This window comes from Peromyscus leucopus, chromosome 8b, assembly GCF_004664715.2.
Source record: "Peromyscus leucopus breed LL Stock chromosome 8b, UCI_PerLeu_2.1, whole genome shotgun sequence".
Lineage (NCBI taxonomy): Eukaryota > Metazoa > Chordata > Mammalia > Rodentia > Cricetidae > Peromyscus > Peromyscus leucopus.
In genome coordinates this window covers 2073066-2341867 of record NC_051086.1, presented here as the reverse complement: position 1 = coordinate 2341867, position 268802 = coordinate 2073066, and the positions used below count along the sequence as shown (strand labels likewise).

General features: G+C 50.9%; 19 protein-coding genes, 1 long non-coding RNA gene and 13 other non-coding genes across 45 annotated transcripts; 25 read left to right on the top strand and 8 right to left on the bottom strand.

The window, feature by feature from the left end:
• The first annotated feature begins 18984 nt into the window (after positions 1 to 18984).
• On the top strand, positions 18985 to 27888 carry Flywch2 (FLYWCH family member 2). Of its 2 annotated transcripts, XM_037201060.1 has the most exons (4): positions 18985 to 19120; positions 24446 to 24496; positions 24613 to 25038; positions 27693 to 27888. In XM_037201060.1, exons 3-4 carry the CDS (start codon positions 24717 to 24719, stop codon positions 27782 to 27784), a joined length of 414 nt encoding a protein of 137 aa, XP_037056955.1. In that variant the 5' UTR covers positions 18985 to 19120; positions 24446 to 24496; positions 24613 to 24716; the 3' UTR covers positions 27785 to 27888. The 2 variants fall into 2 exon arrangements, with proteins under 2 accessions (XP_037056955.1, XP_028709806.1); XM_028853973.2 differs by lacking the exon at positions 24446 to 24496.
• A 5836-nt stretch (positions 27889 to 33724) lies between these two features.
• On the top strand, positions 33725 to 52359 carry Flywch1 (FLYWCH-type zinc finger 1). The gene is made up of 8 exons (XM_028853887.2): positions 33725 to 33901; positions 40011 to 40350; positions 40720 to 41145; positions 42007 to 42465; positions 42614 to 42877; positions 47064 to 47327; positions 48018 to 48545; positions 51238 to 52359. The coding sequence occupies exons 2-8, from the start codon at positions 40122 to 40124 to the stop codon at positions 51258 to 51260; spliced, it is 2193 nt and encodes a 730-aa protein (XP_028709720.1). The 5' UTR covers positions 33725 to 33901; positions 40011 to 40121; the 3' UTR covers positions 51261 to 52359.
• Positions 52360 to 53858: 1499 nt separating this feature from the next.
• On the bottom strand, positions 53859 to 56160 carry LOC114680810. The gene is made up of 3 exons (XR_003732821.2): positions 55779 to 56160; positions 55392 to 55502; positions 53859 to 55303 (listed from the first exon to the last, which is right to left on the bottom strand). It is a non-coding gene; the product is annotated as an uncharacterized LOC114680810 (long non-coding RNA).
• A 2900-nt stretch (positions 56161 to 59060) lies between these two features.
• On the top strand, positions 59061 to 63892 carry Kremen2 (kringle containing transmembrane protein 2). 2 transcript variants are annotated; one of them, XM_037201247.1, is made up of 10 exons: positions 59061 to 59338; positions 59849 to 60142; positions 60388 to 60562; positions 61405 to 61496; positions 61568 to 61692; positions 61875 to 62028; positions 62356 to 62688; positions 62768 to 62893; positions 62975 to 63053; positions 63289 to 63892. In XM_037201247.1, exons 2-10 carry the CDS (start codon positions 60052 to 60054, stop codon positions 63497 to 63499), a joined length of 1386 nt encoding a protein of 461 aa, XP_037057142.1. In that variant the 5' UTR covers positions 59061 to 59338; positions 59849 to 60051; the 3' UTR covers positions 63500 to 63892. The 2 variants fall into 2 exon arrangements, with proteins under 2 accessions (XP_037057142.1, XP_028709821.1); XM_028853988.2 differs by lacking the exon at positions 59061 to 59338 and having other exon boundaries at positions 59714 to 60142.
• Positions 63893 to 64668: 776 nt separating this feature from the next.
• Positions 64669 to 68835, top strand: Paqr4 (progestin and adipoQ receptor family member 4). The gene is made up of 3 exons (XM_028853941.2): positions 64669 to 65200; positions 66677 to 66898; positions 67005 to 68835. The coding sequence occupies exons 1-3, from the start codon at positions 65035 to 65037 to the stop codon at positions 67436 to 67438; spliced, it is 822 nt and encodes a 273-aa protein (XP_028709774.1). The 5' UTR covers positions 64669 to 65034; the 3' UTR covers positions 67439 to 68835.
• Pkmyt1 (protein kinase, membrane associated tyrosine/threonine 1) lies at positions 68290 to 78853 on the bottom strand. 4 transcript variants are annotated; one of them, XM_028853943.2, is made up of 8 exons: positions 78559 to 78853; positions 72180 to 72671; positions 70905 to 71398; positions 70122 to 70228; positions 69815 to 69987; positions 69482 to 69639; positions 68615 to 68692; positions 68290 to 68523 (listed from the first exon to the last, which is right to left on the bottom strand). In XM_028853943.2, the coding sequence occupies exons 2-8, from the start codon at positions 72528 to 72530 to the stop codon at positions 68412 to 68414; spliced, it is 1473 nt and encodes a 490-aa protein (XP_028709776.1). In that variant the 5' UTR covers positions 72531 to 72671; positions 78559 to 78853; the 3' UTR covers positions 68290 to 68411. The 4 variants fall into 4 exon arrangements, with proteins under 4 accessions (XP_028709776.1, XP_037056571.1, XP_037056573.1 ...); XM_037200676.1 differs by lacking the exon at positions 78559 to 78853 and adding an exon at positions 78107 to 78467; XM_037200678.1 differs by lacking the exon at positions 78559 to 78853 and adding an exon at positions 78115 to 78467.
• Positions 78854 to 84436: 5583 nt separating this feature from the next.
• On the top strand, positions 84437 to 90695 carry LOC119086917 (myosin heavy chain IB-like). The gene is made up of 13 exons (XM_037200704.1): positions 84437 to 84611; positions 85012 to 85044; positions 85933 to 85962; positions 86721 to 86750; positions 86849 to 86881; positions 87355 to 87387; positions 87472 to 87525; positions 88701 to 88730; positions 88825 to 88857; positions 88938 to 88979; positions 90308 to 90340; positions 90442 to 90477; positions 90673 to 90695. Exons 1-13 carry the CDS (start codon positions 84545 to 84547, stop codon positions 90693 to 90695), a joined length of 477 nt encoding a protein of 158 aa, XP_037056599.1. The 5' UTR covers positions 84437 to 84544.
• Positions 90696 to 92050: 1355 nt separating this feature from the next.
• On the top strand, positions 92051 to 94159 carry LOC119086916 (41 kDa spicule matrix protein-like). Its single transcript, XM_037200697.1, has 9 exons — positions 92051 to 92086; positions 92174 to 92233; positions 92312 to 92344; positions 93273 to 93302; positions 93387 to 93428; positions 93624 to 93653; positions 93738 to 93770; positions 93851 to 93892; positions 94107 to 94159. The coding sequence occupies exons 3-9, from the start codon at positions 92326 to 92328 to the stop codon at positions 94157 to 94159; spliced, it is 249 nt and encodes an 82-aa protein (XP_037056592.1). The 5' UTR covers positions 92051 to 92086; positions 92174 to 92233; positions 92312 to 92325.
• Positions 94160 to 94284: 125 nt separating this feature from the next.
• On the top strand, positions 94285 to 97080 carry LOC119086915 (glycine-rich cell wall structural protein 2-like). The gene is made up of 10 exons (XM_037200689.1): positions 94285 to 94367; positions 94469 to 94501; positions 95457 to 95492; positions 95641 to 95667; positions 95921 to 95950; positions 96029 to 96061; positions 96151 to 96186; positions 96639 to 96692; positions 96919 to 96960; positions 97040 to 97080. The coding sequence occupies exons 1-10, from the start codon at positions 94340 to 94342 to the stop codon at positions 97078 to 97080; spliced, it is 360 nt and encodes a 119-aa protein (XP_037056584.1). The 5' UTR covers positions 94285 to 94339.
• Positions 97081 to 112374: 15294 nt separating this feature from the next.
• LOC114680821 lies at positions 112375 to 112505 on the top strand. The gene has a single exon (XR_003732826.1). It is a non-coding gene; the product is annotated as a small nucleolar RNA SNORA36 family (small nucleolar RNA).
• Positions 112506 to 113083: 578 nt separating this feature from the next.
• On the top strand, positions 113084 to 115182 carry Cldn9 (claudin 9). Its single transcript, XM_028853951.2, has one exon. It carries the CDS (start codon positions 114070 to 114072, stop codon positions 114721 to 114723), a length of 654 nt encoding a protein of 217 aa, XP_028709784.1. The 5' UTR covers positions 113084 to 114069; the 3' UTR covers positions 114724 to 115182.
• A 145-nt stretch (positions 115183 to 115327) lies between these two features.
• On the bottom strand, positions 115328 to 119141 carry Cldn6 (claudin 6). Its single transcript, XM_028853986.2, has 3 exons — positions 118302 to 119141; positions 117872 to 117943; positions 115328 to 116649 (listed from the first exon to the last, which is right to left on the bottom strand). The coding sequence occupies exon 3, from the start codon at positions 116631 to 116633 to the stop codon at positions 115968 to 115970; it is 666 nt and encodes a 221-aa protein (XP_028709819.1). The 5' UTR covers positions 116634 to 116649; positions 117872 to 117943; positions 118302 to 119141; the 3' UTR covers positions 115328 to 115967.
• Positions 119142 to 119626: 485 nt separating this feature from the next.
• Positions 119627 to 121698, top strand: Tnfrsf12a (TNF receptor superfamily member 12A). The gene is made up of 4 exons (XM_028853938.2): positions 119627 to 119858; positions 120545 to 120649; positions 120873 to 121007; positions 121097 to 121698. The coding sequence occupies exons 1-4, from the start codon at positions 119765 to 119767 to the stop codon at positions 121150 to 121152; spliced, it is 390 nt and encodes a 129-aa protein (XP_028709771.1). The 5' UTR covers positions 119627 to 119764; the 3' UTR covers positions 121153 to 121698.
• A 235-nt stretch (positions 121699 to 121933) lies between these two features.
• On the bottom strand, positions 121934 to 123262 carry Hcfc1r1 (host cell factor C1 regulator 1). Of its 2 annotated transcripts, none has more exons than XM_028853939.2 (3): positions 123076 to 123262; positions 122472 to 122600; positions 121934 to 122257 (listed from the first exon to the last, which is right to left on the bottom strand). In XM_028853939.2, exons 1-3 carry the CDS (start codon positions 123159 to 123161, stop codon positions 122122 to 122124), a joined length of 351 nt encoding a protein of 116 aa, XP_028709772.1. In that variant the 5' UTR covers positions 123162 to 123262; the 3' UTR covers positions 121934 to 122121. The 2 variants fall into 2 exon arrangements, with proteins under 2 accessions (XP_028709772.1, XP_028709773.1); XM_028853940.2 differs by lacking the exon at positions 123076 to 123262 and adding an exon at positions 122815 to 122913.
• An 8-nt stretch (positions 123263 to 123270) lies between these two features.
• On the top strand, positions 123271 to 128881 carry Thoc6 (THO complex 6). The gene is made up of 13 exons (XM_028853937.2): positions 123271 to 123605; positions 126456 to 126571; positions 126664 to 126728; positions 126814 to 126917; positions 127008 to 127045; positions 127127 to 127175; positions 127276 to 127347; positions 127434 to 127536; positions 127904 to 127953; positions 128027 to 128089; positions 128171 to 128281; positions 128363 to 128497; positions 128574 to 128881. The coding sequence occupies exons 1-13, from the start codon at positions 123567 to 123569 to the stop codon at positions 128652 to 128654; spliced, it is 1026 nt and encodes a 341-aa protein (XP_028709770.1). The 5' UTR covers positions 123271 to 123566; the 3' UTR covers positions 128655 to 128881.
• Positions 128882 to 128917: 36 nt separating this feature from the next.
• Positions 128918 to 138543, bottom strand: Bicdl2 (BICD family like cargo adaptor 2). Its single transcript, XM_028853936.2, has 11 exons — positions 138304 to 138543; positions 137128 to 137319; positions 135595 to 135889; positions 131843 to 132058; positions 131615 to 131731; positions 131381 to 131527; positions 130494 to 130685; positions 130231 to 130380; positions 129808 to 129938; positions 129502 to 129622; positions 128918 to 129406 (listed from the first exon to the last, which is right to left on the bottom strand). Exons 3-11 carry the CDS (start codon positions 135874 to 135876, stop codon positions 129245 to 129247), a joined length of 1518 nt encoding a protein of 505 aa, XP_028709769.1. The 5' UTR covers positions 135877 to 135889; positions 137128 to 137319; positions 138304 to 138543; the 3' UTR covers positions 128918 to 129244.
• An 11697-nt stretch (positions 138544 to 150240) lies between these two features.
• On the top strand, positions 150241 to 167349 carry Mmp25 (matrix metallopeptidase 25). Its single transcript, XM_028853955.2, has 10 exons — positions 150241 to 150470; positions 150880 to 151012; positions 153301 to 153442; positions 153536 to 153825; positions 162894 to 163070; positions 163165 to 163249; positions 164201 to 164283; positions 164579 to 164731; positions 164815 to 165072; positions 165231 to 167349. Exons 1-10 carry the CDS (start codon positions 150363 to 150365, stop codon positions 165500 to 165502), a joined length of 1701 nt encoding a protein of 566 aa, XP_028709788.1. The 5' UTR covers positions 150241 to 150362; the 3' UTR covers positions 165503 to 167349.
• A 17277-nt stretch (positions 167350 to 184626) lies between these two features.
• Positions 184627 to 189218, bottom strand: Zscan10 (zinc finger and SCAN domain containing 10). Its single transcript, XM_028853991.2, has 5 exons — positions 188796 to 189218; positions 187625 to 187889; positions 187387 to 187451; positions 187176 to 187233; positions 184627 to 186431 (listed from the first exon to the last, which is right to left on the bottom strand). The coding sequence occupies exons 1-5, from the start codon at positions 189189 to 189191 to the stop codon at positions 184864 to 184866; spliced, it is 2352 nt and encodes a 783-aa protein (XP_028709824.1). The 5' UTR covers positions 189192 to 189218; the 3' UTR covers positions 184627 to 184863.
• Positions 189219 to 206747: 17529 nt separating this feature from the next.
• Positions 206748 to 214259, top strand: Znf205 (zinc finger protein 205). 6 transcript variants are annotated; one of them, XM_028853947.2, is made up of 7 exons: positions 206748 to 206874; positions 207420 to 207556; positions 209370 to 209580; positions 209793 to 209884; positions 210380 to 210500; positions 212630 to 212737; positions 212972 to 214259. In XM_028853947.2, the coding sequence occupies exons 2-7, from the start codon at positions 207500 to 207502 to the stop codon at positions 214030 to 214032; spliced, it is 1650 nt and encodes a 549-aa protein (XP_028709780.1). In that variant the 5' UTR covers positions 206748 to 206874; positions 207420 to 207499; the 3' UTR covers positions 214033 to 214259. The 6 variants fall into 6 exon arrangements, with proteins under 6 accessions (XP_028709780.1, XP_028709779.1, XP_037056721.1 ...); XM_028853946.2 differs by having other exon boundaries at positions 206748 to 207358; positions 207497 to 207556; XM_037200826.1 differs by lacking the exon at positions 209793 to 209884.
• A 9714-nt stretch (positions 214260 to 223973) lies between these two features.
• On the top strand, positions 223974 to 230779 carry Znf213 (zinc finger protein 213). Of its 2 annotated transcripts, none has more exons than XM_028853962.2 (6): positions 223974 to 224061; positions 226291 to 226807; positions 227653 to 227773; positions 228012 to 228082; positions 228165 to 228330; positions 229337 to 230779. In XM_028853962.2, the coding sequence occupies exons 2-6, from the start codon at positions 226406 to 226408 to the stop codon at positions 229999 to 230001; spliced, it is 1425 nt and encodes a 474-aa protein (XP_028709795.1). In that variant the 5' UTR covers positions 223974 to 224061; positions 226291 to 226405; the 3' UTR covers positions 230002 to 230779. The 2 variants fall into 2 exon arrangements, with proteins under 2 accessions (XP_028709795.1, XP_037056775.1); XM_037200880.1 differs by lacking the exon at positions 223974 to 224061 and adding an exon at positions 224191 to 224289.
• A 2953-nt stretch (positions 230780 to 233732) lies between these two features.
• On the top strand, positions 233733 to 236494 carry LOC114680766 (putative caspase-16). The gene is made up of 6 exons (XM_028853923.2): positions 233733 to 233904; positions 234173 to 234395; positions 234652 to 234768; positions 235088 to 235156; positions 235603 to 235709; positions 236279 to 236494. Exons 2-6 carry the CDS (start codon positions 234254 to 234256, stop codon positions 236384 to 236386), a joined length of 543 nt encoding a protein of 180 aa, XP_028709756.2. The 5' UTR covers positions 233733 to 233904; positions 234173 to 234253; the 3' UTR covers positions 236387 to 236494.
• Positions 236495 to 237088: 594 nt separating this feature from the next.
• Trnar-ccg lies at positions 237089 to 237161 on the top strand. Its single transcript has one exon. It is a non-coding gene; the product is annotated as a tRNA-Arg (tRNA).
• Positions 237162 to 238753: 1592 nt separating this feature from the next.
• Positions 238754 to 238826, top strand: Trnar-ccu. The gene has a single exon. It is a non-coding gene; the product is annotated as a tRNA-Arg (tRNA).
• Positions 238827 to 240264: 1438 nt separating this feature from the next.
• Trnak-cuu lies at positions 240265 to 240337 on the bottom strand. Its single transcript has one exon. It is a non-coding gene; the product is annotated as a tRNA-Lys (tRNA).
• A 903-nt stretch (positions 240338 to 241240) lies between these two features.
• Trnap-ugg lies at positions 241241 to 241312 on the top strand. Its single transcript has one exon. It is a non-coding gene; the product is annotated as a tRNA-Pro (tRNA).
• Positions 241313 to 249137: 7825 nt separating this feature from the next.
• Trnak-cuu lies at positions 249138 to 249210 on the top strand. Its single transcript has one exon. It is a non-coding gene; the product is annotated as a tRNA-Lys (tRNA).
• Positions 249211 to 249316: 106 nt separating this feature from the next.
• Positions 249317 to 249388, bottom strand: Trnap-cgg. Its single transcript has one exon. It is a non-coding gene; the product is annotated as a tRNA-Pro (tRNA).
• Positions 249389 to 252786: 3398 nt separating this feature from the next.
• Trnap-agg lies at positions 252787 to 252858 on the top strand. Its single transcript has one exon. It is a non-coding gene; the product is annotated as a tRNA-Pro (tRNA).
• Positions 252859 to 256751: 3893 nt separating this feature from the next.
• On the top strand, positions 256752 to 256824 carry Trnak-cuu. The gene has a single exon. It is a non-coding gene; the product is annotated as a tRNA-Lys (tRNA).
• Positions 256825 to 258927: 2103 nt separating this feature from the next.
• On the top strand, positions 258928 to 259000 carry Trnak-cuu. Its single transcript has one exon. It is a non-coding gene; the product is annotated as a tRNA-Lys (tRNA).
• A 2724-nt stretch (positions 259001 to 261724) lies between these two features.
• Trnak-cuu lies at positions 261725 to 261797 on the top strand. Its single transcript has one exon. It is a non-coding gene; the product is annotated as a tRNA-Lys (tRNA).
• A 358-nt stretch (positions 261798 to 262155) lies between these two features.
• Trnap-agg lies at positions 262156 to 262227 on the top strand. Its single transcript has one exon. It is a non-coding gene; the product is annotated as a tRNA-Pro (tRNA).
• Positions 262228 to 264727: 2500 nt separating this feature from the next.
• Positions 264728 to 264800, top strand: Trnar-ccu. The gene has a single exon. It is a non-coding gene; the product is annotated as a tRNA-Arg (tRNA).
• Positions 264801 to 268802: the final 4002 nt, after the last annotated feature.

Genomic DNA, 268802 nt, shown 5'->3' with positions numbered 1-268802 from the left:
CAGCAAGAATGTAGAGCTAACAAGATTGGCTCAACTGGGAAAGGGATTTAACATGTGTGGTAGGAGGACAGAACCTACTTCTGCAAGTTGTCCTCTGACTTCCTAATGTGTGGCATGATACCACCCCAAACACATACACAAAACAGATGAATAAATAAAAGATGAGTGTAACATAGAAGCAATGCTGTAATCTACAAACCTTATTGAGATGAGACGTTATTTGTTCTGATAACAACTTTTATAACAACAAAAATTTCAAAAGCATGCTTTAAACCACTTGAGCTATTTAGTTATTCTGAGTTGAAACATTCTCTCCTCGTGGGAGGCACTTCAGACCCAGCCAGACTGGTGGTGCACGCCTTTAATCCCAGCACTCAAGAGGCAGAGACAGGAGGATCTCTGTGAGTTTGAGTTCCAGGGCAGCAGCAAGAGCTGTTATATAGAGAAAACTTGTCTCAAAAAACAAAAACAAAAACAAAAAGCCCTGAAGGTCTAACAAAGTGTACAAGGTTCAGGAAGCTTAGAAAGTTAAAAACCTCATAAGGTGGTCTCAAAAGTATATAGGCAGTAGACAGTTGCTGGGCAAGAGGAAACTGGTGGAGTTGCCTGCAGATTGGCCTGGGGGCATTGAGACACAGCTGTCTTTACCATGCTGGAGTGGCCTTGCTGTGATGTGGTTGCCCGGGTCACCCACACTCTGATTCCTCACCCAAGTAATACCAAGAAATTACTTGGTTACCAAACTAGATTTGATTTGGGTAGAATCATTTCTTTGAGGCATCATTGGTCACCTAAGTAAAATAAATAGATATTTTCTTCTCAGAAAAAGTCATGTAATACATGCTTGCATTACATTAACTTACAGCTTTTTTAAAATTTAGTGTGTGTGCACTCACATGTTCACAGATATGTGTGTGTGATAGTGCATGTGTACATGTGTGTATGGAACTCTCTCTATAAACCAGACTGGCCTCAAACTCAGAGATCTGCCTGCATCTGCCTCCTGGTGCTGAGATTAAAGGCGTGCACCACCACTGCTTGGCCTAGAAATTCTTTTCTATAAATTTCTTAATTGTGAAGGAAAAAACAAACACCCTTTAATAAAGCTGGCTCCTAAAGGGTAGGTGTAAGCCTTAGAAAGACTAGCTTCCCTCCCTGCACTTCAGAGGACATGTGCCCTTGAACGAAACATTCATCACTCAGGTTTTCAAAAGCCTCATTCTGATCAACCCTTTCAGGCTTGTTTTTATGCTCCCTTCCCTGGCCTTCTCTGTGCTTGGTTTTCTCACATTAAAAGAGTGTGCCACCATGCCCAGCTTGGAAACCAAGTTCCTTATAGTTGAGGAACAGAGCTACAAACACAGAGAGGTAGAAGAAGGACAGAACAAACCTGGCAACGTTAGTTAGAACTGGAGGTATTGGGGGTCTGGAGAGACGGCTCAACACTTAAGAGAGCACTGGCTGTTCTTCACCGGTTCAATTCCCAGCCCCTACATAGCAGCTCACAACTGTCTGTAAATCCATTTCCAGGGGACCTGACATCATCAACAATGCACATAAAATTTAAAAAGTTTTTTAAAAATAGCCAGGCAGTGGCAGCACAAGCTTTTAATCCCAGCACTCGGGAGGCAGAAGGCAGGCAGATCTCTGAGTTCAAGGCCAGCCTGATCCACAAAGTGAGTTCCAGGAGAGGCGCAAAGCTACACAGAGAAACCCTGTCTTAGGAGGGAAAAAAAACTGGAGGTATCAGTGTGAACTCACAAGTATACTTGCCCATTTCCCGTCTCCACTTCTAAGAGGACCTAGAAGTAATATATAACCTTAGTATTGACAAATAAACTATCATTCAGATTGTGCCTTCTAAATACATTTCACATTGGGTACTTCAAGAAAATAAGCAAAAAAGCAAATCATGAAGGTCATAATAAGATAGACGAAACAACCTCACTGTGATGACATTTGTTTAGATCACAGCTTTGGAAGCTGAAACTCCAGGCAGCACATCCAGTGTGCATGAGGTCAGAGGTCTGGTCTTTAGCACAGAAAGAAGGCCGGGCGGTGGTGGCGCCCGCCTTTAATCCCAGCACTCGGGAGGCAGAGCCAGGCGAATCTTTGTGAATTCAAGTCCAGCCTGGTCTACAAAGTGAGATCAAGGACAGGCTCCAAAGCTACACAGAGAAACCCTGTCTCGAAAAAAAAAAACAGAAAAGAAAGAAAGAAAGAAAGAAAGAAAGAAAGAAAGAAAGAAAGAAAGAAAGAAAGAAAGAAAGAAAGAAAGAAGGCAAACCCTGGAAGGGATAACCAAGTGCACATGTGTTTTCATCTTTTTTCTTTTCTCCCCTGACCGACCCCCAGACAGGGTTTCTCTGCATAGCTCTGGCTGTCCTGGAACTCTCTCTGTACACCAGACTGGCCTCGAACTCACAGAGATCGCCTGCTCTGCCTCCTGAGTGCTGGGACTAAAGGTGTGCTACACCACCACCAACCTATATTTTTATCTCCAAGGAGGCAGATCATCAAGTAAGCAAAAAAAGCATTTATTAGCAATACAAGAGTCCTTTTAGTCCCCACTGGCAGAATATGAATAGGCCTGCTTATCTACAGCTTCTCCAACAGAGAGAGTGTGATACTTTCGAATTTTGTTACTATGTTAAATAATATGGTAATTTCATGTAGGTTTTTCATGGTAAAATATACAGAAAACAGAATTTATCATCTTAATTCTACAATTCAGTGGCATTAAGTATATTCACAATGTTATACAACCATCACCACTACCTATTTCCAGCCCTTTTTAACAACATCCCAAATAGAAAATGTATTCATTGAAAAGTAATTCCAGAGTTGGGCGGCAGTGGTGCACGCCTTTGATCCCAGCACTCAGGAGGCAGAGGCAGGCGGATCTCTGTGAGTTTCAGGACAGCTTGGTCTACAGAGTGAGTTCCAGGATAGGCAGAGCTACACAGAGAAACCCTGTCTCAAAAAACCAAAACCAAAACAAACAAAAAGCAGTTCCAGGGCTGGAGAGATGGTTCAGCAATTAAGAACGTTTGCTGCTCTTCCACAGGACTCTAGTTTATTTCCTCATAATTACCTGTAACTTTAGCTCTAGGATATCCAACATTTCTTTTGGCTTCTGAGGGTACACACCACACACACACACACACACACAAACACACACATGAATGAGTGATAAAAAAATTTAAGAGTAGGTGTGTTTGTTCAACAGCTTTAAACTCAATATCTCAGTATTCTAGAAACAGACGATCTGTGTTCAAGGCCTGTGAGTTCAAGGCCAGCCTGGTCTACAAAGAGTGTTCCTTGCCAACCAGGGTTATGGAGAGGGACCATGTTGCAAATACAAAAATCTTAATAAGAAAACAATAACTCGCCGGGCGGTGGTGGCGCACGCCTTTAATCCCAGCACTTGGGAGGCAGAGGCAGGCGGATCTCTGTGAGTTCGAGGCCAGCCTGGGCTACCAAGTGAGTTTCAGGAAAGGCGCAAAGCTACATAGAGAAACCCTGTCTCGAAAAACCAAAAAAAAAAAAAAAAAAAAAGAAAGGAAAAAGAAAAAGAAAACAATAACTCCAGGGCTAGCAATATTGCTCATCAGGTAAAGATGCCTGCTGTTTAGCCTGACAATCTGAGTTCAGTCTCCAGGACCCACATAGTAACAATAAATAAATAAAAATAAAAGTAACCAACACAGGCTGCCCCTCCCCACAACATCTAGCTACAATCATTCATGATTTTGCTAGCCCTGGGTATCTAAGATGAGCAGGACCATGAAAATATGTGCCTGGCTTATTTCAGTTAGCATGATGTTTGAAAGATTCTTACATGTCCCAGCATATGTCAGAATTTTACTTTTAATGACTGAATAAAAGTGGGGTCACAGAACAGTGAACCGTCATTCAAGAGTATTCGTATTGTTTTTGCCTTCTGGCTGGAGTGATGATGTCACTCTAACCATTTAAATACAAGTTCTTGTTTTAGTTTTGGTTCAGGTTCTCACTGTGTAGCCCTGGCTGTCCTGGAACTCACTCTGTAGCCCAGGCTGGCCTGGAACTCACAGATCCACCTGCCTCTGCCTCCCAGTGCTGGGATTAAAGGCGTGCGCCACCACCGCCCGGCTAGTATTGGTTTTTTGAGATAAGGGTTTCTCTGTGTAGCTTTGGAGCCTGTTCTGGAACTCGCTCTGAAGACTAGGCTGGCCTCGAACTCACAGAGATCCGCCTGCCCCTGCCTCCTGAGTGCTGGGATTAAAGGCGTGCACCACCACCACCTGGCAATTTTTGTGTTTTTTTATAATAGCTATTCCAGTAGGTGTGAATTATATAATCCCCTCCACCTCTCCCTCTCCTCTTCTCAGGGTGAGCATCAAACACAGGACCATGCATATACCAGGCACTTGAATGCTCTCCTCCTGAGCCACCTCCCTGGCCTGCGATCTACTATAATGTTTTGATTTTAAGATATTTTTATTTTATGAGTATTTTTCCTACATATATGTCTGTGGACCATGCATGTGTCTGGTGCCCTTGGAGACCAGAAGAAAGCATTGAATCTTAATGTCTAGGAACCAAATGTGGGTATGGGGGAAACCTGGGTCCCTCTGGCAGAACAGCAAGTATTCTAAACTGCTGAGGCATCTCTTCAATTCCTACCGTAATAGTTTTGACTGGCAGTTCCAATAAGTAATGAAATGGAACATGCTACATATGGTGGTTGAAGATTTTCTTATATTCTTTGGGGAAAATCTGTTCAAGACCGTTGTCCTCACTTGTGGGCGGTGTGCTGGAGACTGAACCCAGGGCCTTGTGCATGCATGTGCTCTATGACTGAGCTGCATCCCAGGACCTCTTTCTCATTTTTCTTTTCTTCCTACACAGAAAAAGGAGGGATTGGCGGGATGGCTTCCTCTGTTTCCAAGCCTGAGCACCTGAGTTTGAGCTGCAGGACCCACAGGGTGGGTGGAGAGAGCCAACGGACACAGATCGTCCTCTGACTCCACACAAGCGCTGCAGCACATGCGCACCCCCAACACACCGTGCAAATACACAATCATAGGAAATAAAATTTGTTTTAAATGTGGTGCATCACCTTCTCCAGTCCTACTTGGATGGATCGTAACATCACGGAGGAGGCGGGCAGCTCGCCCCTCAGCCTGTCTCTGTTGTTCTCAGCCACCAGGGCCAGGCCCACACCCACACTGGCCTCAAGTGATGGCTTCCTCTTCAGTTCCTACAGCCTCCAAAATGGTTTCCCAACTTTCATTTGAAAAATTGTGTCATGCAATACAGCAGTTTGAACAGTCTTGCTCAAAATGCCATGTCCACCCAGACATGCAGTCTGGTTTGAGATAATAGGCTTTGCAGATATAATTAAGAAAGTATATATATATACACACACGTATATAAACATATATAATTAAGGGTCTTGAGAAGACATCATGAATTTAGGTCAGCCCTTAAATCCAGTGACTTTACAAAAATGTCTTTATAAAAAAGTAGACGGGGAGCCTGGGGAGACAGCTGAGTCGGTAAAATGCTTGCTCTGCAAACTTAGGGACCAAGTTCAAGCCTCAAAACCGCGTCAAAAGTAAATGGCCAGACACTGGGTGCCCGCTGTGATCTCAGCAAGGGGAAGGTAGAGACTGGTGGATGCCTGGGCCTTAATGACCAGCCAGCTTAGCCTGATCAGCAAGCTTCAGATCCCAGTGAGAGACCTGTCTCAAAAACAAGGAGGGTGGGCAATATGGCTCAGTGGATAACAGCAACTGCTAACACATTTATGACCCGAGTTCAGTTTCTGGGACCCATGTAATAGAAGAGAAGAACTGACTCCTACAAATTGTCTTCTGACCTCCACATGTCTACACATACAAAATAAATAAATATAAATTAAAAAAAATAAGATGGACCACTCGGGAGGCACAGAAGGTGGATCTCTGAGTTTGAGGCCAGCCTGGTCTACAGAGTGAGTTCCAGGACAGCCAGGGATAATACAGAAGAAACCCTGTCTGGAAAAAAACCCACACAAAAGAAAAACAACAATCAAACATAAGTGGATGACACCTGAGGAATGGTACCCAAGACTGACCTCAGGCAGGTCTCCACATGTGCTTGAACATGTGTGTGCGTACACATACCATGCCTCAGTAGAGCCTAAGAACAAAAACAAGCAGGGGAGGAAGACATGGCAGCACACACCTGTCTACTGCCTGCCGCATGGACTCTGCCCTCCTCTCCTTTCCTTATTCATGGACCCAAGGCACACTACAGTGTGTTGGGAGGACATTGTTGTGGGAACTTTCCTGAGAGACAAAAACAAAGTTTACTTGCCCTAAGGAGGCACCAATGACAGGCTGAAGTAACAATTCTACCACAGTCCAATCTGGTGTGACCCCAAAACAGCTTCATTATAGAAATACTCCTCACCCCAGCATTGATGCCGACTTCCCAGCCGCACAGGTGAAGTGCCTCCCCTTGTTAACCTTCTAAAACACATTCTACCTTCTGAGACAAGGAGACCAATGCAGCTGAGTCAGAATTATCAACAGCTGACAGATGCCAGGCAGCGGCGGCGATGCACATGTTTAACCCCAGCACTCGGGAGGCCAAGGTGGGCAGATCTCTGAGTTTGAGGCCAGCCTGGTCTACAGAGTGAGTTCCAGGACAGCCAGGGAGGGGCTCACAGAGAAACCCTGTCTTGAAAAACCAAACACCAAACAAACAAAGCAGCTGACAGGAAGGTGCTGGAGGGAGAGGCTGAGATCTCAGGTAAGGGCTGATCACGCTCTGCACCCACTCTTTCCGGGAGGGAGTATCATAGGCACAAGCTTGAGGGTCTCTGGGGGAACCGTCATAGCGGCTCTGATCTAGGCGGCAATAGTGTCAGGCATGGTGGCGCACACCTTTACTCCTAGCTCTTGGGAGGCAGAGGCAGGTGGATCTCTATGAATTCAAGCCCAGCCTGGTCTGCCTGGTGAGTTCCAAGCCAGCCAATATTATGAAGTGAGACCCTGTCTCAAAAACCAGACACACAGGAGCTGCAGGGGTGAGTCAGCCGTTAAGAGTGTGTACTGCTCTTCCAGAGGTCCGGCGTTTGATTCTCAGTAACAATGTCCTGTAATGCCAGCTCCTGGGGGATCCAACTCATCCCGCCCCTGTGGCCACCTGCACTCATGTGCCCATACAAACTGATAAAAGTAGTTCTTTAGCCGAGGGATGGCACCACACATCTTTAATCCCAGCACCCAGGTGCCAGAGGCAGGCAGAGCTCTGTGAGTTCGAGGGCAGCCTGGTGTACAGAGCAAGTTCCAGGATAGCAAAGGCTACACAGAGAAATTGTATCTGGGGAAAACAATAAGTGGTCCAGGCAGGCATGGTGGTGCACACCTTTAGTCCCAGCATTTGAGAGGCAGAAGCAGGTGGATCTCTGTGAGTCAGAGACCAGCCTGGTCTACAGAGAGAATTCCAGGATAGCCAGGGCTACACAGAGAAACAAACCCTGCTTCGGGAAAAAAAAAAAAAAAAAAAAAAAAAAAAAAAAAAAAAACCTAAATAAATAAATAAATGAATGAATAAATAAATAAACAAATAAGCCGGCAATGGCTGTTATGCTAAGAGAACAGTGTTGTACAGCAGCAGGCACTGGTAACCAGGCCTTATTCCTGTCCCTTCCAAGGAATGTAACCTATTTACTGCAGCGCTGTCTGGGCAGGCTGGGCTTGGCTCCTCTAGAAGCAGGCTGATTTTCAGAGCACTAGGCTGCTGCCTTTGGGGGACCTCTCAGCAGGGCAAGTGAAGGACACAGAGTGGAGATTCCATTCACTCTGATGCTTCCTTGAGGAGTAACTCCGTCATCTTTTTCTGCCCACCCGGAAGTATAAGCCCACTCCAGGTACTACGCCTTTGTGTGTGCAAGCCTGCTCTTCCGCGGTGGACTCTCTCGGGTGACCTTGAATTGGGATGTGGAAATGCCCTATTCCTGTTCCAGGTAGCTAGCTGGCACAATGACAACCTTACCCTTCTCAGAGGTACTTTCCACACCTGGATTTGATTATGGAAGACCTTGCCTCCTAGGGTCTATCTCCAGGAAGTATCCTTCTCTCGCCTGACCTTCCCAGGATGTCCAAGTCTCCTCCCCCGCCCCCCAACTCCCAGGCCTCATGGATTCCCCCTGAGAACCGTGTGCCTCCGCTGCTGCTCCTCCTCCAGCGCTCAGCGGAAGCCCAGGCCCCAAAGCCGCCTCCCTGACGCCCCAAGGAGGACTCGAGGACCAAGGGCATCTGCCGGAGCAGGGTGGCCCAAGGCTCAGAAACAGCCGACCTGGGCGCACGGAACAAAGGCACAGCGACTCCAGCTGCCTGTGAGCGGCTAGCGAAGCGGAGGTCAAGCTGCAGACTCCGGAGTTCCTCACAGCTGCTTGTTTTGTTTCTTGAGACTGCCCAGGCTGCCCTGGTGCTCAGTAGAAGTCCAGACTGGCCTCTCACTCCTGCCGTGGCCTCCCAAGTGCTAGACTTACAGGCACGAGCCACCATACTAGAGGAACACGGTTTGCCATACTGCAAAGGGGGAAACAAATAAAAACACGGGGAGGGGAGTAAAACCCTGTCCATACAAACCTAGTGCTAATATTACTTCTTTTTTCTTTTTGGATTTTGTTTTTAGACAAGGCCTCACTAAGACGAGGGTAAGTGTTAATGCTTGACCACTATGCTCTTTCCTCAGCCCTTCATGTTTTTCTGACCCAGAATTTCATGTAGCCCAGACTGGTCTCTAACTTGCTATGTCCTTCAAGGGGACCATGATCATCCTCTCTCAACCTACTAAATGCTGGGATTACAGGCACACACCTGCTAGATCCCAAAGAAACTCAGGACAAATAGCCAAATGAGGTGCCTACTAACGATCAAAGCAGATGCTGGCTGTTAGTTAACATGCTGATGGCCCCTTGAAATCCCACCCCTCACTGCCGCCAGCGTCCTGACATAAAAGCCTCATTCTAAGGAAAAACTCCTCCCCTTCCTCTCTCTGTCTTCCGCTTTCCTCCCACGAGGGGTGCGCTCTTCTCTCTCTCTCTCTGTCTCTCTCTCTGTCTCTGTCTCTCTCTCTGTCTCTGTCTCTCTCTCTCTCTCTCCCTCCCTCTCTCTCTCTCTCCCTCCCTCTCCCCTATCTTTCTCTTCATCTCTCTATTATAATAAGCTCTGCCATGAATGCAGCGTCTGGGCTGTGAATGGCTGCCCCGTCCCCTGCTGCCACCACCATGCCCACATGGTGTGCATCTGCTCAGCATGTTTCCCTGCCCACGCCTGGGATACCCTCGGGGGTTCTCTGCGCAGTAGTTCATAAAGCTGGCTACCTGGCTCTCTCAGCATAGCAAGTACCTGTTACAGAACCCTAGCTCCTCTCAGCTTCACACACGCACACACACACACACACACACACACACACACACACACACACACACACACCGCTCTCTACCCTGTCTCCAGCCCCTGAGCTTCCCTTCCCTTTCCCAGCTTCTCATTCCTGTAGAGCCCAGGCATTTGGCCAAGTGCTCTCTTGGCCTCTTGGTCCTTATTCTCTTGGCCATTTGATTCTTCTCCCTCTCCAGGTCCCCTCCCTTGTCCCTCACTCTCTTCCTCTTCTGCTCTGCCCCTGCCCCCATCTCATGGCCTGGTTCAGTCTGGACCTTCCAGATGCCTCTCTGTACTGTACTCTCCCTCATATCTACAAGAAAAACCTCCTCAGCCGTACCTAGGAGTGGTCAGGTTCTTATTTCTTTCACATCACCATGTCCAGCTTTTTTTGGTTTGTTTTGTTTTTCAAGACAGGGATTCTGTGTAAAAGCTCTGGCTGTCCTGCAACTCACTGCCCAGGCCTTTTAAAACTTTTTATTAGACACAGAATATCACCAAACTTCTCCTCTTTGGCCATAAGCTTATTATTCTCTTGCCTCAACCTCCTGAGTCACTGGGATTAGAGTCTTGGGCCATTTGATTGAGATAAAAGTTTAAGAGTTTTTAACTCACTGACTTAATTTTCTTAGAATTACTTATTATTCCCTTTGTACAAGTTAGCATTTTTAAAAGCATAAATAAATCAGGGTTAGCATTCTTTTAAACATAAATAAATTAGGGCTGCCGACCACAGCATGTTTTCTTTTACAAATACAGTGTGTGTGTGTGTGTGTGTGTGTGTGTGTGTGTGTGTGTGTGTGTGTGTGTTTTGCACGTGTATATTCCTGAATACCATGGCCTGTGTGTGTCCAGGACAGAGGACAGCTTTCTGGAAGTCAGAGTCACTTCTTCCATCATCTGGGTCCACGGGATCAAACTTGGCTTGTCAGGTTTATCAATAAATGCTCTTATCCACTCAACCATCTTGCTGGCCCTTAAATACTTCTTTGTCGTGTTTTTCCATACAGGGCTGTCCTAGAACTCACTGTAGACCAGGCTGGCCTTCAACTCAGAGATCTGCCTGCCTCTGCCTCCTGAGTACTGGAATTAAAGGTGTGATCCACCACCACCTGGTTAAATACTTTTTTTTAATTGGAAACCCTGACTCACTCTGTTGCCCTTACTGGCCTACAACTCTATGCAGATGGATGAAGACAATAAATAAAAAGGTAAAGAAAGGACAGGACCTCTCCTAGGGGTGGTGGAGCAGAAAGTTTATTGTAGATAAAAGGGAGAGCGTAGGTAGAGGCGGGGACGTCTGGGAGAGTCCAGAGTGGACATGACCAGACTGAGCTGGGCCATGTGGGAGGGGGAGGGGAAGAGAGAAGGGAGAGAGGGGAGCCAGGTGCCGCAGCCGGGAGGCCAAAGATACAAACAAAGGGTGGGTAACCAAAATGTCTGGTTTATATAGGGAAGAGCCTCTGGAGGAGGGCAGCCCAGGCCCTGGGCTGGAGAGTTCAGGGTAGAGAGTGGGGGTATGCCAGCTATCTAAGAGGCATGTGTACTCTGTAACTGAGGGATGCTGGGAAAACCCAGCCAGGTCCTCTTTGATACGTTAAATAGGCACCTCAGATGTTTGTCCTGAGTTTGAAACTTAACAGCAGACTAGGCTGGCCTCAGAGTCAGAGACCTGCTTGCTTCTGCCTGAGTACTAGAGTTTGACACCATGGCTGGTCTTTGAATACTTCTTAAAAACACTAAAGCCAAATGTAGTTTTAATCTCAGTACTCAGGAAGCTGAAGCAGGAGGATGGAAAGTTTGAGGCCATCCTGGATTACCTAGAGCGTTGCAGGCCAATAGGTGGTGGTGCAAGTGTATACACCCAATAGTTTGAAGGGAGAAGGAAAAGAATCAAAAAAAGAAAGAAAGAAAGAAAGAAAGAAAGAAGGAAGGAAGGAAGGAAGGAAGGAAGGAAGGAAGGAAAAGAAACAGCCGGGTAGTAGTGGCTCATGCCTTTAATCCCCAGCACTCAGGAGGCAGAGCCAAGCGAATCTCTGTGAGTCAAGTCCAGCCTGGTCTACAGAGCAAGATCCATCAGGAGTTCAAGATCAGCCTTTGCTGCAAGATTTCCAGGCCAGCCTGGGCCCATGACACCTATCTCTAAAAACCCCAAAACAAAGAAAAATTAAAAAAAAAAAGATGGCTGATAGAGTGCTTGCCTACCACACACAAATCTTGTGTTCAATTCACACACACACACACACACACACACACACACACACACACACACACAGTTTGTGTGGTTTGAATGAGAATGACCCCCATAGGCTCATATATTTGAATGCTGGGTTTCTAGGGGGTGGAACTCTTTGAAAGGATTAGAAGGATCAGGAGGTGTGATCTTGTTGGAGGAAGTGTGTCACTAGGGTGGGCTCTGAGGTTTCCAAAGCCCAGGCCAGGCCCAGTTTCTCAGCCCTGTCTCTGTCTCTCTCTCAGCCTGTAGATCAGGATGCAGCTCTCGTCTCCACGGCTCCAGCGCCATGCCTTCCGCCATGCTCCCTCCCCACCGTGATGCTAATGGACTAAACCTCAGAAACAGTAAGCAAGTCCCTACTGAGACGCTCTCTTTTGTAAGAGTTATCTTGGTCATGGTGTCTCTTCACAGCAATGGAACAGTGACTGGGCCAGTGCTGAACAACTGTAATGACCCACTTGCGAGGACAGAAGCAGAAGGAGCAGGAGCACAAAGTCAGCCTTAGCAGGAGTGTAAGGCTGGCTTAGGACAGATGAGACCCTATCTCAAGAAAACAAACAAAAAGCTAAAGGAATATAATATATTAGTTAGGTGTAGCCTCTTCTTGTTCTCAAGGAACTCCTGTGTCAGACAGGCTTCTTTGTCAACAGAGGCCCAGGGAAGGTTAGTGCCATAGTACTCAGTCCAAGCAGGCTTGGTTGACCCCATGGCTTTGACTTGAGCTCCATAGCAGCCAGACTCCCACCTCCTCTGAGCCCTACTTCAAGCTGTGGAAACTTTCTATGGCCTAACTCCTGGGCAAGGTTAGGATACTCTTCTCCCGGACACCAACAGCACGTGGGGCATTTGTGGTACATTTCTGTCCAGAGGTCTCAACACTCCTCTGCCTGTCAGGGTTGAGGAAGCATCACGCTTAGCTCCCCACAGGGAACTCTTCCTTGTTCTGTCTCCAGTCAGAACTAAAGGCCCCAGATCCCTCCTGCATGTGTGTCAATAAGGGGTGCATAACCCTAGCAACTTGGGAGGTGGAGGCAGAGAGACCACAAGCTCAGGGGCATTATGGGTGGCTCAGGGACAGTATGGGTGGCTCAGGGACAGTATGGGCGGCTCAGGGAGTCAACAATAAAGAAACGGGTGCAGCTCAGGAGTAGACTGTTTGCCTGGCACACACATCCCACCCTCTTGCCCTCGGAGTCCTGACTCAGCCAGCTGCATGCGTTACTCTAGGCAGCTGGAGCCCAAGGCAGGCATATCCAGAGAAGGAAATCGCCAAGAGCTATATGGTCCTGCACGGTGTGCCATGGACACAGAAGTAAATGGGATTGAACCCCGGCATCCTGAGGTGGACTCTTCCATGTAAGCTCTGGGATGAACAGCACCTGGATACTGCTCCTGGGCCCTGGATGACAGTCACTGTAGTGGCCTCTGTTTGTGGTCTTCTGAGTCACAGGCTGTCTCCATCTTCTCTAGGGTCCCTGTGATCCAGTCCAAGCCAGATCTTTGGGCCTCCTGGAGTCCTTACCCGCTTTGTACCTGTACACTGCAAAGGACGGGGTGAGCTCCCCTCCCTGGCCTTGCCCCGCAGTCCCCCGACTCTCTGCAGTGTGCACCTTGTCGCTGACCTCCCCAGCCCAACTCCCGCTTCTTTCAGGGAGCTCCCCAGCCTTTGTGGCTTCCAGCTCTGAGCTCCAAGGCCATGACTCTTCTGACAAGAAGAGCCGCTCTAGGGGTCATCATGAGGATTAGGTAGGGCTGTGGAGCTCTGCGTGCCCGGGCCCATTTACGCAATCAACACTGGGGCCTCTTAAATCCTCTGCGGTGAGGGTGATGTCATGGGGTTCTTGAACTTCACTCGGTCTGGTCTTGGCCTAACCCAGTGCTCTAGGCCTGCACCTTCATCTTTCGCCTGCATCTAATTCTGTGCTCAGCCTCAAGAAGGCTCCTTGGGGAGTTCCTTTGCTACCCAGAAGTCAGGAGCAGTGGGTTGAACTTTGATTTCAGAGCTAGGGAAAAACAAAAGCTAGGACACTTCAGAGGCAAGCTCAGAACTGACCCATGTCACATGTCTTTGGAGAAAGCAGTTTGCTTTAATAAACCATTTCTGGGAAAGGGTGGTAGGAGTTTTATTTTCAGTTACTGATGACAGTAACCACTGTAACTGAGCAGAGCTTGCCTCTTGTCAAGGTGAGAGCAGGATGCCCAGGAGGGTACAGCCAGAAGGAATCATTCCCAGGGTGGGTCTTACTGATGGCGCCTTATCGGGCGAGGGCAGCCAGGAAGCATGGACCTCCAGGGTGGACTCCCATGGACAGCACATTGTCAGTAAGACATAGGGGTTGGACTGGCAGGTTGAATCTGGAGGAGGTTCTCCACCAAGGGGAGGCCCAGATGAAACATGTCACAATCATGCTTTCCTTGGAGAAGAGCCTGCAGGGGCCTCTAGATGGATGAGGGCAGGGACAGCTTCAGTGTGCCGTGACATTTAGGGCCGAAAGCAGGGACCCTCGGGGGGAGTGGCAGAGAGTAGACAGAAGATGAGACTGTTTCTTTACATCCAGCCCAGGGTTGCCCAGCCCCCTCCCATGCTGTCTCCCACCCAAGGCTTGACCTACCATTGGTTCTCAGGACCCATGTGTGCCCAGGGCTCTGTCAGAGCATTAAAGTGAGAGTCTGGGCAGCAGAGGAAACCATCTGGGGACAAGAAGTGATTGCAGAGTGTTGACTGAGGACCCAGGGATGAAAGGGGTGAGGGGACAAGCCTGGGGTGAGGGGACAAGCCTGGGGTGAGGGGACAAGCCTGGGGTGAGGGACAAGCCTGGGGGTGAGGGGACAAGCCTGGGGTGCTCAGTGTGGAAACTAAGAGGGCTCGGAACCCTCCCAGAGCACAGTCTGTATTCCAAGATGGGAGAGAGAAGAAGAAACAGAAGCTGAAGAAGCAGGACGCCTAGGGAGGCGGTGACCATTCCTCAGGCCACAAGGGCCTGACAGGAACAACACAGCAGTTGACTTCTAATCAGCTCACTGGCAGCTGGAAGCCCTGTGGAAGCAGTCGTCCATCCGTCCGTGTGTGTCCCCCACCCCCGGTCAGCTGCATGTCAGAATCCTTAGGGAGCCACAAGATGGCTGTGAGCAGCTCCTGGAGAAGCTCCTGCAAAGCTTTGATGGCTACCCAGATGGCTCTGGGTGAGCCCAGGCAGGACCGGGGAGCCTGGGAGGAGTTCCAGCCATGGTCTGAGAGGCCTGAGGGCATCTTCCTAAAGCCCAGGGTTTGTAAGCACTGCTGAGCTATTTCACTAACCCCTGCCTCCACTTTAGGAATACTATAATTATTTCTGTTTGGTGTGTGTGTGTGTGTGTGTGTGTGTGTGTGTGTGTGTGTGTGTTTGAAACAGAGCTCTTCCACATAGCTCAGGCTGGCCATAGACTCACTATGCAGCTGAGGCTGGCTTTGAATTTTTTGATCCCCTTGCCTCCTCCCAAGTGTTGGGATTACCCCACCCATTTTGGTTTTTGGAGAAAAGGTCTCACTGTACAAACTATTCTCAGTTTAAACTGTGTCTATTCTCAGTTCTTCTTTTTTTTGTTTGTTTGTTTTTGTTTTTTGAGACAGGGCTTTTCCGTGTAGCTTTGCGCCTTTCCTGGGACTCACTTGGTAGTCCAGGCTGGCCTCAAACTCACAGAGATCCGCCTGCCTCTGCCTCCCGAGTGCTGGGATTAAAGGCGTGCGCCGCCGCCACCGCCGCCGCCGCCCGGCTAGTCCTGCTATTTTTAATAAGTAAGTTTTTACCTTTTCCATTTAAAACTCTATATGACAAATTTTAAACTCATATAACCAGAATCTCTTTGAGTTTCTCAATAATTAAGAGTTTGTCAAAAAAAAAAAAAAAAAAAAAAAAAAGAGCTTGTCAGGTGTGGTGGCAGCCTTTAATCCCAGTGTTTGGGAGGCAGAAACAGGCAGAACTCTGTGAGTTTGAGGCCTGATCTACATATCAAGTTCTAGGACAGCAAGAGCTACATAATGGAGGGACTCTGTCTCAAAATAATAATAATAATAATAATAATAATAATAATAATAATAATTCATAGTATAAAAGGGCTGAGGGAGATGGATTCCAATTTGGCTGTGTGGTGCATGCCTGAAATCTCACAGTTGTGAAGTATGCAGGGATGAGAATACCAGCTTAGCAATCTGGGATTCCACTTGGTTTGGGTTATATACCTGCTTCTAATAATGCACATGGCAGCCTGAGACCTTTACCCACCTGTACTATGAGTGTACAGTCCTCTCTAAACAATAAAATATGTTTCTCCTTATTTAACTATCAAATTTACAATGTTTTGTTTGTTTTTTATTTTTAAAGATTTATTTATTTGTTATGTATACCATGTTCTGTGTGCATGTTTGCCTGCACACCAGAAGAGAGCATCAGATTCCATTATAGATGGCTGTGAGCCACCATGTAGTTGCTGGGAATTGAACTCAGGACCTCTGGAAGAACAGTCAATGTTCTTAGCCTCTGAGCCATCTCTCCAGCCCTGCCTTATTTGGTTTTTGTTTTGTTTTGTTGTTTGTTTGTTTTTAAGACAAGGTCTCTCTGTGTAGTTCAGGCGGTCCTGGAACTCTCTCACAGTGATCCATCTGCCTCTGCTTCCCAAGTGCTGGGATCAAGGCACGTTCACTATGCCTGGCTAAACTTGGACAGGTGTTTTGTTTGTTTGTTTGTTTGTTTTCAAGACAGGGTTTTTCTGTATAACAGCCCTGGCTGTCCTGGAACTATGTAGACCAGGCTGACCTCAAAATCACAAAGATCTGCTTGTCTCTTCCTCACAAGCGCTGGGATCAAAGGTGTGTGGTACCACTGTCCGGCGATTGTGCACTTTCTACTCAACAGCGTTCTCCATACATCTGATAGGAGGGTAGGAGCGCTGATCCAGCCTGATCTAAATTTAGGTGCATGTCTGTATTGGTTACTTTTCTATTGCTGTGATAAAACACCATGATCAACACAACTTGTAGAAGAAAGTTCGTTTGGGTTTAAGTTTCCAGAAGAATGAGAGTTCATCACAGCAGGGAATCAAGGCAGCAGGCACAGCAGGAACAGAAAGCAGAGAGCTCACATCTCAGCCATCCACACCAAGTAGGGAGAGCAACTGGAAATGTCGGAAGTCTTTAAAGTCTCAAAGCTTGCCTCATGTGACATACTTTCTCCAAAATGGCCGTACTTCCTAACTCTCCCCAAACAGTGCCAGCAGCTGGGGACCAAGTTGAGCCTATGGAGGATATTCTCACTCAAATCTCAACATACAACAAGGCAAACTCTACCTTCTAAGTGAACTTTTGGGGAAATCCTGTTTACTGTCTTATGCCTATACATAAGTGGGCATGCATAAGATTAAAATCAGTTGCATTATGGGAAAGGACATGCACAGTGAGCAAAGGCTGCCAGTGAACCTACAAGCCCTGGCAACTGCTGAACCCCGGGAACGCTCCACACACAGCCTGCTGTCACACGCCACACGTATCTGGCCTGCTCTTTGCTGTAAATAAAGTTTCCTTGCTACTTTTACAAATCCGTGTCTTCATTTCAATTCCCCGAAAAAGGACTAAGAACATGGAAACACCTGGTCCAGACCCCGACCACCAGTAAAACTTGGGATGCTGAGGCAGGAGGACTGTGATAACTTCAAGAGACACATAGTGAGATGCTATTAAAAAATGTACATATATATTATTTTCTCCTAAAACAGCTTCCTATGTAGTCAAAGGTGGCTTTGAACTCTTAGTCCTCCTGTCTCTGGGATTACAGTCATGTGCTACTATGTGTGTTTGTGTGTGTGTTAGATTTGTTTGTTTGTTTGTTTGTTTTTCGAGACAGGGTTTCTCTGTGTAGCTTTGTGCCTTTCCTGGAACTCACTTGGTAGCCCAGGCTGGCCTCGAACTCACGGTGATCCGCCTGCCTCTGCCTCCCGAGTGCTGGGATTAAAGGCGTGTGCCACCACCGCCCGCAAGTGTTAGATTTTTAAAATACAAGATCTTTATTGGTTCTATGCTTTGAAAGTAGCTTCCACAATATTTAATATTTTTATGTGTTTGGATGTTTTGCCTACATGTATGTTTGTACACCACCTGCCTGGTACTCATGGAGGCCAGAAGAGGGCATCAGATCCCCTGGACTGGAGTTACAGACCATTATGAGCTGCCATGTGGGTGCTGGAAGAGCAGCCAGTGCTCTTAACCAATGAACCATCTCTCCAGCCCTAATTAATTATTTTTATGTATAGTCATAAGCTTGTGTGTGGAGATCAGAGCACAAGTTTGTGCATTCATTTCTCTCTTTCCACCTTTATGTGGGTCCTGGAGATTAAACTTGGGTAGGCCAGGTTTGGCAGCAAGTGCTTTATAGACTGAGCCTTCTGGCTGAGCCCAGATGTCTGAGCCAGTTCGCTGGATTTCTTGTTTTGATCTTTTGAGACAAGGACTTTACACCAGTGATTTATATACGAAGATATTTATAACATAACAAATTTAGAAACAACCAAGACTGTGATCGATTGCAGACGGTGTGATTCATGAAGGCCCTTGAGTTACTGGAGAATGCCCAGGAAATGACGTCGACTCAGGAGAAAAGATGGGGCCAAGGAGAGAAAGGAACCAGAAAGGAGGGTGGGACCCAAGGATCCCAGAACCAGGGACCTGAGGGAGTAAAGGGGGTGAACCTTTCCGCACGTGGGTGTGGGCCAGACAACCCCAGGACGTCAGTATGCGCAAGCACACAAAATACAGAAAGAACGCAGTGTCCAGAGCCATCCCAATCTCCACCTCCACAGTGCAAGGTTCCTGGGACAAAGTGCTACGGTCCATGAGTCAGGGCTATACCAGCAGGTGGTGACGAACAATGGCCGAGGGCTAAACTTATGATAATGGATGAACCAATGGGCGAGGGCTGGACCAATCGGTGAGAGCTGAGCTAATGACAAAGGATGTTGCGCAGATAGGAATGCTTGTCTGAATACTCCAGTTAGCTTCAATGAAGAGGAAAACATTTCCCTCCTCTCAATGGGACATTTAAAAAAAAAAAAAACTTTAAATAAATGTCCCGGCTTCCTCTGCAGGGAGCCAGATCAAATACTGCGTGAAGTGAGTGGAAAGACGTCAGTAAAGCATACCCGGGATCCCAAATCCAGGCTGCTCCATCCCTACTGGCTCCGCCCTCTTCTGGGTAATGAGCCCGCCTCTCACGCCGATTGATGGAGCGGTCCACTTGCCGTTGCGAAGGTAATATCCGGATAGGCGGAATTTCTCAAAGGAATGGATCACCCTCATGGCCCTACTGCGCATGCTCGCCCCGTGACCCCAGCTTGAGGTGACGGCGGGAGCCAAGGCGGGGGCCCAAAAGCACTGAGGCTGAGGGACCCGCCACGGCTCCGTCGTCCGAGAGGGCAGGGCCTGCTGCCGTCGGTGAGGACGGGCCCCAGCGGGCGGGAGGGTCCTGGCCTGGCTGTCCAGGGATCCGGGACTGGTGCTAGGGAAGGGTCCCAGGCTCTGCCCCCTTCCTTGCCCGCCATCCGCAAGGCGCTTCCTTTCTCTGCTTCCGTTCACTAACCCACCCTACCCCTGAACCGAACCTGGACACCTCCAATCTGGAACCCCCCCACCCAATGCGCACCTACCCCAGTCGGTGTCCATTCTGCGTGGTTCACGCCCATCCTTAACATCTGCAGTTTTGTCGCATCTGAACTGGGGGTTCTTGTCCCAATGGGAGAGTTTGAGGGCTGGGAGCTGGGAGATGCTTCAGAGACTGGGGAGGGTGGGAGGGGGTCATTGATGGGAGGGGAGCAGGGAGCCTGGGCATTTTAGGCTCAAGATGAGACATGATGGGCAAGGGTGATGGAAGGTACTATTCTGAGTCAAGGCGATTAGCTGAAGGGAGGGAGGTGCCCTTATTTGAGACCCCACATTGGGAAAGCTTTGCTCTGTTCTGCATCTTATTCAATTCTTGGCCTTTCGGGAGGGTCGCCGACTTTTTCTTCTGTCTCCCTGTGAGAATATGTCCTGCACATCCCAGTGTCGTATCCCTAAGCAGTCCAATCACAAGTCCTCCATGGCTGGGCAGGACAGTGGCTATGGGAACAGCTGTTGGTATCCTGAGTTCACTTGATGCTAGCAAGTCCAGTTACACTGATCAAACCAGCCCCGAGAGGGACGGTGAGAGGATCTGTTCTTCCGTTAGGACATTCATGATTCACCCTCATCTTGATGAAGGTAATTCTGTTGAGCACCCAAAGATAACAAGTGAAGTTCCAAGCCTCCAGAACCTCATCAGTAAGAGTTTGGACCTTAATTGTCTTATGGCCACCATAACAAATCGTCACCAATTTAGTGACTTAAAAATAACACAACGTCAATATCATACATTTTAGAGGCCAGAAGTCTGATGTGGGAGTCAGCAGGGTTGTATTCCTCCTGAGGATTAGGGAAAAACACATCCCATCTCAACCCATGAACCCTGCCTCTTGCTTATCTTTCCTGCTCTTTGTTTCCACTTCCACATTTTTCTTTCTTTTTCCTTTCCTTTCTTGTTTATTTTTAAAGTGTGTTTATGTGTGTGCGCCACGTGTTGCAGTGCCTATGGAGGCCAGAAGAGGGCATCAGATCCTCTGAGCTGTACAGGTGGTAATGAACCACTTAATGTGGGTGCTGGGAACCCAATTCTGTCCTCTGGAGGAGCAGGAAGCACCTGACCTGAGCAATCTGTCGGGTGCTGTTTCTTCTGTTTGATTGGGGGGAGGGGGGGCAGGAGTGTGCATATGCCTGTGGCAGTCAGAGGACAACTTGCAGGAGCTGGGTCCATGGTACATGGATCCTTGGGTGGAATTCAGGTCTTGAGGCTTGGTGGAAAGCACTGTTACCTGCTAAGGCATCTGGATAATGCTTGTTTTGGAGACAGGTTCTCCATAAGTAGGTTTGATCTGAACCCCCAGGCCCCTGTGTTAGCCTTCTTACTGCTGGGGACTGGACCTAGACATCACAGGACTCATTATTCTGCATCTCACAGACCTGATGGTGTGCAGATGACTCCTGCTCATTGTATGCTCTTGGGTCTTGGGCCATTTTTGCTCTTCTGGGTCTCCTTAGTTATGACCAAGGTCGTGAGAGCTGCTTCCCTTTAAGTGCTGGGGACTGAGTGTGGACGAGCTCTCAACCCAGCTACACCAACTCTTGCTTCACTTTTTTTGGGGGTGGGGTGGGGTGGGGATAATTGTGTGTGTGTCTGTGTGTGTTGTGTATGTGAGGGTGTACAATGGTTCTGTGCACATGCAGAGGCAAGGGGATGTTGAACGTCTCTCCACCCTCCGCCCCCACCTGCCCACCGTATTCCCTGAAGACAAAGCATCTCAGGTCTCACTTGAACCGGAAGCTCACCATTTTGGCTAGGCAGATTGGACAGCCAGCAAGCTCCAGGGATCTGAATGTCTCCACTTCCCAGTGCTGGATTTCAGGCCTGTATGGCCAGGCCTGGCTTTTACATGGTGCTGGGGACTTGGATTCAGGCCCTCAGGCTTGTGCAGTAAGTGCTCCCCCCGCCCCCCCCCAAGTTGGACCACGTGACAGTTTTCCTGCTTCATTCTTCTTAGTGCTGGGATTTTAGGTGTGAGCCACCACACCTGGCTTCACTTATCTATCTATCTATTTATTTACTTATTTACTTATTCCCTCATTCATTTGTTTGAGACTGGGTCTCAAGTAGCCCAGGTTGGTCTTGAACTCCTGATCCTTCCACCTCAACCTCATATGTGAGAGGTCTGGTCTGAGACTGGTTTTCTCTGAGTAGTAGACTAATAAAAATTACCTTTTGAATAAAAGTATCCTATCTTTTAAAATGTGAAATATGTGCCTACTGCAAAAACAGAAAAGGGAGTTCATGGACTCTACAGTTGGAGAGGATGGGTCTGGAGAGATGGACATTACAGATGGAGAGGATGGGGTGGAGAGATGGACATTACAGATGGAGAGGATGGGGTGGAGAGATGGACATTACAGATGGAGAGGATGGGGTGGAGAGATGGACTCTACAGATGGAGAGGGTGGGGCTGGAGAGATGGACTCTACAGATGGAGAGGATGGGGCTGGAGAGATGGCTCCGCAGTTAAGAGCGTTTGCTGCTCTTTCCAAAACCCCAAGTTGGGTTCCCAGCACCCGTGTGGGGCAGCTCACAACCACCTGTAACTTTAGCTCCAAGTGAGCTGACACCCTCTTCTAGCCTCAGAGGGCACCTCTCTACATGTGGCATTCACTCACACAGACACACATACATATAAATAAAAATAATAGAAATAAATCTTTAAGGTTGTGAAAGGTGGGACCGTGAAAGGTGAAATCACACATTTTCATCATCACCTCAGGTTCATCCCAGACCACAGGCACTGCTGTGCAGATTTGAAGAGCATTAGCCATGCATTTTATAGACTAACCCATGACGTGGGACTGAGATTTCCTAAGAGCCCACCGAGAAAAAGGGCCTCAGCACAGCACAGCCTCACATCTCTGTGACTCAGCACAGATAACGTTGACTTTGATCACCTGGTGGAGGTGGCATATGAGCTCTGTTACTATTCTTAGCATTCCTGTTCTCTTGGGAGTGAGTCACCAAGTGACAAGGGGGAGGACTTAAGGTCCACCTTAGGGAGGAGTGTACTCTTTAGAATTCTGCTAGCTTGAGACAGGATCCTGTTTAGCCCGGCCTAACCTTGAACCCTGTACATGGCCAAGGGTGACTTTGAACTCCTGATCCTTCTGCCTCTACTTCCTAAGTGCTGAGATTATAGGTGTGTGCTACATAAAAGGCTTATGTGGTGTTGGGACTGGAACCCATGGCTTTGTGCATGCTAGGCAGGCACTCTCCCAACTATGTCCCCAGCCCTGGAATTCATGAGGAAGACTTGGGCCCTCGCTAATATACATTCAGTTACTTATATCATTGTGGGCTTGTCTTGTGGATATTTACTTTATTCTTAGGATTATTTTTTTAAAGATTTATTTATTATCTATACAGTGTTCTGCTTGCATGTATGCCTGCCAGCCAGAAGAGGGTATCAGATCTCATTATAGATGGTTGTGAGGTACCATGTGGGTGCTGGGAATTGAACTCATAACCTCTGGAAGAGCAGCCAGTGCCCTTAACCTCTGAGCCATCTCTCCAGCCCTATTCTTAGGATTATAATCCTGCCCATTTAAGAGTGGACTCCACTCTGGATTGCTTTTCTCCATAGCTGGCCTTTCTTACTGGAATTGGCTCTTGGCCAGTAGGACTGGGTTCCAGTCCTAACTCTTATTAGCTGTGTGGTACTGGGCCACTCCGCTAAGTGCCCAAGGTTACCTCCCTGGGGGCAGAGTGGGATGATGTCAATACTTGGGAAGGACATCTTTGGGTTCCAGTAGAAGGTCAAGATTGACATCAGATCTCATCCCTGACTCGGGTTGCTTTGTGTTGGACTTGGACAAGAAAGCCGTTGGGGCAGGGTGCCTGACCTCTTCCTCACACCATTTCATCCAAGAGGTTTCTGGGTCTTTCTCTTGTGTGTGTGCATGTGTGGCGTAGTGTGTGTATACATGTGACATGCAGTGTGCATATGTGTTTGCAGGTGTGCTCTCCTACGCATGTGCAGGTCAGAGGTTGGTAGTGAGTACCTCCACTTGCTTTCTTTTTCTTTTTTTGGTTTTTTGAGACAAGGTTTCTCTGTAGCTTTGGAGCCTGTCCTGGAACTCGCTCTGTAGACCAGGCTGGCATTGAACTCAGAGATCTGACACCACCGCCTGGCAACTTTTTTGAGACAAGGTCTCTCACTGAACCTAGAGCTCACTGTTTTGGCTAGACTGGCAGGCCAACTCTCCCCTGGGGTCCACCTGACCCTGCTCCCCTCCCCACAGTGCTAGAGTCACAGAGGCCGCCACACTGGGCTTTCTAGGTGAGTGCTGGTATCCACACCCAGGACTCGTGCCTGCACAGCAAGACTTTGCTCACTGAGCCTCCGGGTCACTTCACTTTGTCAACTTGTGTTCTGTCTGTACGTCTGAAACAAGATCTTCCTGTGCTGTGGATTGACCACTCAAATGCCAGGCAAGTGTGCTGTGTCCCTGAACTATATCCCCAGACTAAAACTGGAGTTTGTTTGGTTTTTTTTTGTTTTGTTTTTTTGTTTTTTTGTTTTTTTGTTTTTTTTTTTTTGACAGGGTTTCATTATATAGTCCTGGCTGTCCTGGAACTCCCTATATAGATCAGGCTGGCCTCAAACTCAGAGATCTGCCTGCCTCTGTTTTCTGAATGCTGGGATTGAAGGCATATACTATCATGCCTGGTCCTAAATTTTAATATGCTTATTTTTATTCTATCAATTTGTATTAGTCTTTTTGTTTGTTTGTTTGTCTCTGTGTAACAGCTCTGCTGTCCTGGAACTTGCTTTGTAGACCAGGCTAGCCTTACCCATGGAGATCCACCTGCCTCTGCCTCCCGACTGCTGGGATTAGTGGCATGGGCCACCACTGTCCAGCGATTTGTATTAATCTTATTTACTTGTTATTAAACCTTTTTTAAGGTTCTGGGGATCGAACTCAGGACCTTTTGCATGCTAAGCTTGAGCACTGCACCGAGCTGCACCTCAGCTCAGCTCATGTGTTTCTTTCCTGATATTTACATTGTACAGGAGACCCTTTTCTTCTGGGTAATGGGCTAATGGGGAAAATTCCCTTGTGAGTAAGTGCATCTCACCTTTTTTTTTTTTTTAGATGTTAAATATATTGCCACTGGGGGCATGGAATGAGTTCACGGCACACAAGGTAGTCACTTAGTGAAGGGTGAAATCATTCATTCCCACCATCACCCCAAGCTACATTCCAAATCCATTTGGTAGCACCCCATCCTCCTCCACTGACTGCTTTGCCTCCTCCCTTAGGACAGAGCCCTGGACTCCCAGGTTCCTGGCCAGGGAAGTGGAGGAAAAGGAGAGACCTATCTGCCAGGGGAGTGTGGCCTGAAGGCCAGGCTGCTGGTTCTGGGATGCCCCAGCCCAAACCCAGTGAGCAAGAGGGTGAGAGCGTGAAGGGCGGCCAGGAGCCAACTCCCCAGCCTGGCATGGATGTGGTCCCAGCAACCCCCAGGAAGCCCAGAAAGTGCTCCAAACTGGTCCTGCTGACAGCCTCCAAAGACAGCGCCAAAGTGGCTGGGGCCAAGCGCAAAGGAGTGCACTGCATCATGTCCCTGGGGGCACCAGGCCCTGCCACTCTGGCCAAGGCTCTCCTCAAGACTCATCCCGAGGCTCAACGGGCCATTGAAGCGGCTCCCCAGGAGCCTGAGCAGAAGCGTAGCAAGCTGGACCCGGGTGAGGCTCCTGTAGCTGGCGCTGCCCCCTCAGAGATGCCTGGTCCCTTTCAGAGCCGCCGCAGGCTCCAGTTCTAAGAGTCCCCACTTTTCCTTCCCTGTGCCTTCATGATCCCTGCTCCTCTACTTCTGAGCACAGGTGGGAGGTAGAGGGCTCCGGGTTACAGGAGCTGCTGGGCGTTCCTTGAGGAGCCTGGTTCCTCCTAGCCTTGCAAAGCAGCCTTGTCCCTTTGAGTCCCCTCTGCATGGCCTGCATGCCTTGCTTCATCACAGGAGTGTCTGGCTGAGGTGGGCCTGCTGCCATGCACTCCCATGCTGGAGGCTGCTGGTGACTCCTTGGCCACAGACAGGTGTTTCCCAAGGCCTGGGCCTCTTGGTCCACCTGCCCCCTGTTCCACAAGCACTTCGGAGCCAGTCCAAAGAGTGCCATCATTTCTTCAGCCAGCCAGTGTACCTGGGTTTGTAGACTTGCAACTCTGTGCTCCCTGGGCCCTGGGACTCAAGGCCAGCAGGAGACATCCCTCCTGTGGGGACATCCCTCCCTGTCTCTTCTGCTCCAGCTCCACCCACACTGAAGCCGCCACAGAACAGGGCTCCGGGGCACTGTCAGGAGGCAGCAAAGAAGTAGCCTTACAAGTTGCAGGCTGAGGAGGGTACGAGGCTCCCTGGGAAAGTTCAGTGCTCTCTTCTCTTGTTTCATGGTGATGAGATTGTGGGAGGCGATGGGCAGCTTTAGCTGACTCACCCCTTGCTCACTGCTCCACCATGGCTGCGTCCCTTCCTCCAGTGGGACTGGGTGGGTGCTGGATAGTGACGACTGTCCCTTCCTCATACCCAGCTCAGGCTGGCCTCATGTCAGATTCTTGGGACCTGTGGTTCCTCAGGCCTCCCTGGGAGTAGTGAGGTGGCAGGTAGCAGAGGAATTGTCGGGGGACTAGCAGAGCAGGGCCGGCAGATGTCCTTTGAGCACTCAAGAGAGTAGAGGAGAACAGCGAGTGGCCGACTTGGAGTGCTCAGTGCCGGGACATTGGGGTTTGTGCTGAGTGGGGAAAGAATGGATGTACAAGTCAAAGACTGGAGACTTGGCCAGGGTCTGACCCACTTGCCAGGACACATAGTTCCCAAAGTCACTAGAGCTGGAAGGAAAGCCCTAGGCCAACAGCACCTGGAGGCCCAGGGAGGGTGACAAGACACCTTCTTAGGTGGAGCTGAAGTCCCCTGACCGGGATGTCTTCCTGTGTGTGTGTGTCGTGCCCATTACTGTGTGTGTTCTGTGTATGTCATGCCCATTGCTGTGTGTGTTGTGTGTGTGTGTGTGTGTGTTCTATGTGTGTGTTCTGTGTGTGTGTGTGTGTGTGTGTGTGTGTGTGTGTCTGTGAGCCGCTCATTGTTTCTCTTGTGTCTTTGTGTGACTTTTCCCCGGAGGGTGAGTGTGTATCAGTCTGAAGCAGTCTCCCCTCCCCACTAGGCTCGGAACAGGAGTTACTGCCACTCAGCACACCCAGGGGCAGGGAAGAGGTAAATGAGCTGCTGATCTCTCCCAGCGGAAGAGGGTCTGGCAGGCCCGAGATGGTGGGGATGAGGAAAGCTGAGTCCCGGGCCCCTGCTTTCTTTGCGCAGGGGGCCCCTTGGGATCAGCCATGTACTCACTGGCATGAGGAAGGAAAGGATGAGGAAGGAAAGGGCGCTCCTGTGTTACCATCAGTTAGCTAGGCTGGGCAGGGGACCCTGCCTCACGGGTAGTCATAAAGATTCATAGTCCCACTGCCCACCCCCATCCATAGGGGCTAAAATCTCAGGAAAACCAAGATGGAGTGTCCATGGCTACAAGCCTGGAGTTCTTTGGGGACCATAAGGATCCTCAACCTCCCGCCCACAGCTGGAGCAGTACTGAGAAGTCAAAGACCTTAGTATGCTGACTCTGTGAGTGCTCCCACTAGTCAGTCCTGCTCGGGGTGCCTCCCTGTCTCCACAGCCTGGTTCTCACCAGCACACAGGTAGAGGCTGAGTCTCCAAGACCCTTGGGAGGCTGATCTCAGAGAGTATGTCACTACACTGAGGCCACCTACACAGAGGGAGAGGGGCGGAGTCTAGCTGGGAATCTGTTCTTCCCACGAGAGTTGGGTATCGACGCATCACGTGTGTCCTTTCCAACCATGGGAGACCTTAGCTAGCTTCTTGTGTAAGTTCAGGCTCTGCAACACCATGGCTTCTTTGAGAACTGGGACAAAACTCACTTCTCCAGATGAAACACAAAGGAAGGATGGTGCCCCTTCAGGGCTGTGCTGGGCAGGTGCTCTTGGTCAGTGGACAGCCTCCTGCCTCCTGTTCCCACATGCACACCTCCCTGTCTCTGGCCCACCCAGGGCCAGGTGGTGGCGATTCAGCCACTTCCTGCTCAGATGTTTCCTAGAAATGACTTAAGAAGTGTTTGTAACCCTGAACTTGGTGGCTCTTTAGGAACAGTGTCTCTGATGTGGTGAGTACATCTCTAAGTCAGTTAACAAAGATATCTGGCCCTGTGCTGACCCCCAAGCCAAGGTGAGCGTGGCTCTCAGCTTACAGTAGAACAGTGTGAGCACAGGGCCAGCTTCTCCTGGCCTTCCTTTGTTCTTTGTTACCAGCCTGACCTATCTGCCTTTTTTCCGAACACAGATGGCCCAGAAGACAGCGGATGGTCTGGGGTGTCTTCTTCAAGTCCCGAGGAGATCACTGTGTTCCCCAAGGCACCCAGCACTTCCCCATAACCTCGGGAACTGCTGCGGCACGTGTTGCTCACTGCACCAGTTACTTTTATAAGCAAGAAGGAAAAAGAGAAAATAAAAGAAGCTGTATGCTATTTCCCACCATGGGTAGGTTTTTGTTGCTGATGCTGTTTTTTTTTTTTTTCCAAGCAGGGTTTCTCTGTATAGTCCAGGCTGTCCTGGAACTTGCTCTGTAGACCAGGTTGGCCTCAAACTCAGAGATCTTTCAACTGCTTCTGCCTCCCAAGTGCTGGTATTAAAGGTGTATGCCACCACCTCTAGGCTAGGGTAGGTTTAAAACATTGTAGGACTGTAGGACTTTTGGTCATTGGAGCCTGCTCTGACCCCATCCCTCTGGAGACTTCCTTTCTAAGTTTTCTTCCCACTTCAGACTTGCCTGGGCCATTAGACTCAGTGGAGTCTCTCTTGGGGCCTCTAACTCCTAACTTCACAGATGGGCTCCGTTGGTCTGGAAAATGAGTTCTTGGCATAATTCAGAGTGGTTCCCAAGGCTTCGTCTTCATGCTGCCACTAGCCTGAAATGGGACACTGAGAACTCCTGCTTGGACCGGAGACAGCCTGATCCTCATCACTGCCTGGCCCTTCCCTCTACAAGCGGCATCAGGTTCCCTCTAGCTGAGCCCTCCAAGGTTGCCCTCCCTCTATAGGCCACTGTTCTTCTCTTCTTAATCTAAGCCTGCCCTCTAGAAGAAGACTTTCAGATTGCTGCCTCCCAGGCATGGGACCCCAGCATCCTCCCTACAGATGCCACTGAGGAAGGGATGAGCCTGCACCTGACACAAGGATCTGCCTTGACAAGAGTGTAAGGCCAACAAGAAAGCACACACAGCCTGAGCCTCTAACAAGAGTGCAAGGCAACCCCAGGAGATGAACACACAGCCCGAACCCCTTTCCAACTTGTGGACAGGAAAGAAAGGAAAACATAGCTGCCTTCCATTTCCAATCCCCAAGTTGGGAACTTCCAGAGACCCCAAAAACTTTGGCTTTGGCTTCTGGTCCTTTTACCTATGAGTCCTTATTCTTTGAAAACCACTTCTAAGTATGAAAAACATTATCTTTTTCAATGTAGGATGTAAGGACCTATGTTCCAAACTTGTCTTCAAAACTGAATGCTTTTGAAACATACTTGGTACATTCTCCTCCTGCCATTTTGTTGTATTGCTTTTATAGGGCCTTTTTTTTTTTTTTTAAGATTTATTTATTCATTATATATGCAGTGTTCTGTCTACATGTATGCCTGCATGCCAGAAGAGGGCGCCAGATCTCATTACAGATGGTTGTGAGCCACCATGTGGTTGCTGGGAATTGAACTCAGGACCTCTGGAAGAACAGCCAGTGCTCTTAACCTCTGAGCCATCTCTCCAGCCCTATAGGCCCTTTTTTTTTTTAATTAAAAAATTATTAATTTTGCCTGTCTGTATAGTATGTGCATGCAGAACCTTTGGAGGTGAGAAGCTGTTGGTTCCCCCACCACCACCACAGCCACAGACAGTTGTGAGCTGCCATGTGGGCACTGGGAATAGAATCTGGGTCCTGGAAGAGCAGTCAGTGCTCTTAACCACTGAGCCATTATTCTAGCCCCAGCAGGGCTGTTGTTTGTAATTATTTCTATTCTGTTCCAGCCCTGGAAGTTAGTTCTTTTGTCCTAATGCTCTTTTTAAATGGAGTCCACTGTGGTTTCTCTTTTGCTGCGTGCTTTTGGTTGTCTAGCTTTGTCAGATGCCTTTAGTTCCAGCACTCAGGAGACAGAGGCAGGGCTTGGGGGTTAGGGTGGGAGGGACAGGACCTGATGTTAGGGAGATGGCTCAGTTGGTAAATGTTTCCTGCTGCTCAATCATCAGGACTGATTTCTAGCAACCACACACACATACATATATTACACACACACACACACACACACACACACACACACACACACACATATTACACACACGACACACATATGTCACACACACAGGTTACATACATGTATTACATACAAACATATACATTATACACATAAATCACACACATATATTACACACACATATATTATACACACATATATCACACACACACACACACACACACACACACACACACACACACACACACACACACAAGCAGGATGCTGTGGGTGGACCTCTAACCCCAGGGCTGGGTAGTCAGAGACAGTAGCATCCCTGGGGCATGTTGGCCAGCCAGTCTAGCCAAATCAGCAAGCTTCAGGTTTAGTGAGAGATCCAGTTTCAAAAAATAAGAGGGAGCACAATTGAGGAAGGCATCCAATACTCAATGTTGACTTCTGGTCTAAACACAGACACACACACCACACAACACCCGATGTTGACTTCTGGCCTAAACACACACACACACACACACACACACACACACACACACACACACACACGAAGACCTGCTACAAGGGGGCAAGACTACCCTAACCTTTGTGTGCAAACCTCTGTATGTTTTCCTCCAGCCTGTGTATATATATTTTCCTGGGTTAGAGTGGCTGGCTCTTTCCAATACTCCTAGATCTCCACTGCCGAGACTCTGCCTCACAATTGCTCCTGGGGACCAGGTGGGGGCGCGCACAATCCACACCACTCCCTCATCGCCGAGGTACCTGAGGGGTGAGCGCCTCCTGTAGTGGGGTCTCGGATTACAGATCTCAGTCAATCCTGCACGGCAGAATGTCAGAGGCAAGGGCTGCTTAAGGACCAGGCACAGGATAGCTTCGTATGATGTAGTAGATTTATTGCTCTCTCTTCCTACCCCATCCCTACACCACACAAGCTAACACGACCAGGGAAGGGATCTTCTCTCTGTCTGTTTGGGCTCCTGAGTTTTCCAGTAACAGGCCATAAGGAGAGGAGCCTGCAGGGTCGCCGAACGGAGCATGGGGAGGAGAAATGGGACAGAGATTTGAGGTTACCAAGCTGCAGAGGGCTTATAGGGTTCTGCCCATGTGTAGATCAGATGTGTGGGTCAGAGTAGACCTGGCGCGGGGAGGGGAGGGGAGGGGCTGGGCTTTACAGGAAGCTGTGTCTCACCAACGCTGAGGTGAAGGGATGGCAAGGCCAGTGGGGGAGCCTGCCAGTCCTAGGACCTTTCCGCCGGGTTAAAAGCAAGAGTACAAGGCAGAGCAAGCAGTCCTCCTGTTTCTGCCTCCTGAATACTAGGATGACAGGTGAGCAACCACCATGCCTGTTCTTAAACGTTGGCTTTTAAAACAAGGGCCCCTTGTGTCCTTGAACTCCTGATTATTCTACTTCCTCCCAAGAAGCTAGGATTCAAAGTGTTGATCATCATACCTGGCCAAACTGTCCAGGAGGCCTCAAAATTCACCTCACAAGGGCTGGGATTGCAGCTGCAACCACCACACTCAGTTTTTGTTTGTTTTCAGATATTTATGTATTTATTTACTTGTCGGTTTTTTGAGACAGGGTTTCTCTGTGTAGCCTTGGCTCTCCTGGAACTAGACTAGACTGGCCTTGAACTCACAGAGCTCTGCCTGCCTCTGCCTCCCAAGTGCTAGTATTAAAGGTGTGGGCCACCACTGCCTGGCCTCAAAGATTTATTTTCATTTCATCTGTATGAGCATTTGCCTGCATATATCTGTAACATGTACATGCCTGATTCTGAAGGAGGCCAGAAGAGGGCGTCAGATCCCCTAACTGAACTTTGTCCTCTGCAAGAGCAGGAAATGCTGAGAAATTCCAAGCCAGTGGTTCTCAACCTGTGGGCCACGACCTCTTTGGCAAACCCCTATCTCCAAAAATATTTACATTATGAGATTCATAACAGTAGCAAAATTACAGTTATGAAATAGCAACAAAAATAATTTTATAGTTGGGAGTCACCACAACATGAAGAACTGTATGTATTAAAGCTTCACAGCATTGGGAAGGTTGAGGACCACTGCCTAAGCCATCTTTCCAGCCCTGTTTGTTTTTTGAGACATTTTATGTGGCATCAGCTTCCCTGGGACTCACTCACTATGCGGCCCGGAATGGTCTCATTTTCCTACCTCTGCCTCTGGAACCCTGAGATTACAGGCTTGCTCCTCCATACCAGGCTTTGCATTTTCTGTGTTTTTTAGCTTATAGATTTCACCTATGATTTGTTGTTTTTAAGAGAGTTCATGTAGCCCAGGCTTGCCTTGCATTCGTTATATAGCTGAAGATGGATATGAATTCTGGATTCTCTGTGTATTTTTTGTTTTCTCTGCGTATCAGCCTGGTTGTTCCAGGACTTGCTTTTCTAGACCAGGCTGGCCTAGAACTCACAGAGATCTGCCTGCCTCTGCCTCCTGAGTGCTGGGATTAAAGGTGTGAGCCACCACTGCCCAGCCCAGTTCCTGGATTTTTATTTAAACTTGTGATCTGTTATTGTCAGTATTTTGAATCTCAGATTGTCCTGGATTGGGAGTGGAGGATATTTAAAGGCTTCAGTGTGCTTCATAAGAAAGTTCAGGAGAACTGGAGTGATGGCTCATCCATTAAGAACACTGGCTGCTCTTCCAGAGGACTCAGGTTTGAGGCCCAGTACCCATATGGTGGTTTACAACTCTTGGCAACTCGAGTTCCAGTAGATCTGACACTCTCTTCTGACCTCCACAGGCACCAGGCATGCACATTGGTGATACACATGCAGACAGGCCCTCAAATACATATATAAAAAAAAAAAAGCAAGAAGTATTTTTTTTTTAAAGGAGAAATTGGGCAGTGGTGGCATATGCCTTTAAGCTCAGTACTCAGCAGGCAGATCTCTGTGAGTTCAAGGACTGCCTGGTCTACAGAGTGAGTTCCAGGACAGCCAGGACTATACACAGAGAAAGTGTTATGTCCAGATTAGGACCCCTAAAGAGACCACCAGGAGACCAGAGATATCCAGAATGCAATAGCAAGGTTTACTTCTTGGCGCAATACGAGCTAGCAAGGAACCCTCGTCCACAGTGCCGGGCGCAGCGAGGCAGGGAGGAGAGTTCCTCTTTCCTGGGGAGATTAGCTTTTGAAGGCAAAAACCACAGAATTCTTCAGAGAGGAGGGGGTTAGTACGGGTCCACCCTTGATTGGTCCAGTTTTCCTGAGTTTGGACTTTTATCTTATTTTTTGCTCTGTCAGGAGTTTTACAGCCCATGTCCAAAATTTGGTCATGTTATCTCAGGGGAGGGGGGCGTCTCGTGGTTAGCTACCACCAGACAGTCTGATTTTGTACTTTTAAAACTTCTGACTTCACCCTGTCTGGGAATGGGGAACTGACTTGGTTCTGGCTATTTTAAGATGTTCCTTTCCTCAGCTCTCCGGGCTTTAGGGGGAACTGGGGTGGGGGTCTCTCAAAAGCCTGTCTCAAAAAACCAAAACCAAACCAAACCAAACCAATACTGGGTGGCAGTGGTGCATGCCTTTAATCCCAGCACTTTGGTGGCAGAGGCAGGCAGACATCTGAGTTCGAGGCCAGTCTGGCCTAAAGAGTGGTCCAGGACAGCCAGGCTACACAAAGAAACTCTGTTTTGAAAAGCCAAAATAAATAAGTAAAAATAAAAAAAAATAAAACAAAAAACAAAAGAACGTTCAGGAAGGTCACTGGCCTAACAATGCATTTAAGCCAACACTACAGTCAAATCCTATGAAAGGCCCCGGTGTCTCAATCAAGACCACTGGCATCCTCTTATTGAAGATGCCCCGCCTGCATCCATCCCTCCAACAAATTCACCTGTCGCCCTGTCGTCGTCCTCCGCCCCCCATTGCAGCATTCGGACTAGGGGTTGTCCCACCTCCTCCATGTTAATACACCCGCCCCTGTAAGCTGATTGGCTAGAGTCTTAGGTTGGTACTGCGCAGAGAAGACCCGGAGAATTGATATCCGCCTCGGGAATGGCTCCGCGCCTCTGCTGCGCATGCTCGCTAGTAGTGTTTAGGTGTTCCTAGCCGGTTCCGCGCGGGGGCGCGCGCGCGGGCACGGGGCCGCTCTCCGGGGGGCAGTTGGCGGCGGGAGCGGGCGCTGGGGTCCTGGTTCGTAGAGCGGCCGGCTGCTAGGCCGACGCCTCGGTTGGCGGAGACCCACACGAAGGACCGCGTGGCTCAGCCGCCGCAGAGGCAGGGTCCGCTGCCGTCGGTGAGGACGGGCCCCTGCGGGCGGGAGGGTCCGGCCCGCGGAGCGATGCCTGGTCCGGCTGCCCCGGGGTCCGGCCCGGCGCTGGGGAGGGGCCCCAGCTCGGCAGCTCGGGCTCAGGCCGCCTCGTTGTCGGTCACCCGCGGTGTGCCTCCTTTCTCCCTGCTCTCTGCATCAACCCACCCGACCCCTGTACCGGTCTCAACACCCCTAAATCCGGGATCACACATTCGCCCATCTTCCTCGCACCGTGTCCACCATGCGTGTCTACCTGTCTCTGTCCTCTGTCGCGGCCCATCCTTGCGGCCGCAGGTCCCAGTGACCTTGCACTTTTTGCCGCTTGTTATCCCTCCTAGTTCTGACTATAGATTGCCCGTTATGGCTTTCAAACTTTGTGGCTCATTCTAAACTGAGAAATACGTTTTATGTGTATATTCTGTGCCTAACGATAGGTTCGTGAATCACAAGTTTAAAGAGAGCGGCTTACCCGGCTCACATGACGCAGATCTATTAGGCTCTGTTCTAATTCATTCCTTTCTGTTCCGTTCCATTCCATTCTATTCCAGATGACTGACTTGCTAACCCATTGATTCAAGACATAGTTTATCTGACAGCTTTAAACCCTTCTTTACTCCTTACTTCCACAATCAGATAACCATTCCAAAGAAAGATCTTTTTGTTGTGGTAGTGGGTTTTTTTGTTCGTTTGTTTTTTTAATTTTCCTGCTTTCCAGGGTCCATACCATTGCTGGGGCTTGATTTAGGTTTTCTGGTATGATTCAGGTATGTTAATCTCATTGTTCTTCCAAGAGCCACTAGTCTGACTTGTAAAAAACCTGAAGTTGTGGCTAAGGGAGCTTCTTAAGGAGAGCTGATGAGATGCTTGGCTGTGACGGAGATGGTTTTTGCTGGAGGCGTGTGTGTGTGTGTGTGTGTGTGTGTGTGTGTGTGTGTAAAAACGTGATTTTTAAGAAGAGTAACATGTCAGTTTGTCAGTACTCTGGGGGAGAATTGGAGTGACCAAAGCTGAAGACCATCAGAGCGCTGCCCAGATTTAGCTGAGCTGAAGAGGAGGCAGCGAGGAAGGAAGGCCTTGACAGGAAAGCAGATGGAATATGGTATGATTAAATACAGAGAGTGACATTTGAGAGTACCTCATCCTAGGTAGAGTACATTTAGCCAAGATTCTGATCTGGGATGATTGGGAATATATCAGGTGGCTTCCCATGTTTCCTTATTGTTCGTGTGTGTGTGTGTGTGTGTGTGTGTGTGTGTGTGTGTGCACACGTATGCAGAGGCCTATTCCATCACTCCTTGCCTTATTCCTTTGAGACGGTCTCACTGGACCTGGCGCTATCCTGGAAGCAGTGTCTCTGCCTTCTACAGCCCTGGGGTTACAGGTCTCCAGTCCCGTGAATGCTGGCATCTAAGCTAAGGCCCTCAGGCGTATGCAGCAAGTGATGCTGTCTGCTGAGCCATCCCCACCCCACCCCCATCCCCAGCTTTCCATATTTATGACAAAATACTTCAGTGCTGGTGTACTCCCCAAGGGGGAGGAGGAGGGGAATGATGACGTTGTGAGAACACATTAATTTTCTTTGGTCTTGGAGATTCTAGTCCAAGATCTGGCAGATGAATTTCCTTGCATTGGTTGGTCTGTGTGATAATGGCCTGGAGCATTTAATGGAGCAAGCTGCTCATATCATAGTCAGGAAGAAAGACTGAGAAGGGCTGAGCTTCCCATAGGTCTCTCAAGGACCTATGTGGTTCTGAGGACCACTGTGGTTCTTTGGGGAGACATTCATAATCCAAATTATAGCAAGGTATTTGTAGAATAGGCTCCTGTTGGCTGGTATCTCTTCAGTGTCTATATTTCTAAAAAAAAAAAAAAAAAAAAAAAAAAAGAAAGAAAAGAAAAAGAAAAGAAATTATTCTTCTGAGACAGGGTCTCTCTATGTAGGTCTGACTCCTAGAACTCAATATACCAGGCTGGCCTCGAACTCACAGAGATCCACCTGCCCCTTCCTCCTGAGTACTGAAATTAAAGACATGTACTACCACGTCCTGCCACAGTGTCTGTATTTCTAAATTGCTTTGAACAGTGCTCTCAGACAGTCCACTGTTGGTGCCCCCCAAACCCCAAGACAGCCAGCAGTATTGGTTCCACAGTAACTCGGGAAAAGAGGTGATAGTGGGTTTTATGTAGTATGTAGAGGACCGAGGTGCCGATGAACATCCTACCCTGCCCTGCCCCTCACAGTGAAGCAGAATCAGGTCTAGAATGCCACCAGTGCTGAGGCTGTGAAACTCTAGGGTAGTAAATGGCAGTCCTTCTGGGGATCGACCACCGTCATCCTGTCTCGGGAGTGATGCTTGCCCGCATAACTTCACTTAGAGCGTCTCGTTCACTACTTTGAGGAAGGGGGTCAGAGGAGGAAGCCAGGAATGGCTTTCCATCTTATTTTTGAGACAGAATCTCACACTGAACACGAAGTTCACAATTTCAGTGAGGCTGGGTAGCAGCAAGCTCCTGAGATCTGCCTGGCTCCATACCCCAATGCTGGGGTTATAGACAGGCATGTGACCCTGTTTTACATGGGCGCTGGGAAGGTGAACCTTCTCATACTTCTCATACTTTTATAGCCATCTCCCCAACCCTCACCGGTTTTCCTGCTTTGCAGGTGAGAGTGGCCAGGAGAGTTCTGGGCTTGGCCCAGGTCTCCTACCCAGCAAGGGCATGGTAATACAGTTTATCTCCCATGTAAAGATAACTGTTACTCTGCTGTTACCTGCCAAGAGAGGCTTCTGGCTTTCAGGATTTTAGTTAGTTGTTAGGGATTGGACTTAGTTGTGCCTGCGAGGCACTGGACAATTTCTAACATTGCAGAACTTCTTGGCCTGCTCTGAGTAACGTGTGACTACCAGTAGGACCACACTGGGATAACTGTAATCATCCAGCTCTGACCTCAGCACTGAGGTAGGGGAGAGGATGGAAGAGTGAAGCACAGCTGTAGACTCTTGAATAACGCCTGTCTAACCTGAACACACTTTGCCTTCTTTTTTTTTTTTCCAAGATTTTATTCTGTGTACCTACCTGTTCTGCCTGCAGGCCAGAAGAGGGCACCAGATCTCATTACAGATGGTTGGGAGCCACCATGTGGTTGCTGGGAATTGAACTCAGAACCTCTGGAAGAGCAGCGGGCGCTCTTAACCGCTGAGCCATCTCTCCAGCCCACACTGTGTTTTCTTATAGGCTTATATTGAGTGAAAAGTATAAAATGAACACATTAGAGCCCAAGTCGATGAACAAAGTAAATAATACAGGGCTGGCTGAGCATGGCGGCACACATCTGTAAGCTTAGCAGTTGGAGGTAGAGAAAGGAGGATCAGGTGTTCAAGACCAGCCACAGCAGCATTGTTAGTCTGATGCCAGTTTGGGCAGAGGTAGGTGGGTCTCCTTGAGTTCCAGGCCAGGCTGATCTACATAGTGAGACCTGGTCTCAAACAAGGAGGAAAAAAAAAAGTCCCCAAACAAATGAGTCTGGATGGCTGGATATAGATGACTCAGCAGGAAAAGGCACTCGCTGCCTTGCTGAGGATCTGATTAGACAGCCAGAGTCCATCTTGGTCATAGAGCTCCGACTACTGTGTGTCCCTGGACCTCCATGCACTGTGCCTCACCTGTAATCGAATGCATATACACATGCACATAGACAATAAATAAAAAGTAATTTAGGGTTTTGTTTTGTTTTTGGGTTTTTCAAAACAGGGTTTCTTTGTGTAGCCCTGTCTTGAAACTCGCTCTGTAGACCAGGCTGGCCTCGACTCAGAGATCTGCCTTTGCCTCCAGAGTGCTGGGATTAAAGGTGTGCCTCTGCTGCCGCCGCCGCCGCCGCCGCCGCCACCACCGCCGCCACCACCACCTGGCTTTGTTTTGTTTTGTTTTAAACTGAAAATAGGATTGGGGACATGGCTCAGCCAATAATCATGGGGACTGGGTTTTGGATCCCAGTGTTCATGTAAGACCAGATGTGGTATCAAGCATCTGTAGTCCTAGTATCCTGTGGTGAGATGGGAGACAGGAGACGCTCAGGACTCTCCTTCCAGTAGTGAATAAGAGACTCCTCAAATGAGGTGACGGCAGACTGACAGCCATTTGACCTCCACATGCATGATGCACTTCCCTGTACTTACATTCAGGTACACACGTGTACATTCATGCACATACATACAAAGACACACAAAGATTTTTAAAAAGTTGCAGGGTTGTGTAGAGAACCCCCACATCTTCATCAACATGAATGTCAGCATCTTACACTTTTTATCTGATTTTATTTGTGTGTGTGTGTTGTTTTAATGTGTTTGTGTGATGTGGGAGAGTTCTTATGCTGTGACCCTTGGTTGGAGGTCAGAAGACAAATCTACAGAATCAGTTCTACTTTGGGGAGGCTTCCAGGGGTCAGGCTGGCACAGTTAGTCAGGCTTCTGTCCCCTGAGTCATCCCACTGGCCTTGACTCTGGTTTGTTGAGACGAAGCCTGGTTAGGAAGCCCAGACTGGCCTCAGATTCTGCCCCAGCCTCTCCAGTGAACTGTCGTCCTGCCGGGTTTTACTCGCTTCTAGGGCTTGAAAGGAGCCTTATACTCACCAGGCAAGCATTTTAGCCACGGAACTCCACCCCCAAATCCATTTTTTGTTTTCAGCACAGAGTGCAGTCACCACCACGACCAATTTTGGAACACTTTCATGAGTGCAGAAGAAAAACTACACCTATTAGCAATCACTTCCCAGTCTCCAGATCCCACCGTTCAGTTGTTGTTAGTCTCTGTATACTGGCCCACTCTAGATACTTCATATAAACAGATCCTAAGAGACTGATCTTTTCTTACTGGTTTCTTTCACTGAGGGTATTAAAGAAGAAGCATGGTAGCACATGCCTTTGATCCCATCTCTAGGGAAGCAGAAGCAGATCTCTGTGAATTAGAGGCTAGCCTGGTCTACATAGGAGTTCAGGACAGCCAGGGCTACACAGAGAAACCCTGTCTTGAAAAAAAAAAAAAAAAAAAAAAACTTTGAAAATTCTATGGTTATTTTGTTTGTTTGTTTGTTTATTTTGGGGACAGGGTATTGCTATGTAGTCTGCTAGCCTGGAACTCACTATGTAGATTTGTAAGCCTCTTGTCTCCTGAGTACTGGGATTAAAGGCATGTGCCACTATGTTCAGCTAGAGAGAGAGAGAGAGAGAGAGAGAAAGAAAGAGAGAGAGAAAGAAAGAGAGAGAGAAAGAAAGAAAGAAAATGTCTGGAGTGCTATAGTCTTGTTTAATGGCTCTTATTGAAAGTGGAAAGGTAGGAAACCCCTTGCTAATTACTCAGTTGTCCCAGAAACACAGGAATGTCAGCCCACCCTGGGGAAGCACCCCAGATCCGACCATCCTTGTCTAGACTGGAGGTGCGGAACCCTGCCTCTGCCCTGCCAAGGCAGCACTAGGAACAGTGGTTGCAAGGTCAGTGCAAAGGCCCTGTGGTATCTGGAGGACTGGGCTGAGCTGAGGCCTCCAGAGTCAGTCGGGGGATAGCCTGTGTGAGGCCAGAGAGTCCCATTTCCTGGAGCTAGGCTTCAACCTTCTGCCATGCAAAGTACTAGCTAGTACTTCCTGGCCTGGGTTCTTTGAGACAGGTGCCCAGCATTGAGGTGAAATGCCCAGGGCCAAGCCCGGGTAGGCACCTAGGCATCTGAGCAGGCACAATGGGATTTCAGCCTCGTCATTCTCTGGCCTGTCTGGTTCCTGTGCCTCTGTTCTTAGCTATTAGATGGGTCACTAAGAATGGTCTGGAAGGGACCTATGCTAGACACTGGTGAGACTTCTAAGGTAGAAACTCAATAGTATGGTAGTCCCCAGCAGCCCTGGAGGGGCTTGGGTGGGGCTGCCAGGAAAGATACTGGTAGTGCGTGCATCTGCCCAGGGCTCTTACCTATGTCAGGTCCCTCCGCAGCCTCTCAACCCCAGGGCACTGAGGAAGTTCCATCTGCCCCAGGTTCCATCCCAGATCCATTGGTTAGAGTCCCAGGCCCAGGGACCTCCTCCACTAACTGCCTTGGTTCTTCTCTTAGGACAGAGCTTCTGGGCTCCCATAGTCTGGCCTGGGAGGAGGAGGAAGAGGAAGAAAGACCCATCTACCAGAGGGCTGAAGGTGGCCTGAGGGCCAGAACCTCAGACCCAGGATGCCCCTACCTGAGCCCAATGAGCAGGAGGGTGAGCGTGTGAAAGCTGGCCAAGAGCCATCTCTTGGAGCCAAGAAGCCCCAAGAGCCCTCCAATCTGGTCCTGGCCGGCGACAAAGAGGGGTCCAAACCGACAGGCCCTGCCGCTGTCTCCAGCAGCACCCCCCAGACCTTGCCGGCCAAGAAGCAGGGCCGGATAATTCACCGGAAACGTAGCAGAGTAGATGCAGGTGAGACTCCCTGGCCCACTGGGCCTTGCTCTGCCAAATCTGCTGACCTGTGCACCCCCATTTTCCATCGGGGTGACCTCAGGTACCCCATTCTTCCTTTTAGTTGAACCTCTTAGTCTGCAAGCACATCCTGTGTCCCAGGCACCGGGCCCTCTTCCCAGGCTCATGGGAACTGCTACTGTATGCAGAGTTCTCTTAACTCCTTAAATCCTCTCCCCTAATCACAAAAGCAGCTTCTAAAACCTGGGCTAGTCTGACAGCCAGGAGCCTGAGAAAGCATCTTGCCCAGAGGACCTTACCCTACTCTAAGCCCCACTCACCAAGGGCCTTGCCCTAGAGAGGCTAACCCAGCCTTTTTCGTACCCGCAGTTGCCCCCCAGCCCCTGGAGTTCCTGAAGACCCCGTATGGGGGCCGCCTTCTAGTCCACAAGTCATTCCTGTACAAGCAAGAGAAGGCTGTGGGGGACAAGGTGTACTGGAAATGCCGCCGGCACTCGGAGCTGGGCTGCCGGGGCCGGGCCATCACCCGTGGCTTTCGAGTCACAGTGATGCGGGACCATTGCCACCCACACGATAAGGAGGGCCTGAAGATGCGGCGCCGGAAGGAGAAGGTGCCCTGCTCAAGCCTGCCTGAGAACCCTGAAGCACAAGAAGAAGGGGTGAGCTTATGGCTGTACCCTGTGGAGCCAGAGCCCACCCCTCAGCAAAGCATTGAGGAGCCAGAGGAGGACCAGGGGTACCGATCCCTGGCACTGCAGAGCTTGCCTCCCAAGAAACGCCCTGCACCAGGAGTGGGTGAGTCCATGTCCTCTCCTCACTTGGGGCAGGAAAGAACTCTCAGCTCCTTCATGCCCAAATACAAATGTGGGGTTTCACGTGGGTTCTCAAAAAGTGCTCACAGTCAAAAATATAAATGCATCCCAGTCATCATGATGCCCATGGGACAGACAGCATTGTGATCTGGGGGTCCCAGGGCCTTTCCCAGTACAGCAGGGCCTGGTATGGGTCCTAGACATCTGCATGCTGATAGGCAGGTTTCAGGGATTCAGGCTAAGTTTCAGCAGGGTGTCCAGCGGCAAGGCTTGGCTTTGAGTTCCAGGTTCAAATTCCAACCCCATGGATGAAGCCTTCAGCCTCAGGAAATTCACGTGAATTCTGGGGTCTTAGGCTTATTCCTGAGGTAGGTTGTGGCAGCTTGGACTGTTGTGGAGCTTGTGGGGTGATGCTGATCAAGTCATATTCTGGGCTGCTTAGCTAGGTGAGCGGTGGTCTGCATTCTTAGAGTAGGTAGGCGTGGCTTCCAGAAAGCCGATGTCTCCTGACCCACAGGATCTGAGGATCTGAGCGACAGGCCACTGAGCACTTGGTTCTAGTGGGAGGGAGAACATTCTTGAACAAACCCAAGAATGGCCCAGAGCATAACCTGCTGAATCAGAGCCCAACTTGGCCCCTCCCATTGTGGTGTGAAGTGGTGGGCTGAGGTCTAATTGACTTGGAGAAGGAACCCTTGTTCCTCTTGGGTGGCTTGGTGGGAATGCACTGGGCTTCACACATGCCCAGCTCAGGGAAGTATGTCAACACTTGGGAGAAAAGTACTTGGCGGTTCCTCCTGGGCTCTCGTCCGTGGTGTGTGACCTTCCTGGGTTCTTCCTCCAGTACGGTATCGGCCCCTTGAGTTCCTGAAGACGTGCTATGGGGGCACCTTCCTGGTACACCAGTCCTTCCTCTACAAGCGCGAGAAGACTGTGGGGAGCAAGGTGTACTGGACCTGCCGGGAGCATGCAGTCAATGGCTGCCGGAGCCGCGCCATCACCCAGGGCCAGCGGGTGACGGTCATGCGCAGCCACTGCCACTCGCCTGACATGGAAGGCCTGCGGGCCCGGCGACAGCAGGAGAAGACCATAAAGAAGATACAGGCAAGGCGGATTGGCGCTGGGGACTTGGAGGACTGTGATGACATCGAGGACACGCTGCTCCAGGGGGTGGACAGCTTGTTTTACCGCAGGGGGCAGGGCACACTGACTCTCAGTAGGTCCAGGTCCAGAAAGCGAGCAAGGGAGCACCAGGAGTCCTTGCAGGAGTCCCCCGAGGAGGAGGACCAGGATGTGGACCCCAGTGAGTCTCAGTGTTTGGGGAGTTGGTTGCTGGCCGGAGTTGGTTGCCTCTTTTTGGGAGGGGGGTGGCCATCCTTCTCTACCTACCCCTGCATTCTTAATCTCCATCCTCTGGCCCCGCCCCTAACTACCTTCCTCATGTCCTGCAGGAGGCCCAGAGTTCCTGAGGACCCCTCTAGGGGGCAACTTCCTGGTGTATGAGTCCTTCCTCTATAGGAGGGAGAAAGCAGCTGGTGACAAGGTGTACTGGACCTGCCGGGACCAGGCACGCATGGGCTGTCGCAGCCGCGCCATCACTCAGGGCCGGCAGGTGACTGTGATGCGAAGCCACTGCCACCCACCTGACCTGTTAGGACTGGAGACTCTGAGGCAGCGGGAGAAACGCCCCGGCCACTCTCAGTGGGATGGCCCAGGTACCTGCCATGACCCCACAGCTTTTTTGGTTGGTTACATGTGTCCTGCCCTCCTTCCTTCTGTAATTATTCTGGAAGTCACAGTCCTCTCCTCTGTGCCCCCAACTTCTGCTCCCATACTCAGCCCATCTGGGATTTGATCTCCCAGGTTCCTCTTTACCTGCCTTCTTACTCTCCGAGGCCCCAAACGTGATCAACCTAATCCGTTCCTGTTATTTTAGGTTAGTAGTAGAGTCTGCTGAAGGCGTGTGGTCAGGTCCTCATTCCTGCAGTGTAAACAGAGGGCAACCAGTCAGCCTCAGCGTCTGGGAGCTGAAAGAGCCAAACCTCTCTCCAGCTTTGTCACACACCTGCATGCCGGAGTCCTAGCTCTGCCCATTTGGTTCCAGAGAGCCTGGTGTCTGCCTGAGGAAAATGGTTGAGGCTAGACTTCTCACCTAGCCAGTACTCGGCTCCTCAGCTCACACCCACCGGTCTCCCGTCCTGTAGTTTTTGGAGTCCTCTGAGTTACCTTTTGGTCCTAAGCTTATTCCAGATACAGGAGATGTTTTATCATCCTCACTCTTTTTTGTTCCATTTCTATGACATCCTTATAAACAGGGAGATGGTGCCAGGACATGATATCACTTCGAGCCCCACATCCCTGCTCCAAACATTTGCTTCCCCATTTCTTTTTTCTTTTCTTTTTTTTTCCTTTTTTTTTTTTTTTTTTCTTTCGAGACAGGGTTTCTCTGTGTAGCTTTGCACCTTTCCTGGATCTCACTCTAGATCAGGATGGCCTCGAACTCACAGAGATCCGCCTGCCTCTGCCTCCTGAGTGCTGGGATTAAAGGTGTGTGTCACCACTGCCTGGCTTCCCCATTTCTTAAAATGCATTCTACCACTGTTAATCCATTTAATCCATGTTCAGTGTCCTTGTTACCTGCTGACGTCCAGCCAGAGGAACTGATTTAGCCTTGGTATACTTTTTGAGTAGGCTTTGTGCTTTCTATTTGTTTGATTTGGGGTTGTTGTTTTGTTTTTTGAAACCGGGTCTCAGGTCTCAACTATGTAGCTCTGATGGCCTCAAGTTCACAGAGCTCTGCCTGCCTCTGTGTGTGTGTGTGTGTGTGTGTGTGTGTGTGTGTGTGTGTGTGTGTGTGTACACGTACGCACATATATACATGCATGCTTTGGCATGCACGTATCAGTCCAAGGACCACATAGAGGAGTCAGTTTTTCCTTTTGTCCTGTAGGTCCTGGGGATCGAACTCAGATCGGGAGTCTGGGCAGCAGGCGCCTTTGTTTCTGAACTATCTCGCTAGCCTCTGCCTTCTGTTCTTGTCAGATTCTGCCCGTGCGGAGCTGGGACTATCCGCACCTCTTTCTCTTTGCTTCCCTGTGTGGCTGTCCAGCAGCTGCTGTGTGTGCCTCTTCTTCCAGGGACCATCACTGCCTCCATCCTTCCGTGTTTGCATCACATCAACAGTCGACCCCAAAGCTTGCTGAGCCCCGCGGGCTTCAGCCTTGCCGGGGGCTCATGTTAGGCCTGCCTAGCACTTAGATGTCCCTGGCCAGATGCCCTGCCTCTGGGCTTGCTTGTCTTGGTTTAAAAGTCCTTGAGCCAGTCATCTTGGAGGACCCGTTTGAGACCCTGCCCATTAGAAGCTGTTGGTAATTTCCCCACACACTTGCTGGACAGTCAGAGTGCCAGGCTGTAAAGCGTCTTTCCACAATAGCTGAATCTATCTGAAGATAGCATTGTTTTTCTCATGGCTGACCCATGTGTGTGAGCAGATTCTGCTGTAGAAGTCGAAAGTCTTCTGCCGCCCTGGTGTGCCAAGGCTGTGGTTCACCAGGGGCCTTTTCAGACCACAGCTTGTGTTCTTCAACATGGTGTCTTCCTTAGTTGGTTTGGTTTAGAGACGGGGTCTCTCTCTATGTAGTCCTGGTTGTCCTGGAGCTCGATATATAGACCAGGCTAGACTTGAACTGAGAGCGATCCTCCTGCCTCTGCCTGAGTGCTGGGATTAAAGGTAGAGCCACCATGCCCGGTATGACCCAGTGTCTTCTCACACGCCTACCTAATGCTCTTGTTCCGTGGTTCTCTATGACTAGTTACCTAGTCATTGATCCTCCTGTGATGACCCTGGTCACTTTTGCAGTCCTGTCTGAGATTTCCTAGGTTTTGTTTTCTGTTTCTTCTACTGAAGCTTTAAGTTTCTGCATTCATAGCGGAATGACTTCTTTGTAGAGTGCCTAGTGTCAGCAGTATGGTGGCCTCTGCCTGTTTCTCCAGGCACAGCCTTCACCTGCCTGCTCTGGTGTCTGCCTTCCAGCATGCAGCCTTTCCCATGGACACTGCCTTCTCCTATTAAAGGAAGGCCCTGCCCTGTCTGTGCACGGGGCTTAACTTTGCCCCTGCAGAGCTGGCAGCTGGGCTTCTGGGTCTTAGGAACATTCCAGCACAGACTTCTGCCTCCCCCTCTCAGTGCCCCTCTCTCCCACTGGGCCACCCTGCTTTGTTCCTTCTATATAAACCCACCTTGCTTCCCTTTGCCTCCAGCTCCCCCAGGGCCTCTCTGGCTCAGCTTCTCCGAATGCTTGTGTAGATCTTGTTACAAGGCCTGGCTGAGTTCTGTTGTTTACTGTGTGTAGGGGTGTTTTACTCCGGTGTGGAGGAGGTGGGCCATCCCCCACAGGCACAAGGCTTGCTCTCCCCCATCTGACACCTCCTTCCCTCTCGGCCTCTGGGCTGTTTTGCTCTTCAGGCGGTCCTGACCTCCTGGTCTCCTTCCCCACCTTTCTACGGGCTGCGCTGCGGAGTCAGATGCTTCTCCCCAGGCCTTCAGCCTCTCAGAGCTGCCCTCCTCGGCTTCTTTCTGACGGCTCTCTAGTCTGTCACTGTCCTCCATGCTCCTACTATGTGGCCCGTCAAGCCCTGCTCAGTGTGTCCAACTGCTTTCTTTTTTTTTTTTTTTTTTTTTTTTGGTTTTTCGAGACAGGGTTTCTCTGTGTAGCTTTGCACCTTTCCTGGAACTCGCTTTGGAGACCAGGCTGGCCTCGAACTCACAGAGATCCGCCTGCCTCTGCCTCCCGAGTGCTGGGATTAAAGGCATGCGCCACCACCGCCCGGCCACCCAACTGCTTTCTTAACCCAGAGTCCACATTCCAACAAAGAGCAGCATGGTCAGGCCTGCCACAGCAACACCTGGCTCCCGGTGCCAGCTTCTGTCTTAGTAACTGTCCTGTTGCTGTGAAGACACCAGAACCACGGTGACTCTTAGAAAGGGATGTGTTTCACAGGTTTAATTCATTACCATCATGCCAGGGAAGATGGCAACCCACACAGGTAGACATGATTCTGGAGGAGTAGTTGAGAGTTCTGCATCTGTATCTGCAGGAAAAGAAAGAGCCACTAGGCCTGACTTGGGCTTCTGAAACCTCAAAAAAAGCCCAAGGCCACACCTACCCCTCAAGGCCACACCCACCCTCAAGGCCACACCCACCCCTCAAGGCCACACCCACCCCTCAAGGCCACACCTACCCCTCAAGGCCACACCAAATAGTGCCACTCTCTGGTGACCAAGCATTCAAATCTGTGAGGCTATGGGAGCTCTTCCTATTCAAACCACTGCAATAGAACCTTATACCTGGTCAAAATGACAGGTATAAATGACAAGGAAGCAGGGTAGGGGCTAGAGGATCCTCTGGGCAAGGCCAGGCTATATTTCAGGTTCCTCTTACCTCCACAGCTCACGCTTATACCCAGCTAAACACACATACACAGCCCCTGGGGCTCGTGACTCCAACTCCCTCTTCAGCTCTGAGCTGCTTTGACCCCAGCTCTTCATACTATGGAGTACCTGGCCAACGCCCTGGAGGGCACCTAGTATACAATGAGCAAACACCCTGCCCCCTCCCTACAGTATCATGATGGACGCCTTCGCCTGCAAGACTCGGCCTGGCCAGTCTCTAGCCTCGGGACAGGTAGACCCTGGCCCCTGAGGGCACAGTGGGGTTTGAGGACACAGGACTGTCTCACTGTGAGCAGGTGGGGAGGCATGAAGTAGGTGGTAGGGTCTCTTCAAGGTTATGGTGTTCTTGGTAGGAAAATGGGAAGATTCCCCAGTCCTCCCCTCTCAAGGTCAGGCTTAGCTTCCATGCCCTGCCCCCTTCCCTGATTGCTTCTCTGGTTTCTTTGCAGAAGGGCCTGAGTTCCTGAAGACCCCTCTGGGGGGCAGCTTCCTGGTGTATGAGTCCTTCCTCTTCAGGCGGGAGAAAGCAACCGGCGACAAGGTGTACTGGACCTGCCGGGACCAGGCGCGCATGGGCTGTCGCAGCCGCGCCATCACCCAGGGCCAGCGGGTGATGGTCATGCGCAGGCACTGCCACCCTCCCGACATGGGGGGCCTGGAAGCCCTGCGGGAGCGGGAGAACTTCCCTAACCTGAGCAGCTGGAACGGCCCAGGTATGTGGAGGGAGAGGGGCTTCTCCCCGCTGCCCTACAACACTCCAGTCCCTTCCCAGGTTCTGTGCTTGAAGCACTGATTTCACCACACACATTGACTGCTAATGCTGAGAGACACTAGCTCCGACCCAAAGAAAGGCTGGCGTGGTAGGCCAGGGGTGGCACGGCTGGCAGTCCCTGGAAGTGGACATACTCATGCCTGAGCACTGTGCCTGAACCCCAAAGACCCTCCATCCCAGGGCCTCTTCTTCCTCCTTTCTGCCCAGCTTCTGTTTTCACATGCTCTCTCTGGCCATGCCCCCAACATCACATGACCTTTGACTTCAGCTTCTTAAGAAGTCTGAGCACAGCTTTGTGGTCAGTGGGTGGATGGGGACAGGACAGGCCCCAGTACACAGATCCGATGAACCACAGGCCTCCCAGCAGGCACCACCTCTGTCTGGGAGACTCCAGTAAGCATGGAGTCTGTGGTCTGGTGAGGCCTCCAGCAGGGCTCCAGGGAGAACAAGTATATTAGAGAGTCTCAGGGGGTGACTGAGCACTACTCCCCAGAACCCTGCAGAGCAGGCAAAGGGAAGGGGACAGGCAGAGTTGATCCTCCTGAGATCGCAGTGGACAGAGAGAGGCCCAGTCCCGTTGCCGAGGGCTGTGCCCCAGTGGTCCCCTCACGGTGTGACTCTGCCCCTCCAGAGCCTCGGAAGCCACTGGAGTTCCTGCGGACATCCCTAGGAGGCCGGTTCCTGGTCTATGAGTCCTTCCTGTACAGGAAGGAGAAAGCCGCTGGTGAGAAGGTGTACTGGATGTGCCGGGACCAGGCTCGGCTGGGCTGTCGCAGCCGCGCCATCACCCAGGGCCGGCGGATCGTGGTGATGCGGAGCCACTGCCACCCACCTGACGTGGATGGTCTGGAGGCCCTGCGGGAGCGGGAGAAGGAGCTGTTCCCCAGGGTGACCATGCAGACCAGGGCAGCCAAGAGAGCCAGTGAAGCCAAGAAAGCCAGTGAAACCAAGAAAGCCAGTGAAGCCAAGAAAGCCAAGGCAGCCAAGAAAGCCAGTGAAACCAAGAAAGCCAGTGAAGCCAAGAAAGCCAGTGAAACCAAGAGAGCCAGTGAAACCAAGAGAGCCAGTGAAACCAAGAAAGCCAGTGAAACCAAGAGAGCCAGTGAAACCAAGAAAGCCAGTGAAACCAAGAAGACCAGTGCAGCCAAGAAGAAGAAAAGTATGTACTGAGTGACCAGGGCTTTGTGCCTGACCTCATTTGCAGATCCTTTTCCTCTCATTTCTATTGGTCCCTTCCATTGCCTAGTCCTTAGACCATCTCCAATTCCAAATTGATCTTCCTCTTTTTTTCTTTTCTTTCTTCCCTCCCAGCCCTCCAATGAGACAGGGTTTCTCTGTGTAATAGCACTCCTGGCTGTCTTAGAACTCATTTTGTAGACCAGGCTGGCCTCGGACTCAGATCTGCCTGCCTCTGCCTCCTGAGATTAAAGGAAGGGGATTAAAGGCATGCACCACCATGCTGGGAGTGATCTTCTTTTATTCTAAGACAGCTCAATACTTTATAGGTCGTTGTCTCTTGAAAAATCTGGTTAAAAAAAAAAAAAGGACTACCCCAGAAGGATGCAATAGTACTGTGTGTTTGTATACATGTATGACACACAAGTTTGTAAATAATTTTATTTAATTAAAAATTAGTTCCCAGGCTGGGCGATGGTGGCATGCACGCCCTTAATCCCAACACTTGGGAGGCCCAGGCAGGCAGATCCCAGTGAGCCCTTTCAGAGGTCCTGAGTTTAATTCCCAGCAACCATACGACCATCTGTAATGCGATCTGGCGCCCTCTTCTGCCATGCAGGCACACATGCAGGCAGAGCACTGTATACATAATAAATAAATCTTTAAAAAAATACTTCCCTTTATATAAACAATACAAAACCAACGTTTTTGTTTTGTTGTTATTTTGAGATAGGGTCTTTATAGCCCAAGCTAGCATCAAACTCACAATATATTTTAGGACAATCATGAATTCTGATTCTCTTGCCCCCACAAATGCCAGGATTACAAATGTGTGCTCTCACCATTGTGGCCCAGGTTCAATACCTGGTCAGAAAAGCATTTATTGGGGCTGGAGAGACGGCTCAGAGGTTAAGAGCATGTACTGTTCTTGTAAAGGACCCAGATTCAGTTCCCAGCACCCACATGATGGCTCACCACCCTCTGTAACTCCAGTCCCAGGCGATTTGGCATGCTCTTCTTTCAGGCAAACGTGGTATGCAGACAGAATACCCATACATATAAAATAAACATTTAAAAAAATAAAGGGAGAATGGGAAGAGAGAAAGAGGTTGTATTGCCAAATAAATAGAATAAAAACAGATTCAGGGGGGGTTGGGGATTTAGCTCAGTGGTAGAGCACTTGCCTAGCAAGCACAAGGCCCTGGGTTCGGCCCTCAGCTCTCGGGAAAAACAGATTCAGGGTCTGGAAAGAGGGCACAGTGGGCGAGAGTACTGACTGTGCTAATAGAGGACTCAATTTTGGATCCCAGCACCCATGTTGTGCCATTCACAAGCATCTGTAACTCCAGCTGCCGGGATCCATCACCCTCTTCAGGCCTCTGAAGGTACATGTGGCATTTAGACACACACATACTACATACAAATAAAAACTTAAACTAAAATGGTAAGTCAGGTGTAGTAGCACATACTTTTAATCCCAGCACCAGGGAGGGAGAGGCAGGTAGATTTCTATGAGTTCAAGGCTAGCCTGGTCTACACAGCAAGAACTTGTCTCAAAAATAAATAAATAAAATGATAAATAAAAGAATCATAGACTATTACAGACAACATTTATTGGTATGTCAACAACTTTGATAACTTATTTAATGAATTACTAGAGAGAGGACTGGTTTATATAAGATGTGCTAGACCCAGCATTTAATGCCCAGACCCACAAAAGTATTCCAAGAGTGATAAAAGCTACAAAAACTGATTCAGGAAGAGGTTAGAGCAGGAACCATGCCGGAAGTTGGTCCTCTGCCCTTGACCTGCGGATGAGTGTGGCCCTGGTGACATCTCAGCGTCACGGTGAGTCAGAACTGCCCAGCCCAGCCACTCTTAGAGTTGTGACTGCTGTGGCTTGTGACAGTGCAGTGGTGACAGGAAGGCCCCGCAAGTCTGCTGGTCTCAGGAGAACAGGCCTCCAAGCACAGTTGAACGTCAGGCCCCAGCTTCACCTTTGCTGAGGAAAAACTAGAGCATGCCTGGTTCAAGACCGGCCTGGGCTACGTGGTCAGTTCCAAGCCCACCTCAGCTATATAGTGAGGGGTTTAAAAAATAAATAAATAAACAGGTCATAATGGGTTTTGTTTGTTTTTGGTTTTAAGACAGGGTTTCTCTGTGTAGCTTTGGAGCCTTTCCTGGAACTCACTCTATAGACCAGGCTGGCCTTGAACTCAGAGATCTGCCTGCCCCTGACTCCTGAGTGCTGGTATTAAAGCCAGTTTACCCAGCTTTATTTCTGTTTTGTTTTTTTGAGACAGGGTCTCTAGTTATAGCCCTGGCTGTCCTAGAACTCACTTGGTAGACCAGGCTGGCCTTGAACTCACAGAGATCTTCTTGCCTCTGCCTCCTGAGTGCTGGAGTTAAAGGCATGCACAGCCACCTCCCAGCTAAATAAAACCTTTGGGTTTTTTGTTGTTGTTTTGTTTTGTTTTTTCCCTTGGTTTTTTGAGACAGGGTTTCTCTGTGTAGCTTTGCACCTTTCCTGGAACTCACTCTGTAGCCCAGGCTGGCCTCGAACTCACAGAGGTCCGCCTGGCTCTGTCTCCCGACTGCTGGAATTAAAGGCGTCCACCACCACCACTGCCTGGCCAATAAAACCTTTGTAATGATACACATTTCTCTGTCATCAGGAGCATCAAAGCACAAAAACTGAACACCCAGTTCCGATGAGGCGAGCCTTCTCTGACGCAACAGAGGAGCAACTGACACCCCAGATGTTTCCCATCCACGCAGGCACTTCCCATCCACTCAGATGCGCTTGACAACTCCTTTTCCTCTTGCAAAGCATCGACGACCTTCACATTTCCTCAGAGGTCTCCCAGGAGGAGTGCTTGGACCTTGCGTGGTATCTTGTGTTGGCAATCAAATAGTGCCAAGAGCTGGTGGGTGGTCTGCAGCCCTGTGGCACGCTGCTGCCACCGTTACGACCTTAGACAGCTGTGGAGAAGTGTGTCTGGACTGATATACCTCGACCTCGCTCTGCTGTCCAGGCCTCAGCACCATCTGCTTCGAGAGCATGCAGCCTTGCAAAGAGCTTTCCAGGGGGGGTGTAACCCTTTTTGAGCTCCATAAAGTTCAGCAAAATGAATTTGCCTTGAGCCAGGATATGTACGGGAACTTCTTGCCACCCTCTGAAGACAGTGCAAGCCACAGCAGGGGGTCTTTTGTTTGTTTGTGTTTTTTGCATCTTTTAGGGACAAGTGCTGGGGCCTTCCTGGTCTTCAGTCACTTGCTGCTTACTAGGACATAGCCCGCCCCAACCCTGACAGAGCAGGCCAGGCTCAAGGCTTTGCTGGACCTCCTGTCAGACTGTGTCCTGCATTCTGTCCCAACTTAAATTACACCCTTGTCCACAGTTCTCGTGGCAGCAGAAGTTCCTGGCAGAGGGAGCCAGCCTAGATGTCAGGAGGAGGTGACACCAGATAGGCATGCTCTGGCGACGGCTGCACCACTGAGAATTGCCCACCTGGTGTTGCCTGATGCACAAGGACAGTTAGGTGGCATCAAAGCCTGCCTCCTACAGAACTAAGAGAGCCATGCTAGAAATGACACTGTAGCATCCCTGGGAACTGCAGGACTTGCTGCGTGCTGCACCCTAGACAGAGCTGTCCTTACCCTGAAACAGAGCTGCATGCTCCTCTCCTTTAGCAAGCAAGCCATGACGCAGCCACCCCTGTGGATAGTGACGGCCAGGTGCCGACCACTGGCTTCTGCTCATCTGCTTCCCTCAATAAACCCTGTTTAGTCTCATGGTGCAGAGCTGCTGTGCGTCAACATCCCCTCTACAACGAAAGTCTGTGCTGCCACAAAGTCACAAAGTCACATAGTGTCTGCCAAGTGCTGGGGAAGTAATGGGTGTTTGGCCTAGACCAGGACTGGGAGAGCACCTGCCGAGGCTCTGTTCCCAGCCGTAGGGAAGGTCTGAGGAGTGGGCCATGTGCCACCCCTTCAGCCGGACTCCGTCATGAGCTCACTTGAATGAGTTGGGGTGAGCCCAGAAGGGAAAGGGCACCAAATGAAGGCCAGGTTTGCTTCTTGAGACCCTGGATATACCTGGACCGGTAACTGCCCACTTTTTATCTTAGCCCATTGCCCCGCCCTGACTGTCAGCCACCCTGGGCCCCCACCTGAGATCTGCCTCCAGTCAAACAGATGGGCTGGGGGCTGGAGAAATGCTTGCTACGAAGCCCCGAGGACCTGAGTCAGATTCCCAGCATCCCTGTGAAAAGCTGGGCCTAGTGGTACATGTCTGTAATCTCAGGTAGATTACATTGGGCAGGTGGAGACAAGGACTTCTAACAAAAACTCAACAGTGGGTTTTTTTTATTTGTTTGCTTGGTTTGGTTTGATTTTTCAAGGCAAGGTTTCTCTGTATAGCCCTGTCTCTGTGTAGCTGTCCTGGAACTCACTCTGTAGACCAGGCTAGCCTCAGAGATCCCCCTGCCTCTGCCTCCTGAGTGCTGGAATTAAAGTCGTACACCGTCACCACCCAGCAACAGTGGACATTTAATATCCATCCCCATCCCTCTGCTTCTAATTCATCTGGGGCCCCAGCAACTCACCCAGTGACAGCAGCAGCTTCCACACCCGCCTCTGCCTCCAGGCACCTCCTTAACCACCTGTCCATGCAGATGCCACAGTTCCTGCCATGGAGTCCTCTCCCTGACTGTGTGCATGAGGTGTGGTTGCCTGGTTTAAGGACCGGATGCTAGAGATGTATTTAAGGATGTCTCCAGGACCCACTTAGGGTACCACAGGCTTTAGGCCTGCTCCCACTTGCTTCATCCTACAGCCTCTTGCTCTGGAAGGCCAAAAGAAGATGTCTAGTACTCTGGGGAGACCAGTCTTCCCTTCTCATTCTGGAGGTTCTAATAGGCCCAGTGCAGCCTACCTCACCACAGCAGGGCCCTGCCAAAAAGGAGGGTAGTAGAGGCTAGGCAGGCTCTCCTGACAGCCCTGGGCATCGGTACCCTGCTCAAAGTGGCCTCACTCCTTACTGCCCTCAGACCTGCCAGCCTGTCCTGTTCGGCACACATTATTGCCTTAGAACAAATTGCCAGGAAAAACTGCCAAAAAACTCCTATTTATTACCTCATGCTGTTGGTGAACCAGGACTCTGGGAGGGCTGAACAGTGTCCTCTGCCTAGGGTCACACAGCAGCAGTCAAGGTGGCAGCCTCAGAATGGAGGCTCATCCTCTCCTGGGCAGACCAAATCAGGCTATCCAGGCTCGTCGTCCTTGTCATCACCACTTTCTTTTTTTTTTTTTTTTTTTTTTTTTTGAGAACCAAGGTCTCAGACTGCTTGTGCTTATAGTCCCAATACTCTGGCAGGGAGTCAAGGTAGGATCTCAAATCAAATTTCAGGCCAGCGGGGGCTGCATAGCAGACCCTGTTGAAAAGTAGGCAGGGCCTTACTTTGTCACCCAGGCTGGCCTTGATGTCTTGGACTCAAGTGATCCTGCTGCCTCACCCTGCCCAGTTGGCTCAGCCCACCCACAGGCCTGCACCGCTGCTCCTGGCCCCATCTCTTCCTTAACGCAGAGGCAATTTAATTAATTAGAGGCTATTTGGATCTGCATCAGTCCCTCCACCCCGTAGCACGACCTCATCAGAGAGCGTGGTGCACTCATGGTTGTATCTGCGCTCCAGAGGACTGGCTTATGAGCCTGTGGACCTCGGGGGACAGCCATCTTGGGGGCATTTTCACATTCTACCTGCCAACCTAACTAACCTGCCCTTACTAATGGGAAAAGCCCAGGAAAACCTGATCAAGTGGCCCTGGGGGTTCTCAGGAATCCAGATTCCAGTGGCTCTGGTCTGGAAACATGGGCAAGAGGGTAGGCTGCAGCAGTGTCCTGACCCAGAAAGCTCACCAGCTTGGTGCTCAGCAGCCAGGGACCCAGACATGCTTCAGGAGGCCCTGATTTCTCTGATGCCTGGGCTGAGCCGGGAAAACGCAAGGGCTACAAGCAATGAGGTTGCAGTGGCCCTTGCTGTGGTCCCAGGAAGGAGCCAGCCGGACCTTAGGCCTGAGAACTCTGCCTGGACAGTGACGGAGCTCTTGGGACTGGAAGGAGGTCAGCTGCAGCTTCCTTGTGCCTGCCGTGCCATTCAGTGGCCATTCTTGAGGGCCTCCGGCCTTTGCTTCTAGCCCGTGGCTCTGCTCTCTCTTGGGTCATGGAATTGCACCCAAGGGAACAGGCAGTAGCCTGTTAAAGATGGAGTAACCAGAACCTCTGCTTCTTCAAGTTGGCTTTGGGGAGAAAGCTTTGCTGCCATAAGCCAGAGGAGAGAGACACTTCTGCTAGACCCTCCCTCATGCTGTACTCCTGGGGGACAAGGACCCACCCCTCACCCCACAGCAGTCACACTGCCCTTCTCATGCAGTCAGTCCTCCATCCATGTTAGTGGTTTCCAAATACTTGCGGGGTGCTTGGCGGATACTACAACCTCCTCTGAAGCAGGGCAGGGAGGGGGCCAGATGACACTCTTCACACCCAAAGCTGAGGACCAGTCCTGGTGCCATTCGGGCCTTCAGGGGACACTGAGGAAGGCATCTGAGGGCCACGGTGCTCTGAAGAAAGGATTCCTAGCTGGCCCTCATCTGGCCTGTGGTTGAAGACAAGCTGCAGGTTCTTCCAAGTTTGAGGGCATCTCCAGCCCCCCCAGCAAAGGCTCCATCTGGACTTCCAGGCCTGGGTACAGAGAGAGTCATGAAGAGGGGGAGCAGGTTCTAAGGAGATGGCTGTGGGCAGAGGCATGGAGTCAGGAGAAGGAAGGTACCTCTTTGAGACAATGCAAGGCCAGAGCCAGGAGAGCAAGGAGGGCCAGGACTCCAGCAGCGATTGGGATCCCAATGGGCATGTGTAACCCCCAGCTGATGCTATAATTTTCCTGAAGAGAGAGGAGACAGAGTCGGGGGTCTGTTGCAGAAAGAGGAGACAGAGTCGGGGGTCTGGGGCAGCAGGAGGGGAGGCTGGACAGACAGAGTCGGGGGTCTGGGGCAGCAGGAGGAGAGGCTGGACAGACAGAGTCGGGGGTCTGGAGCAGCAGGATGGGAGGCTGGACAGACAGAGTCGGGGGTCTGGGGCAGCAGGAGGGGAGGCCGGAAAGACAGAGTCGGGGGTCTGGGGCAGCAGGAGGAGAGGCTGGACAGGGTGCGGTTCTCACCTTTCTGCTCCAAACCAGCGGACTCTGAAACCAAGTCATGGGTGGTTCCTTACCAATCACTGTGAGCCTCCAGGCTCTCAGTCTTCTTCCCAGAAGTTCCCAACACCCCGACGCTCCCTCAAGTCAGTTACTGTAGCACCAAGCACCACCAGGCTAGCTTGACTGCAAATGACCAAACGGCCTTTCTGTTTAGCTGTCTTATACTTCGAAAGTGAAACCCCTTCTTCCCAGGCCTTCTGTGAGGGAGGGGCCCTGAAGGACCAGCCTAACCCATAGTCCCTGCTCAGTAGCCGCCCTTCCTGAAGTCCATCCTGAAGAAGTTCAGGGGCGGAGCAGATTGAACTGACTCCACCTCTCAGTATCGCCAACCTAGTCCACAAAGGCAATTTCCAATAAATCATAAGCCGTCTGAAGAAAGGGTTCTCCAGCACCCCCTGGAGGCTGGTGGCAGGTGTAACTAGGAAAGGTTGCTACCCTCTGTCCCTCCCAGAGAGCCAACTTGCTGCAGGACTGCTGGCCACCCATTTCTCCAGCTGTGGCCATTTGGCAGCATCCCAGTAGGGAAACTGAGGCCAAGGGAGCTCAAGTAATTAGTCAAATCTCACAGTAGATGGATAAAGTCAAGTGGGTGTTCCACCTCTGAGGGTCTCCCAGTCCTTCCCAGGCTGTGACCAGAGCACTTAGGACAAGTCAGCAGCAGCAGCAGCAGCAGCAGCTCACGGAGGTGAGTGTGGTCTGGAGTGTTGGTCCTCTGAAGTGATGACATACGCTCCCAATCCAGAGGCGCGTGCTGTGCCCTGCCCTCTCACACATGGCCAGGCGGTGATGCAGACACAGGAGCTAAGCCCAGCAAACTGTGACAGGAGATCATGGTAGGCTTTTGAGATCCAAAACAACAACCGGCACCCACACAAGGTCTCACTTTATGACCTGTGACCAAGTAAAGGAAGACACAAGGGAGGTGCGATTCAGTGAGCGAAGGAAGGTGCAGTGAGAAAGACCAGAGCAACGTCTGGGGCGGGGTGAGGTAGTGAGGGGAAGTCTGAATGCAGGTACACACACAGAAAGAGAGCTGGGGGGGGGGGTCCCTTTACAAGCAGTATCGCTGCTGAGAGACCAGGATGTCATATTGGGAATTTTGGGGTTCCCTTTGCTCTGAGTCCACACTAGGGTCTACCCTCACTCAGACTCCCAAGAAGAAATAAAATGGACTCAAATGCACCCTGGGAAATTTCCTGGGTAATGCCACCCAAAGTCGCCATCGTTTCACCTTTTTTAAACTGGATGGGACAAACTTGGTATCACGTACTTCAAAGAAAAGAAGAGCAAGGGCCACCCACCCTATGCACAAGTTCTCTCTCTCTCTCTCTCTCTCTCTCTCTCTCTCTCTCTCTCTCTCTCTCTCTCTCTCTGATGTGTTCTGCCTGCATGTATGTCTGCATGCCAGAAGAGGGCACCAGATCTCATTCTAGATGTTTGTGAGTCACCATATGGTTGCTAGGAATTGAACTCAGGACCTCTGGAAGAGCAGCCTGTGCTCTTAACCTCTGAGCCATCTCTCCAGACCCCATGCCCAAGTTTTCTGTTCTTTTTTTTTTTTTTTTTCTCTACTGTCCCTACATGACAGGTTTGTGTAAAAATCTATTCATGGAAGTAACAGGGCAAGTATGTCCACCAGGGCCAGGGTCCTAGGCACTGTGACTCTGGACTAACTCCTTCCATACTTTAGTTTCCCCATCTGGGGAGACCACTGTGGGATAACAGCTCTCATTGGAGGTGTGGGGAAGGCAATGGGACTTCTGGTCAAGGAAAATGAGAACTGGTAGCTAGGTATGGTGGCCCAGGCTTTTAATCCCAGCACTCAGGAGGCAGAGGCAGGAGGAATCTATGAGTTCCAGCCCAACCTGGTCTATTATGGCAAGTTCCAGTACCACCAGGGCTACAAGTGAGACTCTGTTTAGAAAGCCCACTGAGAGAGATATCTGGTGTCTCTGTAACTACCTAGGCCTGTGGAATCAGAGAACTCCAAAGCTGTGGGATAGGGACACCGGCGTCATGCCTGGCACCAAGATCATACTCTGCTTGAAATCGGGTTCCAAAACTGAATAGCTGGTGAGCCCACAGTTGCCAAGGGCCTCTGAGCCCCAGTTCGTGGATCTGCAGAATGGGGAGGTGCAAATGTTCCCCTAGGGCCTTGGGAATGCTGACAGGCTGCTGCCTGCACAGTGCGCAGTGTGGAATGCTGGGCAAGTGTGGTGAGGGGTGCAGGGCATGAGAGGCCTTTCTTATTTCTTAACGGTTCCTCAAGCCACCCAGACTGAAACTTTGGCAAGGACGCTTCCCACTCACTCCCATCTCAGTGTCCCCAGCCTGGTAACTGAGCACCACCTCCCTCTCTTGCCCCTTTGCAGGGGGCAGGACTGGGCAGATCCACCCCAAACTGTGGAGGGCTGTTTTAGGGCCCATGGTTCTGCCAGGGAGGAGCCGTTCCTCAGCTAACTCTGCCATGATTCCTGCCCTGTATACTGAGGTCTGGATCCCCCATTCCTGTTCATTCACTTCTTCCTCCACAGGACTGACCCTCACAGAAAATGTGAGGGGTCCGACCACAGTGCCCCCAGCTTCTTCTGGCCCTCAGGTGGGAAGGGAAGGAAAACCCAGGGCAGACAGGTCGACTTGGGGCTTCTAGCCCAGAGCTCAGCTTGGCCACTGAGAGAGTTGCCAAAGGAGGCACCCCTCACCAGCCTACAACCTCAGCAAGTCCTTGAAATACCCCATCCTTACCCCACCCCCTTCACCCCCTGGCGACTTGTCGTGGCCCCAAGAACCCTCACATGACGGGTCAACTGCACACAACTGTAAGATTGCCACAGCTAATTATTGATCTCTGCCACGCACGCTTCGGCCTCTCAGAATCCTCCCAAGGAATCTTGCTTTTCCATCTGCTTCAGGACGCAAGTTAGGTGGGGGAAAGCCCAGGACTGTCAGAGCTGGGCCAGGGCAGCCTGGGCCCAAGGCATACGTACACGGGCTAAAAAAGGGTGGGCAGGCTGGTCTGATGGGCAAGGGGTTTGAACAGGGTAGGGCTGATAAGGTCTCCCCCATCTCCCTCCCTGGGTTCCCGCCCCCGCCCTCCCACGCACCTGCGCTGGCCTCCCCCCAAGCCCCGGGGCAGCACTGGGAGATCAGAGGACTCGGAGGAGTTGGGCTCAGGGGGATGGGGCGGGGAATTTCCCCCCACGCCTGCCTGGGCCTGCTCCCCTCCCCCTCCCCTGCCAGGTGGGGGGCACCGCTGGGGGAATTCCACCGCAGGCACGGCTCCGGAGAGCCTGGGCTGGGGTCCTAGGGACTGAAAGAAATGGAAGCGGGAGAGGGGGCGGGCTGGAACGGGGGACACAGCTGCCTTCCTCCCCAGACACCAGCTGCCCCTGCCTGTCGCGGGCTGAGCGTCCACGATTCCTGCCTGTCTCCCGCGATCAGGGGCAGGGAGTGGCGCTTCCTTATTCAAGCCAGCGGCGGCGGGACCTGGGGAGACAGGAGCGTGAGGACTCGGGGAAGATGTGCGTGTGAGCGTCTTACAATGAATGAGTGGATTGAACGGAGTGCCCGCGTGCACTTGAATCAGAGTGCCTGTGTCCGTTTGACTCGGTGCAGCCGCGGGAGGGAGTCCTGTAACTCTCCTTTTAGGGTCCTCTGGAGGTCTGCTAAGCCGGCTGGCCTGTCTCCCTCCATTCCCTCCCAATAGAACCCACGCTGACCCTGGGGGGAGAAAAAAGAAAAAGGGGTGGGGCGGCACGTGTTGGGACGCTGGGGGTCCCGGGGGACAGGCGTGGGAGGCGTCTGGACCTGCTGTCTGCGCTCCAATCGCGGGCGGGGCTTCTAGTCTTGGGGGGGGGGTTGTGGGACAAGAGGGGAGGGACCTGTAGGGACACAAGCGGGGCAGGAGGCAGTGCTTTAGAGATCTGGGAGAGGGAGACTCAGGGTGCCAGGCACAGTTCGATGGGGTGGGTGTGGGGGCCCAGGCACGACCCAGAGCTACAAAGCCGATCCTGAGCTTATCCTCTGGCCAGATACTTCCCCCAGAGACCCCCTGAGGAGCGACAGCCGGGTAGAGACCCCGGGAAGATATTTCCTAGTCCCGGACGGGCAGCGCAGACCAGGACAGACGATCAGAGGACAACGCCCCTTCAGGTCACCTGGGAGACCCTAGAGCGACCCCGGGGGCATCCCAGGCCGTGTTTTGGCCCCGGCAACATTTTTTTGGTTAGGGAAGATGAGGACACCGGTTCTGCAATGCCTCCTCTTCCTCTTCCCAATGCTGCTGCCGCCGCGCGGGGCCTCAGCAGGGAGCCTGCACAGTCCAGGTGAGTTTAGGCACAGCGGCCATGCCAAAGTCGCCGCTAGCTCCTGGGCTTCTGCCCCCAGAGCTGGGGCCCCCAAACTGGGGAGGCCGGGGAGCAGGTGGATGGAGCAGCTGAGCAGCCCGAAGGCCCCCTCGGGGGTGGGAACTGGGGAGTACTGGCTGGGGGCAGGCAGGAGTTGGGTGTCGAGAAGTGAGGAGGCCCAGTGAGCGTCCAGACTTCTCCAAGATGCCACGGTTGCCGGGCAGGCCTGTCCGAATGCTTCCAGGTGAATGGCGCTGATTACCGCGGCCACCAGAACTACACGGGCCCGCGCGGGGCCGGACGCCCTTGTCTTTTCTGGGACCAGACGCAGCAGCACAGCTACAGCAGCGCCAGCGATCCTCAGGGCCGCTGGGGGCTGGGCGCACACAACTTCTGCAGGTGAGGAGCCGGGTGGAGTCGTCAGTAAGGCTGGACCAGTGGTGGCAGCAGGCGGGCCAGAGGGGAGGTCTGCTCTGGCCTGGTACAGTACCCTCAGGAAGACTTAGGGGCGGGGCCTATCTCATACTAGGTTCACCAGGTTCGCAAAAACTTGGATTTAAAGGTATGTCAGACTTAGGTGATAGTTTTCTGCAAAGCCTCCAGTCAGGGCCAGGACAAAAGGCTTACACCCTCAAGGGGCCCTTGGATGCCAGATCTGGTTGGACTTGAACCCTGGAATGATTGGACTGGCTCTTGTAGTATTTATTTGAGCAGCATCTACAACCCATCATGTGAGGAGTTCAAAGTCACAGCTTTCTTCTGGAGCATCAGTCCGAGGGCTTACCACTTGGACTTTTTGACTTTTTTTTTTTAAGATTATTTATTTATTATGTATACAGTGTTCTGCCTGTGTGTCAGATTTCATTACAAATGGTTGTGAGCCACCATGTGGTTGCTGGGAATTGAACTCAGGACCTTTGGAAGAGCAGCCAGTGCTCTTAACCTCTGAGCCATCTCTCCAGCCCCCCCCCCCCCCTTTTTGACATTTTATGCAAGAGAGTAGTGAAGACCCATTGAAAAGTCAGAAGTTCTCCCATGAGGTCAAGTCAGACACCTAAAAACAACTCTCCAGGCTCTTATAGTGACTTCCCCTGTCCCCTCGGGAGGTCAAAGTCCAGGAGCAGGTGGAGAAAACTAGAATGTGTCCTAATAGAGAGGAACGTGGCCTCTAACACAGACAGAAATGTGGTGGCCACACTGAGCAGAGGGGCGGGCTCCTCACTGCCTCCCTCTGACCACAGGAACCCAGATGGTGATGTGCAGCCATGGTGCTACGTGCCAGAGACAGAAGAGGGCATCTACTGGCGCTACTGTGATATCCCCACATGTCACAGTAAGTGAACTCAAGAGCCTAGCCAGGGGGCCACTTCCAGAAGCGGGATTCTGACTCTGCTTCCTCCACAGTGCCCGGGTACCTGGGATGCTTCGTGGATTCTGGGGCACCCCCTGCCCTCAGTGGTCCCAGTGGTACCTCCACAAAGCTCACAGTCCAGGTGTGCCTTCGATTCTGCCGCATGAAGGGCTACCAGGTACTGTCCTTGGGCCCGGACCAGTGATCCTTGACCTTGACCTCAGGACCCTACCCAGCTTCCAACACTAATGCCAAAACTTCACACTAACTTCTGAACCTCACCAATCCCTGCCTACCATCCCACTACTCCACCCATATCCACCATCCCTGACTTTGGGGTCACCCAGTCTGTGCTCCCAGCTGGCTGGCGTGGAGGCTGGTTATGCCTGCTTCTGTGGCTCTGAGAGCGACCTGGCCCGGGGACGTCCAGCCCCTGCCACCGACTGTGACCAGATCTGTTTCGGCCACCCAGGCCAGCTGTGTGGAGGCGATGGGCGACTGGGCATCTATGAAGGTGAGATGTGGACCAGAATGAAGAGTGCTCAGTGAGATCTGATGTGCCATTCTCTAGTAGGAGTAGAATCGGGGAAGCCTGATGTTGGAGTGGGACAAGATAGGGAGACTAGGATTGAAGGCAGGCTCTGTAATGGGCATGAAGCCCGCACTTGATAAGGGATTGATCCGAAGGCGGAGCTTATTTAAAGAAACTGGTCGGTGCCAGGTGCCTACTGGGGCGGGAATGAGGCCTAGCTGGAAAGGAGAATCTTTCCACCGGGACCTCTGCGCTGGAAAGAAAGAGCCCGGATGGTCTCCGGTTCTTGACCACCTGCCCTGCCCACAGTGTCCGTGGGCTCATGCCAGGGAAACTGGACGGCACCTCAGGGTGTCATCTACTCCCCGGATTTTCCGGATGAGTATGGGCCAGACCGGAACTGCAGCTGGGTACTGGGCCAAATGGGCGCTGTGCTAGAGCTCACCTTCCGCCTCTTCGAATTGGCCGATTCGCGAGACCGGCTGGAGCTACGCGACGTCTCATCGGGCAACCTGCTCCGCGCCTTCGACGGTGCCCACCCGCCGCCGCCTGGGCCTCTGCGCCTGCGCACTGCTGCACTACTGCTCACCTTCCGCAGCGACGCACGAGGCCACGCTCAAGGCTTCGCACTCACCTATCGGGGTGAGCAGGGAGCCGGCCCTCCTGTCCCCATCTACACAACCCTACTCCATGCCGCCTCACCTCATCCCTCTCTCCTCAGGACTGCAGGACACGGTTGAGGACCGCGCATCTCCTAAGGATTCGGCCGAAACTCCTGCAGGGGACCCCGATGGTGCCAACGTGAGCTGCAGCCCTAAGCCCGGAGCTGCACAGGCTTCCATAGGGGGTGAGGCTGACTTGCAAGGTGGGAGCTAATCAGGGAGCGGCCCCTCGGAGGCCCGTCCTCATCGCACCCTTGTGCCCGCAGCCCGAGTCTTCTCCACCGTGACCGCCATCTCTGTGCTGCTGCTGGCGCTCCTGTTGCTGCTGCGTTTGCTGCGTCGACGGTGCGGGCGCTGGGGCAGGGCCTGAGGGCAGAACCCGCACTGGGCGCCCGATGCCTCGTGCTTCGGGTGTGGGTGCTCTGGTGGGGAGCCAGGACGGGGGGGGGACAAAGCTAGGAAGGTCCTGGGTTCTTGAGGGGGCGAGGCCTTAGGAGAATTACGCATGGGTTTGCAAGCAGAGCAGGATGTTGGAGGCAAGCCTGGGTATGGGTCCAGCTGACGTCTGCTCCCTCCCTAGGAGCTGTCTGCTGGCTCCAGGAAAAGGGTCTCTGGCCTTGGGACCTTCCCGGGGCCCCGAGAGAAGCTGGGCTGTGTGGTACCGCCGACCCCGAGGGGTGGCCCTGCCCTGTCCCCCAGGGGACTCTCAGGCTGAGGGTCCTGCGGCGGGCTACCGGCCCCTGAGTGCTTCCAGCCAGAGCTCCTTGCGCTCTCTCATCTCTGCCCTCTGACCCCAGACGCCGGGGGTCCGTCACAACTTCTGCCAGCGAGATGGACACCTGAGATATTATGCAGCACCCTACCTCTTCCTTGTGCCCCTTGAAAGGCAGCTCGGTCTCTGGTCATCTTAGGGAGACCAGAAAATCGGACAGGAAGCATCCAGTGCTATTTGGAAGCTTGGTCTGACCCTTGGGGTCCAAATGGTTGAAGCCAAAGGGCAAAAGAAATCCAACACCCTAATCCTTGGACCTTGATGTGTGGGGTGGTGTCTGGTTTCAGGGTTCTTTGCGCCTCCTTTGGGGGTGGTCCTGGACTGCTGCCCTCAATGAAAGGTTATGGGTCAATAAAAGTGATCTAAAGACTTAAGATCTATAGACTTAAAATAAAGGGCCTATTTTGGTAAAGGCGTCAGCAAGTTCTTTGTGTGAGGGAGGAGCTATGTTAATAAGGGTGTTGTTGGACAGGTGAGATGCTGGGCGTTTCACACGGTGAGCTTTCTTGTCAAAGAGGAAGTGGAAGCTGGTTGTGGGTAGTTTAATGCGGAAGAAACTCCTTTCTGGTACCTGCAAGAGTAGAAAACCGACCTTTTTCCCCTGGCCTCCTGCCTTTGCCTGTCCCTTGCCTGTACTGGGCCCGGCCGAGGGTGTGCCTTGTGGGCGATAATAGGGAGCGATTTGGGTGGAACCCAAGCTCGAAGAAGCCGGAAGGGCTGGGCCTCTCCAAGGGCTCTAGGTGCGTCACACATCTTAGACGCTTGGGTACCCGGCCAATGGAGGTATACCTTCAAAGTGGGTGCGCGCCAGCATTGCGCTGGACTCATCTGAAGGGGCCTTAGCCAGCAGCACCTTGGACAGAGTCTGACTGTGAGCTTAGGCCTGGGTAGCCAGGCTGTGTACCAGAGGTGGGTATCCAAACATGCGGCAACCTGGAGGTCACTAAGAAAGCTGGGGTATGAAATGTTGGTAGACGCCAGGTGCCAGGCCACTCCAGTAGAGGAGCCCAACCCAGAACATCGTGTCCCAAGCCAACAGGCACCCCATGCAAAGAAGGCTGGAACCGCATATGTTAAAAAGAGAAGGCCTGGGCGGTCTCGGGGCGGAGCATCCCCGCCCGCAGCGCCTATTGGCCCTTGCAACGTGGACGTCAGGAATCCAGCGCGCGAAACATGGGCAGGGTGGCGGGGGCGAGGAGCCGGGGTGGAGCCTGGCGTCCCCTCCAGCGTCCGGCCGCGCCCGTCCTCAGGGCTGCGGCTAGATGCCCGGCTGCCGCTGCGGCCAACGGGATCTCTCCCTGCGGTGCTCTGCCACGGTGGAACTGGACGCACCGAGCTCCGGCAGCCGGCTCGCCAGCTTCCTTTCCCTTACGGGGGCGTCGAGCTCGCGCGTGCGCAGCGGGTGAGGGACGAGGGCCGGGACCCCCGACTGACTCCACGCAGGACGACCGGACAGCCCGGAGGTGAATCGGGATGAGCTTCTCAGCGCTGCGGCTCCACTGAGGGGGAAGCCTGGGAACAGAGGGTCGCAGGCCGGCCGCAGTGCGTGAGGCCATGGCGTTCCTGTCCGGGCCGCGTCTGCTGGACTGGGCTAGCTCGCCACCGCACCTGCAGTTCAATAAGTTCGTATTGACGGGCTACCGGCCGGCCAGCAGCGGCTCGGGCTGCCTGCGCAGCCTCTTCTACCTGCACAACGAGCTGGGCAACATCTACACACACGGTAGGTGGGCGGCTACCTCCTGCTTCATGCTCCCCGTACTCGTGGCTGCCTTGTCTGTGAGCGCAGCAGCCCCCCAGCCTAAGTCCTAGGCTGCCCCTGCCCTGGTTGGGTCAGGCGCCGCGGTGACAAAGCTGCCATTGTCCCAAGCTTCGTTGCCAGCTTCTGCTATTCCAGCAGTGCCCCAAGGCAGGAGAGGGAAGCAGAGTGGGAGCCAGCTTAATCCCGTTGAGCTCTAGGGGTAAGAATCCTAGTATCCCCTTGGTAATCCTGCGCCCTGGGCACCCTCCCCCTCCGGCGCTCGTCCTGGAGATGGGCGTTCACTGGCTAGGAGGAGTCAGAAAGAAGAAGACCGCCCCTGCCTTGCCCAAGCCCCTCCTCAGTAGCCTAGTGTCCCCACCACCACAGCAGTACCGTGGGGCTCCGCCTGGTGGCCCATCCCCCCCCCCTCTTGCGGCCCCTAGAGCTCTGCTGACACAGCCCTAGCCTGTCCTTGAGCTGCCCCAGCTGGGAGAGGGGACCAGGGCCAGCTAGGTTTAGACTTGTGCTTTTCTCTAAAGGAGAATGAGAAGGCTATTGTTTTGTCAGAACCCCATGAAGAGTGGGGTTGATGCCTGCATTTGTCCTCTATTAGAGCAATTTCAACTGCCCATAGGGAAGGATGGGAATCTCCAAGAAAGGGCAGCACCAGAAGGAACAGAGCTCCTGAAAACACCCCCAGTGGAGATAGGATAAGCTTCTTTCAGTCCCTTCTTTTCGTTCTGCCCTTTCCTGGCCTTCTTCCTTTATGGAAAACAAAAAGACCCAAAGCCAACATTTGATAATGTTAAGTAACCCTGAGTCTAGTATGTCCCTCCTGTCCTAATCAGAACTCAGGCTGAGGTCATGCTTCTCCAGGCTTCTGCAGACACTCCAGGACAGACAGGCAGACCTGGTCTGGCCTCCTGTGTGGCAAAGAGGAGCTGTGGCTTTAGCATCAGTCAGGATAGCTCAGGAGTTAGTCTGTCCTGGTTCACCATCCTCTATCCTTTGCCTAGCTGCTGGGCTCTGCTGGGACAGGCTTACTCCTGCAAAGTGGCTCATTGTCTCTACTTCTAGACCCGCAGTGATCCCTGACAGTAACACTTGTGAAAGTTTGAGACCCACAGACCCGCTTGTGTGTGGGCTGCCAGCAACACTGAACTAACTCTGCCTGCTCTATCTTTCTTGTGTTTTTGATAGTCAGGTCACTTTAATTTTTTTTTTTTTATGTATTAACTTAGTGCATGTGTGAGTGGGTGGGTGTACATTTGCCAAGGCATGTGGAAGTGAGAAGACAACTTGTGAGAATTGATTCTCTTCGACCGTGTGGAATCCAGGATCAAACTGTCAGGCTTAGCAGCCTTTCCTCTGAGTTATCTTCCTGGCTCCAATTGATACCTCTTGGATGTGTTCCTTTATGCTGAGTGTGTCTGATGGGTAACTCTCCTTCCCTTCTAGGGCTAGCCCTGCTGGGCTTCCTGGTGCTGGTGCCAATGACCATGCCCTGGGGTCAGCTGGGCAAGGATGGCTGGCTGGGAGGTACACACTGTGTGGCCTGCCTGGCGCCCCCCGCGGCTTCTGTGCTCTATCACCTCTTCATGTGCCACCAAGGAGGCAGTCCTGTGTACACCCGGCTCCTTGCCCTGGATATGTGTGGAGTCTGCCTTGTCAACACTCTTGGTGAGCCAAGGCCCCAGAAAGGTGGAGGCAAGGGCTAAACCCTGGGTAGGGAGAACCAGCTAGCTTGGACTGATCTTTTTTTCCTCTGCTCTCTCTCTCTCTGCAGGAGCCCTGCCCATCATCCACTGCACTCTGGCTTGCAGACCCTGGCTTCGTCCAGCTGCCCTGATGGGTTACACCGCACTGTCAGGTGTGGCTGGCTGGAGAGCCCTCACTGCCCCCTCCACCAGTGCCCGGCTTCGAGCCTTTGGTTGGCAAGCTGGGGCCCGCCTGCTGGTGTTTGGGGCCCGTGGAGTAGGGCTGGGCTCAGGGGCTCCAGGCTCCCTGCCCTGCTACCTGCGCATGGATGCATTGGCACTGCTTGGAGGGCTGGTGAATGTGGCACGTCTGCCAGAGCGTTGGGGGCCTGGCCGCTTTGACTACTGGGGCAACTCCCACCAGATCATGCACCTACTCAGCGTAGGTTCCATTCTCCAGCTCCATGCTGGTGTTGTACCTGACCTGCTCTGGGCTGCTCGCCACTCCTGTCCCCCAGACTGAGCTGTCTCCTAGCTGCCAAACCAGCCTGCCCACAGCTTCCTGAGACAAATAACACCACCTTCCCTCCTTTGCTGGTCTGCAAGGGGCTGGTTCCCTGGAAGAACCAGCACATGGGACTTCCTGTCTGGGAGAACGCTCTTCATTCTTCCCTGTGGATTAACTACTTCTTGCACTCAGGCCTTCAAATTCCAGCTACCCCTCTCCCTGCCAACTTCCCTCCAGGGTACTGTCAGCTAGAAGGAAATCATTCTTTGAGCTTCAATTTACCCTGTTTGACCTGTGAGAGTCTCTGAATTCATGTCTGAGAATTGAGTCCTGCCAACGTACCAAGCCTCCAGCCCAGAACCACTACCTGTATCTTGCCACTCCCAGAAGACACCTCCTGGATTCTTGAACTAGTCTCTCTGCCCCGCTTCCTGACCTCCATCTTTCTGCCCTGCATGCCAAACCTCTCAGTAGCCAGAATTCTACCGTTCCTGTCATTCCTGAAGTCAGGACTCACGGCAGTGGGACCAGGCCCTTCTCTCAGGACCAAGTGGGCACTGGTCCTGCTTGTATCATCTGGCCAAGAGACATGAGAGGAGCTGCTGCTCTCCCTAAGCAACAGGCACAGATGTGGAATGGTGGCTTTGGATTCAGGCTCCTCTGGACCAAGGACTCACCTTCAGTGCCATGGTCTGTCTGATTGATCTGCCCATCAGAGACATGTCTGCTCAGGAAATCTCTATACAGTGTGTGGCTTTAGCCTGCTGGCCAAAGGCCACACTCTAGCAGAGTATGGCCTCATGGCCAGATCATCCCAGAGGCCTAAGACCTTAGGCAATATCAATAAAGGGACAAGAAGCGCTATGTTGCCACATGAGCAACCTTGGGTGCTCCCAAGATTCATTACTTTTTATTAGATACAGAAGTTTCCAGGGGAGAGGTAGGAAGAGGGTCAGAGGTTTAAAAGCACCAAGACTGGGCCTATGGCTCAGGCTGGGTCTAGTGAGTCCTCAAATAGGCTGAGGAGGTTCCGTGGCTCAAAGGTAGGGCAGGGACCTCTAGGAGGCTCCGAGTCCATGTCAGTTAGGTCCAGGGCATCCCTTGGGGAGGAAAGAAAAAGGAACGAGACTCTGGATCCCAAAGCCGACTGTGCCCAGCAGCCCGAGGTCCTGGGCTTGCTCACCTCCTCACCTTGGTGTGTACCTGCCTCGAGGGGTAGAGGTTCTCCTAGTGATCCGGGACAAGATGGTCTCTGGGGAGAGCGAGGGACTACAAAGAGAGGACAGGACAAACAGGGTGTTGAGGGGTGAGAAGGGTTAGGACCAAACCAGCTCTGATCCTGCTTGGTTGCAGGCCCCTGCTTGGTGAAGGTAGGCCATGACTAAAACAATAAACACACAGTGATAACTCAAGTCTTCCTGTCTGACCATGTCAGGGGCATCTCTGTCCCTCTTCACATTCATCTGAGCTGGAAGTCAAGTTTTGGTAAATGAGGCTTTTCTAGCATTTTGCTGTTACAGAGACCCTTCAAAGTGAGGGAAATCCTACTTAAAGGGAGGGATCCTGAGAGTGTGGTTCTTTCTTGGAGCAATTTCTTAATTACACTTTCCCTTGGCTAGCAGACACCTGGGACAAAGGGAATCCTCTCAGGACAGGGACTTACCCACCCAGGGAAGGACAGCACTTTGTCCCTGAATAGGGACAACCTCTACAGAGGTGGGGGCTATAATCCTGCACTAATGACTGGCAAAGCTGTGCGGGACGTCATAATTGCCCACACAGACCATGAGCCACATCCACACAGCCAGTCCTCGTCCCCTGGGTGTGACAGAGGCCCATCTATCCTCCTCTCCATGGGGCCTGACGCCTGCCATGTGGCACTGGCCACGTGATACACACACACACACACACACACACACACACACGCACGCACGCACGCACGCACGCGCGCACACACACACGTCCTAGACCCTCACCCACCCTATGCTGTCACTGACCACATGATGCACACACACACACACACACACACACACACACACGTCCTAGACCCTCACCCACCCTATGCTGTCGTCATCCCAGCTGCTGGAGAGGCTGCTGTCCAGGAGGGGGCTGCAAGGTGGAGAGCCAGGCGGCGTGGCTGGTGGGCCCGGAGGCTGCAGCCAGCTGGCAGGATGAGCCAGACCATGCCAGAGCCAGCATAGCAGAGTGATCAGTGCCTGAGGGGAAAGGGGGCCTCAGAATTCAAGCCTGTGACAAAAATCACAGCACTTGGAGGCTGAGGTAGGAAGACATGAGAACAAGCACAACCCTGTCTATATAGTACATTCAGACTAGGTAGGTCCCCTGGGCAAGGAACAGTTGGAGTAGACCACCACCACCACAGAGGCTTACCTGCCACAGGGCCCAACCTCGACTCAGAGCTTCTGCAGCCATATACCACAGAACATTCCAGGGACGTGGCTGCCTCAGCATGGGCAGGGCCAGCAGGGCCTTAGCTGTGGCTCGAAGCTGGGGGTCAGGCTCCAACATCATTGTGAGGACAGAACGCAGCTCAGAAGACAGACCTGCCCGTGAGGCAGTCATGCACGTCAGGAGCCAGGGTGTGTATTGGCTGACCCTCAGCTCAGTGGTGCCCCTGCTACTGGCCACCCTTACCAGAGAAGCTGAGAGCAGCTGCCTCTCCTGAGCCCCCACTCACCAGCAGTGAACTCGGGGGGCAAGTATCCCTGGCGCAGCTGCTGCCAGCCCTCCCCACCATGGGGCAGCTCCATGTTGCAGGCCACTTCCAAGATGGTGAGACCCAGACTAGGAAGGACAGGGCACCAAGAAAAAGAGAGGCAAAGTCCACTTTGTGACACAGATCCCAGTCCTAGGCAGCATCTTGGTAGGAAAGGGCTGCTCTCTTCCCCCATAAACCATGAAGTTGGCGGGAGAGGGGCAAGGAGCTTTGAGGAGGCTGGTGAGCACCAAGATGGAGGCCTCACTGTGAAGCAGAGACCCCCCACTTAAGCATGTTGCAGTGGAGGTCCGTCAGAACCTCACTGGCATGTAAATTACTTTCATGATGATTAGGGTTGGCATCATCATTCTGTGGGAATAACAAGAATACAACCGAGGCAAGGCAGTAGGGGCCAGTGTGGACTCAGAAGCCTGGGCCTGCATATAGTTCCAGATGCTAACTGTGGACTTGACAAGTTCCTCAACCTCATTGCACCCTACTCTCCCTGTGATGGAGCCTAACCAGAGTGCTGCTAGTCAAGGAGATGGCTAGCCTACAGCGTAAGGGGGCCTCTAGAGAGTTTGCTGCTTACTCTGGAGACCCCTCAGCTAGTGGGCAGGGCAACACCTCCCAGGCCTGAAAGCCCTCCTCCCCTAGTACCAGGAAAGAGCTCTTCCTTGGGCGGTCCCTCCCTTTCTGCTGATCAGTCCCCAATAAGAGCCTCTTACAGCCCTTCACGACCTCTCCACATCCCAGCCTCACCTGAACACGTCTGCGGCTGTCCCGTAGGAGCCTTGCAGCAGTTCTGGGGCCATGTAGCGAGGGTCGCCCTCCTGAGCCTCACCAGCGCCAGTTGAACCCAGATCCACCAGGAGTCCAAAGTCACCCAGCTTGCAGCGGCCCCGGGGCCCCAAGAAGATGTTGGCAGGCTTGACATCAAGGTGAACTAGGCCTTGACTATGTAGGTGGTCCAGAGCCAGAAGAGTGTCCCGCAAGTAGCCCCAGACCTGGGCCTCAGGCAGGCTGGCCCCCCAGGCTTCACAGTGTTGCTGCAGGCTGGGCCCACAGAGCTCTGTCTGCAGGTATAGGATGCCGCCCTCCTCCCAGGCCTGCTCCAGTCTCACGCAGTGTGGGTGCTGCCCCACCTTCTCATGGCCGCCTACCTCAGCCAGCTTGCGAGTCCGGTCTTTGGGGCCTCGGAATGGTGACATGGAGCGCTTAACAGCATAGAGTCGGCCATCTTCCTTGGAGCGCACCTGGAAGGGAGGTGTTACCCAGAGGCAGGATGGGAGACAATCAGAGAATGCTGGTTGTTAAGATTTCACCATGCAGGGGAATACATGTCGGTCTTCGACCTCTGAATGCAATGATAATGAACTGGACACATGTCCACTGCAAGAGAATGCACTGGAGACCCAGCAACGGAGATGAGGCAGACTATGTCCTCTGACCAGGGCCCAGTGCTAAGAGAAAGATTTAGTCCCCAACAACAAGGGCAGTATGCTCCGCTGTGCCCAAGCTTTCCTCCAGAGAGGAGAGATGATCCAAGAGCCTGTGCTGTTTGTATTTTAAATAAAATTGCTTTCAAATAGTGTTTGTGTAAAGGAAAGCTACTGTTTAGAAGACATATAAATGATTGAAAAGTTAATACCATATTTAAAAAAAACCCAAAATTATGATGGGAAGGGGTACAGCTTTTGAGTCTGCTAAGCTAGGGAAAAAGATAGGCATTGGGGTCAGTTCCAGGCCAGACAGAACCAGTCATGGATCTCAGCACAGCCATCTCCAAGCAGAGGAGTGGCAACAGAGATCTGCTGCAGGCTGTGCCAGGATCTGAACAAGGTGCCAGTGTGTGTGAGGCATGCGATCAAGGTGCTTGACCTGGGGGTGGGGAGTGGGAGGTGGGGGTGGGGAGGTAGCTGCAAGCCCTAGAGAGGCAAGCTGTCAAAAAATAAAGGGCAGGAGGATACCTAGGACACTATCCCACCAAGACGAAGAGGTTCCCCAGAGGAGCCTAGGAAACCACCCTTCATTTACCTTGAAGACCTCTCCGTAGGAGCCATGACCTAGACGGCTAAGCCTCTGGAAGTTCTGCTGAAAGAAGGACTCTGGCCGGCTTGGGTCATATCCAGGACTCTGCAGGGTCTCTGAGGTCTCACCCAGGAATGACACCCTCCGGGGCTGGGGCTGGTGCCAGCCTGGAGTCCGAGGAGGGAAGAGGCGGCTGACAGGGATGCTGCCCTTGGCAGGGGGCCGCGGTGGAAGGCTCCGGCTGAGGCCCCCGGGCCTTTTGAGGGAGAAACCAGGCTCTGCATGTCGGAAGTAGGCTGGAACTGGGATGGGGGTACCACTTAGGGGCGGTGGGGTGCCCTCAGTGGGCATGGACATGACCAATGCTAGAGGATCAGAGCACAGAGCTATGTGTCCGTCCACTCAAACAGTGCTTGGTTCTGTGGCCCACAAGCCAGCCACTCCTTTGCCACACACACGTTCTACTTTCCACATGAAGGTTGTGTGGGCCACAAGTACCTGCAGAGAAGGAGAACAGGCCATCACACACCTACACACTGTGCCATCTCTAGCTTGGAGGTGACATAAATATGATGTCAGGACCATAAGCCTTTATCTCCGAGGGCCTCATATCCAGCAGAGGAATTATAAGCCAGGCAGCTCTAGAGTTGCCCATTCAGTCTTCTCTGCACTCTCCCAAGGTCCTGAGATGGGGAAATCATGCCATCCCTCATCACCAGTTCCACAGTAAAAACTTGTGAGTTCCAAAACTTGACTCTCTTCTAGAATATGTACATAAAATGAGGAGACCTGTGGACTTTCCCCAGAAACAGATAGACTAGATGAAAACTTATACAACCATCTTAGTCTCCGGAAGTGATACTAAGACAGAGAAAATGAAATAGTTACAGAAGAAAATCTAGCAAATCTTGGTACCAGCGTGGAGACCGAGTAGCCCTGCAAGTCTCCAGCACTGTGGGCGCATGTCCAGAGGGGGCTCCTGCCGCCTCACCTCCCTGCAGAGCTTCACCTCCCCGTCAAAGTTAAAGTGTCCGCCCTGGAAGAGCAGGTCCTCAGCATTACTCAGTCTCCCACCAACTCCACAGGGCAGAGGCTGGATTCTGTCGAGTAACAGACTAACCAGGGGCTTTCTGAGGTTCTACGTCAGGCCCAGCAGGCTGAGAAGCCCATGGTCTCAGCCCCAGCTCATTCACAGGAAGGGAGCTCCGCACTGGAAGAGGCAAACAGAGAATCTCAGAGACCTCTGTCCTGTCTCAGCACCCTGCTCCTTAGGCAACAGGGCCAGGCAGGGGAAGTGCACCACTGTCCACAGCACAGCTCAGAGAGACTGCCCAGGGGTAGAGGCGGGCTGTAAAATAGAGCCCTAAGGCTGCCCCAGGAAAACTTGTTGGGAAACAGGGTGCAGTTCATACCTGACAATGCTGTCATAAGGAGTGGGGCTGGCACAATGACTGTCACCTATAATCACAGCACTTGGGAGGCAGAGGCAAGAGAATAAGGAATCCAAAGGCTATCCTTGGCTACATATAGAATTCAAGGCCAGCATGAGCTACATGAGACCCTTGCTCAAAAAGGGGGGTGGTCTTAAAGATGACTCAGCAGGTAAAGTGCCTGCCTTTCAAGCCTGACAACCTCAGTTCAAGACCCAGAACCTACATAAAGGCGGAAGGCGAGAACAATCCCACAAAGTTGTCCTCTGACCACCACATACACGTCACGGCACACTCCACCCTGACAACAGTAAATATTTTTAGTGAATGAAAACTTTATGCCTTAGTTGTTGGGGTTGGGCATGGTACTATATCCCTGTAATTCTAGCCTAGGGAGACTGAGGCAAGAGGTTCACAAAATTGAGGTCGGCCTGGGCCACATATTCAGATCTTGTCTCAAAACAAAGAAAGAAGGGGTTAGAGAGATAGTTTAGCTCTTAAGTGATTGACAGCTCTTCCAGAGGACCTAAGTTTAATTCCCAGGACCCACATGGCTGCCTGTAACTCCACTTCCAGGGGAATCTGACACCCTCTTTTGGCCTCCATGGGCACTGCCCACATGTAGAACATAGACATACATTCAGGCAAAGCCATACACATAAAATAAGTAAACCCATACACATAATATCAAAAGTTATTTTTAAAAAACTAGGAAGAAACGCTGGGCATGATGGTGTATGCCTTTAATCCCAGCACTCAGGAGACAGAGAATCTCTATGAGTTTGAGACCAACCTAGTCTACAGAGAGAGAGAGATCCAGGCCAGCCAGGGCTACATATATAGTGAGATCCTGTCTCAAGAAAAGAAAAAAAGGGCTGGAGAGATGGCTCAGAGGTTAAGAGCACTGATTGATCTTCCAGAGGTCCTGAGTTCAATTCCCAGCAACCACATGGTGGCTCACAACCATCTGTAATGAGATCTGGTGCCCTCTTCTGGCATGTAGGTGTACATGTAAGCAGAACACTGTATGCATAATAAATAAACCTTTAAAAAAAAAAAAAGGAAAGAGAGAGGAAGAAGTATAGCTCAACTGATGGTAGAATACCTCCCTGGCATGTGCTAGGCTTTGATCCCTCTACCAAAACCAAAACAGACACATGTTTTAGGAGCACCCTTAGTACCCATAAATAGCACTAGGAAAACCAGGAATGTTAAATACACAGGGCTGTCCTTTCAAAGAAAAAAGATATATTAACCTCTTCTGCCCAGAAGGCTGGGAATGGAGGTGGCTAATAGCCTAGGTAACCCCATGCTATCTATACAGATAGGCCATACCTGGCTCCCCCAAGCTCCCATGAGCAGGTCCAGAGGTGGCTAATAGCCCAGATGACCTCTACACTATCTGTATGACGGCAACCAGGTCCTCCTCTAGGCCTTAAGATAACACAAGTAGACTATCAACAGAACTGAGAAGAGTTTTGATCTAATTATGCTTGTGCACAGGGGATTGTGTTACAGCAGGAAACATTTCCCCAAATTGTACCGTACTTAAATATGCCTACAGTAAACTGCCCAGTATCAGACTCTAGAAGTTTGAACCAACACCAGCTACTGAGTGGGATTTCCCCCTTGTCTCACACAGATTAACCCTTTGCAGGTCCTGGTGGTCGCAGAGGCCCCTGAACACATGCATATACAAACAACTAAAGACCTAAATAAAAAGGAAAACATGTTCATGGCAATGGTCTTAAAGTTGTAGACTGGGCATAGTTCATGGTACAGTGTTTGCCTAAAGCACTATACCTTCAGAGACCTTCAGCTCAGCCTTTCTCTAGCACAGAGAGCAAACCCCTGTCCAACCTCTCCAAATTCATCTGCAGATTCAGTACAATCCCTGTCAGAAACCCATCTGGCTTCCTTAACAATGAGCATGCTAGGTGGTAGTGGTGCACGCCTTTAATCCTAGCACCCCAGGAGGCAGAGTCAGGCAGATCTCTGTGAGTTCAGAGGACAGCCTGGAAAGAGCTGATTCTATAATTCATGTGGATGTTCAGACCCCACCCCCAAGTCAAACTCTCATATAAGACTAAACTTAGAAGAGTTTTACTTCCAGATTTTTAAAGTCTTTAAATCCATAGTAATTGAAACAGCTTATTCACAAACAGACGAAGGAGACAGAACTAAGGGTTTTGAAATTTACGGCTTGCTCATTCTTTCTTTGAAGCTGGGCATAGTGGTGCACACCTTTAACCCCAGCACTCAGGACACTAAGGAAGGAAGATCTCTGTGAGTTTGAGGCCAGCCTGGTCTACATACCAAGTTCCAGGACAGATATAAGAGTGACCCTGTCTCAAAAAAAAAATTTCTCCCCTTTGTCTTGTTTTTTCTAAGACAGGGACTCATTATGTAGTCCAAGCTACCTTTGAACAGACTCCTGCCTCAGTATCCAGAGAGCTGGAATTATTTATTTTCAAAAAGAGTGCCAAACAACCCAATAGGAAAGAAGTCTTTTCAACAAATAATAGAGACAACTGGGTAACTTCATGAAAAAGTAATTTAAGAAAAAAAATTGACTTCATCTATTCTTCTCAGTATATATATATATATATATATATATATATATTTTAAAGATTTATTATGTATACAGTGTTCTGCCTGCATGTTTGCCTGCAGGTCAGAAGAGGGCACCAGATCTCATTACAGATGGCTGTGAGCCACTGTGTGGTTGCTGAGAATTGAATTCAGAACCTCTGGAAGAATCACCAGTGTTCTTAACCGATGAGCCATCTCTCCAGCCCCATCAGTGTTTATATTTATAATTTTATTTTGTTTTGAGAAAAGTCTATGAAGTCCAGACTGACCTTGAACTTGTAGCAATCCTCCTGCCTCAGACTTCCAAGTGCTGGAATTACAGACATGAGTCACCACAGCTGACATTCATTGACAAAAATATTAGCGTTTGATCTTGGAATGGATGCTGCAGACTCACTAGTGGTCTTACACATATATGCTTTCTTACTATGCCTTTTAAAAAGCTATTATTACATTTATGGTATTAGGGATTAAGCCAAAAGCCTAGCATTCTACCACAGCTACATCCTCACCCCTACATCTGTACTTTCTAAATATGAGACAATATTACCTTTCTAAATCTGAGGTTTATTTTTTTTTGTTTTTTGAGACAGGGTCCCTAGTTTAGGCTGTTTTCGAATTTGCTGTGCAGCCAAGGACAACCGTGAGCCCCGACCACTGTCTCCAGAGTGCTAAGATCATAGGCGTGTACTCTACACTCAGTTTATGGAGTGCTGGGTATCAAGCTCAGGCATCATTCATGTTAGGTAAATGGTATACCAACAGAGTTAATATAGCCCCAGGCCCTAAATCTGGGATATTTTGAATTACGAAGAGCACCTAGCATCAGGAATTTGTGGTATTGAAATTATTCACTGGCCTACAAAAAGCTGAAGGATTTAAGACTGGTGTCTGGCATAAATGCTAACTGTTATCATAACCGGTGCTTTAGATAGTAGTTGAAATGACTCACGTACAGTGTACCATGGTGTCAGTAACTGTGTGCCTGTTGGGGCAGAGGGGAGCATCAAGTTGCTACAATGTTATAATTGAGAGCAAAAAAAAAATGAAAGCGAAAGAAAGAGTCCATTGGGGGAAACACATGTATCAAAATTTGCCACACCTATCTGAGAGTGGTGGCTAGATCAAATCACTTGGTTAGCCAAGTGAGGTTAGAGACTTAATTAAGCTGCTTGGCTGGAAGGCTCTCTTGTTATGGCTCTAATTACTTTAAGAATCCCATCCCAGAGATGGCATGCGCTTAGTGATAGAGTGCCGGCCTACCACTCAGGTCCCTACCCCAAAAGGAAAAAGGTCTTGGAGGAATCAGATTGTCAGACTGTCAGGATCCATGATCATGCTGGTTAAACATACATCCTTGAGGGCTGGAGAGATGGCCCAGCGGTTAAGAGTACTTGCTGCCCTTCCAGAGGACCCAGGATTGATTCCCAGCACACACCTGACACCCTTTTCTGGCTTATGTGAACACCAGGCACGAACGTGGTGCACATACACACGTGCAGACAAAATACCTATACATATAAAAAATAACAAAAAGAAACACTTTTTTGGGGGACGGGGGTTCGAGACAGGGGATCTCTGTGTAGTTTTGGTGCCTGTCCTGGATCTCGCTCTACAGACCAGGCTGACCTCAAGCTCTGCGCCACCGCCGGCCCGGCCTTTTCTCTTTTTTTTTTTTTAAAGGAAGAAGAAATACAGTCTCCATGCCTAGCATCGGGGAACCCATCACCTTCTGTCGTCAGCCAGGAATCCCGGCCCCTCTCGATGTCATTTACGTTTTAACACCTCGGGCCTGGTCAAACAGCCTTTATGGGGTGAGACGGGCTGGCAGTGGAGTCCTGGCTGAGTCCAGAGTGTCCCGGAGCCACTGATCAACCAGGGTGAGCTCCGCGTTAACAGGGGCCTCCTCACCCTCTCACCGGGCTGGACACATCTGTTGATCACCGTCTAGCGCTAGACTGTGAGTTCCTCCGGGGTAGGGCTGCTGCTGAATGCGCTCCGTCAATCCGCAATTGACAAACAATTGCGTAGACCGGCTGTCACCCGGAAGGGGCTCTTCCCAGAGAGGCGAGGAAGAAGAGAGGCAGTGATGGAAAGGGGGCTCCCAGTGGAGAGGGACAGGGAGTCACCCAGAGCGGCCCGCGGGAGTAGGCGGGGCGTGGGCGACAACGCGGACCCGGAGTCACCCGAGGGCCAGGCGGCCCGTGACGGACAGGGAGGGGTGGGGCTGCTGCAGAGGGGCGCCGGGCCACTGAGGGAGGAGGCCGAGGGCCGTCTCGGGGCGCAGCGCGGCGGGGGCGCGGGGCAGGGCGCCGGGCGGAAGAGCGGCGCGGCCCGGAGCCCTCACCCGGGTGTGGGCTCACCTGGGGCGGCTGGGCGGGCGGGGCGCGGCGCGGCGCGGCGCAGCAGCGCGGTCCCAGGTTCCGGGTCGGCGGAGGCCGCTGAGGGCCTCACAGGGGCCAGGCAGGCCGGGGTCGGGCAGCGGCGCCCCTGGACACCGGGACGAAGCACTCTCTGCGAAGGGGAACGGCCCGTGAACGCGCGCGGAGCCAGCTCGCGCCAAAAATTCCAAACCGGCCTCGAGGCCCCGCCCAGGCTCTCCTGTGGCCCCGCCCCCGCCCGGCGCAGCCCGTCCGGCTCCCGCATGGGCTCCGCCTCGCGTCCTGCGTGCGCACCGGGGCCTCCCCGCCCCCGAAGCCGAGCCGAGCGCTCTCAGTGCGCAGGCGCACCTCCCTATTGGTGAATGGGGAGCTAAATTCTTAGTCCTGGACGCCAGGTGGGAGCGATCCTCAGGATTCCGAGGACTTTTGTCGGCCTCCAGACTTTGGTTCCCACACTCGCTACCCTCTCTGGGCTGCCTTAATTCTCGAGTCCATAAAAGGACAGGCAGGGCCCTGCACCCAAGTGACGTTTCCTCCGGAAGTGAGTGTTACACATCATCTTACACATTCGGACGCTGATCTTTATCACGATAGTAGAGCGATGGGGAGCGCCTCTTCCAAGAAGCTAGAGCCTCCTTGTGCACAAGCTTTCCTTTGGAGAGGAGAGGTGATCCAAGTGCCTGTGCTGCCTGTATTTTAAATAAAGTTGCCTTCAAATAATGTTTGTGTAAAGGAAAGCTATTATTTCAGAAGACATATAATTGAAAAAGTAATACCATATTAAACAAAACGAAGCCGGGCGGTGGTGGCGCATGCCTTTAACCCCAGCACTTGCACTCGGGAGGCAGAGCCAGGCAGATCTCTGTGAGTTCGAGGCCAACCTGGGCTACCAAGTGAGTTCCAGGAAAGGCGCAAAGCTACACAGAGAAACCCTGTCTCGAAAAAAACCAAAAAAAAAAAAAAAAGAAAAGAAAAGAAAAAGAAACCAAAAACAAAACAAAACAAATACCATATTAAAGAAAACAAAATTATAATGAGTCTAAGGAAGAAGGTAGGCATTGGGGTCAGCTCCAGACCAGACAGAAGCAGTCATGGATCCTGGCACAGCCATCTCCAAGCTTCGGATCGTCACCTCTCTTGTAAAAGTGAGCCAATGAACCTAGGATGATTCCTTGAAAGTGGTTAGCAGAAAGTCTGCGCAGAACAAACGTGGCGTGGAGCTTGCTTCTTCGCAAAGGGGACCTTTATTTAATCGAGAAGTGAGAAATCTAGGCCCAGACCAAACACAGCTGTGGCTATAAAGACCAAGCGCGGGGGCGGGGGGGGGGCATTCCACCTCCAAACCATTTCCCTTTGGTTTAGCGTCTCTGAGAGCCAGGGCACCTGTGACTCAGACTAGTCCTCCTTGAGGACCCCAGACAGGTCCCTCTCCAACTGGCCCCACCCACTTTCAACTGTCCAGTCCTCAAAGTTTAATTTATAATGATTGAAACAAACCACCACAACAAAACCCCAATGCAATGGCACATGCCTATACCCCAAGCTCAGAGGCAGCTGGGGCAAAAAGATGTGAACCCAGAATTTGGAAGCCAGTTGGGCACTATAACAAGACCCTATCTCAAAATCAATCAACCAGTCAAACAAACAAATGAAAGTTAGGCATAGTGGTGGAGATCTGTAATCTCAGCACTGGGGGTCTGGGGAGAACGAGAACGAGGGAGGAGGATCTCTGAGTTTGAGGCCACCCTGGTCTATATCAGAAGTTTCAGGCCAGCCAAGGCTACATAACAAGATCCTGTCTCAAAGGAGGGGAAGTAGTTTTAGCAACTTGAACCCTGTCTTTTGAGGGAAATGGGGAAGGAAGTAAAATAACTAGGCTGTCAGCTCAGTCATAGACTTCATGCCTAGCATGTGTGAAACCCTAGGTTCAATCCTCAGCATTTTCGGGATAAGTAAAAACATTTCATTTCAGCAGCATACTTCAAGGAACATCTCACTCTGTAGAGAAAGGCTGCACTACACATGCAATAAACACGAATTAGTAGAAGTTGCAGGTAAGTATACAGATGCTGTGTCAGGGAAATAAAGGCTGTAGTACTGCTCTGCCAGTCTCCACATGTGCAAAATAAATAGCTCCTCCCTCCTTGCAGAAATGATCACTAGCTGAGAAAATACATGTGAACTGCTTTGGTTGTAGGAGATGCTGACCATAGAGGTCAGCCCTTTCCTGTCCAGGTTCATGGTCTCATTGCTAAAAAAGAAAAAAAAAATGTATGAACAGAAGCAGCAGGCCAGCAAGTCAAAGCTTGGCTTAGGAAGTGAAGATATGCACGAAGTAGCAGCAGAGGACCACCCTGGGAATGGTTGGTTTGGCACTTTTTATGGGTTAGATGGTGGAGCCTCTAGTGTAGTGGTTCTCAACCTGTGGGTCATGACCCTTCTGGGGAATCTAACAACCTTTTCACAGGGGCCACCTAAGACCATCAGAAAACACAGATATGTACATTATGACTCACAATGGCAGCAAATTTTCAGTTTTGAAGTAGGAGTGAAAATAATTTTATGGTTGGGGGTCACCACAACATGAGGAACTATATTAAAGAGTCACAGCATTAGGAAGGTTGAGAACCACTGCTCCAGTGGAAGAGACTTCTCTCTCCTTGATACAACATCAAACATGGGTTGCATCAGTCAAGACCATAAGCAGAGCTGTTTAAGTCAGGAGTCACACTTTGGGGGCACAGACAGAGGCATATTCCCAAAGAGATCAAAACCAGGACTCTTAGCTGGACAAGGTGGTGCATGCCTTTAATCCCAGCATTCAGAGGCAGAGACAAGTCAGTCTCTCAGAGTTCAGGGCCAGACTAGTTTACATCGCAAATTTCAGGCCAGCCAAGATTAAATATGAGACCTTGTCTCAACAACAACCAAAACACCAGAAACAAAACACCAGGACTCTTGCACTGGACGCCTCCAAACCTGGACCAGGTGCTAGAGACCACAAGCCTCCCCCCCACATCCAAGACACCTAGTGCGACACTTCATTACAACAGTACCACAGAGCTGCACACACCTCCCAGACTCTGAGGAAGATTCCCTCACTCAGATGGGATCACAAACGGAACTGAAGACAAGAAAGGGGAGGAGAAAATGATAGTCTCAGATGGAATCCTGGAGATCCTAAGGAAACCCTGATGGACTCTTCTGAGAACTGTCTACGTTCTGTTTCAGTTGCACAGTGTTTGAGTATTTGTTAAGTTGTATAATTCTGTCTCGTGTATGCTTCTCTGTGTATATCATATTTCACAGTTGCAGAAATTCTAATAGTTGGCAGGTGGGTGAGAGAAGAGGTTAACAGAGGTCAGCTTTGCCCATTTGTGAGTGCCTGGGTAATGTCTGGGAAGGTGTCCCAAAGGCAGCCGAGGAAAGTCGGAAGCTCAGATGTGGCCGACACAGGGCGGAAGGGGCAGCTGAGCAGCAGCAGTGCAGCTGTTGGTGAGGGAGATGTCTGCCCACAGGCGCCTGGCTGTGCCTCCAGCTGTCCTCTCGAATTCCCGCCCTCACAGGTGCTGCTGCCGGGGGTCAAACAACTGCCAGGGAATCCTCTGATGCAGGCTGCCATTTTAGGTGACGAGTGTCCTGGGCATCAGTCCTGCGCTTCCAGCGTCCCAGCTACCTCCTAGACCCCTGCCATAACCCCTCTAGTTGCTTTTCTAGTTAGATCCGGGCCACATCCCCTTAGCCCAAGGTGCTCAACATCCAGACTAGTGCTCTACCAGGGGTTCTTCGAACTCCCAAATCTGTGTTCTTAGACTGCCTGGGTGGAGCTGGGTGGAGAAATGATGTCTGCGGGTCTTGAGCAGACAGCAAGTTGGCCCAAGGACCCGGCTGGCTGGTATTTTCTACAGGCCTGTGCCAACTCTCCGGCAGCCTGGCACTGGCCAAGCAGGCTGTCACAGTGTACCTCCCGTGTAGCCCCTTGGAATCTCTCCTCCTACCTCCCTGGCGCCCTGCAAATGAGTCCTGTGTGTCTGTATGTCTGGCTCTGCTTAGGGGGCCCCAGCTGTCCCAGCTCTGAAGCTCGCTGGGCCTGTGCCTGCTCAGGGGCATGGGGAAAGCTAAGAGCAGGAGAGGGAACTCAGAACTCTTTGGATTGCTTGGGACCAGACTCTGGCCCAACTTAGGAGTTGTACTATTTGGGCCATGTGCCTTTTCCTCTCTGCCTCTGTTTCCCTACCTACAAAACAAGAAGTCCCAATAGCCCTGGCCCAAGGGGCTCTTACTGTCATCACTTTGGAGGAAAGTACGCAGACTCAGAAAGACCAGATGCGCCCCCAAGGTCCAAGGTCAACTCATCGCCCTGCCTTCGATCCGTTCGGCTGGCCACTTGGGGCAAGCAGCCTTCCACTTGGGGCAAGCAGTCTTCTCTCTATCCTGGACTCTTAGGAAGTTGTTGGGGCCAGACCACCTCTGCATCCTTCCCAGTGACTAGTGGAAGATCCAATCCACTCAAGCAGGATGAAAGCAGGGTGCTGGGTGCTGCTATGCTGAGGTGCTGGGCTGAGCCCCCCACCCCCGCAATCACCAGAGGAGCTTTGTACAAAAGGTGGGATTGGGGGGAAGGCCAAGAGATACCACAGGACTGGTCATATTCATGCCTATGAGCAAGAGCCCAGGGTGGGAAGAGGGGTGTAGCCCCTACATCAAGGGGGTGTAGCCCTGAGTGTAGGGGAGCCAAGAGTGAGTGGGCTGTAGAGCCAGCTTGGGGCTGGGGTTGGCCTGTGAGTGAAGGGTGCTGGGTGCTAGCCGGCAGTCTACTAAACTGGGCTTGTAAGGATGGCGGGCTCCGAGGCCCCATGTCAAGAAGGCCCCTTGTGTCTTCCTTGCTCTCCAGACCTCCACCCTGTCTGGAAGCCAGCCTCAGCGAATTAGCCCCCTAGCCAGCAGCTCCAGGAGGGCCTAGCTAGGTTTGAGAAAAGCCAACAGACAGACAGACAGGATATGGGGCTTTTTGGACTTGAGTCCAAGGGCTAGGGGCTGAGTCAGTGCCATCCTCAGCCAGCTCACTGGGGTCCACAGATTCACAGTGGCGTTGAGTGGGGGCACTTACCCGCCAGACTCCGCCCTGGCTTATCCCAGGCTCACCTCTCCTAAATACCCCCTACCAGGCCCCCTGCACCAAGCCCAGGTTCAGTTGCCCAGGCCCTAGGAGGAATGAAAGGTTCTCCAAGTCCTCAAGCACCCCCCCCCCACAGCCTACTCCACCCATCCCAAGCAGTAGTTCCTGAGTTTACCCCTCCTGTCAAAGCATGCAGACAAAGAAGAAACAAGACAGCAGAAAACGGAGTCATCTATCCCTGTGTGCTACTGTCCCTCATGGAATGAGGAGGGGCATAGGATATGGATTGGACTCTAGCAAGTCAGTCTTCAGTTGGGGGCAAAAGGTCTATTTCTAGTGATGGGGGGGGGGATCGGACAGGACAATAGCTCACATCCAGGTCAGACGCTTCTGATACACTGTTGCATCTCCCATTTGCCTTTCTAGTAACACAGTTAACACTTTCCTAGAGCTCTGTGCCAGCCATGAACAGACCTCTGGCCCTGCTCGCTCCTTTCCCACAGCTGTGTTTGGGCTGGGCCTACAATGCCAGCCTGCTTCTCCCCAGCTGCTGGGGGGACATCTGAACCCTTCCTGCCTGGTGCCAGGACCAGAGTCACTGACAGGGGTGGAGGAGCCCCAGGGAGGTCTATCCTAGCTGTCAGCACCAATGATGGATGATGGGGTATATTATAGGGAGGCCCAGTGGGCCAGGCGCCTGTTCTGCTCCAGGGGGAGCCCCTGGTCTGGCCTCCTGGGGTTTGCAAGCAGATCCTCTGCCCCTCACAGCTGGGGGTCTGAGTGACTAACCTCCCAGCAAAGCTGTTTAAAGGCCCAAAGGGTGCTGAGCCCTCCCAATCCCTGGACATCATGGGCATCTGGGTCTTTCCCATTGCTCTCTCGCTGCTGTGCCTGACTCCTGGGAGCCTGCAAGGCGGTGAGGGTGGGCTTCTGGGGAGGGTCCAGGCAGCTGGCCTGGGACTGAGATTTGACTAGAACAGAGGTTAGATGCCTGGGTTCCCGGGGTGGAGATGGAGTGCACTTGATAGAGTGTTTGCAGCCCAACCAGAAGTTCAAGATCATTCTGGGTTTCATGGCTATATATCTACACAGCAAGTGTGAAGCTAGTCTGGGGTGCATATGTCCCCATTTAAAAAAAAAAAAAACTTGAGTTCTGGAGTGATCAGGGAGGGGTGGGCATTGTGGCTAGGGGAGACCGGGCAGGCAGAAAATTCAGGTGAGGAGGATTTTAGGGGCATTGGCGATAGATTTGAGTTTTGCTTCCTTTCCATTCCTGAGATCCCAGCCCTGAATATCAACCCCCTTTGCTTCCTTAGGACTGCCCCGGCTCCCTCCCAACGTGGGGAAAGGTAAGTGGCCCTCTGGACACTTTTGACCCCTTTTGGAGCTTTCTAGGGACTCCCTTAGATGGTCCCCAGCTCTGGGACTCCAGATATGAAGGCCTCCTTCACATGGGGTCTCTTCCCAAGTGGCAACATTAGCAATGTCTGCTTGAGGGTGGGAAGCTCAGACACTCATCCTCCTGGAAGAGCTGGGAGTTTTGTCCCTGAGAACATGGGGCCCCTGGAAGAGGGGCTGGAGCTGGTCAAGAGTAGAGAGCAGGCCAAGAGGAAGGGAGGAAGGTTCTGGCAGCACAAAGGGCAGGGTGCTAAGGTGGGACCGAAGCAGGGACCAGCGAGCTGAGCCGGAAGGTGGAGGGGCTTCGCGGCTTTAGCGGTGGGACTGTGTGTCATGAAGGGGCCCATGGGGTCCTAAGGGTAGGAGGAGGGATCCCTGTTGCAGATCCCTGAGACTGGATGAAGAGAGGAGTTGAGGAGGGGAAGGGAGGGGACTTCCAGGGAGGGAAGGGTCCAAAGGTGAAGATCTTTGGCCGGGAGGGCTACACACACAGGTGAGGAGGAGAGCAAAGTGAGCTCTGCTTCTCGAAAAGCCAGGGGTACAGCTTGGACACCTTTGTCTATGCCAGGAGCCCAACTTCAGTCTCCTAATCCCAGACTGCTCCTCTGGGCCTGTCCTTGTGCCTCCTTATGTGACCAGAGGGGAAACTGAGCTTCCCAAACAGATGTGGCATCCACATTTAGCCTCCCAGGCTCCCTCCTACATTCTCCCCAACTCAACAGGCTTTGGCAGTCCAAATGGCTACAGATGCGGTTCAGTTGTCAGAGGTGTTGGCAGTGGCCCAGAGAGGCTCCTGCCCTTCGGCCCATGCCTAGACTAAACTTCTTGTTCTCCCCCAGGCTACAGCCCCTCCAGTGGTCTGGGAGCAGGTGAGGTGAAGCGAAGCCTTGAGGGCCGGGCCGGGCAGGACACTCTAGTCTCTCTCCCCCAAAAGGAGGGCCAGCCAGCAGCAGGAAAAGTGGAAACAGGCAGATAACTCAGAACCCTGGGAAGCTGGGTGTGGTGGTTCACACTAGTAATCCCCAAACTCAGAGCTGGAGGCGGGAGGATCACTGAGCGTTCACTAGCCTGGACTACATAGTAAGTTCTAGGCCAGCCTGGGCTACAGAGTAAAACCGTCCCACCCCATCCCTACCCTAGAAAAAGGAAGGAAGGTAGGGCTGGAAGGTAGAGAGATGGAAGAAAGGAGGGGATGTTCATGCTGTGCCCACCTTCTTCAATCTGAGCCCCAGGAGGTGGGGAGACCCCCTGAATGACTGTGTGAGCGGTGGGTAGTTCCGGGAGGCCCTCGGCACTCACCTGCTTTCTTTCTCTCCAGCCTTTGGAGGTGCTAAACCTCAAAAGCCAGGTGAACTCTACCAGCCTCGCTCTCTTCCTCACACCCTTCACCTCCATCTATCTAAGCGGGGACCCAGGAACACCAGGCCAGGGGAGCATCACAGGATGGGAGGATGTCAGCATTCAGGGCATTCTTCTGTTGCCTCTGAGACAAGAACTGATAGGGGTTGGGGAGACATTTCGGATTGTTAGTGTCTACCTTGATCTCAGAGAAGAATTTCAAGGCTCCCCCTCCTGACTTCAACTGGGACCCCACACTTCCTCAACTCAGCTCTTTCTCACCTCACAGGCTCTCCAGCTCCAAATGGCTATGGAACAGGTAGAGGCGGGCTGCCCGGGGTGGTCAGGAACCAAGGGCTGTCCCTAGGAAGAGGGAATCCTGCCTATGACCTTCATTGACCTTCATCTCTTTCTCAGGTGTTGGTGGGGGTATGGAACCTCCAAAGCCAGGTGAGCCTTCCTTGGGTGCTGCCTGTCCTTCCCTACTTCTGCAGTTCCCCCCACCCCCCACCTCCCACCCCCCTCCCCCGCTCCTTACCTCCCCCGACACCCTACCCTGTCTCCATAGTGTTTAGTAATGCCAATGGTCTAGAAGCAGGAACTTGCCAAGATATAGCATCCTCTCCAGGTGAGGTGCAGGAAAATGGGGATGTTCCTCTTTGGGGGCGTGACACCGCTGGGCTAGTTCTCCCACATCTCAAGGAGGCAGAACTGGTGGCTTAGGAAAGGCAGGCAGGAGAGACCATGGCAAGCTCTGGTGTCAGGTGTGGGGAGGAGAGGACAGGGAACTCTCCCGGGCCACCACTTCACTGAGCCCCAGACGCCACCTTAGGCCTCTCAGTTCAGAATGGATATGGACCTGAGAACCCAGGAGGGAGGCTTGGTCCCTGGGGTCCCATCATCTGCCTCATCTCTCTCCTCAGGCTCTGGAGGGGTTGTGAAGCCCCAGAAGTCAGGTGAGCACCCTCTCCTGCCTGTCCCTCTCTCAGCCTGATGCCCCCATCCTTTCTTTATTCCTCTTTCTGGCTCTTTCTCCCCAGGATATGGACCTGGGCTGGGAGCTGGAGTCTTTCCAGGGGTGGGAGCACAGCCAGGTAAGGACCCCTGGGGCCAAAAGGAGAGAGGTTGGTTCTGAATGAAGGGCAGAGCTCAGCTCTCCATCTGACCCAGGCCTGGGAGGGGAGAAAACCTCCAAGCTAGGTGTTGGAGATCCTGCCCTGCCCATGCCTTAGCTCCATCTCTACCCACGGCCTCCTATGTCCCCCAAACATGCCCACCCATGGCCCACCACCCCTTCTCAGTATTTAGTGGCAGAAATGACTTGGGCCTCAGTAGATCCCCTGCAACAGGAAGGTCTGCCAGGTGAGAGTAACTGAGGTAGGGTGGTGAAGTAACTGTGGGGCTGGTGAAGAGGGCTGCGGCACAGTTTTGGTAAAAGGGCAGGGGACGTCAGCCTTGTTATGCCTGCCTCTGACCTAGGAGGGGTCGTGAAACCTTAGAGACCAGGTGAGGGGAGGCCTGCTCCTTGCCTTTCTTCTGCACTCTTCCTTCCTTCCTCCCTCCCTCCCTCCCTCCCTCCCTTCCTTCCTTCCTTCCTTCTTCCTTCCTCCCTTCCTCCTTCCTTCCTTCCTTCCTTGTTTCCTTCCTTCTTTCTTTCCTTTCTTCCTTCTTATTTTATTTATTTATTTATTATATATACAGTGCTTTGCCTGAAGGCCAAAAGAGGGCACCAGATCTCATTACAGATGGTTGGGAGCTACCATGTGGTTGTTGGGAATTGAACTCAGGACCTCTGGAAAAATAGCCAGTGCCCTTAACCTCTGAGCCGTCTCTCCAGCCCCTTCCTTCCTTCTTTTGGTTTTTCAAGACAAGTTTTCTCTGTGTAACAGCCCTGGCTGTCCTGGAACTTGTTTTTTAGACCTGGCTGGCCTCGAACTCACAGAGCTCCGCCTGCCTCTGCCTCCCAAATGCTGGGATTAAAGGTGTGTGCCACCACCACCCAGCCTCTTCTCTCTCTCTCTCTCTCTCTCTCTCTCTCTCTCTCTCCTCCATCCCTACCTCTGTCACTTCATTACCTCCCAAGAGCAGTGGAAGGAGACTCTGGCCTAGAGAGGGTCTTCTAGGCTGATGTTTGGGCATGTTCTCTAAGAGAATTGCTGGGGTCATGGAACACAAATGTCTTAGGTAGGGATATCATGGGAGTGGTCTGAACTACCTCAGTCTATCCTCATACTGGCCCGGCTGCAGCTCTGCCTCTCTCTGCCCACAGCCCCTGCACCTCAAAATGGCCATGGACCAGGTAAAGGAGGAGATGGGAGAAGATGGGGGCATGTGTTAGGATTGGGGTTCTAGGGAGCTCTTAGTTCCTTACCTAGTTCTTATTTCCTTCTCAGGCATCAGAGGGGGCATGAAACCTCCAATGTCAGGTGAGATCCGCCCTGTCTCTGCCCAGCCCACTCACCCCTATGTAGCCTGGCCTCCCTGACTCTTTCCTGCTGTTTCCCAGGGTTTGGAGCTGGGGCCTTCCCAGGAGTTGGAGCCCAGCCAGGTAAGGGCACCTGGGCCAAACTGGGGATCTGGAGATGAGGGTAGGGGAGAATCTAGGGGAAGTCATAGTCTGGGAGAGCAAAAGCTGATTTCTGTGGTGCATGCCTTTAATCCCAGCATGCAGGAGGCAGAGGCAGGTAGCTTTCTGTGAGTTTGAGGCCTGCCTGGTCTACAGAGTGAGATACAGGACAGCCAAGGCTACACAGAGAAACCCTGTCTCAAGCAAAATAAAAATAAAAAGTAGGAGACATTATTTCTGGAATCAAGTCTTGGAGCACAGACCTGTAATCTCAGATACCTGGGAGGCTGAAACAGAATGATTGAAAATTTAGGGACTGGGCTGATGAGAGAATTCAAGGCTGGGGAACGTAGGGAGACCCTGTCTCAGAATGGAAACTAGAGGCCGATGACTTATCTCAGCTGGAATAGTGTTTGTCCAGCACATGTTAGGGTCTGTGTTTGATCCCCAGAACCACATAAACTGGGCTTAGTGAATGTACCTGCAATCCCAGCATTTGAGAGGCAGAAGTAGGAGACCAGGAGTTCAAGGGCATCTTCAATTTCATAGGCAGCTCAAGGTCAGGTTGGCCTACATGAGACCCTGTCTCAAAAACTAAATAAAGTAGGCATGATGGTATACGCCTTTAGTCCCAGCACTCAGGAAGCAGAGGCAGGTTGATCTTTGTGAGTTTGAGGCCAGACTAGTATATGTATATATATAGAGAGAGAGTACCAGGCCAGGTAGAGCTGCATAGGAAGACTTTCTCAATAAAAACATAAAAATAAATAGTGGGGCAGGGCAGTGGTGGCGCACACCTTTATTCCCAGTACTCAGGAGGCAGAGGCTGGAGGATCTGAGTTTAAGGTTAGTCAGGGCTACATAGGGAGACCCTGTTCCCCCCCCCCTCTCTCTCTCTCACACACACACACACACACACACACACACACACACACACACACAAAATAGTGGGAGGAGGATGGAAAGGGATAAAAGAAGGTAATAGTGTATGTGAGTGTGTGTATCTATGTGTGTGTGTGAGTGTGTGTGTGTTTGTGTGAGTATGTGTGTGAAAATAACCAAAATCCATTAAATACATAAGTGAAATTGTCAAATAATTTTAAAATAGATTAAAATAAATAAAATGAAAATAAACGTTAAAAAAACAGTCTCTGGCATATAGTCCAGTGGCAGGGCAGTTCCCCAGTGTGCACAGGTCCTCAGATTCAATCTCTTAGTACTGAAAAAAAAGAAACAAGACAGTTGATTTCTAGAACAGTCCGAGTGGTGTGGGGTCTGCACGTGGCTTAGTTTCCCTGGGTCTTCCCCAGGTTTGGGAGCTGTCTCGAAGACTCAGAAACCAGGTGAGCAGTCACCTGTCCTTCCCATGTCCCCACCTACCTGTCACCTTCGTTTACTCCCAAGCCCCCTCAAACTCTCCGCTCACACCCAATTTTCCCCTTAGGATTTGGCAATGGAAACGGCCTGGGAGCTCAACCAGGTAAGTGCATTGATGGAGAGGCAAGTCCAGGGCCCCCACCTGGGGACCCTAAGGCAGGGGTTTTAGGGGGTCATTCATTTAACCCATCTCCCAAATGCATCCCTGAGCCAGACCAATGGACACCATGTAGCTCCAGTTCAACCATGCACAGGCTGGAGAGCTCACTTTACCAGCCAATAACCAAACCCCCTGCAGGGCAAGGTGGTTTACACCTGTAATCCCAGGGCTCAGGAGCCCAAGGCAAGAGCATCAAGAGTTCCAGGTCGGGGGTGGGTTGCGGGGTAGGAGGGGTGGGTTGGGGAGGAAGGCTAGAGGGGCAGGAGAAGGAAGAGGGGGATCTGTGATTGATATGTAAAATGAATAAAAAAAATTCTTAATAGAAAAAAAAAAAGAGAGTTTCAGGTCAGTTTGGAAGACAGTGAACTCCAGGCTAGTCTGAGCTACAAAGCAAAATCTGTCTCAAAAAAAACAAAGCAAAAACAAAACAAAAAACAGCATTGTCAGCGGTGGCGCATGCCTTTAATCCCAGCACTCAGGACGCAGAGGCAGGCGGATCTCTCTGAGTTCAAGGCCAGCCTGGGCTACAGAGCTAGTTATAGAACAGCCAGGGCATGGGTTGGGGATTTAGCTCAGTGGTAGAGTGCTTGCCTAGCAAGCACAAGGCCCTGGGTTCCGGAAAAAAAAAAGTAGAAGAAGAACAGCCAGGGTTTCACAGAGAAACCCTGTCTTAAAAACAAAACAAACAAACAAATAAAAAACTCCAACCAACTAAACAACAACAACAACAATAAAACCCCAAAACTGGGTGTGGTGGCACAAGTATTCCTAGCATTTGGGAGGTAGAAACCCTCTATCGAGGTCACCCTAGGCTAATAGTGAGTTAGGGGGCCAGCCTGAGTTACAAATAACATTGTCTCTAATACAAAACAAAACCGAGGGCTGGAGAGATGGCTCAGAGGTTAAGAGCACTGGCTGCTCTTCCAGAGGTCCTGAGTTCAAATCCCAGCAACCACATGGTGGCTCACAACCATCTAGAATGAGATCTAGTGCCCTCTTCTGGCCTGCAGGGATACATGCAGACAGAACACTGTGTACATGATAAATAAAATAAATCTTTAAAATAACAAACAAACAAAAAGAACTCACTCTGTAGCTCAGTCTGTCCTCTGCCTCCCGAGTGCTGGAATTAAAGGCATGCACCACTATTACCTGGCTAGTGATGAGGGTCTTAATCCCAGCACTCAGGAGGCAGAAACATGCTTGTGAGTTGAAGGACAGCCTACTCTACAGAGAGAGTTCCAGACCAGATAGTGAGACCCTGCCTCAAAACAAACAAAAGAGAAGTAAAGATCCAACTGGGAAGGAATTTAAAGAATGAGGAAGAGCCAGGAGCTGACCAGCTCAGCCTCATTCCCATTTAAGTGCATCCATAGTGCCTAGGTCAGCTCCCTCTACCCCGGTGAATGACCTTGGAGAAGGTAAAGAGGACAGGCACAGGTGCAGGGTGTCCCAGGCTGAGTTTCTGGAAAGAAGCCAGCCCAGAAATGAGGGTTCCTCACCTACACGTCTCTTCCAGGCTTTGGGGGAGTTGGAAAACCCCAGAAACCAGGTGAGACTCTCACGGTGCCCACCCTTGTGTTGTACACCTGCATTTCTCCCAGGCTCACGATCTCATTTTCTTTCACTGTTTCCCCAGGCCTTGGGAATGGAAATGGACTGGAAGCTGGGACCTTCCCAGGAACTGGAGCCCAGCCAGGTGAAGCACTGTGATTTTTCAAACACCCCTGAGTGGGAGTGCTAATGTGGAGGCCTAAAAATCTCTCTTGTTCCCCAGGCCTTGGAGAAGGAATGAGACCCCAGAAGCCAGGTGAGACCGTCTGCTTGCTTTCCAACTTAGCCTCACACGGCAAACACTCATTCAACAAACCACACCTGTCCCCGGCTAGTCAGATGGGGAAGCCCAAGGCATGTTGGGAAAACAGACAGGACAACAGCATGGTACTGAGGCTGTCACAAGAGCCACCCTGAGCATTCTAGAACAGAGAAAGTAGAAACTGGGAAGTTGGCTGTGTCCCACTCAAAAGAGGTGGAGGCTTGAGAAGCATGGAAGAAACATCCACAGAAAGAGGTGTCGGGCTCTAGAAATGGCTGAGGGGCCCAGAAGGCAGGACATAGTGTGGATGGAGGAGGGAGATATGTTTCTGGCTGGTTGTGATACCCAAGGAAGGACCCAGGCAACTGGATATGGCATCCAGAGCTGTAGAGAGGCAAGACCCAAGAAGGAGGCTAAAGGCTCATCCCAGAAGACAGAACCATCACCTTCTAGAACATAAGCGGAAGAAAGGAACCTGGGAAAGAGACCGAGGAGCAGCAGAGGACAGAAGAGGGACAGAAAGTGAGGGTTTGCTGGAGCCAGACCTGGGGGACAGAGGTTCGGGCAGGATTGCCATAAGTAAGCACTGTAGGTCTGAATACTCAGAGGCCACTAGGGACACCGTGTGAAGATGCTGGATGCTTCAGGGTGGGGCAGGGAAAGCAAGAAAGGTATAAGGAGAGGGTGCACAGTGTGACCCCCCTAAGGCCCACGCTCAGCTGTCTGTGGGTGGATGGAGATGGAGCTCCAGGCCTTGGGCTGAGGTTCAGAAGGAGGCCTGATATTTAGTCTCCTTCATTTTCCCTACTAGGTCCTGCACCTCAGAGCAGCTACAGACCAGGCAGGAGCAGGGCTGGGCTCCTTGGGAGGACCCCAAATGGGAACCCCCTGTCCCTCACCTTGATCTTTGTCTCTCTTCCAGACTATGGAGGTGTGAAGGCCCAGAAGCCAGGTAAGCCCCGTCCTGAGCTGTTCCTCTGCCGGTCTCTCCTCTGGCCCGGAACTCTCCTTCATTCACATTCTTCTTTGCCCCCAGGATTCAGGAATGGGAACGGACTTGGCCTGGGAGCCCAGCCAGGTGATGGTGGTGGGCCGTGGCGGAGGGGGGTCTGCTTGCCTACAGCCACCTTCCCCTCTAAGGCTTTGGGGGACAGGGCCAGTCAATGAGGAGGAGGGCTGGGAAAGTCCTCAGGAACCTTGATTTTTTGCGTGGCTATGAAGAGGGGACTGACTATAGGCCTCTTGTTCCTGTTCATCCCTCCCTTCCTCTCAGGTCTCTCAGCTCAGAATGGCCATGGACCAGGTAAAGGAAGGGATGGAAGGAACTGCTAGGGCTGGGGTTCTGGGGAGCCCCTGGCTCCTCACCTAGTCCCTGTTTCCTTCTCAGGCATCAGAGGGGGCATGAAACCTCCAAAGCCAGGTGAGATCCGCCCTGTCTCTGCCCAGCCCACTCACCCCTATGTAGCCTGGCCTCCCTGACTCTTTCCTGCCGTCTCCCAGGGTTTGGCAATGGGCACGGAATAGGAGCTGCAGCCCAGCCAGGTGAGGGCACCAGGGAACTGGCAGGGGTTACAGTCAGGGCACCAGGGTTCTAAGAGAGGCATTCCTGGGGCCTCACCTGCTCCCCATTTCTCTCTCATGCTTTGGATTGCATGCAAACCCCCAGAAGGCAGTGGGCTCCCTCCTGCCAATGCTGGTCTCTCTCCGATGACAGTGCTCCCCCTTGAGTCAGCTCCACCTTCTCTTGTCCCTCCAGGGTTTGGGAATGGGAATGGACTGAGAGCCCAGCCAGGTGAGAGAAGGACCTGAGGGACCCACATCTGGGGTGTCCCTCTGTGCTCCCCTCCTAGGCCTCAGAGGGGCAGAGTTGGTACAAATTTGAGGGGATGCTGAGAGCAGACCTCCAGGGTTCTAGGTTTCTAGTTTTGTACAAGAGAGGACCCTTTTATCTCCACCTCAGCGGAACGCCATGTCCTACTTCCCACAGGCATGGCAGCCCAGAATGGATTTGGAGCAGGTAGGGGCGGGGTCCAGAGGGACTGGGAGACTTTTATACAGTGTGTATATGGGGCAGGGGGTGAGTAAGCAGGGTTCACCAGATGTGCATGTCTCCCACAGGTTTTGGAGGGGGCAGAAAACCCCACAAGCCAGGTGAGTCTTGTCTACTTTGTGTCTGGGTTTCTATTACTGTGATAAAACACCATGACCAACTTGGGGAGGAAAGCTTTTATTTAGGCTTAGATGTCCTGGTCACAGTCCACCGTGAAGGGAAGACCTGGCAAAACTGAAGCGGAGGCCATGGAGGCGTGCGGATTATTGGCTTGCTTCTCACAGCTCGCTCAGCCTGCTTTCTTGTAGCCCCCAGGACCATGAGCTCTGCCTACAGTGAGCTGGGCCCTCCCACATCAGTCATCAATCAAGAAAAAGCCCCACAGGCCAATCTGATGGAGGCATTTTCTCAATTCAGAAACTCTAGGCTTGTGTCAAGTTGACAAAACCAGTCAGCACAGGGCCGCTGACCATGCACTCCTGAATCCATAAATTCTCCCACCGTGTCTCCCTCCTTCTCTCTTTATGGCAATGAGCTGGGAGCTGGGGCCTTTCCTGGGACAGAATCCCAGCCAGGTGAAAACCATAAGGCAAAGACAGGCCTCTGAGAGAGCTGGGACTGGGACCACAAAGAGAGAGTTCAGTCAGTTGAATCCTGAGGCCTGGATTCCCTCTTCCTTCACAGACCTGGGAGGGGTACGCAACCTCCTAGCTGGAGACTTAGGAATCCAGAGAAGGGGATAGCCCCCTTATTCCCTGCTTGCTTCAGAGGTTGCCTCCTCTTGAGGTCTCCATCTTTTTGTTTGTTTGCTTGTTTTTTGTTGGTTTTTTTTTTTTTTTTTTTTTTTTTTTTTTTTTTTTTTTTTTTTTTTTTGCTTTTCGAGACAGGGTTTCTCTGTGTAACTTTGTGCCTTTCCTGGATCTCGCTCTGTAGACCAGGCTGGCCTCGAACTCACAGAGATCCGCCTGCCTCTGCCTCCCCAGTGCTGGGATTAAAGGCATGTGCCACCACCACCCTACGAGGTCCCCATCTTATCCCACTCCCTTTTCTCCCCAGGATATGGGAACGGAAATGGACTGGATGCCCTGCCAGGTGTGGTCTTCTGGGCATGGGTCTTGTAATTTTAGGAAACTGGGCAGATGGGGAGAGGGGCTAGGGACAGATATCAGGAGGATAGAGGATTGAGGGGAGTCCCTGACACAAATCCAGTCAGTCCCTCTCTGTCTCTTGCCAAACACAGGAGTAGGTGGGAAGTCTCAGAAGCCAGGTGAGGATAACATGCCCTTTCTCTCTCTCCCTCTGTCCTCACCACCCTTAGTCCTTAAGCCCATGGTGGGAGGGGGGTTTCCTGTGCCTCTCTCCAAGGAGAGTCCAGCCTTAGTTCCTGTGAAGGAAGAATGGAAACCAATAGGAACACCGGGTACTGTGGAGCCAGGGAGGGAGGTGAGGGACACTAAGGACCCCTCATCCTGGCCTCTTCTTCCACGGCCCACCTATAACATCTTCCCTATCCTCCACAGGCCCTGCTACTCAAAATGGCTATGGACAAGGTAGGAGCTGGGCCAGGCTTATGAGGCCCAGAGGCAGGGAACCCAGCATCTCTCACCTGTTCCCTGTATCTCTTTCAGACTATGGAACAGACATGAAGTCCCAGAAGCCAGGTGCGCCCAGCTCTAGCCTATCTTTCTGCCTGTCCCCCCAGCCCTGAATTTCCTCCCTTTTTAATGCACCTTCCCATCTGTATCCCCAGGATTTCGGAATGGGCATGGGCTTGGAGTCCAGCTGGGTAAGGGAGTTTGTGTTTGGCTGTCCTGTCACGGTCCCCAATCAGGTCTGCAGGGACAGGTCCAAAGGAGTCTCTAGTTTCTAGCCTGACTCTAAAGGAGAGACCAAAATCCCTTCTTCCCTAACTTTAGTTCCATCCTCCACTCGCTTCCCCCTCCTCCTCCCAGTTCAGAATGGCAATAAGCAGGTACTGGAGGTGGTGTAGGGGCTGTGAGTGTAGAGCAAAGGAAGCCAGTGGACACTCACTCTGGGACCCATCTGAAGGTCCCCTGGCCTCTCAAAACCTGAATAGGGCCCTTCCATCCTTCATCTTTCTCTGCCCACTAGACCCAGCAGTTCCCAACAACTATGGACCAGGAAAGGGAGGAGGGGGTAGGTGTTGTAGGCCAGATACTAGATAGAGATCAGAGGAAAGTTCTTTGGAAGAGAGGTAGTCTCATTTTGTCTCCATAGGGTACAGAAATGGGCTGGGAGCTAGAGTCTTCCAAGGTCAAGGAGCACAGCCAGGTAAGGGGCACAGAAAGGGGAACACGAGGCCCCTCAGGCACAGATGGTCCTGGGAAGGGGCAAGGGCAAGGTGGGGTCCCCCACACCCTGTTCAGCTCACCTCAGGCCTGGGAGGGGCTGGGAAAGGTCTGAAGCCAGGGTAGGCTCTTTCTGTCCCCCTTCCTGCCTCCCTTGCTATTTCTACACCCAATGTCAGCCCAGTCCTCATAGCCTGCTCTCCTCCCAGGGTACATGCCAGAGAACAGGCTGGGGATGGGGATCCCGCCAGGTGAGTGCAGGGTAGGGGCGGGGCAGAGGGTTGACTCCCAGGGAAGGGTGTCTATATGTGATCACTTTGTCCCCACCAGGCCTGGGAGGGGGAATGAAACCTCCAAAGACAGGCAAGTGAGAGACCCTTCACCGCTGCCTTCTGTCTCCCCTGCCTCTCTGGCAGACCCACCCTGTCCTGCCCTTCATTTACTGCTTTTCTTTCCCAGGCTACAGCAATGGGAATGGAATGGCAGCCCAGCCAGGTGAGTGCCCCAGCCAGGTTGGGAGGGAGGTCAGAGGGCATGGCTGGCAGCCAGGGCCCTTTGCCTGTCTCAGCTCTCTTAGCCCCCTGAGCAGCATGGCCCACAGAACTGGGCTATCTCGCCTGGGAATGCTGTGCATGTCCTGGAAGCCACTGCAAACCATGGCTTGTCCTGGCCTAGGTGTCTTGAGTAGCAGTGTGAGCAACCACCCGGAGCCGGCTCCTCACCTTCGCCTCCCTCCCCAATCTAGGTCCCTGCAATGGTGGGATTGCCCCGCCACAGCTCCTTCCCAGGTCTCCCACTCCAGCAGTCCCTTCAGACAAAGGAGGTGCCTGGGGCCTGAAATCCCAGCTCCTACCCCCAGTGCAGAATGGTAAATTCCCAGGTCAGTGTGGAGCCTGAGGAGGCGGGAGGTGCCAGGAGGCATGTGGCTCTGAAAAGGGCTGGGCCTGGCTGTATTTTCTGATGTCGCATCCTCTGAAGTTCAGAGAGACCCTGTACAAGGCTCATTTCTGAATCCCTCATTCTAGCACCAACTCCAGCCATGCAGTGGGGACCAAAGCCTCAGAAAGCAGGTATGAGTCTGTCTGTCTCCAAGTCCTGAATCTTAGAGGGACAAATCCTCAACTTCTCTACTTCTCTCTCTCTCTCTCTCTCTCTCTCTCTCTCTCTCTCTCTCTCTCTCTCTCTTTCATCAGGTCCTCCATCACCCTTGTTCTCAAGCTGCCTCTGGTACCCTAAGGCCAGGAAGACCCTCCCAAGGTCTACCCTCAAAGTCTCTTGTTGTTTCTAAGTTCTTCCTTCAGTTCTATTCCATGTAAACTGGGCCAGTTCCTGCTTTTTCTCAAGGTTCCCTAGGTCAGCATGCCGTCCTTAAGGAGATCTGCAAAGTCTCTACCCTCCATCACTGACCCCCACCCTTTCACAGGTTACCAGCCTTCCAATGGCTATGGAGCTGAAGCAGAACCTGGTGAGAAGGATGTTTCACTACCACCTCACCCCCACCCTCACCCACCCCCGCCCTTCCTCTGTCTCTTTCCTCTGTGTTCCCCTCCAGAAGAGGGAGGGAAGAGCCGGGGTCATATGTGACCCACAGTCTTCTATCCCTCAGGCTTCCATGGCCTCAAGCTGCAGAAAGTTGGTGAGCCCTTCTAAATGCCCATCTTGGGCTCAAGCAAATCTATCTCATGGCCAGACTCTATTCCGGCCAGCTCTCAGCTTTCCAGTTTCTATCTCCCTCCCTCCGTCCTTCCCTCCACCCCCCTCTCTCTTCTTTCTTAGTCAGAATCTCACTGTATAGCCTTGGCTGGCCTGGAATTCATGGAGATCTGCCTGCCACTGCCTCTAGAGTGCTAGGATTACAGACATGGCCACCACTGTTCTGTTTCTTATTCACCCAACATCCTCTCCTCCACAATGATGGCCAGTGCCAGTTGTGACCCTGCCTGAGGTGAAGGTGATGCTCAGAAGGAAGCTGGGAAGAAAGCAGCTTTAGAAATTGCCCAGAAGGAAAGTCAGGGAAGCCTTCCTGGAGGAGGAGCAGGAAACAGAGCTGGAGCAGGCTGGATAAGGAGGTGAACGATGTGAGCCAGGGGGATGGAGCCGCTAAATACCCCAGCCTTCTTTTCACTTTCTATTTTATGTTGTTGTTGTTGTTATTATTATTATTGTTATTATTATTATTATTTTATTATTATTAATTATTTTGGTCTTTTGAGACATGGTCTCGCTACATAGCCCCAGCTGTCCTAAAACTCACAGAAGTCCACCTGCCTCTGTCTCCCAAGTGCTGGGATTAAAGGCGTGTGCCACCATGCCAAGTCTTTTTTACTTTCTAACTTTCTATTTTCAAAGTTTTATTGTTATGGGGTGGTGGTGAATGTGCCATGACACTTGTGTGGGGGTCAGAGGACAACTTTATGGAGTCAGTCCTCTTCACTTTTATGTGACTTCTAGGAATCAAACTCAGTCTATCGAGCTTGCACATTAGGGCTGCAAGTGCTTTGCTGGCTGCGCCATCTCATCAGCTTTTCCTTTCTGCCTGAGACAGTCTTTAGAGCCCAGGCAAACCTTGAGGTTTGGGTTCTCTTGCCTCAGCCTCCCAAGTAGCTGAAATTACATGCCTGCGCCACCAGGGGGCAGGGGTGGGGCGGAAGGGCTCTGCAATCCGAATTGGTCTTTCTCTATCTCCTTGCTGAGAGCTCCTATCTGGCTGCCCTGTCCTGGTCCTCCCTGCTCCAACCTTTCTCATGCAGGTTTCCATTATGGGAACGGAGCTCTGGAAACTGGAATTTTCCCGGAGACCCTGCAGTCAGGTGCCTGGGGAGCGGGATGAGGGTGGGGGCTGGGATATGGGACAGGAAGTTAGACTTACCCCCCCCACACACACACACACACACTAAACCTTCTTTTTCATCCTCCAGGGTTCCCCATAGCCAATGGTTTTAGGAATGGTGAGTTGGACCCAGGGTAACAGATACAGTAAGGAAGAGGATGGGCCATAGTCAAGATCTGGGCAGGAATAAATAACTGATCTTTTGTAGGACTCAGGGAGGAGACTCTTCTGTACCCCAAAGCAACAGTTCCAACCCTAGAGAGAAATGGTAAAATAATAATAATAATAATAATAACAACAACAACAATGATAATAATAATCCAGCAAGGGAGACCAAGAGGGTTCCAAAGTCCAGAGGGACTGGGGCCTCCTGAATGCCCAGTTCTGGGGGATAGTGTTCCCATACTAGTTCTCCTCCTGCAGGTCAGGCTGGGGCCCTGCATGGCTTCCCCTGGCCAGCCCTCCGGCCCTGGGGGCCTGGAATGAAGCCAGGTTATGGATATGCAGGCCTTGGGAACCAAGCAGGTAAATGGGGTGTGTGAGTAAGGGTGTGTGGGCAGCCTCAGGGCCCTGAGTCCAGGCCTAACCCACAGCTGTGTGGGGGGAAGGAGGGGGCAAACCCATGGCTGAGGGAACGGTACCAGGGGGCAAACCCATGGCTGAGGGAACGGTACCAGGGTACGGAGGGACTGAGAAGGAAAACACAAAGCTAAGGGGAGGCCCTGAGCCCAGCCTGAATGCTGTACTGAGATTTGGAGGAAAAGAAGGGGACCCAGGGCTGTGTGGCTTAGCTACCCTAACCCTTTCCTCCCAGGGCCCTATGGGCAGCTGAGGCCAGAGCTGGGACTGGAACATTTTGGTGAGTGACATCTCCACAAGCCTGAGATGAAAGAGCTGGGTAGGCAGAAGTCCCCTGGTGTCCCACATGCCCCTGTCTTTTGGTCTGTGTTGTAGGGGATCCTGAAGTGAAGGCAGATACCAAGAGCCAACTGGGAAATGGCTACAGAGGTAAGAGGGGTCATGGTGGCCCACATGCTCCACTCAGGGGTCACCGCTGTCATCCCTCCTGGTGTTCCCAGTCCTGGGCAGGGATAGTAGGCTCCATGGCCTCTAGACTGCTGAGTGATGACCTCAGCAGCATCACCAGTGCCCTAGATGCTCTTCTGTTCTGCCTTTCCCCAGGACACTGCCCTTCTGGGAAATGCTGAGCATGGAGACTGTTCCCCACCACCCCGAGGGTCTCTGCATTAGAGCCTGGCTAGAGGAGCACAGCAAGGGATCTCCAGACTTGCCCAGGGCACTGCCCAGCCTGTGGTATCCTCTGGGCTGAAGTATTAATAAAAGCCGTATGATTCGTTGTTTGCCTGTGTGTATGTCTGTCCTGGAGGAGGGCTGATTTCAATGAAGTTGGCATATCCCGCGTCACTTATCCACTCACTCATCACATGGCTCTGTGCCAGAGGCTCTGCTCCAAATGGAAGACATGACAACAAACAGACTCAAAGCCTGTCCCCAGGGAGGGGTGTCACTTGGTCACAGTCTAGGGGAAAACATGTCCAACCTAGGGGTCTTTTGGCTGGGTATGCATGCTGATATGTTGTTTGTGCTCTAACAAATAAAGCTTGCCTGGAGAGTAGAGTGAGGAGCTAGCCACTAGTTAACCACAGAGGCCAGGCAGTGGTGGCACACACCTTTAATCCCAGCACTTGGGATCTCATGCCTTTAATCCCAGCACTAGAGAGGTGGAGACAGGAAGTGGCATGGCTGAGCAGAGGAGGAAGTGATAAGGTGGGAAGAGACAGCTCACCCCCTTGCAGGCCAAGGAATTGGTGAGGTAAGAGGTGGCTGTGGCTTGTTCCTTTGTCACTCTGATCTTTCAGCATTTATCCCAATATCTGGCTCTGGGTTTTTATTATTAAGACCAATTAGGATTCGTGATACAGGTATGTGCCTCAGTGGTATGTCCCTGGCATGCTCAAGACCCTGGGTTTGGCCTCCAGCACTAGAAAAGAAAGACTGCCTCTAAATTGGGTCCTGGGGGGGGGGAGGTTCTGGGTTTTAGGGCATGTTTACCACGAAAAGGAACACTGCAGAACTTGTTTTAATTTGTAGTCATTCACTACAGTTGTTAAAGAAGCTGGGTGTGACGGCTGTACTCTAACCTTGAAAGGTGGAAGCAAAAAAGATTGAGAAGCTGAGCAGGAGAATTCAGAGTTCAAGGCCAAGCACAGGCTATACAGTGCGGCCCTACTTGAAAAATAGAGGTGGGGTCTGGAGAGATGACTCAGTGGTTAGAACACTTGCTGCCTTTCTAGAGAACGGAAATCCATGCTAGCACTCACAAGTCGGTCCACTACCGTCTGTAATCCCAGAGGCTCTGAGTCGTTCTTCTGACCTCCAGGGCACTGCATGCACATGGTACACAGACATGCATGCAGGCAAAACACCCATGCATGTAAAATAATTAAAATTAAAAAATAAAAATATCGTATTTTAAAGTTTAATTTACTATTATTTTGTATGTGTATGATTTGTGTGTGATAGTGAGTGCGTGATTACCACAGAGTGGAGGCCAGAGGACAACTTTTGGGGGTAGTTCTCACTTTCTACTGTGGGTTCCAGACTTTAAAGTGTGCTTACATGTCAGGCTTATGTGGCAAGCACTTTTGCCTGCCAAGCCGTTTCACCAACCTTTTGATACAGGATATTATGAAACCCAGTTACGTAAGTTAGAGGCTGGCCTCTATACAGCTGAGGCTTGTTTTGAACTCCTGTCCTTCCTGCTTCCATTTCCCAGTGGTGGAATTATAGGCATGAGCCACCACACCAGGCCAAAAGCATTTTTTCCTTATGGTTAGATGTCACTGAATTAATAATTTAGATATAGGATTTACTTTCAGCTGGCGGCAGTGATGAACACCTTTAATTCCAGCACTCCTGAGGCAGAAGTAGGCAGATCTTTGTGAGTTCAAGGCCAGCCTGGTCTACAGAAGAGTTCTAAGACAGCCAGGACTGCTTCACAGAGAAACCCTGTCTCAGGAAAACAAACAAACAAACAAAAACAAAAAGAATTTACTTTCACATTTTTTGATTAATGCTCAATTAAATTACAAATTAGATATTTAGAATGGCCTGTAAACTTGAACTAAATTAGCTATCTCAAACAATTATGAACTCTAGGGACCAGGGATATAGCTCAGTCAAGAGTACAAATGTGTGGATTCAGGCCCCAGAACCAAAAAGCAACTAAATAAAAAATCTCCTCCATTAAAAATACCTTCTACTTGGGTCTTCTGATCTCTGAATAGTGAAGGGCACAGATCCTCCATAAGCAGTTAAGGCTTCTTGGACTCCTTACTCTACCAGATTACAGAACACTTCCAAATTTTTAAAAAACTTCTAAAGCCAGTCACTCATCCTCATCCCATGTTAGCTACTGGATGACTTCATTTCTTCCTCTTGGAGCTGCAAATGTGGACACACAGGTCTCCAAGGAGGGGTTCAGAATGGAGGTTAAGAAAGCCCTGACCTCCCAGATCCTTCTCCTCATTTTACAAACTGTTCCACTTCGCAAGGCTTGTCTCCTTACTGGAGGATAGTGAACCCACACCACCTACTCCCAGTGACAGCTCTCAGTCAGGTCAATAGATGATACCCATATCCCCCCGCTGGAGATGGAGTCCAGACTCTCAAACATGCCAGGGAAGCACTCTATCACAGCCACACTCCCTGGCCCATCCATGTCATTAACCCTAGAACCTTCTGATGTTACTAATTAGTCTAAGAAAAGTTCTAGTATTCCAATTCCAAATTTTTCTTTTTCTTTTTTGTTTGTTTGTTTTCAAGACAGAGTGTCTCTGTGCAGCGTTGGCTGGCCAGGAACTTGCTCTGCAGATCAGGCTGGCCTTGAATCTTTTTGTTTTGTTTTGGTTTTTGGTTTTTCAAGATAGGGTTTCTCTGTATAGCTCTGGCTAAACTAGAACTTGCTCTGTAGATCAGGCTGGCCTTGAACTCCCATAGATCCACGTTCCTCTGCCTCCCAAGTGCTGGGACTAAAGGTGTGCACCAACACTGCCTGGCATCCAAATTTTTCTTGATTTTTATAATCTTATATGTGTTGAGTATTCTACCCACATGTATATATGTACACCATGTGAGTGTCTGGTGCCCAAGGAGGTTGGAAGAGGGCACTTGATACCCTAGAACTGAAGTTATAGATGATTATGAGACACTATGTAGGTACTGGGAAATTGAACCCTGGTCCTCTGTAAGAGAAACAAGTGCTATTAACCATCAAACCATTTATCTGGTACCCTCCAATACCAATATTGAAGAGATTAACACTTTTTTCTCTTTCTTTTGTTGTTTCATTTCACATTTGAGTCAGACTGTCAGGTAGCCCAAGGTACATCAAACTTGCTGTGTAGCTGAGTCTGGCCTTGATCTCCTGATCCTCCTGTCGCGAACCCCCAAATGCTAGACTTACAAGCTTGAGCCGCTATTTATTTTTTTCTTTACCAGAATCCCACCTGTTTGTCATTCACAATTATTGGTAACTTTAACATATATACTGCATAATGCCTTCCCTTTAATCTCATCTACCTCAGACTAGCCTTGAACTTGGCTATGTGGTTGAGGATGACCTTGAGCATCCTCTGATCCTCCTGCCTCCATCTCCCCTGAGTTCTGGTATTAGACATTACACCTAATTTATGTGGGGCTGAGGACTGGACTCAAGGCCTCATGCATGCTACGGAAAGCACTTTGCCAACTGAGATGCATACTCAACCCAAAACACTGCGTTAGAGTACTTTCTTTATTTTTGTGTGCCCGTGTGTGCGTGTCTGTGTGCGCGCGCGCTTGCGCGCTTTTTGAATTATGATATTCCTTCTATAACTGGAATGAATGGGTCGTGGTCTGTAATTCCAGACTCAAGAGGTGGAAGTGGAAGGATCACGAGTGGGACGCCATATGAGCTACGTATTGATACCAGCCTGGGACATTTTGTCTCAAAAAAGAAAATACAATGAAAATATGCATCACTCCAGAGTCACCATTGATAAATAGCAACAACTGCTGTGACACTTTTCTACACTGGTGGGGCATGGCCTGGAGATTGCAGCCTCTCAGAGCACCATCGGACCGGGAGGGGGCGCTCAGGGCGCGTTTGCACATCGAAGGACAGCGGGAGGCGAAGGAGGTAAAGGAGGCACCGCGGGATACGGTGATTGGTCGGGGTGCCACGGCAGTAAGCGCACCAGCTTGTGTTTGGCTGGAATGCGTTGCAGGCGCCTCCAATTGGCTGGGCGGACCGCAGCTAGTGGGCTAGTGGATCTCGCTCCGAGGCTGCGGGCATCGCGCACTGGGCCCTGGGGTGGCAGCGGCGGCCAAGCTGGCGGCTCGGTGGCCCCGCTCCCGCTCGCATCCGCGGCGCGACCGCGGCCGCGTGCACTCTCGGCTGAGCCGGACCCGCTCGTCTCTGCCCCCCACCCCACCGCCCGCATCGTCCCTGCCGCACCCTCCGCTACCCGGGCTGCCTCCGGGCTTGAGCTCAGGACCGCCGCCGCCCTCGGCTCTCGCTCTGGCCGAGCTGCCGCCGCTGCCCGCACTCCCGCTGCGCCCGGAGCTGCTGGCGCCCTGGGGTCCCGGGGTCTACCAGGCGCTGCCGGAGCTGCCGCCCGAGGTCTGCGCGCCCGCGCCGCCCGCAGCCGCGCTCGCCCTGCAGGACCTGCCGCGTCTGCCCGCGCCCGCTCCGCCGCCTGCGCACCTGCCGCTGCCGCCGCTTCCCGAGGCCGCTGTCGCTGCCACCCCGGGGCCCGTGGGCGCTCGCGGCCGGCCCCCGCTGCTCGCCGAACCTCCCCCGCAGCCGCTGCCACCGCTGCCCGCGCGGCCCTCACCCTTCACCCTGCTGGCGCCGCCGCTGCCCCGTGAGCCCTGGCCGCTCCCCGCCTTTCCCCCGCCTCTGCCGCCCTCGCCCCCGCCGCCCTACTTCTTCCTGTCGCCACCCTGCTGATCGCCTGGCTCCGCTGGCCTGCAAGTGGGTGAGTCCGTGCCTGGACACCGGCAGGTTCGGAAGGCCGGGCCAGACCTCGCCTGGGGACGAAAGAAGAGTGCCAGGACTGCAGCCAAGGCTCGGGAAGAATGAAGAAATAAACCTGACATTCCGTTTAAGATGAGGGACGTCAGCTGGGGCTGGTAGCACACGCCTGTAACCCCAACATTAGGGATACTTAAGCAGCGGGATCACGAGTTAAAAGTCAGCCTTTGTTACTTAGTGAGACCCTGTCTCAAAACACTTAAAAAAATAAAAGGATGAGGAGCCTTTGCCATCCCTTCCCCCAGCCCTCCAGTCCTGCAGCATCTCCCTAGGATATTGAGAATGTAACTCATCTAAGTACTGATAAAACTAGCTGTTGCCTTAGGACTGCAGACCTACCCACAGCTCACGTGTAAGGAAGAAACCCGGGTCAAGAGGAGGACAATAAAGGTTTAACTTGTTTGTTTGTTTTTTGAGACAAGACCTCTTTGCTATGTAGTGCTGGCTGGCCTTGAACTCAGCAATTCGATTATCCTGTCAGCCTTCTGAGTGCAGGTTTAATAGTCAGGAGCTACCTAGCTGGGCTTTGAAAACAAGAATTTCAGAGGCTGCAGCCATCAGTGTCCAGAATGGTACACTGAACCTTATCCAGGGTGTGTGTGTAAGGAAGGCCTTCTTCCTCACTTACCTTCCGAAACTCCCACGACTTATGAGTCAAACTTGCGACTGAAATAGATCCAAGTGTCCCCCTACTCCCCCCCAAGTGGTGTTGATGGACATTGATACTGGGCAGGAGGATCACATACAAGTGCTGTGAAGTCATCCCCATGGGGAGAAGAGGGCTCCAGGTGGAGTCCTGAGTAGAAACTCCTCTCTCCCGCTTTACAGGCCTCTCACCCCGCAGCTGGTTTCTGTGCAGCCAGTACAACTTAGTATAAAGTTCTCTTTGTTCCACAGGTAGCCAGGGCTCAGGTAACCAAGTGGATGGCAGACCTCTTTAGCCACTCAGGAGAGGTATCAGGAAAACAGCCTTGACCTTGGGGAACCTCTGAGAGCCCAGGTCCCGTCAGCAAGATCAATTAGTTTATTAGGTTCCTGTGACTGCTGTAACAATTATGCAAACTAATCAGCCTGGGACAATAGGAATGTGTTCTTTTAACAGTGCTGGTGGCCAGAGTTCTAAAAAAGGCCTGGCAGTGTCAACAGCAGCTGGAGACCCAGTCTGTCTTTTTGCCTTGCTTCCAAGAACCTTGCTTGTCCTCGGGCGCTAGGAAAGGACTTCCTTTGCCTCAGCTTCTAAGGACATCCGTCCTTGCCTTTCTTGAATCCAAGTTGACTTCATTATGAGATCCTTCATTGAATCACGTTTGCAAGGATATTTTCATCAGCTAGATGTGGTGGCACAAGCCTTTAATCCCACCCAGCACTTGGGAGGCATAGGCAAGTGGATCTCTGAGTTGGAGGCCAGTCTGGTCTACATAATGAGTTCCAGGCTAGCCAGAACTATATAAGAAGACCTTTCAAAACAAACAAACAAACAAAACAAAACAAAACAAACAAAAAAAAAAAAACCAGACAAAAGACACTTTTATCACACGAGGTCACACTCCTAAGTTCCAGTACCATCCAGTATTATCCAGTTCACACAGGCTAAGCCTTCTCCATAGTCCAGGCTACCTTTGAACTTGGAGTCTGACTGCTTCTGCTACCCAAGTAGCTGGATTGCGGGACTGTGCTAGCAAGTCTGGTTTAGGCCATGTCTGCTTCACCTTCCTACCTGTCTTCCCAGAAGACTGTTTTCTAGGCCCTGTCCTTCACTGACTTGCGGCCTGAGTGACGGTCTGAGAGCCCGTGGGCGGAAGCTGACCCGCTAACACTGGTGGAGGAAGAAAGTAGTCTGTCTTCCCTAGTGACTGTCTCTGCTCCCTTGTGTTCCTCGGCTTGCTGCCTTCCACTTTCCTGTGCTCCAGCTCGCTTCTCCTTGCTCAGAAGCAGAAAGTATCAGGAGGGACAGTGAACGTATCTTTTAAAGGCAACTCTTGTGGGAGCCCTAACTACTGCTGTGGGTTGAAAGCTGATCAAAACTGATAATAAAGTTAATTGTTACCCAGTCTGTGGTTGTGACCTACCAGGTATACAAGTGAAACTGCCTTTATGCTGGTGACAGAATACCTTTGAGACTTCATGGCGGGGTGGGAGCCTAGCTATCGTGAAAGCTTTCCACAGTGGGGATCCGAGCCCTGAGAAAGTAAGTGGCTTCCCCACAAAATCAAGTACATACACATGCACATATGAGAGAGAGGTTCTGTCCAGAGAATGGACAGGTCTTAGGGACCTCCCCAGGGGGTGTAAGGGAGGCTCAGCAGGAGAAAGGAGCTGCCTGCCTCACAGTCCACCACCCCGGGCTGATGGATGGACCTGCCGAGAGAGCAGCAGACTTAGAAACCAGGGTCTTTGCTCCAGGCCCCTTCTGTTGCCTGAATGTTTGCACAGTCTGGCTTTTTTAGTGCTCCGGGCTTGTTTCCTGTTTGTAGTAAATGATTAGTGAGCTGCTGAGAATGACAGGGTCTTCAGTCTTGACCTGGCAGCCAGTGAAGGTCGGGAGCTAGGGAACTGGTCCTCTATGTATAAAGCCAGGTTCCTCTAAGGGCAATGGGGGATGTAGCCGGAGGTAATCCACTTAAGCTATATTCATGTCAACTGAATCCTGGTTTGTACTGCCCTGCAGAGCCTACTGGCCGCTGATGTACTCAGTCCTGACAAAGAATGTTGTTTAGTTACTTTAGATGGGGCTGGGGGGTGGGGCACACCTCCATTTCCTCCAGCGGTAGGATTGTTGGGGAAAATTCCTCATATCCTTCCTGGAGATGGTGGGTGGGGATTCTGGAGGACCTGTTAAAGTCTCACTGAGATGGTAACTTCTCAGAAGGGTCCTACCTCTCCTTATCAATGATACTGCATTCCAGTCCATAGGTCCAAACTTTAACCCTTTATTTCCCAGGACTCCACTGAGGTCAGGTAGACAAGGAGATAACCTAATGGAAATGTAGGGCCACCCACGTAGCCTCAAGGAAAGCCAAGGGCTTCCTTGTAAGCAGGCTTTTGCAGCCTGGCCTAGAGTCCCCCAAGGAGCAGGGCCCAGTCCTTGAGGCTTCTGGAATGTGAGGGTTCTTCCCACATTTGCTTCCCCCCGGATCTGGACGGTGCTTGGGTTAGAAAGGGATAGTGGAGGAAATGCTCCTCAGCCGCTTGGGGGCCGGTCTACCCACTGTCGCTCACTGGTGGTGTGTCCACGTCCGCAGCACATACTTCCTGTGGTTGGTGAGTCCATGGTAGTGTGGGGGCTTCCTGCTATGCTTCTAGCTGGAGGATAGGGAGCACCCCACACTTTGGGGCCACAGAGGAATTGGGAACCTTTTGGCCTCTGCTCCCTGAGAATGCTTACTGCTTTTTTTCTGCTTTTCTTTCTTTCTTTCTTTCTTTCTTTCTTTCTTTCTTTCTTTCTTTCTTTCTTTCTTTCTTTCTTTCTTCCTTCCTTCCTTCCTTCCTTCCTTCCTTTCTTTCTCTCTCTCTTTCTTTCTTTTTCTTTTTTTTTTTTTCCCCGAGACAAGAGTTTCTCTGTGTAACAGTGCTGGCTGTCCTGGAACTCACTCTGTAGACCAGGCTGGCCTCGAACTCACCAGACATCTGCCTGCTGGGGTCACGGGTGTGCACCAACCACCACCCAGCTGAGATTGCTAACCCTTACTGCGTTGTGTGCTACCACACACAGCTAAAGCTATCTGTAGCAATGGTAGCTAGCTGGCAAAGCCTTCCATAGGTTAACGAACTCTCTTAATCTTGGATGCAGAACTCAGTCCTTAAACTCAAAATATCCAGGGTCGACCATGGTGAGCTGGCCTCCAACACCCAAAGCCAGGGGACTTCATCTGCTCCTGGGGAAGACACTCCAGGCAGAGGGTGGATAGAGTTGGTGGCCCCTGGACCCTGCAGTCTCAGACACCTAGCCAAACCTGCGTGACCAGATTCCTGGAGGCCCCCGGAAGGCTTCAGGCGCCTCTAGGCGGGCTGGGCTCTCTTGGTTCTACTTTGCAGCCAGCCGCTCCCTCCCTCATAACCTGCTGTGAAATCCATGCCTCAGGAGGCAGCTGAGCTGGACAGATCTGACCCCACTGCAGAGTGCTGGAAACTGGCCACAGATCTGAAGAATCTCCTCGTTCTGACTTGGAAACTGCAGAAAAGCCATCCGCATTGGCCATAAAATGGCTGGTGTGTAAAAATGTACTGCCGACAAGCCTGACCGTCTAATTCCTGGGCCCCGGGTAGAGGAAGGGAAGGAGAGCAGCACAGACTACTGGGAACTGACCTCTGACCTCACACATACAGTGACAACTGGGTGCCCACAGACACACACAGCACACACAAACAAGTAACATTCAGCAAGACTGTCTCAGCTTGAAGGCTGGAAAGAGTTCTGAGTGTACACCACTCTTCCCGAGAAACAGAGTTCTGCTCCCAACACACACGTTGATTGGCTCACAACCACCTGTAACTCTGGTTCCGGGATCAGATGCCTCCTCTGTCTTCTGCAAGCATCTGCACTCACATGCACATATCCACACATACGTCTTCCCCAAAAATTAAGATTTTTTTTTTCTTTTCTTTTTTTTTTTGGGGGGGGGTTGTTAAGACAGGGTTTCTCTGTGTAGCCCTAGCGGCCCTGAACTCACTCTGTAAACCAGGCTGAGCTCCAGCTAAGAGAGCTGCCTGTCTCTGCCTCTGGGCTGAGATTAAAGGTGTGCGCCACCACACAGGGCAAAAAAGAAACTTCTAATACTCTGGGGTCTGAGGAGGCCATCTCAGCAGGGAGAGGTAGATGGGTGATCTCAGCTCACTTTTCAGACCAGGTGACTGGCACTGGCCTTCATCTATTTGGTGGGTGAGGTTCTCAAACTTTTTGGGGTCACAGCTCTCTTTGTAATCTGATGATATCAAACTTCTCTTCCAAAAAGTGCTAAAACCTATACCTAGAAGTGATGAGTGGGCCACACCCCTGGGTTCCAATACCCACCTTCATAGACATGGGGCAGTGAGATGTCTAAGCTGGCAAACATCACTGAGTTCCATCTCCATGCCCCTGATGACAGAAAAGATTACTCCTGAAAGTAATCTTTCACGAATGAGTGCGCGCGGACACACACACACACACACACACACACACACACACACACACACACACAGTGACTCATACACACATAGTAAATTCAGGGAAAAAAAAAAACCTTAGCTGGGTAGTGGTGGCTCATGCCTTTAATCCCAGAGTAAGCATTCTCAGGGAACAGGGGCTGCATAGTAAAACTGTGTCTTTTTAAAAGAGAAAAGAAAAGCCGGGCATGGTGGTGCACGCCTTTAATCCCAGCACTCAGGAGGCAGAGGCAGGCGGGTCTCTGTGAGTTTGAGGCCAGCCTGGTCTACAGAGTGAGTTCTAGGACAGCCAGGGCTACACAGAGAAAACCTGTCTTGAAATTAAAAAAAAAAAGAAAGAAAGAAAGAAACCAAAAACCAAAAAACTACACATACACACAAAAACCAAAACAAAAAACTTTGTAAAGGCCTAAAAACATAGTAGGGCAACACCTAAATCCGAGTGTGTGTGTGTGTGTGTGTGTGTGTGTGTGTCCCAGCCTGCCCAGATCAAGGTTTACTCTGTGATAAGAGGTTGTCCTAACCTATGCCTTGAGAAGCCCCTCACTTCTGCCCCTCTTTGTCCTTTTTCAGGGCTAGGAATGGAACCCAGGGCCTGGCATGTGTGCGGGGCAAGCTCCCTACCCCGAGCCACACCTCTGACATCTCCCTTTTTATTAGTGTATAGTATTTTTTTTTCATTTTTCTTTATTAAGACATTTTCTACCCACTCTACATACTACCCACAGATTCCCCCTCCCCTTTCTCCCACCCCCCAGGGTATAGTATTTACTCTCCAATATTACCGGCGTCGCGATGGCATTTTCACATTGAATATCACGGACTTTGCTAACGCATGCTCCTTTTTCCTTTCTTAAAAGATTTATGTGGGCCGGGCAGCGGTGGCACAGGCCTTTAATCCCAGCACTTGGGAGGCAAAGCCAGGTGGATCTCTGTGAGTTCTCGGCCAGCCTGGTCTACAGAGTGAGATCCAGGACAGGCACAAAACTACACAGAGAAACCCTGTCTCAAAAAAAGCTCCCCCTCCACCTGCCCCCCCCTGAAAAAAATTTATGTGGGTGTACCTGAGTGTATATATGTGTGTTTTCTTTTCTCTCTCTCTCTCTCTCTCTTTTTTTTTTTTTGAGACAGGGTCTGGGATTAAAGATATTTGTCACCACACCAGGCCAAGCCTCCTTCTTTTTTCTTTTCTTTGTTTGTTTTGTTTTGTTGGTTTTTTTGAGACTGAATTTCTCTGTGTCCTGGAACTAGCTCTGTAGATCAGGCTGGCCTCAAACTCACAGAGATCCGCCTGCCTCTGCCTCCCAAGTGCTGGGATTAAAGGTTTTGCCACTGGGGCTGGAGAGATTGTTCAGTGGTTAAGAGCACTGGCTGCTTTCTAGAAGTCCCAGGTTGGTTCCAGTGCCCACCTGGTGGCTCACAACCACCTGTAATGCTGGTTGCAGGGCATCTAATGCTCTCTCCCTGGCATTGGCAGGCACCAGGAACCCGTGCTGTACAGACAGACATGCACCAAAACACCTGGGTTTCACTGGCCTGGCCTCCGAAGGAGCTTTTTTTTTTTTTTTTTTTTTTTTTTAAATAATAGTCCTCCTCCAAAGTGTTGAGTTCAGTTCAGGGCAGCTTCCCTGTTCTGTTAATTAAACTTTGGGACATTGAAATTGACTCGGGGGAATGACTGAATAGAGAGTATTACTCTATTCATATACTTCTAGTCTACACAAATAAAAAAAAAATAATAGTCCTCAGAAGCTGAACATGGTGGTACACACCTTCAATCTTAGGACTTAGGAGTCAGAGGCAGGCAGATCTCTGTGAGTTACAGGCCAGCCAGGGCTATGGAAAAAAAAAAAACAAAAAAAAACCTCAGGAGTTCCTAGCCTCCGGGGGCCTCCAGGGATTGTTCATGACTTCCATGACCTCCCTGAGATAGGCACATATTGGCAGGATTGTGTCCCCAGGTGGAATGCAGGCTCTTTGAGTTTTCTCAGCTGAGTCTCTGGTCCAAAGAGGTTAAGACAGCTAGTCCTCCCTGGTACCCCTGGTAGGATCAGAATTTGAGCTGAAATCAGGTAGTACTTTGTGAATGGAGACTCTAAGGGGTCTTTTTTTGTGACCTGGAAGTCAGGGTTTAGGGACATTTTAATCCCCTGGACCTCACCCCCTTGCCCACCAGAATAGCCAGCCAGCTCGGCTGGCTATTCTGGTACCCTATTCCAGGGTCCCACTTGTCCCTTCTTGTGTAAGGCCTCTTTCTGCCTTCCCCCATCTCCACAACAGGCTCTTTATCACCAGGCCGCTAGGGACCTTCCGCAGCTCAGCCCAGCCCAGCCCCCTAGTTTCGGCAGTGGGGGTGGAGTGGGAACACCTGAGCTGAGGTCGAAGCGTGTGCGTGTGTGCGTGTGTGCGTGTGTGCATGTGTGTGTGTGGAGTAGTTTTCTAGGCCGTTGCCTTGGTAATGCCACCTGAGCTGGGCGCCAGGCATCTGTTGTCTGGGAAACTGTAGGCAGGGCCTCTCCCCTAGGAGCTGCCAGGGTTATTGAGCTGAGACTGGAGACAGATCAGATTCCGGAGAGTTCTGAAAAGGTGGGGAGCGGGGAGGGGGAGGATGGGTAATGGGGGCATATTTTCCCCACCATCACAGAGCGAACTAGACAGGTGACAAGAGGGAGCGGGCTCAGGCTGGGGCTCATCAGCCTAATTCTCCGTCCCAAGCCAAGAAATTGGCTCCTCTCGTCCCTTTTCTGTCCTGTCTTCCCGGAATTCCTTTGTTCCCGGGTTTCCACTAGGTCTTGGTACCCCACCCCACCCCCTTTCCACCATCGCTCTGGTTTTGCTACCCAATGGCAGCCTCCAGGTCCTTGCGGGGCTCCTCCCCTGCCTAGGCCTTAAAAACCCGCCTGCAGCCCGCGCCCTCAGACGCCCCAGGTGGCACCTCACAGTTCTCTGTTTGGAGACAAGCTGAGAGAAGACTTCAACCTAGAAAGGAAGTGAGCGGCAGCAGAGAGGAACACGTCGGTTCCAAGTTCATGGCAGGTTTGGAGCGTCTGTGACGGGCCACAGGCTTCCCGGAGGACACCAGCAATCCAGCTGAGCAGGACCTAAGGACTTCTTTGTATTCAGTGAGTATCAGGTGCTGAGGCCCACAGATGTGAGGTCTGGCCTGGCCTGAGAGCAACTGATCCACCTCCTGAGCAGTTGAGACCCACCCCGAACTCGGAACTCCGAGCTCCCAACCCTGTTTGAGTGCGTGATTCAGGCTGAGAGCTGAGAAGACCTGAGGAGCAGATGGCTTCAACTGGCCTTGAACTCCTTGGCATGACCCTGGCAGTGCTGGGCTGGCTAGGGACCCTGGTGTCCTGTGCCCTGCCACTGTGGAAGGTGACAGCCTTCATCGGCAACAGCATCGTCGTGGCCCAGGTGGTGTGGGAGGGGCTGTGGATGTCCTGTGTGGTCCAGAGCACCGGCCAGATGCAGTGCAAGGTGTACGACTCGCTGCTGGCGCTGCCCCAGGACCTACAAGCGGCAAGGGCCCTCTGCGTTGTGGCCCTCCTGCTGGCTCTGCTCGGCCTGCTGGTGGCCATCACGGGTGCCCAGTGCACCACATGTGTGGAAGATGAAGGTGCCAAGGCCCGAATTGTGCTCACCGCAGGGGTCCTCCTCCTCCTCTCGGGCATCCTGGTGCTCATCCCTGTCTGCTGGACAGCCCATGCCATCATCCAGGACTTCTATAACCCGCTGGTGGCTGAAGCCCTCAAGAGAGAGCTGGGAGCCTCCCTCTACCTGGGCTGGGCTGCGGCCGCGCTGCTCATGCTCGGTGGAGGGCTCCTCTGTTGTACGTGCCCCCCATCTCATTTTGAGCGGCCCCGTGGACCCAGGCTGGGCTACTCCATCCCTTCCCGTTCAGGTGCGTCAGGACTGGATAAGAGAGACTACGTGTGAGGCTGAGGCTTCCTCCAGAAGCTCAAACCTGCAGCCTTATGCCCAGGCACTAGGCTGCACCCTTGCATCTCTGATCAACCTCATGTGCCAGGGAAGCTCACTTCTTTTTGGTCAAGGCTGGTCTGTCTTGAGCCAACCTTTTGCGGTGGTTGCAATCTTGAGAAAGCGCCAAAGCTGTTGGGGACCCTGGCCCATCCCTGCCTCCCAGGGTATTGCTGTGGTTTCCTCTCCTGAACGGACTCTCCTCTCCACGGAGCTGTGCCTTATACCCCAGGAACCTGGGCCTCAGCCTCCTTTCCTTCAAAATAAGATGTGCAGTGACCTTAACAGCCTTCAGATGGTCAAGTCTAGCCCAACCACCACCTGAATCCAAGTTGCTCAGTGCCCTACCCATTCCCCACCCTGAGCTGGGAATAAAAGCAGATTGTAACTGAGCTTCCTCTGATCTGTGGAAAGGTATGGGGGTGGGGATGCGCCAGGTTCCAGCCAGCAAGCATGCTTGCTTAGACCATGGGGTCTGAACCAGAAAGGCTCCGAATTGATTGTGGAACTGCCACCTCCCTCTGGTTAGGTCCGTACCAAACACCAACTGACATCGAAGGCACACTATAAAAATCATGTTTTATTTGGTAAATCATTGTGTGGGTAGGGAAATGTGCAAGGTAAGAGAAAAGGGGGTGAAGGGTCTACAGCACAGCTGGGACCTGATTTGGGGGAGAGCACACGGTAACTTTGGTCATGGGATGTAGGGGCAAAAGGTTGGAAGACTTGGAGTAGAAAATTCTTTGGTAACTTATCACCTGACCTTCCAGGACTGGGAACTCTTGGGACAGGCCATCTTGGGGATCACAAAGGCCAGGTCCAAAAGCAGTCTCAGAACAGGTTCTGCAGAAGGTGCCCAGAGTGAATAAAGACACAAACTAGAAGTATCACCCCTCCCGATGCATAATCTAAAAATGAGAAATGCGAGCTGCAGAGCCTGGGCTCAGGTTGAGGCAATTAAACTAGAGTTGGAGGTCAGTCAGCTCCGGAAGGACAGCCTGTCTCGAAACCAACCCGAGGGGCTGGTACCATACAGCTCATTGGTAGAGTGCTGGCTTACAAAGTGTGGGGCCCTGGTTCAATATCCAGTACTGCAAAACAGAAACAAACTCAACAACCCCAAGACTACCAGGCACCATTTCTTGATGGCTCAGCTCGAGGCCCTATGGCCTGGCCAGCAGCGCCTCACTCCCCAGCGAGCATTAGACGTAATTCTTGGTGGGGTATTCAGAGGGTCCGCGAGAGACCGAATGTGGGGCAGATGTAGAATAGCGGACCATGTAATGGCCAGGTCCCCGGGGCCCTCCAGGGGAGCAGGCGCAGCACAGCAGCCCCCCACCCAGCAGCAGAAGGCCCGAGGCTGCCCAGCCCAGATAGAGGGAGGCCCCTAGCTCCCGCTTTTGAGCATCAGCTACCAAGGGATTATAAAAGTCTTGAATGATAGAGTGGGCCGTCCAGCTGACAGGAATGAGGGTCAGGACGCCGGAGACGACAAAGACGATCCCAGAGATGAGCACCAGCCGAGACTTGGAATTCTTGTCTTCCACACAGGTAGTGCACTTGGCTCCAGCGAGGTAGACCAGCAGGCCAAGCAGGACAATGAGGAGGGTAATGACACAGAGGGCCCTTGCGGCTTGTAGGTCCTGGGGCAGCGCCAGCAGTGAGTCGTACACCTTGCACTGCATCTGGCCGGTGCTCTGGACCACACAGGACATCCACAGCCCCTCCCACACCATTTGGGCCACGACGATGCTGTTGCCGATGAAGGCTGTCACCTTCCACATGGGCAGGGCACAGGACACCAGGGCATTGACCCAGCCAAGCAGGGTCAGGACGATCCCCAAGATTTGCAGACCGGCGGAGGCCATGGTGAGGTTGAGGGGGCTGTGTAGCATGGGAAGATTGAAACAGAGGAATGTTAGTTCAAGTGTGGCAGGCCCGGATGTCCTATATCTTGCCAGCTGTGATACCAGCACCAAGTACCTTAACAGTTGGCTACAATGTTCTGTAGTGTGGGTTAGATACACTCCCTGGGCCAATCAAAAGTAAAATAAAGATTTAATTCTTCCCTAGTCTGTGACAGGTAAAGCACAAAATCTTGTTTTTTGTTTTTCATGCAGGTTATAGGAAATAGGACAAAGCAGAAGGCACAGGCCAGGCCAGTGACAGCTGCTTTCTCCTACATTTATTTTATTTGAGACAGGGTCTTATGTAGCCCAGGCTTGAACTGCTTTGAACTCCCGTTGTAGCTGAGGCTGATCCTGAACTTCTGACCCTCTTGCTCCCACCACCTGAGTGCTCGGGTAACAGGCATTTACGACCTGTAACACCTCATCCAGATAATGCAGCACTGTGACTGACCTCAGGGCTTCGTGCATGCCAGGCAAGCACTACAAACTGCACTACATCCTCAGGTGCGTTTTATCAGGTGAGCAAAGCAACGCAAAGGGGTGACAGAAATGGTCGGGCTCTAGCCACAAGTTTCAGGTCCAACCCAAGGCTTCCTCCCACCACCCGAGGCTCAAATGGAAACCCCCAGCTCCATTCCGGGTCCCATTTCAGGTGGATCTAATTCCTTGAAATCCTAGGCCTAGCCCTCCCCCACGCTCCAGTTATCTCCTCCCAATCCCTGGGAGTTGCTGGAGGCCCTTCCAGGCCGGGCCCAGCCCACCCTTGCTGAGAGATGAGGAAAAACAAGCCCTTTCATCCAAAGGCAGGTTTTTCTAGGCTACCAGCCGACTCGGTCCAGCCTCCACCTCTAAGGGTCAAGGTGCATGCCCTCGAGAATGGGAGCATTCTTTCGAATTTCAGACCAAAGGCCATGCTACCTTTCCTCTCTCGACACAGCTTCGTAAGGAGCTAAAGTTCAAGACCCCAGTGCCTTCTGTGGCAGGCTGCACCTGTGTCTTTCACGTCGCACTTCACATTGGTGGCACTAAGGGAATCAGTTGTGCTCGGCGCCTTGCTGTGGCTCCCCATTACCCTCGTTCGAAGTGTGCACCTTGCACCTAAGAATGGCACAGGCCCCTCTCACTGGCAGCCTCACGCTGGAGTCAACATCTGGAGAGACATTCCCTCCTTCTCATGTCTGTCCCTCTCCACTTACCAAGTGCTCACTCAGCTTTGTCCGAGGGCGTCCTGTCCGGCTCGGCCACCCGGGGCTGGTTGGTTATCAAGCCTAGGAGTAAGCGACCAGGAGGGGCTTAATGGCGGCGCCCGAAGCTGGGTCCGCGCCTGCAGGTGGGGGGGGAGGGGAGTCCCGCCCCAGAGAAACCAAGCAGGTGGAGGAGGGGCGTTCCAGGTTTCGGTGTCTTTGTCCCGGGGAAGGGGGAGGGCGTTTAACTTTTCTGGGGCCGCGGGTACTCGATCGCCTTGAGGGGCTCGGTGCAACCACTTCCTGCCTAGGGACTTGCTGACCCAAGAGGCTGCCACCGGATCGAAGCTCCAGCTCTCTGCACATGCCCGCAAGCACCCTGCCACATCCCCTGCCCGCCTATCTCCACGCCCGCAACTCACACTTGCCCCAGGCTGCTCACCTGCAAAACAGACTGCAAAGATTCCCAAGTCGAAAGTAGGGACGAGGGCGGAGGCAAGGGGTCTTAAAGTCGCAATGACGTCACTGGACCACCTCCCTCTGGGAGGGGCAGAGACCCCCTCCCTGACAACCGCCGGAGTGCTTTTCTCAGCCACGTCCCTTAGTGGCCGGCGACTCCAGCGGCAACACCTGCTACCTGCTGAGTTCAGCGACCCGAGCTGTGACTTGAGAATTCACTCAACTTCCCACAGCCACAGTTTCTTACTTTGCGAATGGAGACAAGTTTGCAAGTTACTATGTAAGTCTAAGGTACAAATTAAAGGGCACATTACTTTTTTTTGGGGGGGGGGACTGTCACACTGCTTGCCTGTGGTCAGAACTGATAAGGAAGTTGGTTCTCGTCTTCCACTCTATAGGCCCTGGGGCTCGAACCCAGATTGCCAGGCTTAGCAGCAGGCATCCTTACCCGCTGAGATATCTCCTTGTTTTTGTATACCCTGAGGCTCTTAAGAAAGCAGCATGTGGGTCTGGAAAGATGGCTCACCGGTTAGTAGCCTTTCTGCTCTTCCAGGTGAATGGGGTTTTTACACCCAGCTTATAACCAACCACCTGTAATTCCATCTCTAGGAGATCCGTTGCCCTCTTCTGGACGCCAGGGACACTCATACACATGTGGCACATACACGTACACAAAAATATAAATCTTAAAAAAATAATACAGCATGGATATGCTTGTAGTACCGTTTACTGATACAGGAGAATCCGGAAATAGAGACCAGCCTGGGCTATAAGGCAAGATTCTAACAAAACAAAACAAACAAACCAAAGAAAATCTAGGTGTGGTGGCGCCTGCCTGCAATCCTAGCACTGGGAGGCTGAGACAGGAGAATTGTTTCGAGTTTGAGGCTACCCTGGGATACAGTATGAGATCCTGTCTCAAAAAACCAAAACCAACACAGAGAAACCCCGTCTCGAAAAACAAAAAAATAAAAATAAAAATAAAAAAACCAAAAAAAAAACCCAAAACCAAACAAAGCAAGCGAACATAAAGGCTGTATGGGTATCGCTCAGTGCTTGCCTGGTGTATTCAATCCTCTGGTTTCCACCCCAGAATTGCAAAATAGACAAACATAATTTATTTGGAATATATATATATATATATATATATATATATATTTGCAATTACGTCTTATAGCTGATTCCCGCTCCACACCCTTGGGACTAAGGCTCGCAGAGGGAGGTGCAGGGTAGACGTCCTCGCGGCGTTCTAGACACTTGGAGGATTGTGTTGAATGAATGACTTGGTGGACTGCTTGCTCTCGGCTCCGCAAAGCCGAGTGGATGTTGGGGCGGGCAGAGGCAAGGGCTCCGCCCCGGAAGGCGGGGGCGGGGGCGGAGCCCCAGCCCCGAGTCTTGGCCCGCGGGTAGTGGGAACAGACTGCTGTTGCCTCGGGACCGGCCGTCATGGCTCCGGGTTGGCCGCGGCCTCTGCCGCAGATCCTCGTGTTGGGACTCGGGTTGGTGCTGATGCGCGCCGCGGCCGGGGAACAGGCACCAGGTATGCTTGGCTCAGAGGACGGTGAACCTCGTATTTGGGGGCTCAGGAACGGAATTTGGGTGCCTGGAGATGAGTGGAACCGGGTAGACGTGCGGATCTGTGATCCGTGGACTTTAGGCAGAGTATTCCAAGTGGGGAAGGTCTCAATCCACTCCAAGTTTTATCCACAATCTGAGTCCTGTTTCGCTACCTGTCCAATCAGGTGTGGGGTCTTTCGTCTCAAAAGTTCGAGCCAGAGTAGAGAGAGAAAGTAAACTTTGAGGGAAAGAGGTTTGTTTTGGGAAGGGGGTATGCCCTCACCCTGGTCTGTAATGGGGTCTGACCAGTCCGATAGCTAAGAGTCGCGAGGGGGCACTGGGGTCTTTGCCCTCTATACCATGTGGGGGTGCCCCTTCCATCCGGTGACTTCAATGCCCAGTTATGCGGGAGGAGGGACTGGGGTCGGGCCCAGTGCCCAGGAGTGAGTCACACTCTGGCGGGGGGGGGGGATCCCCCCCCCCAAGTCGCGCGCTACCCGACCCCCTCCCGCACTGCCGTGTCTCGGTCAGGCGGTGCGGTCACCTGTGAGGAATGCGGGGGTGGGGGGGCGATGGTGACTCACGTTATTTGAGCCGACTGACCCTGACCTCAGCCCCCAGAATAGCCGCGCCCAGCCGCCGGCTTCTGACTTGCAGCCCCCTCCCCAGGCACCGCCCCATGCTCTAGCGGCAGCTCCTGGAGCGCGGATCTCGACAAGTGCATGGACTGCGCTTCATGTCCAGCGCGACCACACAGCGACTTCTGCTTGGGATGTGAGTGGGGGCGGGGCCGGTGGCGAGCGGATCCTGGAAGTGGGTAGAGGGTTGCTGCGGCGGAGAGGAGGGTCGCGAACTTAGGGTCTAGGAAATCAAGGAGGACTGACTGGGGGAGGGGCTTCTATCCGGTTGGGAACACTCTGTGGGGCAAAGTTTGAGACCCCCTTGAGGGCGGACTGGCTTCCCGAGGGCGAGATCTGATTTGAGTCCTGGCCACTAGGCGCAGCGGCACCTCCTGCCCCCTTCAGGCTGCTCTGGCCCATTCTGGGAGGCGCTCTTAGTCTGGCCTTGGTTTTGGCGCTGCTTTCTGGTTTCCTGGTCTGGAGACGGTGCCGGCGGAGAGAAAAGTTTACTAGTAAGTGACCTCCCCACCCTCAATCCTCCCACCTCCCCCATCACTTCCCTAAGTGTGCCCTAATCACAACCCCACCTCTTCTCTTCCAGCCCCCATAGAGGAGACTGGTGGAGAGGGCTGCCCAGGTGTGGCACTGATCCAGTGAGGAGCGCCCGCGCTGGTGCCCACTCATCGTCCATTCATTCATTCTGGAGCCAGCCTGGCCCTCCAGACACAGCCCGAGCCAGACTCTTCCAACCGCAAGGGGGTGGGGCGAGGTGGTGATTCACCTCCAAAGGCTGGGCTTAGGGTTCAGGGGAGCCTTCTAAGGTGTCTAGATTGCCCTGTCTCTGGTTCCAGGGCAGAGAGCCTCAGGCTGGGTCACAAAGCAACACATACTAAGGAACTGCAGCATTTGCACAAGGGGGTCTCTTGCTCCCCCCAAATCCTGGAGGCCTGGCTGACTTGGGGAGCAGACACACTAGGTCCCACTCTCTCAGATGGGCTGAAATTCAACTACACTTGAGTTTCAGTCCTGGGAGTTGGTCAGGTTTAGCGACCTGTTCTTAACACTAAGGGGCTGGCCCTCTGGGAGGGCTGGCCCTAATGCAAACACACAACCCATCCCCTAATGGGGGGGGGGATATTTATTTGGGGGATAAAGTTTGGAGGGGAGGGAGAATTTATTAATAAAAGAATCTTTAACTTTAAATGGTTTGGAGTATGGCCTGATCCCTAGCCTGAATACCCAGAACTGGAGGGAGGGAGGGAGTCAGTCGGCCACTGCGGGGGCGGGGGGGGGTGAGGCTCTGACTCACACATTCTCAATGCCTGGAGCCCAGCCTGCCAGGACCTGGCTTGCCCTCACCATTTTCCAGGGAAGATTTTGAGGAGAAAACCCCAGCATCCAGCACTCCACCCTTCCCACAGGCTGTTGAGAAACCTTCAACTGCTCAGAAATCTTTATTCACTAATGGGGTGATGCTTTCCCTTCCCAAGCTGCTGCCTCTGCCATTCAGGGTTTCATTGAGCTCAATATCATCTATCCTGTTATAGGGGAAGGACCTCATCCCTCTCGGGGTTGCTGGTCTTTGTTGTCAGGAACAAGGTGGGGAGGGACACTGGCCATCAGCACTTAGAGCTCCATGATATCCCCAGCTGGGGATGCAGGGTAGAAGGGACTGGGGGTATCCCCCAGCCTCAGCAGCCTGAGGGCCTCAGGGATCAGGCTCCCAGGATAGCGCCAGAGAAGCAGCTCTGGGCAAGGGCTCCTGAAAGAAGAAAAAAAAAAGACAGTGAAAGTATGGGGCAGAGGCTGGCCTGGCAAAGCCACCTCCTACCAGGTCCAGGTCCCCTGGAGCCAAAGATGGAAAACAGCACAGAAGTTGGCTAGAAGCTAAAAATAGCATGATGAGGCCCAGCATGAGGAGGGGCTCTGAGGACGAACGTGATCCTCTAGAAGGCCCTGCAAGGGGAGGTGCCTACCTGAGTGGTGGCAGGGCTTGGGGAAAAGTCACAGGGGGACTGCAGTAGGGGTGGTCATTATGTAGGCTGAGTCGGGAGAAGTGGGTGGCCATGTTCTCGTCAGACAGAAGCTGCTTGTGCATGGGCTCCCTGGGGGAAAGACCAGAGGAACAGAGGCAGGGATGTCGAGCGTGGAGGCAAACTGATGAGGACCAAAGGTGACATCTAAGGAGACCCATCTGCCCCCAACTTAATGCTCCTTCTCCAGGGGTCTCCATGCTCGTGGGCACAGCTCTTAGGAGAGGGGAGCTGGGAATTAGAGCCAGGTGTAGCCCACCTTTCCCCTTCCCGAAGATCTGCCCACCTGAGCCTGCGGAGTAAGCCAGGATTCCAGAATCAGTCGTGTCTGTGTGGCCTAAGCCACCTTCCTCTCCCAGGCCATCATCCACCAGGCTACCTCGGAAATCCTGACCGTGGCTTCCCAGCTACAACACAAGCTCAAGCACCACGGTTTCCTGCGCCACCTCGCCTCACTTCCTAGGATCACCCGAGTGACCGGCCCTGGGTCGCCAGACAGAGCTCTTACCCTCCGTTAGTCCGGCCCACCCAGGGACCGCTTACGCACCTGGCGTCCAGGCCGCGAGTCACCCCAGTGGTGGCCCGTGGGTCCCGACTCGGGGGGCCTCGTTCCAGGGGCTGTTGTAGGATCATTACGGTTCGGGGTCCTGCAGATAGAGGGGTGGGATCCAGGCGGCAGAGGCGGAGCCTTTGAGGGCGTGGCACAACGCGAGGGGCGGGGCCACGGCGTGCGCACTGGAGACGTTCCACGCAGGCGCGGAAGGCGAGCAGCGCGAGGTTAGAAGGCGGGAGGGGTCGGCGGGGTGGGGGAGGGGATTAGGCGTAGCTGGGCCGTCTCAGACGCTCCTTAGCATAAGCGTGCTTCGCGGAGCTCTCCTAGGTTTCGGTGGTTCGAGACAGTACCGGCCTGCCGCCTTAGTTGTTGAACGGCAGGCAGTGCCAGGTCCTGGAGCGCAACGAGAAGAGCCCCTCTCAGACACGCAGGGAGTCGAGAGGTTGAGTCGCGCGTAGAGCCCTCTGGGACTTGTAGTTCTGAAGATGGAGCACGCCACACCGTCGCCGATGCCTCTGGGTCAGGTGAGTCGAGTGTGCGCACAGTGCCTTCTGGGGTTTGTAGTCTTGCCCTGCCCCGGTGGCCAAGGACTACTCAGGATACCCAGTGTGCGTAGGTGGTTTGTGGGACTCGGACTCTGGCCCCCCAAAATGATGACCCCTGATCTTTGGAATCTAATTGTGACAATCAGAGGGATTAAATGTCGGTACATTTTACTGTGAAGGATAATAAAGTCACTTAAAAAGATTTAGCACCGTTGGGTGGTGCCACACGCCTTTAATCCCAGTACTGGGGAGGCAGATGCAGACATATCTCTGTGAGTTAGAAACTAGCCTGCTGCTTAGCGAGTTCCAGGTCATCCAGGGCTACATAGTGAGACCCTGACTTAAAAAAAAAAAAAAAGTTAATCATAATTGTACATGAGCCTTTTTTTTTTTTTTAAACCCAGGGCCTTGGGCATTGTAAGAACATGCTCTGTCGTTTAGTTACACCCCAGCTTATTGTTTGTGAGACAATCTCATATATCTCCAGCTTTCTTTGAACTTTGTTATATAATGGAGAATGACCTTGAATGTTCCTCGGGCCTTTACCTCACTCTGAGTGTTATAGGCTATTAGGTGTGCCATAATGTCAAATATATACAGTACTGATACTTAAACACAGGACTTTGGGTTAAGAATAGGCTTTAGCAGTTGGAGAGAGAGAGAGAAGACCCGAGTTTGGTTCCAAGCACTCAAGTTCCAAAGCTTGTAATTGCCTGTACCTCCAGCTCCAAGGGATCTGAATCCTCTGGCTTCTGTGAACATCTGTACTCACTTGCACATACTCCCCTCACACACATATACATATAATTAAAAGCAATAAAAATAAATCTTAAAAAACAAAAAGCATGAGCCAGATGGTGGCGAGCACGTGCCTTTAATCCCAGCACTGGGTAGGGGAGGGAGCAGGCAGGTGGATCTCTGGAGTTCCAGGCCATCCTGGTCTACAGAGTGAGTTTCAGAACAGCCAGGGGATACACAGAAACCTTGTGCCCCACCACCCCAAATAAATAAATACATACATACATACATACATACATACATGAATAAATAGAGCATGGTCTACCAATTGAGTAGTTAACCTAGTCACAAAAGCCACTTCATCGTTTGGAAACCAGTTTTCATGAAGTACATCGGGCTGGCCTGCTTCTTCCTCTCAAGTGTTGGGATTAAAGGCTTGCCACTACACTAGGTCCGCTAATTCCCTGTGAGATTTATTCATTGTTGTATGTCTATAAATGTTTTATGTTTGCTGTGTGTGTTTATGGTGCCCTCAGAGGCCAGAAGAGGTAGGGGACTGGAGAGATGTCCCAGTGGTTAAAAGCACTTGCTGCTCTTCCAGAGATACCAAGTTCAGTTCCTAGCACCCATATAGGAGTGGGTTTACAGATGCCTGTAATGTAGTTCCAGAAGACCCAACACCCCCTTTTAGTCTTCATGGGCACTCATATACACAGCGCACACATACACATTTGAAGAAGAAACCAAAATAAAACAAAAATACAACAAACAAAAAACAAGGCCTAATAACTTAATGCCTTTAATCCCAGCACTTGCAAGGCAGAAGTAGGCAGATCTCTGTGAGGCCAGCCTGATCTACATAGTGAGTTCTGGGGACAGGAGGGCTTCCTGTGAGAGCCTCTCAGAGGCGGGGGAAGTGACATCAGATCTCCTGGAACTGGAGTTACAGATGGTTGTGACCTACCATGTGGGTGCTGTGAGAGTCCTCTGTAGGAGTTACGTGCTAGCCATCTCTCCCTGTGTATACACACACACACACACACACACACACACATTTTTTAAATATTGATTTATTATTTTTACTCACTTAGTTTTTTGAGACACGGTCGACATATTTCAGGCTGGCCTGGAGTTTGTCATGGAGTGGAGGATGTCGACATATTTCAGGCTGGCCTGGAGTTTGTCATGGAGTGGAGGATGGCCTCCTGCCTCCACCTCCTGAGTGCCAGGGTCACAGGCCACAGTGTGCTTGCTTTATGCAATGTGCGGTGCTGGGGACTGGGTTTAAGGCTTGGTGCATGCTGACGAGTACTCTATCAATTCAATTACATCCTCAGATGTGTGTGTGTGGATCTGAGGCTATCTCATGTAGCCCAGGCTAACCTTGAATTACCACTGATCCTCCTGCCTCCACCTGTCCAGTGCTGGGACTATAGTTGTGCTCTACCACATCTGGCTACAAAGCTCTTAATATTCATTAGTTTACCTAATTATGACAGATTTCCTGCGAGTGCCTTCTGTCTGTTAAGCTGACAGGAGATGCTTGGTGCTTGCTCGGTTTTAGGTAATGTACCTCAGTTCTCCTTTTCACACTCTTCCTGGAGCCACTCTTTTTTTTTAAAGATTTGTTCCCGGGCGGTGGTGGCGCACGCCTTTAATCCCAGCACTTGGGAGGCAGAGCCAGGCAGATCTTTGTGAGTTCAAGGCCATCCTGGTCTACAGAGCGAGATCCAGGGAAGGTGCAAAGCTACACAGAGAAACCCTGACTGGGAAAAAAAAAAAAAAAAAAAGATTTATTTATTATGTATATAGTATTCTGCCTGCATGTGCCTGTGCACGCCAGAAGAGGGAACCAGATCTCACTACAGGTGGTTGTGAGCCACCATGTGGTTGCTGGGAATTGAACTCAGCACCTCCAGAAAAGCAGTCAGTGCTCTTAACTGCTGATCCATCTCTCCAGCCCTGGAGCCACTCTTGTATGGGGAGATAACTGTGGTTATGGCTGAGAAGGGCTAGAGTCTGGGCAGGGGAGACAAACAGAAGTCTGTAGGAGGAGGCCCCAGACTTTCCTCATCTACCTTCTTCCCACAGGCTGAGGTATTTCAGGCCCTGCAGCGACTCCACATGACCATCTTTTCCCAGAGTGTCTCGCCCTGTGGGAAGTTTCTGGCAGCTGGCAACAATTATGGGCAGATTGCCATCTTCAGGTACCCTCTACTCTGATCCCCCCACCCCACATGAGCCTTCTGGGATTAATGCTCCTTGTCTCTGACTCTTGTTCCCCGCACCTTTCTTTCAGTTTATCTGCTGCCTTAAGTTCAGAGGCCAAAGAAGAAAGCAAAAAACCCATGGTGACCTTCCATGGTGGGTATAGCTGTGGGTATGGTTCAGGGGACCTCAGGGTAGAGGTGGGGCACCGTGGGCTCACTAACACTCTCTGTCTCTCTAGCCCATGACGGGCCTGTCTACAGCATGGTCTCTACAGATCGACATCTGCTCAGCGCTGGGGATGGGGAAGTGAAGGGCTGGCTTTGGGCAGAAATCCTCAAGAAGGTAAGGAGTCCGGAACCTATAAACGGGCTGGGCTTCCCCACGTGGAGAGGTTTGGGATCATTCAGTGTTTCCTGCTGTGTTTCTCTTAAGGGCTGTAAGGAACTGTGGCGTCGTCAGCCTCCATACAGGTGAGCGAGGACCATGTTGGTGGAGGGCATGTGAGGTCATGGACACTCCCTCTGTGAATCTGACACTTTTCTTCCACCTAGGACCAGCCTGGAAGTCCCTGAAATCAATGCCTTGCTGCTTGTCCCCAAGGTCTGAGCTCTTTGTGACCATTCTAGTCCAAACATGGCTCCTTGACTCTTTCTCGACCCTGATTAACACTAACTTTCAGCTCTCTCCTGTTCTCCCATAGGAGAATTCACTCATTCTAGCTGGGGGAGATTGTCAGCTGCACACTATGGACCTGGAAACTGGGACCTTCACAGTGAGTAGGGTCTGGAGCCAGGGCAAGTCTGGGCCAAAGGTAGTATGCTTCCTGGATCTCCCCTGAGCCTTCTCTTTGCCCTGCAGCGGGCCCTCCGGGGCCACACAGACTATATCCATTGCCTGGCACTCAGGGATCGCAGCCCTGAGGTGCTGTCCGGTGGTGAGGATGGAGCTGTACGGCTTTGGGGTAAGGACAAGTCCAATTAGACAGTAAGAAAGTACACTGGGTCTTGTGGCTCAAGTATTTAATCCCAGCACTCAGGAGGCAGAGGCAGGCAGATCTCTGAGTTCGAGGCCAGCCTGGTCTATAAAATGAGTTCCAGGACAGTAAGGGCAACATAGAGACTCTGTCTGGGGGGGGAGGGGGGGAGATGAGCCAGGCAGGCAGTGGTGGCCCATGCCTTTAATCCCATCACTCCGGAGGCAGAGGCAGGTGGATCTCTGTGAGTTTGAGACCAGCCTGGTCTACAGAGGGAGTTCCAGGACAGCCAGGACTGTTAAACAGAGAAATGCTATGTGGCTGGTCCAGAGTCCTGGTGTCTTGTTCCCTACAGATCTCCGTATAGCCAAAGAGGTTCAGACCATTGAAGTCTATAAGCATGAGGTGAGGAGAGGCCCACATCCTTGTCCTTCACTGATCCATCCTCCAGTCTCCTCACCTCTTCTCTCCTTCCCAGGAGTGCTCAAGGCCCCACAATGGGCGCTGGATTGGATGTCTGGCTACTGACTCAGACTGGATGGTGAGCTGGGCACAGTGTGGGCTGGAGAGATCACTAAGTCCATGGCTCACAGTGACTGGGGCCTGCTGCCTTTCTGCCTAGGTCTGTGGAGGGGGCCCAGCGCTCACCCTCTGGCACCTCAGGTCTTCCACGCCCACCACTGTCTTTCCCATTCGGGCACCACAGAAGCATGTCACCTTCTACCAGGACCTGGTGAGTCCATCTTGATCCTGTCACCTTGTCCAGTGCCCCTGTCTAGACCTGACCCCTGAACCTCCTCTTTGTCCCCCACAGATCCTATCTGCTGGCCAGGGCTGTTGTGTCAACCACTGGCAGCTGAGTGGGGAGCTTAAGGCCCAGGTGCCTGGTTCCTCCCCAGGGCTGCTCAGCCTTAGTCTCAACCAGCAGCCAGCAGCCCCAGAGTGCAAGGTGGGTCTTGGAAGAGATGTGGGATCACAAGGGGCCTATGGGATGGGTGGGTCAGCCATGTCTTCTTGGCTTTTAGGTCCTGACTGCTTCAGGCAACAGCTGTCGAGTGGATGTCTTCACCAACCTGGGCTACCGAGCTTTCTCCATGTCCTTCTGACATCATGACCCTCCATCTCAGGAGCTAGCATGGGGTTTGTGTTTTGGGATAGGGTCTTATGCTTTAGCCCAGGCTGGCCTGGAACTCGCTTTGTGACTCAGCTTGGTCTCAAACTTTGAGCATTCCTTCTGGCTGTTGCTGAAGTGCTGAGATTTGGATCTGTGAACCACTACACTCAGCCTTTTTTTTTTTCTTTTTTTCCTGTCAAAATAAAGTTTTGGGCTTTTTTTGTTTGCACTTTCTATCCAAGAATGGAGACCAAGTAAGTATAGAGATTTATATATTGCTCTGACCTATCCTTACACATAAATACCCATCCCCAGCCCTGTCCCAGGACAGAACAGGAGCCTGGTGCTTAGAAAAGATAGACCTATGTAGATTCGAAAAATAAACAGCTCTGCCCCGACCACCGACCTGGGGTTCCTGCCCCAAAGCTGGCTCCTGCTCCTGAATTGCCTCTGTCCACCTCTTGGGGCAAGGAAGACAGTGGCCTCTCTTGGAAGTTATTCAGCCCCTGTGGATCCATTGGCTGTTAAGAGGAAAGTGAGCCCCAGGGTGAGAAGAGGTAGCCCTGCGCCAGCCGCCAGCCCTCATGTCCTTCGGAAGAGGTTGCTTAGAAAGCCTCCACTCTGCCCAGATCCCAGGCGTAGTGAAAAGCCAGTCTTGGTGCGTTGACGAGCTGCTGCAGCCTCACTGAGCTCCTTCTGGCGCTGGGAGCGCAGCTGCTGTCCAATCACCACCTGCATGTCGTCCTGCAGGAGGGAGAGCAGGGTGGGTATGGGTCAGCGTGGAGGTGAGGTCCGGTCAGGATGCCTAGCCAAGCCCTATTCAGGGCCCGCCCTCTCACCTGCCAAGCCTCGAGCTCCTGCGTCAGCGCCACCTTCTGGCGGATGGCTCGCATCAGTTCCCGGGACAAAGAGTCGCGCTCTAGCGAGACTCGACTGAGCTCCAGTGACAGCGTCAGGACCCTAAGAGTAGAAGGGGGAGAGAATAGGGTCCAAGGTCACTGGGGGGCCACTAACATCGAAATTAAGGAAGGCTGAAGCTTCTGAGATAAGATGGAGCTTATACTCGTTAGGACGGTGGAAATAGGGGCCCAGAAGAGACCAGAGAGCAATCCTGGCTGAGGAGGGGGTGAGAATGCCAGGCTCACTTGTTCACTGCTTCGTCCCGGTCAGAGAGTGCACAGCTCAGGGCTTCCTCGGGATCGTCCTGCGCCCTCAGCTCCCTCTGTCGTAGCAGCTCATCCCGTAGGGTCTGTAGCTCTGTGCGGTGCAGCACGATCTGCAGGCCAGGGAAGAAGGTAGACTGGACAACGTGCTCTCCCCCGAACCTGTGCCTGCTCCGTAAACACCGCAGGCAACTCCGTCTGAGTCAGACTGGGGTGTGTGTGTGGGGGGTGTAGGGTAAGCCTTCAACAGAAGGGATGAAGGGAGGCGCTTAGGGAGGACGGTGGAGCCCAGAACGCTTCCTGGAGGTACAGGCCAGCTCGGGGTAAAAACTACAGGTTCACTGGGGAGCTCGGGGTTGGACAGTGGAGATGGGAAAGAACTGGACATCTTGGGCCCTCTCCAACCTCATCCTGTAGCCTGGCTACTTCTGCCTCCTTCTGCTCCAGTATCTCTGCTGGGCTCAGGGATGCTCGCTTCTTGGGGGGCTCCAAGCTCTCTTCCTGGATTGAAGGCTGGGGACTGGACACCTCTTGGGTCTCCAGAGACAAGATGGTCTGTAGGCCAAGGGAAATTATCAGTGCTGCATGAAACCTCCGGGGAAAGGAGGGGCAGAGCCTGCATCCCTCATTGGTTATTCTAATGCTTGGCTGGTAGGCTGAAAGCTCACCTGGGCGCCTTCACACTCATTGACAAGCTGGTCTTGGTCGTCGTCAAGGCTGTGGGCAAGCTCGGTCTGCAGGGAGGCGCCCGACACATCGGCGTCCTGGAGTCGCGACTCCTCCTCCAGCTCCGAGACCCGACGCTGCAGCCTCCGCAGCGTGCTCAGCGCCTCTCCAGCCTCGAAGCGAGCGCGTTCCAGCTGCAGGTCAGACAGATCATGCCAGCTGTCAGCAGGAAGCCTGCGCTCTGCGGTGGGCCCACAGGGGGCGCCCGAGGGCCGAGCACTGCCAGGTCTGCTCCCTGGTGGGGAGCCGGCCCCTCTCCTGAATTACAGAGCAACCTGGAATACACACCTCCCCTCTGCAGGCACCAATTTCCTCACCTATAAAACAGGGCGTGCCTGGCATCGTCCTCTGCCCCATCAGGTCATCTCAGTGTCCCCTCCCCCTGCACAGCCTTCCTTCTAGTCCACTCACTGCTTTGATCTAGCGTTTATTGATCCTTCTGAGTCTCACACCCTCACCACAGTCCTTTGAGGTATGTAATACCACCCCATTTCACAAGTGGGGAAACTGAGGCAGGGTGGGGCTGAGAAGCCAAACCATCTGAACTCAGACTGTCCTTCGTTTTCACTGTTTTTCACCGTGTCCATCACCCCAGACCAGGTTTCTGTCCTGAGCTCTGACCTCAGCCAGTCCCAGACTTGCATTTGCCCGGCTCTGATGCAGTCTCCCTCACAAGGCACTCTTTCTTGGTTCCGACTCGCCCTCAGGGTCCCACTTGCTTCTCTCTTGGTGATTTCACTGGCCTCATCTCCCAGAAAGTCCTGAGACATTGCCAAGGGCCTGGCTGGCTGCCCCACCCCCACCGCACCCCCCCCCCACCCCTCATTACCTCCAGCTTGTGCTCTTTCCTCTCCCGACGGAGTAGCAGCAACTCTTCATGGGTGCTCTGTAGCCTGCTTTGGCCTTTGTCCACTTCTTCACGGAGCCCTCGGATCTGGGCCTCTAGGTCCTGCCTGCGGTCCTGCAGCATCTGGTTCTGGGGACAGGTGTCCGAGATGAGCCAGAGGCTGGGGTGGGGGGCTGCTGGGCCGGTCTCAGGGAGCCAGCCCCAGCTGCTACTCACCTCTGCCTGCAGACTCTCGAGCCGTGCCCGCAGCTCGGCCCCTGCCAGGGCCTGAGTCTGACACTGCCCCCGAAGGGTGTCCAGCTCCCGCTGCAGTTCCTGCTCGGTCCTGGAGGCCTGGGGAGGCGGGGCTGACAATGGAGCCGTCTGGGTTCAACACCAACCCAGTCTGCCCGCCCCCACTGAGGGCCTGCGCATCGGTCCTCTCCAGGGCCGGGGCCATTCTACCTGGGCCAGCTGCTGGCTGAGTCTCAGGTTTTGCTCGCTGAGCTCACTGAGCGCCCTCGCCCGCTCTCGACCACTGTCCTGCTGCTCTGACCGTTGTTCCCCAAGCTGGGCCCGCAAGGCCTCCACGTCTCCCTCCAGCTCCACAGCTCTGGCCTCCCACTCAGCACCCCGGGCTGCCAGTCCTCGGCGGAGTTCATGATTCTCCTGCTGCAGCCTCTGTGGGGAGGGGAAAGACAGGAAGCCACCTAAGATTGGAGCAACTCGGAGACCAGGATGGAGGGAGGGTCACCCAGATCGAAAGAGGCCAGTCTGTCTAAGGCAGACAGGACAGCAAAAAAGGAGAGTCTGTAAGAAGCAGAAAGAGTGAAGGTTCCAGGCCAGACGGGCGGGCTGACGGGTGGGAGTCACATCCCCGATGGCCACTCACCTCCGGCTGCCGCCTGGGCTTCCGAAGTCGTAAGCGTCGTTTTTGGCGCCTGAGTCTGGTAGAATTCAAGCCCCGGCCCATGGCATCCCACTTCACAGTCTCCTGGAACTTCTGTGGGCCAAGTAGGCCCAGCCCCTCTCCCCTTCTCCCTCTAATTAATCCTGGGCTGTCCCACCCAGAGCCCCACCCCTCTACCTGCCCTCCTCCAAACCTGTTGGACCAGCGGCCGGGGAGGGAGACGGGGAGGCCGTACTTGACACACTAAAGTGCCCAGCATAGGAAGACAGACAGGTCTGGGGGGGCCAGTCCACTGTCTCTGGGCCTTCAAAGGTGACTCTGACCGCAGTTGCTACAATTATTAGCAGATGTTCCAGCCAAGTGCTTTGCCGGCTCTTTGTCTGTATTACTTCATTTCGTCCACTAGAGGGAGCATCCTCAGATGAGGAAACAGGCTCAGAAGCTAGTGCCTGGATGGCCAATCTAGGTAGTCAAACTCTTAATATTGGCAGGGCAGCAAAGCCCTGGGCAGCTTTGGGGTCCAGTTTTCCGGGCTAGTGCTAATCTCTGCTACTGCTATGAGGTTTCAACAGTCTTTTTGTTGTCTGTAGGTCCCTTTAACATCTTCAAGCCCTTTGTCCTTCAACCCCTACGGACATACATCATCCCTACTCAATATTCCCTGTGCTCCTCCTAGTCTAGAGTCTGGCTACTAAGAGTTGATGGAGACCAGCAGTTCAAGTTCACTGCCAGAGGGTCACAGGCACATGGGCACATGCCTGAATCAGGGATTTCAGAGAGAAGGGCTGTGGAGGACTCAGGGAAGTGAGCTGAGGAAGAGGAGCTGGGGAGTCGCTTAGGGAGGGGCTGATGTTTGCATCGGCTCCTGCAGGACAAGGGTAGCCAACCAGAAAGAGGGTTTCAGGCGGAACAGCAAGTGCAAACCACGAGCAATGGGAGGCTGAGATGGGAGGATGGTGAGTTCAAGGCCAGCCCCGAGCTGTACAGCAAACCTGACTCAAAAGTGGGGCAGGCCTGAGCCACTCAAGAAACTGAAAAAGACCCTGTCAGAAAAGGGAAAGTGTTGGGGGCTGGAGAGATAGATGGCTGCTCTTCCAGAGGTCCTGAGTTCAATTCCCAGCAACCACATGGTGGCTCACAACCATCCATAGTGAGATCTGGTGCCCTCTTCTGCAGGCGGACATGCAGGCAGAACACTGTATACATGATGAATATGAAAAATAAAAAAATAGCCGGGCGGTGGTGGCACACGCCTTTAATCCCAGCACTCGGGAGGCAGAGCCAGGCGGATCTCTGTGAGTTCGAAGGCTAGCCTGGGCTACCAAGTGAGCTCCAGGAAAGGCGCAAAGCTACGCAGAGAAACCCTGTCTCGAAAAACCAAAAAAAAAAAAAAAAAAAAAAGAAAGAAAAAGAAAAATAAAAAAATAGGGAAGGTGTCACGGACACCAGAGGACAGTGGTTCCCGGGACTTTTAGGCCACAGTGAGGAGTTTCAGTTTCATTCTAACTGTGATGGGAGATGCTGGTCCAGGAAAGTGATGTGACCTTTTTTTTTTTTTTTTTTTTGAGACAGGGTTTCTTTGTGTAACAGTCCTGGCTGTCCTGGAACTCGCTTTGTAGACCAGGCTGGCCTTGAACTCACAGAGATCCGCCTGCCTCTGCCTCCTGAGCAATGGGATTAAAGGCGTGTGCTACCACACCTGGTCTTTTTCACATTCACTGCTAGAGTCTGGGAAAGCTGGGGCCAGTGTGAGGATGCTGTGGAGCATGAGCAGAGACGCGGGGTTGGAGCTACAGAGAGAATGAGATATGGCGTGGAGATTTGGAACCCGGTGTAGAAGATTCAACATGGCTTACAGGTGTGCACCGAGGCCTGAGCACCATTTATATGCAAATGCTGGTTGGTGGCCTGGTGGAGAGGGTGGAGGGTAGTTGGCTACCAAGGTCAGCTTGGAGCAGGGATCCAGGTCAACAATGTGGGTACATGAAGGTGTTTACAAATACAGATATGAGCCCCAGAGTGAGAGTGGGGTTGACAGAGTGAAGACCCGAGATCCTACAACCCAGGAATGGACAAGAATGAGAAGAGAAGACAGATAGATGGGGAACATTTGGCACGGTGAATGCTGGGAGTGGTCCCAGTGTCTGGGGTTACGTGGATGGTTGAAGAGCTAGCCTATAGATTTAGGGGGGGCCTGCAGCTTGCCCAGGGTCACAGCCAGACAGGGATCTGAATACAGATCTTGTTTGTCCTTAAATTATATTTTTGTCGTTGGGACAGGGTCTCACTATATAGTCCTGGATGGTCTGGAACTTCTGCAGACCAGGTTGGTTTCACACATATCTGCCTGTCCTTGCCTCCTGGGGTGTCGGGTTTAAGGGTGTGTGACACCACATCCAGCCTGAGATTATTTTTTTGTAATTTATTGCTGTACTGGGCACGGAACCCAAGGCCTTGCATGTGTTACAGGAAACACTTTACTACTGAACCCCACCTGCAGTCTAGAGTTCTTGCTGGCGTTCTTCCTTTCTTTTTAGGGTCTCATGTAGCCCAAGTTGGATTCAAACTCAATATGTAGCCAAGGATGGCCTTCAAACCTTCTGAACTTCCTGCTTCTACTTCCCAAGGGCTGGTTTGCAGACCCCACCATGCCTGGATTCATGTGTAGCGGGGACCAAATTCAGGGCTTTGTGTTTACTTGGCAAGAATTCTACCAACTCTTCATCAAACCCAGTCTACTTTTTTTTCCTTTTAGTTTTTTGAAAAAGGATTTCTCTGTATAGCCCTGGCTGTCCTGGAACTCCCTTTGTAGACCAGGCTGGCCTTGAACTCACAGAGATCTGCCTGCCTCTGTCTCCCAAGTGCTGGGATCAAAAGTGTGCGCCACCACCGCCCGGCTCCATCCACTCTTCTTTCTTAATGAATGTGCATGTATTTGCTAGCTTGCTTGCTTGTTTTTCTTTTTCTTTTCTTTTCTTTTGAGACAGGGTCTCACTACACAGAATAGAACAGTCTGGCACAGAAGTCTGCCTGCCTCTGCCTCCCAAATGCTGGGATTAAAGGTCTGTGTCACCATGCCTGGCTCTTTTTCTCTAGGGACAAGGTCTTGTTATGTAGCCTTTCTTAACTTCAAGAGTTCTGGGAGTACAGGCTGGCACTATCCCTGGTTACCCTGCTCAGATCTGTTTGAGAGGATCACTCTGCCCACTTGTCCTCCCCGATCCTCCTCTCTCCTCTTCTTGCTGGGCTCTCGTCCCTGTCCACCCTAGCCCTGCCCACCCTCCATCTGCCCCAGAGGCCAGCTCACTTCTTCATGCTCCAAGTGCTGAGTGTTCAGTGTTTCTAGCTGCCTCCGAAGCTCCTCGTTGCGTTCCAGAAGCATCTTGCCAAGTTCAGCGGCCAGCAGCAGGTCCTTCTCCTTCTGTTGAAGCTGTAGGGCCAGGTCCTCTGGTTCCTCTGGCCCTGGGCCCCCTCCCAAGAAGGAGTCTCGGCGCTCCAGCACAAAGGGGAAGAACCCTTCATCACCGCTAGGAGAAGCGCCCCCTGAGAGGATCCCAGAAGGGAAGCTTGGCCCACCAGCGGAGTCCATGGCACCTGTGCATCTGTGGAGACAGGTTGTTGCTGATGATGCCACCCTGCAGCAGCCCCAGGGCTCGGCCCCTGATGGGAAACACCTAAGCCTCCCAATCTTGCAGCCAGGGCCTCCCTGGACCAACAAGGGTTAATGATCCATGTTGGCCACTCAGCTCCGTTAATGACCTCAGGGTAGACTGAGGCAGGAAGCAGAATGAAACCTGCCATCTTGCTCCGACTCCTACCTTCTGTCTTTGCCACATGATCTTTGCCTTCAGGAAGCTTTGTCCCTGCACTCTGGTGCCACAGGCCACCCTCTGACAGTTCCTGCTCCTCTTTCCAGTCCCTCACCACCTGGGCACTAATCCTAGAATGCAGGTTCAGGGAGACTCAGCCTTCAAGGATGAAAACAAATCCTTATCCTAAGAGTGCAGGGCTCTCACCATTAGGAACCTTTAGCCACAGGGATCCAACTCCTTCCCCTTCCAGAAACTCGGATCTCTAGCCCTTCGCCTTCTCATATCCCGGCTCTATTTTCTCAAGACCCAGGGGTTTTAGACTTGTTTAGCCTTGTCAGCTTTGATGGCCAGCGTGTCCCTCCCCCCCGGATTCCCAACAGAATCTCTTAGGTCTTTATTTTAGCAAGACCCAGGTATTCCTGCCTCTACCCCTCCTGATTTAGGAGCTCTCATCCCCAGACCCCCAATTTCCCTGGGCCTTGGCGCTGGCCCCAGCGCAGGGCGAGGTAACAGGTTGTGCCAGCCAGCGCACCACCGGGTTTCTGTTTACTTCCCGGCCCGCCCCTGGGGATGGGAGCCCTGTGCTTTACAGGGCCGCCCAGGGACAGGGGCTCAGGGGCTCAGGAGGAAAGGCCTGGCACCCTGGATTCTCCATGCCAACCCCCGGGAGGGTCCCTGCTCCCTCTTCACCCCAGAACGCACGCACACCTGTCCCCCTCTTCTCGACAGGTGCCAAGTATCGACAGGTGCCAAGCACAGCTGGGCCCGAAAATTCCAGGTATTACAGAAGTCCCAGTCCATCTGTCCCAGGGCCAGACCCAGTGCGTCCCCGATCCCTGATCCCTGCTTTGGGTATCCAACGCCTACCCACCACTCTCTCTACTGCTGGTGTCCTGGCTTCCCAGAGTTTTTTTCCAGAGTCCCTGGAGGCCGTTCCTGAGCTCCCTCATCCTGCCCTGCCGACCGGTCTTCCCCAACCATGCCAAAAGTCTGGTTGTCCCGCCCTCTGCACCCCCCTAGGCTCTCACCTGTCGCCACCGGGCTCCCTCCGAAGTTCCCCTGATCCCCAATGTCCTCTTCCGGAGGCGGCGCCAGGTGCAGGCTTGCACAGGTGAGGGGCGGTGCCGCGGGAGGGGCTGGGACGCCTCCTGGTGGTGGGAATGGCCAGGCGCTGTAAAAGGAAAGCACCTCCATCCTCTTAAAGGTCCATCTTGCTCCTACTGGGAACAGTAATTGAACACCTACTATGTGCAGATCATAGGCTGAGCAGAGAAGTCAGCTTCTTACTCTTCACATTTGTCTTTGGGATAGGAAATTATTAATAAGGGTAACACAGTAAGCCCTCCACTAAGAAAGCTCTTTTCTAGGAACAAATTGTTCACCTTTGTGACATCCTAAGGAAGCAACTGCTACTGACATTCCATTTTATAGAGGTGCAAGCTGAGCTTCGGGGAAACCACTGGCTCTGTTTGGGGCACAAGTGGGCTATTGTCTTAGTTACTTTTCTGTTGCTGTGATAAAGCATAGTGACCAAGGTAACTTATAGAAGAAAGCATTTGATTTGGGGGCTCATGGCTCCAGAAGGTTAGAGTCCATGACCATCATGGCAGGGAGCATGGCAGCAGACAGGCAGGCATGCATGGTGCTGGAGCAGTAGCTGAGAGCTTACCTCTGATATAAGGGCAGGAGAGAGAGACAGAGAGAGACTGGACCTGGTATGGACTTTGAAATCTCAAGCCCGCCCCCAGTGACACACGTCCTCCAACAAGATTAGACCTCCTAATCCTTCCCAAACAGTTCCACCAATTGGGGACAAAGCATTCAAATGTAAGAGTCTGGGGGGGGGTATTCTAATTCATACCACCACAATTATGAACAGTGAAAGTGTGATGTTAACATCTTTTGGGGTGGTGGCAGGGTCTCATGTATCACAGGATGGCCTCAAACTCACTGAAGAATAGAGGATGACTTTGAGTTTCAGATGACTCTGGCTCCACCTCCTGGGTGCTAGGATGGCAGGCAGGCATCACCGCACACTCACTTTCTGCTGGGCTGGGGTTTGAACCCAGGACCTGGCGTGTGCTAGATAAGTACTCTACCAACTGACTATAGCCCCAGCCCTAGCAACTTATTCTTTAATCAATTCCTGCTGCATACAAGACACTGATGACCGGGCACCTAAGGTGGCTGGCCTCTAAGCACACCTGAGTCCATGTGGCTCCAAATGTGGGCGTCCAGTTCTTTCATCCTGCAGAGTTGGGCCCCATGTTCCAGCAAGGGCAGCAGCCATGATATAGAGGAATGGGATCCAAGGCAGGTGATATAGGACCAGCCCACACAGTGGGACCCCAGCCTTGGCCCTGTGACTTGTCATAATTCTCTTCAGACACTGTGGCCTCCTGAGGAGACACAGGACAGGAATTCCAGACCACACAAGGAGGACAAACAGATCTCTGGGAAAGTGGTCTGCTGGCAAACGTTTAACAATAGTCTGTGGGAAGAACAAAAGCCACAGCTTTGTTACATTTACCAAGTTCTGACGTAAGAATGCTCCCTCCTGATGATTGGAGGTTACTGCCAGGATATCAGCTGAAGGTGTACAGTCAGCTGAGAGAGTGCCGGGGAGGCAGGAGGGAGAGATATGCTGGAGTTGAACCCGGAGCCTCTCCACATTCTACCCAAGAGCTCTACCTCTGAGCTATGGTCCTCATAATCAGCTTTTCCAGTATTATCTGCTCTGTGTGTCTCTGGCTAGGGTTCAGGATGCCTGAGTCTTGGGAAGTTGAAGGCCTTGGGTCTAAAAATTAGGTAGTAGGCTGGGCACTGGTGGTGCACACCTTCAATCCCAGCACTCGGTATGGGGGCAGAGGCAGGTGGATCTCTTTTTTTTCTTTTTCTTTCTTTCTTTTTTTTTTTTTTTTTTTTTTGGTTTTTCGAGACAAGGTTACAAGGTTTCTCTGTGTAGCTTTGCGCCTTTCCTGGAACTCACTTGGTAGCCCAGGCTGGCCTTGAACTCACAGAGATCCACCTGGCTCTGCCTCCCGAGTGCTGGGATTAAAGGCGTGCGCCACCACCGCCCGTAGGTGGATCTCTTGAGTTTGAGGCCAACCTGGTAGGCAGAGTGAGTTCCAGAACAGCCAGAGCTACACAGAATTATTGTCTGGGAAAATAAATAAACACACAGAAACACACACGTAAATGAGAGGTAGAAGCTGGAACTCACAGCTTATGAGGAAAGGGACACAAGGACTCCTTGAAGAGGTAGTTCAGGGGCTGGGACTCCTGGCTCCTGGAGATGAGACAAGGCTTTCTGCCAGCAGAGAGTACATGGAACACAATTCTTTGGAAGGGAGTTAGAGACTGAAAACTGCCTGGCCTTCTTGCAAGGATGTCATGCCCCACCCCACCCCACCCCCCCCACCCCCCGCCCCAGCATTCATAAGAGCAAAGTGACGGGCTTTGGAGAACTGAGAACATTACACCCTCTTCCTGGCAGTACCTCCTGACCTCTTTGAAAAACCAAGCAATGCAACCGGGCGGTGGTGGTGCATGCCTTTAGTTCCAGCACTGAGGAGGCAGAGGCAGGAGGATCTCTGTGAGTTCAGGGTCAGCCTGGTCTACAGAGTGAGTGCCAGGACAGCCAGGACTACACAGAGAAACCATATCTTGAAAAACCAAAAAAAGAAGGGAAAAAAAAAAGGAAAGAAAATCAAGTGAAGCGTCCCCTCCAATGGTCAGTCACTTGGACCCCACCCGGCGGCACACCACGCTCAGCCCACCTGGCAGAGGCCCTCCAAAGAGGCAGGTGCTGAGGTCATCTGGACTCGATGAGACGAGGGCCCGCCCTCTGGGAGGCTCACAGCGCACCCCAGGCGTGGGAAGGGCCAATAAACTGGAAACAAAGCAGTAAAACAATAGAGCAAAGGAGCGTGGTGCGTGGGTGCTGACGTCCAGTGGCTGCAGTTCTAATTCCAGTTGGGCTGTCGGCCTGAGGTGTGTGTGCCTGTGCCCCCAGCTGACTAGCCCCCTGTGGCCCCCTGTGGACCTTGTTTGTAAGTAGGGGCCACGGCAGCTGCTGGCTGGCAGGAATGGAAAGATCCAATGAGAGTAAAGAACTGCCCTTGTGACTCACCTGTGTGTTCCACTGTGTTCCACCTTCAGGACAAACCTATGAGGTCACCCCAGTCATAGGTGAGGAACCCAGAGGTGAGAGGTAAAGTCAATGTTTGTGGGTGCATACATACCCTCACCCTGGATCGTCTAGCGCCGGGTCCCAGACACTCTTGGTGTTGTTTGTTTTGAAGATGGAGTCTTTTCTACGTCATCCAGACTGACTGTGCATACTCAATCATCCAGCCTTAGTCTCTAGAGCACTGGAGTTTTTGGACGTTTGAATCTAGTTCCCAGCTCTGCACCTAGCTGTTGGATTGGAGACTTCCAGTCCTATCCCCCTTCCCTACTCACGTGGAGGAAGATAGGCAGAAGGGACAAAGTGTCCCCAGGGAGGCCCTGGAGAACTGGACATGAGGAACCATCCAACAGCCGTCTCGTGCTCTTCAGAGGGGCTCCTGAGCCAGCCAGCCTTCCGGAGGCCCATGCCCGACTCCCACACCTCTTCTCACCCCCCTCCATCTAACTAGCCCCTAGCGATCCATGGCGAGGGTGGAGGGAGGAAGTCTCCTTTTGGGGGAGCCTTCCCAGATCTTACAGTACCTTGGCCAAGCTCTGCTGGGCACCTAGAGGCCTCCCTTCTCTTCCACACAGGCGACTGGAAGGAACGGCTTGGTTCCAAACCACAGTGCCCTCAGGCTTTTAACATGTATGAAGTCTGTGAACAATAAGTATATTGTGGGGAGGACTTGAAATCTTTGTATGAAATGTTTCACACGGAATGCACTGTTAATTTATTTTTAAAAATCATATAGAAGCTTTCAGAATGTCAAGAAAATAGCTCCAATGCTTTTCGCAGTTACAGAGAAGTATTTAGTAATATAGTGATGTCATATATGCTATATCAAAGACAGCTGGATCAAAGAAACGCTGTCCCTATATATAGCTGGTCCACTCTGTATGTCAAAACTGCTTTAAAGCCTGCGTGTCAGAGGCTGAGGCTGGAGAATGCTGATCTTGAGTCCAGCCTAAGCTACAAGGCAAGACCCTGACTCAGAGCCAAAAACAAACAAGCTTCCACAGCCTTGCATTTCATCTTCCTCCTTAGAAAGGGTGAATTATGCCTGGTAATGGTGGTGCACACCTTTAATCCCAGCACTTAGGAGGCAGAGGCAGGTGGATTTCTGTGAGTTTGAGTTCCAGAACAGCTAGGGCTACACGGAGAAACCCTGTCTCAAAAAAAAAAAAAAAAAGAGCGCTGGGATTAAAGTTGTGTGCCACCACTGCCCAGCTGAGACTCAATCTCCAAACACTGGGCAGGGACAAGAGTGAGCTGTTTGGGAGGAGAGAGATGCTTTACAGACAAGGAGAAAATCTTCCTGGACCCAGGGCATCCGTCACCTTCATTATCCCTCTTGCTCTTTCCAATTTTGATCCCTTGCTCCTCCCCCTTTTAATTTTTCTATTCCAGGTTATTTAACTCAGAGTACAATAATATTCTTTTCCAGCATTTTCTTCAGTTTAGAAGGGCTTTGTCTTGTTTTGCTTGTTTTTTCAGTACCAGAGATTGGACCCAGGGTCTCACAAATAGTGGGCAAGTGCTCTTGACTTGAACCAGGGTGTGATATGGAATACCTTTAATCCCAGTGCTTCAGAGACAGAGGCAGGCAGATCTCTGAGTTCCAGATCAGCCTGGACTACAAATTGAGTTCCAGGACAGCCAGAGCTGTTACACAGGGAAACTCTGTCTTGTAGGGGCAGCAGTGGCGGCAGCGGCGGCGGCGGCGGGGGTGGGAGGGTGGGGGTGGGGGGGTGTTATATATTAAGGAATTCCAGCACTCAGGTGGCGGAGAGAGGAGGATCTCCGGGAGTAAGAGACCAGCCTGGTCTACAGAGTGAGTTTCAGAACAAAGTGAGCCCTTGTCTCAAAACAAAAACAAAAGGACATGGAAGGGGAAGGAAGAAACTCCACTTGGCCTGCTCGCCCTCACTCTGCACGGCAGGTCCCCCTATCCTGTTGTTGAGGCGCTCCTTCTCCAATATTAGAACCAACTTCTGGATTCCAGTGTAGATTGGAGATCAGCAATTGTCTAGGAACCTTCCAGTGCCAGGTTGGGACTGCTGAGACAGCCAGCCTCCTGGACTGAACAACTTGGAGACCTCTCTAGTGTGAGGTGAGACAGCCACTGTTGGACTACAAAGACCACACCCTGCTCACTTCTGCTTTGGATACCCAACACAACTGCTAATCCAACCCACCTTCAGTTCCTTTTGACTTTGGATAATTTCATCCAAAATGGATCTAAGTTCAAAGTACCAGGTGGGTAGGGGCTTCAGATGCAATGAGCTCCTAGTTTTCCCATCATTCCCCTGTATGCCTCCCGGAGCACAGGACCCCTACTCAGGAAGTGTATGAAGATATGCTAGCTCTGGAGTCTTTTGGATGTCACATGCCTACTGTCACCTGCTGTGAGAGGGATGCCATGGGGCAGCTCTGTCAGCTCTGTGTGAGGGAGGCCTGGAATTCCAAAGGCCAGGCTTCAGAGCCTAGAATCTCGAGAGACCTGTACCCTGGAGGTTAGGTCCCTGGCCACTGCATTGATTTCAAAGCTGGGCCACAACTCTGAGGACAGCTGGAACTTGAGCAAGGAGCGGCTTGCTGAACCCTGTGGTTTTCTGACTTGGGCCTGTTGAGGACACAAACCCAGAGAGCTTCCTGAAGCAGGAGGAAGAGCCCCCTGGCTGGGTTCCTACACTTGCAACCCAGGAAAGTGGAACCCCGCCAGCATGCCTGCCCAGAGCCCATCCTCAAAGCTGTTCTCTTCCAGCTCTCTGTGCTCCAGGTAGTGAGCACTGGAGCCTGAGAAATCCAGTGCTGGGGATTTAGAGTGATGTCTGGGGGCCGCTCCAGTCGGCCACCACCTAGTGCAGCCATTCTTGTTGACAGCCAACCCCACTCCAGTAACACTGGCCCCCGGCTTCCTCTTCCCCCTTCCTTTGGTGACTGGGATCCTTTGAAGACAGGTGGCCTTACCTAAGCCTTTGCTTCTTCATGTATCATGGAAGGATCTGCCTTTTGACATGTTACACATCTTTAACTTTCTAAAAATAAAATATCCCCAAATCAGGAAAAAAAATATTTTGAGACAGGTACTCTGTAGCCCAGATTGGCCTCCAACTCTTGATTCTCCTGCCTCGACCTCCCACATACTAAGATTACAGGCTCGGGACTGGACCTGCCTAGACTAAGTCTAACAGGTTGATCGCAGTCCTCGGGGGAGGATTTGCCCTGGAGGAGGTGGGAATGGGGGGTAGGCTGGGGGTAAGGGGAGGGGGGAGAATAGGGGAACCCATGGCAGATATGCAGAACTGAATGGTATTGTAAAATAAAATAAAAAAAAAAAAACCTGGAAAAAAAAAGATTACAGGCTCACACCATCAGACTTAGCTTCTCCTTTGAGTTTTGGGTGATATTCAAAACGGAAGAAAGCCGATGGAGGCCAGGTATGGTGGCTTTTGTTGTAATTACAGCACTCAGAGGCAAGGGGATTGCTGGGAGTCTGAGACCAGCCTGGGCTATATGGTGAGTTCCAAGCCAACCTGGACTACATTATGAAACCTATCTCATAATTAAAACCAAAACAAGGGCAGTGGTGGCACATGCCTTTAATCCCAGCAATCGGGAGGCAAAGGCAGGCAGATCTCTGTGAGTTCGAGGTCAGCCTGATCTACAGAGCGAGATCCAGGAAAGGCACCAAAACTACACAGAGAAACCCTGTCTCAAAAAAACAAAACAAAAGAAAAGAAAAAAAGAAAAAAAAAAAAAGATCCTACTTCCAGATAAAGTCACATGCTCAGGTATCTGGACACAGGGCCTCCTCATATATTCCAGGGGACATAATTCTACTTATCACAAGGATTAATGTATATATTAATGTATATAAATGTTTGTTGGTTGATTTTTCGAGACGGTTTCTATGTGTAGCCTTGGCTATCTTGGAACTGGCTCTGTAGACTGGGCTGACCTCAAACTCAAGAGATCTACCTGCCTCTGCCTCCTGAGTGCTGGGACTAAAGGTGTGTGCCACCATGCCCACCTAAATTTAAAATTTGAAAGTTTTTTTAAAAAATGTTTGATTTTCCACAAGGACACTGAACTAAGGCCTCCAGATGCTGGGATGTTCTAGCTCAGAACCACACCACAGCCCTCGAGTGTTTTGTTCTGCTTTTGAGATAAGATCTCTAGTCCAGGCCTGCCTGCCTGGAATTACCTATATCGTTGATGTTGGCTTTGAACTTCTGACTCTTGCTCACATCTGAGTGCTGGGATTACAGGCCTGTACCACTCTACTCAGTGTATGTAGTGCTGGGGATAGAACCCAGGGCTTTATGCATGTTAAGTTAGTACTCTACTAACTGAATTATAACCCAGTCCATAAGTGTCTTAAATATGATGAGTTTGGACAAAAATGGAACATAGCATAATTGCCATAACCATGATAACTAACACCCCCCCCCCAACAAAGTTCCCTTAATACCTTCTCTCTCTCTCTCTCTCTCTCTCTCTCTCTCTCTCTCTCTCTCTCTCTCTCTCTCTTTCTCTCTCTCTCTTTTTGGTTTTTTGAGACAGGGTTTCTCTGTGTTGTCCTGGAACTCACTCTGTGGACCAGGCTGGCCTCGAACTCACAGAGATCTACCTCTACCTCCTGGGTGCTGGGATAGTAGGCATGCGCCACCACTGCCCAGCCTCCCAAGACCTTCTCGGTCAATGTCTAACTGCTGGCAACGACTGAGCCACTTTTTTGTGGCTTTTCCACATTGTCCCTAAAGAAAGTAGATTTGGGGCTGGAGAGGTGGCTCAGGGGTTAAAGAGCGCCTGCTGCTTGTACCTGGCTTTTGCCTAGCTCTTTAACTTAACCTGTTTCTCTTCAGCTACGTTTCACCTCGGGGCTTTTTACTTTTCTTTCCTTCTGTGTGTTATAATTTCACTGCTTCTTGTGTCTGTCTGGTGACTGCCTGGCTTCTGGCCAGGGCATGGCCCTCTCTTTCTCCCTTCTTCTCTCCTCTGCCTAGATTTCTCCCCCTACTCACTCTGCCACCAGCCCCGCCTGTCCCTCCCCTGCCTAGCTATTGGCTGTTCAGCTCTTTATTAGACCTATCAGGTGCCTTAGGCAGGCAAGGTGAAACAGCAACACATCTTTAAACAATTAAACAGATGCAGCATAAACAAAAGTAACACATCTGTGCCTAGTTAAAGTAATATTCCACAACAGCTGCTCTCGAAGAGGATTCAGTTCCCAGCACCCACACAGTGGCCCACCGCTGCCTGCCGTAACTTTAGTGCTAGGGGAGCCGATGGCCTCTTCTGGAATTCTTGGGAACCAAGGATACACATGGTGCACGTAGTGAATGCAGGCAAACCACTCACACACATAAGTCAGTCAATTTTTTCTAAAGGAGTCATAGATAGAATGTGGGCCTTTGGGTTTGACTCTCTCTCTCTCTCTCTCTCTCTCTCTCTCTCTCTCTCTGTATGTGTGAATTGTGTATGTGTTGGTGGTGGTTTTTGTTCTTTTTGGGGGGGCCTGCCACCCAGCTATCAAATAAATCACACACGGAGGCTTATTCTTAATTATGAATGCCTGACCTTAGCTTGACTTAGTGTCTAGCCAGCTTTATTTAACTTAAATTATCCTGACAACCTTTTGCCTCTGGGCTTTTCCTCTTCTATTCCTGTGTACCTTTCTTTGTTTCTTACTCCATGGCTGGATTTATAGCTGTGTGGCTGTGTGGCTGTGTGGCTGTGTGGCTGGGTGGCTGGCCCTGGAGCCCTCTCCTTCTCAGGCTCCTAGCTCTCCAATCCCTCTTCTCAGCTTTCTCCTTCTATTTATCCTCTCTGCCTGCCAGCCCCACCTATCCTTTCTCCTGCCTTGCTATTGGCCAGCTCTTTATTAGACCATCAGGAGTTTTAGACAGGCACAGTAACACAGCTTCACAGAGTTAAACAAATGCAATAACTGTGAATATTGTATAGACAAATGCACACTTACCATTCTGGCTAGACCATTGTCTACTTTAGCCCATGTCTCCCAAGGACAAGGATTTCTTCTTCTTCTTTCTCTCTCTTTTCATTTTTTAGTTTTTTGAGACAGGGTTTCTCTGTGTAGCCTTGCCTGTCCTGTAACTCTCTCTGTAGACCAGGCTAGCCTCAAACTCTGAGATCTGCATGCCTCTGCCTCCCAAGTCCTGGGATCAAAGGTGTGCAACACCACCACCCAGCTGCAATTAGCTTTCTTTACAGTTTCCTTTCTTTCTTTCTTTCTTTCTTTCTTTCTTTCTTTCTTTCTTTCTTTCTTTCTTTCTTTCTTTCTCTCTCTCTCTCTCTCTCTCTCTCTTTCTCTTTCTTTTTTTTTTTGAGGCAGGGTCTCACTAGCCTGGAACTCTCTATGCAGATCAGACTTGCTTCAAACTCACAAGGATCTGCTCCCTCTTCCTCTTGAATGCTGGGTTCGGTTCTTCATATTTTCAATAATGTAAACACATCTAGGTCTAGGAATGTAGCATCTTAACTAGAATGCACTAGGTCCTGGATTCTGTCTCCAGCACTGCATAAAATCAGACATGGTAGCACAGGCCTGTACTGCCGGCACCTGAGAGGAAGAGGCAGATGGATGGGGAGAGTCATCCTTAGTATGTAGTGAATTTGAGCCCAGCCCGATCTGCCTGAGCATCTCTATGGACACATGGGAGGGAGTCCCACTCTGTCTTATACATAGGGTGGAGTTAATGGGTGGAGGGCTCCAGCATCTCTTGCCATGTGCTAATTACCTTATAACCTAGATGCTTAACAACTTTTTTTTTTCCTTTTTTTTTTTGAGAATGAACCAAGGGCTTTCACGTGCTAGGCAAGCACTCCATAGGGTCACACCCATCTCTTACTCTCTCACACAGGTGTGAGGTTGGCAGAGCCCTGCCTGGTGGTACTTGAACCTGCAGGCAGACTGCACTGGGAGGTGGGGGCGGGTGAGTTTAGTGGAAAGTTTCTCCACACCCACACCTGGTATCTGGGCTGGCTGGCCAGATCAGCACAGGATGGGGAGAAGATTAGATGCCACCTCTTAAGTGACAAGTCTTTCATCTTCATGATGGCTAGACTCTTCAGCGCTGTTTTATGTAGTCCAGGTTGGCCTCTCACTCACTATATAGCTGAGGATGACCTTGAACTTGGGATCTTCCTGAGTTGGTTTTGGGGGGAGCACCACCATGTGGATTTTAGTCAGTGCTGGGGATGGACTCCAAAGCTTCCTGACCACCAAGCGAGCGCTCTGCCATCTGGGCTACAGTACCCTTCCTTGTTTCTTTTTCTTTTTGTTGTGTTTTGTTTTAAGACTAAGTCTCCGTTGAGCAGTCCTGGATGGCCTGGAACTTGCTATGTAGATCAGGCTGGCCTCAAAATCACAGGGATCCTTCTTCTGGTTGCTGTGCCTAGCTATATGTTTTTTGAAACAAGGTTTTTGCTTTTTTTTTTTTTTTTTCAAGACAGGGTTTCACTGTGTAATCCTGGCTGTCCTGGAACTTACTCTGTAGACCAGGCTAGCTTCGAACTCACAGAGATCCTCCTACCTCCAGAGTGCTGGGATTAAAGCATGTGCCACCACTGCCTGACTTGAAACCTGGTCTTACTGTGTAGCCCTGGATAGCCTGGAACTCATTATGTAGACAAAGCTGCCCTTGAAATCACAGTGATCCACCTCCTGAGTGCTGGGATCAAGAGCATATACCACATGTTTTGAGACACAACTTGATGTATCCCATGCTGACCTCAGTCTTTCATGTTGTTGAAGATGATCCTGACCCTTTATATTTCTTTTTAATTATTTTATGTGTATGCTGCTAGGTGTATTACCTGCATGCACACCTGTGCATCCTATGGGTGTGCTGCACAAGGAGGCCAGAAGAAGGTGTGAGATTCTCTAGGACTGGAGTTACAGTCAGTTGTGAGCCACCATGTGGTGCTGGGAATTGAACCCTGATGGTCTGGAGGAGCAGCCAGTGCTCTTAACTGCGGAGTCATCTCTCCAGCCCTGACCTTAAACTTTTGATCTTTCTGCCTCCAACTTCCAAGGGTCAGGACGACCAGCCCAGTGCCTACCTACCTGTAATTCCTTATTAAACCGTTTAGCTGCAGACTGGAGAGACGGCTCAGTTGCTGCAGGCTAGGCTCACAACCAACAAGTGTTCGTTTGCTGATGCCTTTCAAATGTTGTGCCTTCCACGCATCGAAGCAAGCTGAGACGTTATGCTCCCTCACTCTGGAGACACATTTAAACCTGGGAAGCCCTGGCCACTTTCAAAGGACTCCTGCCACAGACCTCCGCTGCCCCCCCCACAATAAAAGCCATTCCTTGGTGGGTGTAGTGGTGCTCACTGGTAATCATGATACTCCAGAGGCTGAGGCAGGAGGATTGCCATGAGCTCAAGGTCTATTACAGAGTAGGCTACAGAGTTAAAATTCAATCCTTTTTTGTTTTGTTTTGTTTTTTTGAGACAAAATTTCTCTTTGAAGCCCTGGCTGTCCTGGAAGTCGTGAGCAGTACAGGTTGGCCTGGAACCTAAAGATCTGCCTACCTCTGCCTCCCAAATGCTGGGATTAAAGGCATGCGCCACTACTACCACCTGGTTTATGGTAACTTGTTAGGTGAATATCCCTGGAAGACCTGCCTTTTTTTTTTTTAAAGGGAAACGGAGGTGGAGTGGATCTGGGGCAGGGGAGGGACTAGGAGGACTGGAGGGAGGGGAAACTGCCATCAGAATGTAATGTATGAGAGAGGGGAAAAAAAAAGTTGGTTAGGTTAAATCCAATGACTGGTGTCCCTACAAAGGGAAACCAGCTGTGCTGGCTCCTTGAATTTCTGTGTAAGTCACCCAGTCTGTGATACTTGTCCACAGCTCGGCAGAAGAATACAGGATACCAATGTTTTAGTTTACATTTGCTGCTTGTTCATCCTGCATACTGTTTATTTTGTCTGAAATGCAAATGGCTCTCCTCCTGCTGCTCCTGATAGCGAGCAGTCAACACACACTACCTGACCATTCTCCTTCCATTCTAACCCGCAGCCTGATTCCTCTCAGCCATTCTCCACTAGTCTGGTCTCCTATCTCCAGGTTCCTTTGGCTGGAGGGGAGCCTCTGCTGGTCCCCAGGCCGTGCCCTTTCCCCAGGGATTGCCTCTTCTACCTTTTGCTGTCTCCTCTGTGTGCAGGTTTGGGGTTTAAATGCCTAGTCCCTGGTGAGAAAACCTTGAGATGGGAACTGGCCCTGAGCTAGAGATGCCAGCGCCTGGTGCTCAGAGCAGAGCCTTTTAGGTGGGTTGGGACAATGAATGGTCCGGGGTATTCATGCTGAGCACAGCTGGCCCGGGCTGGTATCCTGCGGTGAAAGGAAGCTGAGGAGCTCAGACTGCCGGTAGCCTGGGGTCCCCCGGCAGAGCGGCAGGATGCGTGGGGGAAGGGAGCTCCGGCCACCCCTCCCCCGGCTCGCGGTCCAAAGGAAGCAGAAGCAAGGCCTGCTCCAGGAGTCCCCGATCTGGGAACAGAAACTTTTCTGACGGAGGCTGTGGAGGAGAGGACGCATTAGACCTCTTACCCCACCGCTAGTCCTTGAGCTCTCAGGAGAGTCCCTGCGTCCCAGTGAGCGGAGGGGGGGGAAACCCCTGGCCCTCCCCTCGGGCTGGACATTGGAAGATTGGACTACTTCCCCCGCCGCACCCTTAACACTTATCGCAGTGAGCCCCGCCCCATCCAGCCTTCCACTTGCAGGTGGGGCAGTTGGCGCAGCGCCCAGGCCGGGACAGCATCTGGGGGCCGGGGCACTGGAGAGGCCCCCATAGTGGACCTCTTTACCGGATCTCTGTCCCCTCCTGCGCCTTCTCCACCCTCCGAGGACCCCCAGCCCTCCTCGACCCTCGTTCGGGTTCGGTTATCGCCGTTCAGCCCCTGCTGTGCCTCCTAGGATCCCGGATCTCTCCTGCTCATCTCTACTACCCTGTGTCGGCTCCCTCGATCCTCGCCGGGTCCCAGTCCTCCTCCAGACCTCCAGGGCGGCCGGAGTCAGGGCCCCTTCGAGGGCCCCGGAGGTCCAGGCTGAACACGCCATGAGGCTGTGGGCGCTAGAACTCCGGTTTCTGGCGCTTCTGCTGGTTCTTCTGCTGCAGCCTGTGCGCGCTCCGATTCCCAGGGCGCAGGACGTGAGCCTGGGCGTGGTGAGCTTCGGTCCGCTGGCTCCTGAGATCACAGAGAGCCTGTAAAAGGAAAGGTGCAGGGCGGACTCCTGGGTCTGAAGGAAAGAGCGGGCTGGATTCAAATGTCCTGAAGCTCTTGGGGCCCTGGATTACTGGCTCTTCTCTCTGGTGGTTTGGTGGCTGAGATTCGGAAGTGTGGAAAGGAGCTAAAATGGGAAACTGAGGCCTCACCTGCTACATCTATAAAGACTTGAAAATCTCAGAGCTGGGGGTTGGGGACCCTGGCCGTGTGTATAAGGGAGGTGGGTTCTATCATCCGGGGCTAGGAGCGTTGGCTCTGGATTCCCTAGAGGGTTGGTCTTTTCAAATAACGGTGAGAAAGGAACGCCCCATCCTGTTAGTGCTTCATGGTTCCTCTCCTGTGCCCTAGGACTGGCTGACTCGCTATGGCTACCTGCCGCCGGCAGATCCTACCCAAGCCCAGATGCAGAGCCTTGCGAAGCTGCAGGATGCCATCAAAGTCATGCAGAGATTTGCCGGGCTGCCTGAGACAGGCCAAATGGGTAGGTAGCCCTGCACTACACGAGGCGGTCCTGCCTCAGTCGATGACCCAGAGTCTATAAACCGCAGGGAACGCCTGAATCACATAAAGATGCTGGTCTCAGGTCCTAGCCCAGACCTTGGAGGTCTGCGGGCATCCAGATAACCGGTTTTGGCTTTGTCAGCCTCCGCTGTTGCCGCAGGGATGGAACAGATCTGGCCCCCACTGCCTGGAGCTGACATTCTGAGGAAGAAAGAAACAGATCAATATGCAAAATTATTTCCGATGGTGCCATTCTGAAGAAGACCAAACGCTAAGAGCTGGTCTGGTTAGGGTAGGCCACTGATTTGTTTCTGGAGACAGTCTTGCTGTATAAGCACAGGTTGGCCTCGAACTCAAGATCCTCCGGCCTCAGCCTGAGCGCTGAAATTCCAGGTCTGTACCGCTGCCTCTAGCTGGGCAAGGTACTCTGAAAGATGTCATGTGAGCTTATAAGCTAAGATCACAAATAGGAGGACACAGCGACAGGGAAATGTGGGGGGAAATGGCTCAGTAACTTCAAAAGAACTGTGACCGACACAGATTTATCTGCCTGCCGTGCAAGGCAGGCTGAGGGGCTTAGGCAGGCGCCTGATTAGGTGACCTTGAAAGAGGTTTGTTCCACGGACAATAAGAAGCCAGGGAAGGAGGGCTCAGAGGAGGGAAGCAGCTTCATCTGACTTTCAGGTTTTTGTTGTTTGTTTTATTGTGGGGGTGGATATTCCTCTGTGTTGCTTAGGCTGGTTTTAAACATGTGGTCCTTCTGTTTCAACCTCCCCGAGTGGACAGACGGGAAACAGTGGCCATCATGCTCAGCTCTGGTTTGTTCTTCAGCATCTTTGTCTGCCGCTGGAGAGTGGTGGGTGGATGGAGAACCAGGAGCCTTTTGCAAGGGGTGCTGGGAAGTAGAGGTGGGGTGTGGCCCAGAGTATATTTTAGAGGTAGAGCTGAGGGCTCTCATGTGCAGAGTGAAATAGAAAGGCAGAGGAGCTTGGAAAAAATTCCCCCTACTCTGCTCACCCGAAGCCTGGAACAGAGTGTGACATCACTATGTTCTTGGTTATGGTTTGCTATTGCTACCAGTGAGATGTGGTGTGACCTCGTTTGAAGGTGAGATGACTCCTGGAAATGCATAGAAAGGGGCTTTACAGATAGACCTAAGTTGAGAAGGGATGGTTAGCTGTTGCGGACTAAAGAGCCCTGCTGGTTTTCAGACTGTGATCAGCATCCCATGAGGCAGGGTGGTGGTGGGATGGTGGCGCACGTTTTTAGTCCTAGTGTTTGGGAGGCAGATACAGGTGGATCTCTGAGTTCGAGTTCGAGGCCAGCCTGGTCTACAGAGTGAGTTCCAGGACAGCCAGGGTTACACAGAGAAACTCTTAAAAAGCCGGTGGGGGGGGGGACACGACAAACAAGAACAACAAAAAGCGAGTGATGGGCAGCTTCCAGGCGAGATGGCAGCCTTTTGGAGCTCTGGCCTTAAAGGGGAGGTGGTCTAGTTGGTTAAGCGTTTGCCTTGTAAGCATGAAGGCTTGCGTTTGATCCCTAGAACCCAGCTGAAAAGGGGCCTGGTGGAATGCCTTGTCCTCCCAGCTCTGCAGAGGTAGGGATGCAGATCCTTGGGACTCACTGGCCAGTCCAACCTAGCTGGAGAGTTCTGCACCAAGTCAGAGATGCTGTCTCAAACACCCCAAGATTATAGCAGGTGAAGAATGACATCCAAGGTTGACCTCTGGTCTCCACAGTCACAGCTGCACGTAGACCCCTAGGCACACACAGATGCACGCCATTTCACCTTTGGAGTACCTTCCTTCAGTCTCCACCCACTGGGGTTGGGGAAGTGGTACAAGACACCCAGCTTAAGCCTCTAAGTGCCTCCTACAGTGGCCAGTCCACCCATGGTCAAGTAGAGAGAGTGCCTGGCTTGAGCTAGCTTTCACAGTGACTGGGTCCAGGCTTGAGGCATTAGCCAATTTCTTTCTTTTTTAAAGACTCAGTTGTTTTTATTTTATGTGTTCGGGTGTTTGGCCTGTGTATTATTATGTCTATGCATCATCGAGGTCAGAAGAGGGTGTCGGGTCCCCTGAAATTGGAGTGACAGACTATTGTGAGCCACCACATGGGTGCTGAGACTTGAACTCAAGTCCTCTAGAAGAACAGCCAGTGGCTTTAACTGTTGAGCTAACTGTTCAGCTCCATTGAGCCAATTTCTTAATTATTTGGTACCATGATGACAGACTGTCCTGTTACTCACCATGCCTGTCTCCACAGACCCAGTAACGATAGCCACCATGCATAAGCCCCGCTGTTCCCTGCCTGACATTCTGGGGCCTGCTGGGCTGGTCAGGCGGCGGCGGCGGCGGCGCTATGCTCTGAGTGGCAGCATGTGGAAGAAGCGCACCCTGACGTGGAGGTAGGTCTGGGTGCCTGTGCTTCCCCTTGGCCTGCTAACTTGTCTGGCTGGCCATTCCCTCCACAGCCCCTGGCTCTCCTCCTCTCTCCTCAGGATCCAGTCCTTCTCTCAGAACTCCCAGTTGAGCCAGTCGATGGTGCGGACCCTCATGAGCTATGCCCTGACTGTCTGGGCTGTTGAGTCAGGCCTTACCTTCCAGGAGGTGGATTCTCGGCACCAGGAGCCTGACATCCTTATCCACTTTTCCCGGGGCTACCACCAAGACAGTTACCCCTTTGATGGGCCTGGTGGCACCCTGGCTCATGCCTTCTTCCCTGGGGAGCACCCCATCTCTGGAGACACTCACTTTGATGATGAGGAGACCTGGACTTTTGGGTCAAAAGGTAAAAGTTTCCATCTTCAGAGTGGTCCCCTCTTCAGATCTGTCTGTGCTGAAGAACTGGGTTTATATTAATTGATTGATGAAAGCTAGGTCAGTCAGGGATTTCCCCAGAGGAGCTGGAGGTGTGCAGTACAGTGGTAATACTGCATGTCCAGCATGTATGGGTTCAGAACACACACACACACACACACACACACACACACACACACACGTGCGCTCGCGTGCAGCACAGCATGGTAGCCCGCAGTTTTAATCCCAGCACTCAGGAGGCAGTGGCAGGTGGCTATCTGTGAATTTGAGGTTAGCCTGGTCTACATAGTGAGCCCAGCAGGGCTACATAGAGAGAGCTTGCATCCCAGACAAACAAAAAACTTTTTAAAAAGCTGATTAATTTTATGTGTATGGATGTTTTATCTGCCTGAATGTCTGTACCAGGTGCATTGCCTGGTGCCCTAGGAAGCCAGAAGAGGATGTGGAACTGGCATTACATAAGGGTGTGATCTACCATGTGGGTGCTGGGAATAGAACCTGGATCCTGTGGAAGAACAGCCAGTGCTCCCAATCACTAAACTACCTCTCTAGTCTCCAGCCCCTCCCCCACCCCTAAAAAATACTTAAAAAGAGGTTTTTGGTTTTGTTTTTTTGAGACTTGGTCTCACTGTTATAGCTCAGGCTGGCTTTGAGCTCACTATTTAGTCCAGGATGTCCTACAAGAGATTTACTTTAAGGAATTGGCGCATGGAGATTGTAGGAGTTAGCATGGCCAAAATTTGTAAAGCAGGATGAAAACTCAAGCTAGATTTCTGTTACAATCTTGAGATAGAATTTCTTCCCTCCTAGAACCCCCAGCGTTTGCGCGTAGGGCCTGGATGAATGTGGTCTGTCTGCTTTAGTGAGAGTAGATCGTAGTCAAATCTCTGAAAAACCTTCACAGCAACATCCACATGGGCACAACCAAATCAATCCAAAATTACCACTACAGAGGCCTTTCAAGTGCCCAGCTCAGGCAGTGGTGGTGCACACCTTTGATCAAGCACTAGGGAGGCAGAGGCAGGCGGATCTCTTATGATTTCCAGGCCAGCCTGGTCTACAGATCGAGTTCCAGGACAGCCAGGGCTACACACTGAAATCCTGTCTCAAAAGAGAGAGAGAAAAAAAGTGCCTTGTCAAGTGCCCAGTTCAGAGATGGACTGGTGTGAAAAACTCAGACTCCTCTTTGTCCATCATTTATGCAGAAGAGTGACTGTCTTTACTACGCATAGTGACGAGATAGCCAGAAATCCTAGGAGAGGAAGTTCTCAGCTTGAGTTTCCCGAGGAGGTGGCAGCCTAGCACTCTTGAGCAGAGGAGACTTCCTAGAAGTGGTGACTCTTTCTGTTTAAATACACACATGTGCCAGATGTGGTGGCACGGAGGGTAACAGCACATATCTGTAATCCCAGTGCTTGAGAAGCTGAGGCAGGAGGATTATGAAATTGAAACCAGCTGAAGATGTAGAGCAAGACTCCAGAGCTGGGCGTGGTGGTACATGCCTTTAGTCCCAGCACTTGGAAGTCAGAAGCAGGTGGTTCTCTGTGAGTTTGAGGCCAGCCTGGTCTACAGAGAGAGTTCCAGGACAGCCATGGCTACACAAAGAAACCCTGTCTTGCAAAACCAAATCAAAAAAGACTCCAACTCAAGACAAACATTTTATTTTTAAAAGACAAGGTTCCGAGCAGGTGTGATGTGCACACCTGGAATCCTAGTGCTTAGAAGGCCAAAGAAGGATTGTAGCAAGTTTGAGGCCAACCTGGGGCTACAGAGTGACCAAGTCTTGAACAAGACAACAAAGAGCGCTGAGCGCCAGGTGTCACAGGCCAGATGGACAAAGTCTTGTTCATCTGAGATGCATAGGTATAGGAACATACAAGAACACACCAGCCAGTGAGATGGCTGAGTGCCATGTAGCCAGAGGTGGGAGGAGCCACTGAGGGGAGATATGGTCTGGAGCATCCATGGCTGGAAAACCAAATTGTGGGTGGCTTCAGCGGGGATTGCACGGGCTGCAGGAATATATCATAAGAACTCAGCTGGTTATGGCAAAGCTACTACCTGAAGGGATCAAGGAATTCCTTCAGAGGAAGTCAAATTCCAAGGAGCTTTTGGTGTTACTTGGCTTGTTATAGATTAGCTGTCTTCTGTTATGAAAATCGCCTGTGCCTTCATAGTTTTCCCAATTGACTTTTCCCTGAGAAGGGCTAACAGTGTGGACTGATCACTCTCTGGACACACACATTCCAGGTATTTGGAGAACAGCCTCAGGAAAGGCTTCCTTCCCCCAGCCCATGCGTTTCTCCCCTTTCAGCACTGGAATCAGATATCTCCCTTAGCCACATTCAAGGACTAACAGAAACAACAGTGCACATGCTAGTCTCCTGATTTAAGGTAAATTCCACATGGAGACACTGCCTAGGTCAGGTGGACCTTAAGTAATAGCTTTATTTAGCTCGGACCCTCCTTTTCTTACAGCCTTACTAATTTTATAGACTGCTAACTCCTTACCTAACCACTTCTAGGAATATTTAGATAACCTTCTGCACTGACAGCTATGGGCAGCCAGAACCCCAGTTCAAGCCTCCCTGTAATTATCATCATTGGCAGCATCCGGCCAGGTCCATCCCCAGAGGGATGAAAGTACTTTATCAGAGATACCTCTGTACTCTCTAAGAACAGACTCTAGTGTCCAGATTACCTGTTTGAGAAGGCCTGGCGGATGTGCCAATTAAGCTTAACTTCCTCCTTCTCCAAATCTTACCTCTAGTCCCAGATCTCCCTTTATCACCAGAGGCATCTAGCTGTACACAGGCTGCCTAGTGACTGAGCACACTTTCCCCTACCCTGCAGAAAAGTGGCAGATAGCTTGGACAGATAAGAGTCAAAGGGATAAAAAAGCAGTTTTATTTTCAGAGAGGGAGGATAGAATTTAGAGGTATGAGGAGACAGAGAGGAAGAGAGGAGAGGAGAACTTGAGAACGGAGAACTGAGAGGGACAAGGAGGATTTTTGACCAGAGAGAATGTTTGAGATGGAAGATGAGGAAGAGCCAGATGGGGAAGAACTAGCTGAGTAAGAATGAGATGAGAAGAACCTAGATGAGGCAGAATTAAGATGAGAGAATTAAGATAGAACTTAGAGGGAACAGTAGTTAAAGGTAGAGAGAAATCAGTCAAGAGAGGAGCTAGGCACGAGAACAGAACTGAGGCTGTGTAGACAGGATTTTATCTCAGAGGACTAAAGTAGACAGACACAGAGCTTGGTGGACTTAGATTCATTTCCAGAAAACAATTCCTGCCCTTGGTAGTTTTCTCTCCTGAGCCCCTGGGAAGTATAATGTTAAGGCTGGTCCTTCTAATATTATACAAGAAGGGATGATGTCACAGAGGAGAGTGGGCTCGAGATTACAAAGGGCTTTGGAAAGCAAGCAGATTGACCAACGGGATTTGGGAAACTATGGGAACACATCAAATAGTTTTGCATCCTAGAACTATTCCTGGATGCAGGGGGAGTGGACTGGAGGGAGAGTGGAGAGAGGCCAAGGGGGAGGGAGTGGCCAAAGAGTCCGGGTCAGAGAATGTGGGGACTGATGTGGAGGGGCAGATCGGAGCGAAGTCAGAACAGGTCCAGATTGCCATCGACTAGACCCCTAGTGACAGGGAGGGTGAGGTGATGACGGGGCCAGGTTCAGCGGGGCATCCTAGAAGACTGCTTCTGTTACATTGTGTCCATGGGGAGGAAGCGGTGGGCTGCTGAGGCTGCTGAGTGCGGGTCTGGGTGTGTGTTGGCAGTGTGTTTGTGTTCTGTGTAGGTGGCAGGGAGGGTTAGCATCCTCTTTAGAGCTTGGACTCCCAATTCTGTTCTAGGTCAGGTTTCTTAGAAGTAGTGCTTCAGTTAGTAATTCTTTTCCTGCCCTCCCTCTCCCTCACTGAACTGTTCTTTTTTTCTTTTTCTTTCTTTCTTTCTTTCTTTTTCTTTTTCTTTTCTTTTTTTTTTTTTTTTTTGGTTTTTCAAGACAGGGTTTCTCTGTGTAGTTTTGGTGCCTGTCGTGGATCTCACTCTGTAGACCAGGCTGGCCTCAAACTCACAGAGATCCACCTGCCTCTGTCTCCTGAGTGCTGGGATTAAAGGCATGCACCACCACCACCACCACCACCACCACCACCACCACCACCTGGCTTCCTTCCTTCCTTCCTTCCTTCCTTCCTTCCTTCCTTCCTTCCTTCCTTCCTTCCTTTCCTTCTTTCTTTCTTTCTTTCCTTCTTTTTTCTTTGTATATTTTTCTCTTGTTTCCAGATAGAAATTTTGTTTCTTTGTCTTTGTTTTGTGAAGATTTTATTTATTTATTTCATGTAAATGAGCGCTCTATTTGCATGTACTCCTTTATTCCAGAAGATGGTTGTGAGCCACCATGTGGGTGCTGGGAATTGAATTCAGGACCTCTGGAAGAGCAGCCAGTGTTCTTAACTGCTGAGCCATCTCTCCAGCCTCCTGTTTTTATTTTTATTTTTTTCTTGTTTGTTTTTTGTTTTGTTTCGTTTTTCAGAACAGGGTTTCTCTGTGTAGCCCTGGCTGTCCTGGAACTCACTAACAGAAATCTGCCAGCCTCTACCTCCTGAGTGCTGGGATTAAAGGCGTGTGCCACAACCAGCCAGCCAGATAGAAGTTCTTATGCAAGCAGTTTCTCAAGGGAAATGGTTCTCGGGAGAAAGGGAAGCAGGAGGGGACAGAACCGACCGTGGATGTGAGGCCAGCTTCTTCTCAGCTCTGTAGCAATCAGTCGTTTACTGCGCTAGGGGGGGGATAGTTGGGTCTGGTGCCCAGGCTCTGTGGGGCACTGGCAGCCAGTCCCGGACTGTGACAGCGAGGCAGCATCCTGCAGCACTGTGAGACTAGAGATGCAGGCCAGGAGCTTGTGCAGACCACAGAGCTGCACCTCCAGTGCAAGCAGCTCAGCTCTGAGGCTGAGTCAGCTCCGGTTCCTCCCCTCATAACCAGGACAGATGACTTTGCCTTGTTGCTCTGTTTCCTCCGCTGAGAGATGAGGGGACAAGAGTCCCCGCTCGCCATGTGGCTTGTGGTCTTTTCACTCGTGGGCACCAGTGCTCCTGACTGCATTGCCAGCTGCTCTCAGAGCTGAGCCTGGGGAGGGATGGGGAGGGGCCAGGAAGAAAGTATAGAACGCAAAAGTCAAATACAGAGCAATGGAGAGACTGGACGTTAAGAAGTGGGTGGCTGGGAAGAGAGATGGGGACCGGGGTGGTGGTGGTACATGCCTATAATCCCAGTGTTTGGAGGCAAAGGCTGGGTGGTCGATACAAATGACCAGTCGGTGAATAATCTACACAAAGATCAAGGCCTGCAGATAAGAGACACTGTCTTGGAAAAACCCCCAAACCTAAAACAATGGAGGAGGGGAGGAAACAGGCTGCCAGATGATGAACAGAAGTTCAGAGGAAGTGGTTAGACACAGCGACGTGGGGAACAAGTCCAGTAAGTCACATGGCCAGGATTTAGTTATGTGGGGACAAGTGACTTTTTTTTCCTCTTTGGTTTTGGTTTTTTGGAATAAGGTTTCTTGGTATAACAGCTCAGCTGTCCTAGAACTCGATTTGCAGACCAGGCTGGCCTCGAACTCACCACCACCACTTGGCTGACAAGTGACCTTTTGGTGCCTGCTTGCTCTCTGGGTGTGAGAAGAGTCCCAAACTGTAGAGTTAGGCGTGAGAAGAAGAGAGGAAGTGAGGACTCTTCAAACCACTGAGAACTTGGCTAAAGAGCAAGGCGGCCACTAGTGAGGCTGGGAGCCTGGACCAGTTGAAAGGGTGGCTCAGGATGAAGTGTTTTATTTTAAGCACTGGATCTCCCAGTGAGTCAACAGAAGGAGGATGTGGATGCCTAGATAGAAAGGGTGTGGGGGGGCACACCTTTCACCTCAGCACTTGGCAGACAGAAGCAGGCAGATGAGTTCAGACTAGCCTGGTCTACAGAGTTTATATACACTGTCTCAAAACTGAGAGTGGGGGCATGGATGCCTGGACAGAAAGAAAGAAAGAAAGAAAGAAAGAAAGAAAGAAAGAAAGAAAGAAAGAAAGAAAGAAAGAAAGAAAGAAAGGGGCATGGACAGGAGACAAGAGGTGAGCGTGGAGCCGAGAAGCTATCTGCCCGTGTGTATGTGTGTACCAGAAGTGGCGTTACATTGCATTGCCTGCCTTTTCATTTTGTGTGGTCCTGGTGTTGTTTTTAAGATTCATTTTTGTTGTTTTTAGTGATGTGTATGTCCGTCTGTGTGTGGTGTGTGCATATGAGTGTGCAGGGACTAGAGGAAGGTACAGACTTCCTTGGACCTGGAGTTACGGGCAGGTGTGAGCCACTCGAGGTGGGGGCTGGGAGCCAAAGTGGGGGCCTCTGGAAGAGCAGTAAACATTCCTAATAGCTGAGCCTTCCCTCCAGCCCTCTGGTTTTGTTTTGTTTTTATTAAGGGTCTCACGTATCTCAGGCTGGCCTCAAACTTGCTAAGAATTACCTTGGATTCCTGCTCATTCTACCACCCTCTCCGTCCCAGGCATGCACCGTCCCAGGCATGCACCGTCACGGCTTCTTGACGTTGCACTGGGAAGCAAACCCAGGGCTCTGCATGCTAGGCAAGCTCTCTCCGGACTGAGTCCGTCCCCAGCCCCGTCCGTCTTGATGAAGTAGGAGGCACACTTGCCGCTGTGTCTGACAAGGTGGGGCTGAGTCCGGTCCATCTTTGAGGGGCTGTGGACCTAGAAGTTGAGAGGACCAAAGCAGCCACCTGCTAGGCCAAGGCCAAGAAAGCCAGGTGGTGACAGGGACCCTGAACATTGTCCACCAGGGCTCTCACAGGGTTCGTTAGGGTGATTATGCAATTTTCTCCACCCGCCTAGCGTGAGAAAGGTGCAGGAAGGGGTTCAGGGCCCGGAAGGCCCATGTTGCCCCAAGAGAGGTGAGATAAGGAAGGAGAAAGAGAACACCCTGATTGAGACACCCAACTTCCGCTGATTTCTCAGTAAAAGGATTCAGAGCAATAAGATGACCTGCAGCCAACATGGAAGTTCAATTGTAGTTCGAACAGGTTCACCTGAAGACAGGACCTGCCAAAAGGCAGGGGCACAGCCGGGGCACTCACCTTCCGGCCTGGCTCCGCCTCTGACTTTTGGTGACTGAGAGATGGCTGCCCTTCCAGAGGTCCTGAGTTCAATTTCCTGCAACTACATGGTGGCGCTCAATCGTGTGTAATGAGATCTGGCGCCCTCTTGTGGCCTGCAGGCATACATGCAGGCAGAACACTGTATACATAATAATAAAAAATGATAGGAGATAGAAGTCTAAGATGGACCCAAGCCTAACATTTGCTGCTCTTAGAGTTTACCTGGTATGCCAAGTATAGTGGCATATACTGAGGAGGTAGCGGCAGGAGGATTGAATCAAGACCGAGGCCTGCTCAGTCTGAATAGTGAATTAAAGTCCAGCTAGGGCTATAGAGCGGGACCCAGTCTCAAAAAAAAAAAAAAAAAAAAAAAAAAAAAAAAAGTAGTTTTTTTGATTTTCCTGTTATTTCACTGGTAGACTCGACAGGTAAGAGCAAGTTGTTTTTTTGCTCACCAGTTATATCTAAATATCTCACTTTCAGTATCATTAATACTGGTTAGAAACTATGAGGTGGAGCAACATTCAGAAACCTGGGCCTTGCTGAGGGGCTGCCTGGCTGTTAACTGTCTTAGTGTCTTCCGGACAGGCCTTCTTAGCCGATGAAGTCAGAGATCGATGAAGCCAAGCATTCAGAGCTCTGTCCTGGCCTGGGTGGGATCCCCAGGGAAGAAGCTGTGGCGGGAAGAGGCGCCAGAGCAGCTGGCTGTGGTCTGGGAGTGCCTGTGTGTGGGGTCTGGTTCTCCCTGAGTTGGAGGAGGGCAGCAAGGTGGGGGTGGGGGTGGGCTGGGGAGTTGGCGAGGGCAGAGATGTGAGGGCTGGGAAATGGCCTGGAGATGTGGATCCAAGAACAGGAGGGATGGAAGAAAAGAAATGAAAGAGACCCTGGGGAGATGGAGGCGGGAAGAGGAGGTTGGGGCTTTTTTTTCTTTTCTTTTCTTTTTTTTTTTTTTTTGAGACATGGTCTCTCTATGTAGTCCTGGCTACATTTTAATTTGCTATGTAGGCCAGGCTGGCCTGTAACACACAGAGATTCTCCTGTCTCTGCCTCCTGAATGCTGAGAACAAAGGCCTATACCACCACACCCAGCAGTGGGGGATTTCTTTATTCCGATTTTTTAAAAAGATTTTTAAAGTTTTATTTATTTATTTATTTATTTACTTATTTATTTAATGTATGTGAGTGCTCTATCTGCACATACAACTTTCTGCCAGCAGAGGACAGCATATTCCAATGTAGATGGTGGACAGCCGCCGTGTGGGTGCTGGGAATTGAACCTGTGTCCTTCAGAAGAGCAGCCAGTGCTCTTAACTGCAGGTCCACCTTTCCAGCCCCAGTATTTGTTTATTTTTGTATATGACTGGTCTATCTACATGGTCACCTTTATTCCAGAAGAGGGCATCAGGGTGTGAGTCACCATGTGGTTGCTGGGAATTGAACTCACAACTTCCGGAAGAGCAGCTCTTAACCGCTGATCCATGTCTCCAGTCCCCAGAGTGGGGATTTCTACCCACAGGCAGGAATTGGCAGGGGGTACTACAGGTGCCGGGCACCCAGGGCTTCTGCACCCTAAGTCTCTATAATCAGTTTTCCCTCCGTGGGTGAGGGGCTCCGGCAGCACAAGGACACCTTTCTTCTGACCTCTAGGCTTCTTTCGCCCCGCAGCCCAGTGCCACAGCAAAAATATTTGCTGAATGGTTGAAGGAGCACAGGCAGGTGGTACCGATCAGAAAGAGTCAGGGCAGAGGAGCTGGAGTCCACACCCCAGGGTCCCCTGGGTCTTCTTCCGGGACAGCAGACCCAGTGCCTGTGCTCCCTTCCCAATGTGGGGTGGCCTTAGCTCCGCCCTCTGTCCTCTCTCCCCAGATGGCGAAGGAACCGACCTGTTTGCAGTAGCAGTTCATGAGTTTGGCCACGCCCTAGGCCTTGGCCACTCTTCTGCTCCCAACTCCATTATGAGACCCTTCTACCAGGGCCCGGTGGGTGACCCTCACAAATACCGCTTGTCCCAAGATGACCGTGATGGATTGCAGCAGCTCTATGGTATGGAAGGGAGATGCCAAACCACCCCAGGTGTAGCTTCCTTATGACCTGTACAGCAGGTCAGGGAACCCATATCTGTCTGCCTCTCCCACAGGGAAAGTGTCCCATACCCCGGGTGACAAGCCCACAAGGAAACCCCTGGCTTCCCCTCCACAGCCTCCAGCCTTGCCCCCTGACAGGTGAGTCCCCTGCCATTTGTGTGACCCTGGCTCGGTGTCCTCCATGGGAAGGGGCTGGAAGTGCTGCGCAGATGGTCAGTGTTTAAGAGCATTTGCTTTTCTCTGAGGACCCAGGTTCAGCTCCCAGAAACCACTTCAATCAGCCCGCTACCACCTGTCACTCCCACTCTGGGGAACACCTTGTGGCCCTCTCGAACACTCACACACGTGGCATACACACACATAAATAAAAATAAAAAATAATGATAATAAACACAGGGCTGGGGAGATGGCCGCTGGAGCAGAGCAACTGCTACCCAAGCATGAGGTTCTGAAATCAGATTTGAGAAGGCCCCGTGAGAGCCAGAGCTGTGGGTCTGTAATCCCATGACTCAGGGAGGCACAGACAAGCAGGTTCCTGAAGCTCATTGGCCAGCGAGCCTCACTGAGTCAATGAACTCCGGGTTCAACGAGAGAGCTTGTCTCAGAAAATAAGGTGGAAGCCAGGTGTGCTGCACACCTTTAATCTCAGCTCTCAGGAAGCAGAGACAGGCAGATCTCTGTTAGTTCAAGACCTGCCTGGTCTACATAGCAAGTTCCAGAATAGTGAGGGCTGCACAGACAGACCTTGTCTCAAAAAACAAACCCAGACCCAAAAAACACAAGGTGAAAAGCAACCAGTGAAGACACACTGTCAACTTATGGCCTGCATACATACACACTTGCACATGCACCAGTACACACATACACACGTGCACATGCATCAGTATACACACATACACAATTGCACACACATCAGTACACACACACATACACACGTGCACATACATCAGTACACACACACATACACACATGCACATACATCACTACAACACAAGCACACAAAAGATGCGGATGGGAAGCGTCCTTACCAGACTAGTCAAGATCAAGGACAGGGAAGCCTACCTCCTGTTCTCTCCCCATCATTCCCAGGCCCTCCACACCTGTGCCCGATCGCTGTGAGGGCAATTTTGATGCTATTGCCAACATCCGAGGGGAGATCTTCTTCTTCAAAGGTAAGTCACTTAGGATGACCCTTGGATCTGCATGACTGGCTTCTTTTACACTTCAGGTGACTCACCCAGACTGCAAAGCTTCCTGGGAGGTGAGAATTTTGGTGTTAAAAAAGTGGAGTGGTGTGGGGGAGACATCCTGGGCAAGTGATAAAATGATGGCCATAGATCTGCTTGATATATAGAGGGATTCTCCCCTGCCCAGCCACTCGCTGGGTTGGATAGAGGGAGGTCAGGAAAGGGACATGAGCTCTTACTTTGTCACATCCCCAGGCCTTGTTCCCTTCTTCCCCTGCAGGCCCCTGGTTCTGGCGCCTCCAACCCTCAGGACAGCTGGTGTCTCCCCGTCCAGCTCGGCTGCACCGCTTTTGGGAGGGGCTGCCGGAACACGTGAGGGTCATCCAGGCTGCTTATGCCCGGCCCCGAGATGGCCGAATTATCCTTTTCAGCGGTGGGTAGGGGTCATGGGTACCGGATAGGGCAGGTCTAAGAAGCGACTCCCTGCTGCTCCACTACCAACATGCCTCCTTCCAGGCCCCCAGTTCTGGGTGTTCCAGGACCGGCAGCTGGAGGGCGCAGCGCGGCCACTGGTCGAGTTTGGGCTTCCCGCTGGAGAAGAAGTGGATGCTGTGTTCTCCTGGCCTCTCAATGGCAAGACGTACCTGATCCGAGGCCAGCAGTACTGGCGCTATGACGAGGAGGCCGCGCGCCTGGACCCTGGCTACCCACGCGCCCTGAGTCTCTGGGAGGGGGCGCCCCCGTCCCCAGACGATGTCACCGTCAGCAACACAGGTGTGGGGAGCCCTGGAGTCCTTGTCTGCAAACTGTGGTCCCTGGGAGAGGGGAAGAAGGGGGAAACAGAGGGGCTGGCCCGGGAGTGGGTGTGAAAAAGGAGCGGTGGCTTTGGGACAGGTCTGGACCATGGCTCTGAGGTGTCTCCTCTCCTACAGGTGACACCTACTTTTTCAAGGGCACCCATTTCTGGCGCTTTGCGAAGGGCAGTGTCAAATCTGAGTCGGATTCCCCCCAGCCCATGGGGCCCAAGTGGCTGGACTGCCCTGCCCCCAAATATGACCCTCAAATCCCCAACTCCCCGAAAACGACACCCAAAACTGGAACCTGTGATTGTCACTGTGAGCTCAATCAAGCCTCAGGGCAGCTGTTGGTGACCTTCCTGCTGCCCCTCCTGCCCTCACTGGCTGGAGCTGTCTTTTCTTGCTGAAACATGGTGTCAGCTCCCTACCCCGAATGGAGCGGGAGTCTCCCGCAGCCCGACTTAGTGTGGGGTCGTGGGATCTGCGGAAACAGATCTGTTCCCACGGAGCAGAGCCTCACTGTTCCCAAGGCGGGACTCAGGCTCACGGAGCTGGGCGGATTCCTATCTGAAGACTGCAGACACCTCTGGGGTCCCCCAGCCTACTTCCTGTTGGGGCTCAGGAGCTGTGGTCACAGTCAAGGATACCGACAGGGGGCGGTATTCACCCTTTCTCTCCACCGCCAAGAATGGCGCATTGCCGCTGCTACTGGTGTTAGGAACCCACCTGAACTGTGGATTGGACACTCAGTGCTCGCCCTATCCCGCGTCTCCTCAGACAGAGGCCACACCACGCCTGCCTCAGGTTGTGTGCTGCGTTCTGCTGTGCTGACCGGCTTCCTGGGAATGTGCTCTCCTCTGATTCTCCACAATTGGTCTACAGGGCACAGTGACTGTACTCTGACTAGATGGTTAAACAGGACCAGGACTTTGAACTCCAGTGCCTCCTGTGGCCGCTGAATGTGTTCCTGAGCCTTCTGACCTTGTTGTACTCCACGTCCCTTGACAGTCACTGCCACAGGGTGGGGACAGAGACCAAGCATCAATACCTCCCCTAGGGTATGCTTCAAGTCCTGGTTGACATCAGTGTTGACATGGTGGGGTTTCTCCTGTGGCCCTGGTGATCTCAGTTCAGGTCACCCTCATCCCTGAACACAACCTGGGGGTGGTGTCACCCTGAATTCAGGATAGCTCAATTCAATTGGAAGGGATCCTAAGATGCCTGTCCCTGTCACCAACTGAAGTGACCATTGCTTCCTTCTGGAACAGTTTGGCTCCCATCTGCACAGTGCTGCTGGGAAGATGTGGACAGGACTCTCTCAGCTATGGCTGCTGCAGCCTCCTCCTCTTCCATCTTCTTCTAACATTGTAATTTTAGTGTGTCTGTAGAGACCTGTGCCTGTGGGGGCCTGTGCCTGAGGGGGCCTGTGCCTGTGGGGGCCTGTGCCTGAGGGGCCCTCAGTTCTGGATCTTCTTGGACCTGGAGTGGTTGTTCAGCCTGGGTGGTGAGTGTAAACCTCAGATCCTCTATGACAATGGCATGAGCGTTAACCACTGAGTCAGGGCTCTAGGCCCTGCCCTGGCCTTTTTATCACCCACCAGGTGCCCAGCTGTACAGGGTGAGGAGTGAAGAAACCTGTGGAGTGAAGAAACACAACTTCCCCATATCCAGGAGCTAGATCATGGATTCTAGAATATTCCTCACCAGAATAAGTTCATGGGGATTTTTTTTCAAGACGGAGTTTCTCTGTGTAGCCCTGGCTGTCCTGGAACTCACTCTGCAGATCTGCCTGCCTCTGCCTCCTAAGTCCTGGGCTTGAAACATGTGCCAGCACCATCTCCTGGGAATTTAGAATGCAGATCCCATCCCTCAGCCTGATCCTCATCCTGATGTTGGGGCCAGGAACCTGCACTTTTATAAGTCAGGGCTGGGAGGCACAGTGAGCCTGAGGACTAGACGCTTGTCTCCTCACAGTGCTGCCGTCCTTCTGGGGACCACCTCTTCTTGGGTTCTCCACAAGGCCAGGCTGATGACTGGGAGCCGTCTATGTCTCCCCCAGACTCCTCCGTTCCACGGGAGAATGTCCCAGATGTCATGGGGATCTCTCCATTCTTGTTTTCTTGACGGAGTGAATCCATCCAGTCAAGAGGCACGGACTGATTGATTTGCTTATTGAGAAAGACCAAAGAACGAAGCTAGTGAGCAAAGCCCATGTCTACCCATGTGCTGGGAATAAAGGTGTGTGCCACCAACACCCAGCAAAACGTGGTTTCTCAAAATGCCCAGCTTGTTAGGAGACAGGTTGTGATCTCATGTGTGTGTGCTTGCACCTGCACACGTGAGCCCACAGGCCTGTGTGGAAGTCAGAGGCCATCTGTGGGAGATATTTTTCCTTCCTTCCTGTAGATCCTGGGATCAAACTCAGGCTGTCATGAGGCTCTGGGGCAGGCTCCTTACCTGCCGAGCGGTCTCACCAGCCTCCTCCACATTTTAACTCCATAACCAGGAAGTTCACTTATTTGGCCTGTGGAATCTTTTTTTTTTTTTTAATTTTATTTATTTTATTTTACAATACCATTCAGTCCTACATATCAGCCATGGGTTCCCCTATTCTCCCCTCCTCCAACCTCCTCTCCTTACCCCCAGCCCACCCCCTATTCCCACCTCCTCCAGGGCAAATCCTCCCCCAAGGACTAGGATCAGCCTGGTAGACTCAGTCCAGGCAGGTCCAGTCCCCTCCTCCCAGACTGAGCCAAGTGTCCCTGCATAAGCTCCAGGTTTCAAACAGCCAACTCATGCAATAAGCACAGGACTTGGTCCCACTGCCTAGTTGCCTCCCAAACTGATCAAGCCAATCAACTGTCTCACCTATACAGAGGGCCTGATCCAGCTGGGGGCCCCTCAGCCTTTGGTTCATAGTTCATGTGTTTCCATTCATTTGGCTATTTTTTTCAATAATTGAGTAAAACCAAAATTTATTATAAGCCACAGTCATCCTAGGGACCTCCATGATATATATATATATAGCCTCCATGGTTCTGTGGGTTGTAGTCTGATTGTTCTTTATTTTATATCTAGAATCCACTTATGAGTGAGTACATACCATGACTGTCTTTCTGGGTTTGGGTTACCTCACTCAGGATGATTTTTTCTAGTTCCATCCATTTGCCTGCAAATTTCAGGCTTTCATTGTTTTTCTCTGCTGAGTAGTACTCCATTGTGTATATGTACCACATTTTTTTCATCCATTCTTCCTTTGACGGGCATCTAGGTTGTTTCCAGGTTCTGGCTATTACAAATAGTGCTGCTATGAACATAGCTGAGCATGTATCTTTATGGTATGAATCAGCATTCCTTGGGTATATGCCCAAGAGTGGGATGGCTGGGTCTTGAGGTAGTTCGATTCCTAAATTTCTGAGAAACCGCCATGTAGCAGGAATCTTAAAAGTTCTTATTAAAAAATCAAACCTGAGGAGAGTTATTGGGATCCATGCTGGTAGATCAGAGAGACAGAACAAGCCACAGCTATCTCACCTTGCCAATTCCTCAGCTGGTCTTGTCTCCTCAGACTGGAAGCCTCTGAGTCCTCATCCAGAATGGGTCTCAGCTGAATTACTGCTCAAAAGCCTGAATGCTTAACCAGCCAAAATCTTCTAGTTTCTGGTCCTCACGCCTTTTATATCTTTTTGCTTTCTACCACCACTCCCTGGGATTAAAGGCTGGCTTTCTGGGATTAAAGGCGTGTCACCATGCTTGGCTATTTCCAATGTGGCCTTGAACTCACAGAGATCCAGAGGGATTTCTATCTCTGGAATGCTAGGATTAAAGGTGTGAGTGCCACCATTTTCTAGCCTTTGTATCTAGTGGCTGTCTGTTCTCTGACCCCAGATAAATTTATTAGAGTACACAATATTTTGGGGAGCACAATACCACCACACCGCCATACTGATTTCCACAGTGGTTGTACAAGTTTACATTCCCACCAACAGTGGAGGAGTGTTCCCTTTGCTCCACATCCTCTCCAACATGGGCTGTCATTGGTGTTTTTGATCATAGCCATTCTGACAGGTGTAAGGTGGTATCTCAGAGTCATTTTGATTTGCATTTCTCTGATGATTAAGGATGTCGAGCATTTCTTTAAATGTCTTTCAGCCATTTGTAGTTCTTGTTTTGTGAATTCTCTGTTTAGCTCTTTAGCCCATTTTTTAATTGGACTGTTCAGTATTTTGATGTCTAGTTTCTTGAGTTCTTTATATACTGTGGAGATCAATCCTGTCAGATGTGGGGTTGGTGAAGATCTTTTCCCATTCTGTTGGCTGTCTTTTTGTCTTATTGACTATGTCTTTTGCCCTGCAAAAGCTTCTCAGTTTCGAGAGGTCCCATTTATTAATTGTTGTGCTCAGGGTCTGTGCTGTTGGTGTTTTATTTAGGAAATGGTCTCCGGTGCCAATGCGTTCAAGAGTGCTTCCTATTTTCTTTTCTATTAAGTTTAGTGTAACTGGATTTATGTTTAGGTCTTTGATCCACTTGGACTTGAGTTTTGTTCATGGTGACAGATATAGATCTATTTGTAATCTTTTACATATTGACATCCAGTTATGCCAGCACCATTTGTTGAAGATACTTTCTTTTTTCCATTGTATAGTTTTGGCTCCTTTGTCAAAAACCAGGTGTTCATATGTGCATGGATTAATGTCAGGGTCTTCAATTCGATTCCATTGGTCCGTATGTCGGTTTTTATACCAGTACCAAGCTGTTTTTATTACTATAGCTCTATAGTAGAGTTTGAGGTCAGGGATGGTGATGCCTCCAAAGGTTGCTTTATCGTATAGGATTCTTTTAGCTATCCTGGGTCTTTTGTTTTTCCATATGAAGTTGAGTATTTTTCTTTCCAAGTCTGTGAAGAATTGTGTTGGGATTTTGATGGGGATTGCATTGAATCTGTAGATGGCTTTTGGTAAGATTGCCATTTTTACTATGTTAATCCTACCTATCCATGAGCATGGGAGATCCTTCCATTTTCTGATATCTTCTTCAATTTTTTTCTTAGAGATTTAAAGTTCTTATCAAAAAGGTCCTTCACTTGTTTAGTTAGTGTTATCCCAAGGTATTTTATATTATTTGTGGCTATTGTAAAGGGTGATGTTTCTCTGACTTCTTTTTCAGCCCTTTTATCATTTGTGTATAGGAGGGCTACTGACTTTTTTGAGTTGATCTTGTATCCTGCCACTTTACCAAAGGAGTTTTTCAGCTGTAGGAGTTCCCTGGTAGAGTTTTTGGGGTCACTTATGTATACTATCATATCATCTGCAAATAGTGAAAGTTTGACTTCTTCCTTGCCAATTTGTATCCCTTTGATCTCCTTTTGTTGTCTTATTGTTCTAGCTAGAACTTCTAGTACTATATTGAATAAATATGGGGAGAGTGGACAGCCTTGTCTTGTTCCTGAATTTAGTGGTATCGCTTTGAGTTTCTCTTCATTTAATTTGATGTTTGCTGTTGGCTTGCTATAAATTGCTTTTATTATGTTTAGAAATGTTCCTTGTATTCCTGATCTTCCTAAGACCTTTATCATGAAGGGGTGTTGGATTTTGTCAAAGGCTTTTTCAGCATCTAAGGAGATGATCATGTGGTTTTTTTCTTTCAGTTTGTTTATATGGTGTATTACATTGACTGATTTTAGTATGTTGAACCATCCTTGCATCCCTGGGATGAATCCTACTTGGTCGTGATGGATGATTGTTTTGATATATTCTTGGATTCGGTTTGCCAATATTTTGTTGAGTATTTTTGCATCAATGTTCCTGAGGGAGATTGGTCTGTAGTTCTCTTTCTTTGTTGCATCTTTGTGTGGTTTGGGTATCAGGGTCATTGTAGCCTCATAAAAAGAGTTTGGTAGTGTTCCTTCTGTTTCTATTGTGTGGAACACTTTGAAGAGTGTTGGTATTAGTTCTTCTTTGAAAGTCTGGTAGAATTCTGCACTGAAACCATCTGGTCCTGGGCTTTTTTTGGTTGGGAGACTTTTGATGACTGTTTCTATTTCTTTAGGGGTTATTGGTCTATTTAAATGGTTTATCTGGTCTTGATTTAATTTTGGTATGTGGTATTTATCCAGAAAATTGTCCATTTCTTCCTGGTTTTCCATTTTTGTGGAGTACAAGTTTTTGAAGTATGATCTGATGATTCTCTGGATTTCCTCGTTGTCTGTTGTTATGTCTCCCTTTTCATTTCTGATTTTGTGAATTTGGGTGCTCTCTTTTTGCCTTTTGGTTAATTTGGCTAGGGTTTTGTCTATCTTGTTGATTTTTTTCAAAGAACCAACTCTTTGTTTCATTGATTTTTTGTATTGTTCTCTTGTTTTCTATTTCGTTGATTTCAGCCCTCAATTTGATTATTTCCTGGCGTCTATTTCTCCTGGGTGACTTTGTTTCTTTTTGTTCTAGAGCTTTCAGTTGTGCTGTTAATTCATTGGTATGGGATTGCTCCATCTTCTTTATGTGTGCATTTAGAGCTATGAATTTTCCTCTTAGCACTGCTTTCATAGTGTCCCATAAGTTTGGGTATGTTGTGCTTTCATTTCCATTGAATTCTAGGAAATCTTTAATTTCTTTCTTTATTTCTTCCTTGACCCATTGATGTTTCAGGTGGGCATTATTCAGTTTCTATGAGTTTGTGGGTTTTCTATAATTTTTGTTGTTGTTGAGGTCTAACTTTAAGGCATGGTGGTCTGATAAGATACAGGAGGTTATTCCAATTTTTTTGTATCTGTTGAGATTTGTTTTGTGTCCAAGCATGTGGTCAATTTTTGAGAAGGTTCCATGGGGTGCTGAGAAGAAGGTATATTCTTTTGTGTTAGGATGGAATATTCTGTAGATATCTATTAGGTCCATTTGAGTCATAACATCTGTTAGACCCTTTATTTCTTTGTTAAGTTTCAGTCTGGTAGATCTATCTTTTGGTGAGAGTGGTGTGTTAAAATCTCCCACTACTAATGTGTGGGGTTTGATGTGCGTTTTAAACTTTAGTAGTGTTTCTTTTATGAATGTGGGTGCTTTTGTATTTGAAGCATAAATGTTTAGAATCGAGACTTCATCTTGGTGGATTTTTCCCGTGATAAATATGTAATGTCCATCCTGATCTCTTTTAATTGATTTTTAGTTTGAAGTCTATTTTATTAGATATTAGGATAGCTACACCAGCTTGTTTCTTAGGTCCATTTGCTTGGAAAGCCTTTTCCCAGCCCTTTACTCGGAGGTAGTGTCTGTCTTTGAGGTTAAGGTGTGTTTCTTGTATGCAGCAGATGGATGGGTCCTGTTTTCTTATCCATTCTGTTAGCCTGTGTCTTTTTATAGGTGAGTTGAGACCATTGATATTGATAGATATTAATGACCAGTGATTGTTAATTCCTGTTATTTTTTGTGGTTGTGTTGTGTTGTCCTTCTTTGATGTATGTTGGTGTGGGATTATCTATTGCTTGATTTTTCATGGATGTGTTTAGCTTCTTGGGTTGGATTTTCCCTTCTAGTGCTTTCTGTAGGGCTGGGTTTGTGGACAGGTATTGATTAAATCTGGTTTTATCCTGGAATATTTTGTTTACTCCACCTATGGTGATTGAGAGTTTTGCTGGGTATAATAGCCTGGGTTGGCATCCGTGGTCTCTTAGTGTCTGCATGAGATTTGTCCATGATCTTCTAGCTTTCATAGTCTCTATTGAGTAGTCTGGTGTTATTCTGATGGGTTTGCCTTTATATGTTACTTGGTCTTTTTCCTTTGCGGCTCTTAATATTTTTTCTTTGTTCTGTGTGTTTAGTGTTTTGATTATTATGTGGCAAGGGGACTTTTTTTTGGATCCAGCCTATTCGGTGTTCTGTAAGCTTCTTGTATCTTCATAGGTATTTCTTTCTTTAGGTTAGGAAAGTTTTCTTCTATGATTTTGTTGAATATATTTTCTGTACCTTTGAGTTGGTATTCTTCTCCTTCTATCCCCATTATTCTTAGGTTTGGTCTTTTCATGGTGTCCCAAATTTCCTGGACATTTTGTGTTACGACTTTTTTGTCTTTAGTGTTTTCTTTAACTGATGAATCTATTTTCTCTATTGTGTCTTCAGTGTCAGAGATTCTCTGTTCCATCTTTTGCAATCAGTTGGTTATCCTTGTTTCTGTAGTTCCTGTTCATTTAGTCAGGATTTCTATTTCCAGCATTCCCTCAGCATGTGTTTTCTTTATTGTCTCAAATTCATTTTTCAGATCTTGGAATGTTTCTTTCATCTGTTTAATTGCTTTTTCTTGGCTTTCTTTGATTTCTTCCCATTTTTTGTTCGTTTTTTCTTCCATTTCTTTAAGGGAGTTTTTTATTTCCTCTTTAATGGAATTTTTTGTTTCCTCTTTAAGGGAAGTTTTTATTTCCTCTTTAAGGGAGTTTTTCATTTCCTCTTTAAGGAAAGTTTTTATTTCCTCTTTGAGGGAATGTTTTATTTCTTCTTTAAGGGCCTCTATCATCTTCTTAAAGTCATTTTTAGGGTTGATTTCTTCTGTTTCTTCTGTCTTGGTATGTTCAGGTCTTGCAGGTGTAGAATCACTAGGTTCTGATGTTGCCATATAGGTCTTTATGTTGTTGCCTGTATTTTTGCACTGGCGTCTACTCATCTCTTCCTCTGCTCGGTGCAGGTGGTGTCTGTGTCTGAGAGTGCCTCCCTTGTTCTAATTTTTAGTCTTGGTTCAGTAGGAGTTCTTGGTTAAATTGGTGCTATTGGGCTGTTTCTTCAGGGGCAGCTGATCTCAGTTGGTGAAGTATATACTTATGATTCTAGTGATCTGGTTTGGTGACTGGGCAGCACCTTCTTTTGTGTTCTCAGGTCACGTTTTGTTCATTCATCAACTCCTCAGCTGATCTTGTTTCTTCAGACTTCAAACTGTAGGGATCTGAATCCTCTCCTGGAAGGATTTCAGCTGAGCGGGGTAGTCTCACCAACACCTCCAAGTTGTTGGGTTTTGCAGGATCAGCAGCTGGGCCCTGGGTTGTTCTCAGAAGGAGTGTTCAGATTTGTTCTGGTTCCGTCCCACGGAGATAGCTTCTTCCCCGGGTGTTGGGGTTAGAAGCGTCCCTGCCTCTGCTTGTCGCTGCTGCCGGCCTTGTCTACCTCTGCAGGCTGCTGCTGGGCCTGTATGTCTCTGCCGTCTGCCGCCGCGGGCCTACCTGCCTCTGTTTGTCGCTGCTGCGGTGCCTGTCCGCCTGTGGAATCTTAACACACAGGTGTAACTCCTCTCCACCCTACCCCATCCTTGGGGACTTCAGTTCACCCAGGGGAGAGCACACACACACACACACACACACACACACACACACACACACACACGGCTTGAAGTCCAATTTGGTGAATGAATGGGTCCATGAGTAACTTGCAGGAACATGGGCAACTCGCAAACAGAGTCACATCTGGAAGCCTCACCCCTGATCAGTTTTCAACCTCATGTATATAGTATATAGTAGTGTTTTTTGTTTTGTTTTTTTTTTTTTTTTGTAGCCTGGAATTCCCTCAAACTCACTATATACCTGAGGCTGGTGTTGAACTCATGAGCCAACATTATCAGATTTACTTTAGAATTCCCAAGATTATATATCGCTTGAGTAGTAGGAGGAGGTGGTCCCCTCCACCATTTCAGAAAAAATGTGAACAGCCCTACTACCATAGACCTAGCTCTTAGCTATATAGTTGTTTATTTTGTTCCCAAGGTGACCACAGTAGCTCTGCTTCCTGGGCCAGAGGTCATGTCAAGCCCAGAGCAAAAGTCACATCATAGTATCCCACAGTACTTGTTCAGTGGAGACAGGCACAGGGAGTTGATGAGGTCCAAGCTACCAAGCCAAGCCAGAGAAGGGGAGACTCAGCAGAGGCCAGGAGGTTGAGGAGAATTCCAGGAACTGTAGGTAGATGAGACGGACTTTATTTACTAAAACACAGGCCACACACACACAGGCAAAGGCAACAGGGCGTAGGCACAGGCCTTGGATTTTAAGGACATAGTTATACAAAATTCACAAAAATGTGGTATCTGCATATTAATTACATCACTCTTTACTCTGGGGGTTTCCAGGTGTCTGGTGTCAGCCATCATTTGATGCCTCAGAGTCCCCGGGTGTCCTAGCCCCCACTTTCTCCTTCCTGATGTCTAAGCCTTTAACGGCCCTGTGACTTCTGTTCCATGCAGGGATTTTAAGAAATAAGCAATGGCATGTGTACACCTGCAGTTGAATTAATCTGGAGTCTGAGACAGGGGGATGACTTGAGCCCCAGAATTTGAAGCCAGTGTAAGGTAGATGCAATCTCACAACAAACAAACAAAAGCAAAGCCAGCCTGTCTTCTATGTCCTGTGACACAGACATGGACAGGCTGACTGAAGTCCCTAAGCGTCTACATGTGCTGGCCCAGAACCAAGGACTGCTGAATACTCAGTGTGTGCCGGAATGAAGTCCTTCATCAAGAGTTCACTACAAACCCAGTACTGCAGAGTGACCAGTGTCCCAGGGCACACACAGTAGGGATGACACAACCTTCCAAAGGTGGAACCTTGTACTGGGTTCCCACATGAATCTAATGCCTGCCTGTCAAAGAAGATTCCAGACAAATACCCGATTCCTTTTAAAGGGCTTTTATTAAGGGGCACAGGACAAGAGCAACAGGATGGACATACAGGGGAACCGTGACACAGAGGGCCTGAGGGTGTGCACAGTAGTCAAAGTGAGGGCTTTCTGTGTGAGGCCTTAGGAAAGGGCAGACTCTGCACTGTTACCTAGACATATTTGAGTGATTTCAGATGAGTAAGATTCTCAGAAATTTTAATACAGTGGAAAGATATGGTTACAGTGCTTTGAATTTCTTAAAAAAACTTGTAGAGAGCCGTACAAATTTCTTTCAACATCTTAAAGATATTGCCGATTTTGTCCCATAAACTTTTGCTAGGTCTTTGCTGTGAGCCGTCTCCAGTCTCATCATGGTTTGCTTTGGCTCGGGTCACCTCAGCCTGGGCTCGGGTCAACTCAGCCTGGGCTCGGGTCAACTCAGCCTGGGCTCGGGTCAACTCAGCCTGGGCTCGGATCCAGTCAGCCTCGGCTCTGGTCTTCTCATTCTCGGCTTGGATTTTGTCAGCCATGGCTTGGATCAACTTATTCAGGTTGCCGGTCAAGTGAGCCTGGACTCGGATAAACTCAACCCCATCTCTGGTCTCCAATACCCCAGCTCTGTCAGACAGACTCTGGTAGGAAAGGATCACAAGGTTTAAAGGCCTGGATCTTTCTGTCTCCCAAACCCTGTTCCCAGGCCTCATAATCCCCTTAACTGGCACCAGCTAGGACTTAGAGACCAGTGAGCCAGGGATCCCTGGCCTGCTCTGAATGTGACATGAGATGCAAACACCACCTTTAGTCTCCAAGGCCTTCTGTGTCCACACTAACTGAGAAGTTGGGGAGTCTGCAGGAGTCTGTACGTGAAGGATGGGCAAGCCTGAGAAACAAGCTTCCTCATTGAGATAGGACAAACTTCTCCAACCAATGAACACCAGTGAGAGGCTGAGGTTGCTGGAACATAAGCCTGGGTGGGTGGGGAGTCTGATGGCAGATTCAACAGTCTGGAACTTTATGTTTATTTGTTTAATTACCTTAGGTCTTTTTGAGACAGTTCCTGTCTGGAACTGACTCTGCAGCCCAGCCTGCTCAGGACTTACTGGCATCTTCCTGCCTCAGGCTTCTGAGGTCAGGGATTACAGGAGAGAGCAGTACACCTGCTCTGCATAGTCATTTCTTGCATGGCATGAGAACCGAGGAATCCTGTTTGTCTTTCTTTTTTCTTCCTTCCTTCCTTCCTTCCTTCCTTCCTTCCTTCCTTCCTTCCTTCCTTCCTTTCCTTCTTTTTGTTTTGTCTGATGTTGAGACCGGGTCTCACCGTTGCGTAGAGTTGTACACAGTGTACAGTGTTGTGTAGCTATGGCTGAATGAGGCCTGAAACTCATTTTGTAGACCAGGCTGTCTCTGAGTTCAAGCAGCCTGTCTCTGCACCCCCCTACCCCCAGTGCTAGGATTTAATAGGTGTGCTACCACACCTGGGCATACAACGGATGTTTATGAAAGAGTCTGTCTAGATACAGATGTGAATGTGATGAGATACAGAGGTGGGATCATTGTGCCAGATCCTCCATCCTTGTGGGTCCCCAGGAGGTCAGAACCTCCTAAGCATCACAGAAAACAAGGTTACAATAGTACCCCGGACACACACGCAGAACAGCCTTGCCTATGTGAATCCCTGCTGTCCAGGAATCTTCTTTTATCTGGGGAAATAATGTGCACTCTGCCTCTTCTGTGACCCATGCCACCTTCCAACCAGCCACAAATGCATACACACCCTGTCCTACACACACCCCTGCAGAGAAACATGCAATGATGCATATCACCAGATGTGCTGGCTCACATTGCTTCCAGCACCCTGAGTTCAGCACTTCTGCCCAGCCCCCCAACCAGCAATGCTGGGAACAACCCCCACAGCACATTCCCAAATATCACCTGCCACTTCACGACCTTTAGATTCTCAACATCTGGGAAGCTGTCGGAGTAACCCTGGATTTTCTGTTGTATATGCTCCAATTCAGTGAAGAGAGGAGAGTCCTGTGGGAAGAGAGGCTGCTCAGGGCTGATGGCTGAAGAGGCTCAGGCCAGGGTCTGGCTCTCCTGGTCCTGAGCTTGGGGAGGCCACCTCACCTCTGTGAGAGTCTTGTGGAGAAAGGCCAGTTTCCTGAGAACAATTCCACAGACACACAGCCTTTTCCTAGGGCCCCTGCCCTAAGTTTCCCCCTACAAGAGACCACAGCTCACTGAACATGAGTGTACACACACACAGAGCTGCCTTTCACTTTGGATCTGAGTGTCAGAGAGCCTGTGTTTGAGAGGAGGTCAAGGGGTTGGGGATTTAGCTCAGTGGTAGAGCACTTGCCTAGCAAGCGCAAGGCCTTGGGTTCGGTCCCAGCTCAGAGAGGGGGCAGGGGAGGTCACTGCTTTTCCCTCTTTGGGAGCAAGAACTTAACTCAGACTGGCCTGGAACTCATTAATTACATAGCCAGGCTGGTCTTGAACCACAGAACTCCTGCCTCAGCCACCCATGCACTGTGATTACAAGTGTGACCCACCACACTCAGATGAAAGGATCATTTTATTTGAATGGGGCCATGTGACCTCGTAATTAACCCACCAGTCTATCCTCATTGCTTGCTTGCTTTGTTTTTGATTTTTATGGTTTTTCAGAATAGGGTTTCTAGGCCCTGGAACTCACTCTGTAGACCTGGCAGGCCTTGAACTCACAGAGATCTGCCTACCCCTGCCTCCTGAGTTCTGAGATTAAAGGTGAGCACCCCACCACCCAGCTGTCCCCATTTTTAACTACATTCCTGACACTCAGTGTCTCTAAGTTCCTTTTCTCAAAATCACACAATCCTGCTCCAGTCCTCCAGTCTAAATTATCCCTGTCTGGAGTGTGTCCCATGTCTAGGACCTACCTTGTCATTTGCAGAACTCAAAGGAAGAAAAGTTTTGGGCCTTTTGCTCAGTGCTGACTCAGAATGTTAGGTGGTGTGGACCCATGGTGACCAGTGCTGCTTGACAAAGTTCCAGCAAATCGTTCGACTTTGCAGATCACAATTCTCCAGCACCGTTTTAATTTTGTTTTTACTGATTCTACTATGTGTCATGGGAGTTCCCTATGCTGTTTCCTTTGGGTAATTATGTGTGGGATTTGAAGGATGGAGATGTATAAAATGGCAGCCTCTAAACAAACTGATTATCTTGGAAAAAGTCCTCATCACCATAGGACCACATAGCTTGATAACTTTGTCTGCTCCCATACAAGTCAACACCAAGCTGCTAGGACATTTAGACAAATAACATTTGCTTGATAAATAAGGTATATTGGATAATCAAGATTTATAAAGTCCTAACTTCTACTCAGGTTCACAGAAATATTTGTCTGGCCTTGTCTTTGCTCATCTTTAAGTTTTAGTTAATTGGAAAACCTAAGCCATACAAGAAAGTACAATATTCTATAATATCGTGTCTGACCCCTCATGAAAGTCCTTTTTTCCATGGCCAGGCCTTTAGACAAAAAAACTCCATTCTCTCAGGGGCTCGAAGAAAGTTCTTGCTTGCTATAAAAGGAGACATTGTTACTCCAGGCAAGAGGAACTGGTGGTCCTTCCATCAACACAGGACTGGTTCCTAGTAGCTTGTCAAGGTCAATGCCAGCTTTCTCAGTCCCGGTCTCAAGCTGCACCACAGCTCACATGCCCCTGTCTCCAGTTTAATCCTATGTGTGACTACAGAGGATAAAGCTGTGCTCTTTTTTCAATAAGCTCAAGGCCAGTCATCCCAGTTCTCCCTCAGATCCTGTCAATCTCCTCCTCTCCCCCCAACCCACTCCACACATCCTCTCTGGGACCTGAACTGCTCCAAAGCTGGTCTCCAGCAGTTAGGACAGGACAGTGACAGCAGGACAGTCACCTAGGTGACCAGGGACGTTGCAGAGACTGCATTTGTCTCCTGACTAAAAAGTGAATTTTGTCCATAATCTTGGCTCCCAGCAACTCCTCCCCATCCAAGACCCAAGGAGAATGATGGAGACAGCTTCCAGGACCCAGCCCGTTAACTTCTCTCACTCACCTTCAGGACGCCCATAGCACGTCAAGGTTCAGGGCCGGAGCCTGTCCAAAAGAAAGAGAGTAGTGAAAAAATTGTATTAGATAACTTCCTGGACACTATTCCAGAGAGTCATGGGCCTCAGGAATGGAGACCCAGCTCCCTCTAATTGGATATCTGCTACTGACCTTGTCCCAGGTTCTGATCTAAGATTATCACCTTCTTCTTGTCTTCCCAGCTCAAAGGCTAGCTGATGTCTGCCTAGGAGGAAGGTCCTGGCTGTTCTGATCCCACAGGAGAAAGGAAGGGTGGGGTTTCCCTGGGTGAGAGCCTCTTTCAGAAGAGAACAGTGGAAGAGAAAGTGAAAGAGAAACAGTCAGGAAAAAAGAGTCAGAGCAGGGTTGCCCATCCCTCTTTAGAGCAGAGGGCTTAGGTTTGGGTGTGGCTCAGAACAGACTGCTTTCTTTAGTGAAGGCCACGTCCTGGGCTGACCCCACACTGAAAAGAAACAAGCAAAGTCCTGACTTGGAGGAGCAGGTGGGAACTATAGGTTTGTGTGAGGCCCACAGCCGGGTGTGTGGGTCAGAGGGCAAGCCTGACCAGGGTGTGCCGGGCACTGCACCCTTCTGGAACACTGACAAGCTCTTGCTGCAGCTGCTGGATGGAGGAGGCAGAACCTGCCAGGCACTGTCCTGGGCCTTGGGGCCAGGGGTCTGGGAGGCTGTCTTAGTTACAGTTTCTAGTGCTGTGAAGGGACACCATGACCGCAGCTGCTCTTATGGAGAAAACCATTTAATTAGGGCTGGCTCCCTTACAGCTCAGAGGTTCAGTCCATTGTCATCATGGCGGGGAGCATGGCGACTTGCAGGCAGACATGCTGCTGGCAAAGCAGCTGAGAGTCCTACATCTTGCAGGCACCGGGAAGTGGTCTGAGTGTCACACTGAGGGAAGCTTGGGCAAAAGAGCCCTCAAAGCCACCCCCACAGTGACACACTTCCTCCAACAAGGCCATGCCTACTGCAACAAAGCCACACTTCCTAATACTGCCACTCTCTATGGGCTTATGGGGCCAATCCCATTCCAATACCACAGAGGTGGGATCAGTAGTCACCGCAATGCTACTCCACCAGGGACAGAATGGCCCTCAAGAGGACTCAAGGCAGCTGGACTCTCTACTCAGCTAAGCAAGTTTCTGTCCCTCTTCTGCCATGGCCTGAATTCTGAGGCTCCTTCTGAGAGTTGGGCAGTCCTCCACCTATTCCACTGATTGGCGTCACGTGACCAGGTCTTCTTCATGCCCCAGTCTTGGACCCAAGATTCTCCCATATCTGCTCAGGCATTATATGGCTTTCTGTATGGTTCCCCCAGGCAGATGGACTAATCTAACCCCAGACTATTAACTGACATTCAGCCTGTGGAGGCCTGGCAGTCTACAGGCACAGTCTGAAATGTAGTTATGGATAATACAGGTTCCTGTGAGTGTCCAGATGGAAAAGGATGTTCCTGGCTTCTCTCTCAGCTTGTAGAGGCCAAGGTCAGGTTCATAGGGTATACCAGTAACTTTATTGGTGGAGATGAAATCATCCCTTCCTGAAAGGCTCACCATAGCTTCCTAAAGCGAAGATATCCTCTCCTCACAGTGATTATGAAAGAACAGGGACCCAGGGCAGGGGCACAGTCACAGCAGGACAAACACCTAGAGACTACCTTCCAGTGTTTGCCAGAGTATTGGTCAAGAGCAGTGTAGCTAAAACTGCAATAAAATGTGATAGCATGCTTCCAGAAAAATCTCAAGGGAAAATGTGAGCACCAGCAGTATCTGTGGGATCAGGTCTAGGGAGAGTGTGGAGAGATGCACCGGTTAGCGTGAAAGCTGGAGGCAAGGTTCTTCCCCCAAACATAAGGGCTTAAACAGCTGGGGTTGGTGGCACATGCCTTTAATTTTGGCACTCAGGAAGCAGAGGCAGGAGGATTTCTGTGAGTTCATGGCCACCCTGGTCTACAGAGTGAGTTGTAGCCAGCAAGGTCATTTCTTATTTGGAGATGACATTCCTGGGAGTATGACACAGAGACCTCTGTTGAAATGAAGTCGCATTGAGCTGCCCCTTCTCAGCTATTTCATATAGTAAGTATATTTCAATATAGTAAGCTAATGAAATCTAAATTCAAGGGAAACACAACAAAGAACCCCACCCCTGACATTGGCTGAGGGGCCAAGCACCTCCCTCCTGGCCTCTGCCTAACAGGCCTGTCTCCTAATCTTTCATTTTGTTGTTGTTTGTCAAGACAGGAACCAGATTGGCCGCAAACGCCCTGTGTAGCAGAGACAGGCCCTGAACTCCTGATCCCCCTCCTCCACTCTCAGAGTGCTGTGTGTGTGAGCTCCCTGGCCTCTATTGTTTTTTAAAATTGATTTTATTTTTTATGTCTGCAGTTTTGCCTGCCTGTGTCTGTGCTCTTCATGCACACAGTGCCCTTGGAGGCCAGAAGAGGGCTTCTATTCCCTGGTACTAGAATTAGAGACAGTTGTTAGCACCGAGTGGGTGCTGGGAATTGAACCTGGGTCCTCTGAAAGAGCAATCAGTGCTCTTAACTGCTGAGCTCTCTCCCTTGGCATTTTTTTAGGCAGTCTTTTTTTTTGGGGGGGGGGGTGTTGAGATAGCGTTTCTCTGTATATCTTTTGGAGCATGTCCTGGAACTCACTCTGTAGACCAGTCTGGCCTTAAACTCACAGAGATCTGCCTGGCTCTGCCTCCTGAAGGCTGGGATTAAAGGCGTGTGCCACCACTGCCCAGAGAGTCTTTTTCTTACATTTAATTCAATTTTGTGGTTTTGGGGCAGAGTTTTTCTATATAGCCCTGGCTGTCCTGAACTCTGTATAGACCAGGATGGTCTTGAACCCTTCCTCTGCTTCCCGAATGCTGGTTTTAAAGACCTGGGCTGCTATGCCAGAGATTTGATGGGGTCTGGTTATGCAGTGCAGGGTGGCCTCACACTCAGGATCCTCCTGCATCCCTGGTGTGGGGATTACAGGCAGGAACCGCTTTTCTTTTCCTGCAGGTTTGTTGGTTTCTTGATGGTTCTGAGAGCTGAGTCTGGGCTTTATGCCTGCTAAACAGGCACTTTTCCTGTCCTCATTTCACCTTTTAGACGAGGTCTTTTAAGTTCCTCAGTGTTGCTACACGGCCGCCCATGTGCTGTCCAGTAGTCAGGCAGGAGGCTTGGTTTTCCCACCACCTTACGTCCTACATAATCAGTGCACTGCATGGTCACATAATTTGTGCACAGCCTGATCACGCAATCTATGGTGCATGCGTGGTATAGCTATGTGAGCCCATACATACATGTGTGGGGAAAATCAATAAAAAGCAGGTCACAGACTCCTACCGCCTCTTCTTCTTCCTCTCTCTTTGCATGACCATTTCCATAGACCTCAGCACATCTTTCCTGAATAAACTCCTATAGTGGGTTTTCTCGTACCTTGTGGCTTTTCTCACACGGTAAACAGCACCACGTAATGAATAACATGTGTCGCCACATAAAACTAACACTCAGGCTGGACCTGGACTCTGTACTCAGACCGACATGGATCTTGCCATCCTAGCCTCTCCCTCAGGTGTCATAGTCACCAAGAGGGTCCTCTGTTCCTTTGAAGGATGCATCTCAGACTCTGTCCCCTTCAACAACCCAACATAATGCCTGGCCCACATTTATCTTAATAGATAAGCTTAACCCTGTGGTGCTCACGCCCAGCCTCTTAGCTGGCTGACCCTTTCTGTTCAAAGTTTTCTTCTCCAGGACCTTTAACGAAATGGAAGTATTCTGTGACAACCAGGTAAATTTCTACCACCTAACCTTGCCAACCTCCCCAACCTCCCGAGGCTCCTGCCTTGTCCAGAGCTTAGAGATCGCTGCTGACTGGGCCTAAGATTCCCCTCAGGGTTGAGGAGCATCTCATTGGTGAAGCACAGATCCAGCCGTGGGGTCTCTAGGTCTGATACTCAGCAACATGTGTGCACATGTGCCCATGTACACACACACAGAAGCACAGTTTGTACTTCCCTCATTATTTATGGTCAGCTCTTGGTGCAGAGTCCTGGGTGGGGCTAAGTTCCTGCTATGAAGTCCCCTGTAAAACAAACACAAAAATTACACAGCCTTTTCCTTGAAAAGGAAAGTTCTAGAGTCATACCTCCTCTTTCTTATTGTGCTTTTACCACAAGTCACCTGACTTACAGGCAAGGAGGCAGCTGAGACTTCCTTATGTGTGACACCCTGGTATTGGGCCAATGTCCACACCAGCATCGCATCAGAGGATTATGGGTGGTTAGCTGGTCTCAACAGATAGTCGAATTGCCCTGCTACCAGGTTTTGTTCAATTGTTGGCACTGTTCAGTTTGGGAAAGTTACAAAGCCTCCACACCCAAGTTTCCTAGTGCACCCCAATTTAACCCTAGACTCTGTCTTAGTGAGTCCCACAAGCCACAGAGGCCTGTGGTTGGGTAAGGCTGATTTTACGGAGAGGCCTGCGAAAAGCTGACTGTGCTCGACCTTCTTTCCTCAGCTGCCGTCGCTGCCGGCCAGCCTCACCTTTTCAGCCTGCTAGAGGACTTTCTGCAGTCATGAAGGACAGCGATGGAACCGTGTCACAGGGGGAACGTGGTGGCTGATGGCACTTTGCTCAGCACTACCACCCCTGTCTAACCCAGGTTGGATCTTCAGCAAAGGGGAAGCAGTTCATTTGGTTGGGTGTTTGCCTTGAAGGTCCTAGGTATGATGCCCAACACTGCATAAACCATACACATGGCATTTATCTATAATCCAAACACCCAGAAGGCAGAGGCAGGAAGACCAGAAGTTCAAGGTCACCCTGTCCCGAAAAAGAAAAAAAAAATTGTAAGGACCAATTTTGAGAAGGTAGCTTTACTTAAGGCATCCAAAACCACATTCCTGGGGTCAGGGAAAAGAGGTCAATGGTGGGGACACCAAACGTGGAGGAACCAAGAGCAGGTATGTGTGAAGGGGACATCACAGGGAATCTTATTCATGCAGGGAAGTGCATACGGGACAGGCTGCTGGAACGTGCGTGGGGGAAGCTAATACAGCGTCTCCCGGGCGTGGGTTCTCAGGTGGCGCAGCAGGTGCGAATTGCGGCTGAAACCCCGACCGCACAGCACACAAGAGTAAGGCCTTGCGCCCGTGTGCACCAGCAGATGGCGCAGCAGGTTGCAGCTGCGACTGAAGCTCTTGCCACACTCGGGGCACTCCTGGGGGTCTTCCATCTCTTGCCTGGAGGCGGTGTGTGTGACCAGGTGGCGCTGCAGGTGCGCATTGCGCCGGAAACTGCGGCCGCAGGTTGGGCAGCTGTAGGGCCGTTCGCCCGTGTGGCTGCGGCGGTGGCGGGCCAAGTTGGAGCTGTTGCGGAAGCGGTGACCACAGGTGTCACAGGCGTGAGGCTTCTCCCCCGTGTGGATGCGCTGGTGGCGTGCCAGGTGGGCACTCTGGCTGAACCTCTCTCCGCACTCACTGCATCGGCAGGGCTTCTCTCCTGTGTGGCTGAGCAGGTGGCGAGTCAGGTCTTGCATTTGGCTGAAGCTTTTGCCACATTGGGCACAGTGGTAAGGCCGGAGGCCACCGTGGGTCAACAGATGGCGAGCAAGACCGGCACGTCTCACAAAGCGTTTGCTGCACTGCGGACAGGCATGAGGCTTCTCACCCGTGTGCACCTGCTGGTGGCTGATCAGCTGGGAACTTTGGGTGAAGCAGCGGCCACAGGCCTGGCAGGAAAAGGGTCGTTCGCCGGTATGGACTCGCTTGTGGGCCATTAGGTGCTCGCTTCGTCGGAAGGCCTTGCCACAGTCACCGCACACGTAGGGCTTGCTCTCCTGGCGAGAGCTAAGGCTGCCAGGGTCTTCCGAGGACTGACGGTCCTTGCCTTTTGCATGGATGCGCAGGTGACGCTTTAAACTGGAGCGCCGTTGGAAGGTCTGCCCACATTGGGGACAGAGGACAACTGCCTTCTCTGGCACTTTCGTTTTGCCTTCTGGGTCTGGCGTGGGATTCTGGTCCTGGGCATGTGCCAGCAGGTGCTTCATGAGGCTGGAGCGACGCTGGAAGCCCTGGTCACACTCAGCACATCGGAAGGCAGGCTCAGAGGAGTGCGTGAGCAAATGCTTGGCCAGGTGTGAGCTCTGGCGGAAGCGGTGGCTGCAGAGGTGACAGGCGTGCGGCCGCTCATCTGTGTGTATGCGCACGTGCAGCTTGAGGATGGAGCTGCGCCCAAAAGTCTTCCCGCACCACAGACACCGGAAGGAACGAGAGACTGGCCGAGGTCCAGAGCCCGGGTGAGACTGTAGCTGGTGTGCCTGTAGGCTGGACAGCTGTGGGAAGTTCATTCCACACTCCGTGCATATAAAGCCGAGCGACTCTGGCTCGGACTCTGGGACACCTGCAGCTCCTCTGCTGTCCGGAACCTCACCGCTGTCAGCAGGGGTCCCTCCTCCACCAGCACCATTTGCCTCCTGCCCTAGTGTCTGGGAAGGAGGCTCTGCTGTGACTCCAGGGTCCTCCGTCTGGGACTCTGACAAAATGATGACAGGCCAAATATTCTCCTTAGGTTCTTCAGCTTTAAGATCCTCCTTGTCAGGCATTCTGCTCCTAAATCCTGGGAAGAAGCAAACACAGAGGGCTGGAAATGGGGGTACACACCTTTAATTCCAGCAACTCAGGAGTCAGAGGCAGGTAGATGTTTGAGTTTACTGCTAGTTTGGTCTACATGGACAGTTCCAGAACAGCCAGGGTTACATAGAGAGATCCTGCCTCACAAAACAAGAACAATCAAGAAGAAAAGAGGAGGAGGAGGAAGAGGAGGAGAAGGTGGTGGCACACAGTTATCAGCAGGATCTTTCTGAAAGAGCTACTAGGCATCATCAGAACCTGATGATGGTCAGTCTGAGGACAAAAAGAATGTCTTTGTTCAGAAGTTGTAGATTTTCAACACTGTACACAAACTCCTTTGTTACAAATAAATATTTGTGCTTCTAAAAAAAATCTTTGTTCACCAGGTAGTGGCGGTGCACGCCTTTAATTCCCACACTTAGGAGGCAGAGGCAGGAGGATCTCTGTGAGTTCGAGGCCAGCCTGGTCTATAGAGAGTTCCAGGATAGGTAGGGCTACACAGAGAAATCCTGTCTCAAAAACCAAAACAAACAAAATCAAAAGAACAACAACCAGACACAAGGAACAGGAAAGGGGAAGGTCCTGGATTTGGTTATGGATACCACTAAATAAACAGATGAACAAACCCAAGACTTGGTCAGCATCAACCCATCAAAAGGTTAGAAAGTCAGATGGTATCTGGAACCCTGAGCAAAGAGCATTCAGTGGCCGTGACTGGGGCGGAGCTTACCAAGAGGGTTTGCAGACCAAGCTTTCTTCTCTGAGGTATCCTCAAAGGTAAGGGACTCCTGCAAAGAGAGCCGAGACCCTTCTGAGTGAAGAACGGGCCCTGAGGCCTTCACGAAGCAGTACTTCCTGGGGTTAAATAGAAGGAAACATCGACTGCTAAAAGGCAGAAGGTAGCCTCAGAAAGACCTGTGACAGGGATCGGTTCCGCTTACCAACACAGCCACCAGCTCTTGGTCTCTGGAATTCTCCTCAAGCCATGAGGGGCCCTGGGAGGGGTCTGGCAGCATCGGGAGAGGAAGACACTGCTGTTAGAAGTGTTGCCAGCTTTAAAGACATGACCACCCATCCTCGAAACCACGAAGCTTCCCAGCACTCTCCCACCACACTCCTCCCTGACTTCCAGCCCCCACCCCCACTTCCAGTCTGCTTCCCAGGACACCAGCTCCTCACGGCTTTCTTGTGGGTCCTGGAGCATCCTCTGGGGCTCTGGGCTCACTGGCCAGTTTGAACTCGGGGCAAGTTTCCACTCCTCAGGCTCAGCAGGCTTGGTGGGCATTGGCTGAGATGGGGGTAATTCATTCAGTGGATGCAGGGCTGGAGTCTCCTCTGAGGGCAGCTCCCTTTTGGGGCTGGGGTTGGAGGCCTGGGAAGGGATATCCTGTCCCTCCGAGATGATGTCTGCAGGGGCACTCTTGCCAGCACTGAAGCTAAAATCCTGTTGAAAATATCTGTCTTAGGAGGCAGACAGGCGGCAGGAGTCTACTGATTCTACCAGAACAGGACAGAGCCACACAGGAGAGCCACCCAGCTAAGACGGTAAGGATGAGTCGGTGTCGTGAAAGGGGACAGAGAACAGAAGGGGCGCTTTTATATTCTGCCTCGTGGGAACACACTTGTACCTCATACTGTAGAAAGGAGCCTACATGCACATGCTATTAATAGCTTAGCATGCACACACTTTTAATGGTTTGCTCCAAGTTAAGCCCCGTGATGGCCTGGACACCCTGGAGCACAAGGCTGACAGCAGTGTTTTAAGCCGTGCTCAGCCCCAGACATCAAGGAAAGAGTGCAGGGGTGATAAAGAGAGAGGCCCAGACATGACAAGCACCAGAAATGTGACCAGAGGCTGGGTGTGGTGGAGAATGACTTTAATCCCAGCACTTGGAAGGCAGAGGCAAGCTGGTCTTTGTGTGTTCAAAGCCAGAATGGTCTCCACAGCTAGAGCTCCAGGTCAGCCAGGGCTACACTGAGAGGTACTGTCTCAAAAAGAAAGAAGAAATGATATGTGACCACAGGGATGACACCAACTCTGAACTGCTGATACCTCTCCTGGCACCCCACCCCTTTCTTGCTTCTGGAGGTGAGATAGAAGGCAATTTTTCTGTTTTGTTTGAGATATTAATCTGCTACCTTCTAAACACCAGCTCTCTGTAGAAAGTGCCACTGAAAGAAATAAAGTCCTAGCTCTCTGTTCGCTGCCTTTGTTGTGATGCGCCCCATGAGCTCCAGGATTCTCGTCACAGATGGAAGCAAGTGGAATTTGCAGAGCTTTCTTCTTGAGGTGACCAGTTTCTGTCCACCCACCCCCACCCCTACAGCTCCTGGTCTGGCCCCGTCTCACCAGGGGCCCCGCGTGGCTGGAGTCTCTGGGCACGCCCTCCAGCAGCTGTACCACCTCCTCTCCATCCCTGAGTGGCTGGCCCTGCAGTCGACTGAGCACGTGCGGGGGCAGGACGCTCAGGAACTGCTCCAGCACCAGCAGCTCTAGAATCTGCTTCTTGGTGTGCATCGCCGGCCGCAGCCAGTGGTTGCAGAGTTCCCGGAGCCGGCCCAGGGATGCTCGCGGCCCCATATCTTCCTGGTACTGGAAGCACCTAAAGAGCTGGTGGGCTACCTCAGGCCGAGGCCTGGCCTCTGCCCGCACGGGGTCCTCCTCGACAGGCAAGTCGTCCTCCTCCAGCTTCACTGCTCCGAACTGCTCTTGTTCCGGAGCATCTGGGACCGGTTCTGCCAGCATCTTTCACACCTGTGAAACCGGACCGCTCTTAGTCCCTTTCGTCAGCTCCTCCCACACCTGTGGAACTGAAGACCCCGAGTTAAGATCTGCCGCAGGAATCCCGGCGTCTGTTTTCCAGGATATGGAAACAAGAGGATCAGGAGTTCCAGGCCAGCCTTATCACATAAAGGGGGAAAAAGAGGGGGAGGGGAACACAAAAACAAGATACGCTGCAGGGACGCTAATCCCTACCTGAGTTACAGGCATTAGAAAGTAGGAATATGGGCCAGGCGTGGTGGCTCGCCTCCTAAATCTTAGCACTCTGGAAGCGGATGTAGGAGAAATCTCTATGAGATCACGGCCAACGTGGTCTACACAGATTCCAGGACATCCAGGGCTAAATAGAAAGGCTCCAGCTCAGGAATAAATAAATAAAAATAAAAAAGAATGTGGGGCTAGAAAGATGTCTCAGCAGTTAAGAGCACACTGACTGCTCTTCCAGAGGACCCAGATTCACTTCCCAGTCTGTGTAACTGTTTCCAAGGAGGTCTGCCACCCTCTTCTGGCCCAAGGGCACTGCAGGCATGTAGCACACAGTCAAATGTGCAGGCAAAACACCACACACAATGAATTGAAAAAAAAAAAAAAAAAAAAAAAAAAAAAAAAAAAAAAAAAAAAAACCTAAAAAAATGATGCCCCACAGCGGTAGGACAGAGCAACCAGGCAAGGGTAGAAAAAGCAGGTTGCTCTGAGGGCTGGGAGCTTAATTCTGTTGGTAGAGCCCTTGCCTAGCAAACACAGCCCTCTGGGTTCAATCCCCAGCTAGCACTGCTTAAACTGGGCATAGCGAGGCAGAGAAACCAAAAGTTCATAGTCACTCTTGGCGACATGAAGTTTTAGGCTAGCCAGGCTGGGGACTTTGTCTCACAGCAATGGGGATTGGAGGGAAAAAAAGATAGTTGTGTGAGCAAGAGCACTTGCATGAAAGCACATGGTCCAGTTTGGATCTCTTCTGGCCTCCGGGGGTGGCAGGCAAGTGTGCAGTGCACATACATGTATGCAGGCAAAACATTTATCCATACAAAGTAAACATAAATACATCATTAAAAATTTTTTTTCAGCCAGGTGGCGGCGGCGGCGGCGGCGGCGGCGGCGGCGGCCGCCTTTAATCCCAGCACTGGGGAGGCAGAGTCAGGCAGATCTCTGTGAGTTCCAGGCCAGCCTGGTCTACAGATTGAGTTCCAGGAAAGGCGCAAAGCTACACAGAGAAACCCTGCCTTGAAAAACAAAAACAAAAAATTGTTTTTCAAAAAAAAAAAAAAAAAAAGGAAAGGAAACCTTAGCTAAGACATGAGCAATACTTTCTGACTTTCCAAAAGGACATTAATTTAAATATTTTACTATGCTATCTACTGCTTATTAAACAAATTTCCTTTTGCCAAAAAAAAACAAAACAAAAAAAAAAAAACAGACAACTGTTTTTCATTTCAATCCTTTCAGCTCTGTAGCTTGGAGAACCAATTCAAGATTTTCTCCACAGGAATGCAGAAAGGGATCTGAGTTCTTCACAATCAGTAAATAAGTAAAAATAAATGCCTGTAAGCAGAAACTGTTCCACAGGAGATTTATACCCCCTTCCCTTTTTTTTTTTTTTTTTCTTTTTGAAAAATAGTTTATTGAATACACTCAATAGAGCCGGACTGGGCAGTAACTAAAACACCGCCACCTAGCGTTGAATTCTGTCGGACCTCACCTCCCAGGTGGTATTACAGCTCTCACTGGCTCCCTTTCTCTCTGCTGCCTCTCTAGGGATAGTCGCTCAATTCCAGCTAGCAGTGGAAAGTGTTTATAACTGACCACCAGGGGGCACTAGTTCCCTCCTCCCACCTTTCCCTCCAGCCCAGCCGGCTGGCTCCTTCCTTCCTAAGGCCTAGGGACTTAATCAATTCAGCTCAATTAAATTTTCAGTACTGCTTAGAAGGTTTTAGCTTCTCTTTCCGGGTTGGGCAAGGAACCCAGAACTCAGAAGTCTCAGGAATGTTAGGCAAATAATTCTACTACTGAGCTACACATCAACCAGTTTAAGTTCCGTAGAACAAACTGACCCCCGCGTTCCCACTAACAGTGGGAATGCCGGGTAGGGGGATGGGGCCAGAGCCTCAGGCAAACAGGGAGCCAGGCGTGTGGCTATTGTTCTCCTCGTTATTGATTATAACAGATTTTCAAGGCTATCACGGACTAGGCAAAGTGCCTCTGCCCTGAATTTTGCATAGATTGTGTCCAGGGTGGAGAGTTCTCTAAATTCCCTTTGTAGGAGGGCTGCACTGTGTGGGTCTGTTACAGAACAAAGGAAACCCTGGTTTTAAGCTGGCTGAGGAAAAGAAGAGGGACGTGGTGCAGAAATGATGATCCACATCTAGCTCCTGACCTAGGTTCCCCCTCAGGCTCCTGACCCTCCCCCACACAGCCTGTCCAATCCGGGCTCTTTCCTGCACTACAGTCATTCATTCCCTCATTCCCTAGGTGCTTTTCCTACTGCAGTTAGTTCATCTGCCGTTGGTGCCTCTGTTCTGGAAGCCTAAACTACACCATCCATTGACTGGTGTACCCCAATCACTTCATTGCACTCTCTGCCGGGCTTGAGCAAGAGGCACTGGGTCTAGTTCAGTAAGTTTTTGCCTGGCGTTTGAAATGACTTAACTTCAATGACCGAACATGTGCGAAGAAACAGCGATAATAACGACTACCTTGAACTCCTAAGAATCGAAGAACAAATACAGTAGGGTTCAGGGAAGAAAAGGTCTATGATAAACACCCAAAAACTAGGGGAGTAGGGCTCGGGATGTAGCTCTGTTGGTATAATGCTAGCCTAGCAAACATACCAAAGCCTGGGTCCAATCCCTAGCACTCACATGCCGGGGTGACACATGCCCCAAATCCCAGAACTTGGGAGGTAGAGGCAGGAGATCTTGAGTTCATGGTCATCTTCAGATACATTGGGAATTCAAGGATAGCTTGATACATGACCCGGTCTCAGAAAACAAATAAAACAAACAAAAACGGAAAAGGAGTGGGTTATCAAGCCAGGCATGGGTTGAGGCAGGAGGATTAAGTTCCAGGCTTGCCTCGACGCCATCTAGAGTGAGGTACAAAGCTGATCTGGACAACTGAGTGAGAGGCTTTCTCCAAATGAAAAACCGAAGAGGGGCTGGAGATGTATCTTAGAAGGAGGGCACTTGCCTAGCACACCAAGCCCTAATCTCTCTTTCTCTCTCTCTTTCTCGCTCTCACACACAGGAAACAGAATTTCATTTCACTGTTTGGAGAAGCATATGAAAAACAGCTCTAGGGGATGGGGGGATGGCTCTGAGCTTAAGAGCACTGGCTGCTCGTCCAGAGGTCATGAGTTCAATTCCCAGCAACCACATGGCGGCTTGCAGCTCTGTATAGGATCTGATGCCCTCTTCTGGTGTGCAGATGTACATACAAGCAATACACATAAAATAAATAAGTCTTTTAAAAAAGAAAGACAACTAGAGAACGGAATCCCTCTGGCCAGCTACCCTGCAGTAGATGCTAGTGCACACTGAGCATATATCAACCCAGGCATCGATCTGACGGTCAATTCCTCCAGCTCCAATCCACTTGCTAAATCAAGCTTTTACTCTAACAAGTTCAGAGAGACCAAGAATGATTGAATTCACAGCTACACCTGGTACAGCTCACTACGGTGAAAATGGGGCTCTGGACCCACTATTTCCATCCTGCATTATGAGATTTTGCCAGTATTAGCTTGGAGTATCACACCACAGATAAGAAATAAGAGAATTTCAAATTGAAGTCATAACCCAGGTAGCTACACAAAGCAGCTGGAATTTCTAGGTGAGGCCTGGCCAATGGGTTTCCAAGAGATGGAATTCAGGCAAGTTGGCCTTAGAAAATCTGTCCCTCCCCCCCAGGTCTCCAGGACAAAAGCCCTATTAATATGCACCTCTGTAGGGGGTTGGTAGGGTGTGTGTGTGGGGGGGGAGAAAGCTCTTAGTTACACCAGAAATGTGGCCAGTCTAATTTGTATGTTGGTGCTACCATAAAACCCACACACACTGGGGAGGTCTGAGGTCAGAGTGGTGTTCTGCAAATAATAAATAACCCCCCCCCTTTCCCCGCTTATAGTTCTAGTGGTCTAACTTACTCAACTTTGTTGACTGGGTTTCTTTAGACCCAAGCCCCGTCCTGGGGCTGGTCGGTCAGCCTGGGAACGCATGGCACCCGTTACCGATGGGGCTCTCCCTCGTGTCCCCAAGGTCACAAATGCATCCTGCTGTCTGGCACCGCGGTCTACAGCGCAGAGTTACCCCCTCATTCTCCCGAGACTTTGTTTTAGCCACCAACCCACCAGTGGGGCCTGAAAACCCCTTCACTCTCCACACAGCCGTAAGCTATACCCCAGCCGGTCAACTCACCACGCCAGGTACCTACTCCTGAGGCTGAGATGTTCAGGGATCCTTGGAGGGATCCAGGACCAGAGCCAGCGTGGGCCAGCCTGGGGAAGGACTCAGAGAAAATGGGACAGGAAGTTCCCTGCCCCATCCCTTTCAGGTAAGAGGATAAAGGGGCTTCCAAGAATTAACCCTTCACCTCCCAGTTTGGGTGGGGTGGGGAAGAGGGTAGAGCCAGAAAATGAAGAAAAAAGTGATGAATCCAGGGGGCAACTTTGCTAAGCCCAAGTAAGAGTCAAACTACTCTAAGCCAGAGCTTCCCCATCTAAATTGGGACAGACTTGTGCCCTTTTGGGGCCAAGAGCTGCTTGCTGTGTGTAGGTTTCTTTGCTTGTCTTTTCGTCCATGTGACAAATATTTATCTACACTGCGTTGCGTGCCAGACAGCAGGCTGTAAGGACACAGAGCTAAAGTGAGGAGTGAGGTCCTGCCTGGGTGTACGGGGGAGGGTGGGGAGTGCAGTCCGAGGAACAGGAGAGACTGCAATACTGAGCAAATGGAAGAGGCCAAGCAGGGTGGTGTACGCCTTTAATTCCAGCACTCAGGAGGCAGAGGCAGGCAGATCTCTATCAGTTCAAGACCAGCCTGGTTTGCATATTGGGTTCCCGGTCAGACAGGGATACATAGTGAGACCCTGTCTCAAAAAAAAAAAAAAAAAGAAAGAAAACAGGGAACAGAAGCCAATGTGATGGCACACGTCTGTAATTCTATCACTTGGGTGGCTGAGGTTGAAGGAGTGGCATGGCCATGAATTCCTGAGTATCTTGGTCTACAGACTAAACCTGTCTCAGAGGCCCAAAACCAAAGTGATGAGGTTGCATCTCAGTTGGTAGAACGCTTGCCTGGCACGCAGGAAGCCCTGAGTCCAATTCCCCACACATCACAAACCGGACATGATTGTGCACCCCTGTAATCTCCGCATTTGGAAAAGGAGGGCAGGAGGATCAGGAATTCAGGTCACCCTCAGCTAAGTATGGAGTTCGAGGTCAGAGTGGGCTACATGAGAGCCTGCCTCAAAATGAAACAAACAAACAAACAAACAAAACTGGGCCAGTGACTCCAATAAGTTGTTCTCTGACGTCCACATGTGCCCCCATCCCCCAAATAAATAAATACATGTAGTGAAAAAAGGTAAAAATCCCAACACACAGGGGAGGGAGAAAGTAAGATGTGATACGGAAGCTTTTGCTCCTCAGTCCATAGGACTTTCTCAAGTCTCCCCCAGGATCCGGTTAGCAGCTTTTGTCCTAACACCGCCCTCCGCCTCGCCCCGCCCCGCCCCTCAGGGGAAGTGCCTTCCCCCAACCGCTTTGGAGCACACTTCAAAGTCCCGCCCTCCCCTTTGCTTTGATGCATTCTTAGTACGTGCTCCCAAACACAGCCGCGAGCGCTTCTTTGGGGACTCTGGTGCTGTCTGGTTCGCCCACCGCATCAGAGTGCGCTCCACCACTCGGAGGGTCAAGGAAACTCGGCGCTGGTCGCCCCCAGTCCTGATATCTCAGTCTGTCGTGGCTAGGCCCAGCCTGGCTCTGGCTGAGTTTTCCTGTCCCGTCAGCACCCAGCTTTTTTTTTAACTGGCTGCGGTGGATCTCACTGGACCACTCTGTAGGCACTAGTCTTCTTGCTGCGCTGCGCTCTACGTCCTCGACCCGGGGCCCAGCGCCTGGCTCGCAGGACGCAGGAAAAGGTTGAGCGACAGCATGGCGTAGCTACCTCCCTCCAGATGTTCCAGTTTTCCAGTGGCCTAGTGCCTCATCTTCCTGCTACAGACTCCTCCTAGTCCCTGCTCTAGGAGCCCCACCCAAAGAGAGTTGGGGGTGGGGTGGGAGGGGCGTTCTGGAATGGGCGTGGCCCCAGGAGGCTCAGCCAGAGGGTCCTATGTTGAGCGCTAGCTCTCCAAGCTCTTGGGGGTTTCTGGGGCAGGGGCAGCAGTGGGTAGATTCCCGCCTGTCTCTGGTTGCGGTGGCTTTGGCGGTGGGGAGGGGGCACAGCAAAGGTCTGAGAGCAGGGAGGAAGTCTAAGGTGTTTAAAGCTTATGTAAACAGGCTCCCCAACTCCTGCCTTGCTGCGTGGTCTGAGCTCTCACAAGCGCATTCTTACATACTAGCCCTCGCCTTGGGCCTACCCTGCTTGAACCCTAGTGGACGTAGCCCCGCCCTCTTTTCTATTTTGTAGCCCACCCTGGGGAAGCAGAAGCCATCATGCACCCAGACGAGGGTCCTTGACTCATGATGATCCAGTGGAACCAGGGTCCACATGGGTGGGAGGGAGCAGAGGACTGCTTAGGGCCTGGCAAGCTGGTGGACCCGCAGGGGACAGGGTGTGGGTGGGGCACAGTGGGAACACCCTCCTGTGTGTGCAGTTACAGAGATGCAGGACAAGGTTTTCTAAGGACCCTCTTCCTGTGACTGTCTTAGAAATTGTTTTCTTTTGTGTTTATGAGTAAATGTGTCTATGTTTGTGTTCGTGCTTGAGCACATGTATATCCAAGTATATGTGTTCCGTTTCTGTGCAGCCTAGAAATCTATGTCAGTTGACTTACTTGATTACTCCGTCTCTCTGTCTCTCTTTTCTGAGACGGGGCCTCACTATATAGTTCTGCTGTCCTGAAACTTACTATGTAGACCATGCTGGCTTTGAACTCACAGAGAGGGATATCCTCCTGCCTCTGCCTCCCAAGTGGTGGGGTCAAAGGCATATGTCACTATGCTTGGCTCTCTCCGACTATTTATTTATTTATTTTTGAGATAGGGTCTCACTATGTAGCCTTTACTGGACTTGAGCTTGCTATGTAGACCAGGATAGCTCAAACTCAGAGATCTAGCCAGCTGGTGTGGCATGCGATCCAGGACAGGCACCAAAACTACACAGAGAAACCCTGTCTCGAAAAAAAAAAAAAAAAAAAAAAAAAAAAAAAAACCAAACCTCAGAGATCTGCCTGGCAGCCAGTGTTTCACAAAGTGGATGGTGTCTCCCCCGCTCCCCCGTGGGGGTTTGTGAAACAGGATTTCATATAGCCTACAACAGCCTCAAAACTTGTAGCTGAAAAAAGCTATGTAGCTGAAGATGGCATTAAACTCTGATCCTCCTTCCTCTGCCTCCCAAACGCTAGATTGCAAACACACCACCAGGCCCACCCTAAACTGTTCAACACTGTTTAGCTCCTACATTCTAATTAAGGGGACCTGATGGCCTCAGGCTGGCTCTCATTGGTCCACGTGCTAAATATCATACACCCAAGCACACACATGAAAACAGTAAAATATTGCATAGTCAGGAAGATGCCTGATTCTCACAGGCATCCTGCAGAGCAAGTAACACAGAGACAGCCACAAGTCATAATGCATATGGAGAACTAAAGTTGAAAAAGAAAAAGGCTATGTCTGGGATGCAGTGAAGGGGCATTCAGAAACTTCACAGACCAGATAGCTGCCCCAGACTAGGCAGGGAGTGGACGTCAATGCTTGTGACTGGGGATTCAAGGGTCGAGAAACCAAAATGGACAAGATCAAAACCAAGCTGGAGAGGCACTGACTGTTCAAGAGGTATAGAATATTTTGTTTTGAGTAAAGAGAGGTACTCTGCTCTGAAAAACATAAATAAGAAGCATAACTCAGTCCAAGCCAGCCTTTGGCCCTCAGACCTCACCTGTGCCTTCCTGCGACTCCATCCCTACGCCGACCGTCACTGCATATCCCAGAGCACTCAGCACAGGCTCCTGGTGTGTGTGCCTTCAAGACAACGGAAAAGGACCCAGAAAATGCAGCTTACCCCAGATAAAATCCAACATTAAGGTAAACATCCTCCTGTAATAAAATATGCCAGTGGCAGCATATTTTAACCTCTTTTGACCCAAATGCAAAATATGCTCACCCTTGCCCCTTTGTAAGCATGGCATTGTTGAGTCAGATTCCTCCTGAGGTAGTTCAAAGTCTTGAAACAGCAAATCTACAGATTTGCCTATACTACCATGGGTGATTGTTAAGGCTGACACCAAACTCTATATCTCCTGGCTTCTCAAACTATTAAAAATCTTTTCCTTCTGGTTTTACCACATTCACAACTACAATAAACCAAAGACATGAAGGCACAAAATGACAGAATGTTGTCAAAACAAATGGCAAAGGCCAAGCAAGATTGTATGTGATCACCCCACAGTCCAAACTTCCCTAAAGAATTAAAAAAAAAAAACAAAACAAAAAAAAAACTTTACTTGGTTTATCAAAGCTTCAGGTATTTTATAAAGTAAGGGAACTACAGAAGCTGAGGCAGGGGAGTCATAGGTTCAAGGTCAGCCCTGGCTTCCTATTTAAATCCTACCTTACAAATAATAAAGAAACCATACAAATGGGCAGAACATAAAGTAACACCATGGCACTATCCCACAGAGTTCTTCCAATACAACATGTCTAGAAGGAAAGACGCCTGGCAAGATCACAAGGCTGCATCACAGTCCAGCATGGTCTCAGGTCTGCTTCAGAGGTGCAGGAATATTGGCAGATGCCTGCTCAAGGTAGGCCAAGGAGCCCTGTGGCATTTCGGCCGGTTTCTTGTGCTGAACATTGATGTCCTCCAGCACCTGCTGCCATGCCTCAGCTTTGTCAAGAGCTTCTGGACCAGCGCATCTTTCCGCTGCAGTCCACTCCTTAGTTCCGAGACATCCTCTTTGATAACTTGATCAGGTTTCTGGACAGACAACTGCAACCTTTTTTTGTAAGAAAAAAAAAAAAAAAAACATTCTGTCGGTCTTGCAATGTCCGTGTAGAGAAAGGAGTCGTAGGCTGGGAATACAGACCTCAGCAAGTGAAAGGCAGAGGATAGCGGCTGAAGGGACCTGACTGTGCATGTCTGGGCATCCTGCCCTCTAGTGCTGAGCTGATCACAATGCCCACGTGCCTCCATCCCCATCTGCTTCAGTGTCTGACTCAGTTACGACTGCAGCCGGAAAGTTCAGCCAACACTGGGGACATTCTAGGTGTCACATGTCAGGAGGTGGCAGCAGCAAAAGTATTTCAGGACGATGACAGTGTCCTGGTTTCTCAAAAAGACACTGACCTCTCAACTCTAAAAGGCAACATTTAAGCCCGAGCGACTTTTGAGCTTAGTTCCAATGATGTCCCTTTGTGTCTGCACTTAGGCTATCTTCAGCTGTCCAACAGGCAGTGTTCTGATGCTGGGGGTAGGGTTTGGAGGTGTCTGGTCCTGAATTTCATAGCCCACCCTGTTGTCAATAGTCAGAAACAGAAGGGTTTGATGTTTCTCTCTAAAATGTTCCACCTGTCCTCTTGGGGCTGGACCAGGACAAGAAAACATTTGATCCTCCAATATCCACCTCCTAAGGGATTCTATTTATTTCTTTATTCTTCATTGAGACAGGGTTTCACTGTGTAGCCTTGGTTGGCCTGGAATTCACTATGAAGTCCAGGCTGGCCTTGAACTCACAGAGATCCTCCCTACCTCCATCTCCTGAGTGAATGGAGCGTGACACTATGCCCAGCTGCAAGGCCTAGAATTTGAAGTGTATGCCATTGTGCTTGGTGGTGGTGGTGGTGGTGGTGGTGGTGGTGGTGGTGTTTTGTCTTCTTTCATAGCCCAGGATGGCCTTATTCTTGAAGTACTCCTTTCTGACCCCTAGCTGGGATTGTAGGCATGCACCACCACTGTGGCTTCTATTTTGCTTAAGACTACATTTTATTTATTTGTGTATGTGTTATTGCCACCCCATGTGTATGAGTATCAGATGGTTCTTTCCTTCCACCATGTGGGTCCCAGGGATTCAACTCAACTTATCAGGCTTCATGGCAATCTCACTGGCTCCCATTTTTCTTTTTCTTTTTTTTTTAGATGATGAATGATCTCTAAGACGTGTGTCACACACACTCAAAGTGAGCAAGCCAGCTGCACACGGTTTTGTAGCAGACCTTAGCACAACTGACACCATGATCAAAGTACTGTTCAAACCATAAAACTCAGCACCACCGGCCCAAAAGAAGACAAAGACCTAAGCCATCAAAGTCCATAGTTCTGCAAAGTCTCTAAATGCACTAACCATGCCTTTTGCCTCTGTGGCTTTGCTTCTGGCTACTGGTCTTGTTAACTGAGGTGTGTTAACTCAGGATATGGTTTTGTGTTTAAAAGCTCATTCTGAGAAAAGCTAGGGACTAACCTGGGATCCGGAACACCCAGTGTAGACGCCGGCTGGCTACAATTGCCTCCCACGATAAAGATTTTCTATTGGCCTAAACCTGAGTCCGAGCAGCCCTCTCCTGTGCAAACCCACAACACTATGCATCTGTGAGAGGGTCTTGCTATGTGACCGAAGCTCCTCAAACCTGAGACCCTCCTACCTCAGTCCCAGAGATCCTGGGACTACAGGTAACCACATGTCACCACGCCAGACCTTCCATGTTTGTTTGTTTTAATTAAAAAACAATTTGTGTGCCTGTGTGTAGACATCTTCAATCACTCTCCACCTTATTTTGTTCAAACTGGGTCTCTCGCTGAAGACGGAGCCAGAATGAGAGGCCAGCAAGCCCCAGGGATCCTCCTATACATGCTTCCCTACCGCTTGGATTACAGGCACACAAAACCGAGGAAACTTTTACCATGGGTCCTGGGAACGAACTTAAACACTTCACTGATGGAGCGATCTTCCCTGCGTCTCCCTACATACTATCTAAAGTCTCCGTCACTGAACTACACTCCATGCCCTCCTTGCCTTTCTAAAAACAGTTTAGAGCAATGTAAGAGCAAGTGTGCGTGGGACAGACGTAGTTTCTGGAGATTTGATGGCGCGCAGACCCAGTGCTGATTTTTCGATTCTGTTCTCGAAGGCTTTTCTTTAATTAGACTCTAAAGGTCCCAGCCATCGAAACGGCCCCAGCGCTCTCTACGGGTGGGCTCTCCGGCCCACCAACAGTCTGAGTTTTCTCACGAGTGAAAGTCGACTGTAGGACAGCACCATCCTCACAAGGCCATCCTCATCACGAGGAGTGGATAGGTCACCGCGAGAAAGACGAGCAAACCGGAAGTTGCAGGGGGCAGCCGGACTGGAAATGCTGGGACACCGGAGAGGGCCGGCTCCCAAGCCAGGGCTGCACAAGAGGAGCGCGCACCAGAACGCGCAGGAAGAGCGGGTGGGCGGGGCGGGGCGGAGAGGAGGGGCGGGGCGGAGAGGAGGGGCGGGGCGGAGAGGAGGGGCGGGGCGGAGAGGAGGGGCGGGGCGGGGCCCCCGGGTTACAGCCAGCTCCCGTGCCTTCTTTGGGTCGTGGGCCGGGTGGAGTAGCGTCCCAGCCTGGGTCTAGGATTTACGGTGTGGGTGTTCCGCAGAATGCCCGGCTCTTTGAGGAGATGCTGGGGTGTGGGGCTCCGGCCCTTCTAAACATGTGCTTCTGTGCAATCGATTTTTTTTTTTTTTTCGAGACAAGGTTTCTCTTTGTAGCCCTGGCTGTCCTGGAACTCGCTCTGTAGATCAGGCTGGCCACGAACTCACAGAAATCTGCCTGCTTCTGTCTCCCAATTGCTGAGACTAAAGGCATGCGCTGGCTGTCATTTTCTTTTAAAATTGTATTCCTCGGGTTCTCTATCCTGTCGAATACGTCTACCCTGAGCCACTATGGGGTGCTGACAACTGAACACTGCTTCTCTGAAAGAGCAGTAAATGCTTTTAATTGATAAACTATTTCTGGAGCCACCAATTTATTGATTGTAGTATATTTTTTATTAAATCTCTGAGAATTGCATACAATGTATTTGGTTCATATTTACAGCCCCTCCTGCCCCTAACTCCTAGATCCACCACATGTGCCTATCTCCCCAAATTTGTGTCCTTTAAAGAAACAGTAACTCATCAAGTCCAACTATTTTTGTTGTTGTTGACACTGACCTTGAACATGTTATATAGACCAAGATGACTTTGCATTTCTGATCCTTCTGCCTCCACTTTTTGGAAGCACAGTAGCACCTGTGACAAGCTCTGAGGTCAGTACAGCTCTGAACAAGTAGCCCATGAGTTGCTGCAGGCAGCAGAACGTCTATAGAATCTTAATTTAAATTTTGTCATCAATTAAAAGTCATTTCTTCAGGGCAATGACAGCACAAGCTTTAATCCCAGCACTTGGGGGCAGAGGCACTCAGGACTCTCCTAATGGAAATAGGCATTTCTTTTGCTTATCTTTAAAAACATTCAAACTTGGGCAGTATGAGAGATCACCCGCAGCCACCTCTAAATAAATTCTAGTTCTTGAAGGTCCTTCAAGTCCCCCCCCCCCATCTTATTCTTAAGCTACTAGTCAAATGATTATTTATGGTGCTAACTGTATAACATATGGATTTATTTATTTGAGGCAGAGTCTTGTTAAGTGGCTCAGGCTGGCCTTGAACTCATGATAGTCCTGTCTCAGTTTCTTGAGGGATAACAAACTAGTACCACCTTGTCCAGCTACATCTTCTTCATCTTGGTTTTTTTTTTTTTACATTGATTGTATTGATTTATTACATTCATGATATTATGTCCTGATACTACTGTCCATGTGTGAGACTTTTCCATCACACAAAACAGAAATTCTGTACTTAGGAAACCATTTCTCTATATTCCTTTCTTCTTCATTTTGAGATAACGTCTAATCTTTCTGTCTCTATGAATTTGTATATTCTATATATTTCATGTAATACAATTCTATAGTATTTGTCCTTTTTCTACATGTAAAAACATTTTACGTACAACTACAGGAGAAATAATATTCACATAGTCTGAACATAAAAGCAGGTTATAATTTAAAAGTCAAGGGTTATTTGAAGCAGTAAAGTATTTTCTTTGTAGAAAATAGTATAAATGATAACATTTCCCAATAAGCCCTTTTTAGCCAAATGATAGCTGAATTATACATATAAATATTGATTAGATTCAATCTAATCGAGTACCACCTTGTTCAGCTACTTCTTGTTCATCTTGGGCTTTTGTTGTTGTTTTGTTTTGTTTTTTTCAAAACAGGGTTTCCCTGTGTAGCCCTGACTGACCTGGAACTCGCTCTGTAGAACAGTCTGGCCTTGAACTCACAGAGATCCACCTGCCTCTGCCTCCCAAGTGCTGGGATTAAAGATGCGTGCCACCACTGCCCAGCTTAGATCTTGTTTTTTTTTTTTTTTTTTTTTTGTTATTTTTGTTTTTTGTTTGTTTGTTATGTTTCAGACAGGGTCACATGTAGCCCAGGCTAGCCTTGAACTTTCTATGTATCTGAGGATAGCTTTGAACTCTTGAGTCTCCTGACTCTACTTCCTAAGTGCTGAAATTACAGGTGTTTATCATCACACATGTTTTCTATGTCTGTCTATCTTATTCCTTCATTTTCTCCTGGAGCCTTTCTGAGCTCTTTCAGGGATGGCTATCCTACACAGCAACTGTGATAATCTTCTCTCCCAGACCTGCTGTGTTCCTAAAGATAGCCAGAAAGAATTCCTCTTTAAAAAAGGTTAATAATTTTTGTACACGAAGTACTCAATACATATCCTCCAATCAAGTATGCTCAGACTCAATTTGGTCTACTCCAGGTGACCTCAGGGTGGGATCCACATGTCCAGACACTTTGTCCTTCAGTATGTCTGCAGTGGCTTCTTTTGTTGGTGGAGAACTTTTATCCAGGAGTTAGGACACATTGCTGTTTTGGACTTGGTCACTCCTGGGACTTAATGAGTAACTTGGTCTTCTCTAGGAGTGAGTTCCCTCGTGCGGCACACTCTCTGCTCCTCATGGGTTGAGTACAGTGTGTCCTCTATGCTAGGATCTCCTTGGCCAATGTGTACTCGAGTTTATAGCTATATCTGTTTTGAAACTGATATTAAGTACATTTCTCTTCACCTTGTGGTTTCAAACACCCGGACATACTAATCAGAGACAAACCAGAGTAAATTTTGTTCTTCATATTGACCGTAGAATCAAGCAGGATCCCGGAATTTCTAAGGCATGTTTTGTTTGTTTGTTTGTTTTGTTTTGTTTTTCGAGACAGGGTTTCTCTGTGTAGTTTTGGTGCCTGTCCTGGAACTCACTCTGTAAACCAGGCTGGCCTCGAACTCATAGAGATCCACCTGGCTCTGCCTCCCTAGAGCTGGGATTATAGGCGTGCGCCACCACTGCTGGGCTAAAGCATTTTTTTTTTTAACATGATCATCCCACTCTCACTCCCATGGTCTCTCTCTCTCTCTCTCTCTCTCTCTCTCTCTCTCTCTCTCTCTCTCTCTTTCTCGAGACAGGGTTTCTCTGTGTAGCTTTGTGCCTTTCCTGGAGCTCACTTGGTAGCCCAGGCTGGCCTCGAACTCACAGAGATCCGCCTGGCTCTGCCTCCCAAGTGCTGGGATTAAAGGCGTGCGCCACCAACGCCCGGCTTCTCTCTTATTTTTTATGTGTCTGTTTTACCTGCATGTATGTATGTGTAGCATGTGTGTGCCTGCTCTGCTGCCCAAGGAGTTTTGAAGGGGGCATCAGATCCTCTGGGACTGGAGTTACAGAGCATTGTGAGGCACGATGTGGGTGCTTGGAATCCAACCTGGGTCTTCTGTAAGAATAAGTGCCCCTAACCAATGAGCTACCTCTCTATCCCCACAAACATCTTTAAGTCATAGGGTAGAATACTAACTCGACACCATAAGGGTCAATCAGATGTGGCCACTTGCAAAGTTTGCCATGAGTGGAGGGAATATGGGTCCAGTGTTGTCAGATGTTCTGACTTTTTTAAATTGTGTGTGTGTGTGTGTGTGTGTGTGTGTGTGTGTGTGTGTGTGGTGTGTAATATGTCTGTAAGTGCAGGTGGACAGTGCAGCGTAGAGGACAACTTTGTGGAGTTTGTTCCCTATTTCCACTTTTATATGGTTTCTAGGAATCAAACCCAAATAACCAGACTTTCACAGTGAATACCTACTGCGCCATCTCATCAACCCGAATGTTCTGATTTAAAAAAAAATTCAAATGTAGCCGGGCTGTGGTGGCGCATGCCTTTAATCCCAGCACTCAGAAGGCAGAGGCAGGCAGATCTCTGTGAGTTCTAGGCCAGCCTGGTCTATAAAGGGAGTTCCGGGTCAGCCAATGCTACACAGAGAAACTCTGTCTAGGGAAACAAAACAAAAGCCAAAATTAACTAATTAACTAAAATTCAAATGTAAAGCTAAGCGTATGGCTCATGTGTACAGTGTTTGCTTACCATAGATAAGACCCTGAATTCCATTGAAAGGGACCAAGCAGATGCCATAACAGGCTGCTCAGTCTTCTCAGAGATCAGGCCTCAATTTCAAGCAGTCTCTGGGAGGGCCATGAACAAAAGACATAGTCCTTGCAGTAGCTCCCTTTCTGCACGTATTCTGACTGCTCAAAGTTCAGCCAGATGTTTACTGTCTGGGACCCCTCATCAACTTAGAGCTATGTGCATGAGTGAAGGACAGAGCCTAGACTACTGAGCTATCCCCCACAGTCAGTACGTGCTAGGCCAGCCAGCCCCCATGGCAGCTCAAGGACAAAGCCTGGGACTTGTGCTGGACTGCCCCCAAAGTGATAATTGTAACCACCAACCAGTAAATTCAAAGGTTACATACCTTCACCCAATTAAAAGAGAACAGAGAAAAAAATAAACCAATCCGAGTTGCACCCATGCAAACCACCCCCCCCAACAACTCCCCTGAAGGGCTTGTGGTTTTTGCCTTTAAATAGCTAGCCTCACAAAGAAGAGCAACTCCTCCCTGCCTCACTGAATTGGGTGTAGGAATGAGTTCCCTGTCTAGACTTGTATCTACAGAATAAACCTTGCTGTTGCATTCTGGACATCCAAGGTCTTCAGTGGTCTCTTTGAGGTCGCAATCTGGGCATAACACCATCCCCTCCCTCCCTCCCTCCCTCCCTCCCTCCCTCCCTCCCTCTCTCTCTCTCTCTCTCTCTCTCTCTCTCTCTCTCTCAGATATAATTATTATTTTTTTGTTTGTGTACAGGTGTTTTGCCTGCATATCTGTCTACATGTCACATGCATGCAGGACACTTGGAGTCCAGAAGAGGGTGTCAGATCTCTTAGGAATACCACTATGTAGGTGCTGGGGTTTGAACCTGAGTCCTCTGGAAGAGCAGCCAATGCTCTTAACCTTTGAGCTATTGTTTCCCCAGCCCCAGCTTTAAAAGAAAAAACAATAGTTTCAGTTCTCTGTGAGTTGAGTTACATAGTTACATGAGTTACAAGCCCGAGTTATGCAGTGAGAGCCTGTCTCAGCAAACAAACTGTATATAAATTATATATGTAATATTTGTATTAGTTATTTAGGATTTCATACAATGTAGTTTGATCATACTCATTCTCTACGCCTCTCAAATCCACTCTGGCCAGTCTCTACACCCCTTTATTACCGAGCTTGAGTGGGTCTTGACAAATCCAATTTCTCCCCCATCTTGCAGACAGGTAGGGCATCAGGGTGGGCTACTGAGGGACGAATCCTGTTTCTTAAGTGCATTCAGAGATCCAGAACTCTGTGCCAGTCTGTGAGGACCTGGAGGACCTCCTAACCTAGGAGCCTTAAATGAATCCAGGGGCTCCATAGGCAGTATATGCTCTTCTGATGTGTTGTGTGCTGGAAAGAACGGTCCTGCCCCTTCCACTCAGTACAACAATGCTCTTTTAGGAATGAACACAATCTTTGAATCACCAACCACTCTAGCCTAAAAACGCATCTTCTGTTTTTTGTCTTTGTTTTATTGTTGTTTGTTTGTTTGTTTTTTGAGACAGGGTTTCTATTTGTACCCTGGCTGTCCTAGAACTCACTCTGTAGACCAGGCTGGCCTGGAACTCTGAGATCCAGAGATCCGCCTGCCTCTGTCTCCCGAGTTCTGGGATTAAAGGCGTGCTCCCCAACGCCCCGCGCATCTGCAGTTTTTCTGTATCATAGACTCTGATGGGTAGAGTAATCATTGTGAACCAGAACTATCGATCTGACCCTATTTCCCAAGCCAAGACAGGTGCAGCGCAGGCTGGGGACCCCCTGAACCGGAACCCTCGAAGCTGGGAACGCTGTAAAGCTGCAGCTGAATGGGGAATGGGATCTGGAAGGGACTTCCTGTTGTCCCTAATCCCAGCCTCCACCGGGCTTGCCGGCCCGTTCAGTTCTGGCTGCCAAGACTCGCTTCACCCCCTGGAGGGGTGCTCCTCGGCACCCCAGGTGCCTCCTTTGCCTCTACCTTGGTGAGAAAGGGATGGTTGGGAAAGCACCTGGAAATCGGCTTGTGCAGTCAGCTTGCAGAAGGGGCTTCAGGCTGGCAGGAGAGAATGAGGGGGCTGAACCCAGGATGGGGAAGGTGAGGACATGGCCCACCGGACCATGACCAGGATGAACGACCCCGAGGGGAAGCCGCAGCTTCGAGAGAACTGCTGAGAGCGGGCAGCTGAGTCGTGGGTTCCAGGCGAGGCTGTGTCCACCTGGGGCACACGGCAGGCACCACCGCACTGGCACCTCTTTTGTGGGCTCTCTGAGAACTTTCTGCGCCTCGTGACAAGGGACCCTGATTCCGACTTAGCCCTCACTTTCCCTGAGCTGGCTTCACTGAGATTTGAGGCTCTTGCTTCAGTGACAAAGGGGACAATACCATTCCTTTCAAAGAAACCAGAAAACATCATTCAGCACGGGCTCCACAGGGTCCTGCAGACTTCATTTGCACTCTGGTCAGAGGTAAGGAGTGCTGGAGCATTTCGGAGGTGGTCCAGATACTGATTTCTTTCCTCTTTTCCAGGATCCTGGCAAAAACCTGGAGGGGGCTTGACGAGCAGGGGAGAGAATCATTTGCTGTTCTTCCTCTCTCTGATATAGAAGATGTCTGCAGACAGTAAAAGCATCCCGGCTGCTGAGAGCAAGGAGAAAACCCATGAGGTATGGTGGGATCCTAGGGAGGGTGGGATGCTTTGGAATGGAGCAGAGGGGATTTTCAAAACTCATATCTGGACAAAAGGAAGAGCGAGAGTCACTGCAGGAGTGAGCCTTCCAGATGAGGGCACTGGGTAGGGGTGTGGGGGAAGAGCGGCATCATGGGAAATAGCTTCCAGGCAGTCTTTACAGTGTGCTTTTGCTCTGTCTAGTTAGGGGCATAGCAGTCACAGAACGTAGGGAGGTCTTCTGTTCCCCGCTCCCTTCCTCCTAGGCCACGCCTCCTCATGGCTTACCCCTGAGTTCGAATTCTCCCTGTAACAGCTGCCTGCCCATGTGTGGGGTGTGTGCGCGCGCATGCGTGCGTGCGTGTGTGTGTGTGTGTGTGTGTGTGTGTGTGTGTGTGTGTGTGTGGTGTGTGTGTGGGGTGTGTGTGTGTGTGTGTGGTGTGTGTGTGGGGTGTGTGTGTGTGTGTGTGTGTGTAGTGTGTGGGGTGTGTGTGGGGGTGTGTGTGTGTGGGGGGGGTGTGTGTGTGGGGTGGGTGTGTGTGTGTGTGGTGTGTGTGTGTGTGTGTGTGTGTGTGTGTGTGTGAGACTAAGGACTGAACTCTACTTCTCATACATACCATAAGCAGTCTCCTACTGAGCTACATCTCAAATCCTCTTTTGACTTTTATTTTATTTTTGAAACCGATTTGCTAAGTTTTTTGTGTGGCCTTGAACCCTCTTAGTAGCCCTGGGAGGTCTTGAACTTGCTATCCCCCTGCTTCAGCTTCCCGAGTTGGCACCACCAGACCTAACTGTACCTTCTGTTCTCATCAAGATCTAAATCACGGGTGTAGGGCCAACCTAAAATTCCAATGATTTAATTTCAAGATTGCTAACTTAATTATCTCTGTAAAAGACCCTTTCTCCAAATAAGGCTCCGTTCTTTGTGTGTTTTGTTTTGTTTTTAGACAAGGTCTCCAGGTTAGCCTGGAACAGTTTGTGTAGCCAAGGATATCCTTGAACTCCTGACCCTCCCGCTTCCACCTCCCAAATCCTGGGATTCTAGGCTGTGGCACCATACCTGACTTCAAATACAGTTACATTCATGCCTGACAGGGATTTGGAGGGGTGCTATATAACCCACTAGATTTAGTTTTCTTATATATATATATATTTTTAAAAAATAGTGGTCTACACTGCTCTATGTCGTATGAGGCTTCCGTGGAGAGGTGCCAGCTGCTTCCAGGGTGCCTTGTTCATGTGGACTGTGCATCTTCCACCCACTGCCTGTCCTTGCTGGCAGTGAGCCCTGGATAGAAAGAGAGGCCGACCCTTTAAGACAGCGGTTCTCAACCTGTGGGTCAAAGACCCTTTTGGGGTTGAACTACCCTTTCTCAGCGGTCACATATCAGATATTTACTTTATGTGGTTTTTTTTTGTTGTTGTTGTTTTGTTTTGTTTTTTTGTTTTTTTTTTTTTTTTTTTGAGGCAGGGTTTCTCTGTATAGTTTTGGTGCCTTTCCTGGATCTCGCTCTGTAGCCCAGGCTGGTCTCGAACTCACAGAGATCCGCCTGCCTCTGTCTCCCGAGTGCTGGGATTAAAGGCATGCGCCGCTGCCGCCCAGCTACATTACAATTTATAGCAGCAGGAAAACTACAGTTTTGAAGTAGCAACAAAAATAATTGTATGGTTGGGGGGTCACATCATGAAGGTCCCAGCATTAGGAAGGTTGAGAAGCACTGGTCTAAAGTGTGCCTTATGTTTGAGTGTGCATTCCACTAGCCAGCTGTCTCCACCAGATCTCCAGTGCTGATAGGGAGTGTGATCCCTAGGTTCCAGGTCATGGGCAGTGCTGTGGAGACATGCTCTCTGGGCAGGAGGAGACAGCCGTGGCAGCCTCTCAGGAGTCAACACATCTTAAGGCAGAGCCAGAAGAACCACACCCTGAGGGGGTATCACTGGAGGACAGAGCTCCAGGAACACAGGGCTGGATGCCCCGGAGTCCTGGCTCTAAGGAGAAAGCCCTGTTCCTGCCTGGCGGAGGTAGGAGAAGGGTGTGTTTTTCTCGGGGAGACATTCTGGGGAGAGTTGAGGGTTTTACTGAGGGAGGTAGAGGCCCCAGATTTTCTTCTGCCTCCTGGCAGCCTTCGAGTGGGTGACCGCCTTCCTGGGTTGAATCGGGTGAGGGCTGAGGTCGCTGGCGGAGCATCGTGGCCCAGGATGCTGGCTGCTCTGAGGACCCTGTCTTCCTGCAGCTCTTCCCTCACCCTGGATTCCGGTACTTTCCCGAGGGGGAAGGACCAGAGAACGTCAGGTGGCCGCGGCCCTCCTCACTGCCTGGTCCCAGGTGAGTGTCCTCTGAGGGTCCCTCCCGCCTGCCCCAGGACAGAGGCAGGACTCTCCCTGGGCCTCACATGGTACAGTCTTTTCTGTAATGGGTTCAGCCTGTGACCCGCCCTGCCTCGAGTCAGAACCTTCTGCAAAAGTGCTTTTGGGCCAGCTGGGAGCCCTCACCAAGACCTGGGCTCACAGCAGTCCTGGTACAGCTGGTGGAGAAGGAGGGAGCAGAGTGGCTGGTCTGTCATTGAGAATCCTCCTCTGAGAGATGAGTTTAGGGTGGAGACCATGTGGGGGCCTGAGCTGTGCCCATGGACCCTAAAATGCTGCCTTGCTCCTGACCATCACATCCCATAGAAGGCCAGTCTTGGGTGGCTCTTCTGTCCAACCATCTAATCCAAGTGATGGGGTCAGTGGAGGCAGCGGTTTGAAGGCCTGGTGTTGACATTTTTTCTTACCATGTCCACAGCAAACCCTGAATAGTGTTGTTTTCATGTTGTCTCAGATGCCGGTGACCTTTGAGGATGTGGCTCTATACCTCTCCCGGGAGGAGTGGGGAAGGCTGGACCACACACAGCAACATTTCTACAGGGATGTACTACAGGAGAAAAATGGGCTAGCTTTGGGTAAGGGCTCATCTGCAATGGCGCCTGCCTGTGGCCTCAGGAGTGTTGAAGGCTGCCCTGTCATTGCCTGCCCACCCACCCTCACCTCCTCTCCCTTTCCTCTCTTCTTTATCTGGACAGCACTGCTCTGCAGAACCTTCCACACAGATGGCCATGTCTGCATCCGTCCTAGGACAGTGACCACAGGCCAGGTGCCTGCTGAGTTCTAGAAACGGGATAGGAGGGATTAATTTCCAACTCCATTTGATCAGCTCAGATTGGAGTTTGAACAGCCAGAGTGTTGGGTGTGGTAGCTCTCACCTGTAACCCCAGCAGTTGGGAGGCGGAGGCAAAGGCTAGAGGATTGATGCTTACCTGTGGCGTTCCAGGCCTGCAGGGCTATTTAAAAAGACGCAGCAGCCATGGCGGTCAGTGGCCGCAGCACCGCACAGTGTTGGTCTTTCCTTTCTCTGCGTTATCCCCGAGCTGCGTCCTTCTCAGAGTCCCAGCTTTAGATGTGTCTGCTCCTCTGGAGGCTCCGGGTTGGATGGCCATCAGCTCGCTTCTCGGGTCCTGAAGCTAGAAGTATTGCTGCTGCTTCAGGGACCTGCGGGGCAAGCGTGTGCCTCCAGGGCTGGGGAGTGCTTGCATCTCAGTCCAGGCTTCTGACTCCTCAGTTCCAAACCAATCTTGACAGAATTTGATGATGTCTTCAGCACTTCATTGTCGTCCTCCATCGTGTAGCTACTTCCAGTTTATTAGTTAAGGTGGAATCCGGGACCTAAGCAGTGTGTGTGTGTGGGAGTGGGGGGGGGGTGAGGGGCCCCGGGAGACCAGAGGTTAGCCTTGAATGTTGTTATTTCAGTGCTGTCCACTGTGTTTTGTTTTGTTTTTATTTTTTTCAAGACAGGGTTTCTCTGTGTAGCCCTAGCTGTCCTGGATCTCACTCTGTAGACCAGGCTGGCTTTGAACTTAAAGATCCGACTGTCTCTGCCTCCTGAGTGCTGGGATTAAAAGGGTGCATCACCACTGCCCAGCTCACTTCGATGTTTTTGAGACAGGGTCTTTCATTGGTCTCAAATTCACCAGTTTATTTCAGGCTTTATAACCATTGAGCTCCAGGTATCCACTTACCCATCATTAGCACTACAAGCATTGCCACTGTGTCTGGCTTTTAATGTGGTTGCTGAGAACTTAGATCCTCACACAGGCTTAGCTGGCAGGCCCCATGGCCTTGGCAGTTCTGTTGATGATTGGATGATGGCCCTGAGACCCATTCTGGGCATATCAACCACTCACTCCTGTAGTTAGCCCAGGTTTGCCTACTACCCTTTCTTAGCATCTCCCAGGGCCCAGACCAACACGTCCAAGCAAACCTTGGACGTTAGAGGGAACGTGGGACTCAGTCAGGCTCTAACCAATGACCTAACAAATTCCTGTCCTCCATTGTGGCGTGAGAGTCACAGCCCTCTTCTCTTACTGACTACACCAAATTCCTCAGGGACACAGCACATCAGTGTCCCAGCCTCTGGAGCTTGGCCTCTGCACCATCCCCGGTTCCCCTGAATGCAGATGCAGGAGCGGGTGGTCTTCTGCGGTCCCTGCTGCTGTCCCCTGCTTGGCAGCTGTGACGAAAAGCGATCTGCTGAACTTCATGTGGTGTTAGGGGTGGGCCTCACACATGCCAGGCCAGCGCCCTACCCCCAGCCACACTCCAGCCCTTCTGAAAGGATACATGTATTTATGTATCCATTGTTTAAGTTTTGTTTTGAGACAGAGTCTCAGCACAGCCTAGCTGAGAATAACCTTAAACTTCTGATCTTCCTCCCTCCACCTCCTAAGTGCTGGAATTCCACAAATGTGCCACCAAACCTGGAATTTTTTAAATTTTGCTTACTAACTTTTATTGAGACCGTCTCACTGTGTAGTCTAGGCTGGCCTTGAGCTCAGTACCCTCCGCCAGCCTCCCATCCATGCCTGGCTCTAAAGGAACTTTTGAGTGCCATTTGTCTTGTCTCAGGTTTCTAGGGCCCCTGTTCCCCCTTTTCCCTGTTCAGTCAGGTGGGGCTGGAGATGGGGGATCATGGGAGGAGTGTGGTTTGGGAGTGATTCTACCACTAGGTAGAAGCACAGCTTTTCTTTCTTGACAGGGTTTCCGTTCAGCACACCTTTCTGGGTCCCCCAAGTTCAGGGGAAGGGCGAGGTGGCAAGTTCCAGCAGACCACCAGGTGCTGAGGAGAGAAAAGGCCTTGGTTCAGGTGAGGGCCTTAGCGTATGCCTTAGTTTGGGGCTCCCCCTTGTGGGTGTGGATGCCGGGGTTTCCAGACCCCTCCCTCTACTGCTGGAGGGTGGCTCTTGTCTTGAGGGATCCTCTGGCTTCCTCTTCCCTTTTCCTGTCTCCCAGAATCTAGCTCCCGGGTTTTTAGCTCTGCCTGCCCATCCCTCGGGCTCTCCAGAAGTTTGTCTCAACTGGCAACCCTGTCTTTTTACAGGAATTGTGGAAATGGGGAAGGTGGTACCAACCCTAGCCTTGGCAACCCTAGAGGATACGAAACCCTTAAGGACCAGGGCCAGATGCGCTCCAGGAGAAGAGCCACAGTGTGGTCAGCAAGTGGCTAGTGGCCCGGGTGCAAAGATGGCCAGAGACTCTGGGGACGCCAGGCAGCCAAAGCCCTCCCCACCCGACACACATCCTCCCAAGAACCCAGAGAACTGCGGCCCAGGGAAACGCAGCGAGGAGGAGAAGGGCGCCCTGGAAAGTGGCGAGGAAGGTCTTGTTGTGGACGGTGAGCCGGGCAGGAAGACATACACGTGCGAACAGTGTGGCAAGGGCTTCAGCTGGCACTCGCACCTGGTGACGCACCGGCGCACTCACACGGGCGAGAAGCCCTACACGTGCACGGACTGCGGCAAGCGCTTCGGCCGCAGCTCACACCTCATCCAGCACCAGATCATCCACACGGGCGAGAAGCCCTACACCTGCCCCTCGTGTTGGAAGAGCTTCAGCCACCACTCCACGCTGATCCAGCACCAGCGCATCCACACCGGTGAGAAGCCGTATGTGTGCGACCGCTGCGCCAAGCGCTTCACCCGCCGCTCAGACCTGGTCACACACCAGGGCACTCACACGGGCGCCAAGCCGCACAAGTGCCCCGCCTGCGGCAAGTGCTTCACGCAGAGCTCCGCCCTGGTCACGCACCAGCGCACCCACACCGGCGTCAAGCCCTACGCGTGCCCGGAGTGCGGCAAGTGCTTCAGCCAGCGCTCCAACCTCATCGCGCACAATCGCACGCACACGGGCGAGAAACCCTACCACTGCCTCGACTGCGGCAAGAGCTTCAGCCACAGCTCGCACCTCACCGCCCACCAGCGCACCCACCGCGGTGTGCGGCCCTACTCCTGCCCGCTCTGCGGCAAGAGCTTCAGCCGCCGCTCCAACCTGCACCGGCACGAGAAGATCCACACCACCGGGCCCAAGGCCTTGGCCATGCTCATGCTGGGGGCGGCAGCGGCAGCGGGGGCGCTCACCGCACCCCCACCTGCTCCCACTTAGAAGCCACAGAGAGACAGAGAGCAGTAGAGTACCCACGGTAGCTGGGACAGTCCCCGCTGATGCTGGGGCCCTGGGAAGAAGATACAGGGTCCTAGCCAGTGGGATGGACCGGGATGAGGGCGGGGAGCTGTAAGGGTCCAGCGCTGGCACCAGGTGGGACATGGTGACGTGGGAGGAGAGGGCAAGCACTCTAGCTGCCGATTAAAGGCCTTGGATTTCAAGCTGTGGCCTGTGGCTCAGTCTGCCTGGTGCTTGAGCCGATCTCTGAGCGTCCGTCCGGCAGCTCTTGGTTCCACCAGGGTCCTCGTTCAGGCATTCCTGAGTCACCTCTTTTGGCCTGGAAGCCTCTCTTCCCTGACTCTTGGGGTCAGGGTCCCTTTTGTCAAAGGCCTATTCCAGAACATTGGGACCTTTTTTTAAAAAAATTACTTTTGTCGGTTGTTGGTATCTATATATTGTTATGCCCAGATAAGGACCCCCAAAGAGACCACCAGGAGACCAGATATATCCAGAATGCAATAGCAAGGTTTACTTGTTGGCGCAATATGAGCTAGCAAGGAACCCTCGTCCGCAGTGCCCGGCGCAGTGAGGCAGGGAGGAGAGTTCCTCTTTCTTGGGGAGATTAGCTTTTGAAGGCAAAAACCACAGAATTCTTCAGAGAGGAGGGGGTTAGTACGGGTCCACCCTTGATTGGTCCAGTTTTCCTGAGTTTGGACTTTTATCTTATTTTTTGCTCTGTCAGGAGTTTTACAGCCCATTTCCAAAATCTGGTCCTGTTATCTCAGGGGAGGGGGGCGTCTCGTGGTTAGTTACCACCAGACAGTCTGATTTTGTACTTTTAAAACTTCTGACTTCACCCTGTCTGGAAATGGGAACTGACTTGGTTCTGGCTATTTTAAGATGTCCCTTTCCTCAGCTCTCCGGGCCTTAGGGGGAACTGGGGTGGGGGTCTCTCATATATGTGTATATGTGTGGGCACGCACATGCCACAGCACATCGGTGGAAGTCAGTCAGAGAACAACATTTAGAGTGTGGGTCCCAGGTATGGAACTCAAGTTGTCAGGCTTGGTCGGCAGTAGGCATCTTTACCTGCTGAGCCATGTCACCCTGGTTTTGTTTTCTGAGACCTGGTTTCATGTAACCTGGAACAAGCTTTGTAACCGATGTTCCTGGCCTCTACCCTCTACCTACTCCGATTATGGGTGTAAACCACCCAGCCCATCTTGGGGCCATTAAGTCTGTAAGCAAAGGCTCTGAGTTCAGGTTTCCCAGCTGGAAGACAGCCAGTCACTCCTGAAACTGAAGCCAGGGAAAGGGGTCCCATCCGCTGGCATCATGTCCCAAGGGCACTTGGCACCCGCTGGGCCCTAGCCTCTCCTTTGGCTTTTACATCGGGACCCCGAAGCATCGAATCTGCTGCCTCAGGCTCCTGGCTGTTTGGTGGGCGTCTCCTCTTCATCTGCTCACCTTGGGGCCTGCCAGGAAACCGAGGGTTCCTCTAGGGACCACTCTCCCCTCTGCATTCCGCAGCTGTTGCCAGCTCTGCCGCTCATCTCCTCGGTGTATGCCGTTTATAATGTGCTGTACCTTCCCATTTGAACAAAAGTTCTGATTTTTAACCTCTAGCATCCATTCCCATTTGCTCCTTTTAAAACCCAGGATCCAGCCTGTGATCCTGCACTGTGGCTCAGTTGCCAAGAGAACATTCAGCTCTGCTATCAGAGGCCTCAGGGAACCATACTCTCTGTCTGCAGCTCTGGGTGGCGCCTAAGCTTCTAGGGGGTACAGTTTTGTAGCTTGACTAGGATACAGACAACAGTAACAATAGCTGGCCGGGCATGAAGCAGAGGCAGCAGATACACTGTATGCACTGTCTACATTAATTACCTCTACTCTCTGACTGCGTTTGTTGCCTAGGTTTAATTTGTTTGTTTTATGTGCATTGGTGTTTTGCCTGCATGTGTGTCTCCGCTGAACCACCTCTCCGGCCCCTGAATCACAGGTCACACAACCAGAGGGCTGGAATCGGTGGCAGATTGGGTCTGGAAGGGTTGTTGCTGTGTTTTTGGTTTTTTGTTTTGTTTTTTTTTGTTTGTTTGTTTATTTATTTAGACAAATTGTATAGCCCTGGCTATCCTGGAACATGCTCAGGAGGCAGAAGTAGGCAGATCTCTGAGTTCAAGGCTAGCCTGGTCTACAGAGCAAGTTTCAGGACAACCAGAGCTACACAGAGAAACCCTGTCTTGAACAAACAAAAAGTTTTATTTAGACAGGATCTCAGGGAGCTGAAGTTGGCCTGGAACTCAGTAAAGGATGACTCTAACCACTGGTCATACTGGCTCTGCCTCACAAATGCTGGAATTACCGATGTGCTCTACCGTGCGTAGCTAGATGGTTATTTATCAAAGAGGCCAGGAAGACAGACTGCTACCTCCATCTTGTCTGCACCTGACCAATGCCACTCAGCCAGCAATGGAATTTCTCTGTGTGGCTCAGTGTGAGGGGCTGAGGGGGCTCTCACCTGTGACGGGCTTCTTTCCAAGAACACTTTAATGAGGGCGAAGGACTGCTTGCAAAGACTTGTTAAAATTCGCGGGACCTTAGCGTGCTGACTCACTAGCACGATGGGTATTGTGGACTGTGATTTCAGTTCCTCAGGCTGTGTGCATGGTGCGTTGGGGATGTCCCACTGGGACAGATTACACAAGAGTACGTTCAGAAGAGAGGGGCGCCTTGAAAATATTTAACAAGCAACAAATAAAATGAAGTGTTAGTACTGTGGGACTCGAAAGGAACTGATGACTTGGGTGGTGGGGTGTCATGAAAGGATAGGACGCCTGAGGAGGGTCTTGATGTCGGAGGGCACATGGCCACAGCTGAACGTCTGTCTGTCTAGTCTACTAGTGAGCTGCTGAGAGAGAGCGCTGGCGAGGACAGAGCGAACACATTTCCTTCTGAGCTTCCCGCGCCATGGTTCAGGGTCCTGGCGAAGAGTGGTCTTAGCTGGGTGGAGGTGGAGGTCGGTGGACACAGCTCTGGACTAGGACGCTGGCTCCCCGGAGCTCTTGGCGGGCAATAGATCGGGAGTCTGACCAGTTTTTTCCACACCAGAGGCCCCACCCTCCTCCTGTCCTCAGCCAGTCAGTTGCCAGGGAGATGGGCGCGAGAAAAACCAGCCAATCACCGCCGACTTTCTCTGCCGCGCTCCAAGCCTCGCGGTTGTCCGGGCAACGGTTCCAGGTCACTGTTCGGAAATGGTCCTGGTTTCGGGTCTCCAGGTTCGGCCCTCAGAGGAACCAGACTGTGTTCACTGACTCCCTCTGTCAGCTGCCTTTCCTCGCCCGGGCTTGCAGGGCTGTGGCCCTGGCTTACCTGAAACTCGCTGTGGAGAAACAGACCAAGATGGACTAGAACTTGCAGGGATCGCTTACCTCTGCCTTTCATGTGATGGGATTGTGGGAACATACACTAGGCCCAGCTTTTATTTATTTACTATTTTGATTCAGATATATTTTAAATTTTGTCTTCGCAGTTTGTGTTTAATGCTGCATGTGTATATTCATATTAAAGTCTGGCATATAAAAACATAGTAAACTTTTCGGCATAGTAAAAACAACTGATTATAGAAATATTCGTTTATTTGCTCAATGTTGGCGGCACGTGCCTTTAATACCAGCACTTGGGAAGCAGAGTGAGGCAGACCTTTGAGTTTGAGGCCAGCCTGGTCTACCGTGTGAGTTCCAGGACTGGCAAGGCTACACAGAGAAAGTTGTCTTGAAAACAACCAAAAAAATATTTTTTTTTGGTTTGTTGTTGTTTTTGTTTTTTTGAGACAGGGTTTCTCTGCGTAGCTTTAGAGCCTGTCCTGAAACTCACTCTGTAGACCAGGCTGGCCTCAGACTCATGGAGATCCACCTGCCTCTGCCTCTGGAGTGCTGGGATTAAAGGCCTGTGCCACCACTGCCCGGCTCAAATTTTTGAAGTTTATTAAGTGTGGAGTTTTCCTCCTCTCTCTGTCTCTGTCTCCCTCTCACTCTCTCCTTCCTTCCATCTTTCCTTCCTTCCTTCTTTTTGGAGACAGGGTCTCTTTACATAGTCCTAGCTGTCCTGGAATTCACTATGTAGACCAGGCTGGCCTTGAATTCACAGAGATCCACCTGCCTCTGCCTCCCCAGTGTTGGGATCAAAGGTGTGTGCCACCAAACCCCGCAGCATTTATTTTTTATGTGTATGAATATTTGTCTTTATGCATTTCTACACCACGTGCATGCCTGGTGCCGAGGAGACCAGAAGAGGCGTCAGAGCCCTGGAACTGGAGTTACAGGCAGTTGTAAGCTGATGTGTGGGTGCTGAGAATTGAACCTGGGTCCTCTGGGAAAGCAGCCAGTGTTCTCATTTCCTGTATCGCTGTACAGACAGACTACCCAGCAACACCAGTTGGAATAGAACAAAGTCTGTCTACTCTTGGTGGAGTCACCTCAAAGGAGGGGAAAGATCAGTCGTCAGCTAGCTGGCATACTAATCTATAGATTGCTTCAAAACCAGCTCACAGGTGATGCCAAGTAAAATAACCATATAGTCATTAAAACATAACATATTGGAAAAATAATAAAGTGGCTGGGCATGTGGCGCACACCTTTAATCCCAACAGTGAGAGGCTGAGGCAGGTGGATCTCTGTGAGTTCCAGGCCAGCCTGCTCTACAGAGTGAGTTCCAGGCTCCCCAAGACTACAAAGAAGACCATGTCTTCAAAAAAAGAAAACAGTACTTTTGAAACCTTAAAACAAACAATCATACAACAACAAACCTCAAACACCGCCGCCAGAACTGAACACGCTGACCTGACCTTGGCCTCTAGCTGTAGTTTGTGGATCAATATTATACTTGCTGAGCCAATGGACGTTTCTGGTTTCTTCTGGTTTCACATGCATGGCACAGACGGAGGGCTCTTTTAGTGGCAGCAAGTGCGTGTTTGCCTGGGTGTGCTAATGTCAGAAGTCATCCTCAGCTGTCACTCTTTTGAGATGGGGTCTCACTGGGACTGGGGCTTCCTGTATCCAGCTTCATGGACTGAGCTTTCTCTCCAGCCCTGAATTCTGTTTTTTGTGGGTTGTTGTTTTGTTTGGTTGGTTTTGGTTTTTTGAGACAGGGTTTCTCTGTAGCCCTGCTGTCCTGGAACTTGCTCTGTAGACCAGACTGGCCTTGGAACTCGGAGATTTTCGTGCATCTGCCTCCTGAGTGCTGAGATTAAAGGCATGCAACACCACCGTCTGGCCTCTGAATTCTGTGGGTTTTTTTTTTTTTTAAACCTAAGGCATTGTACATCTCTCTGTTAATGCAGTTCATATTCTTATGAACCACCAAAGCCCCCTAAGGCAGAGACCCACTGGGGTACCACTGTACTTCATTATCCCCAGCCATCCAAATTGTATTTGTTCAAGGTGAATGTTTCCAGTGACTAGGTAATTAAGATCTTGACCTGACCTTTATGGCCCTGGATCCTAATTCATTTGAACAATATTCACTTAGGAGGATGGTCAATGAAAGGCAAAGTTATGAGCCTACAGAATGATCTGGAAACAGAAGAATCTGGGACCTTGGGAGTGAGGGAGCCCAGGAGAGGCTGGCGTCAGGGCCCCACTTGCCTCAAGGAGTCTCCTACAGAATTGCTAACCCCCAGACCTGCCCACGAATGTTTTTTATAATTTTTATTTTTCTGCGTGTCTGTCTTGGTCTCTGTCTGTAGTTCAGGGGACGACAGGCAGTCACTTCTCTCCTTCCGCCATGTGGGTCCCAGGGATGGAACACAGGCTGTCGGGTGTCTTACCTGGTGAGCCACCTCACAGGACCTTGCTCTGCAAGTTTTACAAACCTGGTCCCCCCTTTGTGGTGGGCAGTGCAGGACCAAGCTTTTTACTCTTTTCTAGACAAATCCACATTTTAGATAGGCAGACTTTTCTCATCACCTTCTCTTAGTTTACTGACCCTGGAGAGTCTAACATTGGAGATTCCACATCAGTAGTGCGGGGCTGGGCATATGCTCTGGGCTGTGTGAGGAATAAAAATACTGTGCCTGCTCCTGCCCATGGGTAAACAATCAATAAAGCTTATCAGCTTGTGGTTTTGCAACAAACTTCAAAAACTAGGTAGATATGGGTCCTCTGCCTCTGGGATATTTCTGTCTAGATTCTGATTCTGTTCTGGGTTCTTAATTCTAGGTTCTGTCAAGCTGATTTTTGGAGTATTTTGGAGGTTGGATTGTTTTGAATTCTAAAAGGGTTGACCAGTCACTGGTAGTGTACACACAGACCACAGCATTGTGTGACTGCCTCTATTTTCTTCTCAGAACTCTGATTTTTCAAAAAGACGTTCAAAAACTAATAAAGTCAGATGACACAAGACCTCTAGAAGAGTATTAACCTCACCTTCTACTCGGCCCTGAAGGCAGGCAGCTGGACCCGGAGCTGCGGGACAGCGTGGCCGACACTGCCACCTTGTGGCCGCAAAGGGAGGAGCAGGTACGCCGGCTCCCATCAATGTGACTTCCTGGGGTTGGGAGACCTGCCCTGCGGGCCCTCAGTGGCTTCTTTATTTCAGCGCCTCCTGCTGCCCTTCGACATGCTTCCCCACACCCATCTTTTATTCAGTTACTGTGGCTGGTGTGGTCTCGCTCAGGGGTGGAGGGTGTGTGTTAGGGTGCTCACTACTATTAGGGTGAGTTCTATTCTTTGCATTTTTTTTGCTTTAGATTGATGGAAAACAAAACGAAAAGGAAAAGAAAACAGAACCAACAGTGCTTTTTGAACAGCCTAAGTTTTGTGTAGCCTCTACAAAAAGTCCTGAGGTGGGATTGGCTCTTGAAAACTGAGACAGGGGAGATGGAGATGGAAAACAGACCCGACATCTGGCAGGAGGGTGGGAGACAGGGCTTTGTTCTGGGTTTAGACTTTTGTGAGTGACTCCTGGAAGCTTTGAAGGATGGAGAGGAAGTGAACAGTGGAAGGGTTTGTGTGTAACCCAACTCCCTGATGTGGGTGCAGCGTGACCCTGCGTCACAGAGCCTGGGAGCCTGTCAGGGCTCTGGGGTTGTGGAAGGGAAGGACAGTGGTATGACCTCTCGGTGAGGAGGGAATGGGTGATCCCCCCCCCCCCCCCACTTCTCAGTTGGCTGGACAGGGAGGAGCTAGGGATGATCGTTAGATCAGACTGCAGTACAGCCCAGAGGATTGAGCTAGAATCCAGGGGCATTTAGGACGAGATAGGAGGTAGGTATCCAAGGTCTGCTGGACAGATTAGAGATGCTGAGCACCTGAACCTATCCGAAGGGTCTTTGAACTCTTATGATGGGTCTGAGGATGTGAGTCTCTGCACCTCCCAGACCCTCACTGCCAGAGTTGTGCAGGGACCCAGAAGCTGCACTAAGGTTTCTTAGCATCTTGGGCCTGTTGCAGGCTGGGATTTCAAAGCTTGCCTGTTCCTCCTGGGCTATCTGTTGTTGGAAAGACAGGTTCAATGACACAGGATTGTCCCTCCTACCCTGAGCTTTCCTACCCCCTGGAATTCTAAGATTTAGAAGATGCCATACTTCCTGGGCTTGATGCTCTCCCAAAGATCCCCAAATGGGCTTCGTCATCAGACTCGTGTTTCTGAGAATCAGCAAGCCTGGGCCTTCTGGGCATCTAGAGAGGGAATTGGCACACCATCCCACCTTTGAGGGAGGGACCCTGGGCATTCATCAAAGCTGCACCAGAGGGTCAGAACAGCCAGAGGAGAGTTCGTGGCAAGCTTCAAGATAGAGGCTGAGGAGGTGCTGGTGGTTCCTGTCTTGCAGTGTGTGTGTATCAGGCAGCATGAAGAGGCTGGGGCAGCACACAGGCTCAGCTTATGAGACTGCCTTGTTTACTTGGGGGTCTGCTTTGTGCAATAAACAAATGTTCTCTTTTCTCAACCCAGTTTCTGTTGTCATTGAAACTGAACTCACACTCTGGGCGGTTAGCTGGAGGCAGTGGAGAGGAGAATGGGATCAGGGAGCACCCAGAAGTCCTGCTTGGAAGCAGCGAGGGGAACCTAGGTCAGAGGATGTGGAAAGCTGGATACCTGTATCTTCCTTCAAGCTGATATTGGGGCAGTTCAGATTACAGGAATTGTAGACTCACTACCTATGGAGATCCAGAGGTCCTAGGCTCCGCACAAATGACAGGGGATGACAAAGACCCAGGACCCTGAAGCCCTCTGAGGTAGGCGACTAGACTTCTAGTCATACAAGTTACATGATTCTCGAGCATCACTGTGATCAGGCTTGGGGGACACCGATGAATAAAGGACTTCTCCACAGGACACAGGAGAAACCCAGCTCCCCAGACCACCACCACCACCACCACACACACACACACACACACACACAGAGTAATAAAGAACTTCTCCACGTCACACACGAGAAGCCCAGATCCCCCAGACACACACACACACACACACACACACACACAGAGAGAGAGAGAGAGAGAGAGAGAGAGAGAGAGAGAGAGAGAGAGAGAGAGAGAGAGAAATTAAAAACAAAACCTACAAGGTCTAGGACAGAGTCAAAAGGATCCACTTAGGTACTTCTTTGGTTTGAGTGTAAACCTCTCTGCAGTGGATGGTACTGCTTGTTTCTAGAAAGGAGGTGCAGGAGAGGGGAGACTAAAAGATTTCACTGTAAGCACTTTACATTCGGAAGCTTGCACATAAATTATCAATTCAAAGGGGAAAATCCAAAAGATGGGCTGGTGAGGTAGCTTAACGGGTAAGGGCGCTTGCTGTCAAGACTAAGGAGCTGAGTTCTAGTCCCAGGACCCACACAGTGGAAGAAAAACTGACCCCTAAAACCATTGTTCTCTGACCTCCATGCACACTCCACAAATAAATGTAAAATTAACAAAGCAAAACAACACCCAAAAAACCCCACAAAAACTAGTTTTTGAGACTCCAACTGGGCTGGAGAAATGGCTCACTGGTTAAGAGTACTTCCAGAGGACCTTTGAGGTTTCAAAAGCCCACAGCATTCTCTGCTAGCTCACTCTGTCTCCTACTGGTGGGCCAGGATGTGAGCTCTCTGTTACTGCTCCAGCGCAAACCTGCCTGCCCGCCGCCATGTTTCCCACCATGATGGTCTCAAGGTGTCCAGAGTGTTCCAGATAGCTGGTGCTGACCTCAGGTCACTACGGCTGGATGTGTGACCAACAGCCCTTTGCTTATGGCGACATGGGCAACACGGGAGAGTCCAACGGTTGTCCTACGGAGTCAACTGCCCCAGTCTGGTCTTTGTCTACTCATAGGAAAAGAAACATCAAGGATGTTTGCAAGTTAAAGCTAATTATTAACGTCAATAGTGGCTTTAACAGATTGCAACAATGCTTAACCCCTGTCCAGGCAGAGGCGGGCCTCCTGCTCAGTGTCCCCAGGCATCAGGACTCCAGCTCCTCAGCTCAGTACAGATGCTAGTAGGTGGGAAGGGGATGCTGCCCAGGATGGAGGCTTCCGCTCTAATTAGATTGCATTTTCCAGGAAGCTCCGAGGCCTCCCAAGGACCTGATTTAGACTAAGCACGACCCAGAAGGCGAAAATGAGCCTTCTCCCAGACCTCTACCTCCAGGGTTTCCCAGGTCTGCCAGCCATGGGAATTCTCCCTGCTCATTGGCCACTCATCTGTGACAGACGGCATTCGGGATAGTAAAATTTCCAAACGCTGGTCCCCGCGCATGCGCTAGCTGGTTTCCCGGCGAGCGCCGCGCGAACTTCCGGCCCCGGGAGCTGGTGGGGAAGCTCCCGGTCCCCGGGCGGCTCTGCGCGGGTGTCCCGGGGGCGGGACCGGAGCTTCGCGCAGTCGGGCTCGTGCGGATTCGGCCCCGGCGGGGACGCGCTCCTCGGGGCAGTGCGGCCGCCTGCGGCTCCTTGCTCTCCGGGTCCCCGGGTAGCACCGCTGAGTCCGCCGCTCTCGCCAGGCTGCTGGGGACCGTCCCCCCTTTTCCCGCGTCCTGCCGAGCGACCCTGGTGAGTCCCGGCCCTCTCCGAGGACACCTCCTCGGTCACTGGAGGGTGAGGCAGAAGGCTCGAGAAGAGAAGCGTAAATAAAGTGCTTGTGGTAGTGGAGAAGAATTGGAAACGACCCGAGTGCATCACTCGGGTTGGTTGAGAAACTGCAACACCCCCATGCCGCGGAAGCTTGTAGGTGCACTAAAGAAGAACCGTTGCTAGGTGAAAAACGCAAGACCCAAAGTGGTAGGCCCTTAAGATCTCATTTATGTAAAGCACACATAAAGCACCTGTCGATTCTGAAGATAACAATTTTCGTTCAGTAAAAAGCACAGGAGAAAATACGGCACCGTCATATATCAGATTGTTGGTGAATCAAAAGAAACATGTACTGGTATATTAACATTCCCCTCCTGTTTTTTAAATTATGATGCTCATGCTAATTAGTCTAATGACTGTTGAAACAAAAAGGGCAAAAATTCGAATCACACTTATGAGAATATTGTGAAGCAGTAGCAACATAAAATCCAAATACATGGCGTTGAATGGTGTTCATGAGGCCTCTATACCACCCCTTATCTGGAGTAAAATGTTTCTGGAATTTGTAAGCTTTTTTTGAAAAGATTTTTTATTTTATGTGTCTTGTGTTTGCCTTCATTATGGTTTTTTTTTTTTTTTGGTTTTTCGAGACAGGGTTTCTCTGTGTAGCTTTGCGCCTTTTCCTGGAACTCACTTGGTAGACCAGGCTGGCCTCGAACTCACAGAGATCCGCTTGCCTCTGCCTCCCGAGTGCTGGGATTAAAAGCGTGCGCCACCACCGCCCGGCCTGCCTTCATTATGTTAAGCGTACCACATTCATGCAGTGTTTGAGGAGGCCAATAGAGGGCGTCAGATACCCTGGAATTGGAATTAAAAATGGTTGTGAGCCTCCATGAGGATGCTGGAAATTGAATCTGCTGCCTCTGTAAGAGAAACACATACTCTTAACCACTGAGCCATCTCACCAGCCCTGTCAATTTGTAAGTTTTCAAATTTGAGAAAAATAACAGTATGGCCTATCAGTAGAGGGACTTGAGACAACATTCATAATTAAACACAATAATTAGAAAAAAAAATTGAGACCGTTTTGCTCTATTGCCCATACTGGTCTCTAACTTTGGGCATTCCTGCCTTGATCCTTACAGTTCTGGGATTACATATATACATCACCATGCATGTACCAATATATCCAGTGAAATCTTACAACGGAAGCAGATATGCTGAAAACATACCTTAAGAATAGCTGAATAGCTGGGCAGCGGCAGCACACGCCTTTAATCCCAGCACTTGGGAGGCAGAGGCAGAGGCAGGCTGATCTCTGTGAGTTCAAGGCCAGCCTGCACTACAGAGTGAGTTCTAGGACAACCAGGGCTGTTACGTAGAGAAACCCTGTCTTGAACCCCACCCCCACCCACCAAAAAAAAAAAAAAAAAAAAAAAAAAAAAAGAATGGCTCAATGATTGATTTTTTTCTTTAGATTTAGTTATTTTGTGTGTATGAGTGTTGTACCTGCATAGATGCATGTGCCACCTGCAGAACTGTTACCTGAGGAAGTCAGAAAAGGGGGTTGGGTCCCCTAGAACTAGAGTTACAGATAATTGTGAGTCACTGTGTGAGTGCTGGGAACCAAACCTGAATCCTCTGTAAGAGCAACAAATGCTCTTAACCTCTGAGCTCTCTCTTCAGCCCTCAAATGATTCCTGCACACACACACACACACACACACCAGGGTCTTCTAGATCCTAGGACAGCTTCAGACTTTGCACGTAGCTGCAGATGACCAAGTGCTGGCGTTACAAATAGGTACCAGCCCAGCCGGTTTAATGTAGTGTTGGGGAGCGTATGCTCGGCACCCACTGTAACAGCTGGCTCAGGGAATCTTTACAGCCCCGTCACATGCTTCATTCTGCCATTAAGCCTGAGCAGTTACTATAAATGAAGATCAAAGTATGCTCATACCAACAGGTGCAGTAGTGCTTCCCAATGAGTCGGATTAGGTTTTGCCATCAAATGGTCCATGAGAATCCCAGATTTGGGGTGTCAGATATAATAATAAAGGATTGTGGGTCTGTGTAGAGCCCACCATTACAGTCAGGCCTAAAGAGGCGTTAGAGGTACAAAAGAATACAGGTGACAGAGTCCCTAGACTTGCACCAGACTGGTGTATTCCACTCTTCCTCAAATACTGTTCTTTTACTCTTCCCAAAGGCATACGTGTCCCGATGCCAGCCCAGCTGTCACAGAGAATCGCTGTAGGAGACTGACAGGGGCAGCTCTGGAGCCCCAAGCTAAGGCTGACTAGCCCTGAGCCTTCGGCCAGGGGATGGCATCCCTCCAGGAGCTCCAAGACCATGCTCCTGGGGAGGAAGACGGACTCGTGATTGTGAAGGTGGAAGATTGCTCTTGGGAACAGGAACAACCTGCCCAGCAGATGGACAGCAGGGATTCAGAAGCCTGCCGCCAGCGCTTCCGCCGGTTCTGCTACAGGGATGTGGGTGGGCCACACGAAGCCTTCAGCCAGCTCTGGGAGCTCTGCTGCCGCTGGCTGCGGCCTGAGCTGCACAGCAAGGAGCAGATCCTGGAATTGCTGGTGCTGGAGCAGTTCCTGGCTGTGCTACCAGGGGAGATCCAGGCCCAGGTGCAGAGACAGCACCTCGGGAGTGGTGACGAAGCTGTCGCTTTGGTGGAGGACATACAGAATCAGTCATTGAAAGCCTGGCCACAGGTGAGGGTCCTTTCCATATCTAGGAGCCTGAAGAGTAGAGGCCATCTTCATGGAGACAAGTCTCTCCAGGGGACAGGGAGAACACCAAATCCAGGGAAGCACACACAATCCCAACGTAGCAGCACGTGATGTGTTTCTTCAGTAAATGTAGTCTATTTTTCATGACTTCATTGGATTTAAAGTGGTTATGGTCCAGAAAGGTTTTTATTTATTTATTTATTTATTTATTTATTTATTTATTTATTTATTTATTTATTTATTTTTGAGACAGGGTTGCTGTGTGTGTGTAAGCCCAGGCTGTTCTGGAACTCACTCTGTAGCCCAGGCTGGCCTTGAATTCAGAGATCCACCTGCCTCTGCCTCCCCAGTGAATCCAGAAAGACTTTAAGCTCCATACAACCACTCATGTTTTGTTCTACTTAGTCAAATATGGTGATAAGCATCAGATCACGGGAGGGTATGAGATGGTAGAGCCATCGAAGGGTACCCTGCTGTCTTGAGTGCTTGACCCTGGGAGCATCTGGAGACATGTGAATGAGCAGCTAGGGTGTGAGGTTCTGCCATTGACAGGAGGAACCCTCCACCCCCACCCCCACACACCTTTCTGCCTTGCTTAGTAGCTGTAACTCTAGCCTTTCAGGGATTGGTTCTTGCCCCTTGATCATGAAGTATCCTTGAGTATAAAACATTGCCTGATGTCACCTTCTTCTCTCTTTCTTTCTGGGCCTCCATTCAATCTCTTCCCCTACCCAACCCCCAGCCTCCTAATGGGTATGTCTCCTACCTCCTTCCCCCACCTCCAGTCTGGTCTCGGGGCTCATGGGCGTGTTCTGGTTACCGCACAGGGTGGACTCTCGGAAGTGGAGCCTAAGGCAGCAGCAGTCCAGGGACTCCAGGCCGCAGGGCCTCCCCAGAAGGCAAGAGCACAGAAGCAGCTGCCTGCACCCCAAGAGCAGCCTGGCCGTGGTGAGTAAGACTCTTCAGTTAGTAGTGTGGCCGCACAGGGCCTAGGTTTCTTCTCTAAGAGGGAAGCCCAGTCCCACGAGCACAAGTGTACATGTATTTGGTGTGAGCACAAGTGTGCATGTATTTGGTGTGAGCACAAGTGTACATGTATTTGGTGTGTGTACATATGCGGTGTAGATGAAGTCATCAGTCTTGGTCCTTGACCTTGGCTGTATGAAGCTCTGTTCTTTTCCTTCAGCCCAGCTTCCTGTTCTTAAAGAAGGACAGATAGGAGAGGTGATGGACGCTTGCTTTGGCTCTGCAGTTCATGTGAGTGAGCAGTTCCTTTGTTCTCTCTGCGGGCCTGGTGCTGTTGAATGTATGGTTTGACCCCTCTTGTCCTCACTCACAGCTGCCTGGGAGACCTGAGCTGGGTCACATCTCCCCATTCCAAACACCCGCGGCACTGGGAGACATCCCTTTCTATTTCTCCCGAGAAGAATGGGGCTCCCTGGACCCTGCTCAGAGGGATCTCTTCTGGGACATAAAGAGAGAGAACTCCCGGAATGCTGCTCTCGGTAAGCAGATCTATGGGGCCCTCTTTCTGCTGTAATCCTGGCTTTTCTTCCCACCCTTCCCGAACCAGGTTCTAAAGCTAGCTTTTTCTGAGTCTCCTCAACAGCTTCCTATGGTGTTCAAGTGTGTGTGTCTCTGTGACCAGCTGTGTTCTCTGTGTGCCAGCTCTGTGCTAGCGCCATGCTGGGGGCTTGCAAGGGCATTTTCTCAGTCAAATCTCAGTCTGGTATGCAGCAGTGTTTGTCCCCCGACAAAAGTCTGAGATTCAGTGAGTTTGATGGATCTTGTCAGTCATCATAAAAACAAAACAAAACAAGCTAGAACCCCAGCTGCACCCTGAAGCCACACCAAGTCAAGCCCTTTCTCAGCATTCCCTGGTCTCACTGGGAGTGGGTTTGGGGCTCCTCCTGTTCAAGGCTGCCTGCTGTGTTGTGTCTGCAGAGCTGGAGCCTAAGGAATAAGGGGGCCACAGTAGCTACACATACTGCTGCCTTCGGGTTACAGGCTGGGAGTGGGCCATCACTGGCCAGCCACAGGGTGGGGAACAGGCAGAGGGTCTTTGTAATAGCAGGTGCCTCTACGGAAGGATCAGCTCAGCTGCTCTCTAAGTCTGCCTCAGAACTGCTCATTTGCTAGCCTTTTATCATCTTCTCGTTAAAAAAGGACTCTTACAATAAATCACATTTTAATATTTTTATTTTGCGTGCAGTACGGAGAGGAGCATGCGTGGAGGCAGAGGATGGCTTTCTGGAGTTGGTTCTTTCCTTTGGCCGTGTAGGTTCTGAGTGGAGCTCAGGCTCAGTGGTTAGGCTTGGCAGCGGGTGACTTTACTCATCCAGCCATCTTGCTGGTCTGTCCAGTCATTTTGTAGGTAAGACCACTGAGGCTTGATCTGTCTGAGCCGCAGCAGCCTGAATCTCAAAGCCAGGGAGATTTCCCCGAGTTTCTTGAAATCTCTTCCCATCCCCAAATCAAGGGGAACAAAAGAGGCTTCTCCCCTCCTTGCAGGTTTGGGATCCCAAAGCCAGAGTGACAGAGGTCCTCCGGAGGAGGCTGTGCCAGTATTGTTGGGACAGACTGACTGTGAAGTGAGTGTGTCCTGGAACCCCGAGGAGGCGGAGACAGAGGTCTGGAGGAGTGACACCCCACCGAGGACAGCCCTGGGCCCGCTGCTGGTAGCTGGTCCTGGCCGGCCGCCTACTCGCAAGCGTCAGTTGCGGAATTTAGTTACTGAGAAGCCGCACAGCTGCGGGCAGTGCGGGAAGCGCTTCCGCTGGGGCTCAGACCTAGCCCGGCACCAGCGAACGCACACTGGTGAGAAGCCACACAAGTGTCCTGAATGTGACAAGAGCTTCCGCAGCTCTTCTGACCTGGTGCGTCACCAGGGCGTGCACACGGGTGAGAAACCCTTCTCCTGTTCTGAGTGTGGCAAGAGCTTCAGCCGCAGCGCCTACCTGGCTGACCACCAGCGCATCCACACAGGCGAGAAGCCTTTTGGCTGCAGCGAGTGCGGCAAGAGCTTCTCACTGCGCTCCTACCTGCTGGACCACCGGCGTGTGCACACGGGCGAGCGGCCTTTTGGCTGTGGCGAGTGTGACAAGAGCTTCAAGCAGCGTGCACACCTCATCGCGCACCAGAGCCTGCATGCCAAGATGGCCCAATCCGAGGGGTGAGTCGTCAGCGGGACCTGAGCAGCCCAGCGAGGTGGACACTCCCTGTGAGCCTCACAGCCTCCCTTTATTCCTCTTGGAGAATTCTCCTTTTGCCTGTGACCACTGCCAGCCTATCAAGGGACCCAAGGGCCCCGTACTCTGAACTGGCCTGCCTGCTCCCAGGATCCTCCCACCTGTCTCTCCCCATCCTGCTCTGGATTTCTTTTCCACCTGTTTTCTGGAGCTTCACAGTTTCCAGTTGAGTATCAGGTGGTGTAAGGTCTTGGGCAGGACCTAGAGATTCTCTCCAGGACCCTCCAGCCTTGCTTGGCCAGAGGCTCCCTGTTTCTGTCTACTTGTGCCTTCCAGTGGGGACTGGCCTCCATCCTCAGGGGACTGCTGGGCTTTGGGAAGGACCATGGGCCCGCACCAATGAGAATTTAGGTCCTGGGTTTGGTCACAGCAGCTTCCTGGCCTTTCCCTCTCCCCTCTCCCAACCTGTGGCCGCTCTACTGACCCCGGGAAGCTGCCTAGCTGTCCTGCTGTGAACCCGGACACACCTGCCTGCAGGGGGTGACTATAGCAGCAGGCTGACTCTGGAGAACACCCGCGCCTCCAGAAGTGTGGCTTTTGTTGTACTTAACACTAGCACTCTATCAGCACTTGGTAGCTGACTCCTCCAGCACTGTATTCCATGGTTTTCATCTGCATTGTGTGCAGATTCACACATGGACCCTCCAAGAGGGCTCGGCCCAGTGGGCTTCAGAAGAGTTTGAATAAACATGGAAACTTTCCTTGAGGCTGCCTTTTTTTAGCTGGCTTTTCTGAGTTGGGGGCATGGAAGTTATCTCTTGGCTTGGTCATGGTGTGTGCAGTCACCAGGGGGAGCCACATCCTGTGTCTACAGCCCTGTGACTGCAGCCCTGTGACTCATCCAATGGGTGCAGACCTGGTTTGGAAGAGCAGGAGCCAAGCATGACTTGGAGTCTGTCAGGCCCTCCTTCACTGGGCCTGGTGAAATGCGCAGGGACTGAAATGAGACCGACCGACTGAATGAGGGCGCACGCCTGCTGCTCTGTGGGGTCAAAGCTCAGAACTGCCCTGTGTGGGCTGGAAGCTATCAGGGAGGTTGATCAGCCCAAAGGAGTCCAGCTGTTACTCCCAACCAGTCCTCAACACCCCTCCCCTGTCCCAGCACGAGCTGGGCCTACACCGAGCTGGTGGTGCCTGGTCAGGGCCAGTCACTCCTTCTCTGACTCTTGCTGATCCTCTTGGTTTATTTTGTCAGCCTTAGGGGGCCTCGCCTGGGGATAGACAGAGATGAGATGTTCCTGTCCCTTATTAACTGATCCATGTGTGCCAGCCTTTGCCCTCAGGTTCCTTCCTCTGCCAGCCCCCAATTTATCACATCTGCCTGTGGTCTCACCCATCCCCATTCCCCACATGACGCAACCAAGGTGGTACTGTTGATCAAGCAGGTTCCCGTCAGCTGCCTATTCCTGCCTCTGTAAGCTCTGCGCTGTTGTATGCTTGGGTTTTGTGCGCTGCCGCATGGAGGACAGAGGGGAAAGGATGCTGGGGGCAGTATCAGGGCTTTAGGGCTGGCAGCTCCCTCCTGAAGGAGACACTTAGGTGTAACAAGATCAGGTAGGAACATGGGCCAAGGGCTAAGAATAGAATTGACTCAAGCTCATGGCTCAGGTGGGAACACACGAATGCCAGCCATGAAGTTATCAGTCAGAGCTGGAGAAGGGAGCTGGGCTGGGGGAGTGGAGCCCAGGGTTACCAAGAAAGGACAGAGTCCAGATGGAATCATAGCAGTTGATAGGAGGTAACATGTGTAGAAGGGGCAAGGGTCAGGCTCCAGGGAACCAGAGCCAGGGAGTAAGCTCTGGGCTTGGAGGAAGCCCCACCTGGCCCTCATGGCCTTCCTGGTGTCTGGGACCCTACAGGCGGCTGCACAGTTGGTGGACGCTTGGGACAGCGTGGGGAGAAAGGTAGTGAGATGCTCTACCTGGCCCAGCCCATTCCCAACACCCAGCTGGCCTCCAGCCCAGCCCAGCTCTGCTTTTCCTTTCCCAGGGGAAATACAGTGTGCAGGGTTCAAGGGTAGCCTTAATACTCAGCAGCCCCGGGGTGTCTGCGACGGCAGTTGCTGCCCTGGATGGTGTGTCCCAGGCTCTGGGCTTTGAAAGCTGTGAGAAGAAGAAGGTCCCAGTCCAGGTGAGCATTCACCCTGCGACCCTTAACTCTGAGCCATAGCACTCACTTCTAGCTGGGCCTCACCAGACCTTGCCTCTTTCTCCTAGAGCTTCCTTGAGGAGCTGAGTTTGTTCCGGGAGCAGCTGGATGCCAAGAGGGGTGCTGTGGGGTGTGCCCTTGTGGTTTTGATGGCCCCCAGTGGGCAGCTAAGGCGGCCACAGCTGCTGGTTCAGGAGCTGAGTCGCTGTGACGCCTTGCAGGGTTGCCCCAAAATCTTCCTGTTGCTCTCCAGTGGCCTCAAGGGTGAGTGACTAGGCAGTGACCCCAGTTCTGGGAGGGAAAAGTGAAGGTGGGGGGTGGACAAGAAAGCTGGGCCTTCGGTCCTACCTACACAGCCCTGGGGTGCTTCTCCACCAGCTGCCCGGGAGCCTGAAGCTTTCCTCACAGGTTTGGGGAGAATCTGCAGCCAACATCCTCACTGGTCACTGCTGCAGCTGCTGACGGAGGTGGGGGACCCAGAGGAAGGGAAGGCGGGCCCTAAGTCTCCCTGGCTCCCCAGAGCCAGTTACAGCTAAATCTATTCACACTCGGTTGCATCTGTTCTGAAAACCTTTATCAGCTACACACATGCATGGGCTGCAGGACATGCCTTCACACCTACACAGGACCACCCAGACTCCAGACTTCCTCCACACCCCACGCCTTTGCCCGAAGTATTCCCTCGATGTGCTGTGCCCTCCCTGGTGGCCTGGCCAGTCTCACTGTCGTCAGTGGTACCCTTCCACGTGCTGCTATCTGCAGTGACACTTCAGTCTCAGCCTTGGACAGGCACGCAGGCAGCCACTGCTGATCTGCTCTACTCAAAGGCCCCGTGGCTGAGATAGGCTTAGGTTTGGTCCTGAGGTCTGAACATCTTGTTAGGTAGTTCAGTCGTGTCTGAGTGGCCTAGAGGTGGAGAGGTGAGAGCTGTGGGCTCTCTAGCCTAGCACCTCTCCAGGTGATGCCACTTGGGAGTCCTCCTCCACAGGCCTGTGCTCCTCCAGGGAGGGTCCTGCCTCTGTGTGTATTAACCCCTAGGGTGAGATAATGAACTTGAGTGTGAGTCAGAGCCGAGGTCTGGCTTACGTCCATCCTGACCTCTCTCGTCCCCTCTTTCTCCCTGTCATGTGACCGCCGAAGCCTGCAGCAGCTCTGAGCTGGCCAAGTTTCCCCTGGAGCCGGGATCCTGACCCCTGACCCCTCGGGGTTGCAGCCCCACCCCATCCCTAACGGTCCAGTTCTCTGAGGGGTCCCTGGGCCCCGCCTCCCAGCTCTTTTGCAGAGTGGCTGAAGAGTCTGCTGGGGATACCTACTGCCCAGTCTTTAGGACCTCCTTGCGGGGGACCCTGTGTTTGGGAGATGTGGAGCCCTGGAAGCCAGAGGTGAGGGGCAGGGAGAGAGGCCGGTCCTGTGTGGGCAGATGCAGGTTGGGTGGAGGCCGAGAGAGATACAGACGGGGAGAAGAGGGACTGGGAGTCCCCTCAGCCCACTGTGCATCCCTAACCCTCTGTACAGTCCGACTCCGGACCAAGTGCACAGTATGACCTGTCTGGGACCAGGGCCGCCCTCCTACTAGCTGTGATTCAAGACCGGCTTGGGACGCAGCATGATGTGGCAGCACTGGGGGACCTGTGCCAGGCCTTGGGCTTCAAGGTCACCCTGAGGACAGACCCTACAGCCCAGGTCAGGGAAGTCTAAAACTGGCGGTGCTTGGAAGGAAGGGTGCTCCCGCCCCTAGGACCCTGGAGTTTTCCTTCCTGGGTTTCTCCCACATCACAGGCAGGAAATACATCTTATGTCTAGCCTCTGACTTCTTGCTACATGCATATGACAGTCACTTCTCTGCCTTCGGAAGCCTGCTATGGAAGATAGAGGCTGAAGAGGTGCCCCCAGCCCCATGGAGGGCAGCCAGGGGCTGGCTCAGACCTTGTCCTTGCCCTCACCACTCCAGGCATTCTGGGAGGAGCTGGCTCAGTTCCGGGAAAAGCTGGACACTCACAAGGGCCCTGTGAGCTGTGCCCTGGTGGCCCTGATGGCTCACGGGGGGCCACAGGGGCAGCTGCTGGGTGCTGATGGGCAAGGAGTACAGCCTGAGATGCTGGTACAGGAGCTGAGCTGCTGTCGGGCCTTGCAGGGCCGCCCCAAGATCTTCCTGCTCCAGGCCTGCCGTGGTGGTAAGAGGCCCTGCCTTAAGCCCAACCACCTACCCTGGCATTCCTCTGCCAGCCCTTGGCCTCCCACATTCCCACCCACCTCCTCCAGGAAGCCTGCGCTCTAGCTTTTCCCTGGCCCTCTCCATCCTCCCCACAAACTTGACCCTGATGGCTACTGCCAGCTCTGTAAGTCTGCTCCACTATTTATATGGAGTCTAGATCACCCAGAAGGTACCTGAGGTACCGCTGAGTAAAAGTATCTGCCTCCCTCCTCCAGGGAACAGGGACCCTGGGGTGAGGCCAAGAGCTCTCCCATGGTACAGGCGCTGGCTGCGAGCACCCCCAGCCCTCCCCACCCAGGCAGATGTTCTCCAGATTCATGTGGATGCCCCAGGTGGGTCTGCCTTCCTTCTGGAGCCTGGTGGTGGGAATCGTTCGTGACATACTTCCAGGACTGTCATCATGGTTCTGCTATCACCTCTGCGCCGTCTTTGCCAAGACTCAGGGAGGGACCTAAGTGAGCTAGCAATGTGAAGTCAGCAAGGAGAACTCGCTTCTTTGAGTTCATACAGCCTGAATGCTGTAAGGCTTGTGGTTTTTCCATCTGTCCTGCGCTCTTTGCACGGTCCTGTGCTGCCCTTGAACCAGAGATGACAAGACCCGAGGCAGTCAGGGTTCCAGGATGCTGCTAAAGGGGGTTGGCTCTTTTTCAGGCAGCCCTCCCTCCACTCCAGGAAGCTCTAGCCAAGCAGACATCCTTACTGTCTACGCAGCTGCTGAGGGTAAGTTATCGGGGACCTAGCTTCCTGCCCTGAGACCGGGAGTGATTTTACTATCAGCAAGAGCAGAGGCACCAGCCCAGCTGCATTAAGCCATCTTCTCCCACAGTTTATTCTTTGTAGTCATAGTAACTGTGGCACGCTTTTGTCAAGTGCCTGCTAGACAAGCACTTGCCAAGGTCTTCAAGGACAGGGCAGGTCTGTTTGCCTCAGGACCCTGTCCAATGCTTGGTACCTAGCAAATCCACAGTAAATGTTTGTTCTGCATTGACTCTACCCAGATACTCTACAAATATCAGCATCTGATACAAGAAGTCCCTGGCCCTGTTCTGGTCTCAAGCCAGATACCCAGAATCCCCCCTGCTTGCCCTTCTTACTCCTCTGGGGTTTGGGAAGCAGAGGGCAGCAGGCCAAGGCTGACTGACTCTCTGGCCCTATCCCTGGCCTAGGCTGTGTGGCCTATCGGGACGAAGAAAAGGGCTCAGACTTTGTCCAGACGCTGGTGGAGGTCGTCAGAGCCAACCCTGGCGGAGATCTCATTGAGCTGTTGACAGAGGTGTGAAGGGCAGGAACAGGGACAGAGAAAGCAAGCCTGGGTTGGTGGTAGTGTTCCCATTATCTCCCGCTTACCCCAGGGAAAGGAGCAGGCTCTCTGTGTCTCTGTCTCTCTCTGTGCCCCCGCTTCTCTCTAGAATAGTAAACACCTTTATTACTAGGAGGGATCGCTGGTGCTCACAGTATGAAATGGTCAAATACACATGGCCCCCTGGTCAGACCAACTCCCAAGCAATATATATATGGGGTGGGGAGCCTTTCCCACTGGGTGGGGCTTTTTTTGATGAGAGCAAGGAATCATGTTAAACCTCTGGGGCAGTGTGAGGCTCAAAGACGATCAAGTAGTACTTGAAACTTTAGGCTTACAGAGCAGGCAAGAGCCAGGCGTTGTGGGGCATGCCTGTAGCTGGAAGGTAGTGACTGGATCTCAGAGTTTGAGACCAGACTGGAATACATAGTGAGATTGTTTCAGAAAGCATCCCCTCCCCACAAAGAAACCCCAGTAGACAAGGACTGCAGTGGGTGTGCCAGACTGAGTCCCTCGGGGCCTAGCTGAGTGTCGTTCCTCAGGTCAACAGGAGGATATGTGAGTTGGATGTGCTGGGGCCAGACAGTGATGAGCTGCGCAAGGTCTGCTTGGAGATCCGCAGCTCGCTCCGGCGCCGGCTCTGTTTATAGGACTGACAGCCCTGCTACTTCCGATCCACCCCCCTTCAGCACTCTGTCATGGATGCAGCATCTTAGGCATGGGAACTCGGATAGCGTGCAATAAATATCTGTTCACGATCCTTGTGCTCCGGGAAATTCATGCTCTCTCTGCAATAAGTGAGATAACGGGTAAAGTACCTGGCATTAGATAGAGGAACAGCTGTGCTCCTGGGGACCAGAGGTTGGTTTGGGTCTGTGCCTCGCGTCTGAGACTACGGAACCTAACAGGGCTGGCCTGCATATGCTGGGAGCGGCCTAGGGAGAAAGAAGTCCTGCGAAGAACCAGCTCAGGGACCGTAGTTCTCTCAATCTCCACCTGGCTCTAGGAACCAAAATGCAGGAGAGGCAAGCCAAGTCGGGTCAAGACTGGAAGAGACCATTGCGGATACACCAGTGAGGGGATGACGCATGCGCATGGATTGTCCGTAATCCTGAGTTGAGGGCCAGCAAGTGGAGGAGGAGGAGGTTGGAAAGGCGAGCTTCTCGGATCCAGAGGGCTTCCACTGGCGGATTGCCCAGGAGGGCTCAGGCCGATTCAAACTTGTTGAGGCTCCCAAGCATCTCACACCAAATAGATTGGCCCAAAGGGGCGGGACCTTTCTCCAGTTTAAGCATGCGCAGTAGGCCCTTGAGAAAGCCTTATGGGAAGAACTCACCCATAGGCGGACGTAGGGCCGCGTGGCCTAATGGATAAGGCGTCTGATTCCGGATCAGAAGATTGGGGGTTCGAGTCCCTTCGTGGTCGCTGCAAGTCTACAACTTTTATAAATCCCACTGAAAAATTCCCCGTTCCCTTTGCGGTCACTGCAAGTGTACGGTTTTTATAAACCCCACTGAAAAAGTCCCCCTTCTTGGGTTTGCTCTCTTCTTTTAACCGCACGGCTCTCCGAACTCCCGATTCTGTCTGGTTTCCCGAACGACTTGAGAGCAAGTCCAGCATGCTAGTAATCAGTAAGTGAAGCCAGCTCAAAACAGGGTGCAAGCAGCACGACTTAACGTCGAGGAAGGAGGTTGTTTGCAGGAGGGATGGGAGTTGTCCGAAGGGCAAGGCAAAAACACTTGGATTAGAAAACTCAGTAGCCTATCCCGTTGATTACACAATGTGGTGAATGCAATTAATGCCGCTGAACAGACATCTGAAAATAGTTAAAGCAGTGAATTTGGTTTATACGTATGTCCACAGCTCTAAAATCCGTGAAACAATCTAATAGATTAGATTTCTCACAATGCGAGGCTGTCTCGTGCAGGCACACAGGTAATCCCACCCAGCTTTTGGAAGGTGGAGGCAGGACAGTAAAGGCCAGTCTTGTCTCAACAACAAAAAAGCAGTCTCCTTACAGGTCCAATGTAAATGTAAATTTTTAAATAGCAAAAATATGTCCAGGATTGAGTTGACCTTTCTCCTGGGGGGTGGGGAGGAATTTCTATTCGAGGGATTCGGTGGAAAAAGAAACGTCTTTCATCCCCGCCACTCCTAGCTACAAAAGGCGAGGGCGGGGAGCCCGCTCAGGTGATCAGCGCTGGGGGAGTCATTTGCTCTTCAATGTTACAGTGGTTTAATGAGGCTTGTAAATATGTTAGATCACACACACACACACACACACACACACACGAGCTAAAGGAGAGTCAAACGGACCCGAGGGTAATGTAACTGGGCTGGAACTCAGCCTCAAGCCAAAGATCTCAGGTTCTTCCAATAGGGCTCACTGCGCAGAATTTTTTCATTTTTTCTTTCTTTCTTCCCCCCTTTCTTTTTTTTCTTTTTTCTTTTTGAGGGTGAGGGTATTAAGTAAAATATATAGGCCAGCTCTATACTCTATATTTAAAAAAAAAAAAAAACAATAACAACAACAGTGAATACCTGTCCCTACCAAGTAAGAGACAGAGGGAGAGGACTGGACAGAGGCCGAGCACAGTGCACACTTTTTCTGGAAAGGGAACAGGCACTACAAAACACATGTATTATCGTGCCGGCCCCTGTAGTCTGCATCCCAAACACGTTTTCCCTACCTGCGGTCCCGGGTGAAAGGGCTCATTCAATATTTGAGTCTTGGACACCTTGCACCACAGAAAGATGTTATACTCACTCTAGACCAATGAGCTAAGATAAAACCAGTAATGCACATTTTTCACTTTCTTCTTCACAAATGCCCTGTTAGATCCCAAGGGTGCTCCGGGGCCTTGACTTAATCAGAGCTGGAGCCTTCACTGAGAATGGACGCGAAAGGCTGAAAAAGGGGCAGCGATTCGCGAGGAAGTAGTAGAGACACAAGATAGAGACCCGCAGAAAGAACGGAAAGAAACTAGTGAAAGATACATAACGCCTTCTTCTCGTCAGCCCCGGTGGCCTAATGGATAAGGCATTGGCCTCCTAAGCCAGGGATTGTGGGTTCGAGTCCCACCCGGGGTAGAAAGGCTGTGTTTTAGACACCTGGAAAGTCAAAATGTGTAAAGGAGAAACGTAATAACGCTTCAAAATTCGGGAGGTTTTGGCACACCTTTCAAGTTAGAAGTGATGTTTTGTTTTCAGATAAATACATGTTTTCACTTTACAAAATACTTTTCGACGGCATTTGCACTACTTTTATGAACCACTAATTATGAGTTGGTATTAAAACAATTGTTCAGAGTCTAGACGTACAATTGTATTGCGGTCTCCCCCCTCCTTTTTTTTTTTTTTTTTTTTTGTTACTTATGAGAGTCTTGTTATGTAGACCAGATTGAGCTCGAACTCACAGTCCTTCTGCATCTTCTTCCTGAACCCTGGGATTACACATGTACACCTCGACTCCAGGTTAGGTTATAGATTTTTAAAAAATCTTTTTCTGTGGTTGTTTGTTTGTTTTTTGGGACAGGGTTACTCTGTGTAGCCTTAGCTGTCCTGGAACTCACTCTGTAGACCAGGCTGGCCTCAAACTCACAGAGATTCACCTGCCTTTAATCCAGTGCTGGGATTAAAGGAGAAATTCTTACTGATTATAAACCGAATTATTTAGAGATCAACTTCCAAAACAACTGATTAGTTTTTAAATTCTAGATTGGGGCTTGGAGCATAGCTCAGTGGTAGACACAAAAGCACAGAATACTATTATATTCTTAGCTTTAGTACGTGTTTGAAATAGATAATACTGTTGTATGTTAAAAAAACGTATAATACTCAGCTTCATCCTTGGGGTAAAAATGCCCCCAAATACAAGCTTTGATCTATTGTAAAACTGGAAGCTTCTGATGCATTATGTCCCATGGAGCCTTCTTAATTGATGCTGTCTTTCACAGGGGCCTCCCTGAGGTTGCTAGTTCACCTTACGTGCGAGTCTGCATGCATCATGCAGCATGAAATTGCATTTTCTTTGTTTTAGTAAGAGCCACGCTGTGGCCGCAAGATAATTGTATGGAGGCCTTCCGGGTTTTGGCCCTGACCTTCTAGACATTCAGCCTTCAACAGAAGACACTTCTGTTTGTTTTGTTTTAGAACAATTCATGATTTTTATTACTTAGAAAAAAAAGATTCAGAACGAGGGTGGTGGCGCTCACCTACAATCCCAGCATTAGGGAGCCAGAGGCAGGTGAGTCTTTTCGAGGCCAGTCTGGACTACTCTCGAGTTCCAGGACAACCTGTTCATTGTACTGTACCTGGAAATTTTATGTAAATAAGATTTATTTGTAAAGTGTCAGGTTAAATATATAAAAATTAAATATAAAGAGAAGAAAAACACGCCTCTGCAAGTTCCTGGTTCTGTGGCCCGATGACCATAGGGAACGTATATGGAATCCTCAGCCTTCATTAAACACGACTCCTGTATACTACAGATGTCTGCCCAGTTGCAGATCTCATAGACAAAACTGCTCGCCCAACGTGGGGCTCGAACCCACGACCCTGAGATTAAGAGTCTCATGCTCTACCGACTGAGCTAGCCGGGCGGCAACGACAATGTCGTTCCCCACAGGCCTGTTGAAGTTCTTTAGGACTTCCGGGTTCTAGACTAAGTGGGACTTGTGACCGAGGACGAGCATCTAGCCTTAGACGGTGGTGGGTTTACCCCTCCAGCCTCCTACAATTGCACTGCCAGGCTCTGCGTGGCCCCTTCCGTTCTCAGGAGCCACAGGGTGGGGGCAAGGCTGTGAGGATGTTAGAGACCCCCGTTTAGGGCCTGATCGGTTTCACGACCTAACAACCATGGGCGAGCCTGCCTTTTCAAACTCGCCGCAGAGACGCTGGGTCCCTTGCCAAACGCTGTGCGGAGGTGAAGTTTGGGGCGTTCGTTCTGCCCTCTGCTGCGCAAGAAGCGAACCCCGAGTCCAGCTCTGGCTTCTGTATCCGTGTCTCTGAGCTGCGCGGGTCTTCGGGCCGAGTCCAGGCCGGAGTGGGCTCGGCCAAGAGACAGGATCTGCGGTTCCTTGGAGGACCCCGGCTCTTCCCGGATGCTTGAGCTCCTGGGGCCTAGCGGATCAGGAGGCGGCAATCCCCTGTCTCATTCTCGAGGTTCTAGACTTGGATTCTATTTGGGGTGAAATTTCGAGTCGGGGTCCACCTTGAGATTGCATTGCTCACGCGAGCTTTCTGACTTCCCTTTCCCGGAGGACGGTGGTCCCTGGTCACTCATGCCTAATGCTGGGCCTCAGGGCTGGGGTCGGACCTACCTTGAGTGTGTGAGAACTTTCCCTTCCGTCCTCACGGTGCCGCACCTCCCTCCGTTTTCCGGAACCCACAGAGAAACGAACTCGGAGAATCCCTCCAGGCAGGACTAGAGGAACCGCGTCCACGGAGGCGGTGTCAATCGGGTGAAGATATCCAAGGACTAGTTCCTGGCCTATCCCCGCAGTGGCTCGTTGGTCTAGGGGTATGATTCTCGCTTTGGGTGCGAGAGGTCCCGGGTTCAAATCCCGGACGAGCCCGTAATTCCTTTTATACTTTTTAGAGTGAAAACGAGTTCAGCGAGGTGCTAGATCCTGGGACAGAGTCGATGGCATAGCACAACTTCAGGCATTAAGTATTCTGGGTCGCCTGTCGCCAGCCCTGTTCTGCCAGATATCTCTGGTTTAACGCAGCTCTGGGGTCTTAGTGCAGCTAGAGGACAAACGGCTTGCGATGTAGATCCTAGCAGAGAACAAGGACAAATCCCTCCCTGCCACCCCTGTCTCCGCAGATGCCTGGGTGTCGCAAGCCAGGCCTCTCAGGAACCATCTACGGCCCTGGCTCAGGTCGTGAAGTTAAATTCTGGCGAAGCGGGTGTTCTGAATCACCTTCTGGAAATGCTGCCCTCTGTGCCTTCCACAACCTCGGGGAGGAGATGGCGGCAGCAGAGGTTGTGTGCCCTCAGCCTTGGGACCACCACGATAGTGCTGGGCACCTGGGCTCCGACTGTTTTCTGCACACTACAGTATTATTAGATTTTATTGTTTGATTTCAGGTATGGCAAGACCTTTAGAGGAGATGACTGCCCCTAAAAAGATAGTTTGCTGCTCACCGAGGCGAGAGAATGGCGTCTCGGCTGTGTTATGAAGGCAGGTGTGGCCATCGAGGTGGGGGAGAGGGCAGAGAACTGCTTACGCAAACACAAAATGGAGTCAGAGCGAGAGGACTTGACCTTAATCATTTCAACATCAGCGACCAGGGTTAGGAATCACCGTGTCTTTAGCTCATCCGCTTTGAGGTGACATGGTAGAAACTGCAGGGCCATGCCAAGGAGGGAGTGGGGCCCCACACTGATCTAGGGACAGATAGACAAGACTCAGCCTGACCTGGAGACTTTCCCTGTAGGCAAATCCTACGGCGGGCTTGATGAGCTGAGCCTACCGGGTAATGGGGAAGGGGGTCCCCATATGTGATCAGAAGCAGCCTTTGATTTACACTAAACTCATCGGATTACACTTCTGGACTTGGGGTACCTCCTGCAGCACTTGCTGGCCTGGGCAGAGCCACGTCTGTGCCCACACCCTGCTTAGCTGCCACACCTCACAAAGGCACGCTAGGCGGCTAGACAAGTGCAGGGTGGTGTCTCTAGAGTTGGGGTCCCACCCACAAACTCTTATTCAGACACAGAATTAGGGGGACTCCTAAGAAGACACTGAACCTGCTCTGGGTTATTACAGGTTGTATGAAATATCAATGTTCAGACTAGGTTTAGCCTTGAATGAATCCATTTTATAAAGCACCAGTTTTCATCTGAGTCACTCCATCTTGAACACAAATGTTAAGAAAGAATGACTCTGTCTTGTTTATACAAGTAAACAATGGCTGTCTGCCAGCACAAGGAGGCAGATCGGCAACATGTTTCTACCGGTAGATAACAACACCTAGGAATGCATTAAATCCTATCGCTCACATCAGATGGAACCCTTCAGAAGGAGCTTCCTGAGACCAAAGGGTGGCAGACATGCTGACTAGTCATCCCACCCTGCCACGTATTAGGAATTTTATCTAGGGAAATTGTCATAGCAAAGGACCTCTGCCTCCAGACTAAGGCTCCAGTGCACTTTCCACCGCCTGCTACACTCAGTTGGTTTCAAACTGCCTTTCTAAATGGCTGGTCACCCGGTGTCTCTGTCTGAACGACACTGGACTGCAGTGCATTAGGATGTGCGTATCTGGTTACTACAAGCTCTTGCTACTGCGTCAGTTCTCTATCTCTGACTTCGGGACAGCCTTTCTGAAATCTGAAGCCTCTTTTTACACACACACACACACACACACACACACACACTCACACACCACACACACATACACACTCACACACACATACCACACACACATACACACTCACACACACACACACTCACACACCACACACACACATACACACTCACACACACACATACCACACACACATACACACACACACACACTCACACACCACACACACATACACACTCACACACCACACACACACACATACCACACACACATACACACTCACACATACACATATACATATACACATTGTGAGAAATGTAATGCGTGATCTCATAGTTAATATTAATTAGTAAAATTGGAATAGAAAGAACCTGTGATTGCCAACATCCAGGTATCTATCAAGTCAGGACTACTTGGCAAAGAGCAGGCAAGAAAACCAAATTAGATTGTGAATTTATTGTTATTCAATAGATTCTGACATTGTGGAAAGACAAACCAAATGTGTCCCTCTGTGACATTAATGCACTCAAGGTGCTGGCCGTGTCCACCCAGCTAGTGGGCTGGTTTAGGTTGAGAGGCAAATACATCTAAATCAAACTCAGGGAAGGCAGCCTGAGGGCCTGCACCAGCATAGATCACCCAAGACTCAGCTGGATTCTGGGACGCGGTACCGAATCTCCACTGTGGAAGATACAGAGATCTGCATCCACACCCAAAGCAGAGTGATGGCCCTAGACCAACTGCACTGCACAGCTTCTTCCTGACCACCTCCATGCTCAGTTCTTGAGTCTGGATAATGTGTCCATGGCTCAGAGACCGTCAGGAGGCTCCTACATGCACAGTTCTCAGCCTTGGAGTGGAGCAATTGGAAAAGTGGTTTCGTGCAAGATCCAGAGCTGTGCAACTCTGCATCCAGGACTCCGTTGGGCCTCCCCAAGTCAGCCTTCCAATGTCTTATTGTGCTCAAACTGAGGTTTGCACCAGAGAGGAGCTTGTGGGTCCTTTCCTGCCTCCTCTACCTCAGGCCAGAGGCGCTAGGGTGAGGGCGGGGGCGGGGGCGGGGCGGGGGCGGGGGCGGGGTGTTGGCTCTTGGGTTCTTGAGTCCCAAAGAGAAGTAGCACGTTATAGCTGTCACTCCGCTGTCTGATGACGAATTTGAAGTTCATGTATGGTTGTGAGGTTTGGGGTCAGACGATCACACCAGACAGCCCGCGTTGCCTGGGAAACGTGGAGACCTCTCTGGACCTCCTTTGGGAGCCCGCTTCACTAGCAGGTGTGGTTGGCAGAAGCCCCAGCTCCTCCAGTCCAGGAGACCTGGACGCCCTCTCAGGGTTCTGGAGCAGATGTCCAGCTCTCTTCCCTAACAAATTCCAGTCCATGAGGGGAAATGGCAGGAAAGCTGAAGGTTATGGCAGGGTGTGGTGGGTCACACCTTTAATTGTAGCTGGGAGTGGCAGTGCGTGCCTATAACCCCAACACTTGGGAAACAGAGACAGAAAAAAAAAAAAAAAGCAGGGGAAAAAGAAGCAACAACCCAATCATGTTCACTGTCCTAGGCGTTTCAAATCACATGGTTGGGGCCCTTTTGCTCTACTAAAAAGTTGTGGGTAAGTGAAGACTATCTCTTCAAGTTTCAGCTTTTGGTAGCTTTCTATCGTTACATTGGCAACTGAGACCTGTAACAGCAGCAGGGACGCCCTCTAGTGTTCTGCCCTCATGCCAGCCTCCAGTCCTGGGGCTTTTCTATCGTTCAAACAGCTCTCCTCCGATGATTGGAGCTGGGTGTGGAGGTGCACATGCCTTTAACCCCGGCACTCTTGGAGGCAGAGGCAGGTGATCTCTGTGAGTTTGCCGACAGCCTGGTCTACAGAGTGAGATCCAGGACAACCAGTGCTACACAGAGAAACCCTTGTCTCAAAAAAACCAACAAAACAAAACAAACAAAAAACTGTCTCCAAAAACAAACAAACAAACAAAAAATAGTAATTTTTGTTGTTATTGTTTTGTTTTCCAAGACAGGATTTCTCTGTAGACCAGGCTGTGCTGGAACTCACAGAAATCCACCTGCCTCTGCCTCCTGAGAGCTGGGATTAAAGGCGTGAGCCACCACTGTCCAGCACTAATAGTAATTTTGACAGTGCTCTATGGTTAAGAAAGAGCTCGTTTGTCTCATAGGTACTTAGATCCCACACCATTACAGCTTTTACAGCAAAACTCCCAAACATCTTATATGGTGTATTGATTAGTTTCCTATAGCTGTTCTTACAAATGACTAGAAGCTGGGTGGCTGAAAACAGTCGAAAGGAATTCTTGCAGCCAGCAGCTTTTCCTTGAGGTATTTACAAGGCCTGTGTCCTCTCAAGGCTCTGAGGAGGACACTTCCTTGTCTCTCCCAGACTCTTGTAGCTGCCCGCAATTGTTGTGGAATATTATTTTGACTATGTAAAGATGTGTTACATTGTTTATGTTGTGGAATATTACTTTAACTAGGCAAAGATGTGTTGCATTTGTTTATGCTGCATTTGTTTAACTACGTAAAGATGTGTTGCTGTTTCACCTTGCTGCCTAAGGCACCTGATTGGCCTAATAAAAAGCTGACTGGCCAATAGCTAGGCGGTAGGGGGTAGGCGGGGCTGGTGGGCAGAGAGAGTAAATAGGAGGGGAATCTAGGCTCTAGGCTGGAGAGAAGAAAGGAGAGAGAGAATGAGAGGGAAAGAGAGGGAGACACCTGGAGCCAGCCAGGCAGCAGCCAGGCAGCCAGACATGGAGCAGGACATACAGAATGAAAGGTAAAAGCCCCGAGGCAAAATGTAGACAAAGAGAAACAGGCTAATTTAAGTTATAAGAGCTAGTGGGACAAGCATAAGATAAGACTGGGCATTCATAACTAGTAATAAGTCTCCATGTCATGATTTGGGGACTGTTGGTTCAAGAAAGCCAGGTACATGCAATCTGTATTGTTCTTCAGTTACAGACACATGCCTCGTCAGACTAGTAGTCTGTGGTTTTGTCTTGAGTTTCAGTCATTCCATGGGGGCTTATTCCACATCACTATGACCTCACTTGACTTTACTAATTACATCTGCAAAGACCCCTGTACTATGAGGTCCTGGTAGACGTGGATTTTTGTTGTTGTTTGTTTTAAGACAAAGTCTCACTGTGTAGCCAAAGCTGGTCTCTAGCTTAGAGACAGCCACCTTCTTCTGCCTCTTGAGTGCTGGGATTAAAGGCACGCACCACCATACCTGGCCTATACACGCATTTTGGGGGGGAAAACTGTGCCACCTAGTCCAGATGTTGTTGTTGATTTTTGTTTTATTTTGAGACAGTCTCCTGTGTTCTATCTAGGCCTTGAACTCACTAGGCAGCTGAGGATGAGTTTGAATTTTTTTTTTTAAAGACAAGTCTCACTCTAGCTTAGGCTGGCCTGGAACTCATGTAGCCCACACCATCCTTGAATTGTGCTTGTCTTCCTGACTCCTAAGTGCTGGGGTAACTAATGTGAAATGCCATGTCCAGTACAACTGGGAATTTTAAAACATCATGCAGATCCATTCATACACAGCTAGCAAACCACGGAACCAGTCCCAAAGCATCTTCTAACACGGGAGCGAGACCCTTCCTGCCTCAATGTCCGGACAGAACAGATACAGTCAGAGGGGACTCATACTTGGAGTTAGAAGACAAAGTACTCAAAACAGCTGTAATCTAGTCTGGTCCTAAGTAGAGGGACCTACCTGTCTCTCGGCTTGTGAGTGACATTGGCTTAGCAAACCCAAGTATCTGGTGCTGCCCGATCATCTGATCATTTTGATTGTTTGATGGTAAAACTGAGACAGATAAGTGAGCTGTAACTCTCTCTGGGATACTGGGCAGCTGGTAAGTATTGTTAAAGCCCTGTTAAAAATCACAATTAGTGAATGATGATTTAATTTTAATTTTATTTTTTTGAGACAGGGTCTGACTGTGGTCTTGAACTTGCATGTAGGCCAGGCTGGCTTGAAATTTACAGAGCTCTGCCTGCCTCTGCCACCAGAACTGGGAGTAAAGGCGTGTGCCACCATGTCAGCTAGGGGTTTTGTTTTTTGTTTTTTGTTTTTTTTTAATGTAAGCTCATCTTTTGATGTTCCTTTTTCTATAAGTAAGCAAAGACATTGGTGATCGGGGCAATTTGAATTCCTAAGTGGCAGCTCTTAGACTCTCTCTTGTTGCCCTAAAGGAAAAAGACTGTGCCAGTCAGACTGCCCGCCAAACCGTTCCCATGAAGGCACCAGCTGTCTGTAACAAAGGCTGAAAGCTTTATAAGGAAACCACACAATGCTGACCACAGGAAGATTGTTTCAGTTCCCAAGGGTGCAGCTTCAGGCAGGGCTATTTCCGTTTGCACCAGTCTTTTTACAATCACAAGCCTGCATGAATTCTTGGTGACCCTGCAATCAGTTTCATCCCGGGCCTGAAAGGGAGCAAGCACATCTCATAATACAGCAGCGGGATTACTGTGATTAGTTCCAAAGAGAAAAATCTTGTGATTGGTGCAAACGCAAGCCTTCCTTTGCATGTGCAGTGCGCTGTGATTGGTGCAAACATCCCTTTCCTGGCCTGGTGATCTGGTGTTCGGCTCTCGTGAGTCCTTCTGCTGAGAGATTCCCTCCAGTACTGTCTATCCCGATGTGGTTTCTCACCGTCTTACCTTGTTTCCTTTTAGTAGTGCAGAGAACTGAGCTGCAGCCGTGCAGAGAACTGAGCTGCAGCCGTGCAGAGAACTGAGCTGCAGCCGTGCAGAGAACGCAGCGTCGCCGCAGCAGCTGCTTCCCCAGCGGCGGAAACTTGATGGGCGCTCCTGGGGCTGCTCTTGCCTTTATCCTGACCCCACTGTCGTCAATCACAGAGGGATGTAAAAACTGCCAAATACCTGCATTTGATTTTCTCCTCGCCTTCCCACAACTAATTTTTAGGTAGAGCCACTCATGAGACCCTCACACCTCTTCTAGAGGCTGTAGGCAATTAATGGCTGCTGGGGTGAGGGTAGGGGGTTACGATTCAATAAATAACTCTCCACCCATGCTCATGCAAGCAGTCTACTAAAGCTCAGTGGGTACCAAGCCAAAACCAAAATAAAAAAGCGTGGAAGCAAAAAATAAATAAATAAATAAATAAATAAAAAATTAAAAAAAGGCACCAAAATAGGAGGAAGGCTTTTTGGGAAGGGGGGGGGGCAGCCGGAGTAGGAGGGAAATGGGGGGGGGATGAAATGACCAACATACATTACATAAATGCATGAATTTGTTTAAGAATAAAATTTAAAAAGACCCCCCACACACACACACACCCTAGCTAGCAGATGGGTAATGAAAAGTGTGGTCTCCTGCTGGCTTTGATCCAGAGAACTCATTGGATGAGACCCAGCCTTTAAGAGCCATTGCAGGGGTCAACCTCCCCATTCCCACACAAGGCTCAGAGAGCATCTCCAAGGAGGGCGCAGAAAGAATGTAAGAGCTGGTGGGTGGGGAGGAGAACTATGAAATGCGGACTTCCAGACATGATGTGGCTATGACACTCACTTGCAACTACCGTGGCTATCTGCACACCACACCAGCCAAAATTCCGGCATGATGGGGAGGAGCACCCCCAACACCACGCCCCAGCCTTGGCAGAGGAGCCAGGACTAAAGGAGGGAGAATCACCCACAAACACGCACAATTAAAAAAAGAGCCATTGCAGGGTACACGCCTTGTCCCCCCTATTTTCACTGATCTACACTCCTTGACATGGACTTGACTGGCTAAGAGCAGCTCTGGAGTTTCTTGTCTCTGAAGAAGATGCGATCGGTCGTTTGAGCGAAGCTTCTACCTTGTGGCGCAGTCGCCCCTGGGTGTCAGGCCTCCAGGCATCACACAGTGGTCTCTCGGCGGCAGCCCGGCCCAGCGTCTCTGCTCACTTCCCGGGCCCACGAGTCTGAGTTCCTCGCCAGGAGGTCCGGTACTCTCACTGCTTTTCACTTTGAAAATTTTCCGCGGTAATTTTACCGAAGAGCAAGGAAAGGGAAAATAGGGCTTCGGTAGTTCTTGGCGTGCAGTTCCTCACGCAGCCCGGCTAGCTCAGTCGGTAGAGCATGAGACTCTTAATCTCAGGGTCGTGGGTTCGAGCCCCACGTTGGGCGAGGCTTTTTGCTGGGGAAAGCTTGCACTACAAGTCTGCTAACGGTTCCTAACTTGGTAGAATTCTAAATGTGGCACCAAAAACATTGGGAAACTGGACCCCCTCCAGGGCTCGTCCGGGATTTGAACCCGGGACCTCTCGCACCCGAAGCGAGAATCATACCCCTAGACCAACGAGCCACACAGTCAGGGATTCCCAACACTTCCTTATAGGTCCGTATTCATTCCCAAATGAGTTGAGCCTTGCCGCCTGCCGAGGCTGTGGGGTGGGGCTAAGAGTTTGGCAATCTACCACGGAGTCAGCTTCGAAGGAGCCCGAACCTCAGAGAAAAGCTGCACTCTGGGGAAGTCCTTGCCGGGTGGCTGAGACTGCTGTGGAGGCTGTGTTTTGCAGCCAGAGAGCAGGGAGGAGGCAAGGAACGCCCATTAAATAAGCCTCGCCCCGAGTTCTCCCCAAACACATGGCCAAACAGTCCCACTGGACGCCCAAGACTGGGGGACGCTGCCGCAGCTCAGCCGGGCGGGAAACGCGTGGAGTCCGGTTCCATCGGTCGCAGCCATATCATTGTGTCTGCATCTGGAAGGTTCAGCCCCAGGATACGGTGTCTGTATGGGCAGGACGCTGGGAATCCTAGAAAGCTCCTTAGGAGCCGCTGAATTAGGAGCACCTCCGACCAAAGAAAGCAGATATCCAACTGGCATATGGTGGCCCAGCCAGTTCAGTGGGTGGTGTCTGGGACCTGGCCCACTTGGGTGACACTGTGAATTCTTATCTCACTCTGAATTCCAACACCACTGGGTTGATTTACTCCTCCAGTCTGTCAGGACTCAGAGAGACCCATTAGGTATCCCCTTACGAGGGAAGAACCTTTGAGGATCCAGATTTCTCCAGCATTTGACTTTCTTGCCCTCTAAGCAGGATTGGGCCAATGAGCCCACGCACATTCTTGTTTATCTGCTCACGTGTGGTCGTCCTTGTGCCTGGCTCCACCCTAGTGCAGCAATAGCCTGGACCCAATTGCCCATGGGGTCTTATTCTGAGAGATGTTGATTCAGGACTGACCAAACAGAACGGGGCGAAGGAATCCCACAATTCAATAGTGTGGGAGTCCCAATTCTGTTCTAAGTCCGTCAGGTGGGAGGTGGGGAGAAGGCTTCTTCCAGAGGCACCTAGTGCAGCCAAGGAAGCCGGAGCCCAGGAGCCCAGGCTCTGGACTTCCGGATTGCCCAGCCTTTCCGCCAGCCTGAACTGCCTCGTGAGAATTTCACAAGCCCTCTGCCTGTGTGGGTCAGCCTGGCACTCCTAGAACCTTAGTTCAGAATTCTGAGACCAACAACGGTGGCCCAGCCCTGCGAGGAGAGCGGGGCAGTGATTAAGGCTACGATACTTTGTTACGGCAGCCCTTGGAAATGATACAGTGTTGCTCTGGGACAGGGTCTCCGTAGAACCCAGACTGACCTTACAGCCTCCGCCTCCACAGTGCTGGGATTCCAAGTGTGCAGTTTTGGGTTTTGAGACTCTTTCCAGGCTTCGAAGAACTTCCTTTTGTCAAACCTCCACTTCAAAGCTTGGTTATTTCCCACCGAATCCACTTAGGAGTAGTATAGGACTGTTGACCCGCAGCAGGGTGACTTTTGGGGATAGCCTAGACAATGTGACAAGAACCTGTCTCAGAGATGAAGGAAATAGAGCCGAGACTCATAGCTGTCGATTTCTAGGATTCCATTTCTTTTTCTTGCCACATCACAAGAAAATACCTATATATTTTCGAGGGTCTCGTATAGCGCAGACTGACCTCAGACTCACTGGGTAGCCGAAGATAACCTTGAACTCCTAATCCACCTGAGTCCACAAATCAAGTACTGGGATTTTAGGCTTTTGTCACCACACGTGGCTACAAACATACATATTTTAAGGACTTTAAATCTACGTAGTCAAGTTATAAGTCTTTGGTTTGTCAGTTTTGTGTTTTGTTTTGATTGTATTTATCATTTTGAAAAATGGATTAGTGTTTTCTAATGTCAGTATCCTGCCTAGAACGTCTTCTACTTTAATGACCCGTGAACACGTCTCTATTCCACGCTGGCTAGTTATTTAGAGAATGGAAAATTTGCCAGCTTATCATCTCCTTGCTTTATGTCACTGAACTAGCGCTCACCCTGGAAATCCCACAGTGGCTGTGGACCGCTGAGTCCTTATGGTTTCTCTGCATGCTGGTACCTACCAGACAACCGAGGATCTGGGGAGAAAAATAAACAAACGCCAAGCAACTCACTTGGAGACGGGAAGGGGAGCAACCAGAGGGCTTTGGCTCCTTGGTCTACGGGTATGGTTCTCGCTTTGGATGCGAGAGGTTCCGGGTTCAAATCTAGCACGGTTCCAGTACTGAGACATCTCCGCATTTTTACCCAAGTTCCCACTTATCACTTATTTCTGCATCAGCAGAAGGCGAAGGAGCAGGCTGGGAGAGAAGAGAAACGCGAACTTTAGCGGGCAGGTAGAACTTCAGAGACCAGCCAGGGCGAGGCTTTGGTGCCAGGGACGGGGTACACTTTTGAACAGATTTGCAAGATATCTCGGAGGTCAAATGATGATGGATAGGAATTGGACAGTCCTCTCCCCACTCTGGGCATGGCCCCTGGTGTCTCAAAGGGGACTTCTTTCTTCATCAGGTGAGGGAGACGCGAAGGGAGGGACATTGGCGGCCGCTTTTCCCTTGGGCCTGAGATCATGCGTGCACCTCGTGGAGTTTTCGCCCCACTGTCGACTTATCGAAGTCTCTTTTCTTTTTTCTTCTTTCTTTCTCTTTTCTTTTCTTTCTTCCCCTTCCTTCCCCTTTCCTTCTTTTCTTCTTTCCTTCCTTCCTTCTACCTACCTACCTTCCTTCCTTTCTCTGTCTTTGTCTCTGTCTCTCTGTTTCTGTTTGTCTGTCTGTCTGTCTGTCTCTCTCCTTTTCTTTTCTTTTTTTGAGATAGAGTCCTTCTCTGTAACCCTGTCTGTCCTGGAACTCTATGTGGACGAGGATGGACTCGAAACTTAAAGGCGTGAGCCACTGCACCTGGCTAGGGACTCTTCTCGATTTTGGCCCCGATGGGCAGGTGGGATACAAAGTGGAAGAAATGGCGAGGAGGAGCGAGGTACCGCAGACACTCAGCTGACGTTTACTGCGCTCTGGAGCTGCTGCGTGGCCAAGGAGACGCGGTCAGGGACCCTCCACGCGGCCGCCCTGACTCTTAGGGAGTCCAGCTAATCGGCGGGAGGGTCCTTGGCGTCTAGACTGCTGCCGCATGGCAAACGCTGATCCCAGCCCTGCTCCCCCGTAGACAGTGCCAAGACCGGGGGGGGGGGGGGGGCGGACACAGGACTGCGGGGCCTGGGGCTGTTCCCCACTTCGTGGGTCGTGGAGGAGGACTGGAAAATTGGAGTGTCTCGGCATACACAGTCCCGGAATTTGCCCTTCCAGAAATATCTGTTCTTCCAGGAATATCTGATACCTAATTATCCTCCCTGCCGAGCTGTTAGTCCCGCCCCTGTTTCAACAACCGCCATAAAGTTGAACTACTGAGGCAATACACGTGGCTCGTTGGTCTAGGGGTATGATTCTCGCTTAGGGTGCGAGAGGTCCCGGGTTCAAATCCCGGACGAGCCCGCCGTTTTTTAAACGTTCATTCCCAGGCTGTCGTAGAAGGTCTCAAACTTCGCAGCTGCCCACCCTGGCTCCTCGGAGGAGCGAGCGCTTCCCGAAAATGTCTTGATCCAGTCTTTAATCCGAAAGGGCATTAAAACCTGTGTCTTCAACTCCACTCTCTGTTCTTGGTTTAGGTCAGAGTATATGGAGCAGCTCTTCGGTAGGCAGATGCCTGGGTGAGAAATTTAAACTTCATATGCAAAACGGGTTTATACCTGTGCCCTCAGCCACCCTTATTATATACCCAGAAGAGTTCGGATGGGTCCCGCTAGCTCAGTTGGTAGAGCATAAGACCTTTGTGGGGTGTGTGTGTGTGTGTGTGTGTGTGTGTGTGTGTGTGTGTGTGTGTTTGAGAGCCAGTTAATCCTGGCTGCTCTGGAGCTCACTATGTAGACCAGGCTGCCTCTGCCTGCGTAGTGGTTAGCTTGAGACTATTAGTCTTGGCCATGGGTTTTAGCCCTACGTTGGGTGATGTGATGTTTTAGCTTGGACAATAGAATCCTGAGGTACTTGGCTATTTGCTACTCGCCTGTCTTACTGTCTAATAGAAACTCCAGCTCTGAGTATAGCAACTTGCTATGCGATTTCCCAGACCCTTCCCTCCATGAAACTCTATCATTGATCCATTTAGTGGGGGGGGGGCACTAATGGAGCTGACCCTTGGACTAGGGATATGATTCTTAGGATTCAAATCCTGGATGAACTGACTTTATTTAAAACAAACAAACAAAATACTATCCTGAGGCCCAAGAGATGGTTCCATGGCTAAAAGCTCCTGCTGCCAAGCCTGATGACCTGAGTGGATCCTCTGGCCTCCACCCACAATAAATAAACATACTAATAAATCAGCAAGGTGTAGTGGTGTGTATCAGCACAGGGGGATTAGAGGCTGGCACACCTCTGCAAATTTGAGGCCTCCATGGTTTACACAGTGAGTTCTAGGTCAGCCAGAACTACATAGTGAGGCCTTATCTCAAAAAGGAAAATTAATTAAACAATCATATCATGTCCTTTCCTTCTCTAGATGATATCCAGAGATCTCAGTTCACCCATGAGACCTCAGCTCTGGACACCTAGGTCATCCCTCTACCTCCCCACCCCCCAGTGGTAGGGGTTGAGTCTAAGGTGCTCCACTGCTGAGTTCCGTCGCCAGCTACAGGGAGATAATGTTTTAAAAGACCGCATGCTCTCTGCAGTCCTCCACTGCAGCTCATTACAGCTGCCATGCAGCCCTGCACTTTCCCAACTACTCTGTGGGGTGAGTTAGAAGCACTGAGAGGTGCTTCCTATGTACTTAAGAGCCCAGTCTTCTTTCTAGGGCCACTAAAGGGTTGACTTTGTCTGGACTCCCCCGACAGCCCCAGGCTTGGGAAGCTGGATTTCCTAGAGCTCGGGCAGGAGGTGCAGGCTCTTGGTGTTTGGGGGTGTTTGCAGGAGGCCCCCTCTTGCTGGCACCCTACCCAAACCTCTTCACCCACAGTCACTTCTCTTTCTATTGCTTTTCTTGTGTTTTGGGGTTTTCAAGACATAACCCTTTTCTCTGTGTAACCCTGGCTGTCCTGGACCAGGCTGGCCTCTGCCTCCCCAGTGCTGGGATTAAGGCATCCCCCCCCCACCGCCCACGGGAAACTTCCCCGATCTCCCTCTCCCTTCTCTAATCTCTGGTCCTGAGGTCAGGAGCTGGGGTCAGGCTGGGGTCTCTTCTACTCTGTTCTGTGGGCATGGCAGGCCTGGTCTTTGTTTTTGTCTGGGACAGAAGGCTTGAGAGTGTGCCGTGAACCATGAATCATAAGTGATGCCAATTTGCATATTGGAATACCAACCTGGGATTGGGGGGTGCGGCAGCAAAGCAAGGCTGGAGCAGATTTAGTCAGTATGACACAGGACTCGTTAAGCCTTTCCGCCCCTGGCAGAAGTAAATAACCAAGCTTTGGTGGGGAAACACACTTTTACGGTATATTCTGCAGAATCCCCGGAAGGAAGAAATGCATAAAGAAATTAGAGGTGAGGTTTTCACTGGAGGGACGGCTCAGTAGTTCGGAGCATTCACTGCCCTTGCTGCAGTTACTGAGCTAGATTCAGTTCTCAGTGCCCATGCAGAGGCTCACACTGCCAGCAATTCCAGTTCTGGAGGATCGGATCCCCTCTTCCCGTCTGCATATGATGCACATGAACTCAGCCTCACACATCCACATATCCACATAAATTTAAAAAATTAAATAAGGGGACAGAGAGCTGGCTCAACAATGAAGAGTCCTGGCTGCTCTTCCAGAGGACCTGGGCTCAATTCCCAGACCCACATGACAGCTCACAACTGTCTTAACTCCAGTTTCAGGGGATCCAGTACCCTATTCTGGCCTCTGTGGGTACTATACAAAACACCCTTACACTAAAAATAAACCATTCAAAGAGAGAAAGCGTTGAGGTAAAGATACCCACTGCCAAGCTTGAAACCCTGAGCTCGATCCCAGACCCCTCATGGTTGAAGGAGAGAATTGACTCCTCCAAGTTGTCCTCTGACTTCTCCTGTGTGTGGCCACGTGCGCATGCATACTCCCATGCACGCGCGCGCGCGCGCGCGCACACACACACACACACATAAATGTAAAATATTTTTAAAAAAGAAAGTCAGCAACTTACCTTTTAAAATTCCAAGAAAATAAGTCCTATGAGCCACATTAAGTTTACTGTATCTAAAAAAGGACAATGATGAAAATATCCTGGAAATAGAAAGGTCTTTGAGTTTTAGAGATGGGGGGGCAAAAGACTGAGTACTTCTACATAGAAAAGCACTCAGTGATTGAAACTTTAAACTAGACGAGGCTGAGGTGCGGTGCAGCGGTGGAGACCTGTCCAGCCTGTGTAGAGTCAGACTTGAACCCCTGTGGGCGGGGTGATGACCACGAGCCCTTGCTATGCCCGCTGTCTTTGGCCTCTTTCTTCCACGATTAAGGATGCTTGCAATTTGCATGGATAAGGAAGCTCAACCCAACCCTTAGAGTGGAAATAAGACTCAGGGATACAACTCAAGACAGACCCCTCCCCCATCAGTGCTGTGTTCTGGCACAGCGACCGACTCTGTGCCACCTGGACTAAGACCTGAGAGGCCAAGGCTCTTGACGACAAAGTCAGAGCTCCAGACTCACAGGAGACACCCTCCCGCTTAGATTAGTTTTAATGTTGGGAAGACAAAGGAAAGCGGAGACGCCTGTCTGATCAAACACACAGTTTAATAAGCAGCTACTGGGTGCCTGTCTTCTGACCAGATGCGCAAAGACCAAGTGCAGGTCCGGCCTTGCTCCTCCAGCGCCAGCCGTGGCTGCGTGCGTCTGCGTTACATTTCTCTGGTGTGTGAACAGAGCAAGTGTCAACCAAGGAAGGTCTGGCTCCGGCTCTGGGGACGCTTACTTTGAGTGGTTAGAGGGCGGGGACTAGAAAGAGGGTTCCAGGGCCCACAGACGGGGCGGGGTTGGGGTGGGGTAGGGGAAGGAGAACAAAGTGTGTGTGTGTGTGTGTGTGTGTGTGTGTGTGTGTGTGTGTGAGTGTGTGTGTGTGTATGCGCGGCTGCGGATAGGTAAGCAGAACGAAGCCGGCAGCTCAGCAACATTCATCTCTCTAGCATGCAGACAATGGTTTTATTCCCGGGGAGGGCCGCGGGAACTGAACTCAGGGTCCTCCCTTCGCTCTCCTGCTGCTCCTTTGGGCGCTCCGGGCTCTGCTGTGTGGGGAAATTCTTAACTCTTTGGGAAGCTGCCCCCAATCTCTGAAATGGGTGTATGTACTTAGCTAGTTTTAAAACACCTTCAGATTATGGTTAGTAAAACCCTAGAGCAGCCAGACATGCTAGTGTGTTTGCCCGGCTAGCTCAGTCGGTAGAGCATGAGACTCTTAATCTCAGGGTCGTGGGTTCGAGCCCCACGTTGGGCGGCCACGTACTTTTGGCTCGGATATCATGAGTCTTAATATATGGAGTTATGGAGTTATATGTCACTTGGATGGAAGGCACAGCTTCCAAAGGAAAGCGCCTCACTTCCTAGCTACTTCCTCCTGTCAGGAGATCCCTTCCTTTTCTGGCCCAAACTTTGTGGGTAGCCCACAGGGTCCGGGATAATCAACGATGGGCCGCTCAGTGGGCACGGAGGTAGAGACGGTTTGGTCCTGGGTGCTGGATGAGGAACAGAGAGGGTAGAGGGGAGAATCTTGAATGATCGTGTGTTTTCCCTCTCACAAACAGTGGTTTTGAGTCTTTCCCCCTCCATCCTACAGACACGCTATGGCAGGCCGGCTCTTTGCTTTGTGTGTGTATGTGTGGGGGTGGGGGAGATAGAGGCTTTGAGAGCCTGCCGCGAGCCAAATATCCTAAATGATATCCATTAGTGTATCTGAGGACCAGTTCGGGGCAAACACGGAAGCAGATTTAGTCAGAGTGACTCATACCTTATGAAGGACTCTAGAAGGCCTGAGGACCGCAAACACAGGCCTGAGCACCGCAAACACAGGCCTGAGCACCGCAAACCTGAGCACCGCAAACACAAGCCGAGCACCGCAGACACAAGCCGAGCACCGCAAACACAGGCCTGAGCACCGCAAACACAGGCCTGAGCACCGCAGACACAGGCCTGAGCACCGCAGACACAGGCCTGAGCACCGCAGACACAGCACCGATAGATCTGGCCTTTTACCCTTTCTCCCTTGCTAAAAACCGTTAGATTTCATCCCTAAAGCTAACCCCGACGTCCCTTTGTCCACTGACTCATTCCTGAGACAAAACACCAAGGTCCAACAATCAAAACTCATTGTTTGGCTAATATATCCAATCAGGATTTACCAACCCGCCCTAGCACAGACTCTCTCTCCCTTTTCTCCTTAAAAACCCACGCCTACGAAAGACAAAAACCAAAGCAGACAAACAAAAACCCGCCTTCTTTTCTTGCTTGCTCGCCCTGGCTGTTGCTGCTGCTCGCGGCTGCCTTTGCAGTCTGCCCCCACCCCGCCCCACCTGCTTGCCCCTCCGGGGTAACACATCTCCTTTGTGCTAAGAATTTGGTGTCTGGGTGTGTCCTGTGCCGATTCCGGGGAGTCGACCTCCCTTACAACTTGCTATGCCCTTCTGTCCTTGTCAGAAGCACACAACTCCTATGATATTTCGCAGAATTCTCTATACAAAGAAATGTGCCAAGAAAAGAGCAATTCACCTTTAAAAAAATACATCGAAACTTAAATTATAGATGGTGTGGGTGGTAGCACAATCGTATATATATATGCCTACGGGGTCTGAGTTGATCAGCTGGGTGCGGGGTCAGAGTGCCCGCGCGTGAGCACAATTCCCTCTTTCCCAGCTTTCTCTCTCTTTTGCCTCTTTCTTTCTCCTATAGCTAAGGGCTCTTGCAGGTTCTACCCAGGCAACCCGCGTCAGGGTCATTGGAGTTAGGGGCTTGGGTTTGATTCAGGCATTGAGGACACTTGGGCTGTGTCGGATCGGTATTCTAGCCTTTTTGGAGCCTCAGCTGGGACGCCAAAGTAGACTCCGATAATCCATACAGAAAGCCCAGGCTGGAGCTCAGGCCTCGAACCTGCTTCCCCAGGGCCGCCCGGAGCCAGCAGATCCAGGTCCCCGTTCCGCTGCCTTCCTCCAGCGACACTTGTGTGGGGTTTATTCCCTGGGTCCGCCTGCGTGGATACTTGTGTGGGGTCTGATTGCGGCTCTGGGACCTTCTTTTTCCCGGTTAGAAGGCAGGGACTGGGAGGGAGGCCGGCCCAGCACCGTGGCTAAGATGGAAGCCCCGTCTGACACGGGCGAAAAGACGCTTCCTCCGGGAATTTCGTCCCAAGAAGGGCTTCCCTGGCCCCCCGTCCTCCCGGGGCAGCATCCCTGGCGCCCGGCCTGAGAGAAACCCGGACATCCGAGGTGAGTTAGGGTGGGAGACTCCGTGCAGGCCCGGGACGTTTGTGCTCACTCTTACTACCTCGTTTCCAGTACCCTCGAGCCAACCTTGGTAATGACAGCGCTCAAAAGCCACACCGTGGGACGCCCGGCTAGCTCAGTCGGTAGAGCATGAGACTCTTAATCTCAGGGTCGTGGGTTCGAGCCCCACGTTGGGCGGCTTGGTATTTTGGATTCTAAGATATTGAGCATTGTGAGTGGGATAGGGGTGCTGTCCTGTTTTCTAAGTCTCTCAACGACGCCTTACCGTCTTTTGGCTCAGTTCTGCTGACCCCTAGCGAGTTCTGCGGTGGTGGTGGTGGTGGGGGGGGGATGGGCTGCGCGCGACTAGCAGCTCCTCACTCGGGACAGTGAGCGGAAGTGAAGACAGGGGGTGTGTAGGGTTAGGGTCTTTACTATGGGTGCTTGGCAGGAGCGGGGAAATCCTGGTCTCTTTGCAGCCTGGTCTGGTGGGTCCCAGCCCTAGGACTCTAGGACCGCGATGAAGTGGCGACATTGTAGGTGGCTGGCTTGTCTCCGGGTGTGATTGCCACCAACAGAGAATTCTGGATGCAGATCCCGGATGAGCCCGCCCTGCCCCCGCCCCCATCATATTCTGTCCATCACCAGATGTGGTTGCAAGAGCGACACTTAACTGAAACCTCGGCGCGGCACAGCGAGCCTGTATTCTAACAAGCCGTTGGGTTTTCAAAGTAGGGAATGAACCCGGCGCATCCTCAGCCACAGGAAGGCAATTTTTAAAAAGGCTTCGTGATCTCTCTGTAGTTGCCCACGGCTGCTTTAGAGTTGAATCACAGCGATGTACCTGCCAAACTACCTTTCATCAGTCTAAGTTGGAGGTACTGAGAGCAAGCAGGCTTCCTTCATATTTAACGGCAGAATGTTCAGAGGCTAAAACTCCAGCCTGGGACTCGGCCGCAACATTGGCTCAGGGTCTAGAGGGTCTTGGAGAGGGAGGCTGGAGCCTGGACCCAGGCTGAAGTGAATGATGCTTGTAGCTGGTGACAGATGCCTTCCTCTTGGCCGCACTTCCCTCCCGTCATCTGATGTAGCCTTCCTGGGCTCAGCACTCCTGGTCCAAACTCAGGTCCTGAGTTCCACCCAGCACCTACAAGTCTGGGTTCCTTTCATTCTATAACATTCTCAACCTTCTTAATGCTGCGACCCTTTAATACACTTCCTCATGTTGTGGTGACCCCAACCATAAAATTATTTTCGTTGCTACTTCATAACTGTAATTTTGCTACTGTGATGAGTTGTAATGTAAATATCTAATATTTCCGATGGTCTTAGGTGACCGCTGAGAAAGGATCTCTGGGTCCCAAAGGGGTCGCGACCCACAGGTTGAGAACTACTGTTTCCGGTGGCCATGCCATTGGCAAGGGCTCTTGTTTTTGTTTGCCATGAAGGGTTTGAAATTTTACTATGAGTCAGGATCGTGAGTGATGTGAATTTGTGTCTTTAAGTAACAACCGGGGTGGGGATGGGTGTGGTGAAGCGGATTTAGTTAGAGACACAGGCATGTTAAATCCTTCCATCCCTTGCAAAAGCAAACAGCCAATTTTGGGTGGAAAATCACACTTTTCTGTTATATTACACAGAAATACCCATGCAAAGAGAAGGGACAGTTCACCTTAAAAATGAACAAAGAAACACGATACAATCTGGCCACACGACATAAGCAATAGGCGTAAGAAAGAAAATTACGAAGATTTCAGAAGTTGAAGTCACCAGACAGATCATAACACAACCACGCTTACTATATTTAGAGAATTGAGAACAATGGGAATATCTTTGAGGCGGAAAAGTCCTTCCATCTTTTGGACTGAAAAAAAGAAGCAAACGTTTCTGTATTTGAAAACACACAATTGAAACTTAAAAGGTAGATGAGGGTAAGCACCCGTCACAGTGACGGAGCACCTGCTGGCTTAAGTTCCTGTGTGTCGAATCTGTCCTGGTTGAACCAGGATGATCTCCTTGTCCAAGGGTCATTGGACAAGACCCCTGGGAGTGCAATCCAGCCAGGTGCTGGGGACTCTGGGGCTGGCTGGAGTCAGTGCTTTTAGCCAGGTTGGAGCCTCACCTGTCACGTCAAAGTAGGCTCTGCTAACCCACTCTCCGAGCCCCAGCTGGAACATAGTTTACCGACTCAGGTCTCCTTAGGGATACCCTGTGCCAGCCAGCTCCCAGGCTATGTGGTCCTTAGACTAGGCCAAAGACCTGGGACGGTAAGTCTCCAAACTCCGGGGTTCTAGCCCTACCTGCAAGCGACACCTCTCCCATTTAGGCTTCCATCGGGGGAAACTGGGCTGGAGAAAGCGGAGAAGCCCAGGTCGGGGCAGCAACCCGCTGAGTCTTCTAACTGGTGTCGACTCAGACCCGACACAGGCGCGGTCCTAGGTTCAGATGCTCTCCTCCTCCGCCAGACCCATGAATATGTTTTCGTGAGGTGAGAGCCGAACGCGACTCGGTGCGGAACTGGCTAGCGGAAGCTTGTTTTGTGCGGTTACAAGGCGGGGACTGGGGGAGGCGCCACCTGGAGACCGAGGTGTGAGACCCCCTAGGTCGGGGGCTGGGGGTGGGGAAGATGGGAGCTGGAGGGTCAGCCCGTAAGCCTCCTAGGCAATCGTTTTGTCCTGGGGAGGGCGGTGTGTTGGCCTCAAGAGGATTAGGGTACGCTTCCCAGCCCTGGGGGTCACCCCAAACGCAACGGTGTCCCTGGCCTGAGGGAAGGAGCAACCCCGGTGTTGGAGCTGAGCATCTGCTCTTCGGGGAGCTTCAAAATAGTCCTAGTGTCCTACATAAATCTATTAACTCACTTAATTTCCAGTACCCTCAGGCGACCCTTACTAATTTGTTTATTCAATGGCAGATTTTCAAGACGCCCGGCTAGCTCAGTCGGTAGAGCATGAGACTCTTAATCTCAGGGTCGTGGGTTCGAGCCCCACGTTGGGCGAGTTGGTATTTTAGCTTCGACTAATAGAATCCAGAGACTACACTGGCGGTCCATTGCTGTCCATTCTTCATCCAAATTCTCTCAGTTCCTATCTCAGCTACAGGACAGAGAACTCAGACTTAGGTCAAAGCTAGAAGCAATGAGCAGTCTCTGTCTCGAGAAACAGGAGAGGGTCACGGGATACAGAGTCTGCTCTACTTTTGACGCTCTGGTTGGAGTGGGGCACTGGGCAGTTTTCCCTGCCCTTGAATTTACCCCGTCCAGACAGATTTGAAATTCAATTCTCTTTAGACCTGTTCAAGCCAATCATAGTAGTCTATCACCGCCCTTAAAAGAAGCAGATGTCTACAGTTCTTAAGGCTCGTTGGTCTAGGGGTATGATTCTCGCTTAGGGTGCGAGAGGTCCCGGGTTCAAATCCCGGACGAGCCCTTCCTGTTTTGAACTACTTAACATATATATGCCTATGCTTCTGGCCCTGGAGGTGGAGATGCTCAGAATTCAAAGTCAACCTTGTCTACATAGAATGGTTGACTAAACAACAGATGAACAGAAACCTCTAAAGTACTCAAAGTCGTTTTTTTCTTGTTTGTTTTCTGTTTGAGGCAGGGTCTCCTGTAACTCAGGCTGATCTGGAACTTCGCATTTCCGATCTTCCTGCCTCCACTTCTCAAGTGCTGGGCATATAGGCATGTGAATTAACCTGGTTGGAGCCCAGAGCTAGGCAAGCAATCACTGAGTCCATAATTCAAAATTTCAATCAACAAGAATGGCTGGGATTATTCAAACTAACCTGATGTATAAAAATAATGGAAAATGCTGGATTTTTTTAAAAAAAAATCAATCCAGGTGTGACGTCGAAAAAACCAAAAACCTCCAAACAGTCTTGAAAGTGGGTAGGATGGTGCAGGCCTGTGATCCCAGCACTAGGGCGGATGGGGCAGGAGAACTCAGGATAGCCTGAGCTAAGTGCGAAACACTCCCGTCCTCCCCCCCGCCCCTCCCCAGTTCCAACCAGCCACAGCTGAGAACTTTCTGGACAGTAAAGGAATTCTTAGCCAAATGTAATGCCCACGGGAACCCTGGGGAGGTGCCCAGTGTCTCAGAATAATAGTTACTTAGAAAGCGTTTGCCAACCCCTCTGCGCCCCGGGGGATGCAGAGAGAACTGGAGCAGGCGGCTGGGATGCCCTGGAATCTGAGCTGCGCAGATGAGAATGCATAGGGAAACACCTGCCTGCCCCATTCCCACTGGTTGCTGTTTCTGGAACGTTTTTTCTTCTGGGAGAGGACATGTCCTAAGATGTTGAGACCCTCAGATATCTCTCCAGGGTCTGTGGAGAACAAAATTACATTTCCTGAGTTTATTATCGCTGCATTCTTCAAAACCTTCAAGGAGTGGGTTCTTTCAAGAAGAAAGCGGTGGCGCCCTGACTAGCATGCCCTGGTCTCTGGTTAAATCCCCTGCACTCAACCTAAAGCAAAAGAGAAGAGGAAGAAGGAACCTTTTACACCAGGGTCAGAGATGACCCAGTTACTATGAACAAGCCTAACCATCCAGGCATTTGGAAATACAGCTCAACCAAATGGTTCTTCAGTAAGGTCCGGATTGATTTACCAAGCTGGCACGTACCTGCTGACTAGTCCCAGAGTCTGTGTAGCATTTTTGCCAAAAAATTTAGTATGACTCTTATGATTAAAACAAACAAACAGACAGACAGACAGACAAAAACACATTTAAAAGCTCAAGGTCATCCTCAGCTACATGGTGAGTTTGAGGCAGCCTGGGCTACTTAAGACAAAACATAATTAAAGAAATCGGGGTTTGTGGTACAATCTACAAGACATCTGGCTTGCTAATAAATGCCAGTTTGAAGTTTGCCAGTAGTCCTTAAGGGCAAATCTGGCACCAGATCGCCGATCTCTAGTCATCAGAATCTGTTCTTGGGTCCCAGCATGACCTGTAGAGTCGTCGGAGGTCTGTACCCTTCTCGGGCCGCTGGTCTAGCATCTTTCATGTTCGTGGGGCGCACATACGCGCCGGAAACTAGCTAGGACCTCAGCTTTGCAGGTCGTAGTCGGAGCTTCCTTTTTCTCTTGCTTTCCGTAAAAACGTAAAGGATTTTAAACTAGCAAAGACTTCGCGCTTCGGATGGGAAGCGTATTCCAAGACCGCAGGCAGCCTGCTCGCCGCTGCAGAGTCCTAGATGAGCCTCGGCCTCCCAGCTCGACGGTTCGAAAGCGCAAGGCAGATTCCAGTGCAGAGGACGCCAATAGATGCAAGGAGGAGAAAGGTGTCCCTCTAAGGTTCCGGGAGCTGGAGGGCGGCGTGGAGACGGATCCGAACAGCTCCAGAGTCTGCGGGATTTTCACCACTGGGTAAACTGCCAGCTACTGCGAACGAAGAGAACGTTTCCTGAAAACTCCACCAAGAAGTCGCTTCGGGCAGCTCTGTGGGGTTTTGGCTGGCACCCCAATACCCCTGGTGCGCCGGTGTCTGCATAGTGAGGCTCAGGGCCGAATCTCCAGGGTCCTGAACGGTGGCCAAGCTCCGAAGGTGGCGTCCAGTCCCGTGGCTGCACGCGCGGAGAAGGCTCTGACTTCTGCGATCGAGCCTCAGCCAGGAACTCCCATTTTTCTAGTGCTATCCAAGTCTTCATCCCGAGGTGAATGCGGTGTGTCCGGAGCCAGAGAGCTCCGGGAAGGAAGTGCAGGCGTGGGTCCCTGCTGAGGGGCGGCTTGAGGGCTCAGGATCCGGAACGAGCCCAGCCAGAGGAGCCTGGGTCTGCGAGGGCGCTGGGGTTGGAAGGCTGTAGAGACTCGGGCAAGACGTCCTGGGTAAATAAATGTCCACACCAGTTACTGAACGACGGTTTAACCACCAGTGAGGAAGTATTCCTTTTAATATTTTTCAAGGGAGGAGAGAACTGTCTGCCCCAGTGGCCTAATGGATAAGGCACTGGCCTCCTAAGCCAGGGATTGTGGGTTCGAGTCCCACCTGGGGTAGTGTGAGGCTACCGTCTGCGGTTGGGTAACATTTTGAGCCGCTATGTCAACTACAAACTGAAAAAAAAAATACTCAAAAGACGGAAAGATGTGCATTTGCTCTATGCAGGAAGGGTATAGTGTTCTGGGTACAAGTACACACTAGTCTGTAATTCTGTTGTGTCAGACCCTTTTCATAACACTGAAATTATGCCCAGAAGTACTACACTACTGAGCTGCCGGCTGTATTTGGGAGAGTGTCTAGCCTGAGATGGGAGGCTTTCAGATGTACAGGAATCTATTTACAAGATGTTTTATTGTAGCTGTTGGATAAAAGAAGAGGGAAAAATGATCATTAATAGGGAAAGAATTAAATACATCTCTCTCTCTCTCTCTCTCTCTCTCTCTCTCTCTCTCTCTCTCTCTCTCTACCAGGCTAGCTTTGAACTCTCTTTCAACTTCAGCCTCCTGAGTACTACCCTTACAGGAGGAACCCATCACATGCAACTTGTTTGTTTTATTAATATGATTCAATCCCACGAAGAAAATCTAATCTATTCTGGTCTACTTGGATGATAAAACATGGAAGAGGTTTTTATAAAACAAACCCCAGTTCCTATCAGTGCTGAAGGCTTTGGGAGGCAGAAAATGGGAGACTAGAAGCTGTGCAAGTTGTCAGGTCACAGGAAGAAAGGAAGGTGGGCTGCCCCTCTGACAGGTGACTGTGTAAGGACCGAAGGGCCCTTGAATCGCAGAGTTGAGGCACAGTGATTAATGACTCCCCCAGAGTCGTGGATAATCTACTGCTTGAATCTCTGTTTTAGAATGTCTAGTTCTGTGACATTTATAGTTCCTTCGGGGTGGGAAAAACTCAGGGGAGGGGGGAGAATCTTGGTGTTGGTCTATGATTTGGGTTCCAGCAAATTCTATCTCTACTGGTCTGTGATTTTGTGAGCACTCCGATAGCGTAAAGCCCACGAACCTGTGAATTCAGGACAGCTATGTTCGAGGGCACCTTCCTGGAGTAAGCACTCCGACATCACTGAGGGCGGAAGAGGAGAGATGTCCCTGGTGGGCAGAAGCCAGCACAGCTCCTGCAAGGCTTTGGTGACAAGTCCAGTTTGGCTTTGTATTTTATACTCTAGAACCACAAGGTGGAGTGGACAAGCAAGCAAGATTTCCCAGAAGCGTAGGTGGCAGTCAGCAGGTTGTTAAGGGGTGACCAATTGCTTCAGCTGTTTTTTTCCCCAGGTCATTCTGTTTCAGGTAGCAAGTGAAATCATGGTTGGCAAATAGGGAGTATAAGCAGCGTTTTAGTAAATTATTAAAGACATCAATAAATCAGTATCTAATAATCGGTCTTTTTTAAAACCTGACTTTACTTCACTATATTCTGGGAAGGGGCCTGGTTGCTCAGAGCATGCTGCAATCCCTGACTGCATCCTAGAGTAGGCAGGCATGTGTGGTTTTCTCTCCTCTCCGTTGACCTTCCATCTTTTTCTACTTCCCTCCACCTTCCGGCCTCACCCCCCTCCTCTTTCCTTCCCTCCGACTGAAGAATGCAGGGTGCCTCCCAGTGCAGGGTGGGGAGAATTACCCGCAGAACAGTTGCAGGTGTTTGCGTTCAGGTTAAAGGATCTGCTGGGTTTAAACCACAAGACTCAACCTGGAGGAGGAAGGGAATGGAAGCGAAAGCAGCAATAGATTCTAAACTGGAGCCCACCTCTGTTCTCTTATTTCCATTTTCTCATTCTAGCCTCTTCTAGACAGCATCTTACTGTGTAGCTCAAGATGGGCTTGGTATCTCTCCCCTTCTCCCTTGCTCTTTCTCTCCTTTTCTCCCTCCTTTCCCCGAATCTGCCCAGGCAGGCTTCAAACGTAGCCAAGGATGGCCTCAAACCCTTGATCCTACTTTGTCGTCCTCTTAAGTGCTGGAATAACAAGCCAGCGCCATACTCCCCCCAGCTTCTCTCTCTCTCTCTCTCTCTCTCTCTCTCTCTCTCTCTCTCTCTCTCTCTCGACAAGGTTTCTCTGAGTAGCATGACTGTCTTGGAATTCACTCTGTAGACCAGGCTGGCCTTGAACTCACAGGGATTCCCCCTGCCTCTGCCTCCCCAGTGCTCGGAATAACCTTGCCTTAGCCTCTGCCAGAGCTGGGGTTATAGGTGTGAGCTGCCACACCCAGCTTTTCTCCGTGTTTTAAATATTTGTTTTGTTAGCTGAGTGTGATGTCATCCCAGCATTTGGGAGACAGAGGCAGGCTGACCTTTATCAGTTCAAAGCCTGCCTGGTGCACATAGTGGGTTCTAAGCTTGCCAGGGCTATGTAGTGAGACTGTGTCTCCAAACAAACAGACAAATGCTGTTTTGTTAGCTTCTGCACCCCTAGTGCAAATCTCAGCTCCATCAATTTTTAACTCTTGGCTTCTTCCTAAAGGTCCTTCCCTCCCCTCTCCCCCCCCACTTTGGTTTGAAGATCTTTAGCTATTTTCTTCTTGTACCAGTGATTTACACACTCATCACGATGAACTCAACATTTTTCTACATTACACTTTGGCAGACTGTGTTAGAGTATAATTTGGCTCCATCAGTGTGTTGACTAGTTTAAAAGTCAACTTGACACAAGCTGAAGTCATTTTGGAAGCTCAGCTGAGAAAATGCCCCCACCAGACTGGCTGTGTGTGTGTGTGGGGGGGCAATTTCCTGCTTGACGATGGATGTGGAAGGTTCAGGGTATCCGGCCCTTGTCAGGTTAGATACCTTCGACAGAAAACGCTCTTTCTCACCATCCCCTCTTTATTTTTCTTTCAGTCTTAGCCATCATGTTGGCCATTTGAAGTCTCTAGTCACAGTCAATGATGGTTGTGACAAGTGATGGCCTAAACATAAAGTGAGCTCTTCTTAGGGGTAGCCCCTGACCAAGCAACAGTAACAGTGAGGAGGGTTCACTCTGACCAGAGATTCTATTCTCTCGACTAGAAGGATTTTCCTCTTAACAGGTCCTTAGTGCTATTGTATTATTCCCCCTGCTCTGAAAAAGAAACCCTAGAATTGTCTAGGAACATATCAGAGAGCAGCCCCTTCCCCCAATACCTTTGACCTCTCTGGCCTCGGTTAGTGATGAGGCTTCCAAGGGCCCAAGGACATTTTTGGCTTTTAGCCAAGGGGAAACTGGTTTCTTTCCTTTGGGATCTTTTTACCCTAGATTGCCTACCCAAAATTTTGAACTTCCAGCCTTTTTCCACAAACCCCACAAGAGGTAACTGTTGGTTATTTGCGGTGCTCTTACCCTGCGAGGAAATGTCACGAAACACGACAGAATTCACTAACAAGAGTTTTATTAAGATAAGGTAAAGAGACAGAGGTGCACAGGCCTGTGGAAAAGACACGTGAGTAAAGATGGCACCGGGAATCATGGCGCCGGCTTATAAAGGCTGGGCCACACCTGTGCATACAGGCCCACGTGGCTATTCTACGAATGTGCAGAGATCACATGGTTGTGCTGCGTGCTTTACGCAACCATGCAAAGTCACGGGGTCCTGGTCACAGGAGATGTTTTGACCTGGAAATGACTAGGCAGAAGTGACTAGGTCCTGCAGGGCATGCACAACCATGCCCAACCGTGGGGGCGTGTTGTGAATCCATACAGTAACCCTAACTGCTATTGTGGAATTGGGTCAGTGACAGCCTGGCTTCTTCCAGCTAGATGAGGCCATTGGGCCTGGCACCAGGGCACCCCTCCAGCAGGCCTACCCAAAAGCACGTGGGTGCTTTTATTTGGATACCAAGCAGGTGTCTGGAGGAAGGGAAGTTCTTGGCTGGTACCCGAATAGAAATGGGAGAGCTATTGGCATTACAAGGCTAGGCAGGAAGCCAGGAGAACAGAACAGAGGACATTCCCTGCCCCCGCCCAGTTTTTCAAGACAGGGTTTCTCTGTAGTTTTGGTGTCTGTCCTGGATCTTACTCTATAGACCAGGCTGGCCTTGAACTCAGCGATCTGCCTCGCTCTGCCTCCTGAGTGTT

What these genes read in the sequence shown, in the direction of transcription:
- Flywch2 (XM_028853973.2), top strand. Translation starts at nt 24,717, where the DNA reads ATGCCCCAGCCCAAACCCAGTGAGCAAGAGGGTGAGAGCGTGAAGGGC. An exon ending in GCGTAGCAAGCTGGACCCGG is followed by an intron (nt 25,039 to 27,692) that starts GTGAGGCTCCTG and finishes TTCCGAACACAG; the next exon opens with ATGGCCCAGAAGACAGCGGA.
- Flywch1 (XM_028853887.2), top strand. Translation starts at nt 40,122, where the DNA reads ATGCCCCTACCTGAGCCCAATGAGCAGGAGGGTGAGCGTGTGAAAGCT. An exon ending in ACGTAGCAGAGTAGATGCAG is followed by an intron (nt 40,351 to 40,719) that starts GTGAGACTCCCT and finishes TCGTACCCGCAG; the next exon opens with TTGCCCCCCAGCCCCTGGAG. An exon ending in GGACCAGGATGTGGACCCCA is followed by an intron (nt 42,466 to 42,613) that starts GTGAGTCTCAGT and finishes CATGTCCTGCAG; the next exon opens with GAGGCCCAGAGTTCCTGAGG.
- Kremen2 (XM_037201247.1), top strand. Translation starts at nt 60,052, where the DNA reads ATGAGGACACCGGTTCTGCAATGCCTCCTCTTCCTCTTCCCAATGCTG. An exon ending in TGATATCCCCACATGTCACA is followed by an intron (nt 61,497 to 61,567) that starts GTAAGTGAACTC and finishes CTTCCTCCACAG; the next exon opens with TGCCCGGGTACCTGGGATGC. An exon ending in CTTCGCACTCACCTATCGGG is followed by an intron (nt 62,689 to 62,767) that starts GTGAGCAGGGAG and finishes CTCTCTCCTCAG; the next exon opens with GACTGCAGGACACGGTTGAG.
- Paqr4 (XM_028853941.2), top strand. Translation starts at nt 65,035, where the DNA reads ATGGCGTTCCTGTCCGGGCCGCGTCTGCTGGACTGGGCTAGCTCGCCA. An exon ending in GGGCAACATCTACACACACG is followed by an intron (nt 65,201 to 66,676) that starts GTAGGTGGGCGG and finishes CTTCCCTTCTAG; the next exon opens with GGCTAGCCCTGCTGGGCTTC. An exon ending in CTGCCTTGTCAACACTCTTG is followed by an intron (nt 66,899 to 67,004) that starts GTGAGCCAAGGC and finishes CTCTCTCTGCAG; the next exon opens with GAGCCCTGCCCATCATCCAC.
- Pkmyt1 (XM_028853943.2), bottom strand. Translation starts at nt 72,530, where the DNA reads ATGTCCATGCCCACTGAGGGCACCCCACCGCCCCTAAGTGGTACCCCC. An exon ending in ACAGCCGCAGACGTGTTCAG is followed by an intron (nt 70,229 to 70,904) that starts GTGAGGCTGGGA and finishes TGTCCTTCCTAG; the next exon opens with TCTGGGTCTCACCATCTTGG. An exon ending in TGGGATGACGACAGCATAGG is followed by an intron (nt 68,693 to 69,481) that starts GTGGGTGAGGGT and finishes CTCTCTTTGTAG; the next exon opens with TCCCTCGCTCTCCCCAGAGA.
- LOC119086917 (XM_037200704.1), top strand. Translation starts at nt 84,545, where the DNA reads ATGGGCATCTGGGTCTTTCCCATTGCTCTCTCGCTGCTGTGCCTGACT. An exon ending in TGTGAAGCCCCAGAAGTCAG is followed by an intron (nt 87,388 to 87,471) that starts GTGAGCACCCTC and finishes CTTTCTCCCCAG; the next exon opens with GATATGGACCTGGGCTGGGA. An exon ending in AGGGGTGGGAGCACAGCCAG is followed by an intron (nt 87,526 to 88,700) that starts GTAAGGACCCCT and finishes CTCTGCCCACAG; the next exon opens with CCCCTGCACCTCAAAATGGC.
- LOC119086916 (XM_037200697.1), top strand. An exon ending in TGTGAAGGCCCAGAAGCCAG is followed by an intron (nt 93,303 to 93,386) that starts GTAAGCCCCGTC and finishes CTTTGCCCCCAG; the next exon opens with GATTCAGGAATGGGAACGGA. An exon ending in AGGAGCTGCAGCCCAGCCAG is followed by an intron (nt 93,893 to 94,106) that starts GTGAGGGCACCA and finishes TTGTCCCTCCAG; the next exon opens with GGTTTGGGAATGGGAATGGA.
- LOC119086915 (XM_037200689.1), top strand. Translation starts at nt 94,340, where the DNA reads ATGGCAGCCCAGAATGGATTTGGAGCAG. An exon ending in TGGACTGGATGCCCTGCCAG is followed by an intron (nt 95,493 to 95,640) that starts GTGTGGTCTTCT and finishes TGCCAAACACAG; the next exon opens with GAGTAGGTGGGAAGTCTCAG. An exon ending in AGGTCAAGGAGCACAGCCAG is followed by an intron (nt 96,693 to 96,918) that starts GTAAGGGGCACA and finishes CTCTCCTCCCAG; the next exon opens with GGTACATGCCAGAGAACAGG.
- Cldn9 (XM_028853951.2), top strand. Translation starts at nt 114,070, where the DNA reads ATGGCTTCAACTGGCCTTGAACTCCTTGGCATGACCCTGGCAGTGCTG.
- Cldn6 (XM_028853986.2), bottom strand. Translation starts at nt 116,633, where the DNA reads ATGGCCTCCGCCGGTCTGCAAATCTTGGGGATCGTCCTGACCCTGCTT.
- Tnfrsf12a (XM_028853938.2), top strand. Translation starts at nt 119,765, where the DNA reads ATGGCTCCGGGTTGGCCGCGGCCTCTGCCGCAGATCCTCGTGTTGGGA. An exon ending in GGCCGGGGAACAGGCACCAG is followed by an intron (nt 119,859 to 120,544) that starts GTATGCTTGGCT and finishes CCCCCTCCCCAG; the next exon opens with GCACCGCCCCATGCTCTAGC. An exon ending in GCGGAGAGAAAAGTTTACTA is followed by an intron (nt 121,008 to 121,096) that starts GTAAGTGACCTC and finishes CTTCTCTTCCAG; the next exon opens with CCCCCATAGAGGAGACTGGT.
- Hcfc1r1 (XM_028853939.2), bottom strand. Translation starts at nt 123,161, where the DNA reads ATGATCCTACAACAGCCCCTGGAACGAGGCCCCCCGAGTCGGGACCCA. An exon ending in ACTCGCGGCCTGGACGCCAG is followed by an intron (nt 122,601 to 123,075) that starts GTGCGTAAGCGG and finishes TCTTTCCCCCAG; the next exon opens with GGAGCCCATGCACAAGCAGC. An exon ending in CAAGCCCTGCCACCACTCAG is followed by an intron (nt 122,258 to 122,471) that starts GTAGGCACCTCC and finishes TTCTTCTTTCAG; the next exon opens with GAGCCCTTGCCCAGAGCTGC.
- Thoc6 (XM_028853937.2), top strand. Translation starts at nt 123,567, where the DNA reads ATGGAGCACGCCACACCGTCGCCGATGCCTCTGGGTCAG. An exon ending in TGGAAACTGGGACCTTCACA is followed by an intron (nt 127,348 to 127,433) that starts GTGAGTAGGGTC and finishes TTTGCCCTGCAG; the next exon opens with CGGGCCCTCCGGGGCCACAC. An exon ending in CTACTGACTCAGACTGGATG is followed by an intron (nt 128,090 to 128,170) that starts GTGAGCTGGGCA and finishes CTTTCTGCCTAG; the next exon opens with GTCTGTGGAGGGGGCCCAGC.
- Bicdl2 (XM_028853936.2), bottom strand. Translation starts at nt 135,876, where the DNA reads ATGGACTCCGCTGGTGGGCCAAGCTTCCCTTCTGGGATCCTCTCAGGG. An exon ending in AGCACTTGGAGCATGAAGAA is followed by an intron (nt 132,059 to 135,594) that starts GTGAGCTGGCCT and finishes CCCTCCCCACAG; the next exon opens with AGGCTGCAGCAGGAGAATCA. An exon ending in GGAAAGAGCACAAGCTGGAG is followed by an intron (nt 130,686 to 131,380) that starts GTAATGAGGGGT and finishes TCTGACCTGCAG; the next exon opens with CTGGAACGCGCTCGCTTCGA.
- Mmp25 (XM_028853955.2), top strand. Translation starts at nt 150,363, where the DNA reads ATGAGGCTGTGGGCGCTAGAACTCCGGTTTCTGGCGCTTCTGCTGGTT. An exon ending in AAGCGCACCCTGACGTGGAG is followed by an intron (nt 153,443 to 153,535) that starts GTAGGTCTGGGT and finishes CTCTCTCCTCAG; the next exon opens with GATCCAGTCCTTCTCTCAGA. An exon ending in TGTCACCGTCAGCAACACAG is followed by an intron (nt 165,073 to 165,230) that starts GTGTGGGGAGCC and finishes CCTCTCCTACAG; the next exon opens with GTGACACCTACTTTTTCAAG.
- Zscan10 (XM_028853991.2), bottom strand. Translation starts at nt 189,191, where the DNA reads ATGCTGGCAGAACCGGTCCCAGATGCTCCGGAACAAGAGCAGTTCGGA. An exon ending in CCAGCCACGCGGGGCCCCTG is followed by an intron (nt 187,890 to 188,795) that starts GTGAGACGGGGC and finishes TATTTTCAACAG; the next exon opens with GATTTTAGCTTCAGTGCTGG. An exon ending in AAGAGCTGGTGGCTGTGTTG is followed by an intron (nt 187,234 to 187,386) that starts GTAAGCGGAACC and finishes CTCTCTTTGCAG; the next exon opens with GAGTCCCTTACCTTTGAGGA.
- Znf205 (XM_028853947.2), top strand. Translation starts at nt 207,500, where the DNA reads ATGTCTGCAGACAGTAAAAGCATCCCGGCTGCTGAGAGCAAGGAGAAA. An exon ending in CCTGTTCCTGCCTGGCGGAG is followed by an intron (nt 209,581 to 209,792) that starts GTAGGAGAAGGG and finishes GTCTTCCTGCAG; the next exon opens with CTCTTCCCTCACCCTGGATT. An exon ending in GAAAAATGGGCTAGCTTTGG is followed by an intron (nt 210,501 to 212,629) that starts GTAAGGGCTCAT and finishes CTTTCTTGACAG; the next exon opens with GGTTTCCGTTCAGCACACCT.
- Znf213 (XM_028853962.2), top strand. Translation starts at nt 226,406, where the DNA reads ATGGCATCCCTCCAGGAGCTCCAAGACCATGCTCCTGGGGAGGAAGAC. An exon ending in CCAAGAGCAGCCTGGCCGTG is followed by an intron (nt 227,774 to 228,011) that starts GTGAGTAAGACT and finishes CTTTTCCTTCAG; the next exon opens with CCCAGCTTCCTGTTCTTAAA. An exon ending in CTCCCGGAATGCTGCTCTCG is followed by an intron (nt 228,331 to 229,336) that starts GTAAGCAGATCT and finishes CCCTCCTTGCAG; the next exon opens with GTTTGGGATCCCAAAGCCAG.
- LOC114680766 (XM_028853923.2), top strand. Translation starts at nt 234,254, where the DNA reads ATGGCTCACGGGGGGCCACAGGGGCAGCTGCTGGGTGCTGATGGGCAA. An exon ending in TGTCTACGCAGCTGCTGAGG is followed by an intron (nt 235,157 to 235,602) that starts GTAAGTTATCGG and finishes TCCCTGGCCTAG; the next exon opens with GCTGTGTGGCCTATCGGGAC. An exon ending in TCATTGAGCTGTTGACAGAG is followed by an intron (nt 235,710 to 236,278) that starts GTGTGAAGGGCA and finishes GTCGTTCCTCAG; the next exon opens with GTCAACAGGAGGATATGTGA.